At 48.6% G+C, this 258,397-nt stretch overlaps 3 protein-coding genes across 4 annotated transcripts in view; 1 reads left to right on the top strand and 2 right to left on the bottom strand.

The window, feature by feature from the left end:
• The window catches only part of FBXL20 (F-box and leucine rich repeat protein 20), a 134,152-nt gene extending 127,341 nt beyond the window's left edge, over positions 1 to 6,811 (bottom strand). The window contains exon 1 of one of the 2 annotated variants that reach the window (XM_060256055.1): positions 6,609 to 6,811. In XM_060256055.1, the coding sequence (XP_060112038.1) occupies positions 6,609 to 6,650 (42 nt within the window). In that variant the 5' untranslated portion in view covers positions 6,651 to 6,811. Of the gene's footprint in view, positions 1 to 426; positions 493 to 6,608 lie in introns of those variants that run through there. The other variant, XM_060256054.1, reaches the window with a different exon arrangement.
• Positions 6,812 to 26,111: 19,300 nt separating this feature from the next.
• On the bottom strand, positions 26,112 to 71,413 carry MED1 (mediator complex subunit 1). Its single transcript, XM_060255258.1, is given in 18 exon segments — positions 26,112 to 30,067; positions 33,507 to 33,612; positions 33,733 to 33,828; positions 35,993 to 36,194; positions 39,329 to 39,447; positions 41,140 to 41,264; positions 42,425 to 42,536; positions 45,203 to 45,292; positions 47,657 to 47,671; positions 47,674 to 47,729; positions 49,697 to 49,727; positions 49,730 to 49,770; positions 52,589 to 52,617; positions 55,165 to 55,297; positions 57,710 to 57,764; positions 62,557 to 62,635; positions 63,954 to 64,063; positions 71,284 to 71,413. Coding segments are annotated over 18 exon segments (4,707 nt in total). The 5' UTR covers positions 71,312 to 71,413; the 3' UTR covers positions 26,112 to 26,787.
• A 10,072-nt stretch (positions 71,414 to 81,485) lies between these two features.
• CDK12 (cyclin dependent kinase 12) lies at positions 81,486 to 141,550 on the top strand. Its single transcript, XM_060254607.1, is given in 18 exon segments — positions 81,486 to 82,865; positions 101,837 to 102,715; positions 107,358 to 107,534; positions 112,069 to 112,208; positions 114,363 to 114,533; positions 115,939 to 116,128; positions 119,407 to 119,463; positions 120,815 to 120,916; positions 121,589 to 121,666; positions 124,338 to 124,454; positions 127,615 to 127,746; positions 129,314 to 129,528; positions 130,832 to 131,275; positions 140,858 to 140,994; positions 140,997 to 141,080; positions 141,083 to 141,143; positions 141,146 to 141,478; positions 141,481 to 141,550. Coding segments are annotated over 18 exon segments (4,437 nt in total). The 5' UTR covers positions 81,486 to 81,807; the 3' UTR covers positions 141,543 to 141,550.
• Positions 141,551 to 258,397: the final 116,847 nt, after the last annotated feature.

The following is a 258,397-nucleotide window of genomic DNA, read 5'->3' as shown; positions in this document are numbered from 1 at the left end:
TCAACGCCTTCCCCACCCTGCATCAGTGCCAACCATGGGAGGGGGAAAGCCTGCCAATATGAGGCTGTAAAATCCACTCGCAGGTTAAAAACAAGTCAGGAAAACCTCATCGTAAGTGATCCTCCCAGCATCCAAAGATTCTTCGCTTTCATTTTCACCGCCTTTCCTGCAAACTGGAATATAATATTTTGGTATGCATATACCCCCCTTTTCTAACTATTTTGCTAGCTGGAATGCTAAACTGATCGCTTTCTCCGAATTACTGTTTCTACCTCAATTTACAAGTTCCTGAGCTATACAATCCACAGCAGACTAATGCAAACACGCACCCCCTTCCCTCTCAGCTTCTTTAGTTTTGATTTTTACATTACACAAATACTAGTGTTTCTAGGAAACTGAAGAACAAAGCCAAAACGTGGTTTCTACCTGTCTCAATCCTCCGGCCAATTTCTGGATAAAGACATGGTTCTTCTTCATCCTGCAGAACTATTACCCTCGGCCAGGCTGCATCCAAGTCAAATTTCCACTCAGTCCCACTCGCTTCTCCTTTCCAGACCTCAACGTAGGACCGTAACCACGGCCAGGGTCCTATCCCTTATTCAAGGGGTCCTTGGGTCACACAGCCGAGAGGCATTTTACTTCTCTCCTCTGTGAAATCTGCACAAAGTGAAGAGGGAGGAAACATCCTGGTGCTCTCATTTATGTTCCCCGTGTTGCCTCCCCAACCATCCCCTTTAACTTAGTAAAGAAAGAAGTAACACAGCTGTTACAACAAAGAATTGGAAGGAACTCTCCTTTGATAGGGTGCTTCTGTGTGGTCCCAGATCATGCCGATTACGTAGCATAGTTTTCCTGAATTGCGCTCATTGTTTGCCCTATGCCTGCGCTCCTTCCAGTATCTCCACCCCTTGGGCTCCCCGGTATTCAAATTCCCTTCCCCATGCTGGAATAAAGCAAAAACAGTGGACTCGTCTTTTGTGCTTTCAGAAGTCAAACACATACGCTGTTACCTTTCCGTATTTCCCCCCCCCCCTAAAATATCTTCAGCATCCATTCTGCGCAATGTCTACGGCACCACACGCTGAAAACAATTGTCCAGCCCTACAAGGCCCTTAAACTACAATCACATTTGTTACTTTATGATAAACTATGCTATCCAAGCCTCTCCAAAGCAGTAAAATCTCCCTTACTCTAGAATCAACACCCAGGAGAGCTGATGGTTCTTTGTAAGCTCTTATCAATGAGAACACCACTGGCTAGAACCTAGACACATAATTAATGCACATGGGGAGGGCATATGCTTGTTGTGTTTTTTTTTTAAAGGAGATTATCTAAACCCATATATGCATGAATTTCCCATCGCTGCACAAAAAGAAGACCATACACTCTCACATATGGGGGTACTCAAGAGTTTGGGGGTACTATTAGAGCCTTCACTGACAATGGAGGCTCAGATAGCAGCCACTGCCAAGTCTGCATTTTTTCATCTTAGGCGGGCGAGGCAGTTGGCTCCTTTCCTGGAGCACGACGACCTAGCAACAGTGATTCATGCTACGGTCACCTCGAGGTTGGACTACTGTAATGCCCTCTACATGGGGCTGCCCTTGTGCCGAACCCGGAAGTTGCAGTTAGTGCAGAATGCCGCTGCCCGGCTGTTATTAGGGCTCCCAAGATGGGAGCACATTCGGCCGGGGCTTCGGGAACTGCACTGGCTGCCAATAATATTCCGAGTCCGGTACAAGGTGCTGGTCATTACCTTTAAAGCCCTATATGGCCTAGGACCTGCCTACCTTAGGGACCGTCTCTTCCCACACGTTCCCCAGAGAGTACTGAGATCGGGTTCGCAAAACCTGCTAGTAATCCCCGGGCCAAAGGAGGCCCATCTGAAATCCACCAGGGATCGGGCCTTCTCGGTAACGGCGCCTTACTGGTGGAACCAGCTGCCGGAAGAGGTGAGGGCCCTGCGGGACCTAGGGTAGTTCCGCAGGGCCTGCAAGACAGTCCTCTTCCGGCTGGCCTATAACTAACCGACACTGAGAATTTTGGATGGAGCTAGAGTGCATTCTGACAGATCGCTGGTTTTTATGTTTTATTAATCTATTGTTTTAATTGCTGCTTTGTAATTGTTTTTAAGCCAAACCTATGTAAGTTTTATATGTTGTAAGCCGCCCTGAGCCACTTCGGTGGGAAGGGCGGGATATAAATCAAAAAATATAAATAATATAACATATCTACAGGTGATACCTGACAATTTTCAGTGTCTGCCTTTTTTTCTTGTATTAAAAAAACAACACAATGCAACAGCACTGCTGTCCTCCTTCACCCAATCAAAACACATAACCTACAGGTAAGACTACTCTCTGTGTGTGCGCCACCTACCCAAGCAGGAAGGACCAACATCTCCACAGCCAGCAGCTGGCAATACATGCCCCTCGAGATCATTAAGATTAGTCATCACTGTGTTTCCCCACCACCACCATTCTGTTTTGCAGGACCAGAGCTCCTTCCCACCCACCTCCCCTTATTCAGTGTATCCAATCCCACTCTGCAATCTGCCAGGCCTCGCCTTCTGCACTACCCCTCTCCCAATACTCCCACAGAAAGCCTTGCCAATGAGAAACATACTCCCCCTTGGCTTATTCGCAGACAAGCGCTTAAACAGTCCTTGAATTTATATTCTTCCACTTGAAAATCCCAACATCCTTCCAGAGTATCTCTTGCAATCCCCACCTTTCACCACTTCTACCACCCCATCGTTCACGCACACAATCTCCCAGCATCCTGCGCACACCAGAAACAAACGTTTAATGAACAACAACCACCTCCACTCTTTGCAATATGTACATCCCATCATGGTTAACTCCTCCTCTAATTTCTGCAGCGGTTCATCACTTTCTCTCAGCGCAGCCTGCCCCTCCTAACCCAACAACCTCTCCCCCCCCCCGCAAAAAAAAAACCCCTTGGAATTTGCAGCAATCATGTTTTTGAAGGGCTTTTCTTAATACTCTTTCTCTCTAAACTTTCATCCATTTCAATCTGGCACACGCACACAAAAATCAAGACCACCATCTCCAGCACACAAACGGACCACAGTCACCCACACAATCTCTCTTAACTCATGTCCAACAGTTCTTCATTTCAGTGGTGGAGTGGTTAAAAAAGAACTGCCTCAATACAGTGTGATCCACCTACACCACCATAACAGTGAAATCCTATGCAGACTTCAATCTAAGCCAATTGATTTCAACAGGCTCAGACTGCAGTAACCCGATACAGGACTGTACCATAACATTCCCTACGCCTCCTGCTGCCCTCTCCATCACAATATGCTCCCCGAAAGACCAGGGATCACAGAAAGGCTCAAATTTTCTAGTTTGACCCCACACACACATGCACAGCACACCAACCTTTCACCTCCCTTCCCCCAACTCACGGGAAATGTGTCCTCTCCTCTTCTGCCATAAACTCCCTTGTCCTTTCCCTGCTAACTTGTTTCCTTTCGTATGCACAGGGGGAGAGGGTCTGTTAGATGGACAGCCTATAAGCGAAGTCAAAAGGGGAACAAACAACCCTGAACCCATCACAATCCATTAGTCCCCCCCCCCCCTTACTGGGCCACTCAAAGAACCAAAGAAAACCCCAACTGTCCTTCTTATGCCCCCTCCCGAGTTTTTCAGTCCTTGAAGGTGAGCTAATTTTACCCTCCAACCAGAATTCCTGACACATCCAGACACTACATTCATTTTTTAAAAGAAAAAGCACTCCTCACATGCACAGAAACCCCCTCCACCATTATAAGGTTGGGGAAATCTAATCAATAAATGCACAGACTGTGGGATTATTTCCTACTAAGTAAAATCTCAATTTATAGTGCTGATGTTCTGACAACATACTCAAGAAAAATTTACTGTGTTCTGGTTCCAAACAATGGAATATCGCACCAAACATAATATTCTCCCAAAAAACAGTTTTTATCATGATATGCTCTATTTTAATATGTTCTGGGCTCATTTTCTCTCCTCTGGTCTGAATACAAAATACTGTGACTTCTAAATAGTTGAGTTTGATTAACTGGATTTCTTAATACAATACTGGGACAGTTGTTTGTACATTCCTACAGCAGAATCAGTCAGTAGAATGTATCTTCACTGGATGCTCTTCAGCATAATTGTATGATTGCTCTTTGGTTCTCTATTTTATGAATTACTTTTTCTTGGTTTTTAAAAATGTGTTAATTATATCCTCACTAAAGCTGCATTATTTGAGGCGATAGATTACAGTGTTCTTTATTGTGAATTGAAAATCTGTCAATAAAAATCTTTTTAAAAAATGCATGGAAACCCCTTCCCCCATTATAGCGTTGGGAAATCTAATCAATAAAAAGGCACAGAAACCCCCTTCCCCATTACAAGGTTGGGAAATCTAATAAATAAATAAATAAAAAATTACAGAAACCCTTTCCCCCATTATAAGGTTGGGAAATCTAATCCATCAATAAAAAGGCACAGAAATCCCCTCCCCCATTATGAGGTTGGGAAATCTACTCAATCAATAAAAAGGCACAAAAATCCCCTCCCCATTAAAAGGTTGGGAAATCGACTCAATCAATAAAAGGGCACAGAAACCCCCTCCCCCATTATGAGGTTGGGAAATATACTCAATCAATAAAAAGGCACAGAAACCCCCTCCCCATTATAAGGTTGGGAAATCTAATCAATAAATAGAAAGGTACAGAAACCCCCTCCCCCATTACAAAGTTGGGAAATCTAATAAATAAATAAAAAAGTACAGAACCCCTTTCCCCCATTATAAGGTTGGGAAATCTAATCCATCAATAAAAAGGCACAGAAACCCCCTCCCCATTATAAGGTTGGGAAATCTAATCCATCAATAAAAAGGCACAGAAACCCCCTCCCCATTATAAGGTTGGGAAATCTACTCCATCAATAAAAAGGCACAGGAACCCCCTCCCCATTATAAGGTTGGGAAATCTACTCCATCAATAAAAAGGCACAGGAACCCCCTCCCCATTATAAGGCTGGGAAATCTACTCCATCAATAAAAAGGCACAGGAACCCCCTCCCCATTATAAGGTTGGGAAATTAATCCATCAAGAAAAAGGCACAGGAACCCCCTCCCCATTATAAGGTTGGGAAATCTAATCCATCAAGAAAAAGGCACAGGAACCCCCTCCCCATTATAAGGTTGGGAAATCTAATCCATCAAGAAAAAGGCACAGGAACCCCCTCCCCATTATAAGGTTGGGAAATCTAATCCATCAAGAAAAAGGCACAGGAACCCCCTCCCCATTATAAGGTTGAGAAATCTAATGCATCAAGAAAAAGGCACAGGAACCCCCTCCCCATTATAAGGTTGGGAAATCTAATCCATCAATAAAAAGGCACAGGAACCCCCTCCCCATTATAAGGTTGGGAAATCTAATCCATCAAGAAAAAGGCACAGGAACCCCCTCCCCATTATAAGGTTGAGAAATCTAATCCATCAAGAAAAAGGCACAGGAACCCCCTCCCCATTATAAGGTTGGGAAATTAATCCATCAAGAAAAAGGCACAGAAACCCCCTCCCCATTATAAGGTTGGGAAATCTAATCCATCAAGAAAAAGGCACAGGAACCCCCTCCCCATTATAAGGTTGGGAAATCTAATCCATCAAGAAAAAGGCACAGGAACCCCCTCCCCATTATAAGGTTGGGAAATCTAATCCATCAAGAAAAAGGCACAGGAACCCCCTCCCCATTATAAGGTTGGGAAATCTAATCCATCAAGAAAAAGGCACAGGAACCCCCTCCCCATTATAAGGTCGGGAAATCTAATCCATCAATAAAAAGGCACAGGAACCCCCTCCCCATTATAAGGTTGGGAAATCTAATCCATCAATAAAAAGGCACAGGAACCCCCTCCCCATTATAAGGTTGGGAAATCTAATCCATCAAGAAAAAGGCACAGGAACCCCCTCCCCATTATAAGGTTGGGAAATCTAATCCATCAAGAAAAAGGCACAGGAACCCCCTCCCCATTATAAGGTTGGGAAATCTAATCCATCAAGAAAAAGGCACAGGAACCCCCTCCCCATTATAAGGTTGGGAAATCTAATCCATCAAGAAAAAGGCACAGGAACCCCCTCCCCATTATAAGGTCGGGAAATCTAATCCATCAATAAAAAGGCACAGGAACCCCCTCCCCATTATAAGGTTGGGAAATCTAATCCATCAATAAAAAGGCACAGGAACCCCCTCCCCATTATAAGGTTGGGAAATCTAATCCATCAAGAAAAAGGCACAGGAACCCCCTCCCCATTATAAGGTTGGGAAATCTAATCCATCAAGAAAAAGGCACAGGAACCCCCTCCCCATTATAAGGTTGGGAAATCTAATCCATCAAGAAAAAGGCACAGGAACCCCCTCCCCATTATAAGGTCGGGAAACCTAATCGACCAATAAAAGCGCCTGGAGATTTGGCGAAGTGCCCGGGGAGGGGAGAGGAGCGTGACGAGGGAGCCCCCCCCCCTCCCTCCCAAGGGGACAGCCGGCCGCCTGGCCCCCCCGGGAGATCTCCCGGCCCCGCCTGGGGGCTGGCCCCCCCGCTCACCTCAAAGCGGCTCTTGGTCACGCCGTTCATTTCCCTCCTCATGGTGGATGCCCTGCGGGGGTCGGCTCGGGTGAGGCCCGGCCAGGCCAAGCCGGGCCAGGCCTGGCCCCCCCTCCTCCTGGGCGGCGTCAGCAGCGGCTGGAGGGACCCCGGGCGGCCCGAGCCCAGCCCGGCCTCGCCGTTCCCGTCGCGCCGCAGGGAAGCCAACGAGCCCTGCCCCGGGCCGCCGCTGAGGGAAGCCGGGTCGCCCGCCTCAGGGGGAGGGGGAAGCCGAGTCCTCCGCGGCCGCCACCGACAGGCCGGCCTGCCTCCGCTCCAACTACTTCTTCTTCTCCTCCTTCTTCAACCCAAAACAAAAACACTCCGCACCTGCCAGCAACAGCGCCGCTCATTGGACGAGCCCGGCGCAGGCCGGAGGAGGGTGGGGGCTGGCATGGGCACGCGCAGGCGCGGGGAATCGGCGGCGCATGCGCGGGGAGCTGCGCACGCGCGGGACTCAGCCGTCTGGCCGAGGGGAGGGAAGGCGGCTCGCTGTCTCTCTCTTGCGGTGGGGCGGTAGGGTTGCCAATCCCCAGGTGGGGGCAGGGGATACCCCGGTTTGGAGACCCCCTCCCCGCTTCAGGTCATCAGAAGGGGGGGGGGGAGGAAATGTCTGCTGGGAATTCTGTTATTCCCTATGGAGATTTATTCCCATAGAAAATCATGGAGAATTGATCTGCGGGTATCTGGGGCTCTGGGGGTGGGTGGGGCTGGAGAGGGCTCTCACAGCAGCTGCCCTTTCAAGGACAACCTCTGCCAGAGCTCTGGCTGACCCAAGGCCATTCCAGCAGGTGCAAGTGGAGGAGTGGGGAATCAAACCCGGTTCTCCCAGATAAGAATCCACACACTTAACCACTACACCAAACTGGCTCTCCGAAAGCCAGAGAGCTTACGAGAGCACACGAAACCTTACGTTCTGAATAAAACTTCGTTGGTCTTAAAGGTGCCACTTGACTCCTGCTTTGTTCAACTGCTTCAGACCAACACGGCTGCCCTCTTGGATCTATGCTATGAACCTAGCTATCTAACTTGCTCTATGGTATTTGTAGTCTTGGGAGGACTGAGCAAGATCCATTGCCAGTCTGTTTTTCTAAAACTCCCCACCCTCAGTGCCACCCCAATCCAAAGTCATAACATTGTTTTTTTTATTTTATACCGGAACTACCATTTAGTCCACAAAAAGATTTTATTGTCTGGGAAACTGATTTCCACTAAACTGCTTCAATGCTATGCACTTGACTACTGACATTATTTGTCAGTTCTATTGTACTTATTTTAGGGTTGTACTTATTTTAGGGTTGCCAGGTTTGTGTTGGCAAATACTTGGCGACTTTGGGGATGGAGCTGGGAGAAGGCAAGGTTTGGGGAAGGGAGGGGCCTCAGCGGGGTACAGTGCCATAGAGCAAGGGTGGCCAAACTTGTTTAACATAAGAGTCCCCTAGAATAAGCATCAGATGTTTGAAAGCTGAAAGACATGAATGTCAGATTGGAGAGCCAGTTTGGCATAGTGGTGAAGTGTGTGGACTCTTATCTGGGAGAACCGGGTTTGATTCCGCACTCCTCCACTTGCACCTGCTGGCATGGCCTTGGGTCAGCCATAGCTCTCATAGACCTTCTTCCCCTGTAGTGGTTAAGTGTGCAGACTCTTATCTGGGAAAACCGGGTTTGATTCCCCACTCCTCCACTTGCACCTGCTAGCATGGCCTTGGGTCAGCCATAGCTCTGGCAGAGGTTGTCCTTGAAAGGGCAGCTGCTGTGAGAGCCCTCTCCAGCCCCACCCACCTCACAGGGTGTCTGTTGTGGGGGAGGAAGGGAAAGGAGATTGTGAGCCGCTCTGAGACTCATCAGAGTGGAGGGTGAGATATAAATCCAATATCTTCATCTACCTCACAGGGTGTCTGTTGTGGGGGAGGAAGGTAAAGGAGATTGTGAGCCGCTCTGAGACTCTTCGGAGTGGAGGGCGGGATATAAATCCAATATCTTCATCTACCTCACAGGGTGTCTGTTGTGGGGGAGGAAGGGAAAGGAGATTGTGAGCCGCTCTGAGACTCTTCGGAGTGGAGGGCGGGATATAAATCCAATATCTTCATCTACCTCACAGGGTGTCTGTTGTGGGGGGGGGGAAGGGAAAGGAGATTGTGAGCCACTCTGAGACTCTTCAGAGTGGAGGGCGGGATATAAATCCAATATCTTCATCTACCTCACAGGGTGTCTGTTGTGGGGGAGGAAGGGAAAGGAGACTGTGAGCTGCTCTGAGACTCTTCGGAGTGGAGGGCGGGATATAAATCCAATATCTTCATCCACCTTACAGGGTGTCTGTTGTGGGGGAGGAAGGGAAAGGAGATTGTGAGCCGCTCTGAGACTCTTCAGAGTGGAGGGCGGGATATAAATCCAATATCTTCATCTACCTCACAGGGTGTCTGTTGTGGGGGAGGAAGGGAAAGGAGACTGTGAGCCGCTCTGAGACTCTTCGGAGTGGAGGGCAGGATATAAATCCAATATCTTCATCTACCTCACAGGGTGTCTGTTGTGGGGGAGGAAGGGAAAGGAGATTGTGAGCCGCTCTGAGACTCTTTGGAGTGGAGGGCGGGATGTAAATCCAATATCTTCATCATCTTCTCCTTCAGATGTTTGAGACCCTCAACACAGAAAGGAAGGAGGAAAGAAAGCAAATACCCACGTTGTGTCTATCTTGAGGAAGCCTAATTTCAAGGCTATTACAAGACTATGTGGGGAAATGTCATGAACTGAATGTTCAGTGTTCCGTAGATTTGTTTGGTTTAGTTTGTTCTTAAATGCATTTATACACGTTTCATGTGAAAGTTCTAGCGTCTCCAGCGATTTTCTCACAATCTCATTTTCTCCAGGGGAGCTGATCCCTGCTGGCTGAAGATCAGTTGGAAAAGCAGGAGATCCCCAGGCCCCACCTGGAGGCTGGCACCCCTCCTGTTACGGTTTGTCTTGCCCACACACCCCAACATAAGCCAGCCATTTCTTTTGTGCCTCTGGCAAGACCATCTACATGGATTCCTTCAAGGACCCGGAGGTTTTGAAACATCTGCGACGAGGGCTCTTTGGGTAGTGGGAACCGCCTAGTGGGAACTCATTTGCATATTAGGCCACACCCCCTGATCCCGAGCCAGCTAAAAGAAGAAGAAGCCCTGCCTGTACTTGGGGGAATATGAGGAGGAAAAGAAACCCTGCTTCCAGCACTGACTACTCCCAGAACTTCATCACCATTTTAAACTAAGACAGCACATCCAAGTAAGTTTGAGCCTTCACTGCACAATTTTTGGAATCGAGTCCTGAATATTATGCATGTCAGTAAGCTTAAGAAATCCACAGAGCTCATGATGCTGCTCTTTATGAGGAGAGATTAGCAACTATAAGTGTTTAATATTATGCATGTCAATAAGCTTAAGAAATCCACAGAGCTCATGATGCTGCTCTTTATGAGGAGAGATTAACAACTATAAGTGTTTTAATATTATGCATGTCAGTAAGGAGAGATTAACAACTAAGTGTTTTAATATTATGCATGTCAGTAAGCTTAAGAAATCCACAGAGCTCATGATGCTGCTCTTTATGAGGAGAGATTAACAACTATAAGTGTTTTAATATTATGCATGTCAGTAAGCTTAAGAAATCCACAGAGCTCATGATGCTGCTCTTTATGAGGAGAGATTAACACTTATAGTTGTTAATTTCTCCTCATAAAGAGCAGCATCATGAGCTCTGTGGATTTCTTAAGTTTACTGACATGCATAATATTCAGGACTCGATTCAGGACACAGTGTTAAGTAGTGAGTAGAGTTGCCAAACCCCAGGTGGGGTAGGGGAAAAGGTAACGGGAACCACTGTGAAAACCAGCCTCCAAAGCAAAAACCTCCAAAAGCAAAATCACACAATAATTGTTCGCAAGAAAAATACATAAGGAACGTCTAACCCACACCCAAAGTCACTTAGAAACAAATGAGTGTCCAGAATTCCTTAACAGATGGGTGCAGGCAGTGATTCCAATGGTGAAGTTGTCCGCAGAGATCCGTGCTCCAAGGAGTTTCTTTTGTACAGCAAGCTTATACAAAGTTTTTATACAGTTCAAAGGCTGATGCTAGCAGTTGCTTCTATCCAATATGCTTGTACAAATTAAAAACTATTATTATTAACTGTTAGTTGAAATGTAATTGTATTTTTCAATGCTATGAATTTTATTGTTGTATTTCTGTAATGATGTATTTATGTCATGTAAGCCGCCCTGAGCCTGCTTCGGCGGGGAGGGCGGGATATAAATTAAAAATTATTATTATTGTTGTTGTTGTAATTGCTTCTATCCAGTATGATCAATTTCCTTGCTTGTAGAAGCAAAAGCAATACATAGAGTACTACCGCCTAGCGTATCATTCCTTCTGCTTTCCTTCTGTATTTTTCTTGTAAACAATTATTGTGTGAAATAATCCTTTACTATTTGTAGAAGCATTGTATTTGTAGAAGCTTTTGGAGGCTGGTTTTCGTGGGGGTTCCTGTTACCTTTTTGCCTGCTTCACTATCTGCATTGCTCTTTGTTGGTTGCACAATCCCCAGGTGAGGGCAGGGGATCCCCCCCTCAGTTTGGAGGCCCTCCCCCCATTTCAGGGTCATCAGAAAGCAGTGTGTGTGTGGGGGAAATGTCTGCTGAGCATTCCATCATTCCCAATGGAGACTGATTTCCATAGGGTATAATGGAGAATTGATCTGCGGGTATCTGGGGCTTTGGGGGGGGGGTCTGTTTTTTGAGGTAAAGGTGCCGAATTTGCAGCATAGCATCCAATGCCTCTTCTCGAAAGACCCTCCACGTTTCAAAAAGATTGGACCAGGGGGTCTACTTCTATGAGCTCCAAAAGAAGGTGCCCCTATCCTTCATTATTTCCAATGGAGGGAAGGCATTTAAAAGGTGTGCGGTCCCTTTAAATGTGATGGCCAGAACTCCCTTTGGAGTTCAATTGTGCCTGTCACACCCTTGCTCCTGGCTCCACCCTCAATGTCTCCTGGCTCCACCCCCAAAATCCCCAGATGTTTCTTGAATTGGACTGACAAGCACTCAGAACACGCAGCAATATACCCAGTTGGGGTAGGGAAAACCCAGCCCCCATGAAGCAGAAAACACCCTGTGATTGCACCCTTTTTGGATCCTTCATTAGAATATACATACCCATTGGCAGGTCCTAGGATTCCCTGATACTGCTTCCCGATGGCCAGTTGGGATGATGTAGCCCAGGGGTGGCCAATGATAGCTCGCCAGATGTTTTTGCCTACAACTCCCATCAGCCCCAGCCAGCATGGCCAATGGCTGGGGCTGATGGGAGTTGTAGTCACAAAAAAAATCTGGAGAGCTATCGTCAGCCACCCCGATGTAGCCTATCGGGATGCAGATCTTTGGATCCTCTCAGTTTATTGTGCTGCGCCTCAAACTCAGGACATAACAATAAGCATGTACCGTATTTGCCGGCGTATAAGACGACTGGGCGTATAAGACGACCCCCCAACATTTCCACTCAAAATATAGTTTGTGTTATATACTCGCTGTATAAGACTACCCCCTCTTCCGCACACCTTCCACACACCAAATAAAAGGTAAAAGAACATCCGCCCCGCCCCTGCATCTCCCTGTGACCGGCACTAGTGTGCATGTCCGAGCTCTGCATAGACAAAGGGCGGGCCGGAGCGCCGCTGCTTCCCGCCGAGCAGAACGGGCCGGTCACGCTGAAAAGGCTGGCACCCCTGTCTCACTGCTGATACTCGCCGCAGCCACGCTGATGACCCGCCGCGGCCGCGCTGGATACCGCGTGATACTGGACGGTATGTAGAATGAGGTGGGCGGGCATCGGGAGGCCACTATGGGCACCGGGCGAGCAGCGGAAGGCCACTATGGGCAGCTATGTCTATCCCAACTGAAGTGCACCCAGCGTATAAGACGACCCCTCCCACTTGGAGGCATGTTTTTCAGGGCAAAAAAGTTGTCTTATACGCCAGCAAATACTGTGGGTCTTCCTGAAGAGCAGGCCCCCACATTCAGGAACGGAATCTTTCTCCCCTACAGCCCCTCTGATTCCTATTCACAGGAGTGGACTGGGAAACGAAAAGGCTCCCGAAGCAAGCCCAGTTGGGTGGCCCCGCGTGGTGATATAAGCTAGTGCTTTAAAGTCAGCAATCGGCATTATTAGTTCACCCGTTGCGTTTTCCCTCTAACTGGTACCAATTGTTATTGCTGATGAAGGGTCTGAGCCGAGTGGCCCCTGAGGTATCGTAGAATCATAGAGTTGGAAGGGGTCCCCGGGGTCATCTAGTCCAACCCCCTGCACAATGCAGGAAACTCACAAACCTCTCCCCCTAAATTCACAGGACCCGTATTGCTGTCAGATGGCCATCTAGCCTCTGAACATAAGAACATAAGAGAAGCCATGTTGGATCAGGCCAACGGCCCATCAAGTCCAACACTCTGTGTCACACAGTGGCAAAAAATGTTATATACACACATACACTGTGGCTAATAGCCACTGGTGGACCTGTGCTCCATACACTGTGGCTAATAGCCACTGATGGACCTGTGCTCCATATTTTTATCTAAACCCCTCTTGAAGGTGGCTATACTTGTGGCCGCCACCACCTCCTGTGGCAGTGAATTCCACATGTTAATCACCCTTTGGGTGAAGAAGTACTTCCTTTTATCCGTCTTAACCTGTCTGCTCAGCAATTTCATCGAATGCCCACGAGTTCTTGTATTGTGAGAAAGGGAGAAAAGTACTTCTTTCTCTACTTTCTCCATTCCATGCATTATCTTGTAAACCTCTATCATGTCACCCCGCAGTCGACGTTTCTCCAAGCTAAAGAGTCCCAAGCGTTTCAACCTTTCTTCATAGGGAAAGTGCTCCAGCCCTTTAATCATTCTAGTTGCCCTTCTCTGCACCTTCTCTAAAGCTATAATATCCTTTTTGAGGTGCGGCGACCAGAACTGCACACAGTACTCCAAATGAGACCGCACCATCGATTTATACAGGGGCATTATGATACTGGCTGATTTGTTTTCAATTCCCTTCCTAATAATTCCCAGCATGGCATTGGCCTTTTTTATTGCAAACGCACACTGTCTTGACACTTTCAGTGAGTTATCTATCATGACCCCAAGATCTCTCTCTTGATCAGTCTCTGCCAGTTCACACCCCATCAACTTGTATTTGTAGCTGGGATTCTTAGCCCCAATGTGCATTACTTTGCACTTGGCCACATTGAACCGCATCTGCCACGTTGACGCCCACTCACCCAGCCTCAACAGATCCCTTTGGAGTTCCTCACAATCCTCTCTGGTTCTCACCACCCTGAACAATTTAGTGTCATCCGCAAACTTGGCCACTTCACTGCTCACTCCGAACTCTAAATCATTTATGAACAAGTTAAAAAGCATGGGACCCAGTACCGAGCCCTGCGGCACCCCACTGCTTACCGTCCTCCACTGCGAAGACTGCCCATTTATACTCACTCTCTGCTTCCTATTACTCAGCCAGTTTTTGATCCACAAGAGGACCTGTCCTTTTACTCCATGATTCTCAAGCTTTCTAAGGAGCCTTTGATGAGGAACTTTATCAAAAGCTTTCTGGAAGTCAAGGTAAACAACATCTATCGGGTCTCCTTTGTCCACATGTTTGTTCACCCCCTCAAAGAAATGCAATAGGTTAGTGAGGCAAGATCTTCCCTTGCAGAACCCATGCTGAGTCTTCCTCAATAACCCGTGTTCATCAATGTGCCTACTCATTCTGTCCTTGATAATGGTTTCTACCAACTTTCCCGGTGTTGAAGTCAGACTGACTGGCCTGTAGTTTCCCGGATCTCCTCTGGAACCTTTTTTAAAGATGGGGGTGACATTTGCTACCTTCCAGTCCTCAGGAATGGAGGCAGATTTCAATGAAAGATTACAGATTTTTGTTAGAAGATCCACAAGTTCAACTTTGAGTTCCTTCAGAACTCTCGGATGTATGCCATCCGGACCCGGTGACTTATTAGTTTTTAATTTGTCTATCAGTTGTAGGACCTCCTCATTTGTCACCTCAATCTGACTCAGGTCTTTCAACACCCCTTCCAAAATTAGTGGTTCTGGGGCGGGCAAAAAGTTCTCGTCTTCTACAGTGAAGACGGAGGCAAAAAATTCATTTAGCTTTTCAGCCATTTCCCTATCCTCCTTCAGTAATCCTTTTACCCCATGGTCATCCAAGGGCCCCACTGCCTCCCTGGCTGGTTTCCTACTTCTAATTAAAAACTTCTGCTTAAAAACCTCCAAGGAAGGAGAGCCCAGCACCTCCTGAGGAAGCCTGTTCCACTGAGGAATCGCTCTAATGGTCAGGAAGTTCTTCCTAATGTTGAGCCGGAAACTCTTTTGATTTAATTTCAGCCCACTGGTTCTGGTCCTACCTTCTGGGACCACAGAGAACAATTCCACATCATCCTCGATATATAAGCAAAGTTCCGGAGAGGATTGTTTCTTGCTTGCCCCTCCCTTCCAATGGCATCTCCAGAGCAGTGGCCCAATGGGAAATTACCCTGTCAGTGAAATGGCCAATCCGTCTCTGCCTAGCCAAATAAAATCGGTACCCTCAGTCTCTCTGAAGGAGGCATTTTGCCTGTAGAAGAATAATCTTGTTTAATACTACCAGCACAATGAGAAGGAGTGTTAAAGGCAGGTGGAAGCAGCTGCCTGGTGGAGGTGGTGAGCTCCTTCTCACTGGCAGTTTTCAAGGAGTGTCAACTCTGGACGAAGGCATGTAAGGGATGCTTTAGGCCAGGGGTGTCAAACTCATTTTTATGAGGGCCGGATCTGACATAAATGAGACCTTGTTATGGCTGGGCCATGTGTGTACCTATTTAAGATTAGGTAGCAGCAGACATAAACTTTAAAACGACCCAAACACAATTAAAAGGATTTTTAAAAAACTTAAAATAAAAAATGCTTAAACATTAGCACTTGTTGGTTTTAAAGATGCTTTCTTTGTATTTCTCCCATGGGATCCAGGGAACTGGGCAAAGGAAGCTCTGGCTCTTTCCTTCCCTCCCTAGGGGCTGGGAGGAGCCTCAGCCACTAGAAGAAGAAGATATTGGATTTATATCCCACCCTCCACTCCGAAGAGTCTCAGGGCGGCTCACAATCTCCTTTACCTTCCTCCCCCACAACAAACACCCTGTGAGGTGGGTGGGGCTGGAGAGGGCTCTCACAGCAGCTGCCCTTTCAAGGGCAACCTCTGCCAGAGCTATAGCTGACCCAAGGCCATTCCAGCAGGTGCAAGCGGAGGAGTGGGGAATCAAACCCGGTTCTCCCAGATAAGAGCCCGCATACTTAACCGCTACACGAAACTGGTTCTCCAGAAGGAAGAGAGGCTTGGCTTAGTAGCTCTGCTATAAGATTGAGAGAACCTGCAAAAGCAAGCTCTCCCCCCGCCCTTCCTCCCCAAGGGAGGGGCCTCAGCCAATGGAGAAAATAGAGCTCTTTTGCTCTGCAGCTCCTGTGCAACTGAGCAAGACTGGCAACGCAAGCTGTATTGCAGTAGGAAGCAAGAGAGGGAGAAGGAAGCAGATGACAGCCAGTTGCTCAGGGGCCTGATTTGGCCCCCAGTTGCATGTTTGAAACCCCTGCTTTCGGTTGATCCTGCACTGAGCAGTAGGTTGGACTAGATGGCCAGTATTACACCTTCTGACTCTATGATTCTAGATCCGCTGTACCCCACTGAAGACCTCGCCAAAAGAAAATGCTTATTCCGATTCAGAAGAACCCAACACTATCCCAAGATTTATTTCCTTTCTGTATTACTACTTCTAACTTTGTTTTAAATAAAAAAGGTCAAGGTAGTCCTCTGTGCAAGCACCAAGTCGTTACCGCCCCATGGGGTGACATCCCATCATAACGTTTTCTTGGCAGACTTTTTGTTATGATGTGGTTTGCCACTAGGGTTGCCAATCCCCAGGTGGGGGCAGGGGATCCCCCGGTTTGGAGGCCCTCTCCCCACTTCAGGGTCGTCAGAAAGCGGGGGGAGGGGAGGGAAATGTCTGCTGGGAACTCTGTTATTCCCTATGGAGATTTATTCCCATAGAAAATAATGGAGAATTAATCCACAGGTATCTGAGGCTCTGAGGGAGGCCCCTGTTTTTTGAGGTAGAGGCACCAAATTTTCAGTGCAGCATCTAGTGCCTCTCCCCAAAATACCCTCCAAGTTTCAAAAAGATTAGACCAGGGGGTCCAATTCTATGAGCCCCAAAAGAAGGTGCCCCTATCCTTCATGATTTCCTATGGAAGGAAGGCGTTGAAAAGGTGTGCCGTCCCTTTAAATGTGATGGCCAGAACTCCCTTTGGAGTTCAATTATGCTTGTCACAGCCTTGATCTTGGCTCCACCCCTAATGTCTCCTGGCTCCACCCCCAAAGTCCCCAGATATTTCTTAAATTGGACTTGGCAACCCTATTTGCCACTGCCTTCCCCAGTCATCTGCGGCTAAAGTACAAAAACGTCTTTCTTCCGGCTGCGACAGTCCGAAGTTTCCGCTTTGCTTTCCCTCGGCTTCCGATCGGAAGTGGCGGAGCCCAATCAGAGACCGAGGCGAGTGTTCTGCGGTGACGTCACAAAGGCGGGGGAAATCAAACGCGGACAGGCCTCGAAACGAGGCGGAGGTTTGCAAAAGGAGCGCGCGCGTCACCCGAGCCGTGGCTGGAGGCAGCTCGCGATAGGGAATCAGCACATCCGCTGGAAAGCTAAAAAGAGGACATCGTTCCCGACGGAGTATCTCGATTGGCAAATCTCCTTTGAAATACATTTTAATCCGTTTAAAAAACAAAAAAAGAGGACGAGCACGCACACCAAAAGAAGGCATCTGGTAACCCCTATGGTTAATAAAAGCAGAATGTGAATAGTTTTGATCTAGACATATTGGCAGGGGTGTCGAATCCGTTTATTAGGAGGGTCGGATCTGACATAAATGTAGGGCTGCCAAGTCGGATTCAAGAAATATCTGGGGACTTTGGGGGTGGAGCCAGGAGACATTAGGGGTGGATCAAGGCTGTGACAAGCATAATTGAACTCCAAAGGGAGTTCTGGCCGTCACATTTAAAGGGATGGCACACCTTTTCAATTCCTTCCTTCCATAGGAAATAATGAAGAATAGGGGCACCTTCTTTTGGGGCTCGTAGAATCGAACCCTCTAGTCCAATCTTTTTGAAACTTGGGGGGTATTTTGGGGAGAGGCACTAGATGCTATACTGAAAGTTTGGTGCCTCTACCCCAAAAAACAGCCCCTCCAGAGCCCCAGATCAAATCTCCATGATTTTCTATGGGAATAAATCTCCATGGGGAATAAGAGAGTTCCCAGCAGACATTTCCCTCCCCTCCCCCCGCTTTCTGACGACCCTGAAGCGGGGGGAGGGCCTCCAAACCGGGGGAACCCCTGCCTCCACCTGGGGATTGGCAACCCTACATAAATGAGACCTTGTTGGGCGGGGCCGTGTCAGATTGGGCCGAGCCATGTGCGTAGCTATTTAAGATTACGTAGTAGAGAGAGAAACTTTTTCAAGGACACAAACACTAGAGATTTTTTAAAAAAAACTTAAAATAAAACATGTTTAAAACATTAGCACTGGTTGCTCTTAAAGGTGCTTTGTTTGTAAAGGACACAAACACAAATATAGTTTAAAAAAAATAAAACATGCTTAAAACTTTAGCACCCGTCGATCTTAAAGATGCTTTCTTTGTATTTCTCCCACGGGAGCCAGAGAACTGGGCAAAGGAAGCTCGAGCTCTTTCCTTCCTTCCCCAGTGGAATTGGGGGGGGGGGGGGGAGACCTCAGCCAATAGAAGGAAGAGAGGCTTGGCTCAGTAGCTCTGCTGTGCGATTTAGAGAGTCTGGCAAAGCAAACTATTCTTTCCCCCACCCTTCCTCAAGGGAGGAGCCTCAGCCGCTCTGTAGCTCCTGTGCGATTGAGCAAGCCTTGCAAAGCAAGCTGTTATACAGAAGGAAGCAATTCTTCTTTGCTTAAGAAGTCGAGGTTATTTAAACAAGCAAAAAACTGGTCCGTTTCTACAAGCTGAGGAATAATAGCAAATAACAACAAAGGGAAATTGAGACCAAAGATTGGAAGTTTCTTATATTTCAAGACTTTTTTTTTCTTTAAAAAGCTTATCTGTTAGGAGGGAAGAGCACTCATCCTCACATGCAGCTCTGGTGTGCGCAGGATTGCACCCCACTGGCTTGGAGAGACTGGGAATTTGGTGGAGGGAGGAAGCTGGTGGGGTAGATTCCGTAGCGGCTGTTTCCTCCATGAATCTTTGAGTCAAGTAACTCCTTAGTGGCGAATAAGATTTTCAAGAGTCAAAGCAGTCTCCCAACCTTTTTTGGCCCCAGGGACCAGTTTCGTGGAAGACAATTTTTCTACAGATCGGTGGTGGCGCGGGTTTTTTTTTTTTTGGCCACCCCAGGCTGCCCCCACCCTGCCCATGCCCCCATGGGGATCTTTAAATGAGGGGCAGACAAAGGTTGCTGCCACACTCTCCCTTCCACCCACCGGGCACAGGGCGGATGAAAGAAGTGGTGCTTCGGAGCGATGTCACACTGCCTCTTTCATCTGCCCAGGTCCCAGGCAGGTGAAAGGGGCTGCTCTGGCTTGCTCCATTCAGGCCGAGCAAAAAGGGTGGTGCAGCACCTCTGTCTCAGTCTGCGGCCTGGTTGCTAACAGGCCACGGACCAGTACTGGTCTGCGGCCCGGGGGTTGGGGACCCCTTAGACAAAAGTAGGCCTCAGATTCAGCAGCTCACAGGAGCACAGCTCCTGAACCTTTCTGAGAGTTCCACTCCTTCTTCCCACCTTGTCTATTGAATAGTAGATGCAGCTGCGTAACAATCCCTGGATGAGCTCCACCACCTTTTTTTCCCTACAAAACGACCCCGGGACACAAGTAGGAATGGGGAACTGATCCATGTAGCTCAAAGACAATTCGAGGGCAACTAGAATGATTAAAGGGCTGGAACACTTTCCCTATGAAGAAAGGTTGAAACGCTTGGGGCTCTTTAGCTTGGAGAAACGTCGACTGCGGGGCGACATGAGAGAGGTTTACAAGATTATGCATGGGATGGAGAAGGTAGAGAAAGAAGTCCTTTTCTCCCTTTCTCACAATACAAGAACTCGTGGGCATTCGATGAAATTGCTGAGCAGTTGGGTTAAAACGGATAAAAGGAAGTACTTCTTCACCCAAAGGGTGATTAGCATGTGGAATTCACTGCCACAGGAGGTGGTGGCGTCCACAAGCATGGCCACCTTCAAGAGGGGTTTAGATAAAAATATGGAGCAGAGGTCCATCAGTGGCTATTAGCCACAGTATGTATATGTGTGTGTGTATATATATATATATATATAAAATTTTTTGCCACTGTGTGACACAGAGTGTTGGACTGGATGGGCCATTGGCCTGATCCAACATGGCTTCTCTTATGTGTGACACAGAGTGTTGGACTGGAGGGGCCGTTGGCCTGATCCAACAGGGCTTCTCTTATGTTCTTCTGTGACACAGAGTGTTGGACTGGATGGGCCACTGGCCTGATCCAACATGGCTTCTCTTATGTTCTTATGTGTGACACAGAGTGTTGGACTGGATGGGCCGTTGGCCTGATCCAACAGGGCTTCTCTTATGTTCTTCTGTGACACAGAGTGTTGGACTGGATGGGCCACTGGCCTGATCCAACATGGCTTCTCTTATGTTCTTATGTGTGACACAGAGTGTTGGACTGGAGGGGCCGTTGGCCTGATCCAACAGGGCTTCTCTTATGTTCTTCTGTGACACAGAGTGTTGGACTGGATGGGCCATTGGCCTGATCCAACATGGCTTCTCTTATGTTCTTATGTGTGACACAGAGTGTTGGACTGGAGGGGCCGTTGGCCTGATCCAACAGGGCTTCTCTTATGTTCTTCTGTGACACAGAGTGTTGAACTGGATGGGCCACTGGCCTGATCCAACATGGCTTCTCTTATGTTCTTATGTGTGACACAGAGTGTTGGACTGGAGGGGCCGTTGGCCTGATCCAACAGGGCTTCTCTTATGTTCTTCTGTGACACAGAGTGTTGAACTGGATGGGCCACTGGCCTGATCCAACATGGCTTCTCTTATGTGTGACACAGAGTGTTGGACTGGAGGGGCCGTTGGCCTGATCCAACAGGGCTTCTCTTATGTTCTTCTGTGACACAGAGTGTTGAACTGGATGGGCCACTGGCCTGATCCAACATGGCTTCTCTTATGTTCTTATGTGACACAGAGTGTTGGACTGGATGGGCCATTGGCCTGATCCAACATGGCTTCTCTTATGTTCTTATGTGTGACACAGAGTGTTGGACTGGAGGGGCCGTTGGCCTGATCCAACAGGGCTTCTCTTATGTTCTTCTGTGACACAGAGTGTTGAACTGGATGGGCCATTGGCCTGATCCAACAGGGCTTCTCTTATGTTCTTCTGTGACACAGAGTGTTGGACTGGATGGCCCATTGGCCTGATCCAACATGGCTTCTCTTATGTTCTCTTATGTTCTTATGTGACACAGAGTGTTGGACTGGATGGGCCACTGGCCTGATCCAACATGGCTTCTCTTATGTTCTTATGTGACACAGAATGTTGGACTGGATGGGCCATTGGCCTGATCCAACATGGCTTCTCTTATGTTCTTATGTGACACAGAGTGTTGGACTGGATGGGCCACTGGCCTGATCCAACATGGCTTCTCTTATGTTCTTATGTGTGACACAGAGTGTTGGACTGGAGGGGCCATTGGCCTGATCCAACAGGGCTTCTCTTATGTTCTTCTGTGACACAGAGTGTTGGACTGGATGGGCCACTGGCCTGATCTAACATGGCTTCTCTTATGTTATGAGATTCCAGAAAACTCCAGGTCACCCTAGGGGTCCACCACCAACTCATATGCATTTGGAGTATGTGAACTAGGAGAGGGCAGGGTTGGAGTGTTCTGGGACTCAAACTAAGAGCATGCAAAGCATCCCACTGTTACAATGCTCAAGTCCTGGAATCAATGAAGAGTCTTGCGGTAGCTTAAAGACGAAGAACATGTCATTGTAGTATAAGGCTTTCATGGGCTAAAGGATGCTTCTTCAGACCCATTAAGTTGATCCTATATTATGTGACCACTTTATGGAATATATTTAAAAAAATAAATAAACATGGCTGGATGAGGTAGGCGGGGCTGAGAGAGCTCTCAGAGAACTGCTCTGAACGAACCCATGGCCAACCCAAGGTTACACCAGCAGCTGCATGTGGAGTGGGGAATCAAACCAAAATAACTGAAAAGGCAGCTTTACTTTCAAGTCTGGTAACTAAGGATCGATTGCTTAATGTTTAGATGTGATTGACATACCTTTTCTCCTTGTTAGCTCTATACCTGCTCAGTTTTATTTACTATCTGATATATGCCAATAAAGGTGTGTGTGTGAGTTGGGAATCCAACCTGGTTCTCCCAGATTAGAGTCCATGCTCTTAACCACTACATCAAATAAGAGGAATTGCGCTCTGTGGCAGAAGTCATCTAATGTGCACTCAGCTTGTTCACAGGATCCAAGTCTATGCTCTCAATGCATTATTACAGCCATTGCTTCCAATCACAGAAACCAACCAACACAGGATTTAAATTAGCAATGAAAAAGACCCTGAAGTGAAGAACGAAGTAGCTGCAACTACAAGGAGAAAGACACTGGTAACAACAATTCAATCAGCATATTATGCAACTATCCAAAAATGTGAGGAAAAAGGATTTGGGAATACTAGGCTTACCACATGGCTGACAGATACAGAGAGACAACTTACGGCAAGTCTCATAGCTGTCTTCCTCTTCATCTGTGTCTCCGTCTTATTTGTTTTTGCATTTTGCTTTAGGCCAATGAGGCCATATGCAATGGCTTTCTAATTAGTGCACACATTCTCTTTGTGTCTCTAGTCTGGTACAGGGATGTGTGGCCTAATAGGCAAAGGAGCTCCTGCTACAAGAAAAGCCCCACGCCTGTAATGGTACAAGCACTTTTGGATAGGCACCATGTTGCCCGGGGACCACTACCATCCTCAAGATTTGCGGCTGTACCGTATACTTAAGACCTTAACCTCGGCTGTATACAAGGATCTCTGAGGAGCCGCTGTGTTTTTGCGATGAGGTGGAATGGCTCATCGGAGAACACTGGAGAAAGAGGCCCTGGCTATTCAATCGGAGCTCTGAACGCACGCTGGAAGCCACCAGAGTGCTAGCTCAAGCCGTGAGGTGGAACACAGCTAGGTAAATTCTAAAGGAGAATCTTAATCCACTTCTGTCATCAGTATGACCTCCATAGCACAGTGGATGCTGCATTAAGAATCACAGTAAAAAATCAAGAGAACAAAATTTGAGCTTTTGTTGGTCAAGGTGGCACTGGACTCAAACTTGGTTCTGTTGCTTCAGACCCAACATAACTACCCAGTTTAAAATACACACAGAGTTATATGTACGGCGCAGAGTGGTAAAGCTGAAGTACTGCAGTCCAAGATCTCTGCTCATGACCTGAGTTCAATTCCGGCAGAAGCTGGGTTCAGGTAGCCAGCTCCAGGTTGACTCAGCCTTCCATCCTTCTGAGGTCGGTAAAAGGAGTACCCAGTTTCCTGGGGGGGGGGGGAGGGAGGGAAGCATAGATGACTGGGGAAGGCAATGGCAAATCACCTTGTAAAAAGTCTGCCGTGAAAATGTCGCGATGCAACGTCTCTCCAGAGTTCGAAACGACTGGTACTTGCACAGGGGACTACCTTTACCTTTTATACACACACACAGTTTTCATGGCCGGAGGACAATTTCGCTCTTATGCAAGTTTTAAAAGCTTCAAAGGTCTCCATTTTGACAATAAGAACTTCTGCCAAGATAGAAGTGAACGATTTTAAACTTCAACAATTGAGGCAATTTGTTTTTAACCAAACGCATTTATTTGCTTGTAAAACCAACACGGTTCTTTGAAGTTTTTTCCCAAAAATAAAGTCCATATTATACTCTTCCTCCCATTCAGTCATCGGATGCAGCAGTTAGCTATACAATTGGTGACAACAAAAAAGAAAGAAAAGGAGAGAGAGAGAGAAGGGCATATTATTTACAGGTTAAGGAAAGAACTTTTTCATCTCAAAGGATAAACGTAGCTTCAGCCCAAGACTGCGGTGTTTGGCTCCCTTCTGTTTTCTATTACTTCCTTTTACTTCCTAATACTGAACAGTGTAAAACATTGGGAACAAGCAAATGCATTTTTAGAAGTAAAATATGAAACTGTTGCTGAAGAAACAGACTGCTGGATACTGACAGATGTGCAATAGTTCTAATCAACAGACCTGTTCTTCGAGCGCAGGCCTCCGACCCCCATCTCCTGTCACTGTCTGCTGTTGTGTCCCCATCAAGGAGGGGGCAGAATTCTGTCAACACTGATGGGGAACCTTCCGGGAGCGGGCACGAGACCCCACAGTGCCACGAATGAGCCCTCTTTGCATTCCAGACTATTAGGAGAAACAGAGGGACCCAGCAAGGAGAATGCCTGGGTATTGGTGTAGATTGGGGGGGGGGGGCGGGGAGAAGAGAGAGAACAGAGCTCTTTTACGGCCTATAAAGGTTCTGTCATGAGCGAGCGGGTCCACGCAGCGGACTGCATTGGGCCCGCCCTGTTCTTAAACTAAAACAGCTTTCTGACCCTCGAAAGTCTGCAAGTGAGCGAGGATAGTTATTTGGCAACAGAAACTGGTCAGCTGCTCTCCAAGATCTAAGCAGGGTCACGATCCAGGAGCCGAAACCCATTTTTACATACTATCTGTAATTGAAGGACCAACTGTATCCCATCGCAACTTGGCCCTCGTCCTGGCAACCAACTCCTCCGACAACACCGTTCAATTCACGGCGGGAGGGAAAGGGGAGCGAGAAGGGCTAGAGAAGCTGTACAAAGCACTCCTCTGCGAAAACACTATTCAGGAGCTGGGGCTGCAGAACCTTTCCTGAGGTCTTGCAAAAGCGAAACCTCCGGTACGGAAAGCTCTTCGGCACCTCAGAGCAGGCAACCAACGGGCCATAGCTTGACCCGACATCTAACTATATTGCATCAGGTGCCACAATTAAAACGCTTGGTATTCCACAGGCTCCAGGGCACCCGGAGTCGCATCTTGTAAACACTGACCGTTTCCCCTACATCTGAAACACAGGAAGTAGGAACACAAGTCTGGAGAATCTCTGCAGCGTCTTTGTGTCCCTGAAACCTCAACAGATTCTCAGTTGCAGAGAAAGCTTTGGGGAGTCAGTCCATCCAATAATAACCTGCAGGGCTTTTTGTTTGTAGCAGGAACTCCTTTGCCTATTAGGCCACACCCCCCTGATGTAGCCAGTCCTCCTGGAGCTAACAATAGGTCCTGTAAGAAGAGCCCTGCAAGCTCTTGGGAGGATTGGCTGCATCAGGGAGGTGTGGCCTAATAGGCAAAGGAGCTCCTGCTACAAGAAAAGCCCCACGCCTGTAATGGTACAAACACTTTTGGATGTATGGTTAGGTAACCATGTTGCCCGGGGACCACTACCATGCTCAAGATGTGCGGCTGTACCGTATACTTAGACCCTAACCTCGGCTGTATACAAGGATCTCTGAGGAGCTGCTGCGTTTTTGCAATGAGGTGGAATGGCTCATCGGAGAACACTGGAGAAAGAGGCCCTGGCTATTCAATCGGAGCTCTGAACGCACGCTGGGAGCCACCAGAGTGCTAGCTCAAGCCGTGAGGCGGAACACAGCTAGGTAAATGCTAAAGGAGAATCTCAATCCACTGTGGCAGCGCTGGGTACGGACAGTAGGTGGTCGAGGAAAAGTTCTGGGGAGTATTCCTTCTTGTAACGAGATGGGGCAAAGGGTACGTGTTAGCTAAGTACGCGTCTCAAATCAGTCACCCTTTAGAGGATTCTCCTTAATAGAAGGCCGGTTCCTAGATTACCCTGCTGGCAGGCGAGCTGCAACAGCGCAACCTTTCCTCGTGCTTTTTTTTTTGGTAAAACAGAAGCGTTGAGATTGTGTAGGGGAAGTCAACGACGCAGTCCCTTTGCCTCTCCCAAGGAGCTGGGATGACCTTGCTCGGGGAAGAGGCTACGCTGCTAACTCCTCCCTATGCGGTCTCGAGGCTCATGGGTTACCGTGCCGAAGGGGTAACTGGCCTCGTGAACGCAACGCTAATGAGCTGGATTCATAGAGCCCAATGCCACACTCGTATTAAGAGTATTCTCTCGCAGGCAAATTGCAGCCACGTCCAAGACTACGGGGGCCAGGGAGTCCAAAATCCCATTCTGACAAAACTCTTGCTCCCTCTCTTCACCGAGAGAAGAGGTCAAAGTCCCCTCTCTGCAGTTGACCGATTACAAATGGAGAAACCCAGCAGAGCTTGCGGAGTACATACGATTAACGCAAATCGATTTAATCCAACCGCCTCAAAGGTATGCAACGCAAGAGATGTCAAAAATACTTAAAACCCATTGGGATGAAGGCTAAATAAAAGCCTCCAGCTGTCCCTTAAAACACACACACACTCCAAGAGACAGCGGTCAGCACCCCGGAGAAAACCCAGCAAGCATCAGGCCCTGAACAAATTCTTCTGAATCTTTTTTTTTTTTTAAAGAATACTTTTTCCCTTCTTGCTAAATGTGAATCACAAAACCCACACCGGCTGCTAAAATCTTTACAAAAGGTGCACGAGGACGGAAGCGTTCAAAAAAAATTGCGGCGAGAGAGAAAAAATTTGATCCCGATTTTAAAAATAAAATAAACAGGGGAAATAAAACTATATCTTAAAATATTTGCCTGAATTTCAATTCTGTTGTGCTAGTCCACAGTTATGCAGCTCTAGCAAGAGGGGGGGGGGGCTACAACTCTCTCTCTCTCTCTGTATGACGTTTCCCCCAAGGGCTTAAAAATATTTCCGGTTAGTTGCACTCCATCTACGAATGCTTTGTTTGTTTTTAGCAAACCCCGTTTTGGGTCTCAATGTGCCCAAGACTTTTAAAAAATATCCTTAGAGGAAACAAAATGAAACACTGCCTCCCCCCAGCAAAAAATAAAATAAAATAGAATTATTAATTTCTTATCAGGCCAACATCCATTAGATCATCATCTTCCTCCCCAATCAGAAAATCGGGGCTGGGCCGAGACGGCCTGTCTGATGTAAGAATGGCACCGCTGGTCATAGACAGAGACTGCTCGGAAGAGATGGGAGACTTTGACCAGCTCTCTGGCTTCAGGCTGTGAGTTTTCTTTTTGTCCCTCTCTTTGTCCCGGTCCCTTTCTCTGTCCCGGTCCTTATCTTTCACTTTCTTCTTCTCCTTTTTGTGCTTCTTGTGTTTTTCGGAGCTGTATTCCGGAAGAGGCCGGATCCCGTCATCGGAGCTGGGGCTGTTCTGATAGGATTTCTCCGCGATGGACGAGCCCGACTCGCTCTCGCTGTCGATGTTTTGGGGCGTGTAGGCCGGAGATTTGCTGTGGCTGGGGGAGCAGCGCTCGTGCTTCGGGGTCGACCCGCTGATCAGGGGGGAGCCGTAGCTTTTGGAAGACGTCATCTGAGGCCTCAAGCCTTCCCCACCTCCTTCGCCAGGCTTCTGCAGGGTCACTTTGGCTTTAATGCTGGGAGAGCCACCGTCGTGCTTGCTGATGATAATCTTGGCCACTCCAGTGCTCCCAACGTTCTTCGAGTCCGATGACTTCTTGGAAGAGTCGGAGGAGCCGCCCGAGACGGAGACTTTGGATTTCTCTTTGTCGCTTCTCTCGCGCTTCCCCTGCAATTCGCCTCCGGACAAGTTGTGCTTGGAGGACCCGGAGTGGCTCGAGGCGCCGGAGCTTTGGACCACCTGCCCGTCCACGGAGTCTTCCCCACCTGGGCCGCTGGTGACGACGCCGTGCTTCAGCTTGTCGATGACGGCGGTCAGCGACGGCTTCTTGTTCCGGCTCGGGGACTTGCCTTTGGAGCTGCCGTGCTGGTTCTGAGACGAGGACATGGACGAGCTGCCTGACGAAAAGGAAGAGGAGGTGGCCGACGAGTTGGAGGAAGAAGAAGAAGGGGGTGGCTTCTGGGACGCGGAACCGGAGGACCCCATCCCGGAAGAGGACTTCATGCTTGATCCGGTCCCAGACATGTGGGAGCCTCCAGAACTGGAACTAATGGGGGACTTTGCTTTAGACGACGGGGGAGTGCCTGGAACGGGTTTCATCGGAGAGGCCAGCTTGTCAGAACCGCCCGAGGGTCTAGAATGAGAAGGAGAAATGTTTGGTTTACTCATGGAAGGGTTCATAAGCGATGACGGCTTCCCTTGAGGTTTGATCTTGGTGCCTCCCGAGCCGCTGCTGAGGCCGTGTTTGGTGATGGGGGAGGACCCGGGCTTGCCCACAGACTGGGCGGAGCTTTTGGACTGACCTGATCCAGAGCCGCCTTGGCCCGAGTAGAGGCTGCCGCTCATCTTGGACCCGGAAGAGCCGTCCGACTTGCTGCTCTTTATTTTGCCCGAGGTCGAGGAGGAGGACGACGACGAGGAGGATGAGGAGGACGAGGAGGAGGAGGAGGAAGAGGAGGAGGAGTGACTGTGGTGGCTTTTGCTGCTCAGGGAGGAGACCGAGCCGCTGCTCGTGTACTGCCCGTGGGAAGGTTTGCCGACGGTCACGGTCCCCTTGGGAATCTGGATGGTGATTTTGGGGATGGGGGGAGTGGCCACCCCGGGGGGAGTCTGAGACCTGCCCGAACTTCCGGGAGATTTTGAGCCGCCCGTGCTCGCCGGTGGGGTGAAAGGCCTGGTGGATGAACTATGAGAAGGAGATTTGCCTTCTGGCTCCACCTTCCTCCGCTTCTGGACCTTTTCTTTGCTCTTCCCATCGCTGGATGGGGTGCGGCTGCGTTTTCCTCCCTTGCCATCCAGCCCCGGGCCTGTTAAGGAACTCCCGGATCCGTTACCCTCCTTGACCCGCTTCTGCGGCTTCTCCTTCCCCAAATCTCCCGTGCTCAGCAAGGGGCTCTGGCTTCCGCTATGATGCTCCATGACATCAGAGGTTCCCAGAGCCTTGCTGGAAGCCGTGATAATACTAAAGTCGACCGTCTCCGCTTGACTGCTCGCCTTGAACTTACTCTCCCCGCCATCTCCCCCCAGCACCTGCACGCCCAGAGTACTTATCGTTTGCGGCGCAAAGCCCTTGAAGTCGTCGGCGTCTCCGCTCTGGCTGCTGTCGTCAAAGTACTCCTCTCCAAAACCGCTTTGGCTCTGGCTGTTCAGGAGGTCGGGGTTGAAATCCACTCCGTCAGGGAAAAACTGGTTGGAAGAGTCACTGTTGGGGCTGACGGTGGCATCGGCGATCAGGTCGGCCGGGTCAGTGTAAGGGTTCTCGCTGTTGTTGGACTGGAAGACGTCCGGGTCGAAGAGGGCGCTCTGGGAGTGCCCCGAACTGGACGAGTCCCTCACCGGCGTTCCGACAGGAGGGCAGTCTTCACCGGCGCTCGGCAGTTTGGACGCTTCTTCCGCTATGTCGGAAAGGATGTCCGTGACGTCGGCGCCGATGCTGTCCGAACTAGAGAGCCGGACCATCCTCTGAATACTGGGCTGGGCGTGAGGTAAGGACTGCGGGTAGGTTGTGGGCGGGGTGCTGCACTGGCTGGGCGCGGGAGTGATGTGGGGGGTGTCCAAGGTGTCGGCGGTCATGTTGACGTCGAAGATGGGGTTCTGGGAGTCGACGTCCATGGAGAACAGCTCCCTTTGGAAGTCGTCTTCTGTCTGGTGCTTGGGCTTGTCGGCGGGGATGCGAGACTTCTTCTTCTTCTGCTTGTTGCCCCCCGGCCCGATCTCCATCCTCGGGGAGCCGGAGGAGGAGTTCTGCCTCTCCAGCGGGCTGCTCCCGTAGAGGGTGGAAAAGTCTTGGGTGGGATTGTCCTTCAGCAGGTTCATGAGCATGGGGTGGTTCTTGGTGTTGCTGGCCGGAGACGACACCGGGGGAGGGGTGTGGTGAGGAGGGGTGGGGCTGGAGCCGATGGTGGAGCCCACGCTGCCCGTGATCTGCAGCAAGCTGGTGAGGATGGGGTTCTGGGACACTTTGCTGAAGTCCTCCCCGTGGCCCACCGAGTCATGCCGCTCTTTGATGCCCATGCCCATGCCAAAGAGGGTGGAGATGGGGCCCCCGGAGAACGTGCTGGTGGGCGTGGTGGTTCCGCTCATCGGGTTGTTGCTGGTTGTCATGCCGTAGCCCGGGCTGCTGGCCGGGGGCAGGTTTTTCTTCACCATGTCTTCGACGGTTTCGGCGATGAGGGACAAGGCCGGCGTGTCGGCTTGGATCGTCTCTGCTTTCCTGCGGATGGCTCTCATGGTCACGGGAATGGACATACACCTGCAAGACACAAGAGGCCAGAAAGGTTGGTGGGGTTAAGCTGTAGCCTCACCCGCTCTGGTTTCCCCCTACAAGGAGAATCGTGTGCGGCAAATACATTTGAAGCTATCCTCCACTCTTCTTTCAACGTAGAAAGATCCAAATGGGCAGCCGTGTCGGTCTGCCCTCATTTTGAACCCAGAGCTAACATCACAACAGACTCTTATTTATGGCACTTCACACAGACATCGATCTGCTCTTCTGACTCGTATTGCCCTCTTGTTGATGAAGCCCAGTTAGCATAAACTAACAATCACCAGACCCCCAAACTGTACTTCTTTTAATCTGCTTAACGGACATTTCCATGGTTTTGCATACTAACTCGCTGCCCACTTTCTCTATATTTAGGACTGTTTGCCATTCTATCCTATTGTCTGATGAACTGTGCTTCTAGCACATGGAGAGCCGGTTTGGTGTAGTGGTTAAGTGTGCGGACTCTTATCTGGGAGAACCGGGTTTGAGTCCCCACTCCTCCACTTGCACCTGCTGGCATGGCCTTGGGTCAACCACAGCTCTGGCAGAGGTTGTCCTTGAAAGGGCAGCTGCTGTGAGAGCCCTCTCCAGCCCCACCCACCTCACAGGGTGTCTGTTGTGGGGGAGGAAGGTAAAGGAGATTGTGAGCCGCTCTGAGACTCTTCGGAGTGGAGGGCGGGATATAAATCCAATATCTTCATCTACCTCACAGGGTGTCTGTTGTGGGGGAGGAAGGGAAAGGTGATTGTGAGCCACTCTGAGACTCTTCGGAGTGGAGGGCGGGATATAAATCCAATATCTTCATCTACCTCACAGGGTGTCTGTTGTGGGGGAGGGAGGTAAAGGAGATTGTGAGCCGCTCTGTGAATCTTCGGAGTGGAGGGCGGGATACAAATCCAATATCTTCATCTACCTCACAGGGCGTCTGTTGTGGGGGAGGAAGGTAAAGGAGATTGTGAGCCGCTCTGAGACTCTTCGGAGTGGAGGGCGGGATATAAATCCAATATCTTCATCTACCTCACAGGGTGTCTGTTGTGGGGGAGGAAGGGAAAGGAGATTGTGAGCCGCTCTGAGACTCTTCGGAGTGGAAGGCGGGATATAAATCCAATATCTTCATCTACCTCACAGGGTGTCTGTTGTGGGGGAGGAAGGGAAAGGAGATTGTGAGCCGCTCTGAGACTCTTCGGAGTGGAGGGCGGGATATAAATCCAATATCTTCATCTACCTCACAGGGTGTCTGTTGTGGGGGAGGAAGGTAAAGGAGATTGTGAGCCGCTCTGAGACTCTTTGGAGTGGAGGGTGGGATATAAATCCAATATCTTCTTCTTGAATAAAACTTTGTTGGTCTTTACGTTACGTTCTGAATAAAACTTGGGTCTTAAAGGTGCCACTTCATTCCTACTTCCTTCTTTCTACAGAGGAAGAAAAGGGAGTGGCATTCTGGGAAACCTGAACATGTCCTCTACTCTGCTGAGATTCTTACGATGAAGTAGGATGCCCCCCTCCTCCTCCTCGTTTTCGTATTCATTGAGTGAACAGAACTGAAGTCTACTAAAGATCTGCTGAACAGAAATTACTGTTATAGTGAATATAGTCTAAGGCAGGGGTGGCCGAAGCGGCTCGCGAGCCACAGGTGGCTCTTTCACGCGTATTGTGTGGCTCTAGCCCCGTCAGCCAGCTTGGAGAACGCACTTAAAGTTAAAGTTGCTTTCTTTCTACTTCCCCTCCCTCCTCATCTATTTTCCTTCAGGCTCTCATATACCTGATGCTTATTCTTTGTGGCTCTTACATTAAGCAAATTTGGCCACCCCTGGCCTAAGGAATGACCCCCCCCCCCGATCTTAAGTACTCAGAGAGGAATGGCTGGCCTGGGTGCTTCCCTCCCCCCAAGATCCATTCCACACACGAGACTTCTATAAATATCACTTCAGTACAGGTAAAAGTGCTCACAATGGATCATGATACAGGAATAAATGGAGAATATTTGTCTATTTCATGCTATGGACAAAACACTGGGCAGCTGCTGTTAGACACGCACAGCGAAACAGGAAATGATCAGGCACGTTATCTTCTAGGTGGAAATGAGATCCCCAAAGGATAAAATGTGGTGTCTGAGTTGGCACTCTGATGCTGGTCCATAACTAGGTACCAGCTTCAGAGTCCCGCTGCGAGGGAAGAAATACTTCTCCTCGCTTCGCCAGGGGGAAAGACAGCTGAGAGAAGCAAGAGGCTGAGCCTTTTCCTTGCTGCTGCTGATTTATAGGGAGTCGAAGGGCAATAATTTTTTTCTATACAGAGACTGATCTTGGGTCTCGCAGTTGGAAGGGATCTTTTAAGAGCAAGGCACGGCATCCACAAAAGCAAGGGATGAATTGATGGGTAAGCAGTGCCTCTGGGGAGCAAGTGGAAAACAAGCGATGCCTGAACTTGCTGCAGCACTACAGACTGGAATGTTGTGCGGTGTTGAAAAAGAGTTCTGAGTTAGTCTTTGCTGGAAGAAAACAGTACAATGCAGTAGTAGTAGTAGGGAGCCAGTTTGGTGTAGTGGTTAAGTGTGCAGACTCTTATCTGGGAGAACCGGGTTTGATTCCCTCCTCCTCCACTTGCACCTGCTGGAATGGCCTTGGGTCAGCCATAGCTCTGGCAGAGGTTGTCCTTGAAAGGGCAGCTGCTGTGAGAGCCCTCTCCAGCCCCACCCACCTCACAGGGTGTCTGTTGTGGGGGAGGAAGGTAAAGGAGATTGTGAGCCGCTCTGAGACTCTTCGGAGTGGAGGGCGGGATATAAATCCAATATCTTCATCTACCTCACAGGGTGTCTGTTGTGGGAGAGGAAGGTAAAGGAGATTGTGAGCCGCTCTGAGACTCTTTGGAATGGAGGGAGGGATATAAATCCAATATCTTCATCTACCTTACAGGGTGTCTGTTGTGGGGGAGGAAGGTAAAGGAGCTTGTGAGCCGCTCTGAGAGTCTTTGGAGTGGAGGGCGGGATATAAATCCAATATCTTCATCTACCTCACAGGGTGTCTGTTGTGGGGGAGGAAGGTAAAGGAGCTTGTGAGCCGCTCTGAGACTCAGAGTATAGGGTGCGATATAAATCCAGTATCTTCATCTTCTTCTAAACGATACCAGGCATGAGCAAATTCAGGATCTCCTCCTCTTAAATCAGAGGCCTCCTTGAACAAGCCCTGTAGCTCATCATTGAAGAAACTGCTCTTTGTCACTTTCGGCTGCTTTACCATTGCCATGAAAAGAGACTCAAGCTCGTCCTTCAAATAGCTTTATGTAAACACATGTGTAGGGTAGTCCCCACGAAAGGAATTTTTCTCTTTGTGAAATTTTCCACCAAATGCATCCCTCGGTGGACAGGTTTATACTTAACCAGTCTCCAAGGACCAGCTTTTGTTCTGACCTGAGAAGCACGACGTACCTTTGAACGACTTTCGCAATGAAGTCATCTGTGCAGATGAGCGCATCGGAGAGCCCCTTATACAGTTTACAGTTCACGTGGGTGGAATCTTGTACATCCATGACCACTGAAAGACAAAGAAGGACCGAAGCAGAGCGTTAAACCGGAAGTGGGCTCGGTTTTGTCCGAGGATTATTTGAACAAGCCCCGCGTTGCTCTTGTCCGTCCCCCCCCCCCCACAACTCACCACAGACTAAGGAGTCATTCACGGGATGCTGAAACGACACGCTGAAACAGGAGTCGGACAGGGGGCAGACTTCAAACTGCAGGATCCCTGGGGAATCTGAAAACACAGAAGAGACTGGTTGTTACAGGCACCCACAGACCTGGAAGCAATGGTCCCGTCAGTCTCCAGGCAGAAAGGCATCAGCCCGCAGCTGACTTCAGAGAAACGCAAAAGCTGCGTTCCCACATTATTCCCCACAGCTCAGACAAAATATACAGAAAATCGGGGTCAAGAGGGGGAGGCATTTGATGAGGGAATTGTTTGGGTCTCTAAAAGACATTATATACACAACTCCCTAAGGAGATCAATGTTACGTCTTCAGAAGCTGGCATTAGACCCCGTTTGCAAAGATCAGATAGCATAAAGGAGCCCTCAAATCTGTTTTAATAACTCATGTCTCATGTACCGCTAGCTGGACAGAAGGAAGAAGAAGATGAAGATATTGGATTTATATCCCGCCCTCCACTCTGAAGAGTCTCAGAGCAGCTCACAATCTCCTTTACCTTCCTCCCCCACAACAGACACTCTGTGAGGTGGGTGGGGCTGGAGAGGGCTCTCACAGCAGCTGCCCTTCCAAGGACAACTTCTACGAGAGCTATGGCTGACCCAAGGCCATTCCAGCAGGTGCAAGTGGAGGAGTGGGGAATCAAACCCCGTTCTCCCAGATAAGAGTCCGGACACTTAACCACTACACCAAACTGGCTTAAGGTTTTGCAAAAAGGGTTTCCTTTTCCCATAGACCTGCCTGTCTCCTGAACAGAACAACACTGCCGTGTCTTTGCTTATTTTAATCCAGTTTCCTGGGTTGTAATCGGCTCAAGACTCTCTCACTGCTTCCTTTGTTTCCCTAGTCCTGCCTTTACACCCAATCCAAAGGAAATATGCTCACAAGGAACAGAACAAGGTGCCAAGCCACGCTTTGTTTGGTCTTGGTACCGGTGTAGTTTTTGCTTAAGTAATAGATGCTGTCCCCATTAAACACACTGGGGGTGATTACATGACAGGTTTGATCCAACCGAGCCACACCTTCCCTCCAGATGTAACGTGCATGAGGCACATGTGCATATCTGCTCCCCCGAGTCCCGCCTGCACTTATCTTGTTTTAGGATGGTCTGGGACCAGATTAAATAGCTACCAGGAACTTCCCCGTAGCAAATATCTAAAACACAATACAAAAACACATCTCACAATATCTAAAACACATCTCAATACAATACAAGAACTCGTGGGCATTCAATGAAATTGCTGAGCAGTCGGGTTAGAACGGATAAAAGGAGGTACTTCTTCACCCAAAGGGTGATTAACATGTGGAATTCACTGCCACAGGAGGTGGTAGCGGCTACAAGCATAGCCAGCTTCAAGAGGGTTAGATAAAAATATGGAGCAGAGGTCCATCAGTGGCTATTAGCCACAGTGTGTGTATATATATGTCTATATATATAAAATTTTTGGCCACTGTGTGACACAGAGTGTTGGACTGGATGGGCCATTGGCCTGATCCAACATGGCTTCTCTTATGTTCTTAAGTGACACAGAGTTTTGGAATGGATGGGCCATTGGCTTGACCCAACATGGCTTTTCTTATGTTCTTATGTGACACAGAGTGTTGGACTGGATGAGCCATTGGCCTGATCCAACATGGCTTCTTATGTTCTTCTGTGACACAGAGTGTTGGACTGGATGGGTCTTTGGCCTGATCCAATATGGCTTCTCTTATGTTCTTATGTGACACAGAGTGTTGGACTGGATGGGCCATTGGCCTGATTCAAAATGGCTTCTCTCATGTTCTTAAGTGACACAGTGTGTTGGACTGGATGGGCCATTGGCCTGATCCAACATGGCTTCTCTTATGTTCTTATGTTCACATGTAGGGTGCATTTCCTGACTGTCTGAATGGCTAGGGCACACGATGCAAGCACCCCACACGTGCAGGAGCAGTCTGAATGCTCCTCATTTGCGTGTGTGGCCCACGCCTCTCTCGGCAGCAGGTTGGGAGCTGTGTGATTGCTGTGGCACGCATGAAAAAGAACTGTCTTTTTCAAAGGCTGCGTCAAATTCCCAGTGTGATCCCGCCCCCCCCACTGGGCTATCTCTTTTTCTTCTCTGTGCTCTAGGATGATCACGCTAACAACATCGAGACTACGACATCGATCACGAAGGCCGGCATCCTTGGGGGAAAAAAACACCCCTGAAATGAAGAACTGCGGGCAGTGGCACCCACCTTCTTTTAAGACCGTTCGCTTGACGCAGCTGCCGATCAGGGTGTTGTACGCCACCTGGTGCCGAATCAAGTTGAGGAGGAGCGGCACCCGGCTAGGATGGTGGAACGGGATTTTGCTGAGCAGAGTTCCTTGGAGGCTTCGCCCGTCTGGCAAGGGGGCATCTTTATTGAGGAAGTAGCAATGCTGCTGTCCTGGCAGAGCCTGAGAGGGAAGAAAACCCCCAAAACCCAGTCTTGTATTAACCACCATCCCTCACCTTGATGGCCCAGGCTAGCCCTGATTAGTTACAGAGATGGGAGACCACCAAGGAAGTCCAGGGTTGCCGTACGGAGGCAGGCAATGGCAACCTCCCCCGTTTGCGCTGGCTTTGAAAAACCGGCAGGGTTGTCACGAATTGGCTGCGACTTGGTTACACCTTCCTCCACCACCACCCATTCAAAACGATGGACGAAAACCCATCAACGTCACGTACTGTTGGAGGAGGTGAGCGACGAGGCGCGTGAGAAAACAAGGAGCAAGCAACGAAGTGCATGAGAGAACGTGGGTTCCAACAGAAATGCCATCAAGTTGGTAGCGGCTGTGCCGTCACAGTGCTCGCCATGTGTTTCCCAAAATTAGAGGGAGCCCGATGGGGCTGTTGACCAGCACAGCTTCTGAGAGGCCGATGGAGACTTGATTAGCTGCGCAGATTAAAATAATGCCGCTTCGGCAGCAGCTGCTGCCAACATTGGTTTGATTCTGTCTCTCTTTCCTCCTTCCCAGTGCATTTTTAAAATCACCCCTCTTCTCCACTTAGGCATCCTCTGCGTGTATGTACGGCTCCGCCTCCCATGGCCACCATCCCGTGTTGGAATGCCAAAGGTGCTCACTGGAACAAAAGGCTGGGACCCTGGCCTTAAGCTCTACTTTCCCCACTTGGTTCACAGGAGCAGCCTGTGCTCTTGCTTTCCCTTAGCGCAAAACCAAATCGCCTGTCGGTAGCATTAAAATAGCTACATTTCTACAGTCTCATCACACTTGGGTAAGCCTTTTAAAATGCGATAAATTGTGGCGTCCTTGTTTCGCTTCTCGGAAGATAGCCTAAAAAGTACTTTCAACATATACAGGCTCCAGAAAAGTTCAGAAATAAACTCTTCTGCAGATCAGGTTTAACGTTCATCTGTGGGGGAGATGTAATTGCCCCCTTCGTTTCAATCATTTACAAAAGCAGCGTGGGGCAGTGGCGCCAGACTGGGAGGAGCTTGACTGAAGGCCCATCCAGCCATGGAAGCGTTCTGGGTGACCCTTGGGCCACTCACACGGTCTTGCCTAGCCCGCCTCACAGGGTTATTGCGAGGATAGAACTGATGAGAGCAGAATACTCTACGGCGCTCTGGAGCAGGGGTGGTCAAACTTGCTTCATGTAAGAGCCGCATAGAATAAACATCAGATGTTTAAGAGCCACAAGGCAGGAATGTCAGATGTTTGAGGGAAGGGAGGGAGTTTCAGTTTATTTCAGTTTATATCCTGCCCTTCCCACCGAAGCGGCTCACAACATAAGATCTAACATAGATTTTGGTTTTAAAAATACATCAATTTACAACAATTAAAACAGTAAAATAATAAAACAAATAAAACAGCGATCTGTCAGAATACTACACTACAACCTTCTATAAAGTTTCCAATGCCAGTTAATTATAGGTCAGCCGGAAGAGGGCTGTCTTACAGGCCTTGCGGAACTGCCCAAGGTCCCGCAGGGCCCTCACCTCTTCCGGCAGCTGGTTCCACCAGCAAGGAGCTGTTACCGAAAAGGCCCTGTCCCTGGTGGATTTCAGACGGGCCTCCTTTGGCCCAGGGATAGCAAGCAGATTTTGAGAGCCTGATCTCAGTACTCTCTGGGGAACATGTGGGGAGAGACGGTCCCTAAGGTAGGCAGGTCCTAGGCCATATAGGGCTTTAAAGCTAATAACCAGCACCTTGTACCAGACTCGGTATATTATTGGCAGCCAGTGCAGATCCCGGAGCCCTGGCTGGATGTGCTCCCATGTAGGGAGCCCTAATAACAGGGCGTTCTGCACTAACTGCAACTTCCGGGGCGTTCTGCACTAACTGCAACTTCCGGGTTCGGCACAGGGGCAGTCCCATGTAGAGGGCATTACAGTAGTCCAACCTCGAGGTGACCGTTGCATGAATCACCACTGCTAGATCGTCGTGCTCCAGGAAAGGGGCCAACTGCCTCGCCCGCTTAAGATGAAAAAAATGCAGACTTAGCCGTGGCTGCTATTTGAGCCTCCATTGTTAGGGAAGGCTCCAATAGTACCCCCAAACTCTTGAGCTTGTGTGCCGCACAAGGAACTTTAAATGCATCCTCCATGGCCGGCTTGGATTGGAGAAGTGATTTAAAGAGAGAAATGCCTTCTCCAAGCTGGCTGACAGGGCAGTTGCAGTTTGGCCACCCCTGCTCTGGATTCTCATGGAAGAGAAAGCAAGGTATGAATATATAAAATCAATCAAATCGAAAGGCCTCCCCCACTATGCAAGATGGATTTACTGCACTGGCTGCCAATAATATACCGAGTCCGGTACAAGGTGCTGGTTATTACCTTTAAAGTCCTATATGGCCTAGGACCTGCCTACCTTAGGGACTGTCTCTTCCCATATGTTCCCCAGCGAGTACTGCGATCTGGCTCCCAAAATCTGCTCGTAATCCCCGGGCCTAAGGAGGCCCGGTTGAAGTCAACCAGGGACAGGGCCTTCTCAATAACAGCCCCTTGCTGGTGGAACCAGTTACCGGAAGAGGTCAGGGCCCTGCGGGATATTGGACAATTCCGCAGGGCCTGTAAGACAGTCCTCTGACGGTTGGCCTATAACTGACCGGCACCAAACCACTAAAGTACCAAAAACTGAAGGAAGTGTATGGATTGCATGTTGTTGGACGAATGCACTGTTTTTAACGTTTTTTAATGTTTTAATTTCTTAACTATGTAAATTGTTATTACATTTAAATTTGAACTTTATGTTAGAATCTTTGTATTGTGAGCCGCCCTGAGCCTGCCTTGGTGGGGTAGGGCGGGATATAAATCAAATAAATAAATGAATAAATAAATTTATTTAAGTAGATTTGGTCGACTCTTGCTGAAGCGTCACACTAGACTACAGCAGCAGGCTCCCTGTAGCTGCGAATAAACTTACCACAAAGCCTAGATGGTTCAGTTTATAGAACTTGAGCTTTCTATTGGCCAAATCCTATCCAATCATGGCTGAAAAGAAAAACCAACCAAGCAGCCATGCTAAGTGCCTAGTGCCAATGGGTTTTTCCCACCCCCAAATACATCTTAAACCATTTGGCAACATACTGCATAGAAGCGCATATTGTGGTTCAGCGGTCCAGGGTCCACGTCTTTGGACAGCTCAAACTGCGTGATGAGCTCGTATAAGGGGACGTACGTTGGGGGAGTGTCGAACAATGGGATGCCTGGGAAGACAAAGAAAAAGGCCATGACCACTCAACTCAGACACTTCCTGCAAAAGGAGACGAGAGTTTTCCGCAGAATTACGTGATTTCTCATGTGGGCAATGCTCGGTGACCTGTGGGGCTGCTGCTAACCCACTCAGGAGTTACCATAGACTTAACAGATGAACACAGAATCCCGTCACCAAAACGGGTCCAAAAATTCCATCTACAAAGTCACTGGCTTGGGTTCAAACATATCCCTACTAAGAGGCCCCAGGGAAAATGCAGGTTCTTGCCAAGACTCCCCACCGCTCCGCCCCCTAAACTTCAGAACAGAAATAAAAACTGACATCCTGACCCAGAATCCTTTGAGGGGAAGCAACTAGAGTAATAATGATGATCTGAAAAGAGACATGAGTAATCCAAAATTTCATGCCAGGGGAAATCCACATATTCCACTCTCAGTGAAAGAGGCAAATTACATATTTTTCCTGTGTTTGCTTGTCTGACATGTTTTACTACCACAGTTAGGGTCAAAGAGAATGTATTCTACTTATTTATCTTATGCTCGACCTGCCCTTTTCATTGAGACTCAAAGTTGATTACAGAATGTAGAAAAAGGGTGGGAGAAGGAAGCATACATTTTAACAGGGCTTTTTTTGAGCAGGAGTGCAGTGTCAGGGGGTGTGGCCTAATATGCAAATGAGTTCATACTGGGAAAAGCCCTGCATTTTAAGATAGATTAAACATGGCCTGTGGGGGAGGGGGGTGGCTAGGGAGACAGATGTGGGCATTCAAGTCTCTCCACTGTAACCCTCATTAACCGTGCTTTGACTTCTCTAGCCTTAACATTCACTTAGAAATCCTAAAGCTCACAAGGAATCCAAAACCACACTGATTCTGCTCTCGGGGGGTGATTACAGACCAGCACTTTCAGCCGATTCAGAGACGACTCTGAAATTAACCCAAGAAATCCTTCCGCACACAAACATCTGACGTCCGTTCCCGTCCCGCGCTTACCCCATTCTCCGGCCTCTGCAGGCTGCCTCAAAAAGCTACTACTTCTGAAGTGGTCGCAAATTTCTGAGCTGACAGCCAGTTGCCCAGTCGGTGACTGAAAGCAGCAGGGTGGATGTGAGGTGACTTGACTGTGTTTAAGCGCCAAGTTGCCCCAAGCTGCTTCCACCTCCCCCCCTCCCTTTAAAAACTGTCGGGAGCGCTTAACTTGTTGAGGGAAGAAAAAACGGTCCAGCTTCTGAGGCACCTCTGCTTCTGGAGGCACCTGGCTGCCTGGCAGACGGGATGCGGTCGCCCCGGGATGCCTCCCAACCGCCCCAAATTGCCCGTCTGTTATCACCCTAGAAGAGCCCTGTGGCACAGAGTGGTAAAGCTGCAGTACTGCAGTCGGAGCCCTCTGCTCATGACCTGAGTTCGATCCCGGCAGAAGCTGGTTCAGGTAGCCGGCTCCAGGTTGACGCAGCCTTCCATCCTTCTGAGGTGGGTCAAATGAGTCCCCAGCTTGCTGGGGGGAAAGTGTAGATGACTGGGGAAGGCAGTGGCAAACCACCCCGTAAAAAGTCTGCCGTGAAAATGTTGTGAAAGCAACGTCACCCCAGAGTCGGAAACGACTGGTGCTTGCACAGGGGACTACCTTTATCACCCTAGATGTCAGCCCCTTAAAAAACTCTCACAGGGAGCTGATTTGTGACTGACCTGTGCAGTTCTGAAGTTTCTGAATGAAAGCCCTTGATACTGGAATTGACCTAGAGAACTTCAAGAAGAAGCACGCTGGCAAATCAACGCTGTTGGCACTGGTGATGGAGGAGAAGGAGGGTGTTCTGGAAGAAAGAAAAAAGTGTTATTTTTATCTCTGCTACTGAGATCGAACTGGAGCCATGGGAATTCTCTTGTGATGAAGGCCCGCTTAGGCATTGTGCTCTTGTAGCCTGAGGCAGGCTGTGATTGTGTTTTCATTTTAACAGGCCTTTGGCCAGAGCAATTTAACTTCTATATGCAGCTGATCTGTTAAGGCTATCACTGGTGTGTATTTCGGTAATGACTTTTCCGTAGGCAGCTATTCGTCTGAACTGCCTTGAATGCCCTTTGAGGCAGAAAGAAGAGGTCCACCCAACCAACTCATATACACCATGACCTGTGTGGAAGTCTAGGTTTTATCCCTGCTCTCGACCACTGTGTTGTGTACCCATAACTCTCTTGTTGCGAGTTAAGCATCGGCAACCCAGAATACTACCAAGTATGCTGATCAGTTCCCTTCAAACATACCTTAAGCACAACCCAGGAAAAAGCAGAGACATCCGAGCATTTAAAACCTTTGAGTCTCACTAAGTTCAGTGGGTGAGATGCAAGTAACTTTGTGAATTGCTTCCAATGGAGGGACTCTGCTGTTTCCCACTCTCCTGCACTGAACATTTCACCCAGACATTTCCTTGCGTGGTGCCCTACTCTCACACAACCAGGAGAGCTTCTTTAGCAAAGAACACAACACAATGTAAAAAGCAAAAGAAATATGCTATGGAATTAACTCTTATCTTCTAGGGTAACAGCATGCTAGTGCCAATGGGCAGAGAAGCCATGTTGGATCAGACTGATGGCCCATCCAATCCAACATTCTGTGTCACAGCGGCCAAAAAACCCAAGTGCCATCAGGAGGTCCACCAGCAGAGCCAGAACTCCAGAAGACTCCCACTGTCCCCCCCTTCCAAGCACCAGGAATACAGAGCATCATTGCTCCAGACAGAGTGTTCCCTCTATACTTTGTGGCTAAGAGCCACTGAGGGACCTCTGCTCCATATATTTATCCAATCTCCTCTTGAAGCTGCTGCTTCCTGCAGCAGTGAATTCCATGTGTTAATTACTCTTTGGGGACTTCTTTTGATCTGTTCTAAGCCTGCTGCTCATTAATTACATGGAGTGCCCAGGAGTTCCTGAAGTGTAAGAAAGGGAGAGAAGTACTTTGCCTCGTCTATCCCATGCTTACCCTTTGTTGTCCACAGGATGCGACCCCATTATCAGAGGAGCAATTGGAAGTTTGTTCATTGTCAAAGTTCCCTCGATCGTAACACACATGTTCATACCCAGGTGTCGAGGAACTGAAAAGAGAGGAGAGCAATCCCTTCAGGCAGCTGCTATTTTTTTTTTTTAAAAAAAAACCTCTGCAGGAGAATGACTGATGCCTATCTCTTGTTATGAGCATTAGAATCATAGAGCTGGAAGGGACCCTGGAGGGTCATCCAGTCCAATCCCCTACACAATGCGGGAAACTCACAAACACCTCCCCCCTAAATTCACAGGATCTTCTCCAAGCCCCAAGCTTTAAAAAATCCTACCAGCTAAGCCAGGGGTGGCCAAGCTTGCTTACCGTTACAGCCACATAAAATAATCGTCAGATATTTGAGAGCCATAAGACATGAATATCAGATGTTTGAGAGCTGCAGAGGGAGGGAGGGAGGGAGGGAGGGAGGGAGGGAGGGAGGGAGGGAGGGAGGAAGGAAGGAAGGAAGGAAGGAAGGAAGGAAGGAAGGAAGGAAGGAAGGAAGGAAGGAAGGAAGGAAGGAAGGAAGGAAGGAAGGAAGGAAGGAAGGAAGGAAGGAAGGAAGGAAGGAAGGAAGGAAGGAAGGAAGGAAGGAAGGAAGGAAGGAAGGAAGGAAAGGCTTGGGGCTGGCTTGGAGAAGTGATTTAAAAAGACAAATGTTTTCTCCAAGCTGGCCGACAGGGTGGTGGGAGCTTTGAGAGCCACACAATATGTGTGAAAGAGTCCTATGTGGCTCCCGAGCCACAGTTTGGCCACCCCTGAGCTAAGCTTATAGCCACATCTCCAACAGCAGTTACAGGCCCTTCCATCCAGTTGTGGCCCCTGACTTGTGGAATGGCCTGCTTGGGGTCAGGAGGCTCCCAAACTTCCTATATGAAACAAGAGTTTTTCAGGAGGGCTTTTCTATAACGGTAACGGGGTGCTACTGTAAGAGAATTTTTAAGGAAAGTGCTTTACAAAAAGAAAAATTCTGCAGGCTATACCACTGTGGATGCATTATTTATTTGCTACACAGATTAAGCTGTTGCCACTGCAATGTTTTCTACTACTATAATACCATTTTTCTGCATTGTAACTGCACTTACTATGTTTAATATGCTGTGTTTATTCAGAGTTCTGTACTCTTAGCCTAGTATGTTGCTTATTAGACATTTCTCCATGTTAGCTTGCACCAGGAGTGACCAAACTGGCTCAGAAGCCATATATGACTCTTTCATATATGAGTCAGTTTGGTGTAGTGCTCAAGTGTGTGGACTGTTATCTGGGAGAACTGGGTTTGATTCCCCACTCCTCCACTTGCAGCTGCTGAAATGGCCTTGGGTCAGCCAGAGCTCTCACAGGAGTTGTCCTTGAAAGGACCCCATCCACTTCCCAGGGTGTCTGTTGTGGGGAAGATATAAGAGATTGTGAGCCACTCTGAGTCTCTGATTCAGAGAGAAGGGCAGGGTATAAATCTGCCCCCACCTCACAGGGTGTCTGTTGTGAGGGGAGAAGATATAGGAGATTGTAAGCAGCTCTGAGTCTCTGATTCAGAGAGAAGGGCGGGGTATAAATCTGCCCCCACCTCACAGGGTGTCTGTTGTGGGGGGAGAAGATATAGGAGATTGTGAGCCGCTCTGAGTCTCTGATTCAGAGAGAAGGACGGGGTATAAATCTGCCCCCACCTCACAGGGTGTCTGTTGTGAGGGGGGAGAAGATATAGGAGATTGTGAGCCGCTCTGAGTCTCTGATTCAGAGAGAAGGACTGGGTATAAATCTGCCCCCACCTCACAGGGTGTCTGTTGTGAGGGGAGAAGATATAGGAGATTGTAAGCCACTCTGGGTCTCTGATTCAGAGAGAAGGACGGGGTATAAATCTGCAGTCCTCTTCTTCACACATATCGTGCGGCTCTCAAAGCCCCCACTGTCCAGGCTTGGGGAAGGCATTCTCTCTTTAAATCACTTCTCCACGCCAAGCTAGCTGGCAGCTTGGAGAATGCGTTTAAAGTTGCTTTCTTTCCACCTCTCCCTCCCCAATCCTTTCTTCCAACATTTGATGTTCACGTCTTGTGACTCTCAAGCATCTGACATATATTCTAGGACGGTGGCTCTTACGTTAAGCACGTTTGGTCAATCCGCTTTGCATCTCAGTGAGAAAGGAGGATCTTATATGTAGCAAATAAATAAATAACACAGAACTATTTGCAACAAGCAAGCTGTAAACTACGTGGCCGAAGGCTAATGTGCAAGACAGATGTTGGCAGGCCTCGGATTAAGTGGGAGCTCACAGGAGCATAGCTCCTGAACCTTCCTGAGTTTCACCTCCTCCTTCCCACCTTGCCCACTGAATAGTAGGTGCAGCTGCATAACAATCCCTGGATGAGCTCCACCACCTATTTTTCTACAAAATGACCCTGGATGGTGGGCAGATGTATGGAAACACAGCCTTACAGTAGGCATTTGGGCTTGATCAGGGCAGGCGAACCCATGCACATGTGCCAAACTAATGGGACATGAGACCATTTTTGTCAGGGCACAAGGCTGGGTCTCAGTTCAAGCCTGAGGAGCCAGCAGTGCAGGCGGAAGCAACAGATCAAATTTCAGCCTGCTGCTGCCTCTCCGACACATGAAGTTGCCAGCTAAGCACCAGGGCAGCCCTTGGGGAGCTGGTCAGCACCCTTGCGCCTCAACCTGCTCTTGGTGTACCCAGCAAAGTACCACCCTTGCCCCAACTGAAGAACATACCATTGTTCTCATTGAGAATGACAGGGGCTCCGGTACCTTCTTCGATCATATCATATGGGGAAACGTAATACTTCAGATTCATCAGGTGACCTGGAAGAAAAAAAGGTTGTTAAGGAAAGGAGGCATGTCAGAGGACTGGGGAAGGGAAGTAGTAAAGCTTGGTGTAGAGCCAGTTTGGTGTAGTGGTTAAGTGTGCGGACTCTTATCTGGGAGAACCGGGTTTGATTCCCCACTCCTCCACTTGCAGCTGCTAGAATGGCCTTGGGTCAGTTATAGCTCTGGCAGAGCTGCCCTTGAAAGGGCAGCTGCTGGGAGAGCCCTCTCAGCCCCACCCACCTCACAGGGTATGTTGGGGGTGGGGGGAGACATAAGGAGATTGTAAGCTGCTCTGAGTCTCTGATTCAGAGAGAAGGGCAGGGAATAAATCTGCAGTCTTCTTCTTCTAGACTTGCCCTTAATGAACTTGGAGAGATCAGGATTCTTAATACAGAGTTTCACAAGTTTTCTCTGTTCCCCTCTTCTCAAATGGGCCTGCCAGTGAAGTCTTCTTCACCCAAAGGGTGATTAACATGTGGAATTCACTGCCACAGGAAGTGGTGGCGGCCACAAGCATAGCCACTTTCAAGAGGGGTTTAGATAAAAATATGGAGCAGAAGTCCATCAATGGCTATTAGCCACAGTGTGTGTGTATGTATAAAATTTTTTGCCACTGTGTGACACAGTGTTGGACTGGATGGGCCATTGGCCTGATCCAACATGGCTTCTCTTATGTTATGTTCTCTTGCGCTTTTGTTGCCTGTGTAATTGGAACAGACCGTGCCTTGCTATTAAGAAGTTCTGCTGGCCCCTCTGACTTTTGACCTTGCAAGGCACCTCGGTAGAACACCTGGATGTTATAAACCAGAGAGGCAAAGGGGTCATTTTTCCCACACTCGGGTCTTACTAGGTCAGAAAGCAGTCCTCTGGATTCTTTACTTGTCCTCTTCACATCATGCCCTTCTCCCAAAGAACTCAGGGTGGCACACATGGCATTATTTTTAAACTACAGGCCAGAAGCAGCTTAATTGTTATCCTTAAAATGATCCTGAAGGGGAGGAAAGTTGGGCGGAAAGACAGTCAGAATCACCCACTCAATGTCATAACTGAACAGCTGAACTCGGGTTTGCCAAGCCGACAAGTGTCACTGTTCCATTCCGCCACTCTTGAGTACTTGGAAAAGGAAATCTACTAGAAGATGCGTATGTAGTTTATCACACAGGTATCCAGAAGCTGACTACCTGCATATGTCATTTTCTTCTAGCGGGTACTGAGCTAGGGCAGTGATCCTCTGTATGCTTGGTGCTTGGGGGACAACAGTGGGAGGGCTTCAGTAGGGGTCAGTCACTAGAAGTTGCACACGTTCACACAGGCAAACATAGATAGATGGTAGGTAGATGGTAGATAGGATGATAGATGGTGGATGGGAAGATAGATAGATATATAGAGAGAGAGGTAGGGAGGGAGGGAGAGAGAGGGAGGAAGAAGGTAGGTGGATGGTGGAAGATGGGAAGGGAAGGGAAGGGAAGGGAAGGGAAGGGGAGGGGAGGAAGGAAGGAAGGAAGGAAGGAAGGAAGGAAGGAAGGAAGGAAGGAAGGAAGGAAGGAAGGAAGGAAGGAAGGAAGGAAGGAAGGAAGGAAGAAAGAAAGAAAGAAAGAAAGAAAGAAAGAAAGAAAGAAAGAAAGAAAGAAAGAAAGAAAGAAAGAAAGAAAGAAAGAAAGAAGAAGAAGAAAGAAAGAAAGAAAGGTAGCAGTCATACCTGTGAGTTCTTTGCCATCCGATATATTGTGGAGGGCTCACATTACCTAGAGCCATTTAGTTCGCTAGTAGCTTTCTCAGGGGCATTATTTAAAACGTTTCAACACATCTGCTTCTGTGCCCTGAATTGCACAGGCTGATGAAGGAGAAGATATTGGATTTATATCCTGCCCTCCACTCTGAATCTCAGAGCGGCTCACAATCTCCTCTATCTTCTCCCCCTGCAACAGACACCCTGTGAGGTGGGTGGGGCTGGAGAGGGCTCCCACAGCAGCTGCCCTTTCAAGGGCAACCTCTGCCAGAGCTCTGGCTGACCAAGGCCATTCCAGCAGCTGCAAGTGGAGGCGTGGGGAATCAAACCTGGTTTTCTCAGATAAGAGTCTGCACACTTAACCACTACACCAAACTGGCTGATCCAGGGGCAGGATGGCACACCGATGGCTTTGGACAAGAAGGTCCTTACTAATGATTTTTAAACAATCAAGCTTGAACCATTTCACAAATTATCTCCCCCCCCGCCCCAAATGCAACCATGCACCTTAAAGCACAGGTCAGGAAGCAAGCGGGGAGTACCAGTTAAGTGTATCACATCATAATGAGACTCCCTGCTCATGCATGCGACATCCAAACCCACCTCAATAGCAAGAGACAACCTCTTACCGCCACTCCTCGGGTGAGATAGCCCACAGTGCCGTGCAAAATCTTGTCCAAGGGGTTCGCATTGGTGGCTTGCCTGCAAAGCGGACGCAGCAGGAAATTTATAATCTGCAACTGCAATGTCAAAACCCCAGACTGCCACAGAAAACTTTGGGAGGGTGTCTTAGGCTGTGTGCTTCATGCGGCCCAAGCCTTGGGTTCAGCTGTATGCGGATACTGCCTGAAGAAACTTGCGTTTCTTCCCAACACCCCTCCTTTCCTTTTCAGACCATTGTGCCAATGATGCCAACTAGGCAGAGAGCTGGTCTTATAACTGGGAGACCTGAATTCAAAGGCACACCTCCACCATGGATTTCTTGCAGGGCCTGCTGCAATCCTTCTGTCTCAGTCTCAGCCCCTGTATTTAATTTATTTAGGACATTTTTATGTCACCTCTCCAGCGCCCTTTCTCAGCCATACAAGAAGGATATCAACAACCTTCTCAGGGCAGCTGTGAGAATGTAAGTCATCACCGATGCAATCAAGGCATAATAGGAAATGTATCACTTTTTTTGGCCAGAGCCTGCCAGGATACAACCTATTGGTTCTGCCCAACCTCCGCTGGGTTGTGGGGCTGATACAGCCACCACTTGGAGTGTGCCTTTAAAAAAAAAAAAAAAGCCTAGACAGAGAGCACTTTTATCTCTTTTCTGTGTGTGCATGCATGCAAATGGATGTAGGTGCACAATGAGACTAGTGGAAGGGGGGAGAGCCAGGAGATCTCCAGGCCCCACCTGGAAGTTGCAAGTTAGCTGAAGCTCTGCCCTTGATGGTGAGGCTAAAGGATGGAGATAATTTGCAGCTTTTAGAACCTTGCATTTTTATAGCTATGCAACAAATGAGATACGTTTCAATAGAATTTGTTAAGGTGCCAGGTTCTACGGAACGTTCTTCCCATTTGCCCTCACAAAACCTCGTGAAAGTATGGCCTAGGACCTGCCTACCTTAGGGACCGTCTCTCCCCACATGTTCCCAGAAGGTACTGAGATCGGGTTCTCAAACCTGCTTGTAATCCCGGGCCAAAGGAGGCCCGTCTGAAATCTACCAGGGACCGGGCCTTTTTGGTAACAGCGCCTTGCTGGTGGAACCAGCTGCCGGAAGAGGTGAGGGCCCTGCGGGACCTTGGGCAGTTCCGCAGGGCCTGCAAGACAGTCCTCTTCCGGCTGGCCTATAACTAACTGACACTGGAAACTTTGGAAGGCTGTAGAGTAACATTTTGACAGACCGCTGTTTTATATGTTTTATTATCTTACTGTTTTAAATTGTTGTAAATCGATGTTTTTAAAGTTAAACCTATGTTAGATTTTATATGTTGTAAGCCGCCCCGAGCCGCTTCGGTGGAAGGGCGGGATATAAATTGAAATATAAATAAATAAATAATCACTTAATTTATTTATCAAATTTATATGCCACTCCTCTCCTTTAAATGGAAAGTGGGCGGATAACAGCGTAGAAAACACACCTGGTAAAAACAATACACAAGATACAATAAGTAAACTTATAAAACATAAAACAAGTAAAAATCTATCCACTCTCAAGTAGGCATGGGCGGCAAAGACACGGCTGAAGCGTACCAGCTGCCTGGTGGATCAGAATCACCCCAAAAGAGCAGCCCTTCACCGCCTGTGGATCTTTGGGAGATCCCGCAAGGTACACACTTCTTTAGGCAGTTGGAAGGACAGGGGCCACAACTGAGAAGGCCCTCACCCTTGTTGAGACATGGCAGACACAGTTCGGTCATGATCAGAGACTGTGATCCCGTTGATTTATATTAACTTCAGCGGATCGTACGGACTTCACCGTGTTGCAGGGAGAAAGGCAAACTCTGAATAATGTAAGTAGAATACGTTGTGAATTGGCAAAGGACACCCCATTGATCCATAGCTCAGGTACAATTTGAACCTTGCCTTCCCACCGAGTCCTGCATCTTCTCCTCAATACCATTGTGGTTTTTATTATGGCTACGGAGTGAATGCTAAGCACACGGTGGCAAACTACTCTTACCAGTACATCCCCGCCATCTTTGAAAGGTCCAGCTCAAGGACTGAAGAGCCAGGTACATTTTAGTTTTGAGTTTGCTGAAATGAGAACAAAAAAAGGGCAGTAGTAGGTAGCCTGGTAGCCGCTGCCAGGTCTGACCCTGATGCACCCTCCTCAAAGGCCCAAATAGCCTGCATCCATCCCTTGCCTTTTACTGATAAAGGCTGAGCCAGAAAGCTGTGGCTGCCTAGCAACAACCACAGACATTTCTGTTTCTTAAAGCTACAGGTGCTCCTTTTATCATTTAACCATTTTTATTTCAGATTTTGATGCTCACTTGGGTATTTTCAGGTCTGTAGAAAGATCTGTCTTGCCCATTCACATCTCCAATCACTTGATTTAAGAACCCTCAGATTTTGCCAACTTGGTTATTAGTATATAATAGCCAGCCAAGTGATTTGTTTTATTATGATATTTGGTTTGGATTAGGATCATGGGGCGGTGGGGGGAGGCGTGATCGTTGTCTGGGGGGGCCCAAGTTGGCTCTTGGCATGGCAACCCTAAGGCCAGCGCAGTTTTTTGCCCCACTTTTTTCTACTAAAAAGCTACTTTTTACCTATATGGGGGTATATGTGTCATCAGGGCTCTTTTTCTAGCAGGAGCTCCTCTGCATATTAGGCCATGCCCCCTGATGGAGCTTACAGGAGGCCCTCTACTAAGAGCCCTCTAAGTTCTTAGAGGATTGGCTACATCGGGGGGAGGGGGCGGCGTGGTCTAACATGCAGAGGAGCTCCTGCTAGAAAAAGAGCCCTGCATGTCATAGTGGTTTGAGGGAGAGGTTAAAAGATCAACCACATCAAAAGGACAACAGAAGGATACAACTGTTGAGAAGCGATGAAAGCACTGCACGCTCCACTCATGCGAGCTATATGCACCTATAGCATATCCACCTTGTCCTGAAAAGCGTTTTGCTCATTCTAAAGGAGAAAATATTTCAAAGGAGTTTCCCCCCAATACTTGGCATGTTTTGGAGGAAAAAAACAGGAAAAACCCCCTCCCCTCAATTTTTCTGTTTTTTTCTGGGCTTTCACATCTCTGCCTCCAAAACATAGGAATCAGCCATGGCCACAGAAATCTAGTTTTCTCAAGTTTTAGTCTCATACTCTTTCTAGCTTTGGGAATAGTAGTTCTGGATCCCAGAGGAAAACACTGCCATAGGTAGATACTGACCTGGCAATGCAGGAAAGAGAAAAAGGTGGTAAAAAGAAAGGAAGCGGGGGCATGCAAATGCTTTCCGACCTTCCCCACAACTCTATATTCACAGATATCTGACCTGGTCCCAGGGACACCATAAATCTATGGCTCATTATACTTTGATTTACAACAGAATAGAGTATTGTATTATGAAATACTTACTTGTCACCCGGGCAATTTATACAGATTGACAAGTCCCTTCAGGTGCTTAGAAAATTCATCAAAGTTTCTCTCGCTAAGAGGGGGGAAAAAGAACATATTGCATCAAAACATGTAACATGTGGAATTCACTGCCACAGGTGGTGGCAGCTACAGGCATAGACAGCTTCAAGAGGGGGTTAGATAAAAATATGGAGCAGAGGTCCGTCAGTGGCTATTAGCCACAGTGTGTGTGTGTGTATGTGTGTGTGTGTGTATATATATATAATATATATATATATATATATATATATATATATATATATATATGTATATGTATATATACACACATATACATATATATACACACACATATACATATACATACATACACACACACACACACACATATATATATATATGTGTGTGTGTGTATATGTGTATATATATATATGTATATGTATATAAATTTTTGGCCACTGTGTGATACAGAGTGTTGGACTGGATGGGCCCGTTGGCCTGATCCAACATGGCTTCTCTTATGTTCTTATGTGACACAGAGTGTTGGGACTGGATGGGCCTTTGGCCTGATCCAACATGGCTTCTCTTATGTTCTTCTGTGACACAGAGTGTTGGACTGGATGGGCCGTTGGCCTGATCCAACATGGCTTCTCTTATGTGACACAGACTGTTGGACTGGATGGCCCATTGGCCTGATCGAACATGGCTTCTCTTATGTTCTTATGTGACACAGAGTGTTGGACTGGATGGGCCGTTGGCCTGATCCAACATGGCTTCTCTTATGTTCTTAAAAGAATCTGAGGGAAATCATACATGCCAAAGACACCAACGTCCTAATAATCAGATCTACCCAAGTCTTGACGTTACAGCTTCTGACGTACTCCTTGCCACTATGCTATTTCAGAAAGTCCCCAGATTCACAGCAGGCAAGCTCCTTTTCCCAAAAAAAGTATAATTGGGGAGTTTTGCAAACTCTCTTCACACTTTCAGTCCCCTTCCTTTGACCAGTGATGGCCCAGGCTGCCTATCTTTGGCTGTGCCCTCCTGAGCCTTAGGTCTTGGCCAGATTGGCCACAGTGCTCCTTCAATACAAGCTACCTTCCTCAAGAGAGAACTCCTAAAATTAATGTAGTCACACACTCACTCTCTCTCTCTCACTACAGTAGCAATTATTGGGGGGGGGGGAGAATCCTTTTTCTAATACCAGAAGCACAAGAGTGACTGCTTTTCGTTTTTGGATGAGATGAAGAGTGCATGTAGATTCATCATTAAAAATTTCCTACCCACTCTCTGCACAAGGTGCAAGGGTTGAGCATGGATCAGAATTCTAGAGACCCCTGCGTTTTGAGGGACTGAAATAACTCAAACCCCAGATGTTGTACAGACACAGGAGGGCTTGCAGCAAAAGAACAAGCAGTTACCAGAGTTGGAAAAATGAAACCATGCGACAGAACTGTGACTCAGCGCATGGACAACTGATCTAGCCACCAATGCAGCACTTACCTGAGGTGTTGCACCAGTTCAGGGCAGCTCTGAAAAGGAAAAACAAGCAGCATGTATGTCCCAAATTCAACTGAAGTTACTGTGTCTATCAGCTACTATCAACTGTATAAAGCAGCGGTCCCCAACCTTTTTGGCACCAGGGACCGGTTTTGTGGAAGGCACTTTTTCTATGGACCAGGGGGTGGGGTGGGGGGATGGTTTCGGCATGATACAATTGTGCAATTCTGGTGTGGTGGTTAGGTGGGCGGACTCTTATCTGGGAGAACTGGGTCTGATTCCCCACTCCTCCACTTGCAGCTGCTGGAATGGCCTTGGGTCAGCCATAGCTCTCAGAGTTGTCCTTGAAAGGGCAGCTTCTGGGAGAGCTCTCTCAGCCCCACCTACCTCACAGGGTGTCTGTTCTGGGGAAGAAGATAAAGAAGAAGAAGAAGATGATGATATTGGATTTATATCCCGCCCTCCACTCCAAAGAGTCTCAGAGCGGCTCACAATCTCCTTTACCTTCCTCCCCCACAACAGACATCTGTGAGGTAGATGAAGATATTGGATTTATATCCCGCCCTCCACTCCGAAGAGTCTCAGAGCGGCTCACAATCTCCTTTACCTTCCTCCCCCACAACAGACATCCCGTGAGGTAGATGAAGATATTGGATTTATATCCCGCCCTCCACTCCGAAGAGTCTCAGAGCGGCTCACAATCTCCTTTCCCTTCCTTCCCCACAACAGACATCCCGTGAGGTAGATGAAGATATTGGATTTATATCCCGCCCTCCACTCCGAAGAGTCTCAGAGCGGCTCACAATCTCCTTTACCTTCCTCCCCCACAACAGACACCCTGTCAGGTAGATGAAGATATTGGATTTATATCCCGCCCTCCACTCCGAAGAGTCTCAGAGCGGCTCACAATCTCCTTTACCTTCCTCCCCCACAACAGACACCCTGTGAGGTGGGTGGGGCTGGAGAGGGCTCTCACAGCAGCTGCCCTTTCAAGGACAACCTCTGCCAGAGCTATGGCTGACCCAAGGCCATTCCAGCAGGTGCAAGTGGAGGAGTGGGGAATCAAACCCGGTTCTCCCAGATAAGAGTCCGCACACTTAACCACTACACCAAACTGGCTCTCCAGAGATAAAGGAGATTGTGAACTGCTTTGAGATCTGGAGTGGAGGGCAGGGTATAAATCCAATGTCGTCTTATTATTATTACTACATTGTAACATATAACGAATTATACAACTCATGGCCCAGTTGCTAACAGGCCACGGACCAGTACTGGTCCACAGCCTGGGAGTTGGGGACTCCTGGTGGGGACTCCCACCCCGCACACACACACTCCCAATTTTCCCCAGTGTAATACACTGAACAGGGAGTTGCCTACTATTTCTAGCAGCCTTTCTCCATAGGTGGACAGTTGCCCCACCAACTGAGCTCCGGTCCCCCCTGAAGCCATCCACGATGGCACAAACCCTCCAAGTTCAACTTTTGTCCATAATGAATCCCAGCTAACAGTACTAACAGGGAAATGATACACATAGGATTCAAAACAATACCGATGACTCATTCTGCTGTCTGGATGAGCAGCAAACAACTTAAGTACAAAGAAAAGGGGCGGGGAAAGCCTCACATGAAAGTACACACAGATACTACCTGGTTAGCCAACCGCCACTCACTTGGGGGTTACGGGGACATTAATGGGGAAAGAGCAAAAATTCGAATAGCTGGCAACTTCTGCTTAAGGGCTGGGCTAAGAGAGAAAGGAGTTGGTTGAAAGAATGGCTTCAACTAGGAAACAGCTAGACATGGAAGGAAGAAGAAGAAGAAGAAGAAGAAGAAGAAGAAGAAGAAGAAGAAGAAGAAGAAGAAGAAGAAGAAGAAGAAGAAGAAGAAGAAGAAGAAGAAGAAGAAGAAGAAGAAGAAGAAGAAGAAGAAGAAGAAGAAGAAGAAGAAGAAGAAGAAGAAGAAGAAGAAGAAGAAGAAGAAGAAGAAGAAGAAGAAGAAAAGAAGAAGAAAAGAAGAAGAAAAGAAGAAGAAGAAGAAGAAGAAGAAGAAGAAGAAAAGAAGAAGAAGAAGAAGAAGAAGAAGAGGAGAAGAAGAAAAGAAGAAGAAAAGAAGAAGAAGAAAAGAAGAAGAAGAAGAAGATGATATTGGATTTATATCCCGCCCTCCACTCTGAAGAGTCTCAGAGCGGCTCACAATCTCCTTTACCTTCCTCCCCCACAACAGACACCCTGTGAGGTGGGTGGGGCTAAGAGAGCTCTTACAGCAGCTGCCCTTTCAAGGACAACCTCTGCCAGGGCTATGGCTAACCCAAGGCCATTCCAGCAGGTGCAAGTGGAAGAGTGGGGAATCAAACCCGGTTCTCCCAGATAAGAGCCCACACACTTAACCACTACACCAAACTGTCTCTATCAAAGTCACCAAACTTTGTATCTAAACAAAGGGGCTGGATTTCAAGATGACAAGTACGCTTTATATTAAACCCCTTGTGCCTGTTCAAATAAGACAGGCTCCACCAATGCACGCCCTCCCCTCTGGATAGGAGACAAAGGCAGCTTGCCGTGAGCGGCAAACTCTACCTACCACAGGCTGCTCGCCGTGGTGGGCCACCTTGACATCACACAGCTGCCCTGCAGGATCCAAGTGGACTTCTACGTAGAACATGTCCGAAGTGATGTAACACTCGGTGCCGTTTGGGCTCAGGTGAGATCCGAGGCTTTGGTAAGAGGAAAAGAATAACGAAAGCAAGATTGCTGAGATTCTGAAATTTGAACAACTTGGGTCACACCAGCAGTGAACAGCACATCAAGAAACACACGATTGTTTATATCTGATCCTCGTGCCTCCTGAAGAGTGAAGGGACTATCAGTTCCCTTGTGGATAAAACACGCACGCCTATTTACAATGGGTACCAGTGTTCTCTCTAAGCGGAGTGAGTGTGAGCTAGCTCACAATTTTTTAGCCTCCAGCTCATACATTTTTGTCTCAGCTCAGGAAAAATGTCCCCAGAGCCAACTGATTTATGCAGTAGCTCACAGCTTTAATGCCAGGAGTTCACAAAGTAGAATTTTTTTCACAAGACTTTACAGCTCAGAGGGAACATTGGTGGCACAACTGGTACACTAAAAGATGCCATTAGGGCGTGGAAGTTTAGATTATAGCTCTTTCCAGTTAGCAGTTACAACAGGGCAGGTGAAGTATTTAGGCCTTTTTTTGCCAATGATCTATCGCAGCTAGTTAAGATTAATTTAGATAGGGTATTAACCAATATAACGACAGATCTAGAAAGGTGGAAGGGCTTGACCCTGTCATTATGGGGGAAAATTAATACTTTAAAAATGTGCATATTTCCAAAATTAATTTATATTTTGAGAGGCATTCCTATTCTAATCCCTAAGAAATGGTTCAATAAAATCGATGGGATCCTATCTAAGTTTATTTGGGGCTCCAGTCGACCTAAGATCTCTATGCTTAAGCTTCAGAGAGAGGTGAAGGAAGGTGGTTTTGGGGTTCCGAACCTGTTATTATATCACAGAGCCCTTTTATTAGCTGCAGTTAAATGGTGGAATCTTGTCAGCTTGGATAACGCACCGACCTGGGCATCGCTTGAGGGCGCAATGATATTTCCATTGGAGGGATGCTATGCACTAGGTTCGACGTTCTCTGTGATAAAACATCCACTGAGATCAATTACTTCAGCTAGAAAAGTATGGGAGCTGACACTGAAACTGGTTAACGCTGACCCTTTCTCGCATGAAAAAGCCTCTTTGTGGGGCAATCCTTTAATTAAGATAGGCAATAAGCCGGTTTTTTGGCTTCGGTGGATGCACGCCGGTATTGTTTCTTTGGATCAGTTAAAAAATCAAGAGGATGAGTTTATTGCACACTATGAACTTCCAACTCAAATGACATCTTTACCATTATATCAGTGGAATTTTATGCAAATAAAACAAGCCTTGCGAACTGTGTTCGGGCCTGATGTGTTGGCGGCATCACAGTGCCCGCCATTGTTTGGTCAACTGTCTGAGGCATTTGAGCAGAAGAAATCCAATTTAGTGTTGTATAATATACTGAAGGAGATTACAATACCTGACCTATCTGCACTAAATCAAAAATGGAATCTAGAGGTTCAATGTCACGTGAACTTGGACCAATGGGAAGATTGTTGTAATAAAATTAGGAAGTCCACTCTGGACATCAGGTTGATAACTATACAACAGAAAGTATTGCATAGAGTTTATTGGACCCCACTTCGTATGTTTAAGAGAGCAATGCTATCCTCAGCAGAGTGTTGGAGATGTAAGAGCAGAGAGGCGAATCTCACACATATGCTATTTAACTGTGAGGTGATTCAGAATTTTTGGCAACAGGTGTTATTGAAAATAAAGGATACAATTAAACGTCAACTACCATGGCAAGATAGTCACTTAATACTAAACTTTTTTCCGAAAGAATGGAAATTAAAGAAGGGGCAAAAATTATGGTTAGGAAGGGCTCTGTTGATAGCAAAACGCCAAATTCTTAAACACTGGAAACAAAACGATGAAATTCCAATTCTTCTTTGGGAAGATGACTTATTGAAACTTGCAGCTTTTGAAAAAATATCGTTTTCTGGTCGTAGACAAATGTGTCGTTTTAATGAGATTTGGAGTCCATTTATGCAAATGATGAATGTTTAGCTGATTTGATTTGATATCGTTGTAAACTGTATCGCTTTACTTTTCTTGTATTCACTATATGAAAGTTAGGTTGATGTTCTTCTTCCTGATATCTATTAATGTTTAACTTGAGTAACTATTGTAATTTTATGCACTGGGGTTTCACATGTGGGGTTTTTAAAACAACAATAAAATAAAAAAAAAAAGAAAAAAAAAACTGGTACACTAAAAGAAGGACTTGTATAGTAGTTAGTTCCAAGGAATGGAAGCAAGTTAATCAAACTACACACTATACGGAAGGAAAGGAAGCCCCCCCACAAAGTCATTGGCATGAGACTCTATGGTAAATTCCATGCAGTTAGACTGAAGGTGAAATTCAAATGGAAGCAGCACCCGGGCTAAAATCCCCACAAGGTTGGCACAATTTTTTCTAAAGAGAGTGACAGCTTCTGGGGCAGGGAGAGACTCACCCATTTTGTCGAGCAATGGACTCCAAGCGATCTGTCATGGCAGGAAGAGATGTCACTAGGAAGGAAAAGAAAAACAAAGGGGGGAAAAAAACCTTAACCCAAAAACTGGAATTAAGAACCTGAAAGGGCCAAAAATTACAAGCGGGATCTAAAGTAAAATCATAACCAAAAATACAGGTTAGGGTTTGTAGAATCTTTCGGGATCAAGTGCCGTGTTCTACTGGAGAAAGTTTTTCTTCCAGATGTTTCGTTCTCAGCTGCGGAGAACATTCTCAGTGGCGTTGCAGCCGGAGCAGGCGCTCAGACCTTCTTGGCTGCTGTGCATCGAGTGGGGCCAGGGCTGCTGGAGAGCTGCTATTTGTAGGCTGGAGGGGGTGTGATGAAAGGGCAGTTGGTTTGTGGATGTGCCCATTGTTTGGTGGGGCTTCCTGGAAGGGTAGTGATAAGGAAACTGGCTGTTGAATGTGACCATTGTTCTGTGTTAATTGCTGGGAAGGTTGGAAGGGGTTTGAAGATAAGGAAGATGGTTGTTGACTGTGCTGATTGTTCTGAGACTTTCTGCAATTTATAGTCTGTAGGGTGTTTTGCAGAGCTGGGTACCAAGATTGGTGGATGAAAATGCCTTCTTCCTTTCTGTTAAAATTGTGCTGGTGTTTGTAAATCTCAATAGCTTCTCTGTTCAGGCGGGTATGATGTGAGACCGTAGAAAGGACTTCAGTTCTTTCAAAGTGGATGACGTGGTCTCCTTCTTGAAGTGCATGTTCAGCTACAGCTGATTTTTCTGGTTGAAACAAGCGACAGTGTCTCTTGTGTTCGGTGAGACGGGTGTTAATACTGCGTTGGGTAGTGCCAATGTAGACTGCACCACAGGAGCAGGGTATTTTGTAGACTCCAGGGGTTGAAAGTGGATCTCTCATATCTTTGGCTGAGCGCAGCAAGTGGCTGATCTGTTGTGTGGGCTTGAAGACTGTGTCAACATTATGGCGTTTGAGAATTTTGCCAATGCGGTCCGTGACAGATTTTATGTAGGGCAGGAAGGCTGTACCCACATTTGTGTGTGGCTCGGGATTTGGTGTGGATGGTCTCAACAGCCAGTTTCCTTATCACTACCCTTCCAGGAAGCCCCACCAAACAATGGGCACATCCACAAACCAATTGCCCTTTCATCACACCCCCTCCAGCCTACAAATAGCAGCTCTCCAGCAGCCCTGGCCCCACTCAATGCACAGCAGCCAAGAAGGTCAGAGCGCCTGCTCCGGCTGCAACGCCACTGAGGATGTTCTCCGCAGCTGAGAACGAAACGTCTGGAAGGAAAACTTTCTCCAGTAGAACACGGCACTTGATCCCGAAAGATTCTACAAACCCTAATGATGTTACCAGCCGTGAAAACCTGAAATCTTTGATAAAAATACTGCAGAAAGTTAAAAGCATTTAGGGGCCCATCATTAGCCTCCTTACTTAGTAATATCATATAGCTACAATGAGAAACCACTTGACTGGATGCGTTTCGACCTAAGATGGTCTTCAGAGGTCAAACAAAGATACACACGTACAGGCTCGCATAACAAAATACAACAAATCCATACATCAGCACTGGACCAAAAAAGAAAGTAGTTTCTGTAATAAAGGAAGAAAGACATGAATTTATAACAATTATTTCTAACATTATTAAATCGTTTTACAGAATTGAGTAGTTATTTACACTACACTGACAAAGGCTAAGAGATGCGACTGAAGCCTCTTATAATACAGCCTTATGTCCTGTTCAAGGGCAGACGCGTCGCTGTAAGGAAAAGCCAAAACTGGTTTCTATCCAAGAGCACCTACCAACCCATATCAGGCACATTTGTGTTGAAGCAAACGGAACTTGAACACAGTAGATACATCGCTGCCGTCGTGATAATGGGTCGCGGCAGGCCCTTAAAACCCATCAACTGTCCTCACTGCCCATTTGCACGATTTATGTTCATGCTCTCCCTCCCGCCAATGTAGATAAACGATCCAACTGCAGAACTGGAGCTGGATGCTTGAGGAATTTGTCCTTAAAATCCTTCAGCTACGCAACAACCTGCAACTGAGCCCAGCACAAAGATCAGGAGGGCCAAACCAGCTTGGCTTGACGGGATGAATGTATTTGCTTCACATCGAAGCTGCCTACTCGACAGTGCTGACGTTTACTATTTTACTTCTATGGTTACTTGCCCAGAGGCCCCTGGAAAGGATAGGCTAAAAACCTAGAAAGGCACTGCATCAGCCAACCGCCTCTGGGTCCTTATTATTGCACTCTTTGAGATTAAGCTGAGGGACAAACTAGATGGGACAGTGGCAGGTCTGTGCGCCATGTGGAACAGGATGTGCGGCACTTCCGAATCTAACAGCAAACCGCCGAGGTGCACAGAGCTTTTGCTGTGTTCCTGGCTTATTTCTCTACAGATTCTCTCCCTCAGCACTCTTTAATTAAGCTCAAGTTTTGATAGAAGTATCTCAGCTAGGAGAAAGGCATCAGGAGGGCCCTGCGCTCCACAATTGAACACTCCCTTTGTTGTTAAGTGTGCTGCTTTCAATACATGGATCTCCTGCAGGTACATCTATAGTTTGGCTTCTGAAGCAGGTAGGCAAGTTAAGAGCTGAGCGTGATGCCGGTCCAGCAGGCAGGTCACACTGTCCCTAAATACGGAAATAAGTTACTTTTGAAAGATGCACTGGATAAGTTTCATGAGGGTTCTGTGTTTTGCAGATCTTTTCTGAGATGATCCCAGTATAGTGTGTCAAGTAGAATGATCGAGACACTTCCAAACCTACTTGAATGCCACCTGGCAACACATCTTGATTCTCAGCTTCCTCCAAAAGTACCAGGACCTAAAATGCCATTGCTAAGTCAACTATTTTGGCCAGGAATAGAAGGCTGGAAACAGGACTCTCTGGTTTCACAGCATAAGGGAATCAAATGGTCGCCTTCTTCGGTGCCAATCTTACTACTGCTTCCTTAAGAATGCATGCATAGTGGTTTCAATAAAGGTTTCCTGCCCACCTGCAGAGAGATTCTCTTACGAGCACACAGCACACCCCAAAAACCAGGGCAGAAAGTTACTTTTATATACTCCTCGGTTCTCCTCGTTAGGCAGGATTTGGAATTCTCCTTTGGTAACCTCAACCTCCCTTGGCTTCCTCCCACCCCAACCCGATTGCCCATATGCCTAGTGCTGCCCAGGGGTTTATAGTAGCATCTGGTGAGCAATCTACAACCTGGGTGAGGAAACCAGGCAATGCATCTTAACAGCTCTATTACTACAAGGCATAATTCCAGATGAAATACAGTACTGAACTAGGATGCTAAGAAAATGAAGAAGACGACTGCAAATTTATACCCCGCTCTTCTCTCTGAATCAGAGACTCAGAGCGGCTTACGATCTCCTATATCTTCTCCCAGCACAACAGACAACCTGTGAGGTGGGTGGGGCTGAGAGGGCTCTCCCAGCAGCTGCCCTTTCAAGGACAACTCTGCCAGAGCTATGGCTGACCCAAGGCCATTCCAGCAGCTGTAAGTGGAGGACTGGGGAAATCAAACCTGGTTCTCCCAGATAAGAGTCTGCACACTTAAGAAGAAGATGATGATGAAGATATTGGATTTATATCCCGCCCTCCACTCCGAAGAGTCTCAGAGCGGCTCACAATCTCCTTTACCTTCCTCTCCCACAACAAACACCCTGTGACGTGAGTGGGGCTGGAGAGGGCTCTCCCAGCAGCTGCCCTTTCAAGGACAACTTCTGCCAGAGCTATGGCTGACTCAAGGTCATTCCAGCAGGTGCAAGTGGAGGAGTGGGGAATCAAACCCGGTTCTCCCAGATAAGAGTCCACACACTTAACCACTACACCAAACTGGCTCTCCGCACCAAACTGGCTCTCCACTACACCAAAAGGGGCATGGGAAAGGTTACTGAGACCTACAGTTTCTTTGGCGTCTGTTCCCTCCTTGTCTGGAGGTAGACAAGATGGATGTAGGCATGGTATGCATGCTGGTTGTTCTGTATTTCCACCCCTGCTCACACACTTGGGATCACACACACACATACATACACACAGGGACAGCTCCTTTTCAGGCATCCTCCCACATGGCCCAAAAGGACATTATCCAATCTGGACCTCAGATTGTGGAGCCCAAAGCCCTCCAGATTCTGCTTGCCCAACAAGAGGGGTGTGAACATACCCAAGAAGGCTCGTTTCCTTTCCCAGTTGAAAAATCAAATCTATCTGGCCAAATGAAGCTGCTCCCAGACTGTGTGGCTCCATCAGGCTAGTCTGTTTTCATACAGCCGACGGGGCGGTGAGGGCTTTGAGTCACACAATATGTGTGAAAGAGCCACCAAGCTGCAGTTTGGCTATCCCTGGCCCTAGAAGTTGATTACTGTAGGCATGACCTGTTTTTACTGTATCGCCTTTACCCTGTAATCCACCTTCTGCCTTGTTTACAGCATACCTTATTAGTGCAAATATGTTGTTTGAATTGTCTTCTGACAGTAAGAGTAATCCTATTGCACTGTTTATTGGATATTTGATGCTGTATGAATTTATGGCTTTTATTTTGTAATCTGCCTGGAGTCTCACTGAGAAAGGTGAGTCATAAAGTTAATTGATCAATTATTCTTTGCATATGGCTTCCCTTGAAGCCAGCTTGACAGTTTCCACTCAGGCAGACTCTATGCCTACTTCCAAGCAAGTACATAAGTTCAATGTCCCCAATGCATACAAGTACCAGAGGCTCTGTGATGGTCTTCACAACGGTAGGTTTATTATTATTATTTTTTAAGTACAACATTTCTTTGCGATGTTTCTAAAATGCTACCAACCTTTCAAGGCCTTCTGCAAAGTTTCCAAGCAGCTTACAAGGTGCTGGTGCCCTCCAGAGTTCATCACGATTCGTTTTTCCTGAGTTTGAGAAAAGTGAAGGGGGGGAAATGTTGGTGTCACATTCAGCGATAATGAGATAAGAGAAGCAGCAGCTTGGTGATCGCAACGCTCATCTACATCACCAGAACCTTTGAGTGACTTGCCCTTGCTCCTGATCTCCACTGGCCAGAATATACAGATATCTACAATTGACCTCCAATTATGCCTTCCTTGCACATATTTATTTAAATTACATCCAGGCCCAGCGCTAGGAGTTCTGGCACCCCTAGGCTGAGCTCTGATCCCCCGCCCCCCTCCTGGTGTCTTCTCGCATGCGCTTCGCACGAGCACTCAGCCTGGTCCTCCCCTGCTTCAAAGGGAGCTGACTCCCTTTGAAGTAGGGGAGGGCCGGGCTGAGCGCTCACAGGAAGTGCACGTGACCCGATGACACCAACACATCATCGGGCCATGTGCACTTTGCGCGAGTGCTCTGGTCAGCAGGGATGGGGAGGGGGGTGCCTCTGGTCGGGTCAGTGGGGACTGGGCACCTCTGGTCAGGTCGGCGGGGATGGGGAAGGGGCACCTGCCCCCACCCCATGAGGCGAAGTGGCACCTGAGGCGGCCACCTACTTCACTGACTTCCATGCACTGGCCCTGATTACACCCCATCTTTCTCATCAATGGGATCCCAGGGCAGCTTAAATTATTCCCTATTCTTCCATTTTAATCCACACAACAACCCTGCAGAGGTAGGATGGGCTGAAAGAGCATGATGGCCCAAAGTCACCTAGCAATTGTTCATGGAAGAGTGGAGACTCAGAGCGGGGTTCCCCAGAGCCTACTCTTGACAATATAACCACCAGAACCCTAAACGAAGCTAAACCCTTGAGATGGACAACTCAAACTGAATGCCCAATGGAATGACAGAAAGCCACAAGAATTGTAATTGAAAAATAATCTTATTTTAACTAGACTTTTAGAACAGTGGTTTTCATCCTGATCAATCTTTCCATCAGAGAACCTCAGAGCTCTGAGCAGTTTCCCTGGAAGAGAGGTTCTTCGCCTGTCTTTCCTTGTAGCAGCACGACAGATGCAAAGCAACTCCTACCATCAATTCATCAAGTACAACAGAAGAGCCTGACAGGCCTGCAGCCAAGGTTGTAAAGCGCCTGTCATAATGCAACCCAGAATCCTTTGCAAGTGCTGGAGTGCTGTGAAAGACACAAACAAGAATCCTGGCAAACAGACAAACTGCTATGGGCAGTGTTCCTTGAGGGCAGGAATTTTGAACACCGCTGCTGTAAAAGAGCGTTCTCAAGGGATGTTTGCCAAACACAGCCACACAAAAGAAGCTCACCATGACTTGCCGGACAAGCTTCATGGTTTCTGTCCATGGTCTGCTGTTTGGATTAAACTTGACGTGAAGCCTTTCCAAAAGGGAACTCATCTTATTCAGTTTCTCCGATTCTGTAAGGAAAAAGCCCAAGTCAGTCAAATGAGTAATACATTTGAATTGTTTGAGAAACAGAGTCGCTTTTTGCTTTCCTCCATGATGTCCCAAGTAATACTAATCTGTATTAATTGATTCAATATATCTGCATTTCCATGAGAACGTGCGCTTTGCAGGAAGCACCTAGACAAGGGGTGGCCAAACTGTGGCTTTGGAGCCACATGTGACTCTTTCACATATATTGTGTGTGGCTCTCAAAGCCCCCACCATCCCATTGGCTGGTTGGAAAAGGTATTTGCTTTTTTAAATGGCAGCTTGGAGAATGCATTTAAAGTTAAAGTTGCTTTCTTTCCACAACTTCCTTCCCCCCTCGATTTGCTTTCCTTCCTTCCAGCTCTCAAACATCTGACTTCAGGTCTTGTGGCTCTCAAACCTCTGACATTTGTTCTATGTGGCTCTTATGTTAAGCAAGTTTGGCCACCCCCATCTAGTCCATCATTCTTAACAAGACAGACGTTACAACATCACTTAACACAGGGTGGTCAAACTTGCTGAAAGTAAGAGCCACATAGAATAAACAGCAGACATTCAAGAGCCGCAAGACATGAACATCATATGTCTGAGAGCCTCAAGACAGGAAGGAAGGGAGGGAGGGAGATACATGGAGAGAGGTGGAAAGAAAGTAACATTAACTTTAAATGCATTTTCCAAAGTGCCTATTGGTTTGGCTTGGAGAAGTGATTTAAGAGGCAAATGCCTTCTCCAAGCCAACCAATGGGGTGGTGGGGGGCTTCAAGAGCCGCACAATACGTGTTAAAGAGCCACATGTGGCTCCTGAGCCACAGTTTGGCCACCCCTGGTCTAACGGAAGTTGAACAGTGGGTCACTGGTAAACTATAATCTATTTTCTGCCTACCCCTGACCCACAGATACAGCAGAACTAGTGAACATGTAGTGGTAGCAGATAATATATCTGTATTACAACGCTGGCCATAATTATCCATCATCTAAAAGTTACAGCAGATTTTATAAAGTCCACAAGATAATAAAAAGATCACTACCATGTATATGAACAGAGCTAACAAGACTTGTTTCGCCTTATTTAGTCTCAGCATTGCCTCCAGTTAAGAGATGCAAAACCTGTTGTTCTAAAACCGGAGACATTTAAAGTAATTTGAAAAGTGGGAAGATATCAAGGAAGGACAACATACATCAGCGCCTTTGAAAGTACAAAACCTCTGGGTTTAAGCTTTGACTTCCCTGGTAAAAGGGCCCCAGGCGGGCAAGATTTCCCACTTTTTAAAAAAGTTAAGTATATCCTTACTAGATTAACTTGATTACCTACAACAAAACAGAATTAGATGCTTTTTAGAGGCTCCTGCAGCAAAAATATCCTTTTAAGTTCGCCTTTATGTTCCCTTGTGTTGCAGAATCAGGGGCTTACCACTTGTAAACTTTGTAGATATGGCAGGCTAATTTTTTTTTTAAAGAACACCCTACAAGAACTAATCGATATATCAATAAGACTACATGGAACAATCGCCACAAAAGTGTCAAATCAAGTTTAGTTTAAGACCCATCCAAAAAGAAAGAAAACAGGAAGAAAATCTGTTCCCACAGAAGTAAAAAAATGGGGAGTCCTGTGTTCAAATCCCACTTCTTTCACAGACTCTTGGCCAAGCTGTCTTCCTGTCTCAGTTCCTCCTCTGTAAAAACAGGACCGGCAGCAACCAAGAGATCTAGCAATAACTGCAACACCCACAACAAACTAAGCTAATAGCAGTTGAGTACATTGATATCCCCATGATTTAGTTCTACCGATCAAACCAAAGAACATCAACAGAAGTCTGCCCTTGCCTAGAATCTACTACTTTCCATTTTATTTGTATCGACCAGTTTTCTCCCCACAACAGACCGTTTCTTTCCAAATAACTTTCCCACTGGCTCCCTCTCAGGGGCTAGTCACCAAGACCTACATCCTATCATTCACAGAGACTGGCTGGCCCTCAATTATTCCCCCCACACACAATGTGTTAGAACTTGGCATACTCACAGTGTCGCTTTATAAAATTCGAACTTTTAAAATGCACGTGATTGAAATAGCACGATCCACCCTGACAATTTACAACAGGGCAGATTCATGGACTGAAATGAACACCCGTTTTAGCTGTCTTACTGCGCACTTCCAAGGCTCCCAGCTTTTATCACATCCAAGGCTCATTGCCGCTTTTGACAAAGAGCAACTATCTCAAAGGTCTATGGAAAAGCGGATTGGCAATGTCACACGTAATGACTAAATACAAATGACCAAAAGATACGTGCAGGCAGACAGGCTCCCAACTTTTACGGCCTTGTTTTCAAGGCTGCCTTAGCGCAACAGTACTCGAGCTTTCTATTTTTAGGGAACCGTGTGCACACTGATTTAGACAACACAGAACATAGGTCTAACGCGGGACAGCCATGTGTCGTAGAAGATTCTGAGGCACGTTAAATTCATACGAGCAGCAATGAGGCCTGTCGGATTTTAGTATTACCGATCTTGAATACACCCAATAGTCCCCTGCAGCTAAAATTGGATTAGCGTTTCTGTCTGCAGTACTGCAGTCGGAGCCCTCTGCTCACGACCCGAGTTCGAGCCCAGCGGAAGCTGGTTCAGGTAGCCGGTTCCAGGTTGACTCAGCCTCCCATCCTTCCGAGGTCGGTCAAATGAGTCCCCAGCTTGCTGGGGGGAAAGCGTAGATGACTGGGGAAGGCAATGGCAAACCACTCCGTAAAAAGTCTGCCGTGAAAATGTTGTGAAAGCAACGTCACCCCAGAGTCGAAAATGACTGGTGCTTGCACAGGGGACTACCTTTTTTTTTTTTTAAATAAGCTCTTCAACATAGCTTGAAAAGCTGGAAAGAAGTGGCAATGGCATGTGTACGTAAATATAATGCACATGTATACATGTATATGTCATTGGAAAATTACAGTGCGAATAAGCAAGCACCATTTAAGTGTGTGACTGTGACACAGAAGGCTGGAGAAATCTCTCAAGTACTAAAACAACAACTGAAAAACTATTTTAAATTGAATATATTTCCAGGTGGCCTCCTGCAATTCATTCTAATCACTGGCACGATCCCCTCTTAATTGGAGGGGACACAGATTAAACTTGGGGCCTTGTGCATGAAAAGCATGTGCTTTATCACCAGGTTATCATCCCTTTCTACTAAAAGCCTTAGAAACGTGCTTCTTCTCTGTGTCCTTTGATGAACAAGCGGTTCCTTCCATTCTGCCCTTGCACACAAGCCCTTCAAGAGGAGCGAAGTGGCCAGTGCTAGGAGCCAGAACGATGGTCTGAAAGCCATCCTGTTGTGGTCCTGCAGGAGAAATCTTAAATTCATAAGAAGCAGGGATGACAAACCTCTAGCTTTCTCCTCCTGACTAAACCTGCCCTCTCTGTAGCATACTGCGCTCTCTCTCTCTCTCAACAAACTCACTCTCCTAGGACTCCTCTTCCACACATAGGCTCCCTCCCATCCTAAAAAGTAAGCTATACTTCAAAGGTTTGGGGGAATGAATTAAACAGTAATAAAAAAAGATGTCGTACACGTTTAAACAAATGGCCATAAAGTCCACTGGAAATAACAGGAGGTCCCTGAAGGCCCACTGAATTAAATGACCAGCAATGCTAAACACAAAATTCACTCATATGAACATACATATGAAGCTGCCTTATACTGAATCAGACCTTTGGTCCATCAAAGTCAGTATTGTCTTCTCAAACTGGCAGCGGCTCTCCAGGGTCTCAAGCTGAGGTTTTTCACACCTATTTGCCTGGACCCTTTTTTGGAGATGTCAGGGATTGAACTTGGGACCTTCTGCTTCCCAAGCAGATGCTCTGCCACTGAGCCACCATCCCTCCCCTGACTGGCAGTGGCTCTCCAGGGTCTCAAGCTGAGGTTTTTCACATCTATTTGCCTGGACCCTTTTTTGGAGATGCCGGGGATTGAACCTGGGACCTTCTGCTTCCCAAGCAGATGCTCTGCCACTGAGCCACAGCCCCATTCATGGCTCTCCAGGGTCTCAAGCGGAGGTTTTAACACCTATTTGCCTGGACCCTTTTTTGGAGATGCTGGGGATTGAACCTGGGACCTTCTGCTTCCCAAGCAGATGCTCTGCCACTGAGCCACCGTCCCTCCCCTGACTAGCAGTGGCTCTCCAGGGTCTCAAGCTGAGGTTTTTCACACCTATTTGCCTGGACCCTTTTTTGGAGATGCCAGGGATTGAACTTGGGACCTTCTGCTTCCCAAGCAGATGCTCTACCACTGAGCCACCATCCTTCCCCCACTGAGCCACTGTCCTTCCTCCATCCACTCCATTTATAGCCCACATTTCTCACCGCCGCTTAAGGCACATTACACAATTAAAAGCAATGCAACGAGGGCAGCATAACAAAATTAAAAGTAACGCAAACAAGGAAATTATTATACAAACAAGAAACAATGCAATAAAGCCACACCAAAGGGTCATCTTAGTCTGGAACAACAATCTCAGAATTGGAATCACAGTCACCGGGAATGCAATCCTATGCAGTTAATGCAGTCTAAACCACAAATTGTAATGGAGGACCGCTGCTTAGGATTGCAGTATAGGATCAGAATGATGGTAAAATGAAAGTCTGGAATTAAAATGATCAGATTTTAGTGCATTTAACATTACATATGCATCAAAATATGGCTCTGGGCAATGTAGATAGTTCCGCTTCCAGGACACGCCACTCCAAACATTTTGCTCAGAAATACCAACATTTCACCCTTGGTACTCTCATTCTACACTTCTGGCTATCATTCCACCTACTTAGGGGCCCATCATAGCAAACCTAGATCAGTCATCCCAATCTTGGGGACTGTCAAACCAAACAAAGAGCACTCATTCTACTCCCAGAGACTGTTCCTCCCAGGGTCCATCCATTATTTCTCTTAATCTGTTCCTTATTTTATTTACACCGTCACAGTATTTCCATGCACTTCAATGTACCCAGTAAGGTCAACCAGCATTCCTGTGTCCCATTATATTAAATGGGTCTCTAGAACCCTATTGGACATTCTGGCCATTAGCTTTAGTACAGTCTCAAGTTAGAACAAGGAAAGTGGGCAGAGAAAGCAGGAGGGGGAGAGATTTTTGTTCTTTCACAGCCTGACAAAGTGTAATATAAGTTTCTGAAGGCTCCTATTCAAACTTCATCATTCCCCATCTTGAATCCAATAAATCTCAGAAAAGGCGACTCAAGGTCACCACCCAACTCCTTCCGCCTATCACATGAACACATGAAGCTGCCTTGGAGTGACCCCATGATTTCCAAAACACTGTGTTCATTAACAGCCTTCCTCAAGGCTAGCAAACCAAGGGCCGTGGTTTCCTTTATACAGTCAATCCATCTCCTGAACACATGAAACTGCTGGGTACTGAATCAGACCCTCAGTCCATCAAGGTCAGTAACTGCCTACTCAAACTGGCAACAGCTTTTCCGGGGTCTCAGGTTGAGCTCTTTCACATCACCTCCTCTGAGTTCCTTTTAACTGGAGATGTTGGGCATTGAACCTGGGACCTTCTGCGTGCCTAACACATGCTCTACCGCCAAACCACAGTTCCAATCGGTGCTCCCTCTAAGCTGAGTTAGTGTGAGCTTGCTCACAGGTTTTTTAACTACACCTTTTTGTCTCAGCTCAGGAAGGACGGCTCCAGAGCAAACCAATTTACACAATTTATCACAACGTTTAATGCCAGCAGCTCACGAAGTAGAATTTTTGCTCACAAGCCTCCAAAGCTTAGCGGGAGTACTGGCTCCAAACCCTTTCTGTAACTCCACATCCCGTGTCCACCATCTCAGCAATAATCAGGTTTCCCAGCAGGATCATTAGCAATTACTGTTGACCTCCAGACAGGCCCACAGCTATGGTGGGGCCCAGGCCCATCCTTTCAAACCCCCTTGCAACTGCATGGCCCCTCCATTGGAGGGCCCCCAATCTTTCCCACTGAAGAAGTAGCATCATCGCTGCTGGTCTTTTCGCTTTTTCCTCTCCCCTTCTCTAACATAGCGTGCAGAGCAAAGTGGGAAGGGGGGAAAGTCAAGAGGTCTCCGTCTCTCTGAGAGAGGCGCACATAAGAAAGGGGTGGGGGGAGCAGAGCTTCAGTGATTGCACAGGCGAAGGCGGGTTAGCTTGTAGAAATCAAGGCACCATACAGTGCTGAAAGCCCAGGGACACCAAACCGGGTGCCCCCCCAACAACAAATTCTGCTGTGGGCCCCACTAAACCTGAAATCCTGGCTACGGCCCTGCCTCCAGACGACTGTTCCCCTGGAGAAAATGGCTGCTTTGGAGGATGGGCTCTATTGCAATATGCCCTGCTGAGGTCACTTCCCAGGCTCTACATCTCACACCTCTCGGTATTTCCCAACAGAGAGCTGGTAACCCTCCCCTCCCAACTTTACCTCAGGAGGCAACACTCCCTGATTTCCCCAAGCCGAAAAAACCCAGACACCCACCCCCTCAGGTTGCCAAGTCCGGTTCAAGAAACATCTGGGGACTTTGGGGGTGAACATATGAAGCTGCCTTATACTGAATCAGACCTTTGGTCCATCAAAGTCAGTATTGTCTTCTCAGACTGGCAGCGGCTCTCCAGGGTCTCAAGCTGAGGGTTTTCACACCTATTTACCTGGTGGAATCAGGAGATCTTTTGGGGAGGGGGAAGCCAGGAGCAAGGGTGTGACCTGCATAATTGAACTCCAAAGGGAGTTCTGGCCATCACATTTAAAGGGACCGCACACCTTTTTAAATGCCTTCCTTCCATAGGAAATAATGGATAGGGCCACCTTCTTTGGAGGCGCATAGAATTGGACCCCTCGGTCCAATCTTTTTGAAACTTGGCTTTTTTGAGGAAAAGCACTGGATGCCGTGCTGAAACATTGGTGCCTCTGCCTCAAAACACCCTTCCCCCCCCTCCCCCGAGCCGTGGATCAATTCTCCATTATAGTCTATGGGAATGTCTCCATAGGGAATAATGAAGTGCCCAGCGGCCATTTCCCTCGCCGCCCTGCTTTCTGATGACCCAGAAGCGGGGGGAGGGCCTACAAACCGGGGGACCCCCTGCCCCCACCTGGGGATTGGCAACCCTACCCCCCGCCCCAATTTGCTGATGAGGAAAAAACATGGCGCTTGGGCCCCCCCCCTCAGGGCCACTCACTCACTCACCCTCGGCACTCCCCTGCGCCGCCTTCATCCCTCAGGAGGGCGAGATGGGGAAGGGGCCAGCTGCCCCCCTCCCCTCTCCCTCATGGGGGGCAAAACCGAACCCTCCTCAGCCAGGCGCCCCCGCCCGCCCTGCAGCTGCTGAGGAGGCCCGAGGGCTGTCAGCCCCGGACGAGCGACTCGACGGCCGCCGCCATTCCCCAGCCGCCAGGCCGCGCGCGCGCGCGACTTCCGCTCTCCTCTCGCGAGAGTTGAGCGAGTTCAAAGAGGAGCCTGCGCAAAATCCGGGGAGTTCGGAGAAAGCCTGGCCAATGGAAAGGAAGCGGAGGACCTCTCGCGATACTTGGGTGCGCCTTTCTGTTTTTTTTTTTTTTTAATGACGCGGGCGCGAGAGTCTTCGGAATTCTGTTAGCTGGGCTTTCGCTAGGAATGACGGGAAATGGTGGCTTTGAAATACTGAGGTTACCAGATGTCCTTTTTTTGTGGGTTTCTATCGACTGGTGCTTGCACAGGGGACTACTTTTACCTTTTTGCATCTTTTAAGAAGCTGGTTCAATATTCTGCTGGTTATTCTTACGTAATCGTGATATTGATATTATTATTATTAATTTAGTTTATTTATATTCCTCCCATTCCCCCGTGGGGGCTCATGGAGGAGTACATCAAAATAAGCAATAATAACAGCAATAACAAACAAGTAATATAATACTTATTTTAATCTTACTTTGGTGTTGCTCTCATACTTATTGCTTGGTTGTATTTGTATACTCTGCACACTAATGTTTTGTATTACTCTTTATTAAAAATTCCAATAAAATATTAATTACAAAAAAATGAGGGGGGAAAAAAAAGCTGGTGAAAATGCCCTCTTTTTGGGTTGGAAGGTTAGGAATATTATGTTAGGAGCAATCATCACATCTTAAATTGTGGGGACATTTAAAAGACAATTTGACTCCAGTGGTGCCTTAAAGACCAAAAAAAGTGCAATTCTGTGTATAAGCTTTTGTATGCATGCACACAAAAATTTATAGCATATGCACAATTTATAGCATATGCACTGTTCTGTTTGCTTCAGACTTTTTTCTGTTGCTTCAGACCAACTCAGCTGCCCACCTGAATCTAAAATGAGATTTGTCACTTGTTTGAAGTAGTCAGTTGGGAAATATGTTCTCTTTTTTGCTTTTTCAAAATAAGGTAGCCCCAGAAATACCTTGAAATAAAGTTCAGTGGAGGAATGGAAAAGAAGCATCTCAAGAGGCTGTTGGAGACTTTTGTTTCCAAGTGGCCTAGTTCTGTGGGAAAGAGCGGAGGGAGAGAAATGGGAAAGAGAAAGTCCCCACCCCACTGTGTAGACTTTTATTTCCCTTTCTGATCATAGGAGAAAAGAGAATAAAGTGAATAAAAGTTTGGCTGAACAAACGGCTAGAGGCAAGAAACTAGAAATGAAGGTGCTGGGCATCTCAAGTTTTTACAATAAAAGTTGTTTCAGATGGATAGCTGTGTTTGTCTGTAGCAGTAGAACCAAACGCAGGTCTAGTAGCACCTTAAAGGCTAACAACATTTTCCATGGTAGCCGCTTTCACTCAGTAAAACCTGTAAGATTTTGTTGGCCTTGAAGGTATTACTGGGTTTGAACTTCATAATGCAATTTAATGATGTTTGAGTCCAGTGGCTCCTTTAAGACCAACAAAGTTTTATTCTGGGTAGCTTTCATGTGTATGCACGCCAAGAACAGAACTTTGTTGTTACTAGACCTGAGTTTGGTATAAGCTTTTGCGTGTGTGCACATGAAAGCTTATACCCTGAATAAAACGTAATTGTGAAGGTGCCACTGGACTCAAGCACCAGCTTCACACTAGATCTTTAATCCTGGTTTGGCCCTGTCCCGAAACTGATATTCTACGCTAGAATCATGGAAACTATGACTCTATGATCCTATGATTTTAGTGTAGAATGTCAGCTTTCAAACTTTGTTGTGCTGCTTCAAACCCACAGAAGTTACCCACTTGAATTTATAAGTCGTGATAATGGAGAAGTTCTTAAAGCGGGGGTGGCCAAACTTGCTTAACGTAAGAGCCACATAGAATAAACATCAGATATTTGGGAGCCAGAAGACATTAATGTCAGATGTTTGAGAGCCACAAAACACGAACATCAAATGTTCAAGAGCTGGGAGGGAAGGGAGGAAGGAAAATAGATGGGAGAGAGGGAGAGGTGGAAAGAAAGCAACTTTAACTTGAAATGCATTCTCCAAGCTGCCATCTGGCTTGGCTTGGAGAACTGATTTAAAAAGACAAATGCTTTCTCCAAGTCAGTTGACGGGGCAGTGGGGGCTTCAAGAGCCACACAATCTGTGTAAAAGAGCCACATGTGGCTCCCGAGCCTCAGCTTGGCCACCCCTGTCTCAAAGCAACTGAAAATTACTGATAAAACCAATGATACCTCAGATGTCTTTAAAATATTCATTTTGGGAACAAATGTGCTTTAAGACCACATGATCTTAAAACTATCCTATGCACTTATCTATAAATCAAATTCCATTCAATTGGATTTTTTTTCAGTAAAATTAAAATGTATGCAGTCATACTTGAATGCTGGCATAAATGCTGTTACGTCTCTTGGTCAGTTTTTCTCCAAGTCTAACCCAGCTCTTCTGGAATTACTGCGTAGAGGAAGACAACAGTAAACCACCTCTGAAGATCTCTTCCCTCGAAAACCCTGTGGGATCACCGTAAGTCAGCTGTGACTTGATGACACTTTCCACCACCAATTCTGCATACAGTGGCATTAAGTAGGAGTGGAATTCTAGCAGGAGCTCCTTTGCATATTAGGCCACAACCCTATGTAGCCAATCCTCCAAGAGCTTACAAAAAAGAGCCTTCTAAGCTCTTGGAGGATTGGCTACATTGGGGGTTTGTGGCCTAATATGCAAAGGAGCTTCTGCTAGAATTCCACCTCTGGCATTAAATATTTTTGTGGATGACCAGAACACACTATCAGATTAACCTACCTCACAGGGATTTCATGAGGATAAAAAGGAGAGAACGATATAATCTGGTTTGGGTCCTCAATGGGGAGAGTGATGGGGTACGACTAAATAGAAACTTACAACCATGAAGTATGCTTAGGGTTGCCTGCTATGGGTTGGGAAACACCTGGAGATTTTTTTTGGGGGGGGGGGTGGAGCCTGGGGAGGGTGGGGTTTGGGAGGGATTTCAGCAGGCTAGATGCCATAGAGTCCACCCTCAAGGCAGCTATTTTCTTCAGGGGAACGTATCACTGTCTCTCTCTCTCTCTCTCTCTCGGCTTGGCTTCGCGAACGAAGATTTAAGAAGGGTGCAATAGTCCACGTTTGCTGCAGGCTCGCTGGTGGCTGACAAGACCAATGTGGGACAGGCAGGTCCGGCCACAGCGGCTGCAGGGAAAAGTTTGATTTGGGGTTGGTGCTGTAGCAGTGCGATTCTTCCTCAATCTCCTTTTGTCCTCAAGACCAGCTATGCGTGCGTTCTCAAAGGAGGAGACAGCCTGGTGGATGGTGTGCCTCCATGCTTTGCGATCTGAGGCTAGGTCAGACCACTGGTGATGGTTGATGCGACAGGTGCCAAGGGATTTCTTCAAGGAGTCCTTGTACCTCTTCTTTGGTGCCCCTCAATACTGAGAGATCTCCCAAGTGCCAACAGGAGCTTGGCAATGCTAAGTATGCTGCTGGACCATAAGTAAGCTTTCACGTTCTATTTTTAGAATTAGTTCCAGATACACAGCCCTGTTTATCTGTAGCAGCGAAATGAAACAAGACTTCGGTCTGTTATTCGTATATCCATTGCAGTCAGTGGGCTTAGAATGGTATAACCTACTGTAAGCAAAAAAGCCCTCTGTATAACAATGGTGATGTCAGGGGGTGTGACCTAATATGCAAATGAGTACCTGCTGGGCTTTTTCTACCCAAAAAGCCCTGGTTACAACTAATCTCCAGGCTACATTTTCTCCCATGAAGAAAATGGCTGCTCTAGAGGATAGGCTCTCTGGTACTAAACCCCATTGAGGACTCTCTTCTTCCCAGACTTCACCCCCAAATCTCCAGGAGTTTGGAGTCGGCAACACTACAACGGTATTATTTTGGTGTAACCTGCACGGCAGGCTTTTGTTGTGAGGGTAAAAAGGAGAAAGCAAGGAAGTTGTAAACTACTCCAGGTTGCCGTTGAGGAGAAGAGGCAAAACTGTGATGGGTGTGTGTGGAAGAGAGAGGTATTTGTGAATTTCCTGCCATGTGCTGGGGGGCTGACCTTGGAGGTACCTTCCAACTCTATGATTCTAAACATCTTTTTAAAAGGCCATAGGGTTGCCTACCAGCTCCAGGTTGGGAAATATCTGGTGAATTTGGGGGTGAAGCCTGAGGAAGGTGGGGTTCAGAGAGGCACTCTGGCAGGATATAGTATCATAGAGTCCACCTTTCAAAGCAATCATTATCTCCAAGTGATCTTCAGCTACCACCTGGAGACTACAAACAAAGAGCCGGGGAAACTTTTCTTCAGGAAATTGGTGCTTGAAACTTTGCTATCCACTATTGAAGGATTTGGATGGACCATATGCCTCTCTGAGGAATTAATTAAAAATTAATTAAATTAATTTTTTTTTTTAAAGACTAGGGCTGCCAGCCTGCAGGTGGTTACAAACAGGAGACAATCACAGAACAGAAAGTACAAGCACAAACAACCGTGACTCTAAGCAATTAATACGTTATAGGTTCATTCCAATATGCACGCTAGAACCATTTACAGCCATTTAATTAATTTAAAAAGCAACAAAATGAACATACAAAGCAAAATCATAATTAATGCAATAGTAGGAAACAAATCTGCTATGAAAAACAATTCTATAATTATCTATGACATATTAGATAAAAATCTATATTATTAAAAATAAATCATTGATACAATGGGTTGTTTACAATTATATTTTTTTAGCTAAGTATTCAAGTACCAGAAACCAAACTTTAACTGCTTTTGCCAGTCTGATGTAGTGGTTGTGTGCAGACTCTTACCTGGGAGAACCGGGTTTGATTCCCCACTCCTCCACTGGCACCTGCTCTCTACACACGCACAGGATTGCCGTTTTGGTTTGAAGAAAGAAGATGATATTGGATTTATATCCTGCTCTTCACTCTGAATCTCAGGGTCTCAGAGCAGCTCACAATCTCCTTTATCTTCCTAATGTTGAGCCAGAAACTCTTGATTTAATTTCAACCCATTGGTTCTGGTTCTACCTTCTGGGGCCACAGAAAACAATTCCACACCATCCTCTATATGACAGCCCTTTAAGTACTTGAAGATGGTGATCATATCACCTTTTAGCCGCCTCCTCCAGGCTAAATATCCCCAGCTGCTTCAACCTTTCCTCATAGGACTTGGACTCTGGACCCCTCACCATCTTCGTCGCCCTCCTCTGGACCCGTTCCAGTTTGTCAATATCCTTCTTTAAATGTAGTGCCTAAAACTGAACACAATACTCCAGGTGAGGTCTTACCAGAGCAGAGCAAAGCGATACCATCACATCATGTGATCTGGACACTATACTTCTGTTGATACAGCCCAAAATTGCATTTGTCTTTTTAGCCACCACATCACACTGTTGACTCATGTTCAGTGTATGGTCCACTAAGACCATACACTGTCTTTTCATGTCTTTTTGCACATACTACTGCTAAGGTCTCCCCCATCCTATAACCATGCATTGGATTTTTCCTACCTAAATGCAGAACTTCACATTTATCCCTGTTAAAATTTATTTTATTGATTTTAGCCCAGTTTCCCAGCCTGCCAAGGTCATCCTGTATCCTGTTTCTGTCTTCTGTGTTTGCAACCCCTCCCAATTTAGTATCATCTGCAAATTTAATAAGCATTTCCTCTATTCCTTCATCCAAATCATTGATAATCATTAATACCAAGGGGTAAAAGGTTTACTGAAGAAGGATAGGGAAATGGCTGAGAAGCTGAATCCATTTTTTGCCTCCATCTTCACTGTGGAATACGAGAAGTGTCTGCCCACTCCAGAACCACTAATTTTGGAAGGGGTGTTATAAGACCTGAGTCAGATTGAGGTGACAAGTGTGCGAATGCAATAAAAAAGGCCAACGCCATGCTGGGAATTATTAGGAAGGGAACTGAAAACAAATCAGCCAGTATCATAATGCCCCTGTATAAATCAATGATGCGGTCTCATTTGGAATACTGTGTGCAATTCTGGTCACCGCACCTCAAAAAAGATATTATAGCATTGGAAAAAGTGCAGAAAAGGGCAACTAGAATGATTAAAGGTTTGGAACACTTTCCCTATGAAGAAAGGTTAAAACGCTTGGGGCTCTTTAGCTTGGAGAAATGTCGAGTGCGGGGTGACATGATAGAGGTTTACAAGATAATGCATGGGATGGAGAAAGTAGAGAAAGAAGTACTTTTCTCCCTTTCTCACAATACAAGAACTCATGGGCGTTCGATGAAATTGTTGATCAGTCAGGTTAAAATGGATAAAAGGAAGTACTTCTTCGCCCAAAGGGTGATTAACATGTGGAATTCACTGCCACTGGAGGTGGTGGCGGCTACAAGCATAGCCAGCTTCAAGAGGGGGTTAGATAAAAATATGGAGCAGAGGTCCATCAGTGGCTATTAGCCACAGTGTGTGTATATATATATTAAAAAAATTTTTTTGCTACTGTGTGACACAGTGTTGGACTGGATGGGCCATTGGCCTGATCCAACATGGCTTCTCTTATATTCTTATGTTCTTAATACAATTCAAATCATTAATACAATTCAGGCTATCCCTGAAGTTTCCAAGGGTAGCCGTGCTGGTCCATAGTAGAACAACTAGATTCAAGCCCAGGGGCACCGTAGAGACCAACAAGATTTGGGGGGAGGGGGCACAAAACTTTCCAGCATTAGAGTTTCCTCGATTAGATAAAAGGAGCTTTTTGACTCTCAAAATCTTGTTCTCTAAGGTGCTTCTGGAATCAGATTTAGCCATATAAATCAGTTGACTCCTTTCATCAACTTAATTTATGAACTAGCATCATGTATCCCCTGCGTTCCTTTCCAAAAGGACACTGAAGTGGTTTGACACACTCTTCCCTTCTCTTTTATCTTCACAACGAACCTATGAGGCGGGTTAACTCAGAGAATATTACTGGTTCAAGGTTTCCCAGCAAGCTGCCAGGGCAGAGTGGGCATATGAATCGGGACCTCACAGATCTGATTTGGACACCCTGATCACCAGTTCCTGCTAAACACATTATATTTTAACGTGTTCTTTTTTCCTAATGGCAAACTAGAATGATGTTTATAATGTATATTACATGTTGAAAAGTAAATGAGGTGGACAGGAACACCTCTGGGAGAGGCATGTTCTCAGTTTAACCCAGACCTGCAAGCAACAGAGCAATGAACAGCCTCCATTTATTGCCTCTCACCATCATTCTTCCATTCTGACGTGTTACTTACTATTTTGTTGGTTTCCTAAGCAAATGCTATCCAAACCAAATATTCTTTCAGTTTGTTAATTTCACTATGAGTTGTTTTTTTCTAAACTAAAACCTCAGTATTCAGGTTAAATTGCCGTGTTGGCACTTGGCGATAAATAAGTGGGTTTTGGGTTGCAGTTTGGGCACTTGGTCTCTAAAATGTTCGCCATCACTGATATAGGAGATGGTAAGCCACTCTGAGTCTCTGATTCAGAGAAAAGGGTGGGGTATAAATCTGCAGTCTTTTTCTTGAAGAAGTGTGCATGCGCATGAAAGCTACTCAATTAAATTTTGTTGGGCTTAAAGGTGCCACTGGACTCAAGGCTTAGGAACAAATGTAGCTGAAGACGTGTGCAAGCACATGAAAGCTTATGCCCAGAATTAAACTTTCTTGATCTAAGAGGTGCCATTGACCTCGAACTTTGTCCTAGTTTATTCAAGGTATGAGATTTTGTGTGCATATACTTTGAATAAACTTTTGTGGGTTTTAAAGGTGCCACACTGGACTCAAAATTTGTTTTACTGCTTCAGACCAACACAGCTGCTCATATGGATCTTTGTTGTATTGCAAAGGGTGGCCAAACTTGCTTAACGTAAGAGCCACATATAATAAATGTCTGATGTTTGAGAGCTGCAAGACATGAACTTCAGATGTTTGAGAGCCATAAGACAGTCGGAAGGCAGGCAGGCAGATGGCTGGAGGGAGGGGTGGAAAGAAAGCAACTTTAACGTGAAAACCCAACAGACAGAGCGATGGAGGCTTCAAGACCCACACAATGTGTGTGAAAGAGCCACATGGGGCTCCTGAGCCACAGTTTGGCCACTCCTGTGCTATTGCTTCTGATGCCTACCCACCTATTTTTATTTATTTTACTCGATTTTTAGCCCGCCCTTCCCGTAGAACAGGCTCAAGGCGGGTTACAACAGGCTCGGGGTGGACCGACGGACGACTAAGGGGCGGCACTAGCAACAGTGGCGGCAGCTCCTGCTCCGTTCTTACTTATAACCTAGTGTTGCCAACCCCCAGATGGCGACAGGGGATCCCCCAGTTTGGAAGTCTTCCCCCCACTTCAGGGTCATTAGAAAGCCAGGGGTGGGGGGAGGGAAATGTCTACACTTTATTATTCCCTATGGAGACTGATTCCCATAGGGTATAATGGAGATTTGATCCATGGGTATCTGGAGCTCTGCCCCCCCCCCGTTTTTTGAGGTAGAGGCACCAAATTTTCAGCATAGCATCCAGTGCCTCTCCCCAAAACACCCTCCAGATTTCAAAAAGATTGGACCAGGGGGTCCAATTCTATGAGAACCAAAAGAAGATGCCCATATCATTCATTATTTCCAATGGCGGAAAGGCATTGAAAAAGTATTTGTCATACCCTTGTTCCTAGCTCCTCCCCAAGTGTCTCCTGACTCCACCCCCAAAGTCCCCAGATATTTCTTGAATTGGACTTGGCAACCCTACTTACACCCAGAACCAGGGGTGGAATTCTAGCAGGAGCTTCTTTGCATATTAGGCCACACCTCCCTGATGTAGCCAATCCTCCAAGAGCTTACAAGGCTCTTTTTTGTAAGTTCTTGGAGGATTGGCTACTTCAAAGGGGGGGCGCGGCCTAATATGCAAAGAGGCTCCTGGTAGATTTTTTTCCCCCCTCCCAAAATTTAAAAATTCTTTCACCACACGGGGAGGAAACTCCCTTTCAAGAGGAACTGCTGCCCTCAAACTCTCGCGAGATTACGGCCGCCGGCAGAGACGAGGAGGGGGAAGACCCCCCCCCCTCTTCTTCCAACCCCGCGAGAGTTGCCGGGGTCCTGCGCGCCTGCGCGTGAGGAAGAGAGAGCGAGCGAGAGAGAGAACGCGCACGTGCGTGTTCTCGCGGTATTTGGAGGCGCAGGCGTAGGGGACGCGCGAGACGACGAGAGCGTGAGGAGTTGTGTCGGGCGGGGAACAGAATCCCCCTCGGAGCGGCCGTCAAGGAAGCGACGGCGTCGTGAGAACGGACCGACGGACGACGACGGGAGGCACTAGCAACAGCGGCGGCGGCTCCTGCCCCGTACTCTCGCGATACTTCTCCGTACTCTCGCGATACTTGGGTGGCTAACCTTCTCCCTTCACTTTCCTACCTTCTACCCCCCCTCCCCCCCCGCCTAGAAGAGGCGCCTTTTCCGCTGTGGGGAGGAGGAGGGCCAGGAGAAGGATGGGGGGCCCGGCGGGAGGCCTGGCTTGACCCCGTGGCCCGTGAGAGAGAACGAGGCCTCCCCCTGTAGGAGCCGGCCGGCCCAGGGCCCCTGTGGGGCTTCCCGAGGAGCCAGGCCAGGGGAGAGAAGCGCTGGGGAGAGACCTCCTCAGGAACCCCGGGGGCAGGTCGGAGTTGTCCCCCCCAGACGCGCCTCCCGCGCTTCCTTCTGTGTGGGGAGGGGGGGTCCCCCCTGAGTGGACCCCCTGAGGGGCTTGCCCCCCCAAAGGCGCTTGGGGCGTGGAGGAACTCCTCTTGGACAGGGCTCGGTGCTCAGGACCCCCACCCCGGAAGGCTCTGCAACCGACAGGGGAGGTAGGAGAATCCTAGACACCCCCCTCCTTGCACTGGAGAGTTCCTATTCCAAAGTTAGAGGTGTAGGATGAAGGGAAGGATGGATGCTTACTCAGGGTCTTAACAGCCCGTCCTTTCTGTCCTGCCCCTGATGCTGGGGGGGCGGGGGATGACTTAGCCAGAGCTGCCTATTCTCTTATCAATTTAGGTGAGCCCCGTTCAGAGATCTGCCTCTGAGACGACAAACCTAGTAGACCAAACGGTTTTCTTCTGTTCTAGCCTTCTTTATAGATCCTAGCTTTTGCCCGTCGGCCGCATACTCCCCCTGCCCGCGCAGAAGTGAGAAAGGTGGGGTTGAATGTCGGAGAAAAGTTAGAAAAAGGGAGAGGAGTCCCTTGGTCGTGGAAGGGAGTGAGAAAGGCTAGTGGTTTTTGGGGGGGGGGGTTGGAGGCTTGCCCCCCTCTTTCCAAGCACAGTGGAGAAGGAATGCCAAACCCAGAGAGACATGTGGGCAAGAAGGATGCAGGGGGAGGTGGGTCCTTGCATCAGGACGCGGTGGCGAGTAGCGGGAGTTCAAATAGCAAAGAGAGGCACCGGCTCCTCAAGCACAAAAGACACAGGTCCAGGCATTCCAAAGACTCGCCCTTGGGTTCCCAGGAAGCAGCCGCAGCTCTGGGCAGCATGATCAAACCGCTTGTGGAGTATGACGACATCAGTTCTGATTCTGATACCTTCTCAGATGAAGCAGTTCTCAAGCTGGACCGTCGGGAGGCCGATGAGAAGAGAGGGGCATCGGAGAGGAGCGACCGGTTACATAGGCATCGCCATCACCAGCATAAGCGGGTCCGTGAGCTGATGAAAAGCAAGCAGGGGGACAAGGAAAAGAGGATGGAGAGGAACCAAGAGTCCTTGGGCAAACTGAGTTCCACCAAGGATAGAGTGTCAGGAACTTCCAAAAGACTCCATGAAGAGAATGATGACCACTCAAAGTCATCCAAGAGCAGTAGCAAGGAGTCCCGCTCAGCCAAATTGCATAAGGAGAAGTCTAGGAAAGAGCGGGAGGTGAAATCTGGGCACAAAGACCGCAGCAAAAGTCACCGGAAAAGGGATGCCCCTAAGAGCTACAAATCTGTTGACAGTCCAAAGCGGAAATCCAGGAGTCCTCACCGCAAATGGTCGGACAGTCCAAAGCAAGATGACAGCGGCTCAGGCACATCCTACACCCAAGACTATGATCTGAGTCCTCCACGTTCGCACACGTCTAGTAACTACGATTCCTACAAGAAGAGCCCCGGTGGGTCCTCAAGGAGGCCATCAGTTAGCCCACCATACAAGGAACCTGCCGCATATCAGTCCAATGTGCGCTCTCCCAGCCCTTATGGGAGGCGCCAGCGATCTGTCAGCCCATACAGCCGCAGACGGTCATCTAGCTATGAGAGGGGAAGTGGATCATACAGCGGACGGTCCCCCAGTCCATTCAATCGACGGCGTTCCAGCAGTCCTTTTGTCTCCAAGCGGTCGCTGAGCCGGAGTCCTGTGTCCAGGTGTGTGGGTTTTATGATTGATCTAAAACAGGTGAACCTCGTGATTCAGGTGTGGCTGAAGGTTCTGATAACCTGAAGCTAATATTACTGTTGGGGTAAAAAAAATGCTTTTGTTAAGAAGGAAATTTGCCATACAAGTCATTTAACGCACATAACTTTTCTAGCTTTACGACAGTTCTTTGGTGTGGATAATAATCCCAGTTCTACTGCTATGGGGACATAATTTGGAAAGGTAACTGGCTCCCATCAATGAATGAGACAGTGATTGAACTGTAATTCTGGCCTAAAGTTTGAATGTGCAATAGGGTTCATATTGTGGCTTGTTCCTAAAGCGCAGAGGTGAGAGAGATGCCAGAATGGGTTTGATTGCTAATACTTTTTGTTGAAACCAGCTTAAGTTGATTGAAAGTAGGCAAGGTGTAGAACTACTCAGAACTCTTCTATCTGAGCCCTAAGTATATAAAGTACAGTTCCAAAAAAGCCCTTGAAAGTGACTGTGGCTTAAGGAAACAGCAAGCTCTGAAGTCGCTGATTAGTACATTTCAGTAAAAATTGGTTTCTCTTTGGATTAAAACTGGTCAAAGTAGAGAAGGCTTCGCAAGACAAAATGAAGTTTTCCAGTGTGGTACAGAATTGCAGTTACCTTCTGTGTTGTGACTTGGATTTCAGGTTGTGTTTGGAAATGTTTCTAGGGAATACATGCTCAGCTGGGTAGAGGGAAAAGTTAGCTATAACCCCCCCCCCCCCCCCCCTTGACTAAAGTTTTTGTAGTCTGAGAGGGAAGGGACAGTAGCTCAGTGGAGGAGCCTACATTTCACATGTAGAAGGTCCCAGGTTCAGTTCCTGCCTTCTCTAGCTACAAACAAGTAGGCAGTCAGCGATGGGAAAGACATCTGCCAGAGACCCTGGAGAGCCACTGCAAGTCTGTGTAACAATACTGATCCTGGTGGACTAAGGGTCCAATTCAGTATAATTCATGTGTGTTTGTATGAGAGAATCCAGGCATCATAAAGTCTGTTAACTTTGTGAGCAGTGAGTGCCTTTTGCTGAAGATCATTATACGTAAAGTGTGTCCATCTTGCATGAGAGGAGTTTGCACTTTCTCAGCTATTCTTTTTTGGAACTGTACTTCAGCAAAAAGTACAGTTCTTTTTTGGAACTGTACTTCAGCAAAAGGCACTCACTGCTCACAAAGTTCTGGATCTGGAATTGCATGATTCCCTGAATCCTTAAAACTACAAATACTGGTCACCACGCATATCATTGTGGGGCTAACCTGGCAGCTGAAGAGGTAATTGCCCTTAGATGGTTCTTTGCTGTTGCTGCTGGCACTTTGTGCGTGAACTTGGAGTTTTGTTGTGACCTGTCAGTGCTCCGTCTAGCAACTAGGATTTTGTCAATGTAGACCAAACATACTTGTCCCCTGGGTTGTGCTAGATCAGGAGTGGCCGAACTTCCTTAATGTAAGAGCCACGTAGAATAAATGTAAGATGTTTGAGAGCCGCAAGACATGAACATTAGATGTTTGAGAGCATCAAAGAAGGAAGGAAGGAAAATAGATGGGAGGGAGAGGTGGAAAGAAAGCAACTTTAAATGTAAGATGGAAAGAAAGCAACTTTAAATGTAAGATGTTTGAGAGCCGCAAGACATGAACATTAGATGATTGAGAGCATCAAAGAAGGAAGGAAGGAAAAAAGATGGGAGGGAGAGGTGGAAAGAAAGCAACTTTAAATGTATTCTCCAAGCCATGGACTGGCTTGGCATGGCAAAGTGATTTAAAGAGACAGATCCCTTCTCCAAGCCAGCCGACAGGGAAGTGAGGGCTTTGAGAGCCACACAACATGTGAAAGAGACACCATGTGGCTCCTGAGCCGCAGTTTGGCCACCTCTGTGCCAGATGTTGACAGGGTTCCTATCTGTTCAGCTGTGAACTCTGTGGCTGGTTTCGACAACTTACCATCTCTCACCCTCGATTTCCTTTTCTCTCCGATGGACGTATTAGTGACATTCCTCCCAGGGCTGTTGGAAGGTAGGAATGAAATAACTGGCCTAACGCATCCTTTGTGAATATTCCCCAAATAGCTGTTAGCCCATCAAAATGTCCAGTGACTGGGCGGGAGCGAGGAAGGGTAGAAACGAAATTGCACAAGGGGGAGCAGGTGTGAGGCCAACGCAGACTTGTGAACAGAGAGAGAGCGTGAGATCTGGAAGTACAGGTTTGAATCCGCGCCTTAGTATGAAGCTGACTGGGTGACTGGTCACGCTGTCTCAGCCTAACAAAACAAAGTCTGGGTCCAGCGGCAACAAACTTTGTTGGACTTAACGGTGCCACTCAGACTTTGTCCTGTTGCCTCAGACCAACACGGCTCTGCACACCTGAATCTGTCTTAGCCCTAGATTCAGGTGGGCGAGCCGTGTTGGTCTGAAGCAGTAAACCAATGCAGGAGTCAAGTGGCTCCTTTAAGACCAACAAACTTTTATTCATATGAACATATGAAGCTGCCTTATACTGAACCAGACCCTTGGTCCATCAAAGTCAGTATTGTCTTCTCAGACTGGCAGCGGCTCTCCAGGGTCTCAAGCTGAGGTTTTTTACACCTATTTGCCTGGACCCTTTTTTTGGAGATGCCAGGGATTGAACCTGGGACCTTCTGCTTCCCAAGCAGATGCTCTACCACTGAGCCACCGTCCCTCCCCGAATGTAAGCTTTCATGTGCACGCATACTTCTTCAGACAAGGAATGAGGTACAGTAAGCAGAGCTACGTAGAGCTGCTGGGGTTTAATTGCCACTTTGCATTCTAGATCCCCAGCAACTATATGTAGCTCCGCTCGCTGTATCTCATTCCTCGTCTGAAGAAGTGTGCATGCACGCGAAAGCGTAACATTCTAAATAAAAGTTTGTTGGTCTTAAAAGGCGCTACTGGACTCCTGCATTGTCTCAGCCCTAGTCTGTTTTACTTGAGTGATGGTGAGAATACAATGGGGAAGAGAGAGCAGCGTGTGCTGCCCTGAGCTCTTTGAAGGAAGGTCAGCGTACGAGAGCTGTGCTTTTCGAAACCTGTCCATACCTAACTCACAGAGTTGTTAGGAGGATAAAATGGAGGTGAGGAGAGCAACGTAAGCTGCTTTAGGTCCCCATTGGGGAGAAAAGCAGGATATAAACGTAGTAAATAAAATACAACTCTCTGGTGTGATGTACTTCCTTATGAACAGCTGGCAGCCCTTGTGTGATAGGAGGAAACCCCAGTGGTTACACAAGGGGTATTATGGAGCGAGGACTCCGCTTGTTCCTGGCCCAAATGAACCAAATCAAGCTTCCCTCTTTCTGAATGTGTGTATCCTATATTCTCTTTTCATTATTATTAGAGCAGAAGGGGTCTTGGAAACTAGCTTTTATGCACAAGGTTAATAGGCAGTGGCTGTGAAATGCTTTTTGAGCATTTAGAGTGCTTTGCATACATGCTTCAATGCTCACAACAGCTCTCTGCACAGGCCTCTTGTGAGGACCCTGTGTTGTGGATTGGGGCATGGGCAGGAGCTGTGGCTGAGAGCTTGCCAAAGCCCGTGTACTTTGTTCCATTGCTAAGGCAAGGATTGGGAAATGTCATTAGTAGCACAAACCAAGTCTGGTGTAGGACAGCTTACTCCCCAATCCAAAAATAAAATTACAAATAATGTATTTCTAATAAAAATAGAAGTTCGGATACAAATATGTCTAGAATTAGGGGGGAACCTATTAATTTATCAGGTTTTCCTGCGTAATGTAGCATTTTTTGCCAACCTGTATCCCAATATCTGACTTTTACGAAGTTCTACAGTTTTTCATCATAACCCTTATTTCTCGTAACTGTTCTTCTTTACGTGGGGGAGACTTAAGTTTTCAAAGAATTTGCCAAGATTGTGTTTGTCAGATTCAGGTGGGTAGTTGTGTTGGTCTGAAGCAACAGGACAAAGTTGGGCATAAGCTTTCATGTGCATGCTCCGTTTTTCGGATGCAGTATATGAAAAAGTATAAATGTACATGAAAACTTATACTTGAATGAAACTTTGTTGGTCTTAGAAGTGCCACTGGATTCAAACTTTGTTCTGTGTTTGTCACCATTAGTAAAGTTAGTACCATTTATTGATAAAAGAATTGTATCGGTGCATGTGATCTATTTAAAAGACTTCCTCTTTAAAGCAAGGGCCTACTTGAATATTTCCAGTATATTTCTAACTGTTCTCCAAAAGGCTTTCTTGCCTGTCTCCGAAGGGGGGGTGGATGAGGATACAGTGATTTAAATTGCCATTATTAAGTGCTTACCTGACTTTCTGTTCCAAGCCTTCGAGGAAGGAGAGGGCGGAGCCTCCTGGGGTAGCTTGTTTGCATAATCTAACCGTCCTTTCAAGCACAAAGCATATTCTGGTAGCAAGCTTGCATTTGCTGCGTTACAGCTTGAGTCCAGTATTGAATGTTCTCAGGGCAGGACGAGTTAGTTCAGCTTCAGGATTAAAGGAGCTGCCTCTTCCTGCTTGTTAAGTAAGCGCTGCAGGAAGTTGGCATGCAACATCTTTAATGAGACAGCAGTAGTTTGCATGAGTTGACTGCTATCGCCTCAAGGTACCTGATGTACTTTTTGGATGCTGCCATGTGGAGAAGACTACTTGGTTGAGCCAGTATCATGCACAGCATAGAGCACTGTGCTTGGATTTTTTTGGTTGTAGATGCGGGATATTATTGTATCTCAAAGCAACTTGCTTCGGTAAAGATTGATAGGACAAATGGAGGCTACGGAAGACAACGAGGAATGATGTGTCTGAATGAACAGTGAGTCTGAATTCCATTTCTGTCCATTTTTAGCACACTCTTGGTCACCTGCTTGGCTTTTCAGATACCTCGTTGCTTCCTTGCCTTTGAATCTTCCTTTTCTCATCCATTTGCTGCGTGTGGTGTTTGCAGTGGCCAGTCGCTTAAGAAACCCTTCTGAAATAATAAAACGTTTGTATAACAAACTCCCCTTTCCCCGCTAAATTAGGAATTAAAATGATTTGCCCTGATTGGTCATCTCTTTCTGTATCGCCATAACAGGGCCACCGTCAGTAGGGGAAGTGTAAATACTGCACAGTTGGAAGAAGCCAGTACTGAGTTACTTGGAGAGCCGGTTTGGTGTAGTGGTTAAGTGTGCGGACTCTTATCTGGGAGAACCGGGTTTGATTCCCCACTCCTCCACTTGCACCTGCTAGCATGGCCTTGGGTCCGCCATAGCTCTGGCAGAGGTTGTCCTTGAAAGGGCAGCTGCTGTGAGAGCCCTCTCCAGCCCCACCCACCTCACAGGGTGTCTGTTGTGGGGGAGGAAGGGAAAGGAGATTGTGAGCCGCTCTGAGACTCTTCGGAGTGGAGGGCGGGATATAAATCCAATATCTTCATCTACCTCACAGGATGTCTGTTGTGGGGGAGGAAGGGAAAGGAGATTGTGAGCCGCTCTGAGACTCTTCGGAGTGGAGGGCGGGATATAAATCCAATATCTTCATCTACCTCACAGGGTGTCTCTTGTGGGGGAGGAAGGGAAAGGAGATTGTGAGCCGCTCTGAGACTCTTCGGAGTGGAGGGCGGGATATGAATACAATATCTTCATCTACCTCACAGGGTGTCTGTCGTGGGGGAGGAAGGGAAAGGAGATTGTGAGCTGCTCTGAGACTCTTCGGAGTGGAGGGCGGGATATAAATCCAATATCTTCTTATCTTCATCTTCTACTTGTTGCCCACCTTGCCTGGCGGCGGTGAAATGTGCCGTCAGGTCGCAGCTGATCTATGGGAACCCCATAGCGTAGGGTATTCAAGGCAAGAGACATTCAGAGGTGGTTTGCCATTGCTTGCCTCCGCATTGCTGCCCTGGTATTCCTTGGAGGTCTCCCATCCAAATACTAACCAGGCCTGACCCTGCCTAGCTTCCAAGATCAGGATATACTGGGCCATCCAGGTCAGATGTGCTTTGCCTACAGTTTAAAAAAAAAATCCTAATTTTTCTTAGTAACTGCTGTCTAATATAAGAAGATATTAGACTTATATCCTGTCCTATATTCTGACTCTCAGAGCGGTCACATTCTCTTCTATCTCCCCCACCCCCCACAACAGATGCCCTGTGAGGTAGGTGGGGCTGATTGAGCTCTTAAAGCAGCTGCCCTTCAAGGACAATTCCTATGAAAGCTTTGGCTGACTCAAGGCCATTCCAGCAGCTGCAAGTGGAGGAGTGGGGAATCAAACCCGGTTCTCCCAGATAAGAGAGCTCTGGCTGACCCAAGGCCATTCCAGCAACTGCAAGTGGAGGAGTGGGGAATCAAACACGGTTCTCCCAGATAAGAGAGCTCTGACTGACCCAAGGCCAATCCAGCAGGTGCAAGTGGAGGAGTGGGGAATCAAACCCGGTTCTCCCAGATAAGAGAGCTCTGGCTGACCCAAGGCCATTCCAGCAGGTGCAAGTGGAGGAGTGGGGAATCAAACTCAGTTCTCCCAGACAAGAGAGCTCTGGCTGACCCAAGGCCATTCCAGCAGCTGCAAGTGGAGGAGTGGGGAATCAAACCTGGTTCTCCCAGATAAGAGAGCTCTGGCTGACCCAAGGCCATTCCAGCAGGTGCAAGTGGAGGAGTGGGGAATCAAACCCGGTTCTCCCAGATAAGAGAGCTCTGGCTGACCCAAGGCCATTCCAGCAGCTGCAAGTGGAGGAGTGGGGAATCAAACCCGGTTCTCCCAGATGAGAGTCTGCACACTTAACCACTACACCAAACTGGCTCTCTATTAGAGCTATGGCTGACCCAAGGCCATTGCAGCAGCTGCAAGTGGAGGAGTGGGGAATCAAACCTGGTTCTCCCAGATAAGAGTCTGCGCACTTAACCACTACACCAAACTGGCTTGGTGGGGGAACTGTGTAATACCTGGTGGACTCTTTTATGTCTTTAATGTCACTTGAGAATGAGACTTATAGGTCAGTTGGAGTTTAAATGTCCTGTGTAAAGTGGTACTTTCTACTTTGATCACTCACCTGTGCAACTCATGCACATTGCATAGGATCCTGGGGTGTATTTTTAGGGCACTCTGTGTCTTCATGGGGTGGCATTGGGGTTCATTGTGCCTCAGTACCACCTCACCTGAATACTTAGCGCTCCACTTTAGCCATGTGTGAATTTCTAGGAAATGATGTCAGTTGAGAAGGAGAGCGGGTTCTGATAGCGGTCGGGCATCTGAAAAGCAGTGAGTGTCAGCGTCATGGAGACCCTGATAAATCTCTGAAGAACATTGAGTTATTAATAAACAGTGACGGTAAAAGCAGATCAAAGGAGTTTGAGAACCAGTTGCAGTGGTTAAGTGTGTGGACTCTTATCTAGGAGAACCGGGTTTGATTCCCCACTCCTCCACTGGCACCTGCTGGAATGGCCTTGGGTCAGCCATAGCTCTCATGGGAGTTGTTCTTGAAAGGGCAGCTGCTGCAAGAGCTCTCTCAGCCCCACCCACCTCACAGGGTGTCTGTTGTGCGGGAGGGGGAGGAAGGTAAAGGAGATTGTGGCTGCTTTGAGACTCTGAGATTCAGAGTATAGGGTGGGATATAAATCCAGATTCAGGATCTCAAACAGTATCACAGAATGCTAAGTCAAGCAAGAAAAGAAGAGTAGTTATTGAATGAAGGGAGTACAGGTTTTTGAAATTTCTGGAGCAACTTGCAAAACAATCTAAAAAGAAATAAAGAAGAGCCAGTTATTTTCCACTGTGTTAAGTTTTCCTTCCTGGTCACTTGGAGATGATTTCATGGGCAAGTGGTTCCAACTTTGGCATCGTTGAACTTGTCAGAAGAAATATGCTTGGATTCTCTTTGAGTAGGTGAAATAATTGTCACAAGTACTGACTTTCTGAATGAGGGATGGCACTTTTAATTTGCACAATTCAGGGAAGAGCGTGCCTTTGGCAAGTGTCTTTTTTTTCCCCCTCTGGAGAAGGTACTCCTCTTGTGCTTTCAGAACAACAACTGTAAATTGTGACCCAGTATCCCCAAGAAACCTATTTGTATTTCCCACCTGGGAGGCCTGGCAGACAGTTTAAACTAGCTGAAACAGGTCTGCCTGTTGAAGCTACTTATTGAGAGCTCTCAGTTCATTCTGTTGCTTCAGAACCAAGACAGCTACCCACCTGGATCTACTGAGAGATCTTATTGAGAGCTAACTTTATTCTGCTGCTTCAGAACCAACACAATTGGTAAATTTCATTTAATTTAAATGAGACAATTTATTTTGATTATGTATTTCTTTAGTTGTGTTGTGAACCAACCACCCTGAGCCCACTAGTGGGGAGGGAGGTATAAAAGATAAATGGAGTGGGGAGGAAGGTATAAAAGATAAATGGAGTGAAGCTGAAGTTACTGGTCTGAAATGGTACTCAGATCTGTACATTAAATTGGATGGGACGCACTTACATCAGTGGCAGTGTTCCCTCTACGCAGAGTCTTGTGAGCAAAAATTCTACTTTATGACCTACTGGCATGAACGTTGTGAGCTGCATAAATTATGGTGCTCTGGAGTCATCCTTCCTGAGCTAAGGCGAAAATCTGTGCGCTGGAGGCTAAAAATATGTGAGCTAGCTCACCCTAACTCAGCTTAGAGGGCGCACTGGTCAGTGGTACGTGCTTGGTGTCTCTCAGTGGCTTTGTGGGCTGCCCTTTTTTTGCTGTGCTCGCCCTCTTTGCGACCGTGGTGTACTGCAAGAGTTCACCTGAAATAAATCTGACTTGCCATAACCGCCGCTGACAAAATCATACTAGCTGGGATTTTTCCAGCACTGTGTCTGAATCTCCAAAACCATGCTGACATTTCAGTAGTAAAATTAATTAACTTACTATTTTTGCCATAGATAAAAGCAAAATTGTCCGCTGGGTCAAAACAGGCAACTCCCAAAGTGCTGGAGGAATTCAGGCTCCAAAACCATTAGGCTGCCTTCACTTTAACCAGATTTCACTGTATGCCGGAAGCTGGTTTTAAGCAGCTTCATATTCCCTATTAACAAGCTTTGTTTTGGACACGTACAGGGATATTTTGCAATTATTCTGTTGGGTGCCTAGACTGTAGCATGGGTGACTTTTCATGCAAGGAGAATTCTAAACCTTTGAGAGCCCTGTGCTGAAATAACTGGTTTATAAACTTCTAATTTGCAGCTTTAATTTCACGTTTAGTATATTTTGAAGAATTCAGTAAGAATATGAGTATCTAGTATTGCAGTTTAGGATTCATGTAGGTGAGAGGGGCCATTTAACCAGAAGATATGGCCCATGGTGCTATTTTATCCAGCTTTTGGTAGTGCTGGTATTGACTAGCTCATGTGTGGCGAAGTGATATAAACATTCCAGAAAATCTAAAAATGAAAACGTATGTAGTGCTTACCTCCTTATCAAGGCTGAGCTGATTTTTATTTCTTTGACAACATAAAATTAATAATTTCTTGCTCATCATTAAAAAGCTTGTACTACTTGGCATATTTATTGAGCTAGGAAATTCATTTTCTAGTCGCTAATACACCCAAGTGCTAAAATGAGAGAGGACCGGATCTTAGCACTTGTCTTGTTTCTGCCATCTGCGAGGTAGCGAAAAATAAAAGATGAAATAGAAAGTACAGGCTTTGTAGTAAAGAAAAGGCGGTGTTTGAACAGAAAACAGTTTCCTACCGTCATATGGCTAGCACCATATTTGGATAATTGACTTTATCTTTATAACACTGAAAACGTTTAATTATTCAGTGGGATGTTATTATTCACGTAGCATATGTGGACAGTTACTCATGTAGCGGTAATATATGCTGTGTGCATCTGCAGTATATTCCCAGAATCGTCCCTTTCATCCCTTTGCTCTTTCTGTAGATCTTCATATCGATGTCGCTTTCACATCAAGGATTTTTACACAGTTCAGCTACCTGTTTGGTGGGGAGTTGGGGTTTGTTTTTTTTTTTTCATGCTTCCACTTGATGTCTTAGTGCACAGGTGAACTCTTGAAGGTGCATGATTCATATTGAATGAACAAGGTCTGCTCATAGTCTACTTAGACTGGCAGGAGTTCTTCAGGATCTCGGGTAGATGTCTTTCGCATCACCAGCTGCCCAATCTTTTTAAGCCAGTTTGGTGTAGCGGTTAAGTGTGCGGACTCTTATCTGGGAGAACCGCGTTCGATTCCCCACTCCTCCACTTGCAGCTGCTGGAATGGCCTTGGGTCAGCCATAGCTCTGGCAGAGGTTGTCCTTGAAAGGGCAGCTGCTGTGAGAGCCCTCTCCAGCCCCACCCACCTCACAGGGTGTCTGTTGTGGGGGAGGGAGGGAAAGGAGATTGTGAGCCGCTCTGAGACTCTTCGGAATGGAGGGTGGGATATAAATCCAATATCTTCATCTACCTCACAGGGTGTCTGTTGTGGGGGAGGAAGGGAAAGGAGATTGTGAGCCGCTCTGAGACTCTTCGGAGTGGAGGGCGGGATATAAATCCAATATCTTCATCTACCTCACAGGGTGTCTGTTGGGGAGGAAGGGAAAGGAGATTGTGAGCCGCTCTGAGACTCTTCGGAGTGGAGGGCGGGATATAAACCCAATATCTTCATCTACCTCACAGTGTGTCTGTTGTGGGGGAGGAAGGGAAAGGAGATTGTGAGCCGCTCTGAGACTCTTCGGAGTGGAGGGCGGGATACAAATCCAATATCTTCATCTACCTCACAGGGTGTCTGTTGTGGGGGAGGAAGGTAAAGGAGATTGTGAGCCGCTCTGAGACGCTTCGGAGTGGAGGGCGGGATATAAATCCAATATATTCTTCTTCTTCTTAACCAGCGGTCATTAATTAGCTTGTTCTTTCCTTCTGAAAACTCTGCTTTCTTTAAACATGGAAAAACCTGGGGTTTCCCAGGCAGGCATGCACTGTCCACAGTAGCAGTTTCTCATAAACAGCTTTAAAGGGGGATTAGATAGATTCAGGACTTCTTTTGTAGCAGGAACTCCTTTGCATATTAGGCCACACACCCCTGATGTAGTCCTCCCAGAGCCTGTTCTAAGAGCCCTGTAAGCCCCAGGAGGATTGGCTACATCGAGGGGTGTGGCCTAATATGCAAAGGAGTTCCCGCTACAAAAAAAGAGCCCTGGATAGATTCATGGAAGATGGATCTGTCAATGGCTACTAGCCGTAATGACTGTGGGAAGCCTCCACATTCAGAGGAACTAAGCTTCTGAATCCCAGAGCCAGGAGGTAACATCAGGGGAAGTCCTCGGCCTCTGTCTTCTTTTTTTTGTGGCAGGAACTCCTTTGCATATTAGGCCACCCCCCCCCCCCCATGATGTAGTCAAGCCTCCTGGAGCTTACAGTAAGCCCTGTACTAAGAGCCCTGTAAGCTCTTGGAGGATTGACTGCATCATGGGGGTGTGGCCTAACATGCAAAGGAGTTCCTGCTACAAAAAATGCCCTGGTCCTGTTGTCGGCCATCCAGGTCGGCCCCTGTGTGAGGCAGGATGCTGGACTCAATGGACTATTAGTCAAATCCAGCAGGGCTCTTCTTATGTTCTTAGGTCTGGAAGAGAAATAATGCGAGAAGCAAGGCATCAGTTGCATGAGTTAGCATAACAGAAGCAAATCATCCACAGTTTGCCACTGGAAATTTTTTTAGAAAGTCTCATGAGGGGATTTTTGAGGAGGAATTGACATTAATAATGTGTCCACCAGCCTTGTCCACCCTTCATTAGCTGGCTCCCCTCCGAAGTGCTGGGAAGAATGGGGGGGGGGGCAACAAGAGACAACAAGGGTTCCTTCTCTCTCTTGCTTCCTTTTGCATCACAGCTTGCTTTGCCAGGCTTGCTCAATCGCACAGGAGCTATAAAGCAAAACCTCTATTTTCTCCATTGACTGACCAGTACATGAAGCAGCTTACATACAAAGACTTGCAATGTCCAGCCATTTCATGCTTTCCCCTGGGTCTTGGGCTCAACACATTGACCATGAGTCCATGACATTTCTGTAATGAATGTCAATAAATCAAAAGTAGGTTTGTAACTTAACAGACACACACCTGAACAGCATACTCCAGATTGCTACATCACAGACATTGTCTCCAGATTTTGATGCAGTAATTCAGAGCAAGAGGTGTCAGTTATTAGAAACTGTTAAGAAAAAAAAAAACATTGCAAAATTTTTAAGCATATTTTATTTTAACTTTTAAAGAAATTTTTAATTGTGTTTGTGTGTGTCCTTTATCAAGTTTATATCTCCGCTACCTGGCATTACATTTTATGACACACATGGCCTGGCCGACAAGGTCACATTTATGCCAGATCTGACCCTCATAACAAATGAATTAGACACCCCTGCTCTATATGGACTTGTAGTCGCACCTTTTCCTGACCACTTGGAAGTAGCAAAGTGAGCAGTACCTGCAGTGTACCTACAGCATCTCATGGCACTTATGAGCTGGGAAGCCATCCTTTGGGCTTCCCGGCACATACGGTATAGGATTCCAGAGGCTCTTGTGCTGATGTGGAGAAGGCTGGGCATCTCAGCCATCAGCACTTGGAGGAGGTACCACCAAGACTTGGGGGAGTGGGGGCGGAGGAGAACTTGAGAGCAGTGCTAGCCCAGTCAAAGGGTATCACAGCTCTTGCTTTCCTCCCAGCTGCCTTGGGACCCCTTTAGACACTGAAGGAAAGAATAACCTCAAACTTCTGTGGTTTTGTGGTATAACCATACCACACCCCAGATATCTGTGGAACTCTTGAACTCTGGAACTCTTGAATATACATTCTTATACTCTTTGAGTACTCAGAGGTTAAGCTTGAATTGCCCTTACAGGTAGTCTGATCAATTCCTTCTTTAATTCCGAGCTGCAGAGTTTGGTAGCATAACCGATTGCATGGTAACGAATGCAACCTCAAAAGACAACGGAAAGCCAGGACAGGTGGGCTGACGGGAATGGGCCTCAGTTATTTAGTTACTCCAGGTACAGCCTTTCTTTCTGGATGGCCGCTTCCATCATTCTCTTCCATTTTATCCTCATAACCACCCTAGGTGGTAGATGAGGCTGGCCATGTGTGGCTGGCCCAAAGTCACCCAGCAGGCTTCTGTGACAGAACAAGAGTTTGAACCTGGAGACATCAGATCCTAGACCATTAATTTGAGGTCCCCAGCATGGTGCTCGTGGGTGCCATGGCACCCGATAATCCCTTTTTTGTATGCACTTACCAAGTCTTTTTTTTAAAAACAATTTATTGAGGTTTTGGAATAACAGAAACTAACAAGAGGAGAGAAGGGGGGGGGAGATAACATACAAACTTGGGGGTGGAGGGAAATAACATACAAAAATTAAAATTATAAACTTAGGTATTTCTCCACGATAGTTAAATTTTCCTTTACATTTTTTTCCAGCGTCCAAACAACAAATCCTGAGCCTTTGCATTGCTCCTCTTTATTAACTATAATACATTATTATTATGCTTTTCAAGCCATACATAAAAAGGAGACCATATTTCTTTTAAGTTTTTTTTTTGCTGTCTTCTGTCAATAGATCTGTGAGCATATCCATCTCTGCAGTCTCTAAGAACTTCACAGTTAGTTCAGATTTCGTTGGTATATCTGGTTTTTTCTAAGTCTTTGCATATTGGATTCTTGCTGCAGTTACTAGATGCAGATATACATGTTTCGTACCCTTATCAGTTATGTCTGGCATCATGTTTAGTAGAAAGAATTCAGGCTTAAAAGGAATAATATTACTGAACATTTTTTGAATAATTTCATGAACCATAGCCCAAAATCTCTTAGCCTTCCTACATCTCCACCACATATGGTTAAACGATCCCTCTTTTGCCTTACACTTCCAACACTCACCAAGTCTTGTTAGGAAGTGTGCAGGGCCTGATGGTGTTCTTCCTCAGCAGAGCTTCTGGTTTGCCGCTGAAGATCTGGTTACATAAGAAGAACATAACAGAAGCCATGTTGGTTCAGGCCAATGGCCCATCCAGTCCAACACTCTGTGTCACATAAGAACATAAGAGAAGCCCTGTTGGATCAGGCCAGTGGCCCCTCCAGTCCAACACTCTGTGTCACACGGTGACCAAAAACCCCAGATGCCATCAGGAGGTCCACCAGTGGGGCCAGGACACTAGAAGCCCTCCCACTGCCCCCCCCCCCACCCAGCACCAAGAGTACAGAGCATCACTGCCCCAGACAGAGAGTTCCAACAATACGCTGTGGCTAATAGCCACTGACGGACCTCTGCTCCAGATGTTTATCCAGTCCCCTCTTGAAACTGTCTATACTTGTAGCCGCCGCCACCTCCTGTGGCAATGAATTCCACATGTTAATCACCCTTTGGATGAAGAAGTACTTCCTTTTATCAGTTCTAACCTGACTGCTTAGCAATTACATTGAATGCCCATGAGTTCTTGTATTGTGAGAAAGGGAGAAAAGTACTTCTTTCTCTACCTTCTCTATCCCATGCATAATCTTGTAAACCTCTATCATGTCAACCCGCAGTCGACGTTCCTCCAAGCTAAAGAGCCCCAAGCGTTTTAACCTTTCCTCATAGGGAAAGTGTTGGCTATGCAGACTAAAATAATACAGCTGTCACCACAGTGTGTGTTTTATTTTCTCTCATCTATCTATCTTTCCCGGTGCATTTTTAATTCTTTAAAATTAGTACTTTCTCCCCTGCACGTGGGCTTTGCGTGTGTGTGTGGCTCTGCCACCAATGGAAGCCGTTTTGTGGTTGCACCCATTGCCTTGTGTCAGATTTGGAAAGGTGTCCAAAAGCTCAAATAAGGTTGGGAACCCCCACCGTGCCACACTTGCTGTTACCAGAAGGTTTTAGTCTTTCTCTTCCTGGTTTGGGGGGCTTATGGGGAGAGGAAGTCCCTTGGGGAGAGGGCAGGCCTGCTTCAGACCTTCTGGAGACTTGGTGGGGAGTCTGATCGAGACCCTCACAAGCAAGTGGTCTGAAGAGAGGTGACCAGCCAGATGAAGGAAGAAGGTGTAAAACTGAGATGAATGTAGTCTGAACCCCAAACCTGGAGCCATGAAGTTGTTTCAGCCTTTCTCTTTAACATCACAGAGATAAGTTTAGACCAGGTGTGGCCAAATTGCAGCTCAGGAAACACATGTGGCTCTTTCACACACATTGTGTGGCTCTTGAAGCTCCCACTGTCCTATCGGCTGTCTTGGAGAAGGCATTTGTCTCTTTAAATCACTTCTTCAAGCCAGCTGGCAGCTTGGAAAATGCATTTGAAGTTGAAGTTGCTTTCTTTCCACCTCCCTCCCCATATTCCTTCCTTCCTTTACCTTCCTCTCAAGAGAGGAAGGGAGAGCCAGTTTGGTGTAGTGGTTAAGTGTGCTGACTCTTATCTGGGAGAACCAGATTTGATTCCCCACTCCTCCACTTGCACCTGCTGGAATGGCCTTGGGTCAACCAAAGCTCTGGCAGAGGTTGTCCTTGAAAGGACAGCTGCTGTGAGAGTTCTCTCAGCCCCACCCACTTCACAGGGTGTCTGTTATGGGGAAGGAAAATAAAGGCGATTGTGAGCCACACTCTGAGATTCTGAAATCCGGAGTGTAGGGTGGGATATTCATCCAATATCTTCATATTCTTCTTCTTCAAACATCTGACATTCATGTGTCTTGGCGACTCTCAAACATCTGCTGTTTATTCTATGTGGCTCTTACATTAAGCAAGTTTGGCCACCCCTGTTTTAGACTTAGGCAAAGAAGTCTGTGTTTATTCCTTCTTGGTTTACCCTGTGCTCAGAGGTTTGTCGTCTTTGCTTCTCAGCTGCACACTATTACTTGTATACAAAGACTGCTTGTGCATTTAAAGATAAATTTAGTTGGGAGTTATTTGAGCTTTGCAAGTAAGAACAAAGTCTTGTGTTTTGGCTCACACTTACCAAAGTGTAAGAGAGAAGCAGTGCGGACCTGCCCAGTTGAGACTCTGTGACCAGTTTTGTCTCTGCCTCCAACTCAACAGAAGGGAATGAAGAGGCCTGCGGGAAGTCTTCATGCGCGCTGGAGTCAGTGGATCCTTATGCCAGTTCCTTGCAGACTTCTACAATCAGGAGATCTTGAATTTTTATACGTGGAGAAATCTCTTCCCACCAACCTGAGTTTTACAAGTGTTCCCCCCCCCCCCCGCTCCTCTCTGGAAGTAGCAGGGAGCCAGTACAATTGCCTGCTAGCTTTACAGATGCTTTATAGCTTTACAGATGCTAATTGCCCTGATAGGAAAACCAGCTAAGGAATTTGGCAATTCCTGGAGGTTTCCTACAAGGCCTTTCAGGGGGACTCCCAGAGTGCACCTGTGATCTGGGCAGACCAGGTCAAGAGGGTGGAGGGGATTTTGTAAAAGGGGTGGAGGCACAGATTTGATAAAAAGCCCTTGCTCCAATGAGGAAGGAGCTCTTGGTGCTGAGTAGACTTCTGAGCGGTGGGGCAGTCCTGGCGGCCATCTTCTGCTGATCCTGCAGTCTCTCAGGTAATGGGATGTAGATAGAAAACTTGTAACTTTTAAAGCTCATTAGTGCCTGCCCTGTTCTAACATCAGGTTATGTCTAGAAAAGGGACAGAGGATTTATTGTGTTTCTGACCAGTTTTCTTTTGAAATCGATTCGCTGGTCTAGTGCTGTGCTTAAGGATGCTTGTAAATATTTCCTTTTCAATAAATCTTTTTTTATATATATTGGAAGCTGGTTCTCAGTCTCTGTACCACCTGGATTTGCCCATTGACGTGGACACGCCAGTGCAAGAGAGGACCCCAGGGTAGAAAGAAAGCAGTTAGTGTGCACGTAGCTGTTTCTCCAGGGCAGTCCCAAAGTTGTAATGGGTCTCTGTTGTAGTCAGGCTCTGGGTAACGGAGAACATAAGAACATAAGAGAAGCCATGTTGGATCAGGCCGATGGCCCATCCAGTCCAACACTCTGTGTCACATAAGAACATAAGAGAAGCCCTGTTGGATCAGGCCAATGGCCCATCCAGTCCAACACTCTGTGTCACATAAGAACATAAGAGAAGCCCTGTTGGATCAGGCCAATGGCCCATCCAGTCCAACACTCTGTGTCACAGAAGAACATCAGAGAAGCCATGTTGGATCAGGCCAATGGCCCATCCAGTCCAACGCTCTGTGTCACATAAGAACATAAGAGAAGCCCTGTTGGATCAGGCCAATGGCCCATCCAGTCCAACGCTCTGTGTCACATAAGAACATAAGAGAAGCCATGTTGGATCAGGCCAGTGGCCCATCCAGTCCAACACTCTGTGTCACATAAGAGAAGCCATGTTGGATCAGGCCAATGGCCCATCCAGTCCAACACTCTGTGTCACATAAGAACATAAGAGAAGCCATGTTGGGTCAGGCCAATGGCCCATCCAGTCCAACACTCTGTGTCACATAAGAACATAAGAGAAGCCATGTTGGATCAGGCCAGTGGCCCATCCAGTCCAACACTCTGTGTCACATAAGAGAAGCCATGTTGGATCAGGCCAATGGCCCATCCAGTCCAACACTCTGTGTCACATAAGAACATAAGAGAAGCCATGTTGGGTCAGGCCAATGGCCCATCCAGTCCAACACTCTGTGTCACATAAGAACATAAGAGAAGCCATGTTGGATCAGGCCAATGGCCCATCCAGTCCAACACTCTGTGTCACATAAGAACATAAGAGAAGCCATGTTGGATCAGGCCAATGGCCCCTCCAGTCCAACAGTCTGTGTCACAGAAGAACATAAGAGAAGCCATGTTAGATCAGGCCAATGGCCCATCCAGTCCAACACTCTGTGTCACATAAGAACATAAGAGAAGCCATGTTGGATCAGGCCAATGGCCCATCCAGTCCAACAGTCTGTGTCACAGAAGAACATAAGAGAAGCCATGTTAGATCAGGCCAATGGCCCATCCAGTCCAGCAGTCTGTGTCACAGAAGAACATAAGAGAAGCCATGTTGGATCAGGCCAATGGCCCATCCAGTCCAACACTCTGTGTCACACAGTGCCAAATATATATATACACACACATATACACACACACACACATACATACACACTGTGGCTAATAGCCACTGATGGACCTCTGCTCCATATTTTTTATCTAACCCCCTCTTGAAGCTGGCTATGCTTGTAGCATAGATGCAGGGCTTAAGGTTTGTTTTATTCATTTTATTCGATTCATAGCATGCCCTTCCCGTAAAACAGGCTCAGGGCGGGTTACGTCACAGAAGCAGACAATCAAGAGTTAACACCAAATGTATACGATCTAAAATCACAGACTAAACATTGGAAGTTAAAAATGACAAATTCAGCTTCACGGGCATGGCCTGTTGTCCAGATCCAGCGGATCCCATAGCACTGAGATGGAATGGAAGGAGGGAGGCCAATAACCAGTGCTGTCTCCTCCCTCAGCTGAAAACCTGGCAAAAAAAAAGCTCTGTTTTACAGGCCTTGCAGAATTGGAGTAGGTCCTGCAGGGCCCGGATCTCTAGGGTGAGCTCTAGGAGGAGGCCCTGGTCCTTAGCAAGGCAAGTTGGATGTCTTTGGGGCTGGGTACCACCAAAAGGTGTTGGGTCACTCTTTGTAAAGACCTACAGGGCTCATGCAGGGAGAGGCAGTTCTGGCCCCTGGCTGTATAGGGCTTTAAAGGTAAGTACCAGCACCTTGAACTGGATCTGGGCAGTGCTCAATAGGTAGCCAGTGCAGTTACACAGCACAGGATGGATCCGTGTTGGGAAAGGGAATTTTGAGCCCTCCTAGCAGGAAGCTCCCCCCATTCCAAAAAAAAGGGGGCAGGTGATGGCATTGGATTACTGTAGCGGAAGGAGGAAGTAACCCCCTCCAAGAGTTGGCAGTGCCAAGGAAGGTGGGCAGAGGAGGGCATGCAAGTCAAAGCGGGCCTGTTCCATCACATTGCATATAACATCTCTCGAGATCTCAGGGATTCAGATTTTCTTCTTCTGTTTTCACAGGAAACCTGTGAAATCCCGAAGCAGGAGTCCTGCGTATTCGAGGCATTCGTCATCTCATAGCAAAAAGCAGAGATCTGGGTCCCGCAGCCGCCATTCCAGCATCTCACCCGCTCGGCTGCCTTTGAACTCCAGTCTGGGTGCTGAGCTGAGCAGGAAGAAAAAGGAGAGGGCTGCTGCGGCAGCGGCGGCCGCAAAAGTCGATGGGAAGGAGACCAAGGACTCCCCTAGTTTTTCGTCTAGGAAAGAGAACAGCTTGGCTGAAGTTAAAGAGCTGGCAACGGAGGCCAAGAAGGCAAAAACGACTAAGCCTGAAAAGTGCCCTTCTGACGCGGAGCCAGCAAATGTGGCACAGCACAACGCAGAGGCAAAAACTGCTGCTGATCCCGTAAAAACAAAGGCGGTAGAGAACTCTGAGAGGAAGCCGCCTGCTCCACCGAAAGACTCGAAAGCAATGGGAACAAAAGATGTGAAGCCCGTTATTGCCAAGGAGGAGACTGTGACTCCCAAGGAAACCGAGACCGCTGAGAAGGAGGCCCCGCCTCCTTTGCCTTCTGCAAAGCCACTACCTCCCCTGCCGGCATCATCCCCCCCTCCCCAGGCTCCGCCTCCGTTGCCCCCTCTGCCTCCATCGCTGGCGGCTCCCCCTCTGCCCCCTGCCCAGTCTCCCACCGTTCCCGCCCCTGCTTCCACTCCTTCATCCTTGCCCGCCTCTGCCCACTCCAGGACATCTCTGACTACTCAGGCCAACTCTCAACCCACCGTGCAACCCTCCTCCAAAGTGCACCTCTCGGTGACAACCGCTCTCCCCCATCTGAAGACGTCGACGTTGCCTCCCCTCCCTTTCCCACCTGTCCTGCCTGGGGAAGATGACATGGATAGGTAAGCGGGGGGTGCTGGAGTGAGAGGCTTGCTGAGAAGCCTTTTCCAGTCGACATGAGGAATGTTGTGCTCTGTGGTTTAAAATGCAGGGATCTGCTCATTTTGTGGTGCGAGTTCAAAACCCCAGGGCTTTTTTTTTTTTAGAAAAACTCATTTGCCTATTAGGCCACTCCCCTGACACCAAGCTAGCCGTGACTGTGTTCCTGTGCGTTCCTGCTCAAAAAAAAGCCCTGCAAAACCTAAACATCTGGTTTGTGCATTGGCACCCTGAAACTTGTAGGCTTGATAGGGAAATAGCCCTTCTGTCTATCTGTCCACACACAGACACACACACACACACACACTTTAATAATAATAAACTTTTATTTGTATCCCACCCTCCCCGCCGAAGCAGGCTCAGGGCGGCTAACAAGACATGGTATACCATGATTTACATAAAACAATTTTAAAATACAGTTAGTACATACATTTAAAAAACGGTTACATAAAAAGTTAAAACTACAATAAATTAGGTGCTATGTTCAATAGGTGTATTTTGATGACTAGATATCGCTTTCAGGGCTCCTTATATGCTTGCAGAAAGAGGGTGGTTTTGCAAGCCCTGCGGAACTGATTAAAGTCCCGCAGGGCTCACACTTCCTCCGGTAATTGATTCCACCAGTGGGGGGCCATTACGGAGAAGGCCTGCTCTCTTGTTACTCTCAATTTGGCCTCCTTTGGTCCAGGGATCCTTAAAAGGCTTTGGGAGCTAGATCTTAGTGCTCTCTGGGGAACGTGTGGGGAGAGGCGGTCCCTAAGGTAGGCAGGGCCTCGGCCATATAGGGCTTTAAAGGTAATAACCAGCCCCTTGTAGCGAACTCGGAATATGATTGGAAGCCAGTGCAGTTCCTTCAGCCCAGGCCGCACGTGTTCCCACCGAGGTAGTCCCAGTAGCAGCCTGGCCGCCGCATTCTGCACTAGCTGCAACTTCCGAGTTCGGCACAAGGGCAGCCCCTTTAAAAGATTGTGGTGAGTCCCCAGGATGCGGAGAGAATCCCCAAGTATATGGTATGTGCGAGCCACGCTTCCAGTTCCTGGGGGTGAGGGATGTAATGGTGAAGTGCATGATTTCTTTCCAGCCTTTTGATCCCGCCTTATCCTCTGGGACTCAAGGCAGCTAACAAAGCAGTACCCGAGTTGTGGGGACACAAATTCTAACAACCCTGTTGACTGATAATAATAATAATATAATAATAATAATAAATTTATTCTTATATCCCACCCTCCCCCGCCAAAGGCGGGCTCAGGGCGGCTCACAAGCATGGAATTCCATGGTTCAATAAAACAATACAATACAACAGCAATTTTAAATAATCAATAACATAATAAATAAGTTAGTTAAAATAGATAAAAGGTGCTACATTACTATGGGTCGTAATATCCACAAGATGGCTGGATGGCTACACATCAATCTCATCAGTTTAGCCAGGTTCTGTTTCGAAAGCCAGCTGGAAAAGAAATGTTTTACAAGCCCTGCGGAATTGATTCAGGTCCCGCAGGGCTCGTACCATCTCTGGTAGATGATTCCACCATCGAGGGGCCATTGCGGAGAAGGCTTGCTCCCTGGTTGCCTTCAATCGAGCCTCTCTTGGCCCAGGGATTATTAGGAGATTTTGTGAGCTAGATCTCAGTGCTCTCTGGGGAACATATGGGGAGAGGCGGTCCCTTAGGTAGGCAGGTCCTCGGCCATATAGGGCTTTAAAGGTAATGACCAGCACTTTATAGCGAACACGGTACACAACCGGCAGCCAATGCAGATCCCGCAGCCCAGGCCGCACATGTTCCCACCGTGGTAGTCCCAATAGCAGCCTGGCCGCCGCGTTCTGGACTACCTGAAGTTTCCGTGTTCGGTATAAGGGCAGCCCCATGTAGAGGGCATTGCAGTAGTAGTAATGAAGACAGTGCGTCCTCCTGGGCTGAATCAAGGCCTAGTTTGCCTGTCTCGTTACCTATGCTGTTTCCTGCACGCTTACTACCCCTACGGATATCACACCTAATCCAGTCACACCTGCTTATTGTCATTCGTCTGCCATTATCATAAAATCATAGAGTTGGAAGGGACCTCTAGGGTCATCTAGTCCAACCCCCTGCACAATGCGGGAAACTGACAGCCACCTCCCCCTAAATTCACAGGGTCTTCATCGCTGTCAGGTTAGCAGTGATTCAGATGGCCATCTAGCCTCTGTTTAAAAACCTCCCAGGAAAGAGAGCCACTCTTTCCATTTGTCGTCTTACGTCCTTCGGCATCCGAAATCACTGCACTTTTCAATATACAGGACAGGCGGACTCACGTTCTAGCTGTATCTGAAGAAGATTCTAGCTGTATCTGAAGAAGAATCTTAAACAGAGGCTAGACGGTCACCTGACAGCAATGGGGATCCTGTGAATTTAGGGGGAGGTATTTGTGAGTTTCCTGCATTGCGCAGGGGGTTGGACTAGATGACCCTGGAGGTCCCTTCCAACTCTATGGTTCTAAGTGAGCAGTGCCTCACGAAAGCTCATACCCTGCCACAAATTTTGTTAGTCTTTAAGACACTAACTGGACTCTTGCTCTTTTCTAATTCCGTTAACATGATTAAAATGCACAAATTACTCACCAAAGAGCACTCAATATTGGGGGAAAGACCGCCAGTTAGAATGAAGGTAGGCAAATTGCTGGAACACTTTAATTTCCATCAAATACTTTTCTAGAATTAGAGTGTCTTACTCTCATTCCTTAACGTAACAAACGAGGGCGTCCACGGCACCCATTCTGGCAGGTGACGCCAAAGGACAGGACCTGCCAGAGAGAAAGCCTGGGATCTAATGGTAACCCCAGGGACACTCTTGTGGGAGGGCGTCCTCAGGAGGAGGAGCTGAGTAATTGACTCAGGGAGAAGTGGTTTGATAATTATGAGGGTGCTCGTAATCTAAGGTAATTGTTATGCATTAAAGGTAATAACCGGCACTTAGACGTCAAAGAAACCCATGTGAAATCCCCATGTAAAGGATCTCAGATTGCAAACCTGAGCCTAAACGGGGGAGGACTGCCATTTTAATACCGCTGAGGACCAGCGTTCCCTCTAAGCGGAGTTAGCGTGAGCTAGCTCACAGATTTTTAGACTCCAGCTCACACATTTTTGCCTTCGCTCAAGAAGGATGACCCCAGAGCACAGTAATTCATGCAGGAGCTCCTAACTTTAATGCCAGCAGCTCACAAAGTAGAATTTTTGCTTACAAGACTCTGCAGTTTAGAAGGAACATTGCGGAGGACCATTATACGGGGACCATCATAAGGACCCCTGTCAGAAAAAAGAAGAAATTACAGCATCATCAGTCGGACTGCTGATCGAAGGAAACTAGAATTCTGCCTATATTAAAACTTTGAAGCAGCGCCATAAATGTAATTCTAATTGCTTACGTTTTATTATTTTAATTCTGCAATTTAAAACGGTTGTTTTAATGACTGTTAGCCGCCCTGAGTCCACTCGCGGAGAGGGCGGGATAGAAATCTGAAGTAAATAAGTAAAATAAAACGGGCTTCAGTCTGGGCGGCCGTTGCCAGTCCAAGTCGTCAGCGCTGGGCATGGATGAAACGGCTAAGCAGTGTGCATGATGTAAGGCAGCCCTGTTTTTTCTGGAGCAGCCCCCTTGTGTCTCCGTCAGGTGGTACTTTCCTGCCCCATTGCTCCTGCTTACCCAGTATAGAGCCATTTGAAGAGATTGGGGGGGGGGGTTTACAATGACGCCCATTGTATCTCATTTGAAAGCTTGCCTCTCCCACCCCCATCAGTCTTAGCTAGGCTTTGCATTAGTGGGGAGAAAGGAGGGGTATACATTATCAATATTATTTGTTTATTTCTATTCCACCCATTCCCCCCGTAGGGGCTCAGGGCGGAGTACAACATAAATAATAAAATCACAGCAGCATAATAGTAAAAAAAAAAACAATTGCCATATTCAGTACAACAGAATAGTCCAGCAGAACGATACGCTAAGATGGTGTAGCAGGACAGTGCAGCAAAATAGCGCAGTAAATAGCCGTAGGAGAGACAGTGTGTGCGGCTCTCAAATCCGCATGTTATCAGTTTCTGGAAAGCTTTCCTGCAGCTTCTGAGTCTTGACCAGCCCTTCCTTGCCAAGTCATTTTTGGTACTCCTTTGGCTGCAACTGTGCGGGTTAAGTGCTGCATGCTGATTTTAGGGGGAAAGCTCGGATTCGCAATGTACCCAGATCTGTGGCAGATAACAAATTTGTTTATGTGGCAAACTCATAGATCGGCCATATGCCTGAGGATTCCTTAGCTGTTGCCTTTTGGCTGTTGCAGAATCACAGGGACCAGTGTTCCCTCTAAGCTGAGTTAGCGTGAGCTGGCTCACAGCTTTTTAGCCTCCAGCTCGCACATTTCTGTCTTAGCTCAGGAAGGATGACCCCGGAGCGCAGTCATTTGTGCAGCAGCTCGCAACTTGAATGCCAGTGGCTCACAAAGCAGAATTTTTGCTCACAAGACTGCAGCTCAGAGGGCACACTGACGGGGACCGCCTCTCTCTAGTTACTCTCCGCTCTCACAAGGGGGACGTCAAAACCATTCCCATGCGCATTCTCGTTTTCTGTGTTGTTCCAGTCCAAAGGAGATCGTTCCTCCGAAACCCGTGAAGAAGGAGAAAGAGCAGAGACCGCGGCACTTGCTCATGGACCTCCCACTCCCCCCAGAGCTTCCTGGTGGAGAACCTTCACCGCCTGAGTCTCCAGAACCAAAGGCAGCCACACCACCTCAGCAACCGTTGAGAAAGAGACCAAAGTAAGGAGGCCCGCCCGGTGGCAATTTCAGAACGTGTTTTGGCTTTTGTCAAAAGGTTGTTTGCTGTGGTAGATCTCCGAGGTTCAAAGCAGGTGGGTGGGGAGATAAAACAAGCTGGGTGAAATCTGTAGTGCCAGCCTTAGGAATGTAGCCACTCGTCTGAGCAGAGGAACAAGCCTTCCCACGCAAGTAGCTTGCCGGATCACTATTCGAGCTGTCTTGAGGCATGTTGTTGCAGTAGTAGCAGTAGTAGGAATTAGCAGTTGAACATATGAACATATGAAGCTGCCTTCTACTGAATCAGACCCTCGGTCCATCAAAGTCAGTATTGTCTACTCAGACTGGCAGCGGCTCTCCAGGGTCTCAAGCGGAGGTTTTTCACACCTATTTGCCTGGACCCTTTTTTGGAGATGCCAGGGATTGAACCTGGGACCTTCTGCTTACCAAGCAGATGCTCTACCACTGAGCCACCGTCCCTCCCCTGCTCTCCAGGGTCTCAAGCTAAGGTTTTTCACACCTATTTGCCTGGACCCTTTTTTGGAGATGCCAGGGATTGAACCTGGGACCTTCTGCTTACCAAGCAGATGCTCTACCACTGAGCCACCGTCCCTCCCCAGTTGTAGTGTGTTAGATCGTTGATCGGAAGCAGCGGAACAAAGTTTGAGTTCAGTGGCACCTTTAAGACCAACAGAGTTTTATTGTGCAAAGTGGTCAAGCTGCAGCACCGCAGTCCGAGCTCTCTGCTCACGACCTGAGTTCGATCCCGGCGGAAGCTGGGTTCAGGTGGCCGGCTCCAGGTTGACTCAGCCTTCCATCCTTCCGAGGTCGGTCAAATGAGTCCCCAGCTTGCTGGGGGGGAAAGCCTAGATGACTGGGGAAGGCAATGGCAAACCACCCCGTAAAAAAGCCTGCCGTGAAAATGTCGTGATGTGACGTCACCCCACAGCTGGAAATGACTGGTGCTTGCCCAGGGGACTTTAGGCTTTTGTGTGCATGCATACAGAATAAAATGCAGAATAAAACTCCGTTGGTCTTAAAGGTCGAGTCATCTGCTGGCGTGCTTTAGATCGTTCAAAGTGCTTCGTATTTATTTGCCGGCCTAAGGGCAGTCCTGTAAGAGTGGACGATATCGTTATGCCCTGTCGCTGACATAGGTCTGAGGGGAAGAATGGTTTTGTGCATAGGGGGAGGTGTTTGTGAGTTCCCTGCATTGTGCAGGGGGTTGGACCAGATGACCCTGGAGGTCCCTTCCAACTCTATATTCTATGACCATCACCTAGGGAGTTCAAGGCAGAGGGGAGATTTTAACTGGGGACTTGCTCGTTGGTTCCTAGTGCTGTCTTCTAGCCACTGTGCCGCACTCTCAATGGGCAGAATGGTACATTTCTTTGTATTCTGGTACCAGGGGATGGCAGGGAGGTTGTTCCTGTTGCTATATAGGGAATTCACCCTGCCTTGAGCCATCTTAGTGGCGTTGCTGAACCATTGCTGAAGTTGAAGCTTCCCTGTGACGGACGCTGCAGCCAGGAGAATGAAAATTCATTGATTTGTGCTTTATCGTTCCGCCCAGGCTCACAGTCTTCTTATAATAATACTGCGCTTAGAGAGCAAGACCTGGAAGAAGTAAAAAAATCCCTAGGAAACTAAAGCCAGGCCAAAAAGGGAGCTGGCTAGTTTCGCAGCCGTGGGAACTAGTCTAGGAGGTGGTTTTTATAAGACTTGAAAAAATTGCCGACTCCTTTGCATTTAACCCAAATAGAAACTGGTGGTCGTTTAAGATTTCTTAACCCAGGTTTTACCTGGTCTCTGCCACACCGTTATTTATCAGGGTGAGTCACGTTGCCAAGCGATGCAAAAGCTATTTAAAAAGGGGGTGTGTTGAGGGGGGTAAGAGCCCTGTAACGCAGAGTGGTAAGCCGCAGTATTGCAGTCCAAGCTCTGCTCAATCCTGGGGGAAACTGGGTTCGGATAACTGGCTCAGGGTTGACTCGGTCTTCCATCCTTCCGAGGTCAGTCCCCAGCTTGTTGGGGGGAAAGGGTAGATGACTGGGGAGGGCGACGGCAAACCACCCCGTAAAAAAAGTCTGCTGTGTAACCCCAGAGTCAAAAATGACTGGTGCTTGCGCAGGGAGCACACCTTTATGTTAAGGGGAGGTTAGAAGAAGAAGAAGACGACATTGGATTTATATCCCGCCCTCCACTCAAGAGGCTCAGAGCGTCTCACAAACTCCTTTATCTCCCTCCCCCACAACAGACGCCCTGTGAGGTGGGTGGGGCTGGAGAGGGCTCTCACAGCAGCTGCCCTTTCAAGGACAACCTCTGCCAGAGCTATGGCTGACCCAAGGCCATGCTAGCAGGTGCAAGTGGAGGAGTGGGGAATCAAGCCTAGTTCTCCCAGATAAGAGTCCGCGCACTTAACCACTACAGGGGAAGAAGGTCTATGAGAGCTATGGCTGACCCAAGGCCATTCCAGCAGCTGCAAGTGGAGGAGTGGGGAATCAAGCCTGGTTCTCCCAGATAAGAGTCCGCACACTTAACCGCCGCACCAAACTGGGTTACAGTAGTTCCCCTGTAGAAAATCGGTTTTCAGGCTCCTTCTTTTCAAAATAGGTGAAGAGGTAGGAGATAAGACTCTCTAGAAGTGAGTCATGCCATTCTAGCCATGGCTGATCTCGCCCCTGCATATTATAATTTGCTTTTCTATTGTCAGAATATCCAGAGCAAGGAATAAAGCAGTGTAAAAGCAAGCCACTTGAAAACCCAAGCAGCACTCTCTGTAGGGCTGGGACTCTAGTGTCTAGTCAGTATGAATGGGTTTGGCCTAAGGGGACCCCAGCCAGCCCAAGGCCAATGACAAAAGGACGTTAATGTTCCTTAATTACTGCAGCTGTTTCCTCAATGGGGGATAATTGTTATAAAATAGTTCCCCAGTGGCTCCATGAAACTGCCCATTAAAGCTTGGGATGCTAAACCCGCCCAGCTGAGGGGAGGGTGCAGATGTGTTCTTCCTCTGGAGAAACAGCAGTCGTTTATTCTGAGCCAGGCAGAGAGACAGAAGCAGACAGGCACCTCTGTGAGTTGGCCAAAGCATCTCCGGTGCAGGATTTTCAGGAGGCCAGATGTGGAGTAGTGGATTTGCTACCCTCTGCGAGCGCTTCTTTGCCCCCACCGGTGTTCTGCTGGTCTCTTTGAAAACGAAGCAGAGATTACAGGAGCACGGCTGGACTCCTATTTCCTGTCCTCCAAAGGACCCAGGAAGCACAACCTATGCAGCTCTTCCCATTATGTTCTCTCTTAGAGCCGGTCACGAAGTTAGTTAAGTACCTTGAGTCTTATTTCATGTGGTACAGACTGAAGTCGTATTGTCTGTTGAAGGCTGCATGGAATGCTCCAAATTTATATATATAATGAAATATAAAACAATCCAGGGAATAGTCTGAAAGAATGACATAGCTCTGTTGCTTAAGGTAAGCTGGTACAGCCCATGGCATTAGCAGAGTGCCTGTTTCTCAAGTTCAATATCCTGGCATTTTCAGTTAAAGAAGGAGTGGGAAAGACCTCTGTCTGATATCCTGTAGAGCTGTTCCAGTTTTGGACTCTGGGCAAATTTTCTCCGCAGTAGCTTTGTGTATGCATGTGCAAGGTGGAAGACTGAGTGGGAACATGAATAAGTATCTCTGAACTGCTCCGAAAGAAGTGCAGGATAGACACATAATATAGAATCATAGAGTTGGAAGGGACCTCCAGGGTCATCTAGTCCAATCCCCTGCGCAACGCAGGAAACTCACAAATACCTCCCCCTAAATCCACAGGATCTTTATTGCTGTCAGATGGCCATCTAGCCTCTGTTTAAAAACCTCTGAGGAAGGAGAGCCCACCACCTCCTGAGGAAGCCTGTTCCATTGAAGAGCCGCTCTGATGGTCAGGAAGTTCTTCCTAATGTTGAGCCGGAAACTCTTTTGATTTAATTTCAACCCGCTGGTTCTGGTCCTGCCTTCTGGGGTCACAGAAAACAATTCCAGCCCATCCTCTAGATGACAGCCCTTCAAGTACTTGAAGATGGTGATCACATCACCTCTCAGCCACCTCCTCTCCAGGCTAAACATATATTACTATCCTAGATAATAGTGGGTGGTGTTTTGCAGGTTTTTTGCATACTGCATGTCCTTGGATTATTTACAGCAGTAGGACTTCACGTGTCTAGATCTTATCTCGGCAACAGCCCATGAGCACTTGAAGCTGCCTTCTGCTGAATCAGACTCTTGGTCTATCAAAGTCAGTCTTGTCTGCTCAGACTGACAGCAGCTCTCCAAGGTCTCGGGCAGAGACTTTCCACATCATTTACTGCCAGTTCTTTTAACTGGAGACACCAGGGATTGAACCTGGGACCTTCTGCATGCCAAGCAGATGCTCTGCCGCTGAGCCACAGCCCCTCCGAAACTGGAGAAGATGATCCTTCCAGTTCAGCCAGGCTTTGTCCAGGTCAGCCTTTGCGATTTTGACAGCTGTCTCCTTTGCCTCTTTTCCCTTCCAGAATCTGTTGTCCTCGGTACGGTGAGAGGAGGCAGACAGAAAGCGACTGGGGGAAGCGTTGTGTAGACAAATTTGATATCATCGGTATTATTGGCGAGGGGACATACGGTCAAGTCTACAAAGCCAAGGACAAGGACACAGGTGGGTGTTACACGCGCTACCCTTGCTCCGTTTTTCTCATGTTACTTTGAGTCTCAAACAGCTGCTTTCTCAAATGTGGTCTGTTGGCCAACAGAACTTTCACACTTGCAAAACTAAGAGGTAGTTAAGTGGAAGCAGTTGTGCTAAGAGGTTTGTTATTAGTAATTTTGATAGTATACAATTTTCAGAGCGCTGTACAGTGGTTAACATCCAGCTGATGCTTGCTGGTTGATATTGGCCCGGTTGCGTGCGCTTGCCTTGACCTATTTCACAATTTTGTTGTGAGAATAAAACGGAGAAGAGAATGCCGTAGGCCACTTCAGGTCCTCCTGGGGGCGGGGGCGGGGGGGGGGAGGTGAGGTATAACTGAAATAAGGAAATAAGGTCACAACAAATTGTGCAAGGAAGGCTGCTGGTGATACCCACACACCTCACAGGGTTGTGGGGGAAGAAGAAGATATTGGATTTATATCCCGCCCTCCACTCCGAAGAGTCTCAGAGCGGCTCACAATCTCCTTTCCCTTCCTCCCCCACAACAGACACCCTGTGAGGTAGATGAAGATATTGGATTTATATCCCGCCCTCCACTCTGAAGAATCTCAGAGTGGCTTACAATCTCCTTTCCCTTCCTCCCCCCCCACAACAGACACCCTGTGAGGTAGATGAAGATATTGGATTTATATCCCGCCCTCCGCTCCGAAGAGTCTCAGAGCGGCTTACAATCTCCTTTACCCCCCCCCCCACAACAGACATCCTGTGAGGTAGATGAAGATATTGGATTTATATCCCGCCCTCCACTCCGAAGAGTCTCAGAGCGGCTCACAATCTCCTTTCCCTTCCTCCCCCACAGCAGACACCCTGTGAGGTGGATGGGGCTGGAGAGGGCTCTCCCAGCAGCTGCCCTTTCAAGGATAACCTCTGCCAGAGCTATGGCTGACCCAAGGCCATGCTAGCAGGTGCAAGTGGAGGAGTGGGGAATCACACCCGGTTCTCCCAGATAAGAGTCCGCACACTTAACCACTACACCAAACTGGCTCTGGGGAGGAAGGCAAAGGAGATTGTAAGTCGCTCTGAGATTCCGAGTGAAGGACAGAGTATAAATCCTCTTCTTTTTTATTCAGTAGCATTAGGATCATGAAATGGTGTCAGGATTAGACAAGGTGACGGCTTTCTGTATGCTTGGGCAACTCCTCGGCTATCAAGAAAAATTACAGTTTGCATATTAGGAAACCCCCCCCCCCCTTTCAAATGGCTCAAAGTACTGAACACAATCCTGGCACCTGAGAGAACTGGGAAGGGAGCAGTTGATGCGGGGGTGGAGGGCAGGTCAGTGAAAATGATGAGGCATTGGTCTCCGTTAGGTCCTTGCGATGTCCAGGCACCGTGTGCTGCAATGTGTGCATTTCTCAGCCTTAGTTTTTTTATTTACACAATTGTACGCTAAGATCCTGTAGTTTTGCCACTACTTTCTGTGGCAGTGAATCCCATGTGTTAAATTAATCTTTGGGTGAGTAATTTCTCTTTGATCCGTTCTAACCCGGCCGCTCGTTAATTTCATTGCGTGCCCATGAGGTTCTTGTATTGTGAGATAGGGAGAAAAGTCCTTTCTCTTCCTTCTCTAGCCCATGCATGATTTTGTAAATCTCCCCCCCCCCCTCAGTCATTTCTTCATACACAAGGGAAAGATTTCATTTATGCATTCTCAGACCATAATTATTCCCATTTATTTATTTTAATTTCTAGTCCGCCCAATCCTGCGAGCGGGAAGTCAATAAACAATTCAGACAATAAAAACAATAAAATTACTCCTTTAAAGAACTCTGATCCTACAGTGCAAATAACTAAACTTTAAAGAGCTAAGAGCTGAGGGGGGCAGGGAGGCTGATAGTTATTTGGACTGCAGGAAAAACGCTTTCTCTTGTTCAGATTAACTGCAGCTCCTCCACTGAGGAAGCCACCTGTCCGGCACTTGGGGGGTTTGCATTGTGGAAGGTGGGGAATTCCACAATCGTTTATCTCTGGCAATTCATTTGGGTCCCCAGACTTGTACCTAGTTAACGTCTTCTCCCAATTCGCTAAGAGTGGCCGTGTTAACAGGTCAGTTTTGGGCACAGCGATCTGCCTTCTCGCCTGATGCCGCTTGAATTTTGGCAGGTGAATTGGTGGCTTTGAAGAAGGTGCGGCTGGACAATGAGAAGGAGGGTTTCCCCATCACAGCTATTCGCGAAATCAAGATCCTCCGGCAGCTGATCCACCGTAGCGTTGTGAACATGAAGGAAATAGTCACGGATAAACAAGATGCACTGGATTTCAAGAAGGACAAAGGTATTTACTAGTGTAGGAAGTGTCGCTCAGCAACAGTACGTGCGGGTCCAGAGCGAGCAGCCCTCGAGTTAGGTCAGAGTATCCCTTCGGTAGCAGTGAACGTTCTTTGTGTGGAAGAATTCAACCAATCAGACTTGCAGGGGAGGGGTCATATTTGAATATTTCCCAGGGATGCCAAAATGGCAGTGATTTTCCCTAAAAAAAGGTCAAGGTAGTCCCCTGCGCAAGCACCATCATTTTCGACTCTGGGGTGACATTGCTTTCACAATGTTTTTATGGTAGACTTCTTATGGGGTAGTTTGCCATTGCCTTCCCCAGCCATCTACCCTTTCCCCCCAGCAAGCTGGGGACTCATTTTTTTACTGACCTCAGAAGAATGGAAGGCTGAGTCAACCTTGAGCCAGCTACCTGAACCAGCTTCCGCTGGGATTGAACTCAGGTCATGAACAGAGAGCTTGGACTGCAGTACTGCAGCTTTACCACTCTGTTCCACGGGGCTCTTCTTGATTTTCCCTAACACAACTGCAAATGCCTTGAAATTTCCTCTACATCTTGAGAAGAGTTTTTTTTTTTCTGTTCCAGTCCATTGCTTGCCAGCAGATCATACCAACACGGTACGTGGAAAATGGTACCTCCCTGGAGAGGAAGGTTCCTGGCATAAGCTGCCCTGTCAGTTGGGGGAATGAGGAGGTTGGAGGAATTTGGCTGATTTGGTCAGGCCTGTTGGTATGATTTTGAGGCAAACGATGAGCTGGAGTTTTGTAAGTTCACAACAGATCTGATGTTGAAGGCTGAGAGGAGGGGTGGAGGGTGGATTCAGGCAGCAGTCAGTGTTGTTCTTGGAGCAAAAGCGAGGATCCGTATGAATTTTCCTGTTTATGTACTTGAAACAACACCAAGGGATGTGTGTATATCTGTGTGTGTGTGTCTATCTATCTATCGCCACATCCCCTACATCACCATTGTTTTGCATTCCTGTGCCTTCCTGCTGGAAAAAAGCTCTCTCTCTCTCTCTCTCTCTGTATGTATGTAATGTATGTATTTTTGGTGTGTGTGCCCGCACCTGGAAATCATGTTGACCTCTGGTGACTGATTCCTGCTGGGTGCCTGCAGGATATTCAGGGAGGCGGCTGAATAAGCCTGCTCCTGCCTCCCGACTGGGTATTTCAAGGACAGTATCCTGTCCAACTACTAATTACAGTTGACCCTGCTTAGCTTCCGATATCTGACAAGATCAGGCTTGCCTGGGCTATCCAGGTCAGGGCAACACCGAATGTTTTGATCCATGCTTAGATGAAGGAGTGTTGAAACGGAAGCCTTTTTGCAGCTGAACTCCAGTCAAATCTCAGACAGTCCCTCCGTCTTAAAAAGCATTGAATTTCTCCTCCTCTTCTGTTTCCGCCAGGTGCCTTTTACCTTGTGTTTGAATATATGGACCACGACCTCATGGGATTGCTAGAATCTGGCTTGGTGCATTTCTCCGAGGACCACATCAAGTCTTTCATGAAGCAGTTGATGGAGGGGCTGGACTACTGCCACAAAAAGAACTTTCTGCACCGAGACATCAAGTGCTCCAACATCTTGTTAAACAACAGGCAAGTGGCTTGAGTTCCCCCCTTATACGGGACCAGTTTAGACATTTACACGGGAGAAGGGTTTCTGTCCATCCAGATGCATAATGATAGGGAATGTCTTCTCCCATATATGTCCTTTCCTTGCCTGTCCCCATTCCTTGATTTATCAGTTGAAGATTTTGTTCTGTATTCTGCCATTTAACGAGCAAAAATGGTGAGACCTCAGAGTGGAGCTTTTCCCTCCATTGTATTTGCCCCGCTGAAGGAGATTCTCTTGGTTGTTTCCCTCCTGTCGTTCCACCCATAAGTAAAAAATTGTCTTTTTCTAAATGCCTTCTGTGCACAGATGAATGCAAGTTCTTTTATACAGTAGGCTGTTTAGGTTGCTTTGCGTGTTTGAAACGGCCACTGCTGTTCTCGCTGACATTTCATTGTGGATTGTTGGATTCACGCCTTTAAAACTTGTAGGTCACCTTGGATGCCTTCAGGCAGAGAGGGCAATTTATGAACTGGTGAAGCATAAATGTTCAAGAGGTCTCGGTTGCCTCTAACCCTCCTGAACTTTGGTCCAGGTTTGAACATGGCTTTGTATAAAAGCCTCTGGCACAACTTTCATTCACACAGCTCTGTTTTCAAGTGAGAAACCACTCTGCATTTTACGTATCTGCCCGGACACCTTGAAAACTTATGGGAAGTTAAGCTGGGATCCATCACAGCGTTGTTTCGCAAACTCTGACTCCAAAAAGTCTTCCCCAAATCAACCTGCAGTTTTATCAGGCTCCGCCTTTGTAACTTCAAGCTTCTCTGTGCAGACATAAGGACTAGAATCTTAGTTTTTCTGTTTCAACAAGCGCTGGGATTTTTGCACTGCCAGATTTGGAACCAGACATCCAGTCTCAAGGTGAATACATATATAGCTCTGCTTTCCAGCATAGATCACACTGGACCTTGTAAATCACACATTGCTGGGAAGTGGCTGGCAAGTTTGAGAAGAAACTTTTCCGTTTCAAGCCCTCTGTGGAGCAGCAATTCCAGTGCTTGGCAGAAACCACATGCGCAGTTTCTTGTTTTGAATGCAGTATTGGCTAGGATTTGTGAAATAACGGTTGCAGGGACTCCCATCTCTCCTGAAATGTCTGTTTTCGGTGGCGGAATGAAAATGCAAAAAAGCTCATGGCCGCAACAGCTGAAAATGTATAAATATATTAACATTATACAATAAAGAGCAGTGAATAAAATTCCACCATTTCAACTTTATCACATGAAAAGGAACAGGAGTTCCCCGAAGTAGACAAGTTTGTCTCCGAACTTGGTGCATTTCACTGGTTGAACTTTTCCGAGCCTGCGAGGAATTTTTGTGTGTTAAATGTGTGTGGGATTTGAACTGTGACCCATTGCAAACATTGATATATTCATTGCTCTTTATTGTATATTATTAATATATACGTTTTCAGCTGTTGTGGCCTTGAACTTTTTTTGCATTTTCATTTTTTTTCATAGTGCACGTTTCCTCTGGCGTGTTGCATTGTTTTCCGTGGAGGGCGTCTCCATTTAGACATCGGTCAGTTTTCAGTACAAATTTAACTTCTGCCATCGAGAGAAATCCTACCTGTAGGTTTTTTAAATCACAAAGCCATTAGAATGTATGCAACAGCTCTTCCTTGCAATTCATTCTTTCCCCAGGCTCTTTCGCCAATCCTACTATTGTAGTATGCTTTTCCCACAGTAGCAGCAGCAGCAAGAGAGGAACAGGCAAAGGCAGGAAGCTCAGGAACTGAGTCCCCAGGGGAGGGACGGTGGCTCGGAGGTAGAGCATCTGCTGTGCTTGGAGAAGGCACCAGATTCAGACCCTGGCAAATTCAGACATAAGAACATAAGAGAAGCCATGTTACATCAGGCCAATGGCCCATCCAATCCAACACTCTGTGTCACACAGTGGCAAAATTTAAAAAAAAAAAAAAAATATATATATATATATATATATATATATATACACACACACACACATATACATACATACACACACACACACACACACACTGTGGCTAATAGCCACTGATGGACCTCTGCTCCATATTTTTATCTAACCCCCTCTTGAAGGTGGCTATGCTTGTGGCCGCCACCACCTCCTGTGGCAGTGAATTCCACATGTTTAATCACCCTTTGGGTGAAGAAGTACTTCCTTTTATCCATTTTAACCTGTCTGCTCAGCAATTTCATTGAATGCCCACGAGTTCTTGTATTGTGAGAAAGGGAGAAAAGTACTTCTTTCTCTACTTTCTCCATCCCATGCATTATCTTGTAAACCTTTATCATGTCACCCCGCAGTCGATGTTTCTCCAAGCTAAAGAGTCCCAAGCGTTTCAACCTTTCTTCATAGGGAAAGTGTTCCAGCCCTTTAATCATTCTAGTTGCCCTTTTCTGGACCCTCCTGTTGAAAAGTTCTGGGAATGATCTTCCCCTGACAGGCAATGGCTTTTCAGATCTCCGATAACGCAGATGAACCAGCGTGCCGTTTCAGTTTAAGGCAGTTCCATTGGTTCAGATATCAACTTCAGTTGTGTTGTGACTTATAAAAGATACAGAAAGGGCTGAATCCACACTAAAAATTCATAGAATTTAGGGAGGGACGGTGGCTCAGTGGTAGAGCATCTGCTTGGTAAGCAGAAGGTCTCAGATTCAATCCCCGGCATCTCCAACTAAAAAGGGTCCAGGCAAGTAAGCATGAAAAACTTCCGCTTGAGACCCTGGAGAGCTGCTGCCAGTCTGAGTAAGACAAGACTGACTTCGATGGGCCGAGGGTCTGATTCAGTAGAAGGCAGCTTCATGTATGTTCATACTCACAAGGGCACTTCTGTCAATGGAATAGAATCCCCCCCTCCCAAGAAGGGGACCATCAGGAACAGTGTGAGAGATGTTGGAGGACTAGAGCTGGAAGAGGAAACTGGTGGTAGGGGGGACAATTTTCTGTAAGTCTGGGTCTAACCCAGAGTCTCCCATTTTTAAAGAAGGGTGGGTGGTTCTGGCTGGCTGTCTTAATCAGGTTTCTGTATGATGACTTTCTGGAGACTCACACTATGGAGATCCATTTGTTCCCTTTTAAAGTTCTTAGCAATGCACTTGCCGTTCTCCGGTGTGGGTGAGCCCATTCCCTTCCAAGAGCGCTTGAGCGGCAAGGTTGGTCTGGAGCAGCAGCAATTATGTTCTTTCTTGTCAGTGTCCCTAATTTCCAGTGGCCTATCTGTGTGTTTTCTATGAGTCTTTGTTAGTGATTGTTTACTGTATCTTATTTTTGTCAGTGGGCAGATCAAACTAGCAGACTTTGGACTTGCCCGGCTCTACAGTTCAGAAGAAAGGTGAGAGGCTGGGGAAGGGGGAGGGGGGCAGGTGGGTTCTGTATTAAGTTGCTGCCCGTCTGCGCTGTCTCCTGCTGCATGAATTCTGTTGACTGTGAAATGACACAAGAGCTCTCTGGCATGTTTCTCATCTGTCTCAAGGCGGCTTTCCCAGTTTGTAGCACTGGTGCTTTGTTGGTTGCCATTGCTCAGTTGAGCTTGTAGCTAAACCTCGGACGTGGGTTTGAATCCTACTGTAATGTTAGTCTCTTCTGTTCAAATACCATTGTAACCTTGGGCCTCATCAGCACCCAGTTTGGTGTAGTGGTTAAGTGTGCGGACTGTTATCTGGGAGAACCAGGTTTGATTCCCTCCTCCTCCACTTGCAGCTGCTGGGATGACTTTGGGTCAGCCATAACTCTGGCAGAGGTTGTCCTTGAAAGGGCAGCTTCTATGAGAGCTCTCTCAGCCCCTCCGACCTCAGGGTGTCTGTTGTGGGGGAGGAAGGTAAAGGAGATTGTGAGCCACTCTGAGATTCGGAGTGGAGAGTGGGATATAAATCCAGTATCATCGTCATCTTCTGTTGTTCTTGTTTTCGGATGTTGCATGGACCAGTATGGCTGTATAGCCTTTTCTCATTAAGAGTACCACACTGAGCAGAGTTACACCCTTCTAAACCCATCAGGTTAAATGAGTTTAGAAGGGCGGGCGGAGCTCTGCCCAGGATGGCAGTGCCTGTGGTAATCATCCTCAGCATCACCTGTGGAAGCACCTGACATGGGACTTGGATAAAATGTTACCTACCTGACTGGCTATCTCTTGGTGGAGTGCTGATTAGATGGATAAGACTCGTATGATTGTCCTTTCCTTCATGGCTGATGCATATGCACTTAATGTGCACGTGTTCATAACGACATGGGAGATATGTTCAAACCATTGGGTTCCATGCAGGTTACTCTGTGAGTGAAGAGGGTCAAGCAAGGCCAAGAGACTGATTTTTTTAAAAGCTGCGTTGTTAGCCCCAAAGTTTTAGTTTGCTACACAAATTCCAGCTCTGCTGTATGCGCACTGATTCCTTATGAAACTCTCTGAATCCTCAAGGTGAGAACGTAAGAGAAGTTGTGCTGGATCAGGCCAATGGTCCATCCAGTCCAAATCTCAGAGTCCCATAGTGGCCAAAACTCAGGTATCATCCGGTGGTCTACCAGAGGGACCAGAAGCCCTCCTGCCAAGAATATATAGCAACACTGCCCCAGACATAGCATTCCATTTATATCTTGTGGCTAATAGTCACTGATGGATCTCTGCTCTGTATGTTTATCCATAAGAACAGAAGAGTACTATTTATTATCTTTCTTTCTTTCTCCTTAAGCCGTCCATACACCAATAAAGTTATTACGTTATGGTATCGACCACCTGAGTTGCTGCTAGGGGAGGAACGCTACACACCAGCCATAGACGTCTGGAGTTGTGGGTGAGCCAGTGACTTTCATTCTTTCTGCCTTCTGGTACCGGTACCCTGATTACAAATCTCCTGTGTGAACAGCAGCTTTTATCTTTATGTGACAACCCACTAAAACTGTAAGGGTTATTTTTATTTTTTGAAAAGCCGTGCTGTGAAAGCTGAAAGAGCACTTAAATTTAGCACAGACGAGAAGGGGCTGTTTGTGTGAAAGTGAACAAAGAGTTTGAGCTCTTCCATACAATTTGTTGCCTTAATACTTAGCAACATGGCCCTTGGTTGGAAAAAGGTTTCTCTGTGAGGCACTGAGGAATACAGAATGCTACTCTGGTTTTTTTCCTAGTCTGAAGGAGAAAATTCAAAGAAGCCCATCCTAATAGCAATGGTAGCTTCCTTTTTTCCTTTCTTTGAGGCTGCCATTCTGTATGAAATCCAGGCAGGCTTTCTGGACTGGCATTGCAGCCATCTGTGGGAATCCCATATATCCCAGGGATGACTTTTTTGCAAGGCAACTTTAAGATGTTTCTTCCGACGGATGGGTGGAACTGTAGGCGTGCTGCCTGGCTACTGGTCTTGGATTTTGAAAAATCCTCCTAAGTGGAGTTCCTCGTTCCCTGTTCAAATGCTCACCCTCTGTATTTTTGCCATTTACTTCAACTCATTTCCCTTCTTTTTCTTTCCCAGCTGCATCCTTGGAGAACTGTTCACAAAGAAGCCTATTTTTCAAGCCAATCTTGAGTTGTCCCAGCTTGAATTGATTAGGTAACGCATTTTTTTTGCGCCTGTGGAAAAAAAAGCTTCCAAAAAGAACCATTTATTACCTTCAGCCTTAGTGGTGCTGGCTGATCTTAGTATGTAAATTAAAAAAACTGCTAAGAGACACCATACATTTTAAACAACAAAACAGTGTAATGTAGAGGTCAGTGGTGTTCTGACAAAGCTTGCACGTAGAACTTCAAATAAAGCATGTAGCAAAAAGACATTCACAGAAGACAGTTTAAAAACAGTCTTTCCAAGGAGGAACAATATTCCAGTATTTAGTTTGTGGGACTAAAAGAAGCTCTTCCAAAGACGTCTGTTCTAGATATCAAGACGTTTCATCAGTCTTTCTTCAGTTTGGAGATTATTTATCACTAGAACCCAGTCTTTACAATACATTCACAGGAGACCAACACGGTTCAGAACATAGACAAAGATATACAGGCATTTATTGCAGATTCAGTTTTAAAACAGGCACAAGTAATAGCCTCAATTCAGAATAACATTACATATTAATTTCAAAGATAGACCATTGTTGAGCCTGACCCAAATGTGTTTGGCCTTCTTCAGTGGTCAAATGATATTGTTACAGAGCGGCTCCAGGCGTTACAATAACACAGTCATTTGTTAAACTTAGGTCCAGGTGAGATTGTTTTATAATCTGACCTAAGGCAGAGATACATATCAGCAATACAATAGCAATAGCACACCTTTATTGGCATCACCAGAAGAGATATACAGAGACTTGTCAAGCAAACAACAATCCAGTATATCTGTTCAAAGCGTAAAAGGCGAAAATAAGATTAAGAATCACAATAAAACCTGCTTAGAATAATTTTTGATATTTTTAGCCAAGGTTTTGGCAACAGCTCTTGCGATATCGGTTACGTTGTCCTTTAGTAGGAAACGGCAGTCAATCCTATTTTCTTGATTATAGGATGGTAAGGAAAGACTATCTAACAGAACCTTCCGGAGATTAGTATACAGTTGGCAGTTCAATAAGATATGCTGGATGGAATCAGGCGAGCTTGGCCCGCTTAGACAATGTCTCTTGCTATAGGGGACTTGAAGAGGCCTCACTCGATAACTCACGTGGTCAAGTGCACTCCCTTTGAATAATGATTCAGTTGTGTACCTCCCTCTCCTGGTCAGAAAAAAAATTGATTCAGTACGGAGCCAATAGTAATGTAAGGGTAGCTAGTACTCTGAGCCTGCAAACCAGGAGCCGCTGTTTGTCAGACCTCACAGACACGCCGACACAAAAAGCCGTGACTCTCTCAAAGCCATTCTCTTGGGAAGGCATTTCCTTTTCTTATGGATTTCATTTGAATGCTCACCTAACTGGCACCAGATTGGTGAGAAAAGAGACACTTCTGCTGTATGTCATGTCCTGAGAATCCATCGGCCTTTCTGCTCTTAAGACGAAATTCAGCTTCATCTACCCATGTATAGGATTTCTGACTAGAACATGGCTTCTATCAATCAAATATTGGCTACATGTGCACTATTCCGCTAACTGTGGGAGTTGTTTATATCAAATGCTGTCTGACTCCTCGTCCAAATGGATTTCCTGCATCGAGAGGAAAATAATCACCTTAGGTTTGTCTATGGATTCTCTCTGTACGCTTCCTCTAACAAACGCGTATTATGTAATTAAAAGCAGAATTTTAGATATTGAATTACAAAAGCTAATGAGTGCTGTGAATAAATCTTGCTCCCCTCTGCATTTTGGAATTTCCCCAGCCATTGGTCATTTGCCTTATTTATCAACTCTCCATGTTCCAAAATTGTGTAGCGCATTTACCCTTGCCAGATGCAATACAATCCCTTCAGCAGTTGCCTAGCGTAGATATAAAAAATTCCCACTTTCATTAAGACGTTGTATATGTAATTTAAAATAAGTTGACTCGTCCCATATTCTTCTTTATCGACACCTATACGATACTATAAGAGCCCCATGACGCAGAGTGGTAAAGCTGCAGTACTGCAGTCCTAAGCTCTGCTCACGACCTGAGTTCAGTCTCGGCGGAAGCTGGGCTCAGGTAGCCGGCTCAGGGTTGATTCAGCCTTCCATCCTTCTGAGGTCAGTAAAATGAGTACCCAGCTTGCTGGGGGGAAAGTGTAGATGACTGGGGAAGGCAATGGCAAACCACCCCATTAAAAAGTCTGCTGTGAAAACGTTGTGAAAGCAACGTCACCCCAGAGTCGGAAACGACTGGTGCTTGCACAGGGGACTACCGTCACCTTTTTTTAAATGATACTATAAGCCTTAGGTTTCTAGCTCCAGTTCTGTTCAATATGACAGGCTGCTCAGACTCTGTAAAGGCTTGCCGTCTTCTGAATGCTTTGTCCTCTGAAATAACTGAAAAGGTCGCTTTATTCTCAAGTATGGTAATCAAGGATCGATTGTCCAGTGTATAGCTGCATATGACTGTTTTTGTTACTTCTGTAGCTGTTAATTTGTTTGTTTATAAGCTGATATATGCCAATAAAGACTTTTGCGTTTGAGTTTATAGGATTTCAGGCAGTTTCTGGGTGCAAAACTCAAGGGGCCAGCGTACCGTTTGGTATAACTAGTCGGGAGTGGTAATTTCCAGTGCAAGCTGTTCGATTTGATTACTTTTTAAAGAAACGTTATCAGTCTCTCCTGTTTCCCCTTCCGCTTTTCTTGCAGCCGGCTGTGCGGGAGTCCCTGCCCAGCCGTGTGGCCGGATGTCATCAAATTACCCTACTTCAACACCATGAAACCGAAGAAGCAATACCGAAGGCGCCTGCGGGAAGAGTTCTCCTTGTGAGTTTTAAAACCTGGCGGTGGTGGGGAAGCGTCTCTGTAAATTCTGGTGGTTGTGAAAAGACTACAAAAGCATAGAACAGGGATGGCCAAATGCGCTTAGTAGGAGCTGCATAGAATAAACGTCAGATGTTTAAGAGCCGCCAAGACATGAACGTCAGATGTTTGAGAGAAGGAAGGAAGGCAAATAGTTGAGACGGAGGTGGAAAGAAAGCAACTTTAACTTCAAATGCATTCTCCAAACTGCTGGCTGGTTTGGCTTGGAGAAGTGATTTAGAGAGACGAGTGCCTTCTCGAAGCTGGCCAACAGGGCGGCGGGGCCTTCGAGAGCCACACAATATGTGTGAAAGAGCCACATGTGGCTTCCAAGCCACAGTTTGGCCACCCCAGGCATAGAATGTACACATTAATCTCAGCGTTAACATTTATCATCCGCCCACAGTTAGGTGAGTGGCTGAAAGGGTGTGCTTTTCCAGTGGTGGCATCCAGGGTCTGGAACCTAGATAGGGCTGCCCTTAAAGATGACTTGCAAACCACAGAGACATCTTGAAATGGGACCAGCACATACCGGTTAGGCCCCGAGAGAGAACGTGCTCAGCCTATGAGGAATGCGCTTGTCCCATTTTGGGATGTTTCTGCTGGCTGCCTGTTTTTAGATTCAGTTCTCTTCCGGTGCTTACCTTTTAAATCTCTTCGCATCCTGAGTCCCAACATTCTGGAAGAACGTTATGCCAATAAACCACCTCTCTTTCCTTTTGCGAGGATGTAATCTGCTCTTTCACAGATGTGAAGGGTTCCCCCCCCCCTTTTTTTTTGGGTGGTCACCCCCTGCTCTCCTCGCAAGGAGAGCCCTCCAACCCAACGAGCTTTCTAGAAAATAGCCAGGAGCGCCTTAGTTAGTTGTTGACATGCTTTTAGTTTTTAAGATGCTGCTAGACTCCTGCTGTGTTCTACTGCTACAGAAAACACATCTATCCATCTTGATCTAACTTTCTAAAGAGTCTGTAAAACCGAGCTTTTTGGAAGGGTGATCTTGGGGGGCCCAAGAGTATGTACTGAGATATTTTTAGGAGACATTGATTATTCTGGCTTTTATTTTGCTTACTTTTAATTACCTCGATTTAGCTATTTTATTGCTGCTCGACTTGAGTCCCCATTGTGCTGATAGAAAACCAGGCTTGAAACTGTTTCAAATAAATCAAATGGTTCCCACTTTTTCCCTCTTTCAGAAAATGGGCGAAAGCCATTTAGGAAAGTTTACTAGTTAGAGTGTCAGACTTGAGCATCTGGGAAAAAGATTGGACCCCTATCATGGAAGCTTGTCCAGTGACCTTAGATCAGTCACACTTTCTCAGCCTAAGCTACCTGGCAGGGCGGTTGTAGTGGCAAGGACAGTATTGTAAGCAGTTTAAGGACCTGGAACGCTTTCCCTATGAAGAAAGGTTGAAGCGCTTGGGGCTCTTGAGCTTGGAGAAACGTCGACTGCTGGGTGACATGATAGAGGTTTACAAGATAATGCATGGGATGGAGAAAGTAGAGAAAGGAGTACTTTTCTCCCTTTCTCACAATACAAGAACTCGTGGGCATTCAATGAAATTGCTGAGCAGTCAGGTTAGAACGGATAAAAGGAGGTACTTCTTCACCCAAAGGGTGATTAACATGTGGAATTCACTGCCACAGGAGGTGGTGGCGGCCACAAGCATGGCTACCTTCAAAAGGAGTTTAGATAAAAATATGGAGCAGAGGTCCATCAGTGGCTATTAGCCACAGTGTGTGTGTGTGTGTGTGTGTATATTGGGCCACTGTGTGACACAGAGTGTTGGACTGGATGGGCCATTGGCTTCTCTTATGTTCTTATGACCTCATTTTGTGTGTTAAGTGTCCTTGGGGCTGTCGTAGACTACCACTTTGTATGGGATTTCTGTTTTATGCTGTGTAAATCTTTTGTATGCTTTGTGTTATGTTTGTGTCGTATAGACTCACTTTAAATGTTTTTATGTTTCTGTTCTTGGGTTTCTTGTGGAAGCCAAGGCAGAAGCATACAGGGTTTAATCTGGTATTAAGAGCCAGCTCCCCCTTTTCTGAACCAATACAGTCATTCCATTTGCCTTTTGAGTTGAAGCCACAGGGGTTACGTTGGCTTGAGCAATATCTCCTATCCTCCATGTTCCTATTTCTTAACCCCTACCCCACCCCCATACTCTGCTGGAAGAAGCCAGGCTCTGGCATCCCATAATGATCCAATTCCAAAAACCTTTTATTGGCATAACGATTTTAAAAAGTAGCAGCACAAATCAGCCTATATGCCAACAAGGAGGAGCAATCAAGGTACAATGATTTGTAACGTTAGGCGTAGTAATAATAACTGCACAAAGTGATAAAAGTTTGGAACAATAATCTCAAATATTACAGTAGTTAAAGTAGTTATAGTAAAAAGCTTAACTATCCAAAGAGGAATCATAGACAAACGTTATATTTCTCTCATTCACTCTTCTCACCCTTTCCTCTTCCCTCTTTACTTTCCACTTTTTTTCGGCCCCTGAGTACATTTTTCAGGAACTCTGCCACCTGCTCAGTAACTTCGGGGTTTTTGCCTGCTAGCAAGAACTGAATGCCTCTATTGGTCACAGTCTTAGAGAGTAGGAAAAGAGGACTAAACAAATATGTTCTTATAGATGGAACACTCTGTCTGGCGCAGTGATGCTCTGCATTCTTGGTGCTCGGGGGGCAACAGTGGAAGGGCTTCTGGAGTTCTGGCCCCACTGGTGGGCCTCCTGATGGCACCTGGATTTGAGCCACTGTGTGACACAAAGTGTTGGACTGGGTGGACCATTGGCCTGATCCAGCATGGCTTCGCTTATGTTCTTACATTTGGGCAAGTGATGCTCTGTATTCTTGGTGCTTGGAGGGGAACAGTGGAAAGGCTTCTGGCGTTCTGGCCCCACTGGTGGGCCTCCTGATGGCACCTGGATGGGTCATTGGCCTGATCCAACATGGCTTCTCTTATTGTGTTCTAATAGTAGAGTCCTACTTCACATGACACAGTGAGAGGTATTCTCAAAAGTTCATTGAGAAAGTTTGTTGGTAGGGAGAATAACATGCGTCGTTGTCATCATGGGAGAGTCCACTTGTACTCATTTCCTCCCCGTTCTTTGCTCAGTATCCCTTCTGCCGCTCTCGACCTGCTGGACCATATGCTGACGCTGGACCCCAATAAACGATGCACAGCAGAGCAGGCCTTGCAGAGCGACTTCCTGAAAGATGTTGACGTCAGCAAGATGGATCCTCCAGAGTAAGTGTCTTCCCTCCTGCCCCCGGGTTCTTCTGGACAGAAATCCAAGCTTCATCTCTTGTTAAACATCTGATTGTAACGCAGTCAGAATCTCATAAACCACCCCACCGGTCCATGGAAAAATTGTCTTGCGTGAAAATTGTCCCTGGCGCCAAGAAGTTGGGGAGCCACCGAACTTCAGACGAAACTTTTTGTGTCACGGAGGACGCTGATCTGCCCAGTAACGTCCATGACCTTTGCTTCTGATTGAGTTCATTCACGTGGGATGGGTGGATGAGAAAGGTCAGACCAAAACCAAAGGGAACGTGGGAAGACAACACATTTTGTGGCGGTGCTTCCAGTCAGTACCTGTTTTCAAAATGCTATCCTGGCTGCAAATAGTTAAGAGGCTCAGTCTGGGATTAGCATCGTCAGGGTATCCAAAGATCAGCGGTACGTTGCGTATCATTTTTTTAAAAAAAAAACATTAAGTTATATTTTTGAGAAGAAGAGTTGGTTTTTGTCCCCCGCTTTCCTCTACTGTAAGGAGTCTCAAAGCGGCTAACAGTCGCCTCCCGAGAACAGGCAATTCGGGAGGCGGGTGGGGCTGAGAGAGTTCTGAGAGAACCGTGACTGGCCCAAGGACAGCCAGCTGGCTGCATGTGGAGGAGCGGGGAATCGAACCTGGTTCTCCGGATTGGAGTCTGCTTCTGTTAACCCCACTGCGCTGGGATTCCTCACTGCCACTCCATGTTTAGGGAGGGACCGTGGCTCAGCGGTGGAGCATCTGCTTTGCACACGGAAAGTCGCAGGTTCAATCCCCGGCATCTCCAGGTAAAAGGACCAGGCATCAGGTGATGCGAAAGACGATATTGATTTTGATGGACCAAGAGTCTGATTCAGCGTAAGGCGGTGTCCTGTGTTCATGCTCTCTGCAGTTAGTGGAAAACTTGGCGTGAGGAGGGCTGTCGCCTCCAGTGAACTGGAGAAAGAGCTTGCGTTCAGCTGGCACCTTTTCTCTCCCCCCCCCCCCGCCATTGACCTTCATTCTTTCATTCTCAGTAATTTTTTTTTTGATTAAAAATTTTATTGTTATATATTCCAACACCACTCCACCTCTGTGAGAGTCCCAGGCCATAGATCCATTGTCATATTCCATATATTTATAACTATTAACATTTCATCCAAATACAACTCCATCACTCTATTTAAACATCTTATCCATTCATTTTCTTATTAACCAACCAATCGTCTTAAATTGTTTAAACTTTTCCAAATACCTCGCCGTCTTTCTAAACCAACCCTCCTGATCCCTAACCTTTAATCCGTTCATTCTTCGTATCTTCATTGTTAAATACTCCAATATTATTATATTATTCATTTTATCCCTCCAATGATTAATTGTCAGTTCCTCAGCTTCTTTCCAATTCCTTGCTATCACTTGTCTTGCTGCCACTAACATCAAATTAATCCATTTTCTATCCTCTTTTGATCTTAATCCCACACCATCCAAATTAATAATTGCCATTGCTTTAGATATACTTATTTTTCTTTCATTCTCAGTAATGTCTGCACGTTGCCTTTCCAGCCTTCCTCACTGGCAAGACTGCCATGAACTGTGGAGCAAGAAGCGTCGGCGGCAGCGGCAGAGCGGGATCCTGGTGGAAGAGCCCCCTTCGGCGAAGGTTTCCCGGAAGGAGACCGCCTCCGCAATCAGCGCAGACGCCGTCAAGAACCACAGCAGCCCGGCACAACCACCGCCTGCCCAGAGCAAAACCCACCCAAGTGCCGGAGACTCACTCGGTCAGTATGCGGCCTGGGACGTTTGCCAAATGATAGACAGCTGACAGTACCAATGCAGCGTTACACTGGGCTCATCTTTGTTGGAAACCCAGAACATAATCCATGTAACGCCTTTTTCCTAGGATGACAGTGTTACTCTCTAGGCCAGGGTTGTCAAATTCATTTGTTATGAGGGCCAAATCTGACCAAAAGTGAGACCTTATCAGGCTGGGCCATGTCTGTACCTATTTAAGATTAGGTAGCAGAGAGATAAACTTTACAAAAGACACAGACAAGCACAATTAAAGTCTTTTTTAAACAAAACATCCTTAAAACATTAGCACTCAGTCTTAAAAGGTGCTTTCTTGGTATTTGTCCCATGGGATTCAGGGAACCGGGCAAAGGAAGCTCTGGCTCTTTTCTTCCTTCCTGAGGGGTCCAGGAGGGAGAGGAGCCTCAGCCAATAGAAGGAAGTGAGGCTTGACTCAGTAGCTCCGTTGTGGAATTGAGAGAGCCTGACAAGGGAGATATCAGCAAGTCCCTTTAGCCGACAGACTTTGCTCCTGTGGAGCGAATACCCCTGACTCAATCCAGCATATATTGCTTGATTGTTCTTTTTACCATAACCTCCGTAAAGATTTATTTGGCAAGCTTTCTTTTTCTCCAGATTTGTCTATTCTGCCACCCTGTTATTATTTATTGAGTGATACTGAGGGGGTGGTTAGTGAGGCTGTGGCAAAATTTCTGGCTGACATCCTTAAATTTAATTCTGACCATGTTTGAATGTATCTGTAAGCTCGGTTTTATTTTGATTTTATCTCCAATGTTTAAATTTTTATATTCTGTGTATTTTTATCTGAATCTATTATGCCATTAAAGGTTTGGTATGGTATGGAGAGAGCCTGACAAAGCAAGCTCTGCCTCCCCCCCCCCTTTCCTCCCTAAGGGTGGAGTCTCAGCCAGTGGAGGAAATGGAGGTTTTGCTCTGTAGCTCCATTGCAAGCCTTGCAAAGCAAGCCGTGGTGCAGAAGGAAGCAAGAGAGAGAAAAGGAAGCCGATAACAGCCAGTTGCTCAGGGGCCTGATTTGGCCGCTGGGCCGCATGTTTGACACCCCTACTCTAGGCAATAAGGTTGTTAAGCATGTTTGACGTCCCTACTCATCCCTGCTTCAGACAAACATGGCTACCCTTCTGAGGGATGACAACGAATAGTTGCCAGGCAACCGTTGCTTGCCTTCCGTTGTTCCCTCTCCTCGTTCCTCAGGCCTTGATTTGTTTGTTTTCTTCCCTCCCCCTTCTGGTGGGCCCGGCTTGTGTTCTGCAGCTGGCCTCGGCGACATCACGCAGCAGCTGAACCAGAGCGAGCTGGCCGTCCTGCTGAACTTGTTGCAGAGCCAGACGGACCTCAGCGTCCCGCAGATGGCCCAGTTGCTCAACATCCACTCGAACCCGGAGATGCAGCAGCAGCTGGAGGCCCTCAACCAGTCCATCAACGCCCTGAACGAAGCCACCACCACCACCACACAGCAGAAGGCCTCCGAAGAGGAAGCGGCTATCGAGGAGGCCCCGGCCCAGCCGCCCGAGGAGCAGGCCACCCCAGGAGCAGCCGGCCCTCAGGGAGACATGCAGAATGTACTGGCGGTTCTCCTGAGCCAGCTCATTAAGAACCAGGAGCCTGCAGCCGGCGGGGAGGAGAGCAGCAGCGAGAAGAGCAGTGAGCCGCGGGGGTCGCAGAAAACCCCCACTTTGCCTCAGGAGGAAACCGCAGGTAAATAACCGTGATAACCCCACCGCCACACCATCCCCTCGCTCCCGGGACCTCAGGGGGGACACTGATGCGGGAGCGCTCCAAGGAGTAAATAAAAAACACTTTGAATATTATTGAACCACGCCTGGTAGTCGTCTCTCTGAGTGTGTGTGGAATCTGGCTGCAGCTCCAAACCTTAAAGAGGATCTCCCTCGTCGGGCCTTGAGCGAGCTGTGGGCTGTCAGCCTCAAAAAAAGAAACAACCCCCCCCCCCCCCCGCTCCCCCAATCATTAAGAAAAAAGGGTGTAATAACATATGAACATATGAAGCTGCCTTATACTGAATCAGACCCTCGGTCCATCAAAGTCAGTATTGTCTTCTCAGACTGGCAGCGGCTCTCCAGGGTCTCAAGCTGAGGTTTTTACACCTATTTGCCTGGACCCTTTTTAGTTGGAGATGCCGGGGATTGAACCTGGGACCTTCTGCTTCCCAAGCAGATGCTCCACCACTGAGCCACAGCCCCATTCATGGCTCTCCAGGGTCTCAAACCGAGGTTTTTCACACCTCTTTGCCTGGACCCTTTTTTGGAGATGCCGGGGATTGAGCCTGGGACCTTCTGCTTCCCAAGCAGATGCTCTACCACTGAGCCACCGTCCCTCCCCTGCTCTCCAGGGTCTCAAGCTGAGGTTTTTCACACCTATTTGCCTGGACCCTTTTTTGGAGATGCCGGGGATTGAACCTGGGACCTGCTGCTTCCCAAGCAGATGCTCTACCACTGAGCCACCGTCCCTCCCCTGCTCTCCAGGGTCTCAAGCTGAGGTTTTTCACACCTATTTGCCTGGACCCTTTTTTGGAGATGCCAGGGATTGAACCTGGGACCTTCTGCTTCCCAAGCAGATGCTCTACCACTGAGCCACCGTCCCTCCCCGTCCCTCACTGAGCCACCGTCCCTCACCGATCTACCCTACCGGGTGGTTTTTCAGACAGAACCACTGAGAAGCACATTTCTATTCCTGCCACATATCTGTTCTGTTGGTGGGGGTTGGACTAGATCAGGGGTCCCCAACCCCCGGGCCGTGGACCGGTCCTGGTCCGTGGCCTGTTAGCAACTGGGCTGTGAGTTCTATAATTATTTCATTATATATTACAATGTAGCGATAATAAGAATAATTAAGACGATGGCATTGGATTTATATCCTGCCCTCCGCTCCGAATCTCTTTTATCTTCCTCCCCCACAACAGACACCCTGTGAGGTGGGTGGGGCTGAGAGAACTCTTCCAGAAGCTGCCCTTACAAGGACAACCTCTGCGAGAGCTATAACTGACCCAAGGCCATTCCAGCAGGTGCCAACGGAGGAGTGGGGAATCAAACCCGGTTCTCCCAGATAAGAGTCCACGCACTTAACCACTACACCAGACTGGCTCTCTATTAGAGATATGGCTGACCCAAGGCCATTCCAGCAGGTGCCAGTGAAGGAGTGGGGAATCAAACCCGGTTCTCCCACGTAAGAATCCGTGCACTTAACCACCACACCAAACTAATAGAAATAAAGTGCACAATTGTATCCTCCAGAAACCATCCCTGCAGTCCGTGGAAAAATGGTCCACAAAACTGGTCTCTGGTGCCATCAAAGTTTGGGACCGCTGGACTAGATGACCCTGGAGGTCCCTTCCAACTCTACGATTCTGTGAATGATTTGGTGCCATTACTGTCCGTTGAACAGACCTGGTTGAAATACACAGATAAAGGGTGTGGCGTGGTCCTCCAGGGCTGTAGCTTGTGTGTTAGAGTGCAGGTTGGGGTTTCCTCCTTTTTTTTAAAAAAAAAAAGTCAATTATTGAACTTATTAGCTGTAATTGCATTCATGACAACATCGCAAAAGTGAAGAAAGCAATACATACTACTCAACAAAATTTGGGCAGCTATGTTGGTCTGATGCAGTCGAACCAAGAGTCCCGTGACACCTTTAAGACCAACAAAAGTTTCATTCCAGGTTGAAGCTTTCACGTGCATATGCTGTTCTTCAAATATAATTTTTATTATTTTTTGCATTCCCATATAATATATGGGAGCCCTGTGGCGCAGAGTGGTAAAGCTGCAGTACTGCAGTCCTAAGCTCTGCTCACGACCTGAGTTCGATCCCGGCGGAAGCTGGGTTCAGGTAGCCGGCTTGAGGTTGACTCAGCCTTCCATCCTTCCGAGGTCGGTAAAATGAGTCCCCAGCTTGCTGGGGGGAAAGTGTAGATGACTGGGGAAGGCAATGGCAAACCACCCTGTAAAAAAGTCTGCCGTGAAAACATGAAAGCAACGTCACCCCAGAGTCGGAAACGACTAGTGCTTGCACCTTTACCTTTTTATAATATTTAGAACTTACAAAGATGTTTCCACAACACAATATGTTGCACATACACAAGGCAAAACGAATTTGGATCAGGTATACTTCAATGTTCCCAGTGCATGTAGTTATAGATCAAACAAAAGCATAAAATAAGGGTTAACTAGAGTTCTACCAAAGAGACATATCTATTGTTTCATTGCATTCCACAAAGCATTCTAGAACTGGGAACCAGACTGCCATAAAGTTTGATTATGAGGTTGGATGTTCATTGTTTCTAATATTGCCTGTTATCTTAGCCATAATATAGGATCCCACATTTTTTTTTTGTGCCAAAAAGTCAGGAGATAGCTTCGACTTCCACCGTGTGGCAGCTGCCATTTGGGCAACAGAGAGAAGGAGGAGAAACCATTTATTTTTTGTACCGTGCAGAATCTGCCGGACTCTTCTCATTTAGAAATAAGGTGATCTGGATTGGAACTAATATCTAGATTTGTAATTAAGTTAATTCTTTCCAAAACAGATTCCCAGAAGTTACGGATTTGAGGGCAAAGAGCCCAGCAATGTAATATAATCATAAGAACATAAGAGAAGCGATGTTGGATCAGACCAGTGGCCCATCCAGTCCAACACTCTGTGTCACACAGTGGTCAAAAACAACCCCCCCCCCCCAAAACCCAAGTGCCATCAGGAGGTTCACAAGTGAGGTTAGAAGCCCTTCCACTTTGCCCCCCCTCAAAGCACCAAGAATACAGAACATCACTGCCCCAGACAGAGAGTTCCAACAATACGCTGTGGCTAATAGCCACTGATGGACCTCTGCTCCATATGTTTATCCAATCCCCTCTTGAACCTGGCTATGCTTGTGGCCGCCACCACCTCCTGTTGCGGTAAATTCCACATTTTAATCACCCTTTGAGTGAAGAAGTACTTCCTTTTATCCGTTCTAACCCGACTGCTCAGCAATTTCATTGAATGCCCACGAGTTCTTGTATTGTGAGAAAGGGAGAAAAGTATTTCTTTCTCTACTTTCTCCATCCCATGCACAATCTTGTAAACCTCTGTCATGTCACCTCGCAGTCAACATTTCTCCAAGCTAAAGAGCCCCAAGCCTTTTAACCTTTCTTCATAGGGAAAGTGTTCCAAACCTTTAATCATTCCAGTTGCCCTTTTCTGGACTTTTTCTAATGCTACAATATCCTTTTTGAGGTGCGATGACCAGAATTGTACACAGTATTCCAAATGAGACCGCACCGTCAATTTATACGGGGCATTATTATTCTGGCTGATTTGTTTTCAATTCCCTTCCTAATAATTCCCAGCATAGCGTTGGCCTTTTTTATTGCAACTGCACAGTCTTGACATTTTCAGTAAGTTATCTACCACAACCCCAAGATCTCTCTCTTGATCAGTCTCTGCCAGTTCACACCCCATCAACTTGTATTTGTAGCTGGGATTCTTGGCCCCAATGTGCATTACTTTGCACTTGGCCACACTGAACCTCATCTGCCACGTTGACGCCCACTCACCCAGCCTCAACAGATCCCTTTGGAGTGCCTCACCATCCTCTCTGGTTCTCACCACCCTGAACAATTTAGTATCCTCTGCAAACTTGGCCACGTCACTGCTTACTCCCAACTCCAAATCGTTAATGAACAAGTTAAAGAGCATGGGACCCGGTACTGAGCCCTGCGGCATCCCACTGCGGAAGTTGCCCATTTATACTCACTGTGTTTCTTATTAATTAGCCAGTTTTTGATCCGCAAGAAGATCAGAGAACATGAAGGGAGTTTTTAATCAACCAGTCGACCCACCTCTCATCCTGCAGTTCTTCCAATATTCTTCCAATTCAGGTCAGTTAGCAAGAGTACGCAGAACCTCCTAATAACACCGCTGCTTGTACTCGTCCAGGTCAAACTCTCCACCTGCACGAAGAGCTAGTGTGGCGGTGAGAAGGGTAGGCTAGAACCTTTCTCCTCGCCGTGTACCTTTCTATGTATGAAAGGTCTGGAATGCTTTCTACTGATTTTTATTTCTTTAAAAACCTGCATGCCACCCCATTAAGGCCCTCGAGGTTGCGAACAGTTGAAAAAGACATTTTAAAAAAATCAACTTTTAAAAACGTCAAGCTGCTGCCAACTTAACAGCAACCCTGTAGGGCGTGGGTGGCCAAACTAGCTCAGGAGCCACATGTGGCTTTTTCACACGTCATGTGTGGCTCTTGACGCTCCCACCATCCGGTTCAGCCAGCTTAGGGAAGGCGTTTCTCTCTAAATCACTTTTCCAAGCCGAGCCAGCTTGGGAAATGCATTTAAAGTTGCTTTCTTTCCAACTCTCCTTCCCTCTCCCCCCCTCTGCCCATCTACCTGCCTGCCTTCCCTCCCTGTTTTTCAGCTCTCAAACATCTGACATTTATTCGGTGTGGCTCTTACATGAAGCAAGTTTGGCCACCCCTGCTATAGGGTTTTCAGGCAGGAGATGATCAGGGAAGGTTTGCAGCTGCCTGTTTCCGTGTATTTCCTTGGATCTCTTGGGTGTTTTCCCCTCCAATTACGAACGTGGGTTAGCCTGGGCCATCCCAGTCTTAAAAACAGGACATGTTAAAACAATGAAGCGAGCAAGAAAGAGGGCCTATCAGAGAACATAAAGGGAGTATTTAATCAACCAGTTGACCCCACCCCCCTCTCCTCCCCAAAGTATTCTTCAATGATACAGCCTTCCCAGACGCAACCAAGTACTTCTTCTAATCGGGGGTGTCGAACTCACTTGTTATGAGGGCCGGATGTGACATAAATGAGACCTCATTGGGCCGGGCTGGGCCATGCATGTACCTATTTATGATGATGATGATATTGGATTTATATCCTGCCCTCCACTCCAAAGAGTCTCAGAGCGGCTCACAATCTCCTTTCCTTCCTCCCCCCCCACAACAGACACCCTGTGAGGTAGATGAAGATATTGGATTTATATCCCACCCTCCACTCCGAAGAGTCTCAGAGCGGCTCACAATCTCCTTTCCCTTCCGCCCCCCACAACAGACACCCTGTGAGGTAGATGAAGATATTGGATTTATATCCCACCCTCCACTCCGAAGAGTCTCAGAGCGGCTCACAATCTCCTTTCCCTTCCTCCCCACAACAGACACCCTGTGAGGTAGATGAAGATATTGGATTTATATCCCACCTCCACTCCGAAGAGTCTCAGAGCGGCTCACAATCTCCTTTCCCTTCCTCCCCCACAACAGACACCCTGTGAGGTAGATGAAGATATTGGATTTATATCCCACCCTCCACTCCGAAGAGTCTCAGAGCGGCTCACAATCTCCTTTCCTTTCCGCCCCCCACAACAGACACCCTGTGAGGTAGATGAAGATATTGGATTTATATCCCACCCTCCACTCCGAAGAGTCTCAGAGCGGCTCACAATCTCCTTTCCTTCCTCCCCCACAACAGACACCCTGTGAGGTAGATGAAGATATTGGATTTATATCCCTTCCTCCACTCCGAAGAGTCTCAGAGCGGCTCACAATCTCCTTTCCCTTCCTCCCCCACAACAGACACCCTGTGAGGTAGATGAAGATATTGGATTTATATCCCTTCCTCCACTCCAAAGAGTCTCAGAGCGGCTCACAATCTCCTTTCCCTTCCCCCCCCCCCAACAGACACCCTGTGAGGTAGATGAAGATATTGGATTTATATCGGGCCCTCCACTCCGAAGAGTCTCAGAGCGGCTCACAATCTCCTTTCCCTCCCCCCCCCACAACAGACACCCTGTGAAGTAGATGAAGATATTGGATTTATATCCCGCCCTCCACTCCGAAGAGTCTCAGAGCGGCTCACAATCTCCTTTACCTTCTCCCCCCCCCCACAACACACACCCTGTGAGGTAGATGAAGATATTGGATTTATATCCTGCCCTCCACTCCGAAGAGTCTCAGAGCGGCTCACAATCTCCTTTACCTTCCTCCCCCACAACAGACACCCTGTGAGGTGGGTGGGGCTGGAGAGGGCTCTCCCAGCAGCTGCCCTTTCAAGGACAACCTCTGCCAGAGCTATGGCTGACCCAAGGCCATGCTAGCAGGTGCAAGTGGAGGAGTGGGGAATCAAACCCGGTTCTCCCAGATAAGAGTCCGCACACTTAACCACTACACCAAACTGGCTCTCTAGGATTAGGTAGCGGAGATATAAACTTTTTCAGGAACCAGGAGTCAGGAGACAGTATATTTGGATTTTTCCAGGCTTGAGCTATCGTTGATTTAGCAGCTGATAATAATTTGACGATTGTAAACTTTTTAAAGGACACAAACCCAACTGAAAAACTTAAGACGTGCTTAAAACATGAGCACTTGTTGGTCTTAAAGGTGCTTTTTTTTTTTTTTTGTATTTCTCTCATGGGATCCAGGGAACTCGGCCAAGGAAGCTCCTGCTCTTTCTCTCCCTCCCCGGGGGACCAGGAGAAGGGAAGCCTCAACCAATGGAGAAAATCGAGGGTTTGCTCTGCAGCTCCTGTGCGATTGAGCAAGCCTTGCAAAGCAAGTTGAGATGCAGAAGGAAGCAAGAGAGGGGGAGAAGGAAGCAGACAAGATCAGTTGCTCCAGGGGCCTGATAGGAGTCCTCCAGGGGTCTGATTCGGCCCGTGGGCCGCATGTTCGACACCCTGTAAAATGTTTGGATTGGCTCGTGCATCTTCTTCTCCCCCACAGTTTTATGCATTTTTTTTTGAAAGCTCCCTGAACGCCAGTCATCAAATGCTGTAAGGCTGCCTTTGTAAAATGTACTTAGCGAATAGGACGGAAGCCCCTCTTTATCGCTCGAGGCCGTGATAGCCGTTCAGGAGAAATGAGCTCAGCCGCTGCGGCAGTCCCTTGTCTACAGACACGAGTTCTTCTGTGCAGTCAGAGCCTCCTATCCTATTGGCTGCCCTTCCCACGGAAGGAAATAAGTCCAGCTCAGGCTGAATTTGAGTTCTGCAGGACTCTCTTTTTTGCTGCAATCTGGTGGGGGGGGGGAAGTGCCACCCAGTCTTATGCCTTCTGGCAACCCTAAAGGGTTTTCAAGGCAAGAGGTGGTTTTGCCATCGCCCTCCTCCATGTGACGACCCTGGTATTCCTTGGAGGTCCCCATCCAAACGCTAGCCAGGTCTGTCCCCTGCTTAGCTTCCACGATCTGATGAGATCAGGCTAGCCTGAACTATTCCGGTCAGGGTTTGCAATAGACTAACCCTCACTTAACCCGAGGAGCCCCGGGGTGCAGAGTGGTAAAGCTGCTGCTGTACTGCAGTCTGAGCTCTCTGCTCACGACCTGAGTTCGATCCTGGCAGAAGCTGGGTTCAGGTAGCCGACTCGAGGTTGACTCAGCCGTCCATCCTTTCGAGGTCGGTCAAATGAGTCCCCAGCTTGCTGGGGGAAAGTGTAGCTGACTGGGGAAGGCAATGGCAAACCACCCCGTAACAAAAAGTCTGAGTTCAATCCCAACGGAAGCTGGGTTCAGGTAGCTGGCTCGAGGTTGACTCAGCCTTCCATCCTTCTGAGGTGGGTCAAATGAGTCCCCAGCTTGCTGGGGGGGAAGCGTAGATGACTGAGGAAGGCAATGGCAAACTACCCCGTAAAAAGTCTGCCATGAAAACGTTGTAACAGCAACGTCATCCCAGAGTCGGAAGCGACTGGTGCTTGCACAGGGGACTGCCTTGACCTTTTATACTTAACCCAAGAAGCCCTGTGGCGCAGAGTGGTAAAGCTGCAGTACTGCCGTCCAAGCTCTGTTCACGACCTGAGTTCGATCCCAGCAGAAGCTGGGTTCAAGTAGCCGGCTCGAGGTTGACTCAGCTTCCATTCTTCCGAGATCAGTCAAATTAGTACCCAGCTTGCTGGGGGGGAAGTGTAGATGCCTGGGGAAGGCGATGGCAAGCCACCTTGTAAAAAGTTTGCTGTGAAAACGTCGTGATATGACGGCCCCCAATGAGTCGGTAACAACCGGTGCTTGCAGGGTAACACCCTTTACCTTTTTAACTTAACCCAACTGGAAGCTGTACTTAGAATAATTTGGAAGGCGAACCTAGGTGTTCGTGCATCCAGGTGTCTTTTAATCAGCTCTGGGAACCTGAATTGGCAGCAGCTGTTTGAGGTCGCCTGTATCCCTGGTGTGTGTGAGTGAAGATGAAGATATTGGATTTATATCCTGCCCTATACTCTGAATTTTGGACCAGTCACAATCTCCTTTCCTCCCCCTCCCTCACAACAGACGCCCTGTGAGGTTAGTGGGGCTGAGAGAGCTCTTCCAGAAGCTGCCCTTTCAAGGACAGCTCTGCGAGAGCTCTGGCTGACCCAAGGCCATTCCAGCAGGTGCAAGTGGAGGAGTGGGGAATCAAACCCGGTTCTCCCGGATAAGAGTTACCTGTTCAGTAACTAGTTTACTTATGGACAGGATTAGATTTATCTATCGTCGGGATGGAATTTTCTTCCGCGCAGTACTGAACTGCATGAGAATCTTTTCTCTTTGTGCCCTTTAAAAAAGCGGGGAGGGGGGGGAAGTAAACTTTCAGCTCTTTTAGTGGCAGAGGTAGACTTTGAAGCAGGTGGGTGCTGAAGTCCCAGAAGCTGAAGGGGCGGTGGGGAGGCTTTGTGGTAATTCCAGTGGAGGAGGGGACTTCGCTGCTCTCTTAGCTCTTCGCATCTTGCAGTATCAAGCAGAAACAGAATAAACCGTGCAGATTGAAATAAACTTCCATCTTGTATCCAGGTCTCGATATTTGTGTTGCATTGGGCACAGGGGCGGAGGCTTATTACGTAAAGCTCAGGTTACACACAGTCCCGCTTAAAATCCTTTACCTGTTTATCACCTACCCCCACCTGTTAGGGCTCTCGAAGAGCTCCGGAAGGGGTCTTTGCAAGGCCTGAGATTTTGGGGCCAGTGTTCCCTCTAAGCTGAGTTAGCGTGAGCTCGCGCACCGATTTTAGCCTCCAGCTCGCACATTTTTGTCTTAGCTCAGGAAGGATGACCCCAGAGCACACTAATTTATGCAACTTTAATGCCAGGAGCTCACAAAGTAGAATTTTTGCTTGCAAGACTCCGCAGCTTAGAGGGAACATTGCTCGGGACCTTCTGTAAACAGAGCGTGCGATCTGCCGTTGAGCCGCCCCCTTCCCCCCACCGTCCCCTCCAGCCTCGTCTCTTAGGATGTACTGATGTTTGTTCACGTGTGTGATTTTTACGATGGTGTTTAAAAGAAGTAACCATTCCACAGCCTGTCCTCACATTCTCCCACCAGAGAAGAGACCTCCCGAGCCTCCCGGACCACCACAGCAGCAGCCGCCGCCCCCAGATCTGACTGAGGAGGACACTTCCGACGCAGCTCAGGAGCTGAACCCAGCGGTCACGGCTGCCCTCCTCCACCTTTTATCCAGCAAGAGGCTGCAGCGCCGCCGCCAAGCCACCCAAAGCACGAACCCCAACCCACGAGGCCCTCCTCAGATTACGCCAGGTCGCAGCCTCGACCAGGACTTACGGCGTCGACGGGCCGGAGGGCAGCGGCTTCGATGTCGACGAACGGAATTCAGTCAGACTTTGACAGAGACGTCGCCCCAGACTTTGGGGAAAAGTAGGACCTTTCTGGGCTCCGCAAGTCACCTCGGGGAGTCAAGCAGCTACCAGGGTGCAGGATCCGTTCAGTTCCCAGGGGACCAGGACCTCCGCTTCACTCGAGTCCCCTTAGGGATACACTCTGCCGTCGGGCAGTCTTTCCTCAAAACTGAAGGGAGCCACAACACCCTGGCGCACCCGGAGGCCAAAATCCACAACTACGGCGAGGTGGGAGTGGCAAACGCTAGTTCTAGCGACGCAGGAACCAGTCACACGTGGGGGAATCCAGTCCAGTCCACAGCTTACGGAAAGCCTTCCGGGGGCAAAGTAGAGCTCCGCCGAGAGGGGGGCGAGGAAGAGGGGTACCTTATTAAACAACTGGAGGGGGGGTCAGCATCTTCGGAAAGGGGGCAGTGTCGGATTCCGCTCTCAACTCTCTAAACAAGCCAGTTTGCCGGGGCAAGCCACACCGCCCGCGTGTGGCCTCCACAAAGAAAATTGGTTTATTGTTGGTATTTCTTTCCCCCCACCCCTTTCACCAGGCTGTTGTCGGCCCCTGGTCTCCCTCCCCACCCCGTCCCCCTTCCCAGCCCTTCACAGAAGATTTAGAACGAGGGTCTTTATCTTGAATTGGATCTCTCCATACTTAAGAGACCTCCTGATTTGGGTTTGGTAAGAATGCGTTTCCCCACTCAGAGGTGAGGAAAGGAGTCCTTTGAAAATTAATAATTAAATTGGCAAATATGAACTTGAATTGTGTTTTCTAGCCTGGAGCCGGAACATCTGATGAAATGAATTGGCGCAAATGTGCGAGTGAGGCGACGGAAAGGACAGTTGATTGCAGGGTGTTTTTTTGTTCCTTTAAAAAAAAACCCCTCCCTGCAAGTAGGCAACTCAAAACATCTGGGAAAGGGGGGGGTAAAAAAACCTCCCTGCAAGTAGACAACTCAAAACATCTGGGAAAGGGGCGTTTGCTCTGCTCCTCCTCATGTTAGTTTACTGATAGAAAGGACGGGGCGGTGGGACGGCCAGGCCAAAAAAACAAAAAAGGGATTCCTCCATTTGCAGCCTCATCTGAGCTCACCTTACTCTTTGCCACCTAATTACTTTCCATATGTAGATCCAGGCTCCAGATTGCAACGGGGACGTACGTTTCGGTTCCCCCTTCTCCCCCCCCCCTTCCCTCTTTGGAGTTTGAGATTCGTCAGATGGTGCCTATATGCCTTTTAATACCAAATTAAGAAAATTTGGTTCACGTTACGTCAGATTTGGGAGCCCTACCTCCCCCTTCCCCCCCCCTGCCCCCTTCCCCCCCCCCCCAAGCTGTATTTTCTTCACCTGAAAAGGCAGGATGCTACATTATTTCCTGGGCAAACCGTCCCAGTTTACTGTGAAAGGCCCTGCTGCTCCCACCTTCCTCACCTTCCGGACCTTAGTTGAGCTGAGTTTCTGTAGCATCGAGGAGTCTGTTGACTTTTGGATGAGTTTAGTTTTTTTGGGATTTTTTTTTTTTAAATTTTCTCTTTAAGAACGGCAAGTGTCTTTTTGTTGGAAGTTCTTCAGGCCAAAGTAAATGGCTAAAATAAAAAAAAAAGAAAACAAAGAAAACTTTGTAATCCTCACATTCTTGGCGGGGGGGGGGGGGAATTTAAAGACCAAAGCTGGTGGGAATCTCAGTAAAAGTGAGGTTAATATTTTTGAGAGGGGTTTCCCAGCTTCTTCGAGAATGGGCCTTGGGTAATTTGTCCGTTTGCCGTGTTAAGGAAGCCTTTGCGACTTTTCTCAATGAGGATCTCTTATTTAAGAAAAGATTTGGGGGGTTTGTGTGAGAGAACGCGCAAACTTCTTGGAGGTCACCGTCTTGAACCATAAAACACAAGGTGGAAACTTGAGCGGTTGTCATTCTTATTTGAAACCAGAGAGCTCACGGGTATGAGTAAGGTATGTAGGAGAACACTCCGCGAGAGCTTTAACTAATATATATTGAAAACAATATTTTAAACGATATTTTAAATCAAAGATCTCAGGTTTTCACGGCTGGTAACATCATTAGGGTTTGTAGAATCTTTCGGGATCAAGTGCCGTGTTCTGCTGGAGAAAGTTTTCCTTCCAGACGTTTCGTTCTCAGCTGCGGAGAACATCCTCAGTGGCGTTGCAGCCGGAGCAGGCGCTCTGACCTTCTTGGCTGCTGTGCATTGAGTGAGGCCAGGGCTGCTGGAGAGCTGCTATTTCTAGGCTGGAGGGGGTGTGCAGCAGCCCTGGCCTCACTCAATGCACAGCAGCCAAGAAGGTCAGAGCGCCTGCTCCGGCTGCAACGCCACTGAGGATGTTCTCTGCAGCTGAGAACGAAACGTCTGGAAGGAAAACTTTCTCCAGTAGAACACGGCACTTGAGCCCGAAAGATTCTACAAACCCTAATGATATTTTAAATCACAATATTTTCCACATTAGTTTGAAACTTTTTCACAGTCCGTTTTACAATATACAGTGTTTTTCTCCCGTTTGTAGGGCTTCCTGAAGTCCAATTCACCAATGCAGGTGTTATTGTAGTTCCCAAACTGGTGTGGCTGCAACTGAACTGCTGCTTCCATCCACTTTCAGAGAATTCTTCTTCAGGCAGCTCACCAAGGGATACGGTTTCGATTTGGCCGTGCTCTGCTTATCTCCAGGGTTCAAGCACAGCTCCACGTTTCTCTTTGTCCTTAGCTTCTTTCGAAAGGGCCCTTGGTGAAACAGTCCAATTGCAGCCACACCAGTTTGGGAACTGCAATCACACCTGCATTGGTGAATTGGACTTCAGGAAGTCCTACAAATGAAGAAAAACACTGTATATTGTAAAATGGACTGTGAAGAAGTTTCAAATGAATGTGGAAAACATTGTGATTTAAAATATTGTTTAAAATATATATATTAGTTTTCAATATATATTAGTTAAAGCTCTCGTGGAGTGTTCTCCTATATACCTTGATTGTAATTCTTGGCTGGAAAAAAATGTATCCTCCTCCCCCCCCCCCCCCTTTAAATTTGCAGCATTCAAAAGGAGAAATGTGTCCAATTTCGGGGGAAGGTATGCTTTGGCTCTGGCTTCATCGTTCCCCAAAAACTGACTTTTATTTTCTTTTTTATTATACAAAAGGAAAACAGCTGCCCAGCTGGGTATTTCATTGCTGCTGAGGAAAGGAAACATAATATGCCTTAGTACAACTGGACAAGAGAGACAGAGAAATTGGTGGGGGTGAGGAGGGGCATGGAAATAATTTGAAAAGTTTGTATGGAGGAGGGCAATATTAGCCGTTGATCTATTGCTCCCCCTTCTGCAAACAGAAAAGAACGTCTCAGCGCTACGAAGTGTAGTAAGTTTGCAAATTCCAAGTGTAAATTGTATGTGTATTTTTTTTTTTAATTCAGTTGCCAGTTCATGGCTAACATGCAAAACAGTACTGTATGTGCAGGGTACGGTTAAATAAAAAGGAGAACCTTCTCCCAGGCATTTCTTTAAACCCTTTTGTTTCCCCTTCTTTTCGCTAAGCAGTTTGCTAGCGGCCTTGGTCTCTTAAGGTCCCGGAGTTCTCGCACGTGCCTTCCCTCTTCTTCCCCTCTCGACCCGAAGAAAACCGACAAACTTTTCGGCCCTGGGAATGTCAGTTTTCTCTCCGCTCTTCCGTAAACCTGGTCACCTGAAGGAAGCTGCCCCACACCCACCTTTTTCGGGGCTGAAAGGAGCTGCCTCAAACCTCATTTGCACTAGTCCAGGGGTGTCAAACTCCGAGGGCTGGATCTGTCATAAATGAGATCTTGCCAGGCCATGTGTGTACAGACAAATTTTTTTAAAAAAATCTTAAAACATGCTTAAAACAGCACTCGTTGGTCTTAAAAGATGCTTTCTTTGTTTTTCTCCCATGGGATCCAGGGAACTGGACAAAGGAAGCTCTGGCTCTTTCCTTCCTTCCCCAGGAGACCAGGAGGGGGAGGAGCCTCAGCCAATAGAAGGAAGAGAGGCTTGGCTCAGTAGCTCTTCCCCAAGAGAGGAGCCTCAGCCAATGGAAAAAAAATAGAGGTTTTGCTCTGTAGCTTCCTGTGCGATTGAGCAAACCTGGCAAAGCAAGCTGTGATGAAGAAGGAAGTGAGAGAGAGGGAGAAGGAAACAGATAATAGCCAGTTGCTTGGGGGCCTGATAAGAGCCCTCAGGGGCCTGATAAGAGCCCTCAGGGGCCTGATAAGAGCCCTCAGGGGCCTGATTCTGCCCCCGGGCTTCATGTTTGACACCCCTGCACTAGCCTCTTTAGACTGTGTTCCCTCCAAGGTAGCAGTTTATGTCAGAGCTTGTATTTGGGGTGTGTGTGAAGGTCTCTCCCTCATTCCTAATGCAGCTATCCTAATCTTGCACCCCCATATATACCCATTCTTGTTCAGTGTCTGAGGCTCACAGCAATGTCCACTTGAGTTTTCCCAGTCCCGCCAATTTAAGAGCATTTGACCAAAGAAGAGTGTCTTCTTGAATTTTAACAGGATCAGCAAAGGGTGCAAGGTAGGTACACTGGACATAACCTTTTTTCGTACGTGATTGCCTTTGGGTGTATTTAAGCTAACCCTCCTTAATTCAGTTATTGTGTGGAATATGAACATTTGAAGCTGCCTTCTACTGAATCAGACCCTTGGTCCATCAAAGTCAGTATTGTCTTCTCAGACTGGCAGCGGCTCTCCAGGGTCTCAAGCGGAGGTTTTTCACACCTATTTGCCTGGACCCTTTTTAGTTGGAGATGCCAGGGATTGAACCTGGGACCTTCTGCTTCCCAAGCAGATGCTCTACCACTGAGCCACCATCCCTCCCCTGCTCTCCAGGGTCTCAAGCTGAGGTTTTCCACACCTACTTGCCTGGACCCTTTTTTGGAGATGCCAGGGATTGAACCTGGGACCTTCTGCTTACCAAGCAGATGCTCTACCACTGAGCCACCGTCCCTCCCCTGCTCTCCAGGGTCTCAAGCTGAGGTTTTTCACACCTATTTGCCTGGACCCTTTTTTGGAGATGCCAGGGATTGAACCTGGGACCTTCTGCTTCCCAAGCAGATGCTCTACCACTGAGTCACCGTCCCTCCCTTAAATAACCCCATCCGGCCTTGTTATTTCAGGTGAGAAGGCAAATGGTGCAAAGGAAAGAATCTTTAATGCAGCACTGTCAAACTCATTTGTTATGAGGGCCATATCTGACGAATGAGACCTTGTTGGGCCAGGCCATGTAGGGCCGGGCTGCATGTGTACCTATTTAAGATTAGGTAGCAGAGATATAAACTTTATAAAGGACACAGACAAAACACAATTAAATATTTTATAAACTTAAAATATGCTTAAAATATAGCACTCATTGGTCTGAAAGGTGCTTTCTTTGTATCTCTCTCATGGGATCCAGGGAACTGGGCAAAGGAAGCTCTAGCTCTTTTCTTCCTTCCCCAGGGGACTAGGAGGGGGAGGAGCCTCAGCCAATAGAAGGAGGAGAGGCCTTGCTCAGTAGCTGTGCTATGTGATTGAGTGAGCCTGGCAAAACATGCTCTGCCTCTCCCTCCCCAAGGGAGGAGCCTCAGCCGATGGAGAAAGCTTTGTAGCTCCTGTGCGATTGAGCAAGCCTTGCAAAGCAAGCTGTTATGCAGAAGGAAGCAAGAGAGAGGATGAAGGAAGCAGATGACAGCCAGTCGCTCAGGGGCCTGATAGGTACCTTCTGGGGCCTGATTCGGCCTCCAGGCCGCATGTTCGACACCCCAGCCTTAATGATTGTATAACACTTGCGCATTCTGCGTGTGGTTTGTCAGGGAGAATCTTCCAGAAACTTTTTACATCGGTTCCCATATGTACACTTGAGCAGATTCGGCTGCATTTGGGAATGGCTCTATAAAGCATCTGGAAGATTTGCCCCTGAAGAAGCTGCGTGTGAAATGCATAAGGGTTATGCAATTATTAAAGATCCGTTCCTTTGTGCCTTCTGTCTCCTCACCATTGTTTGGCCTTGGTGCACCCCCCCCCCCCCCCTGCTGCCTGGTTATTTCAGGGCCACCCCTCGCCCTGGGTAACCACTCGCCATTGACTGGATTGGAGGGCCCCCAAACTGTAGGGCAAGGAGCATTGAACTCATTTGTTGCGAGGGATGGATCTGATATAAATGAGGCCAGGCCGGGCCATGTGCTCATCTATTTAAGATTAGGTAGGAGAGAGAGGAAAACTTTTTAAAGGACACACGAATGCAATTAAAGAAACCTCACCTTAAAATAAAACGTGCTTAACACATTAGCACTTGTTGGTTTCAAAGGTGCTTTCTTTGTATTTCTCCCAGGGGATCCAGAGGACTGGGCAAAGGAAGCTCTGGCTCTTTCCCCAGGGGACCAGGAGGGGGAGGAGCCTCAGCCAATGGAGAAAATCAAGGTTTTGCTCTGTAGCTCCCATGCGATTGAGCAAGCCTTGCAAAGCAAGCGGAGATGAAGAAGAAAGCAAGAGAGAGGGAGAAAGAAGCAGATGAGCCAGTTGCTCGGAGGCCTGATAGGAGCCCTCCAAGGGCCTGATTCGGCCCCCGGGCTGCGTGTTTGACACCCCTGCTGTAGGGTGTGGAGTAGCGAAAGGATGCAGAGTTTAAGGGTAATAGAAGGCATTGCGAGAGTGGGAGGAAAAAGGGGTGAGGTTCTCCTTTCCAGGTACTCCCATGGGCTAACCCAAGAGTTCTCTGCATTCCATTCTTGAACTCCCCTCTACGTTTCTCTAGGACAGGGATGTCGAACTCATTTGTTATGAGGACCGGATATGACATAAATGAGACCTTGTGGGGCCAGCCCACGCATGTACCTAAGAATAGCAGAGAGAGAAACTTTTTAAAGAACACAAACACAGCTAAAGATTTTTTTCTATTATTAAAAACTTAAAATAAAACATGCTTAAAACATTAGCACTTGTTGGTCTTAAAGGTGCTTTCATTGTATCTCCCATGGGATCCTGGGAACTGGGCAAAGGAAGCTCTGGCTCTTTCCCTCCCTCCCCAGGGAACTAGGAGGGGGAGGAGCCGCAACCAACGGAGCAAATCGAAGTTTTGCTCTGTAGCTCCTGTGCAATTCAGCAAGCTTTGTAAAGCAAGCCGAGATGCAGTAGGAAGCAAAAGAGAGGGAGAAGGAAGCAGACAAAAGCCAGTTGCTCGGGGCTTGATTTGGCCCCTGGGCTGCGTGTTTGACACCCCTGCTCGAGGGGCTTTTTTGATGCCAAGGGATTGCTGCAGTCCAGCTTCTTTACAGCACTCTTTTCCTCCTCCCTGACTCCCAGTATCAGTTGCTGTTCCAATTCTTCTTCAAGTTTCCCCCCTTTTTAATGAAAACACATGGGGAAACTCAGGGGTTGGGGACAGGAGAGAAATAACCTGCAAACAATACTATGTGTGAAGGGGGCCGTGTGTGTGTGTGTGTCAAGAGTGGTAAAAACTCACCCAAGAAGTCCTCAGCTTACCCCTTCCCGTGCTTTACTCAGCTCTAGGTTTTTTTAAAGAAGAGACGATATGAACAGAATTGCATGGTGTATTTCAACCATGGGTGTGTTGTGTAATGGCTTCGGTGCCTGGTTGAATAGCAGAGGCTCAGTTAATCCCCTTTTAGGGAAAAAGAAAAAGAAAATTCCATCCCTCAACAAATCGCTAACCTGTTGCAAGTCTGTGTCGCTGTGTTTTGGGGGGATAAATGAGTGATAAAGCACTTCAAATGTGGAAGCGTGTTCTAGAAATCTGGATTGACTGAGCCTGGGCAGGTAGTGTGCTTTTCAAAACTGCTTCAGGGAGAGCAGACTTCATGTGTATGTTATGCAAAGTAAGTGAATTTATATAGGTGTATTATATTACTGTTTGCAGGCCTTTTTTGTAGCAGGAACTCATTGGTGTAGTGGTTAAGTGTGCGGACTCTTATCTGGGAGAACCGGGTTTGATTCCCCACTCCTCCACTTGCAGCTGCTGGAATGGCCTTGTGTCAGCCATAGCTTTCACAGGAGTTGTCCTTGAAAGGGCAGCTGCTGTGAGAGCCCTCTCAGCCCCACCCACCTCACAGGGTGTCTGTTGTGGGGGAGGAAGGCAAAGGAGATTATAAGCTGCTCTGAGACTTTGAGATTCAGAGTGAAAGGCAGGGAGTAAATTCAATATAATCATTAACATCATCATCATTGGTGAAAACTAAAGGCAAAAAAATGCATGGAGAGCCAGTTTGGTGTAGTGGTTAAAAGTGTGCGGACTTTTATCTGGGAGAATTGGGTTTGATTCCCCACTCCTCCACTTGCAGCTGCTTGGAATGGCCTTGAGTCAGCCATAGCACTCGTACGAGTTGTCCTTGATAGGGCAGCTGCTGTAAGAGCCCTCTCAGCCCCACCCACCTCACAGGGTGTCTGTTGTGGAGTGGGGTGGGAAGGTAAAAGAGATTGCGACCACTCTGAGATTCGTAGGGCAGGATACAAAACCAATTTCTTTGCATGTTAGACCATACTCCCTGATGTAGCCAATCCTCCAAAGAGCTTGCAGGGCTCTTCTGACAGGGCCTCCTGTAAACTCTTGGCTACATCAGGGGTGTGTAGCCTAATATGCAAAGGAGTTCCTGTTACAAAAAAAGCCCTCATTTTGTGACCTCTTTGTAGGAAGGAGATGGGCACAGGAGAGGCGTCCTCTGTCTTCTGCCCAGTCCCCTGTGCTCGGTCTGTCATTGCGCACGCAAACTGCCAAGCAAATCTTTTTTTGCAGCCTGAGAAAAGAGCACCTTAAAAACTAACAAAATTTGTGGCAGGCTAGAAGCTTTTGTGAGTCACTGTTCATTTCTTTGCAGCCTTGAGAACTGCCCATTTTTTTAAAAAATGAAAGACGAGACTTTCAGGTTCTCCAATACTCCAGAGGAACTGGTTGTCCCCCATTTGAGACAGGATGCTGGACTAGATGGCTCATTAGTCTGATCCAGCAGGGCTCTTATCAGGGAAGACCTTGGCCTCTAGGCCCTGTTGTTAGCCTGTGGCTGGCCATTGTGTGAGACAGGACAATGCTGGACTAGATAGACCCTATCAGTCTGATCCCACAGGGTCCTTCTTATGTTTTTATGAAGGCCTCGGTGTCTCTGCCCTATTGTTGACTGTCCAGAACTGAGGGAACTGAGGGAAACCACGTTCAGAGGCGGTCAGCTGGAAGGCAACATTAGGGGAAGGCCTTGGCCTCTACAGCCTGTGGTTGACCCTCCAGAAGAACTGGTTGGCTCCTGTTTGAGACAGGATGCTGGACTAGATGGATCATTAGTCTGATCCAGCAGGGCTCTTATCAGGGAAGACCTTGGCCTCTCTGCCCTGTTGTTGGCCTGTGGTGTGAGAGACAGGACTAGATTATGTGAGACAGGACTATGCTGGACCAGATAGACTATCAGTCTGATTCCGCAGGGGGGTTCTTGTGTTTTTATGAAGGCTCCGGTGTCTATGGCGTATTCTTGGCTGTCCAGAAGAACTGGCTGGCCTTGGCTTCTTTGCCCTGTTGTTGGCCCTTCAGGGTTGGCCCCTGTGTGAGACAGGATGCTGGACTAGATGGACAGCAGGTTTGATCCAGCAGGGCTCTTCTTCAGCTTCTCAGGGACAGCTGGCTTCAAGAACATAAAGAGAACCTATCAAGACGGCCTGAATGACAAAAATCAGTAACGGCAGATGGGTTTTCCCCAGGGCTGGGTCTCCATTCCCACTACTCAAGCAATTGAGGAGGGGGCTGATCCACCACAGTCTAGGGTAGGGCTGCCAAGTCCTCTTCTAGTCCCGGTGGGTACCTATTGCACTATAGAGTTTTACCTCCCAAATGGCTAGAGTGTCCGGGAAAACCATAGAGTTTTCCCAGAAATGCCTAGAGTGGCCTGCGTGCGCACCACCATTTTGATGACGTCACTTCCGGGTGATGTCATCGCGCCAGTGACACGGAGAGGTTCCCCCCGCTGGCCCAATGTGGGCTGGTGGGTTGGGAACCTCCTGGGCAGGGGATTCCCCTAGGGGTTGGCAAGCCCAGTGAACCTGGCTGAGGGACTGGAGGCCATGGTGAGATGGTTAAAACAGCGAGCTGAAACTGAATCCTGCTAAGACGGGTTGGGGTGGGGATTCAGTTTTGGCATGCCATCTCCTGGCTCTTGACCGAGTGCCCTTAATCCTGGCACCGACTGTCAAGATCCTGCGTATGGACGCCTCCCTCTCAGTGAAGGCCCAGATCACAAATGTCCGACTGGCATTTTTCCAGCTCTGCCAGGTCAGGCAACTGGCTCCTTAGCGCTCTTGGCCTGGCCAATGGTCACCTCTAGACTGCTGTAACTCGCTCTGTGTGGGCCTGCTGTATGGTTTTGCCCAGAATCTGTCACAAGACTTCATGAGTAAATGCAGAAGAAGCTTTAATGAAGAAACATACAGCAAACCCTTGTAGCGTGAAAATGCAAGACATAAAACGAAATTTACAATCCAAATATAGGTTACGGGTGAATGGCCCATCACCCCTCCTCAGGGGTGGAATTCTAGCAGGAGCTCCTTTGCCTATTAGGCCACACCCCCTGATGTAGCCAATCCACCAAGACCGTACAAGGCTCTATTTTGTAAGCTCTCGGAGGATTGGCTACATCAGGGGTGTGCGGCCTAATCTGTCAGGTACAGATGTCCTGCCAGGCGTTTGGTTGAGGACAGCGACGGCTTCCACCCGGTCTGATAACGTTTCTTCTGATGTTCCTGTGGCACAACTTGAAGCTGCCTTGCGCCATCTAATTAGATTAACTGCTGTATCGGCTGTAGTTTATTGTTTTCAATTGGCTGTTTAATCTATGACTGTTCCTTGTTTTTGATGTACTCTGCCCGGTTTACAGAGAAATGCCATTCAGAAATTTAATTTAATTAATTAAGTACATACCAATAATAGCATGCCGTGAATTCAGCAGGAGCTCACAGGAGTGCAGCTCCTGAACCTTTCTGAGGGTACCCCCTCCTCCTCCCCACCTATCTTTTCCGTTGTGTAGTAGGTGCAGCTGCATAACAATCCCTGGATGAGGAGAGCGGGCAGCCAGCCAGCCACCAGGGGCTTTGCCACACCCCCAGCAGCCCTCAGTAACCCCTGGAGAAGCCCACACCGCCCTTTCTCTATTTCTTATGTGGATTTGGGGCAGCGGGTGGCTTGCTGGCCTTTGGACTGTGGAGGGAGATGGCCAAGGAGAGTCCCAGGTGAGCGAGGCCTGCTTGGGTCGACTGCATCTCTAGCCAGCCCAAGCAGGTCTTGCTCACCTGGGGCCTCTCCTTTCTTGCGTTGGGTTGCTTTTGGCTGTTGGGGGAGCAGCATATGCTAATGAGTTATGCTGATGAGCTCCACCACCTGTTTTTCTACAAAACAACCCCTGATAGTTAGATTTACTAATGGAAAGGGAGAAATAATAGCTTCACAACACAGGCAGCGTCCTTTATGTATTCTTTTCAGGGCTGTCAAACATGCAGCCCGGAGGCCAAATCAGGCTCTTGGGGGGTTCCTATCAGGCCCCAAGCAACTGACTGTCATCTGCTTCCTACTCCCTCTCTCTTGCTTCCTTCTGCATCACAGCTTGCTTTGCCAAGGTTTGCTCAATCACACAGGAGCTACAGAGCAAAGCCACTTTTCTCCATTGGCTGAGGCTCCTCCCTTGGGGAGGATGCGGGGAAGGCAGAGCTTGTTTTTCCAGGCTCTCTCAATTGCACAGCAGAGCTACTGAGCCAAGCCTCTTTTCCTTCTACTGGCTGAGGCTTATCGCCCTCCTGGGGAAGGAAGGAAAGAGCCAGAGCTTCCTTTGCCCAGTTCCCTGGATCCCATGGGAGAACCACAAAGAAAGCATCTTTAAGACTCACGAGTGCTACTGTTTTAAGCATGTTTTAAGTTTTTTAAAATATCTTGAATTCTGTTTGTGTCTTTTGTAACGTTTATATCTCTGCTACCTGGCATTACCTTTTATGGTACACATAGCCCGGCCCAACAAGGTCTCATATATGGCCAATCCGGCCCTCATAACAAATGAGTTCGATACCCCAGCTTTACATTATTCATAGTATGAATCCAATAAATAAAGAAGGACCTCCTCCCCACCCCCACCCCAAAAGTCTTCGTTGTTTGCTGTCCTTCAGCCATGTCCTGCCCAGTGTTCCTTCTAAGCTGAGTGAGCGTGAGCTAGCTCACACATTTTTAGCCTCCAGCTCACACATTTTTGCCTTAGCTCAGGAAAGAGCACAATAATTGATGCAGCAGCTCACCACTTTAATGCCAGTAGCTCACAAAGTAGAATTTTTGCTCACAAGACTCTGAAGCTAAGAACATAAGAGAAGCCATGTTGGAACAGGCCAATGGCCCATCCAGTCCAACCCACTGTGTCACATAAGAACATAAGAGAAGCCATGTTGGATCAGGCCAATGGCCCATCTAGTCCAACACTCTGTGTCACAGAAGAGCATAAGAGAAGCCATGTTGGATCAGGCCAAAGGCCCATCCAGTCCAACACTCTGTGTCACAGAAGAGCATAAGAGAAGCCATGTTGGATCAGGCCAAAGGCCCATCCAGTCCACACTCTGTGTCACAGAAGAGCATAAGAGAAGCCATGTTGGATCAGGTCAATGGCCACAGAATGTTGGACTGGATGGGCCACTGGCCTGATCCAACATGGCTTCTCTTATGTTCTTCTGTGACACAGAATTTTGAACTGGATGGGCCATTGGCCTGATCCAACATGGCTTCTCTTACGTTCTTATGTGACTCAGAACGTTGGATTGAATGGGCCATTGGCCTGATCCAACATGGCTTCTCTTATGTTCTTATGTGACACAGAGTGTTGGACTGGATGGGCCATTGGCCTGATCCAACATGGCTTCACTTATGTTCTTATGTGACACAGAGTGTTGGACTGGATGGGCCATTGGCCTGATCCAACAAGGCTTCTCTTATGTTCTTATGTGACACAGAATGTTGGATTGAATGGGCCATTGGCCTGATCCAACATGGCTTCTCTTATGTTCTTATGTGACACAGAGTGTTGGACTGGATGGGCCACTGGCCTGATCCAACATGGCTTCTCTTATGTTCTTATGTGACACAGAGTGTTGGACTGGATGGGCCATTGGCCTGATCCAACATGGCTTCACTTATGTTCTTATGTGACACAGAGTGTTGGACTGGATGGGCCACTGGCCTGATCCAACATGGCTTCTCTTATGTTCTTCTGTGACACAGAGTGTCGGACTGGAGGGGCCATTGGCCTGATCCAACATGGCTTCTCTTATGTTCTTATGTGACACAGAATGTTGGATTGAATGGGCCATTGGCCTGAACCAGCATGGCTTCTCTTATGTTCTTATGTGACACAGAGTGTTGGACTGGGTGGGCCATTGGCCTGATCCAACATTGCTTCACTTATGTTCTTATGTGACACAGAGTGTTGGACTTGATGGGCCACTGGCCTGATCCAACATGGCTTCTCTTATGTTCTTATGTGACACAGAATTTTGTATTGAATGGGCCATTGGCCTGATCCAACATGGCTTCTCATATGTTCTTCTGTGACACAGAGTGTCGGACTGGAGGGGCCATTGGCCTGGTCCAACATGGCTTCTCTTATGTTCTTACGTGACACAGAATGTTGGATTGAATGGGCCATTGGCCTGATCCAGCATGGCTTCTCTTATGTTCTTTTATAATGCAAAGCTAAGTCATTATTTCTTTTGAATTGCTTCATCAATATGCCGCAGTTCCGCTAAGAGGAATGGAAGGGGTTGGAGCGCACGCTAATGCTCCAACCTCTTCCCACCTATGTTCCATCCAGAGGGGTATGTCGACTGTGAGGCTAGGACTGAGTAGGCATCTACGCCACAAGTCTATTGACAGTAAGCCCTCTGTTCTATGAGAGCAGGCCTTTTTTTGAGCAGAAACGCAGTTCCCACTTGCACCAGGGGGTGTGGCCTAATATGCAAATGAGCCCCTGCTGGGCGTTTTCTCCCCCCCCCCCCAAAAAGAGCCCTGCATGAGAGAGTATGTTGTGAAGCATAATGTAGACTTGGCTTGTGTGACCAAGGCTTTTTCGCTCCTGACCCCAGCCGGTTGGAATAAGCTCCTGCTTGAGATCATTGTTTCACCCAGGGCTTTGTTGTTGTTGTTGAAAAAGCCCAGCAGGAACTCATTTGCCTATTAAGCCACACCCCCTGATGCCAAGCCAGCCGGGACTACATTCCTGTGCGTTCGTGCTCAAAGAAAGTCCTGCCCATAATGGAGTGGCATGAGAGTTAGCAGGGGTAGAATTCTAGCAGGAGCTCCTTTGCATATTAGGCCATGCTCCCCTGATGTAGCCAATCCTCCGAGAGCTTACAAAAAAGAGCCTTGTAAGCTCTTAGAGGATTGGCTACATTGGAGGTTTGTGGCCTAATATGCAAAGGAGCTCCTGCTAGAATCCTACCCCTGAGAGTTAGAAACTTCTAACTGCAGCAAAGGCTGAAAGGGCCAGGCCTGCCATAGCCAATATAAGATCAGTACAAAACCTGGAACAGTAAATTGCTTTAGAGGCAATTCAATAAAGGCCTTTGTAAACAGGGAAATTTATAAACTGGTACCAAAAAGCCACTGAGTCCACTGCCAGATGTGTGGTTGCCAGGAAGGTGTTCTGTAAGTTAGGTCCCACAACCAGTAAGGCCCTGTTCTTTGTTGTCGTTTTTGACGGTTTGAGCAGAATTAGTGGGACCAAACCTATGCTCTTGCTAATTTTAGAACAAGTTTTCAGACGCTGACTGGAAGATGCTTCATCTTGACCCTCACTCGATGAACACCTCTCTCTTCTTGCTCCTCGGTACTAGGAAGGACCAACCTTTTGTAAGTAATCAGATTTCTGGATTGTGTGGAACTACCTTTTGCTGCACCACGTCCTTGGTCGATCAAGGCCAGTGTTGTCTACTGTGACTGGCAACAGCTCTCCAGGGTGTCTTCCAGGTCTTTCCCATCAGCTCTGGCCTGATCCTGTTAACTGGAGATGTCGGGGATTGAACCTAGGACCTTCTGCATGCCAAGCAGAGGTTGTATCCCTCAGTCATGGCTCCCACTCCTTTGTGACCAGTGTATAAAAGGAGGGCCAATTTGTACAAGTGTTTTTGTGCTCTCCAGATTAATAGTATAACGAGAGCTAGTGTGACACAGTGGTTAAGGTGCTGGATTTGGATTTGGGGAAAAAAGGTAGAGGTAATCCCCTGTGCAAGCACCAGTCGTTTCCGACTCTGGGGTGACGTCGCATCACGACGTTTTCATGGCAGACTTTTCACGGGGTGGTTTGCCTTCTCCAGTCATCTACACTTTCCCCCCAGCAAGCTGGGTACTCATTTTACTGACCTCAGAAGGATGGAAGGCTGAATTAACCTCGAGCTGGCTAGCTGAACCCAGCTTTCGCCGGGATCAAACTCAGGTCGTGAGCAGAGAATTTGACTGCAGTACTGCAGCTTTACCACTTCGTGCCACAGGGCTTTCTCTCTCTCTCTCTCTCTCTGCCTAACCTACCTCTCAAGGTTGTAGTGAGAGTAACCCAGGTTCAAACTCCCATTCTGTCCTGAAATTCACTGGGTGGCTTTGGGTCAGTTGTGCTCTGTCTCTATCTCTGTCTGTCTCTGTCTCTCTTTCTTCTCTCTCTCTCTCTGCCTAACCTACCTCTCAAGGTTGTAGTGAGGGTAACCCAGGTTCAAACTCCCATTCTGTCCTGAAATTCACTGGGTGGCTTTGAGTCAGTTGTGCTCTGTCTCTATCTCTGTCTGTCTGTCTCTGTCTCTCTTTCTCCTTCTCTCTCTGCCTAACCTACCTCTCAAGGTTGTAGTGAGAGTAACCCAGGTTCAAACTCCCATTCTGTCCTGAAATTCACTGGGTGGCTTTGGGTCAGTTGTGCTCTGTCTCTATCTCTGTCTGTCTGTCTCTGTCTCTCTTTCTCCTCTCTCTCTCTCTGCCTAACTTACCTCTCAAGGTTGTAGAGAGAGTAACCCAGGTTCAAATTCCCATTCTGTCCTGAAATTCACTGGGTGGCTTTGGGTCAGTTGTGCTCTGTCTCTATCTCTGTCTGTCTGTCTCTGTCTCTCTTTCTCTCTCTCTCTCTCTGCCTAACCTACCTCTCAGAGTTGTTGTGAGAGTTAAATGGATGAAGGGGAAATGATGTACATTGCCTGGAGTTCCTTGAAGGAAGGTCAGGATAAAAATAAAATCAATCAATAAATGTGGTGGGTAATGATGATTGCTGCTAAGAAGTCATCTCTGGGACTTCAGAATTCCCGCCTAAATGTACTTTGCTCCAGCTTCCTTTTCTGGCTCAAGTTACGCAATCTGGATAGATGTGCCATACACAGACCCAGATTTACGCATCTCTGATAAACAGACTCAGTAGGTTTGTATCGTTTCAAACACTTGCAAAAACTATGTGAACACACACTTTGCGGAACAAAAGTGGAGTGCGGGTCCCCAGCCAAGCAATGCTTCTTTCAAAACATTTCTGGGCTCTTTGAGAGCCAGTGTGGTGTCATGGTGAAAGTGTCAGATTAGGATCTGGGGACCCAGTTCGAATCCTCCCACTGCCGTGGAAGATCGCTGCAGGTGACCCTGGGCCAGACAGCCTAACCCACCTCACAGGGTGGTTGTGAGAATAAAATGGAGACGAGAAGAATGACGTTAGGTGTTTTGGGTCCCTTTTGGGGAGGAAGACAGGGTAGAAATAGCAAATAAATAATCTTAAACCTTCTTAACCCATGGGTCCCCAACCCCCGGGCCATGGACCAGTACCGGTCTGTGGCCCGTTAGCAACTGGGCCGTGAGTTCTAGAATTATTTCATTATATATTACAATGTAGTGATGATGATAATAATAATAAGACAATGACATTGGATTTATATCCTGCCCTCTACTCCGAATCTCAGAGTCTAAGAGTGGCTCACAATCTCCTTTACCTTCCCCCCCCACCCCACACAACAGACACCCTGTAAGGAAGGTGGGCTGAGAGAACTCTCCCAGAAGCTGCCCTTTCAAGAACAACTCTGTGAGAGCTATGGCTGATCCAAGGCCATTCCAGCAACTGCAAGTGGAGGAGTGGGGAATCAAACCTGGTGCTCCCACATAGGAATCCATGCACTTAACCACCGCACCAAACTAATAGAAACAAAGTGCACAATTGTATCATCCAGAAACCATCCCCACGGTCTGTGGGAAAATTGTCACCCACAAAACTGGTCCCTGGTGCCAAAAAGGTTGGGGACTGCTGCTCTTAACCTGTTTTCTAGTTTTGCCAGGTATGAATGGTGGATGGTGAAGAAACCACCAGATGGCACTCTAACCAAGCTAGAGGAATGGAAAAGCTTTACCTTTTAGTTCAAATCAGGGCTTTTTTTCTTTTCTCTTTTCTGAGGGAACACGGTGGACAGAGTTCCAGAACTTCTTGGAAACTAGTTCTCAAAAAATGTTTAAAAGTTGATGAGGAGGACCCGTGTGTTTCTCCTTCATTTCCCTCTCGAAAGTTCCAGCATCTCTTTTTTCCAGAAAAAAAGTCCTGGTTCAAATATTCCTTTCCCCCCTTCCCCTGGTTTCATACCAAGGCTGTCCCACCACTTTGGCCACCCGCTGCATATATTTTGTGTTATAGAAACATGGCAGGCTTGAAGCCCCCCACCCCAAAGCATAGTTCCTAATGTTTTGAAGAACATAAGAACAGCCATGTTGGATCAGGCCAATGGCCCATCTGGTCCAACATTCTGTGTCACACAGTGGCCAAAACCCAGGTGCCATCAGGAGGTTCAACAGAGGGGCCAGGATACTAGAAGCCCTCCCACTGCTGCCCCCCAAGCACCAAGAATATAGAGCATCACTTGCCCCAGACAGAATGCTCCATTTGTATCTTGTGGCTAATAACCACTGATGGACCTCTGCTCCATATGTTTATCCAATCCCCTCTTGAAGCTGTCTATGCTTGTAGCCGCCGCCACCTCCTGAGGCAGTGAATTCCATGTGTTAATCACCCTTTGTGTGTTCTCGTATTGTGAGAAAGAGAGAAAAGTACTTCTCTCTCTACCTTCTCTATCCCATGCATAATCTTGTAAACCTCTATCATGTCATCCCTCAGTCGACGTTTCTCCAGGCTAAAGAGTCCTTCCCTCTTTAACCTTTCTTCATAGGGAAGTTATTCCAACCCCATAATCCTTTAGAAAAAGCCCTTTTCTGCATCTTTTCCAGGGCTTTACTTGAACCTTTACCTTGGCCTGAATAGATCTCAGCATCCAGAGCATGGCTGTGTCCTAAAATTGCTTTGACGAGTGTGGCTTCTCTGCCAGAGCTATGGCTGACCCAAGGCCATCCTAGCAGGTGCAAGTGGAGGAGTGGGGAATCAAACCCGGTTCTCCCAGATAAGAGTCCGCACACTAAACCACTACACCAAACTGGTGTGCAAGGTATATACTTTCGTTGGGACCATTACAAGCGCGCCTTTTGTTAAAGGCACGGGATCATTGCAGAAGCAAAAGCCCACACAAAATAACTCCATTTGATTTTCACGCTACAAAGCAATGCACACCATCTCCACAAGATAACAGGCTGGCGTAACCTTGAAGGCCAGGCTGAGCAGGAGCGAACTGGCTTCCCTCGTGGGATGCTCGGCTTTCGGTTCCTTCTAGACAAAGCCAGCAGACATAACATAATAACGGCAAGGGATCTTGAAACAGGGAAACCCCGTTTCTGTGAGTTTGAACAGGACTCCGCTCTGTCCAGAAATCACAGTGGTTCCAGCCAGGGGTCGTTTTGTAGAAAAATAGGTGGTGGAGCTCATTAGCGTAACTCATTAACATATGCTGCCCCCCCCAGCCAAAAGCAACTCGATGCAAGAAAGGAGAGCCCTGGGCAAGTGAGGCCTGCTTGGGCTGGCTAGAGATCTAGCCAGCCCAAGCAGGCCTCACTTGCCTGGGGCTCTCCTGGGCCGCCACCCCTCCAGTCAAAAGGCCAGCAAACCACCCACTGCTTAAAATCACATAAGAAGTGGAGAAAGGCTGGCGTGGGCTTCTCCAGGGGTTAATGAGGGCTGCTGGGGGAGTGGCAAGCCCCTGGTGGCTGGCTGCCCGCCCCCTCTCCCAATCCAGGGATTGTTATGCAGCTGTGCCTACTATTCAATGGACAAGGTAGGTGGGGAGGAGGGGGGCAACCCTCAGAAGGGTTCAGGAACTGAGCTCCTGTGAGCTCCTGCTGAATCTGAGGCCTGGTTCCAGCTAAAGGACGGGATTCATTTAAAGAAGGTCTCAGAGCCAGAAAACGCTCATAATAGCAAGATTCACGTCTCCCAGTGTGTGTTTAGGTGAGGTCACTCTCTCACTTTCTTGGATTTTTCTGTTGTCTCCAAATTGAATAGAGCGGGTGCATCTGGCTATGGGTAGAACCTGCCAGCATTAGAACTGATTTCCAGGTGACTAAGCTCATTTCCCCTACAGCAAATGGCTGCTTTGGAGGCTGGACCCAACGGAGGTTCCTCCCCAGCTCCTCCCCATATTTCCTGGTATTTCCCAACCAGTGCTCCCTCTAAGCTGAGTTAGTGTGAGCTAGCTCATAGTCGGTTTAGCCTCTGGATCACACATTTTTGTCTTCGCTCAGGAAAAATGGCTCCAGAGCAAACGAATCGAAGCAGCGGCTCGCAACTTTGAGGCCGGTAGCTCACAAAGTAGAATTTTTGCTCACAAGACTCCACATCTTAGAGGGAGCATTGTTCCCAATCCAGGGTTTGGTTGGCACCCCTCCAGTTTGGTGGGGTGGTTAAGTGTGCGGACTCTTATCTGGGAGAACCAGGTTGGATTCCCCACTCCTCCACTTGCACCTGCTGGAATGGCCTTGGGTCAGCCATAGCTCTTGCAGGAGTTGTCCTTGAAAGGGGCAGCTGCTGTGAGAGTCCTCTCAGCCCCACCCACCTCACAGGGTGTCTGTTGTGGGGGAGGAAGGGAAAGGAGATAGTGAGCCGCTCTGAGACTCTTGGGAGTGGAGCGCGGGATATAAATCCAATATCTCCATCTACCTCACAGGGTGTCTGTTGTGGGGGAGGAAGGTAAAGGAGATTGTGAGCCGCTCTGAGACTCTTCGGAGTGGAGGGCGGGATATAAATCCAGTATCTTCATCTACCTCACAGGGTGTCTGTTGTGGGGGAGGAAGGGAAAGGAGATTGTGAGCCGCTCTGAGACTCTTCGGAGTGGAGGGCGGGATATAAATCCAATATCTTCATCTACCTCACAGGGTGTCTGTTGTGGGGGAGGAAGGGAAAGGAGATTGTGAGCCGCTCTGAGACTCTTCGGAGTGGAGGGCGGGATATAAATCCAATATCATCTTCTTCTTCTCTGAAGCACTGTTCATCTGAATACAGCCAGGAGAAAGGTGAGGAAAGGTCTTCCAACCCTTCTCAAACTTAGCCTTCCAGGGCTTTTTTTGTAGCAGGAACTCCTTTGCACAGGGCTTTTTTGGTAGAAGAAGCCCAGCAGGAACTCATTTGCATCGTAGACCACACCCCCTGATGTCACCATTGTTTCACACAGGGCTTTTTGGTAGAAAAAGCCCAGATGGATTCATTTGCATATTAGGCCACACCCCCTGATACCAAGCTAGCTGGAACTGCGTTCTTGTGTGTTCCTGTTTTTTTTTTTTTAAAGCCCTGCCTTTGCATATTAGGCCACACACCCCTGATGTAGCCTGGAAAACCAGTTTGGTGTAGTAGTTAAGTGTGCAGATTTTTATCTGGGAGAACTGGGTTTGATTCCCCGCTCCTCCACTTGCAGCTGCTGGAATGGCCTTGGGTCAGCCATGGCTCTAACAGAGAGCCAGTTTGGTGTAGTGGTTAAGTGTGCAGACTCTTATCTGGGAGAACCGGGTTTGATTCCCCACTCCTCCACTTGCACCTGCTGGAATGGCCTTGGGTCAGCCATAGCTCTGGCAGAGGTTGTCCTTGAAAGGGCAGCTTCTGTGAGAGTTCTCTCGGCCCCACCCACCTCACAGGGTGTCTGTTGTGGGGGAGGAAGGTAAAGGAGATTGTGAGCCCCTCTGAGACTCTGAAATTCGGAGTGGAGGGCGGGATATAAATCCAACATCATCTTCTTATAGTAGGCCTTGTACTAAGAGCCCTGTCAGCTCCAGGAGGATTGGCTACATCAGGGGGATGTGACCTAATAAGCAAAGGAGTTCCTGCTACAAAAAAAAGCCCTGAGAATGAGCTATTTTCTTATGCATACACAGCTTCCTCAAGGTGTCTTTTAGGGCCCCTCGACGGATAACATGAGGATTCACCAGATGTATAGGCAGGGCTTTTTGTAGCCGGAACTCCTTTGCATATAAGGTCATGCCCCCCTGATGAACATATATGAACATATGAAGCTGCCTTATACTGAATCAGACCTTTGGTCCATCAAAGTCAGCATTGTCTTCTCAGACTGGCAGCGGCTCTCCAGGGTCTCAAGCTGAGGTTTTTCACACCTATTTGCCTGGACCCTTTTTTGGAGATGCCGGGGATTGAACCTGGGACCTTCTGCTTTCCAAGCAGATGCTCTACCACTGAGCCACTGTCCCTGATGTAGCCAATCCTCCTGGAGCTTCCAGTAGGCCCTGTACTAAGAGCCCTGTAAGCTCTTGGAAGATTGGCTGCATCAGGGGTGTGTGGCCTAATAGGCAAAAGAGTTCCTGCTACAAAAAAAGCCCCGTGCAGCTCTGAGACAGGAGCTACCAAATCTCAGTGTCACTTTTTGCGACAGCTCCCTCAGCCAGCTGCTGCCTCTTAGATTCAGCTTCATGGGACTGATTTTGTTAACTATTGGTAATATCTACAAACCGCCAGCTGACAGGGCTTCTGTAGAGAGCGTATGTGCAAAAGAGAGCAAAAAGGTATGTAAAACTGTAACTAAAAATGATGAAGCAATCCATAAAAGTGACAGTAAATCGATATCCGTGGCTTCATAAATATTTGGCAGAATAAGCAGGGGCGGGATTCTAGCGGGAGTGCCTTTGCATATTAGGCCACACACCCCTGATGTAGCCAATCCTCCAAGAGCTTACAGGGCTCTTAGTACAGGGTCCAGAGATAGAATTCTAGCAGGGGCTCCTTTGCATATTAGGCCGCACCCCCCTGATGTAGCCAATCCCCCAAGAGCTTGCAGGGCTCTTAGTACAGGGTCCAGAGATAGAATTCTAGCAGGGGCTCCTTTGCATATTAGGCCCCACCCCCTGATGTAGCCAATCCTCCAAGAGCTTACAGGGCTCTTAGTACAGGGTCCAGAGATAGAATTCTAGCAGGGGCTCCTTTGCATATTAGGCCCCACCCCCTGATGTAGCCAATCCTCCAAGAGCTTACAGGGCTCTTAGTACAGGGTCCAGAGATAGAATTCTAGCAGGGGCTCCTTTGCATATTAGGCCCCACCCCCTGATGTAGCCAATCCTCCAAGAGCTTACAGGGCTTTTAGTACAGGGTCCAGAGATAGAATTCTAGCAGGGGCTCCTTTGCATATTAGGCCACACACCCCTGATGTAGCCAATCTTCCAAGAGCTTTCAAGGCAGCCATTTTCTCCAGGGGAACTGATCTTTGTTGCCTGGAAATTAATTGTAATAGCAAAAAAATCTCCAGGTCCTTCTGGAGGTCGTCAGGCCTGTAGGCAGTCTCCAGTTGGGGCGCTACTGCAGGAAAGTCCCTGTTCCTGGTGACGGGCAGTGTGTGCTTTTCTCAAGAGGATCTCAGAAGAAGAAGAAAACTGCAGATTTATACCCTGCCCTTCTCTCTGAATCAGAGACTCGGAGCGGCTTACAATCTCCTATATCTTCCTCCTCCACAACAGACGCCCTGTGAGGTGGGTGGGGCTGAGAGGGCTCTCCCAGCAGCTGCCCTTTCAAGGACATCTCTGAGAGAGCTACAGCTGACCCAAGGCCATGCCAGCAACTGCAAGTGGAGGAGTGGGGAATCAAACTCGGTTCTCCCAGACAAGAGAGCTCTGGCTGACCCAAGGCCATTCCAGCAGCCGCAAGGGGAGGAGTGGGGAATCAAACCCGGTTCTCCCAGATAAGAGAGTTCTGGCTGACCCAAGGCCATTCCAGCAGCTGCAAGTGGAGGAGTGGGGAATCAAACCCAGTTCTCCCAGACAAGAGAGCTCTGGCTGACCTGAGGCCATTCCAGCAGGTGCAAGTGGAGGAGTGGGGAATCAAACTCAGTTCTCCCAGATAGGAGAGCTATGGCTGACCCAAGGCCATGCCAGCAGCTGCAAGTGGAGGAGTGGGGAATCAAACCCGGTTCTCCCAGACAAGAGAGCTCTGGCTGACCTGAGGCCATTCCAGCAGGTGCAAGTGGAGGAGTGGGGAATCAAACCCGGTTCTCCCAGACAAGAGAGCTCTGGCTGACCTGAGGCCATTCCAGCAGGTGCAAGTGGAGGAGTGGGGAATCAAACCCGGTTCTCCCAGACAAGAGAACCCCGGCTGACCCAAGGCCATTCCAGCAGCTTCAAGTGGAGGAGTGAGGAATCAAACCCAGTGCTCCCAGATAAGAGTCCGCACACTTAACCACTTCACCAAACTGGCTCTGATGTGCCCTGCAGGGCTTGACTACTGGTTTCTCTGGTCCAGCATCTTGCTTCACAGGGAGGAAATCCAATTGCCCGGAAGGGCCAAGAAACAGGGCAAAAGTGCCAAGGCCCTGCCCTCCTAGCACTGGTATGAAGAGGGTTTACTGCCTCTGGCTGTGGAGGTTAATACGTGAAACACTGAGAGCAGGACTCTTTTTTTTTGGTAGAAAAAGGCAAGCAGGAACTCCTTTGCATATTAGGCCACATTCCTGATGTCACCATTGTTTTGCATAAGACTTTCTTGTGGAAAAAGCCCAGCAGGAACTTATCAGCCTATTACACCGCACCACCTGACTAGGCTTGCCAATCCCCAGGTCCCGGTGAGGGTGCCACCGCTTTCCCAGGCCCCTTCCCGCCCCCAGCCAGCCCCCATCAAACCTCGAAGGTTTAAGACCCTGGGAACAGCTTTTTTTCCTAGAAAGGTGCTCTGTGCCTTTAAATCTTAGACCAGGCCGTGGGCAGGGCAAGCCTGCAGAACAACGTGCCTGGTGGAAAGGAAGGGAAGAAGTCCAGAAACTGCGTTGGTTTGGTAATCGTCTCAGAGGCTGTTTGCACGGGAAGGTGGTATACTAGAACCTTTAGTTTCCTTCTTTAGAACTTGGAACTTCAGCAACTTGTGAGTAAATTGCCCTAGTGAGACCATACGTGCGGGATTGCAAACTGTTTATTTTGGCTGCTCTCTCTCTCTCTGTGTGTTTGCGTGCGTGTGTCTGTGTGTGAGAGAGAATACAGAGAAGGTGCAGCTGGTTGGGGTGAGGAAATGAACACTGTATTCCGGGGAACTGCACTGCTGAGGTTTTTTTTACTTATTTGTTTTAGGGAATGTGAAAGTCCTCTGGCTCCACCCCCAAAGTCCCCAGATATTTTCCGAGACAGACTTAGTAATCTTATCAGAACTCCCTTTGGAGTTCAATTATGCCTGTTGCGACCTTGCTATTGGGCTTCACCCCCAAAATCTCCTGGCTCCACCCCCAAGGTTTCCTTTCTCCACCCCCAGAGTCCCCAGATATTTCTTGAATTGGACTTGGCAACCCTACCCCTAACACCAAGCCAGCCGGAACGACATTCCTGTCCATTCCTGCTCAAAAGAAGCCCGGTTGAGAGCGCTTTTTTTTGTAGCAGGAACTCCTTTGCATATTAGGCCACACACCCCTGATGTAGCCACTCCTCCAAGAGCTTACAGGGCCTGCTGTAAGCTCCAGGAGGATTGGCTACATCAGGGGTGTGTGGCCTAATGGGCAAAGGAGGTCCTGCTAGAATTCCTTACAGGGCTCTTAGTACAGGGCCTACTGGAAGCTCCAAGAGGATTGGCTACAAAAGAGGGTGTGGCCTAATATGCAAAGGAGGTCCTGCTAGAATTCCTTACAGGGCTCTTCGTACAGGGCCTACTGGAAGCTCCAGGAGGATTGGCTGCATCAGGGGTGTGTGGCCTAATATGCAAAGGAGGTCCTGCTAGAATTCCTTACAGGGCTCTTAGTACAGGGCCTACTGGAAGCTCCAAGAGGATTGGCTACAAAAGAGGGTGTGGCCTAATATGCAAAGGAGGTCCTGCTAGAATTCCTTACAGGGCTCTTTGTACAGGGCCTGCTGAGAGCTCCAGGAGGATTGGCTACATCAGGGGGTGTGGCCTAATAGGCAAAGGAGGTCCTGCTAGAATTCCTTACAGGGCTCTTCATACAGGGCCTGCTGAGAGCTCCAGGAGGATTGGCTACATCAGGGGTGTGTGGCCTAATAGGCAAAGGAGGTCCTGCTAGAATTCCTTACAGGGCTCTTAGTACAGGGCCTGCTGAGAGCTCCAGGAGGACTGGCTACATCAGGGGTGTGTGGCCTAATAGGCAAAGGAGGTCCTGCTAGAATTCCTTACAGGGCTCTTCATACAGGGCCTGCTGAGAGCTCCAGGAGGATTGGCTACATCAGGGGTGTGTGGCCTAATTGGCAAAGGAGGTCCTGCTAGAATTCCTTACAGGGCTCTTCATACAGGGCCTGCTGAGAGCTCCAGGAGGATTGGCTACATCAGGGGTGTGTGGTCTAATATGCAAAGAAGGTCCTGCTAGAATTCCTTACAGGGCTCTTAGTACAGGGCCTGCTGTAAGCTGCAGGAGGATTGGCTACATCAGAGAGTGTGGCCTAATATGCAAAGGAGTCCCTGCTACAAAGAAATCCCTGTTGAGAGCAGTAAGTGGGAAAGGGTGAGCTGCGGAAATACTCCAGTGTGCAATTAAATGCAGCCTTTTGAAGACTGCCCAGCAGGTTATATGTGGTTTGCTCCGGATGAAAACGGCAGCCTTTCCTTCAGACACAAGAGGGCAGCACGCCTCAATAAAAAAACCCTCGCTTTTTCCAGCTGGGAAGGCAGTTCTGGCATCTCTCTTTGGATCATCATGGCCTGTTAACCCCATCTGAGCTCTGTTTTGGTTTCATTTCCCAGGGCCACTTGCTGAAGGAGCTCCTGTGTTGCCAAGGAGGTCAACTGTGCTGGGACGGGGGCAATAGAGAAAACGGTGCGCTCCGGGTCGTCAAAGGGGAGGCCATCAAAGCCAGAAGAGCTCACAGGTACATGGTTGGCTTGCCATGGGATTGCTGTGCGAGGTTTGGGGCCCCTTTGGCAGTCTACATTAAGAGAACCTGAAGCTAATGGCTGAGAAATGTATTTTGTCTTCTTGATAGGGATGCCAGCCTCCAGGTGGGACCTGGGGATCCCCTGGAATTATTACATCTCATCTCCAGAGATCAGTTTCCCTGAAGGAAATGGATGCTTTGGAGCAGGGGTCCCTAACCCCCGGGCCATGGACCGGTCTCGGTCCGTGGCCTGTTAGCAACTGGGCCGTGAATTGTATAATTATTTCATTATATATTGCAATGTGGTAATAATAATAATACGACATTGGGTTTATATCCTGCCCACCACTCTGAATTTCAGAGTCTCAGAGCGGCTCACGATCTTCTTTCCCTTCCTCCCCACAACAGACGCCCTGTGAGGTGGGTGGGAGTGAGAGAGCTCTCACAGCAGCTGCCCTTTCAAGGACAACCTCTGCCAGAGCTATGGCTGACCCAAGGCCATTCCAGCAGGTGCAAGTGGAGGAGTGGGGAATCAAACCCGGTTCTCCCAGATAAGAGTCCACGCACTTAACCGCTACAGGGGAAGAAGGTCTATGAGAGCTATGGCTGACCCAAGGCCATTTCAGCAGCTGCAAGTGGAGGAGTGGAGAATCAAACTCGGTTCCCCCAGATAAGAGTCTGCACACTTAACCACCACACCAAACTAATAGAAATAAAGTGCACAATTGTATCATGCGGAAACCTTACCCCCACCCCGGTCTGTGGAAAAATTGTCTTCCACAAAACCGGTCCCTGGTGCCAAAAAGGTTGGGGACCACTGCTTTGGAGGGTGGCATCGTACCCCCACTGAGGTCCCCGTCCTCCCAGGCTGCACCCCAAAATCCCCAGGTGTTTCCCAACCCGGCGCTGACAACTCTAGTTTGGGAGGAGTTTGGAGCCAGGTGGTTTAGGGAAGCCAGACTCCAGGCGGGACCTTAGAATTCCCTGGAATGACGGCTCATCTCCAGACTGCAGCGATCCAGGGCTTTTTTTGTCTCAGGAATCCCTTTGTGTATCAGTCCACGCCCCCTGATTTAGCCAATCCTCCAAGAGCTTACAGTAGGCCCTATAAGGAGAGCCCTTACACACGCAGGGATATTATGGGAGACGAGAGCGGGTTTGTGGCATAAGTCATTAGCATGTATCCTATCCAGGGGTTGTTTAGTAGAATATGAGGAGCCGGAGCTCATTAGCGAAGTCGTTATTTCTGCGTAGGGCAACGAAGGTTCTAGGGCCGGCCCCACCCACAACAGGCACCCTGTGAGGTGGGTGGGGCTGAGAGAGCTCTCCCAGCAGCTGCCCTTTCGCGGACAACTCCTCTGAGAGCTCTGGCTGACCCGAGGCCATTCTAGCGGCTGCAAGTGGAGGAGTGGGGAATCAAACCCGGCTCTCCCAAATAAGACTCCACGCACTTATCCGCTACATCAAACTGGCTCTCAAATGGAGGGCTGTGGCTTCCTTTATAGACTCCGTCCATCCCATGAATGCATGTAACTGCCTGATATTGAATCAGAGTCCTGGGTCCATCAAAGTCAGTTTTGTCTCCTCAGACTGGTAGCAGCTCTCCGGGGTCTCAGGCAGAGGTCTTTCCCATCAACTATTGCCCGCTCCTTTTATCTGGAGATGGCAGGAATCGAACCTGGGACCTTCTGCATCCCAAGCAGATGTTCGACCGCTGAATTATAGGCCTTCCTCTTTTCTTGCTCACTTCAGCTTTTCCTGCTTTCTTCAACTGGGCATGTCCAGCTATTACAACTGATCCCCAGGTGAGAGATATCAGTTCCCCTGGAGAAAATGGCTGCTTTGGGGGGGTGGACTGGGTCCTTCCCCTCCCCAAACCCCACCCTCCCCAGACTCCACCCCCCAAATCTCCAGGTATTTCCCAACCCAGAGCTGGCAACCCTAGGTCTCCCCAGTACTAGACAGACACGCTGACATTTACACACCTCACTGGAAGCTCCGTATGTATTTCCACAGGAATCTCAGAATCCTCGGTAAATACTGGCTTGTCAGATCTCTCTCTCTCGGCTTGACTTCGTGAACGAAGATTTAAGAAGGGTGCAGTAGTCCATGTCTGCTGCAGGCTCGCTGGTGGCTGACAAGACCAATGCGGGACAGGCAGGTCCGGCCACAGTGGCTGCAGGGAAAAGTCGGATTTGGGGTTGGTGCTGCAGCAGTGCGATTCTTCCTCAATCTCCTTTTGTCCTCAAGACCAGCTATGCGTGCGCTCTCAAAGGAAGAGACAGCCTGGTGGATGGCGTGCCTCCATGCTTTAAGCATGGGAGCATTTCTATGGTCGAAGTGGGTTCCAGGACAGCAGAATTGCCTCACTTTTCAGATTTAGGGAGCCGGATTTCTATCTCCCTGCTCAGAGACCAACAAAATAGCACAGAAATATTCCCATCTCCTCCATTTCCCCCCCTCTAGAACAGGCCTCAGGTTGCTACAGCCTCCAGGTCAGATCTGAGGATCCCCCAGAATTACAACTCAACTCCAGACCACAGGCATCAGATATCTTGGAGAAAATGGAGGCTTTGGTGGGTGGGCTTTATGGCATTGCATCCCACCGCTGAATCACCATGGCGTGCCATTTAAAATGCCCATCGCGCTTCCTACAATGCCGCTTTCTCCCCCTGCCTTTTTCGCGGCGTGATCTTCCTTGGACTTTTATAGAATGCTCTGAGGAGGAGCGCTATAGCACTAAACCAATGTAGTGCTTTGGTGCTATAGCAGCACCTTATAGCGCTCACTTTAGAACATTTTTTTAAAAGTCAAAGGAGGACTGTGCAACGGAAAAAGGGTGTGGGGGGAAAGCGGCAGTGTTCGAAATGACCGTAGCGCTTCAGGGAGACAGCTCATCAACAGAAGGAAATTTGCAGTATGAAACCCCTGTCACTGTATTGCTTTACTAGAAATTGGGCCAACAACGAATAGCACCCGGTTTTGACCAGTAATGTGAAAACAGCCATGCATGTAAGGTTGCCGGTTCTTTGTTGGGAAATTCTTGGAGATTGGGGGTGGAGGGGTGGGGGAGGGTGGCAAAGGGAAAGTACCTCTATGGGGTAAATTGCCATGGATTCTGCTTTCTGAAGCAGCCATTTTTCTCCAGGGGGAACGGCAGGTTCTTCACCATTCAACACTCCTTTATTTCCATAAAAGTGTTTATTAAAAGAGCAAAGACGTGGCAGGCAAGCAGGCAGACCTTGCTGAAACTAAAGGCAATGGCCCCTGCCCATACAGATATACCTTAGGCCTCTCCATTACATACTTCAAAAGCTAAGTGCCAAAATCTACCCATCGCCACCCCTTCTTAGGTAGCTCAAGCTCCCCTAGCCAAGCAGAAACAAAACTGTGAGAGTCTCTGTGAACTAGATAACTCTGGTGACCTTGGAGGTACTCTGTGCTAATTAGGGTTGCCAAGTCCAATTCAAGAAATATCTGGGGACTTTGGGGGTGGAGCCAGGAGACATTAGGGGTGGAGCCAAGATCAAGGCTGTGACAAGCATCATTGAACTCCAAAGGGAGTTCTGGCCCTCACATTTAAAGGGACGGCACACCTTTTCAATTCCTTCCTTTCATAGGAAAGAATGAAGGATAGGGGCACCTTCTTTTGGGGCTCAAAGAATTGGACCCCCTGGTCCAATCTTTTTGAAACTTGGGGAGTATTTTGGGGAGAGGCACTAGATGCTATGCTGAAAATTGGGTGTCTCTACCCCAAAAACAGCCCCCCCCAGAGCCCCAGATACCCGCAGATCAATTCTCCATGATTTTCTATGGGAATAAATCTAATAGTTCCCAGCAGACATTTCCCTCCCCTCCCTCCGCTTTCTGACGATCCTGAAGCGGGGGGAGGGCCTCCAAACCGGGGGATCCCCTGCCCCCACCTGGGGCTTGGCAACCCTAGTGCTAATTAGGGTTGCCAAGTCCCTCCGCCGCTATGGCATTGCACCCTGTTGCACCCGGAAGTGATGTCATTGCGCTGGGGATGTACCATGGTACCATCGAGTTTTACCGCAATTCCTAGAGCGTCGAGTCAGAAACGCTCTAGGGCTCGTGGTAAAACGCTGTGGCGCCATAGAGTTTAATCACGAGTCCTAGAGAGTCCCTGGAACGATGACATCACTTAGGGTGACGTCATTGTTCTGGGGATGGCGCGTGCTGATGAGGCTCTTCAGGGGCGAGGATCCTCCCAGTGGCTTGCTCCCTGCCGGCGGGTTGGGGCCCCCCAGGGCAGAGGGATCTCCCACCCCCGGCGGGAGCTTGGCAACCCTAGCGCTAATTCTCAGGGTTGAAATGGATACATGATACGTTGCAGACATAACAGGCCACTTTGCAAGAACAAGCAAAGAGCAGCTAAGTGAAACCTAGAGGCTATTACAGGTTACACATCAGCATAATCCCTATCCCCAGTCTTGACACTGGAGTCCTGTTGTGGTCCTGGCCAATCTCTAGCCACCCCCTGGAGACTGGCTGCCCGACTCTCATGGCATTTTCTGCCAGGCCCTGCTGGCCAGCTCGCAAGAAGCTGCCCTGGACCACATCAGACCCTCGTTCCGTCGAGGCTGGTATTGTCTACCCAGACTGGCAGCAGCAGCTCTCTGAGGTCTCAGGCAGAAGTCTTTCACATCACCTCTGACCAGATCCTTTCCGACCGAAGATGCCGGGGATTGAACTCTCTGTGTGCCAAGCAGATGCTGTGCCTCTGAGCTGCGGCTTCCCTGAAACTGGCTGTTTTTGGAGACAGAACAGAACGGCAAGTTTCTGTCTGATCTTGCAAGGCAGTTCTTCAGGCTGTTGAGTCAGAGAGCAGGAAGGAGGTGGGCTTGGGAGAAGCATAATCACAATTCAAGACAGCAACTGTATTGGATGGCACCTCTTTATAACGGTAGCCAACAAACACACACGCACACGTACCTTGCACTTCTCTCCTAGAATCCTTCTGCAAAATCTAAGTCAGAGGTGGCCAAACTTCAGCTCAGGAGATATATGTGGCTTTAACATGCACATTGTGTAGCTCTTGAAGCCCCCCCCACCATGTCAGCTGGCTTAGAGAAGGGATTTGTCTCTTTAAATCCAAGCAAAGTCAGCTGGTGGCTTGCAGAATGCATTTGAAGTTCAAGATGCTTTATTTCCACCTCTCCCTCCCTCCCTCCCTCCTTTCCTTCCTTCCTTCCTTCCTTCCTTCCTTCCTTCCTTCCTTCCTTCCTTCCTTCCTTCCTTCCTTCCTTCCTTCCTTCCTTCCTTCCTTCCTTCCTCCCTCCCTCCTTCCTTCCTTCCTTCCTTCCTTCCTTCCTTCCTTCCTTCCTTCCTTCCTTCCTTCCTTCCTTCCTTCCTTCCTCCCTCCCTCCCTCCCTCCCTCCCTCCCTCCCTCCCTTCCTTCCTTCCTTCTTTCCTTCCTTCCTTCCTTCCTTCCTTCCTTCCTTCCTTCCTTCCTTCCTTCCTTCCTTCCTTCCTTCCTTCCTCCCTTCCTCCCTCCCTCCCTCCTCTGATGTTCATGTCCTGTGTCTCTCAAACATCTGATATGGATTCTGTGTGGCTCTTACATTAAGCAAGTTTGGCCACCCCCTGATCTAAATTGATATCTGCCGGAGTCCCTCCAATCTTTCTCTCTCGCTCTTGGGGTTTCGACACCTTTGCTTCTCACAAGGACGTGTTGACCTCCCCTTAGGACTGCCCTTAGACTGTCTGGCACCCTGGGCAAGGCTTACTTCTGGTATCCTCTCCCCCCACTAATAACATCACAGAGTCACATGGGGGGCACCCAATTAGGTGCCCCCAGAAGGCTGGCGCCCGAGGCAGTTGCCTAGTTTGCCTCGTGGCAGGGTCGGCCCCGACCTTCCCTCCTGCATTTTCCAGCTTCACCCTTTATTTGCAGACGGGGTGGTGGTGGTGGTGGAAATGAGCCCCGAACCCTCCTCCTTCCCACCCCCTCCCCTTCCCCAATTTCACCATTCCACCTTCCCTGCCAAGATGGCTTGATTAAAAAGCCGCTGCTCCCTGGAATAGCTGCACAGCTGGTGATCCTGTCAGCACCCTGAGCAGAAAGTCGCTGAAGATTAAAATCTCCAATTAGCAGGAAAGTGAAGCCAAGACAAAGTGTGGCGGATTCCGACGCTGGGAGCACCGATTCTGGGTCTCCTTCCACCCCAGAGCAGAAGGGAACCCCTTTTCAGGCCTGCACCACTGTTGGTTTTTCCCTCCGCACTCCCCTTTCCATTTGCTTAGCTGTTGTGTTGTGGTTGCGTATTACAGTTTATAATTTCTCTTATTGTTATTTGGTGTGTGAACTGCAAACGCTTTCTTATCCTGAAACTAGGCTTGATTTTCAGCTAGGGAGATAGGGAATTTTCCATGGCTGAGAATTTTTTTTTTTTTTTAAAGCGAAACGGTTTATATAAAAGTCTCCACACAAGTTTGAGTCCAGCGGTACCTTTTTGACCAATACAATTCTGGGTATAAGCTTTTATGTGCATGCACACCAGAGACCAATACAATCGAATCAAATGTCGTTGGTCTTCAAGACGCCATTGTACTCATTGTGCTATTCCTTCAGACCAACACAGCTGCAGTCCGAGTTCTGCTCACAACCTGAGTTCAATCTTGGCGAAAGCTGGGTTCAGGTAGCTGGCTCAAGGTTGACTCAGCCAGTTGACTCACTTGGTTGACTCAGCTGGTAAAATGAGTTATCCAGCTTGCTGGGGGTAAAGTGTAGATGACTGGGGAAGGCAAGAGCAATGCACCCCGTAAAAAAGTCTGCCGTGAAAACGTCGTGTTGCGATGTCACCCCGGAGTTGGAAACAACTGGTGCTTGCACCGGGGACGACCTCTACCTTTATAAGCTTTTGTGTGCGTGCACACTTTAGACCAACACAATCAAATTAAACGTCGATGGTCTTCAAGGCGCCGCTGTTCTGTCACTTCAGACCGACATGGCTACCCACTGGAATCTGTCCACCACAAGGACATTAGTTGTTCAGTCGCACAGTGGACTCTGACTCTTTGCGACCCCATGGACCAAGTCACGCCAGGCCCTCCTGTCATCCACCATCCTCCGAAATCTGCTCAAATTTTGGTTAGTTATGTCAGGACATAAAGGCTATACAAGTTTCAGTTGTTAGTCCTCCACCTCCTTCTCAGGCTCCATTTTTGCTGGAAAGTGTTGGGTTTCTAATTTTTTATTTTATTTATTTTTATTTGATTTATATCCTGCCCTACCCCACCGAAGCGGGCTCAGGGCGGCTTACAATGCAGAGATTCTAACAATAGAATTCAAATTTTAAATAAATAACAATTTACGTAGTTAAGAAATTAAAAACATTAAAAAACATTAAAAAAATCAGTACATCAATCCAACAATGTGCAATCTATAAGCTTCCTTCGGTATTTTGATAGTTTGGTGCCGGTCAGTTATAGGCCAACCGGAAGAGGACTGTCTTACAGGCCCTGCGGAATTGTCCAATATCCCGCAGGGCTCTGACCTCTTCCGGTAACTGGTTCCACTAGCAAGGGGCTGTTATTGAGAAGGCCCTGTCCCTGATTGACTTCAACCAGGCCTCCTTTGGCCCGGGGATTATGAGCAGATTTTGGGAGCCAGATCGCAGTACTCTCTGGGGAACATATGGGAAGAGACGGTCCCTAAGGTAGGCAGGTCTTAGACCATGTAGGGCTTTAAAGGTAATAACCAGCACCTTGTACTGGACTCGGTATATTATTGGCAGCCAGTGCAGTCGCCGAAGGCCCGGCTGAATGTGCTCCCGTCTAGGGAGCCCTAATAGCAGCTGAGCGGCGGAGTTCTGCACTAGCTGCAACTTCCGGGTTCGGCACAGGGGCTAATGGCTTTGAGCTCAAGCGTTGCCCCGCACTGAATCCACAGCTATGAATTGTTGACCTCACAAGCATCTTTGAATTTTGACTGTCTGGTTATACCCTTGAAGGGTTACCGCAGCTGTTTCGTTTCTTGATTTAGAAAATTTCTATGCTGCCTCTCCAGAGAACCTGCTCGAGGCAGATTGCAAAATAAATAATAGAAGCATAAAACCTTCAGGCATTAAGCAAACTATTTAGAAACAACATTAAAAACCCAGCTAGAGCATTAAAACAGCACAAAAAGCCTGGATTTTTAAAAACAAGTCTCATAAAACAGTTTTAGGTAGAGCTGGTTTGGGAAATACCTGGAGATTTGGGGGCAGAGCCTGGGGAGGGTGGGGCTTGTGGAGGGGAGGGACTTCAGTGTGAGATAATACCAGTCTACCTTCCAAAGCAGCCGTTTCCTCCAGGTGAACTGATCTCTGTCACTTGGAGATAATAATCCTAATCTAATTATTATTATCTAGATTCAAAGCTCAGCCCAGCCCTAAACTTGTTAGGTGGCTTTGTCTGTAATCTCTCTCCCTCTTTCTTTCTCTCTTTTTTTTAGCTCTTCCTCTGAGAACGGGAATAAAAACGTCCTATTTACCAGTTTGGTGTAGTGGTTAAGTGCAAGGACTCTTATCTGGGAGAACCGGGTTTGATTCCCCACTCCTCCACTTACAGCTGCTGGAATGGCCTTGGGTCAGCCAGAGCTCTGGCAGAGGTTGTCCTTGAAAGGGCAGCTGCTGTGAGAGTCCTCTCAGCCCCACCCACCTCACAGGATGTCTGTTGTGGGGGGAGAAGATATGGGAGATTGTAAGCCGCTCTGAGTCTCTGATTTAGAGAGAAGGGCAGGGTGTAAATCAGCAATTCTTCTATTTTATTTTAAGATTTAGGACAGGGGAAAGCCATCTTGGCAGGCTTGCAGCCTAATCCTTTACACGTTTCGTTTGGAAGTAAATTCCATCTGTTCCACGGCCATTCCTTCCATGTAAGTACGGATGGGACTGATTCTTATATATTTTCTCTTTGTTGCATTTCAGAAGCCTTCTGAAAAGGAACTTGGAGGGAGAGAGAGGATGTATGGAGATTTACTTCCGAATTGGTAACTTTGATAGGAACCGAGGGGTCCTGAAGAGGGGGAAAAAAACAGTCTCATGTAAGGAGTGCTGTTTGCTGACCCCCCAGGAGAAAAAAGTGAAAAACAAGATTCGGAATGTTCCAAGAGACGCCTTTAGCCAGGGGGAGCTGAGGCCTTCACCTCCGCAAAACCCACACACCTCTGCATGTCTGAGGGAAGGGCAACAGTATCTTCCACAACTGGAAAATGAGTCCTGGGCCAGGCGGAGTGGGAGACTGACTAAATGCTCTCTGCTAAAAAAAAAAAATTCCCCCCTCCCCACACCAGCCAACATACAGCTGCTTGCATTTGCGTACTGGGTTGGGCCCTCCTAGAGCACCACTCTTCCAAAAGGTCCTCCAAGAAAAACAGTTGTTGGTCAGCAATGTGCCTCATTTCAGAACATCTGTCACTCATGCTGCAAACCGATATAGGTACCCCAAATATCAGTGCATCTGATCCAGTGATCTCAATCTGAGCACACGTGCATAAGAAGCATTCAAAATGAGGGGAGGGAGCACACAAATATTGTTATGAATTTGGATTTTTGTAGGGAGGGAAGGGGGGGGGATACCACATCCATCCTACGATAGACTGGCATATGCCTAAACCTAGGGTCAGGTTATTCCCAGCTGCCTATCGAATTTAACGTGTACCAGGTGATGTTTATCCTCGGGCAGATCTCTGGATCGAGGCCATCTTTTCATGAATTTCCTAAATACCAGTATTCTTCCTGTATCGAGGAAATCCTCCTTTAATTCCAGAATAATATATATAATAATATATAAGTGAGATCGGTTCCAGAGGAAAGCGACATAAAAACATTCCAAAAGATTGTCAAATGCATCTTTTCAAAAATAGATGTATTAAATGATTCCATCTGACCTGTCACATGTACCGTTGGAATGTTTTCCCATTTTTAAAATTGAAACGAGAAGGGCTCCTCATCGATACCTTAATTTTTTTTTTTTTTTGGAAGCCAGGAAACCATTGGGGGAAGGTGCGCGTCATTTCATAATGCCCCCCAAATAAAGTCCATTTGTAAAGCTGCCAAAATACTGCCAGATTTTTTTTTTTTTGGCTCCGCATTCCTCAGCTGTTTGAAGCGAGGCGGCGGATCGCGGATCTTCCCCTGCTAAGAGCCACCTCCCTACAGAACTCTTTGCCAAGAGAGGCACAGCGGTGCCTTTCATTGTTCACTTGAAGAATACATGGCTATCACCTTTTCATTCAAACAAGCCCTTTGCTCAATGACTTCTTTTGTTGGACCAGCTTGTCAGTTGTAAAAGGGGTTTTCTTCAGTGGATTTATGATATGCTTGACATGGGTGGATTTTCTTGTTCAATTGTAAATGATCTTTGCCTCTGTGAGTGTGTGTGTGTATATATATGCCAGCCTGAGAATCCATTTGATGGGCTGAAATATATGTGTGTGTGTGTGTGTGTGTGTGTGTATTTTTGGAGGGGAAATCTATCTTTTAAATGAAATGTAATTCCTCTTAGGAAATGTGTCGTCTGCGAGGCTTTATTTTCCGCTTGCACCCAAATACCGGTGTGACCATTGCAATTTGTGAAGCCTTCTCCCCCCCACGTTCCCACGGCGTCCTTTTCAAATGCACTATGAAAAAAATTGCTCTTTGGAAATGTACGTCCCATTTTGAAACATATTTCTAAATGGCCTCGTTTCCCGACGGACCCCTATGCTTAGAATTTGATGGCGATTTTCAGACGCGGGTCCATTTCCGCACGCTTCGTACAGAGGCACTCTGGAACCACCGTCGAAACGAACTGAATCTCTGACAAAAAAGGCAGCGGCGCTGAAATGCTGCTACATTCATAGAAAGCGGCCTGGCATGGCTGAATTGTGCGTTTTGCTGTCTCTCCCCCGGTTTCGCCCCTGGTTGCTTGCAGCCGATTCTAGGCCCGTCAGCGGCAGACAGGACCTGGGACTCGAGCCAAGGGAAAGACCTGGCACGTGTCACGGGCACGGGGCAACGGAGCCAGGCCTGCCGCCTCCTTGCAGGAGCGACCTGCTTTTGCCACCCATATGCCAAGTCCCCCTGTGACACTGCCAGACAAGTTTGAACGGCGGCCAAGAACCCAAGATGGAGTCAGCTGCGGGCCTGACCTCTTCCCTTCACCTCACACAATCCGCTCTCTTTTCCACAGCAGCGCTCGGAGGAGGAAGCGGATCGGCTGCGGGATACGGCGACGGGGAGGCCTGAAGATGGGAAGACAAAGGCGAGCCTCGGGGGGACCGACTGGATCGCCAGGATCTGGAGACGCAGCTCCTTGTCTAGGAGCCGAGCTAGATTTCATGGGCCGAGTCAAATGAACATTGAGCCCCGAGGAGAACAGCTGCTTCTGGTCAGGATCAGGTAATAGGACGGGGAAGGGAACTGAAGCTTTTCTTCCTGAGTCGCCAGCTCTGGGTGGAGAAATACCTGGAGGTTTTGAAGGGTGGAGCCTGGGGAACTGTGGTTTGGGGAGGGGAGAGACCTCAGCAGCAGACAATGCCCAGAGAGCACGCCCTCCAAAGCAGCCATTTTGTCCAGGGAAACTGATCTCTGTTGTCTGGAGATCAAGTGTAATTGTGAGAGATCGCCAGGCTTCGCCAGGAAGTTGGCACCCCTGTTTTCCTCTGTCCTCTGTTTCCTGCTCCGCCCTTGTGGAGAGGCTCCGTGGAATTCCAAAAAGGGCCGGATCCGGATTAAATGCTCCATCGGGTAAACAGACGCCCCTCCCTTCCCACAGCACCCTACCAATTTCCGTGAAATGCTGCTCCCGGGGCTTATGTCAGGTTGCCAGCCTCCAGGTGGGACCTGGAGACCTCCCGCTTTTACAATTGATCTCCAGCTGGCAGAGATCAGCTCCCCTGGAGAAAATGGCTGCTTTGGAGGGTGAACTCTGCGGCATGGTACCCGGATGAGGCCCCTCCTCAAACTCCACCCTCTCCTGGCTCCACCCCCCCAAAGTCTCCAGATATTTTTCAACCCACATTAGGCAATCCTAGGACCCTGAGGCAGGACACGATTGGGAGCTGCTTTGAGTGCAGCAAGGGAGAAAGGTGGTGACCAACTGTTTGCGATAGATAAATAAATGAATGGATTTGAGGGAGTCGGCAGCAGGAAAGGAGAATTGTCAGGAATTGCCAGGGGAGTCTGAATCCAACTGAGTGTCTGCAAGGCCATGTTTGGAGCAGCAAGAATGGATTCCCACGACATAATACCTGTGACTGCAGAGATGTCTGAAAGGGATGGCGTGGGAGCATGGAAATCCACTGGCAACCTCCAAAACCTCTAAACATCTAGATTCTACAGATTGGAGAAAGAGGACTATTGGATTAGAACAAGAAGAACTGGGAGTTAATGTCTCCTAGGGGTTTTTGTTTGTTTTTTTGTTTGTTTCAATTTAACATAAGAGAAGCCATGTTGGATCAGGCCAATGGCCCATCCAGTCCAACACTCTGTGTCACAGAAGAACATAAGAGAAGCCATGTTGGATCAGGCCAATGGCCCATCCAGTCCAACACTCTGTGTCACACAGGGGCCAAAAAACCCAGGTGCCATTAGGAGGTCCATCAGTGGGGCCAGGACACTAGAAGCCCTCCCACTGTTGCCCCCCCCCCTTCAAGCACCAAGAATACAGAGCATCACTTGCCCTAGACAGAGCGTTCCAACTATACTTTGTGGCTAATAGCCACTTATGGACCTCTGCTCCATACGGTTTATCCAATCCCCTCCTGAAGCTGGGAAAGAGGAGCAGTTTACCAGTTGTAACAAGAAAGGTTACAGAGATCAGACACTCTTTGGTGTAGGCCAAAACTGGATTGAGGTCTAGAGGCAGGGCTTTTTTTGTAGCAGGAACTCCTTTGCATATTAGGCTACACCCCCTCGATGTAGCCAATCCTCCAAGAGCTTACAGGGCTCCTCGTACAGGGCCTCCTGTAAGCTCTAGGAGGATTGGCTACATCAGGGGTGTGTGGCCTAATAGGCAAAGGAGGTCCTGCTAGAATTCCTTACAGGGCTCTTAATACAGGGCCTGCTGTAAGCTCCAGGAGGATTGGCTGCATCAGGGGGGTGTGGCCTAATAGGCAAAGGAGGTCCTGCTAGAATTCCTTACAGGGCTCTTCGTATAGGGCCTGCTGTAAGCTCCAGGAGGATTGGCTACATCAGGGGTGTGTGGCCTAATAGGCGAAGGAGGTCCTGCTAGAATTCCTTACAGGGATCTTTGTACAGGGCTTGCTGAGAGCTCCAGGACTGGCTACATCAGGGGTGTGTGGCCTAATAGGCAAAGGAGGTCCTGCTAGAATTCCTTACAGGGCTCTTCATACAGGGCCTACTGAGAGCTCCAGGAGGATTGGCTACATCAGGGGTGTGTGGCCTAATAGGCAAAGGAGGTCCTGCTAGAATTCCTTACAGGGCTCTTAGTACAGGGCCTGCTGTAAGCTCCAGGAGGATTGGCTACATCAGGGGTGTGTGGTCTAATATGCAAAGGAGGTCCTGCTAGAATTCCTTACAGGGCTCTTCATACAGGGCCTGCTGTAAGCTCCAGGAGGATTGGCTGCATGAGGGGTGTGTGGCCTAATAGGCAAAGGAGGTCCTGCTAGAATTCCTTACAGGGCTGTTCGTACAGGGCCTGCTGAGAGCTCCAGGAGGATTGGCTACATCAGGGGTGTGTGGCCTAATAGGCAAAGGAGGTCCTGCTAGAATTCCTTACAGGGCTCTCAGTACAGGGCCTGCTGAGAGCTCCAGGAGGATTGGCTACATCAGGGGTGTGTGGCCTAATAGGCAAAGGAGGTCCTGCTAGAATTCCTTACAGGGCTCTTCATACAGGGCCTGCTGTAAGCTCCAGGAGGACTGGCTACATCAGGGGTGCGTGGCCTAATAGGCAAAGGAGTTCCTGCTACCAAAAAAGCCCCTTTGATGAAGACACGCATGCACAAGAGAGGGCCTCGTTTTTGTTTTGTTTTGTCATGAGATCACAGCTGACTTACAGTGGCCCTGTAGGGTTTTCAAGATGAGTGACGTTCGGAGGTGGTTTGCCGCTGCCTGCCTCTGCGTCCCGAGCCTGGTATTCCCTGGTGGCCCATCCAAATACTAGCCCGGGCTGACCCTGCTTAGCTTTTCAGATCTGACAAGATCAGGTCAGCCTGGCGTAAGTCTCGCTTATCCTGCGCAAACAAAAAGGAATCCTTCCTTTGGAATGCAGCAGAAGGCGTCTACAAATGCGGCTCGCGTATTTCAGATTGTGCTCCTTTTGTGTGACCCTCAGGGGACACATCAAAATCTGCCATCTTCTGGGGATATGTTGTTGAGCCGGGATTGGGTGAGGCACAGGAATGGGCCGTTCACACCAGCCGACACCTCTCTTCTCTCCTTCCCGTACGTGGCAACCAACAATGCAATCCGGATTCGCTGAGACCGGGGTAAACTGCATAGGATCACACTGCGTCTCACGTCCCGTCATCGCTTGTGTTCCTGACAGCCACCCGCCTGCCACGTGTGTGCAATGCAAATTGTGGAGGGGGCAAAGATGACACACACATTTGGTCAAGTACACAACGTCACCCCAAACTGAACGGTGGGTCACATTGCCGAGGCCAGTTTTTCATTTCTGTTTGCATCTGTGTTTTGTTTTTTTTCCCAACGGCCTTGCATCTTTAGAACAGGACGGGCGATAAAAAACACACAAATCGCTCCACGAATCTGTAAAAGACCCCCGGCCTAGAAGTTTGCTTTCTTTTCGAGAGGGAAACCAAAGCCTTTTCAGGAATCTGAACTCCGTGCCCTGCCTCAAATGCCACACGGGATCGCTGCACTCACGGAATTACACTCCTGGAACTGGGAGGAAGGTCTTTTTTTGGGGGGAGAAACACCCCCCCAAGCAAATCGGTTTCCTTTTTTGCTCTCTCTGCACCATCGTGCGAGGCTTGGGTTGACTGGTCCCTGAGGGTCTCTTTTGGCTCCAGTTCCGACGCGTCTAAATGTGGGAATTGGGGACACAGGAAGGGAAGGCTTCTGTCTTTGCCAAGGGGGATGCATTAAATGGCACCCAAGTGGGCTTTTACCCCATCTGTTGGTTTCACAAATCCCTCAACAGCACTGCATGTAAAGCGAGTATTGGCGAAGGGGGGGGGGGGAGAGAGAGAGAGATAGGAGGGATGGCTAAAAAAAGGCTCCAAAACACAGACTGGAAAATCTCTCGCGGTGTTGCCAGCTCAAGCAGCTTGAGAGGTTGACCGTTTTTATTTGAAGGCTGACTCACCTCTCTGGGATCGGCTCTGCCAGCTCCAGGGTTGAGGGCGTCGGAGGTGTGATTGGCCGGTCTTTTCGAGAGCGGCACGAAAACTATGGATTGCTGCTTTTTTTGTGCCCCTCAAATACAGTTTTGTGCCAGTTGAGGTCAGCTGAGCTCTTGAAAAGCTTTCCTACACCAGAGCAGAGCACTGGGGGGAAGGTCTCTTGGAAGGGCAGAGCAGAAATAAAAGGCACTGCCCAGAAGAGGCCGAAAGGAGCAGTCTGGAAGATGGAGAGGTTGGCGCAGATTCCCTGTGAGGAAATGCTAAATCCTTTGGTGTTTTTTGTTTGTTTGTTAAGAACAGGGCTCTTTTTTTTGTAGCAGGAACTCCTTGTGTGTTTTAGACCACACGCCCCTGATAAAGCCAATCCTCCTAGAGAAGAAGATGATATTGGATTTATATCCCGCCCTATACTCTGAATCTCAGAGTCTCAGAACAGTCACAATCTCTTTTACCTTCCCCCCCCCCCGCCCACAACAGGCACCCTGTGAGGTAGGTGGGGCTGAGAGGGCTCTCACAACAGCTGCCCTTTCAAAGACAAACTCCTGCGAGAACTATGGCTGACCCAAGGCCATTCCAGCAGCTGCGAGTGGAGGAATGGGGAATCAAACCCCGTTCTCCAGATAAGAGTCTGCTCACTTAACTCCCAGATAAGAGTCTGCACACTTAACCACTACAACGAACTGGCTCTCTTAAGAGCTTACAGGGCTTTTAGTACAGGGCCTACTGGAAACTCCAGGAGGATTGGCTAAATCAGAGTGTGTGGCTTAATATGCAAAGGAGTTCCTGCGACAAAAAAAAAAAGCTTTGGTTAAGAATAAAAGGATAACCAGAGAGATAAATGGATAGAAGTTTTCTACAATCATGCTTGTGGAGGAAAGAAAACAGAGCAATTTGTCTACCCTCCAGTACAGAACTGAAATCCAGGGGTCACCGGGTCAATTCCGGACAGACGAAACAAAGCACTTTGCAAATGCGCAGAGAGCTCACGCAATCTGCAGCCATGCCTTGTTTTTTTCAGATCGCTTCGGAAAAGAATCCGAACAATTTGGGGAAGGCGGTTCTGTCGCTGACAGTTAACCATTTAAGGAAGCCCCACCAAACAATGGGCACATTCACAAACCAATTGCCCTCTCACCACACCCCCTCCAGCCTAGAAATAGCATCTCTCCAGCAGCCCCGGCCTCACTCAATGCACAGCAGCCAAGAAGGTCAGAGCGCCTGCTCCGGCTGCAACGCCACTGAGGATGTTCTCCGCAGGTGAGAACGAAACGTCTGGAAGGAAAACTTTCTCCAGTAGAACACGGCACTTGAGCCCGAAAGATTCTACAAACCCTAACGTTAACCATTTGTTAATTTTTCTTAATTTTCCTTGCCAAGACTCAAGGCAGATTACGAAACGCAACAGCGGTGCGACAAAACTAATATAAGACAAACAATAAGCAGTGCAATTATTTGTAATAGCACAGAAGAATACCCTGACCCGGCTAGCCCAAGACTGGAGCTAAACTGTGTCAGCTCCAGTTGATATTTGGATGGGACATTCCCGAGGAGTATCCGGGCTGAGATGCAGAGGTGGGCAACGGCAAAACCACCTCTAAGCACCCCTCTTGCCTTGAAAACCTCAGGGGGTCGCCGTAAGTCAGCTGCAACTTGACGGCAATGACAACAAATTACGTAACGATCAAGAGCGATCGCTACCACTGATCACGAAATATAATAGTCAATTTTACGATAGAGAATATCATAGAGGTGGGACAGAGAATGAAGTCCTTTCCTCCCTTTCTCGCAATACAAGAACTCGTGGGCATTCGATGAAATTGCTGAGCAGTCAGGTTAGAACGGATAAAAGGAAGTCCTTCTTCACCCAGAGGGGTGTTAACACGTGGAATTCACTGCCACAGGAGTGGTGGCAGCAACAAGCATGGACGGCTTCAAAAGGGGACTGGAGAAACATCTGGAGCAGAGGTTCATCAGTGGCTATTAGCCACAGTGTATTGTTGGAACTCTCTGTCTGGGGCAGTGATGCTCTGTATTCTTAGTGCTTGGGGGGGAGGGATGTAGTGGGAGGACTTCTAGTGCCCTGGCCCCACTGATGGACCTCCTGATGGCACCTAGGTTTTTTGACCTGCTGAATTAACTCTTTCAAGTGCTGAAATAGCTGCCCTGCAATGAAGGTGTGCCCTCCCACGACTGTTTCGGCTCTTGGATTGGGCCCTCATGGCATTTTATAAATCTGTTTAAAAAAGTGACAGTGAATTTGTGGTAGCCAAGAATTCTCTGTTGTATGTAGTCTGGCTCTCAGTGAGCACCAGGCTTGGTCAGTCCATCTCATCCTTGCTGTCATGGCATCTCGCTCTCTCTACTCCGATTGCGTCTCTGCCAGGTTTGCTGTCGTGGTGTCCCACAAAGAATCCTGGGAGTTGTAGTTTGGCGAGGGCATTGAGACGTCTCCATTCAAGAAGCAGCTTTCCAAGTGGAGAATCGCTGGGGTTCCTGGAGAAGCTCACCAGAGATGCCTGTAAGAGCAGACTGGGACAGGGGACAATCTCCCTCGATGGGCAGCTGGTCCATCCTGTGCAGTTTTCGACTGCAAAAGACCACTGGTTCACTGGCTAGAGCCATTGCTCCTGCATTGAACAAGGGGTGCCAGCCTCCAGGTGGGGCCTGGAGATCTCCCGCTTTTACAACTCATCTCTAGAGCCAGTTTGGTGTAGTGGTTAAGCGTGTGGAATCTTATGTGGGAGAACCGGGTTTGATTCCCCACTCCTCCACTTGCACCTGCTGGAATGGCCTTGGGTCAGCCATAGCTCTCTTATCTGGGAGAACCGGGTTTGATTCCCCACTCCTCCACTTGCAGCTGCTGGAATGGCCTTGGGTCAGCCAGAGCTCTCTTGTCTGGGAGAACCGGGTTTGATTCCCCACTCCTCCACTTGCAGCTGCTGGAATGGCCTTGGGTCAGCCATAGCTCTCTTATCTGGGAGAACCGGGTTTGATTCCCCACTCCTCCACTTGCAGCTGCTGGAATGGCCTTGGGTCAGCCATAGCTCTCTTATCTGGAAGAACCGGGTTTGATTCCCCTCCACTTGCAGCTGCTGGAATGGCCTTGGGTCAGCCAGAGCTCTCTTATCTGGGAGAACCGGGTTTGATTCCCCACTCCTCCACTTGCAGCTGCTGGAATGGCCTTGGGTCAGCCATAGCTCTCTTGTCTGGGAGAACCGGATTTGATTCCCCACTCCTCCACTTGCAGCTGCTGGAATGGCCTTGGGTCAGCCATAGCTCTCTTATCTGGGAGAACCGGGTTTGATTCCCCACTCCTCCACTTGCAGCTGCTGGAATGGCCTTGGGTCAGCCATAGCTCTCTCGCAGAGTTGTCTTTGAAAGAGCAGCTTCTGGGAGAGCTCTCTCGCAGAGTTGAACAAGGGGTGCCAGCTTCCAAGTGGGGCCTGGAGATCTCCCGCTTTTACAACTGATCTCTAGTGGTTAAATGCACAGGCTCTTACCAGGGGGCAGTGGATGGCAGGGCAGGCGCTTCAACTCTGAGATAATTTGTGAGGGGGCCTTCGAGATTTTGACTGCCTAGGGGCCTCCGCAGTAGCGGTCCCCAACCTTTTTTGGCACCAGGGACCGGTTTTGTGGAAGACGATTTTTCCACGGACCGGGGAGGGGGATGGTTTCAGGATGATACAATTGTGCTCTTTACTTTGGTGTGGTGGTTAAGCGTGTGGACTCTTATCTGGGAGAACTGGGTTTGATTCCCCACTCCTCCACTTGCAGCTGCTGGGATGGCCTTGGGTCAGCCATAGCTCTCTTATCTGGGAGAACCGGGCTTGATTCCCCACTCCTCCACTTGCAGCTGCTGGGATGGCCTTGGGTCAGCCATAGCTCTCTCGCAGTGTTGTCTTTGAAAGAGCAGCTTCTGGGAGAGCTCTCTCAGCCCCACCTGGGAGAACTGGGTTTGATTCCCCATTCCTCCACTTGCAGCTGCTGGAATGGCCCTGGGTCAGTCATAGCTCTCTCGCAGAGTTGTCCTTGAAAGAGCAGCTTCTGGGAGAGCTCTCTCAGCCCAACCTGGGAGAACTGGGTTTGATTCCCCATTCCTCCACTTGCAGCTGCTGGAATGGCCCTGGGTCAGTCATAGCTCTCTCGCAGAGTTGTCCTTGAAAGAGCAGCTTCTGGGAGAGAACTCTCAGCCCCACCTGGGAGAACTGGGTTTGATTCCCCACTCCTCTACTTGCAGCTGCTGGAATGGCCCTGGGTCAGCCATAGCTCTCTCGCAGAGTTGTCCTTGAAACAGCAGCTTCTGGGAGAGCTCTCTCAGCCCCACCTGAGAGAACTCTCAGCCCCACCCAGGAGAACTGGGTTTGATTCCCCACTCCTCCACATACAGCTGCTGGAATGGCCTTGGGTCAGCCATAGCTCTAATAGAGAGCCAGTCTGGTGTAGTGGTTAAGTGCGCGGACTCTTATCTGGGAGAACCGGGTTTGATTCCCCACTCCTCCACTTGCAGCTGCTGGAATGGCCTTGGGTCAGCCAGAGCTCTGGCAGAGGTTGTCCTTGAAAGGGCAGCTTCTGAGGAGAGCTCTCTCAGTTCCACCCACCTCACAGGGTGTCTGTTGTGGGGGAGGAAGGGAAAGGAGATTGTGAGCTGCTCTGAGACTCTTCGGAGTGGAGGGCGGGATATAAATCCAATATCTTCATCTACCTCACAGAGTGTCTGTTGTGGGGGAGGAAGGGAAAGGAGATTGTGAGCCGCTCTGAGACTCTTCGGAGTGGAGGGCGGGATATAAATCCAATATCTTCATCTACCTCACAGGGTGTCTGTTGTGGGGGAGGAAGGTAAAGGAGATTGGGAGCCGCTTTGAGACTCTTCGGAGTGGAGGGCGGGATGTAAATCCAATATCTTCATCTACCTCACAGGGTGTCTGTTGTGGGGGAGGAAGGGAAAGGAGTTTGTGAGCTGCTCTGAGACTCTTCGGAGTGGAGGGCGGGATATAAATCCAATATCTTCATCTACCTCACAGGGTGTCTGTTGTGGGGGAGGAAGGTAAAGGAGATTGGGAGCCGCTTTGAGACTCTTCGGAGTGGAGGGCGGGATGTAAATCCAATATCTTCATCTATCTCACAGGGTGTCTGTTGTGGGGGAGGAAGGTGAAGGAGATTGTGAGCTGCTCTGAGATTCAGAGTGGAGGGCAGGATATAAATCCAATGTCGTCATCTTATTACTACTACTACTGCATTGTAATAGATAATGAAATAATTATACAACTCACAGCCCGGTTGCTAACAGGCCATGGACCGGTACCGGTCCATGGACCGGGATTTGGGGACCCCTGCTCCACAGGGTTTAATCTGGCACTCTTAACTGGAGATGCTAGGGATTGGACCCAGGACCATCTGCAGGCCAAACAGATGCTCTACCGCTGAGCCATCACAGCCCCCCTCCCAGAGAGGAGGACAGAGAGACAGCACAAAGTTACCCAAAAAAACATTCTAACCCCACCGGGATTTGAACACGGGGCTCTTCACATCTGAGGCCTGCACTCGTGTCTTCCCACTGCACCATCCCAGATGATGAAGACGTGAGAAGTGAGGTAGGAGTTAATGATGCGTCGTGTCCAGCCTGTCTGCCCACAGCGGAGTCGCTGGAGCGCAGCCCCACTGTCCGCAGCCGGTCCACCTGGCGGGCGAGGGCTTGCGGAAAGGTGCCGGGGCCAGGCCCTGCCTCCCTGCGTCTCTCTCCTCCCTCCGTCCCAACCTAATGCTTGACTTACAATCTCCGACCAGTTTGCAGCCTTCGGTCCCCGAAGAAAGACTAAAGTTAAAACATCTGTTAATTTATAAACCAATTTAACCATGACTGGTTAATAAATAGCGAACAGCTGCCAATTTCCACTACCCCTCAGCTCGGAAGAAGGGCACTCTGGGAGCCTGGATGGGAACAGATTAAGTGAGCTGCCTTTAAAAAAAAGAAGAAGTCGGCTTCTTTCTGGGGCACGGGGCCGAGTCTCGCTTCTCTCTTCCTCTGCTCAATTCCGGTGTGTGTGTGTGTGTGTGTGAAACTGGTTCCCCCAGAATCCAATAAATGGAGACTTGGTAAGAAAGATGGACTGAAAAAGCCAACTTGAGCCGGCCCCCCTTGTTGGTTAAAAATCGATTTGTCAAACAGGAAGTTGTCATGCTTCATTTCAGGAATAAGGCCCAGCAGGAACTCATTTGCATATTAGGACACACTCCCTGGCACCACCATTGCCTCACACACGGCTTTTTTTTGTAGAAGAAGAAGAAGGAGATATTAGATTTATATCCCACCCTCCACTCCAAATCTTAGAGCGGCTCACAATCTCCTCTCCCTTGCTCCCCTGCAACAGACACTCTGTAAGGTAAGTGGGGCTGAGAGAGCTCTCACAGTGACTGCCCTTTCAAGGACAACCTCTGCCAGAGCTATGGCTGACCCGAGGCCATTCCAGCAGCTGCAAGTGGAGGAGTGGGGAATCAAACCCGGTTCTCCCAGATAAGAGAGCTCTGGCTGACCCAAGGCCATTGCAGCAGCTGCAAGTGGAGGAGTGGGGAATCAAGCCCGGTTCTCCCAGATAAGAGAGCTATGGCTGACCCAGGGCCATTCCAGCAGCTGCAAGTGGAGGAGTGGGGAATCAAACCCAGTTCTCCCAGATAAGAGAGCTATGGCTGACCCAGGGCCATTCCAGCAGCTGCAAGTGGAGGAATGGGGAATCAAACCCGGTTCTCCCAGATAAGAGAGCTATGGCTGACCCAGGGCCATTCCAGCAGCTGCAAGGGGAGGAGTGGGGAATCAAACCCGGTTCTCCCAGACAAGAGAGCTCTGGCTGACCCAAGGCCATTGCAGCAGCTGCAAGTGGAGGAGTGGGGAATCAAGCCCGGTTCTCCCAGATAAGAGAGCTATGGCTGACCCAGGGCCATTCCAGCAGCTGCAAGTGGAGGAGTGGGGAATCAAACCCGGTTCTCCCAGATAAGAGAGCTATGGCTGACCCAGGGCCATTCCAGCAGCTGCAAGTGGAGGAGTGGGGAATCAAACCCGGTTCTCCCAGATAAGAGAGCTATGGCTGACCCAGGGCCATTCCAGCAGCTGCAAGTGGAGGAGTGGGGAATCAAACCCAGTTCTCCCAGATAAGAGAGCTATGGCTGACCCAGGGCCATTCCAGCAGCTGCAAGTGGAGGAATGGGGAATCAAACCCGGTTCTCCCAGATAAGAGAGCTATGGCTGACCCAGGGCCATTCCAGCAGCTGCAAGGGGAGGAGTGGGGAATCAAACCCGGTTCTCCCAGATAAGAGAGCTCTGGCTGACCCAAGGCCATTCCAGCAGCTGCAAGTGGAGGAGTGGGGAATCAAACCCGGTTCTCCCAGATAAGAGAGCTCTGGCTGACCCAAGGCCATTGCAGCAGCTGCAAGTGGAGGAGTGGGGAATCAAGCCCGGTTCTCCCAGATAAGAGAGCTATGGCTGACCCAAGGCCATTGCAGCAGCTGCAAGTGGAGGAGTGGGGAATCAAGCCCGGTTCTCCCAGATAAGAGAGCTATGGCTGACCCAGGGCCATTCCAGCAGCTGCAAGTGGAGGAGTGGGGAATCAAACCCGGTTCTCCCTGATAAGAGAGCTATGGCTGACCCAGGGCCATTCCAGCAGCTGCAAGTGGAGGAGTGGGGAATCAAACCCGGTTCTCCCAGATAAGAGAGCTCTGGCTGACCCAGGGCCATTTCAGCAGCTGCAAGTGGAGGAGTGGGGAATCAAATCCGGTTCTCCCAGATAAGAGAGCTCTGGCTGACCCAAGGCCATTCCAGCAGCTGCAAGTGGAGGAGTGGGGAATCAAACCCGGTTCTCCCAGATAAGAGAGCTCTGGCTGACCCAAGGCCATTCCAGCAGCTGCAAGTGGAGGAGTGGGGAATCAAACCCGGTTCTCCCAGATAAGAGAGCTCTGGCTGACCCAAGGCCATTCCAGCAGGTGCAAGTGGAGGAGTGGGGAATCCAACCCGGTTCTCCCAGATAAGAGAGCTATGGCTGACCCAAGGCCATTCCAGCAGGTGCAAGTGGAGGAGTGGGGAATCCAACCCGGTTCTCCCAGATAACAGAGCTCTGGCTGACCCAAGGCCATTTCAGCAGCTGCAAGTGGAGGAGGGGGGAATCAAACCCGGTTCTCCCAGATAAGAGTCCGCACACTTCACCACTACACCAAACTGGTCAGTATGAACTCATTTGCATATTAGGCCATGCTCCCTGGTGCCAAGCCAGTCGGAACTGCTTTCCTGTGTGTTCTTGCTTAAAAAAAGCCCTGATATGAGGGCTCCAACCTGGGCAAGCATGTCGGCTTTGAGTGGGCTGCTTGTAATCTGCCTTTACAGCATTTTCCTCTGGGGCAGGGTGGGTCAAACTTGCTTAACGTAAGAGCCACACAGAATAAACATCAGATGCTTGAGAGCCGCAAAACACAAATGTCAGCTGTTTGAGAGCTGCTAGACAGTAAGGGAGGGAGGGGTGGAAAGAAGGCAACTTTAACTTTAAATGCATTCTCCAAGCCACCGTCTAACTCGGCTTGGGGAAGTGATTGAAGAGATTTAAAGAGAGAAATGCCTTCTCTAAGCTGGTTGATTGGGTGGTGGTGGGGCTTCAAAAGCCACACCATGGCTGAGAACAGACGGCTGGGGCGGCTGGGAGGTGTCCTGAATCGGGATGGCTCAAATAGAGCCATCCTGCAGCCTCCAGATGGTCCCCAGCGACGCTGCCCCATCCCGTCCGTGAGGCAGCTGAGCACCTCCACACGGAAAGGCACCCTAGACGCCGGATTCCCCTTTTTTCCCTTGCGGGGCAAGCGCTCGTGCGCACAGCGCAGCAGCACTCTGATTGGTTTCTGTTAAAATAACCAACGGAACAGCTTGGGGTGGCTTGGCAGCTCCAGACCGCCAAGTCACCTCACTTGCACCCTTCCCCGTACAGACGGTGGAGAGGTGACTGATGCTGACTCAAATATTTACTACCACTTTGGAAGAGGTAGCTTTTGAGCAGTCAAAGGTGCCTGGAGGATGGGATGAGGACAGGAAGAGGACGGCTGGCAGATGCTGCTGACTGCCGGATTTTTTTGGGTCGACTTCAGAGCATCTCTGAGTCGACCCAAAGTGCCAGTCTGTAAGCAACCTATGTGTGTGAAAGAGCCACACGTGGCTCCTAAGCCTGGTGCGTCAACAGCCGAATTGAATTAGGGCTGCCGTCTCCTGGTGGGACCTGGGGGACCCCCTCGAATTACAGGTCCTCTCCAGACTAAAGAAATCTGTTCTCCTGGAGAAAATTAGCTGCTGCACCCGAATTTTGAAAGTGCCTCGAAGCATTCTTGTCATGTCTTGATTGTTAAACGTTCAGAGAAGAAGCAATTGTGAAACGGGAACAATGGAGTACTATCCCGTCCACTGAGTACCTCTCGTGCATAGCTGCATTTGGGTCTTCATCTTAACTTAAGTGCATCTGGAAAGAACTTCGGAACACTGGATTCACTTTATTGGCTAGACTTTCATTGAAGTGGCTTAGCTCCCACTTCGTCAAGTTCCTTCGTCGTTATATGAGGCTTGATCGACTCTTACATATGACTTAATTTTCATTAAAAGTGGCTGGATTTCCAATATTGATACGAGGCTTTAGCTGATATTATTCTATGCGGCTTGATTTTCCATATTTGACGATGTAAAACAATATGAATTTCTTGCTTCTGTGGTTTCTTATTTGAGGCTGGTTTTACGGAACCCTGGGGTTCTCCCACTTCTGCTTTTCCGTGGACTCTCTTTGATTGCTCACCTAGCGGGAAGGCAGCAGAAGCAGCCTCAGGCTTTCCCACCCCCCATTTACAGACCCTCATGGGGGGACAGGGCACAGACAGGAGGGCAGCTTGGGTTGGCGAAAACCCCAGCACTGCCCCCGCCCCCGGTCCCTGGAAAAATTGTTCTCCAGGAAATCGGTCCCTAGTGCCAAAAAGGTTGGGAACCGCTGCCTTTGTGGTATGGGAGGAGCTCTCCTTAGTCACTGCTCACTTCGCATCGTCTTTAAGGTGCGCCCGGGCTCTATTTCTCCCGTCGTATTTAACTTAACAAACACATCAGCTCATTCTTCCGTTTACATCGTGTCATGCGTTGAATGTTCTCAGTTTTCAAAAAGTTTTATTGATTTCAAAAGATTGAGGGTAGGGAATCGGGGGAGTAGAAAGCGCAATACGTTTTGACCTCGTTCGGCACAAAAATACTTTCATAAAGTGCAAGCTTAGTTCTACAGTGCTTTCTTTACGTGAATTGCCCCATCGTATTATGTCTGAACGACACATCATCCACATTTTAAATTTTATAGCATAAGTCTATCGTTAAAATTGTCTATTTGTTTTGACAATTCTAGTACAGGCAATTTTATAATATAAAATACAGGGGGGGGGGAGAAAGGAGAAATAAGTTCACACCGTCATGTGTTAAATGTTAAGTTGCTTGAACATATGAAGCTGCCTTATACTGAATCAGACCTTTGGTCCATCAAAGTCAGTATTGTCTTCTCAGACTGGCAGCGGCTCTCCAGGGTCTCAAGCTGAGGTTCTTCACGCCTATTTGCTGGACCCTTTTTTGAAGATGCCAGGGATTGAACTGGGACCTTCTGCTTCCAAGCAGATGCTCTACCACTGAGCCACAGCCCCATTCATGGCTCTCCAGGGTCTCAAGCTGAGGTTTTTCACACCTATTTGCCTGGACCCTTTTTAGTTGGAGATGCCGGGATTGAACCTGGGACCTTCTGCTTCCCAAGCAGATGCTCTACCACTGAGCCACAGCCCCATTCATGGCTCTCCAGGGTCTCAAGCTGAGGTTCTTCACACCTATTTGCCTGGACCCTTTTTTGGAGATGCCAGGGATTGAACCTGGGACCTTCTGCTTCCCAGCAGATGCTCTACCACTGAGCCACCGTCCCTCCCTTGGCAACCATCCGACGCTAGGGGCTTTGTGCCACTTGAGGTAGACCCCTGCTCTGTGCACATACCCCCAAACTCCCTTGGGAAAGATCATCGCACATGCGGCACAATGATGTCACCGAAAGTGATGTCATCACGCAGGCCAGGCAAGCGAGGCCAGAGAGCGCTGGGGAAGCGCGCAACAGTCCTACCGCTTCCCTCTGCAGTAGGCTCTCTGGAGGTTTCCTTGATGCAAACTCAGGCCTCAGGTTCAGCAGGAGCTCACAGGAGCACAGCTCCTGAACCTTTCTGAGGGTTCCCCCTCCTCCTCTCCACCTACCTTGTCCATGGAATAGGAGGTGCAGCTGCATAACAGTCCCTGGATTAGGGGAGCGGGCAGCCAGGCAGCAGGGGCTTTGCCAGCCCCCCAGCAGCCCTCATGACCCTGGAGAAGCCCGCACCACCCTTTCTCCACTTCTGATGTGATTTTGGTGACTTGCTGGCTTTTTGACTTGGGGCGGTGGCCAAGGAGAGCCTCCAGGTGAGCGAGGCCTTCTTGGGCTGGCTGGATCTCTAGCCAGCCGAAGCAGGCCTCGGTCCATCCAGGACTCTCCTTTCTTGCGTTGGGTTGCTTTTGACTGGTGGTGGGGCAGCATGTGCTAATGAGTTCTGCTAATGAGCTCCGCCACCTATTTTTCTACAAAATGAGCCCTGTGCAAACTTATTGCAATTCTTGATCGGGGCATCAGTCCAACATTTTCGAGGCAAATGGTCCACGGAAATTTTGAATGCTGTGGCAAACAGAGCCATAACGCCTTGAATGAGAAGGAAAGCCTTCGGCTGAGGAAGGTAACAATACTGAAAACTGGTTCCTTTGAAGAAGAAGAAGATATTGGATTATATCCCTCCTCCACTCCGAAGAGTCTCAGAGCGGCTCACAATCTCCTTTCCCTTCCTCCTCCACAACAGACACCCTGTGAGTAGATGAAGATATGGATTTATATCCCACCCTCCACTCGAAGAGTCTCAGAGTGGCTCACAATCTCCTTTGCCTTCATCCCCACAACGGACACCCTGTGAGATAGATGAAGATATTGGATTTATATCCCGCCCTCCACTCCGAAGAGTCTCAGAGCGGCTCACAATCTCCTTTACCTTCCTCCCCCCACAACAACAAGACACACCTGTGAGGTAGATGAAGATATTGGATTTATATCCCGCCCTCCACTCCGAGAGTCTCAGAGCGCGCTCACAATCTCCTTTACCTTCTCCCCCACCCACAACAGACACCCTGTGAGGTGGGGTGGGGCTGGAGAGGGCTCTCACAGCAGCTGCCCTTTCAAGGACAGCTCTGCCAGAGCTATGGCTGACCCAAGGCCATGCTAGCAGGTGCAAGTGGAGGAGTGGGAATCAAACCCGGTTCTCCCAGATAAGAGTCCGCACAAGTGATCTGTGGGTATCTAAGGCTCTGGGGGAAGCTGTTATTTGAGGTAGAGGCACCAACTTTTCAGTACAGCATCCAGTGTCTCTGCTCAAAACACCTCCCAAGTCTCAAAAGGATTGGACCAGGGGGTCTCATTCTGTCAGCCCCGAAAGAAGGTGCCCCTAGCCTTCATTATTTCCAATGGAGGGAAGGCATTTAAAAAGCTGTGCAGTCCCTTTAAATGTGATGGCCAGAACTCCCTTTGAGTTCAATCGTGCTTCTCACACCCATACTCCTGGCTCCCACCCCCAATGTCTCCTGGCTCCACCCCCAAAGTCTCCAGATATTTCTTGAATTGGACTTGGCAATCCTACTCAGAGTTCTCGACGTCCTGGTTTTACCACCACAATTTTGGGTTGATCATGAATGTTGGCCCTTCCCTAGAGGGCGCAAGAATGGTCCAGCCGCATCACAAAGGACACGTATCTGACAAGACGCTCCAATTTGTCCATTAACAATGGGCACCTGAGGTTCCTCTCTAATTACAGCGTTTGCACCAACCTGAACCCCTCTCTAATTACAGCGTTTGCACCAACCTGAACCCTCCTCTCCCCCCCCCTCCCATCAATAATGCATGGCTTTCTCTTTATTGCTGCTTAATTAATCCACACTTAGGACAATTAAAAGCCAGCAGAATTCCCTAAAGTGGGAAGAGGAAGCAGGGGGGTAAGAAGCCATCAAAACTTCAGGCTGGGAAAGGTGGTGGGGCAGAATGGGGAAACCTCTCTCGCCGCAGACTCCTATGGGCACCAGCAGAGAGAGACCACAGTGTGTGTATATATTGTGTGTGTATGTGTATATATATATAAATAAAAATTTTTGGCCACTGTGTGACACAGAGTGTTGGACTGGATGGGCCACTGGCCTGATCCAACAGGGCTTCTCTTATGTTCTTATGTGACACAGAGTGTTGGACTGGGTGGGCCATTGGCCTGATCCAACATGGCTTCTTTTATGTTCATATGTGACACAGAGTGTTGGACTGGATAGGCCATTGGCCTGATCCAATATGGCTTCTCTATGTTCTTATGTGACACAGAGTGTTGGACTGGATGGGCCACTGGCCTGATCCAACATGGCTTCTCTTATGTTCTTGTGACACAGAGTGTTGGACTGGATGGGCCATTGGCCTGATCCAACATGGCTTCTCTTATGTTCTTATGAGACACAGAGTGTTGGACTGGATAGGCCATTGGCCTGATCCATATGGCTTCTCTTATGTTCTTATGTGACACAGAGTGTTGGACTGGATGGGTCATTGGCCTGATCCAACATGGCTTCTCTTATGTTCTTATGACCAGATGCCTCCTAACATTGCCTATGGAGATGTTGCAAGCAAAGTAAAAAAACAAAAAACAAAACCAGTTGTATTTATTTATTGTAGGCAATGTATAGCCCGCCCTTTCCCAAAGATGGACTCAGGGCAGATAACAACATTCTAAAAACAGTATAAAGACAGCAGTTAGAACCAGAGCGATGCGGACAATATAGTTTGACACAGGGGTTGTTTTGTAGAAAAATAGGTGGGTGGAGCTCATTAGCATATGCTGCCCCCCTCCCCCAGCCAAAAGCAATCCGATGCAAGAAAGGAGAGCCCCGGGCGAGCAAGGCCTGCTTGGGCTGGCTAGAAATCCAGCAGCCCCAGCAGGCCTCGCTCACCTGGGGCTCTCCTGAGCCATGCCCCCCTACATTCAAAAGGCCAGCAAGCCACCTGCTGCTCAAAATCACATAAGTGGAGAAAGGGTGGTGTGGGCTTCTCCAGGGGTTAATGAGGGCTGCTGGGGGTGTGACAAAGCTTCTGGTGGCTGGCTGCCTGCCTGCTTTCCTAATTCAGGATTGTTATGCAGCTGCACCTACTATTCAATGAACAAGGTAGGTGGAGAGGAAGAGAGGGAACTCCGAGAAAGGTTCAGGAGCTGTGCTCCTGTGAACTCCTGCTGAATCTGAGGTCTGGTTGGACAGATTGTACAAATTATAAATGGTGGCTCAGTTGGGCACATATTATATGAACCGAAGAGAGTAAATAAAATAAATTTATGTTACAGCAGAGATGGATCGCCACATAGGGCCAGCTGGTGGAGCAGGGCGCCCGCTGCCTCAACCAAAGGCCTGGTGGAATGGCTGTTTTTACAGGCTGTACAGAAAGATAACAATTCGATGAGGTCTCGGATCTCTAGAGGGAGCTGATTCCACCAGGCTGGGGCCAAGGCTGAAAAGGCCCTGGTCCTGGTTGTGGCAAGAAGGACATCCTTTGGGCCAGGATGGTCAACAGACGTTGTGTGCCGGATTGTAGTGATCTCCGGGGCACATATGGGGAGAGGCAGTCCCATAGATAGGTCGGTCCCACATATCTGTAGTAGCAGAGTTTTTTCTCAGTTATATAAACATGATGCTGAGTGCAGTAAATAAATCTCCCAAGAAGTATAGTGCAAAAATCGACCTGGTGTTTTCTGAAACCTTCCCCAGCACTTTACTATCCATGTGCTTGGGTGGGGTCAAAGGTCTGAGTTACAACCTTAAGTGATGTCAATGACCTAAAGCTGTGCTAAGTGGTGTTAATTAGCTGAAGTTCTACCTACTGCTTAGGCTTCCCAACCCTCCCACCCTGGCGGGGGACCCCCAAATTTTCAGCCTCCTCCCCCACTCTTAAAACATCTGGGGGCGGGGGGAGAGAGAACATACCTGTAGGCATCATGTTGTTTTACAGCTTGGGATTCGTTTTTAAAATGTGTCCCTTTAAGGCTGCACAGGAAACAGGAACGGCCCCTTCCTTTCTTTTCCTGTGCAGCTTGCTTTCGTTTTCACAGCGAGCAAATTCTGCTGGAAGAAGACCAAGTACGGTAAGTATTTGTGTGTGTGTGTGAGAGAGAGGGAGGGGGCAGGGAGGGGGGATTCCCTGGTATGGAGGCCCCCCCCTTTAGAAGCGTGAGGGGGGAGGGAAATGTCTACTAGGCACTCTATTATTCCCTATGAAGAACGATTCCCATAGAGAATAATAGGGAATTGATCCATGGGTATTGGTGGCTCTGGGGGGTCTATTTTTTGAGGTAGAGGCACCAGATTTTTAGTATAGCAGCTAGTGCCTCTCCCCAAATACTCCCCAAGTTTCAAAAATATTGGACCAGAGGGTCCAATTCTATGAGCCCCAAAAGATGGTGCCCCTATCCTTAATTATTTCCTATGGAAGAAAGGCATTTAAAAAGGCGTGCTGTCCCTTTAAATATGATGGCCAGAACTCCCTTGGAGTTCAATTATGCTTGTCACATCCTTGTTCCTGGCTCCACCCCCAAGTCTCCTGGCTCCGCCCCCCAAAGTCCCCAGATTTTTCTTTAATTGGACTTTGCAACCCTACTACTGCTGAACTTTGGCCTCAGGCTGCGCTATGGTTGGAGTCTTCTTATTTTAATCTGTATGTTTTATGTTTATGAGATATCTTAAATTCGTTGGTTTACATTGATGCATTTCATCTATCGTTATTGCAACGTTTCAGTGTTGCAAGCCACCCTGAGCCCGCTTTGCGGGCTAGGGCGGGGTATAAATCACAAATTAAATCAAATTAATCTTATATTTAATCAAGGAGACCCAGTTCACATCCAGGTTGCAGTCAAAGGAAGAGAAAGAAGCCTCATCCAAAGAGCACTTTTCTATCACAAAGGACCAGCTTGTCTGCCATCACGTGTATGAAAGTATGAGGGCTTTGTCTCTATGGGAGAGACCAGCAAAGACATGTATCTCCATGGAAGGCCATGTGATGGAGAGGGGGAGGACAAAGAGAGAGAGAGAGAGAGAGAGAGGAGGGGTCAGAGGGCAGCTCTCTGGTTAAGCCAAGGGAGGCATGCATGTCAAGGAGATAATACTGATACACTCTTAGAGTGATGTAGCGCCCCCCAACGTCCAGCCTTGCGGAGTTGGTCATTCCAACAAGGAACGATGAAACTTAGCCAGAGGTCCCCAACCCCCGGGCCAAGACCAGTACCGGTCCATGGCCTACTAGCAACTGGGCCATGAGTTGTAAAATTATCTTATTATATACTACAAAGTAAGAAGAAGACAACATTGGATATATATCCCACCCTCCACTCCGAATCTCAGAGTCTCAGAGTGGCTTACAATCTCCTTTCCCTTCCTCCCCCACAACAGACACACTGTGAGGTGGGTGGGGCTGAGAGGACTCTCCCAGAAGCTGCCCTTTCAAGGACCACCTCTGCCAGAGCTATGGCTGACCAAGGCCATTCCATCAGCTGCAAGTGGAGGAGTGGGGAATCAAACATGGCTCTCCCAGATAAGTGTCCCCGCACTAACCACTACACCAAACTGGCTCTCTATTAGAGCTATGGCTGACCCAAGGCCCTTCCAGCAGGTGCAAGTGGAGGAGTGGGGAATCAAATATGGCTCTCCCAGATAAGAGTCCCCACACTTAACCACTACACCAAACTGGCTCTCTGTTAGAGCTATGGCTGAGCCAAGGCCATGCCATCAGCTGCAAGTGGAGGAGTGGGGAATCAAACATGGCTCTCCCAGATAAGAGTCGCCGCACTTAACCACTACACCAAACTAATAGAAATAAAATACACAATTGTGTCATCCTGAAACCCTCGCACGCCCCCCCCCCCGCCCCCGCCTAGTCCATGGGAAAATTGTCTTCTGCAAAACCAGTCCTTGGTGCCCAAAAGGTTGGGGATCGCTGACTTTATCCATTGGCAGCACAGATTGTTCCAAATGCAGGATCCCAAGACATTTGCACTTATCGGACATGGGACGCCACAGTGTCGTGGGCGTGCACAGAAATGTGTGCAAAAAGAGATTAGGGTCAGAAGGGATATCTTGCCCTGGCCCAGATATCTTCGCACGAGTCTCACATCCCAGACAGTTCAAGAATCACTTTCAAACAGTGTTCCCAACTCCAGGCTAGGAAATTCCTGGATGTTTCTGGGTTGTGAGGACAGGGTTTGGGAATCAGACTCTCTGGCTGCCGGGCGTGAGAATCCTTAGATAAGGCAAAGCAGCCAAACATGTTTCCGGTTGTCACACACAAACACACACATGCACAATTGCGTCATGGCCTCAGAGACAGGAAGGTTTCTAGGACAAAAGCGTAGTGCTCCTTCCTGGAAAACATTGAGAGAAGCTCAGGAGAAAAGACACACACTGAGCATTTTCTTGAACCCATGACCAGGGACCACCTGATGGCTCTCCTTGGTGTTGGTAAGCGACATCAAGGGTTGCTAAGCAACTGCCAAGTTCTTTCTTCTTTTCCATCCCTCAAAACTGGCAAAGCTGGAGTCTGAAACTATGGCTGTCAGTGGGAGGAAGTTGGAAAGTGCATGTGTGGGTGTGTGTGCGCATGTGTGTGTGTGTGTGAGAGAGAAATGTCTCCACACTCTAGAATTCCCCAAAACCCTCCCTGTCCATGGTTGGAGGTGGGTAAGGATCTATACTCCCTCTCAGCTGTGGAGTTCTTGTGAGCAAAAATTCTACTTTGTAAGCTGCTGGCATTAAAGTTGTGGGCAAGCAATTTGGCTACTGCATAAATGAGTTTGCTCTGGGGCTATCCTTCCAGAGCTGAGACAAAAATGTGTGAGCCAGAGGCTAAAAAACTGTGAGCCACCTCACACTAACTCAGCTTAGAGGGAACACTGGTAGGGATTCCCAGGTCCCAGTTTGGTGTGGACTCTTATCTGGGAGAATTGGGTTTGATTCCCCACTCCTCCACTTGCACCTGCTGGAATGGCCTTGGGTCAGCCATAGCTCTGATGGAGAGCCAGTTTGGTGTAGTGGTGAAGTGCGCAGACTTGTATCTGGGAGAACCAGGTTTGATTCCCCACTCCTCCACCTGCACCTGCTGCAATGGCCTTGGGTCAGCCATAGCTCTAATAGAGAGCCAGTTTGGTGTAGTGGTGAAGTGCGCGGACTCGTATCTGGGAGAACCGGGTTTGATTCCCCCCTCCTCCACTTGCAGCTGCTGGAATGGCCTTGGGTCAGCCATAGCTCTAATAGAGAGCCAGTTTGGTGTAGTGGTGAAGTGCGCAGACTCGGATTCCCCACTCCTCCACTTGCACCTGCTGCAATGGCCTTGGGTCAGCCATCGCTCTGGCAGAGGTTGTCCTTGAAAGGGCAGCTTCTGTGAAAGCTCTCTCAGCCCCACATACCTCACAGGGGGTCTGTTATGGGGAAAGAAGATATAGGAGATTGTAAGCCGCTCTATGATTCAGAGAGAAGGGCAGGGTATAAATCTGCATTCTTCTTCTTCTTCCTGGCTTCCCTAGCCAGCAGTGTCTTACTAATCCTGTTCAAGGAGGCGATACAAACTGCTTCTCCGTTTCCTTCTCTCTGAGGATCTTCAGGTACAGTTGGCAGAAGCTGTAAGTTGGAGCGGAAAAAGAAGGGGTGGAATTCCCAAGAGGATGGCCTGGAATTCAGCAGGCCTTGAATTCAGCAGGAGCTCACAGGAGCACAGCTCCTGAACCGGTCCTGAGGGTTCCCCATCCTCTTCCCCACCAACCTGCCTTATCCATTGAATAGGAGGTGCAGCTGCATAGCAATCCCTGGATGAGGAGAGCGGGCAGCCAGCCAGCCACCAGGGGCTTTGCCACACCCCCAGCAGCCCTCATTCACCCCTGGAGAAGCCCGCACCACCCTTTCTCCACTTGTGATTTTGGGCGGTGGGTGGCTTCCTGGCCTTTTGACTGTGGGGAGGGCGCGGCCAAGGAGAGCCCCAGGCGAGCGAGGCCTGCTTGGGCTGGCTGGATCTCTAGTCAGCCCAAGCAGGCCTCACTCGCTCAGGGCTCTCCTTTCTTGCATCAGCTGTACTCCTGTGAGCTCCTGCTGAATCTGGGGCCTGGTGGCCACGACCAATGGGGAGCCAGTTTGGTGTAGTGGTGAAGTGTGCGGACTGTTATCTGGGAGAACCGGGTTTGATTCCCCACTCCTCCACTTGCACCTGCTGGAATGGCCTTGGGTCAGCCATAGCTATCGCAGGACTTGTCCTTGAAAGGGCAGCTGCTGTGAGAGTCCTCTCAGCCCCACCCACCTCCCAGGGTGTCTGTTGTGGGGGAGGAAGAAATAGGGGATTGTAAGCCGCTCTGAGTCTCTGTTTCAGGGAGAAGGGCGGGTATAAATCTGCAATTCTTCTTTTTCCATTTCATTCAAATAACAGGCCTCATTTTGGGCAGGAGCTCACAGGGTGTGGAGTTCTGGAACCTCTACATTTTATTGTGCTCTTTCTTTCTTACCCCCTCCCCCCCCTCCCCCCACAAATACTTGCTTCTGGGCTCCACTGTTCAAACCCCCTGTGAGAATTTGCTGAACTCTTAAGGATTGACAAAGGAGAGCCAGTAGTGATTAAGTGTGTGGACTCTTATCTTATCTGGGAGAACTGGGTTTGATTCCCCACTCCTCCACTTGCAGCTGCTGGAATGGCCTTGGGTCAGCCATAGTTCTGGAAGAGGTTGTCCTTGAAAGGGCAGCTGCTGTGAGAGCCCTCTCCAGCCCCACCCACCTCACAGGGTGTCTGTTGTGGGGAGGAAGGTAAAGGAGATTGTGAGCCGCTCTGAGACTCTTCGGAGTGGAGGACGGGATATAAATCCAATATCTTCATCTACCTCACAGGGTGTCTGTTGTGGGGGAGGAAGGGAAAGGAGATTGTGAGCCGCTCTGAGACTCTTCGGAGTGGAGGGCGGGATATAAATCCAATATCTTCATCTACCTCACAGGGTGTCTGTTGTGGGGGAGGAAGGTAAAGGAGATTGTGAGCCGCTCTGAGACTCTTCGGAGTGGAGGACGGGATATAAATCCAGTATCTTCATCTACCTCACAGGGTGTCTGTTGTGGGGGAGGAAGGTAAAGGAGATTGTAAGCCGCTCTGAGACTCTTCGGAGTGGAGGGCGGGATATAAATCCAATATCTTCATCTACCTCACAGGGTGTCTGTTGTGGGGGGGTGGGGGGGAAGGGAAAGGAGATTGTGAGCCGCTCTGAGACTCTTCGGAGTGGAGGGTGGGATATAAATCCAATATCTTCTTCTTCTTCTTCATCTTCTAATATTCCAACCCCCCCCCCCCCCACAAAAATGCAAAAATAACCAAAATATCTAAAGCAGACAGATGGGAATCTTCATCCTGCCCCTTTGGTCATATAGGAGAAAGTCATTTAAAAAGTAAGCTGGGAGTAAGGTTTCATTACGACAGTTAGAATTTGAGAAGCATTTTAAGGTAGATGTTGAACTGATATAGTTGAGTCCACCTTCCGAGGATGCCAGGGGTGTGTGGCATATATGCAAATGAGTTGTGCCAATGAGCTCCAGCACCTCTTTTCTCCAAGATGACCCCCAAATAGACTGAGCTCTCTCGCCCGATCCTGCATGCGAATTCTAACACAGTGTGCGCAAGGCGCTGCGTTCCTTTATGGAGTTCCAACAGAACCAGTTCTTTCCAAAATCCTGCAATTAGAAACACGTTTGTTGAACATATGAAGCTGCCTTATACTGAATCAGACCCTTGGTCCATCAAAGTCAGTATTGTCTACTCAGACTGGCAGTGGCTCTCCAGGGTCTCAAGCTGAGGCTTTTCACACCTATTTGCCTGGACCCTTTTTTGGAGATGCCGGGGATTGAACCTGGGACCTTCTGCTTACCAAGCAGATGCTCTACCACTGAGCCACTGTCCCTTCCCTGACCAGCAGTGGCTCTTCAGGGTCTCAAGCTGAGGTTTTTCACGCCTACTTGCCTGGACCCTTTTTTGGAGATGCCGGGGATTGAACCTGGAACCTTCTGCTTACCAAGCAGATGCTCTACCACTGAGCCCCCGTCCCTCCCTAAAAAGATATGTGGGGCTGAGAGAGCTCTGACAGAAGCTGCCTTTTCGAGGACAATTCCTTCGAGAGCTCTGGCTGACCCAAGGCCATTCCAGCAGGTGCAAGTGGAGGAGTGGGGAATCAAACCCGGTTTTCCCAGATAAGAGTCCACACACTTAACCAGTACACCAAACTGGCTCTCACAGCACCAAACGGGCTCTCACAAAGAGCCTTCTATTCTATCACCCTTCTATTGTCCTCATGCATTTCAGCAGAATGGCTGTTTGGTTTTTGTTTTTCAAAAAGAAGACCTTAGTTGTTTTTTTTTTGGGGGGGGGGGGTGTTAATAAAAAAAAAGTAGGAATGAGTAAACCAACCTCACTGGTGGGGTTTTTTAAAGGGGGGGGGGTGTCTTACCCTCGAGAAGGCCACTGTCCCTTTAAGATGCCGCCGTTGTCCTGGATCAGCCCAAGCGCCTATTAAAATTTTATGCGAAGTGTAAATGGGGCAAGTCTCCAGCTTCCCCGCTCCCATCGAATGATTTATTACTCGCAAATACCACAGAACTAATTAGTATAGTAATTAATTAATACGAATTTGCATATTTGCATGTGCAATTAGCGCAGTGGAGTGATTACTCTGAAAATGAGAAACTTGGGCTTGTCAGATGTTGGTGTGAACTGGACTGGAAAGGGGTGTGCAAATGAACTTTTAAGCAGCCTCGCACGCCAGGCAGGGGAGAGGGAGAGAGACACAGGCAGGCAGAGAGAGGAGGCCTTGATGAGAAGCGGGGGGGGGGGGGGGGGGGACCAGAAAGAAGTGAAGAATGGGTGTGCATGGGTGTGCACGCGTTCAATGATGGAAGAGGCAGGTTTGCACAAACACATGCTCTGCACCGCCTCCCGTCTCTGCACACTTGTCTTATGTGCTAGATCAAAGCTGTCTATGCTGCAGAAAACCCTCCACTCCCCCTTCCCTCTGCTGGAAGGGGGGGGGGGGAAGAAAAGAGCTCCCTTTTATTCATGTATTTCTTCGATGGCACCGCTCCAACTTTGCTGAGATCCAACCTTATTGGTCATGCATTGCGCTTCTCTTTTGTAGCTAAGCTATGTGTAATGGGATAACACAAGCTGTTTTCCAGCCCGGGCCTGGAATCGAAGCGGTGACACCTTAAAGGTGCCGGTCCCGATTTTTCGACTGTCTCTTCACTCCCCTTTTATTAATTTTTAATATTAACCGCGCGACGAAAACCCCTCGCGCCAGCAATAATTGCCAGCCCATAGAATTAACTCCCCCCCCCCACAAATTGGTTAGCAACCACATAAACAAATCAGCAGAAATCTGCGGGTGGGGCCGAAGCTTTGTCAACTAAACTTTCACCAGTGGTAATGAATAGTCCCGAAGTAAAGGCAATAATCCCTATGCCTTTATAGCCCACCAGAGTGGATGGTGGCAAACAGAGGTCGTTATGTAGAAAAATAGGTGGTGGAGCTCATTAGCACAGCTCATTAGCATACGCTGCCCCCCCAGCCCAAAGCAACCTGACATAAGAAAGGAGAGTCCCGGGCAAGCGAAGCCTGCTTGGGCTGGCTAAAGATCCAGCCAGCCCAAGCAGACCTCGCTCGCCTGGGGCTCTCCTTGACCGCCGCCCCCCAGTCAAAAGCCCTCAAGTCACCCGCTGGCCAAAATCACATAAGTGGAGAAAGGGTGATGCGGGCTTCTCCAGGGGTTAATGAGGGCTGCTGGGGGCGTGGCAAAGCCCCTGGTGACTAGCTGGCTGCCCGCTTTCCTCATCCAGGGATTGTTATGCAACTGCACCTAGTTTTCAATGAACAAGGTAGGTGGGGAAGAGGAGGGGGAGCCCTCAGAAAGATTCAGGAACTTTCCAGCAGATATCAGAGCATTGGAAGACCTGTAAACTGAAACTTCATTGTGTGCGGAAATTGTGAAATCTTGCCATGCTCTGATATCTGTTGGAATTGGAAAGCCGATTAAAGCTTCTGTCGAAATGAGGGAAGATAAAAGTACTACCTCATTGCTGTGTTTGAAGAATATAATCTATAAGAAGAACTGGACGTTGTGGAATTCACACATGGTCTCCTCAGGAACAGGACTGGGGATTCCTCTGCGGTGGAAGGACTTTTTTTTGAATATTTCCAGGATTGGACTGTTTATTTACTTATTTGTGTCCTTCTCTTTCACTGAATATGGGTGCTTGTTTGTCAGGGTATGACTTTTGAAATATTTTGTAAGAGAGTGCAAATAGACTGTATTGAATTCTGTCTCTGTGAGGCTGGTTACCATGGAACCCTTTTGGGTTTTTTTCCTGTCACTCTGCCATGATTCTCTGCTTGGTTGGGGGCAGGAGGTCCCCGATTCGGAGGCCTTCCTCCCCCCCAGGCTTGCCAGTCCCCAGGTCCCAACGGGGGTTTTCCCGCTTTCCCAGGCTCCTTCCCACCCCCAGTCAGCTGGCCGGTGGGGGGAAGCCCCGCCCCCACAGCCACCACGTGACTTTCCACCTCTGGAGGCTTCAGTCTCCGATTGAAAGGCTTCCTCTTGAGATGGGGTGTCTGTGTTACTTTGAAGAAGTTGGCAGCAACTCGTGAGTAGAGGTGCCAGTGCCTCGCTTCAGAGTCCCCAGAAACGGGGGTGGGGGTGGGGAGGGAAATATCTGCTGGGCACTTCATCATTCCCTATGTGGAGATCAATTCTCATAGGGTATAATGGAGATCCACGGGTATCGGGGGCTCTGGGGGGGCTGTTTTTTGAGGTAGAGACACCACATTTTTAGCATAGCATCTAGTGCCTCTCCCCAAAATACCCCCCAAGTTTCAAAAAGATTGGACCAGGGGGTCCAGTTCTATGAGTCCCAAAAGAAGGTGTCCCTATCCTTCATTATTTACTATGGAAGGAAGGCATTCTAAAAGGTGTGCTGTCCCTTTAAATGTGATGGCCAGAACTCCCTTGGAGTTCAATTATGCTTGTCGCACCCTTGTTCCTGGCTCCGCCCCCAATGTCTCCTGGCTCCACCCTCAAAGTCTCCTGGCTCCACCCCCAAAGTCCCCAGATATTTCTTGAATTGGACTTGGCAACCCTATCTCCAAAGCATCCATTTTCTCCCAGGGAACTGATCTCTACTGCTTGGGGACTGGTTGCAATTCCAGAAGATCTCCAGGCCCCACCGGGAGGCTGAGCAAACACAGATAAGAACACTATAAATACTTGCTTAATTGGCAGCGTGTCTCAGCGTGTTTACACGCCCGCATATATTCAACAGGGATTACACACACGGTCAAAAAGTCATCACACACACATTCCAATGCATTGAACCAGTGGTCATTTTGTAGAAAAATAGGTGGCGGAGCTCATTAGCATAACTCATTAGCATATGCCACCACCCCCCAGCCCAAAGCAACCTGATACAAGAAAGGAGAGCCCCGGGTGAGCGAGGGCTGCTTGGGCTGGCTAGAGATCCAGCCAGCCCAAGCAGGCCTCGCTCGCCTGGGGCTCTCCTGGACCCCCCCCCCAGTCAAAAGGCCAGCAAGCCACCCGCCGCCCCGAATCACATAAGATGTGGAGAAAGGGTGGTGCGGGCTTCTCCAGGGGTTAATGAGAGCTGCTGGGGGTGTGGCAAAGCCCCTGGTCTTGCTGCCCGCTCTCCGAATCCAGGGATTGTTATGCAGCTGCACCTACTATTCAATGGGCAAGGTAGGTAGGTGGGGAGGAGGAGGGGGAAGCCTCAGAAAGGTTCAGGAGCTGTGCTTCTGTTGAATCTGAGGCCTGCGTTTTACAATGCAGAAGTTCAAGCGCCAGATTCTGGTCAGTGTTCAAGACTTCAGTAGATTTGTAGCGATGTTCTTTCTTGGACTTGAATGAAAGGGCTCAAGAAGCGATGGTACGCCTCCAGATACGTGACGCGTCTCGAGAGGCGCCCCCTTCTTCAAAGGACTCTCAAACTGCTTTTTTGGGGAACCACTGCTCAAGCCACCCTCTCTCGAAAGCGTTAGCCCAACCAGTAATGCAGGCAGTGTGGGAACTCCACCAGGAGGCTGGCGACTCGAATCTGTGGCAAGGTGCTTCTGAATTCAACCCTGTGCCTTTTTTTAAAAAAAACATATGATGTTTATTGAAATCTCCCAGTTATACAGAACTTTGTTGAATGAAGTGGTATTAAGTAGATTAATTCCACATATAATAAAATTCTACAGTGCATAAATTACTATAATATATATAACCTTATATTATTTAACACCTTATTTAGCATTTAAGAGATCGTCCAGTTCGCCAATAAACAGCTAAAGACATACATTATATAAGTTTATACTTATAACTAAATATCCTATGAAGGGTAAATTAGCTGACGAGTGGGTTAGAATTTTTGACTCTTAAGAAAATTGCCTTGCATCATTTCATTTCATTTTCATTTTATTTAGTTTATATCCCGCTTTTCCCACCAAAGTGGCTCTGGGCGTCTCACAACACAAAAGGTCTAACGTAGGGTTAAGTTTTAAAATACATCAATTTACAACATTTGAACGATAAACCAGTAAAAACAGTAAAACAAAGCAATTTACCAAAGTACCATACTACAGCCTTCTTTTCGAAATTTTCAAGTACCGATCAGTTGTATGCCAACCGGAAGAGGACTGTCTTACAGGCCCTGCGGAACTGTCCAAGGTCCCGCAGGGCCCTCACCTCTTCCGGTAGGGGCAAGGCGCTGTGATCGAAAAGGCCCTGTCTCTGGTCAAAGGAAATGCTTAAATAAAAAGAGAAAGAGGGGATAGCTTAAGTTAGAAAGAATTATAGTGAGAGAAACTGAAGGTAAAGCTGTATTAATAGGTAGCATGTTTTTAGACTCAGCGTACTCCAGAAACGGAAGCCATTTTTCTTCAAAAGATGTGATCTTGGGGTAAATGTCGGACAAGGAACGTTTTTGGTGTAGTGGTTAAGTGTGCAAACTCTTATCTGGGAGAACCGGGTCTGATTCCCCGCTCCTTCACTTGCAGCTGCTGGAATGGCCTTGGGTCAGCCACAGTTCTCACAGAGCGGTTCTCGAAAGGGCAGCTTCTGGGAGAGCTCTCAGCCCCACCTACGACACAGGGTGTCTGTTGTGGGGGAGGAAGTTAAAGGAGATTGTGAGCTGCTCTGAGACTCTGGAGTGGAGGGCAGGATATAAATCCAATATCATCATCATCATCATCATCATGGTGAGGGCCCTGCGGGACTTGGCTCAATTCCGCAGGGCCTGTAAGACGACCCTCTTCCGGCTAGCCTACACCTAGCTGGGATAAAACTTGACGTAACTGGCCAGCCATCTGTTTATATAAAATGACATGTTATTGGTTTTAAGCTGTATTGTTTTATGAAGTGAAATGTTACTGGTTTTAATGTTTAAATGTTAATTATTTAATTGTTTTATATTTAAAATTGTTAAATTTATGTTGATTAGTTGTTGGAAGCCGCCCTGAGCCACTTGTGGGAAGGGCGGGATACAAATCCCAAATAAATAAATAAATAAATAAATAAATAAATAAATCATCATCATCATCATCATCATCATCATCATCATCTTCTTCTTCTTCTTCTTCTTCTCCTTCTCCTTCTCCTTCTCCTTCTCCTTCTCCTTCTCCATGACTAAAATGTCCCAGATTTTTGCAAACCAGAGTTCAAGTGTTGGCAGGGTGATGGATTTCCATAGAGATGCTGTAGCCATTTTAGCAGCTGCAAGAAGAATGCAACTCGAGAAGCCGCTCACAGCTCCAGAACATCTCGGTGCTGGAGCCCATTGCCTGTTGCAGAGACGTTCCCAGTTGCACTGAGTCAGCCATCTGTCCCACCGGCTCCTCCTCCTGTTCCCGAAGAGCAAGAAATGAAAATAGCACACTGGGAGGGAGAGAAGGAAGGAGAGACAGGGAGCCCAGCCTCGCTTCTCCCGCTTCAGGGAAGACGCAGGGCTAGTCGGCCACTACTGCAGGCTGTCTGATCACTGGGGGTTGCCAAGTCCAATTCAAGAAATAGCTGGATACTTTGGGGGCGGAGTCAGGAGACACTGGGGGCGGAGCCAGGAGCAAAGTTGTGACAAGCATGATTGAACTCCAAAGGGAGTTCTGGCCATCACACCAAAAGGGACTGCACACCTTTTAAATGCCTTCCCTCCATTGGAAATGATGAAGGATAGGGGCACCTTCTTTTGGAGCTCATAGAATTAGACCTTCTGGTCCAATCTTTTTTGAGACTAGGAGGGTATCGTGGGGAGAGGCAATGGATGCTATGACGGAAATTTGGTGTCTCTACCTCAAACCGACAGCCTCCCCCGAGCCCCAGATACCCACGGATCAGTTCTCCATTATACCCTACGAGAATGGGTCTCTTAAATAAATTTATTTATTTTATCAAATTTATATCCCGCCCTCCCCTAATGGGCTCAGGGTGGCTCACAACCGTTGCAACAACGTCAAATTTTAAAACAAGATAGACAACAAAATCATTTCCATACATTTTACAATCATTACATTCAAGATGTGCATTGATATTCTGATTATTCCGAAGTTTTGGGTTTCGCTTCCTACAGTTCAGTGAGGTTGCCGGTGCTGTGGGATAATAGCCACCTCCCCTTAGCTTTTGAAAGCAAGTTTAAGCAAAGATTTCAGGTTTTCACGGCTGGCATCATCATTAGGGTTTGTAGAATCTTTTGGGCTCAAGTGCCGTGTTCTACTGGAGAAAGCAGCCCTGGCCTCACTCAATGCACAGCAGCCAAGAAGGTCAGAGCGCCTGCTCCGGCTGCAACGCCACTGAGGATGTTCTCCGCAGCTGAGAACGAAACGTCTGGAAGGAAAACTTTCTCCAGTAGAACACGGCACTTGAGCCCGAAAGATTCTACAAACCCTAATCAAGTTTAAACAGTTTGGTCTTTCAGGCCCTGTAGGACTGTGGCAAGTCCGGCAGGGCCCTAATGTTTTCGGGGAGGCCATTCTACAGAGCGGGGGCTATTACCAAAAACACTCCGGCTCTGCTGATGGATAATCGAGCTTCTTTCGGTCCGGTGATCTTAAGAAGATTTGGGAACCCCCCAAATAGTGCTCTCGGGGGTACATATGGGGAAAGGTAGTCCTGAAGTTAGACAGGTCCCAGGCCATAGAGGGCTTTAAAGGTTATAACCAGCACCTTGAAATGAATCCAGAAAGCCACATTTTGTTGCACCGCAATATTTTGCTTTTGGGGCAAACTCTATGGTTTGAGGCCAATTTTACCACAGAGTTTTGCCCAAAAAACAGGGCGTCGCTGTGCAACATCCCTGCCCCCTCCCAGTTTGCCCCTCAAGTCCCCCTGCCGGCATGAAGGGAGGTAGTCAAAACAACGGACTGCAGGGTGGAGAATCTGAACCAAAAATGCGTTGCCTTTTGTATTAGTACCAACTACCTGGGATTCAATGGCTTTGGAGAAGGGAAGATACTATATGATCCTGCCTATAGCAGTTGTGAAAGCAACGTCACCCCAGAGTCGAAAACGACTGGTGCTTGCACAGGGGACTACCTTTATAACAGATGTAGTTGTTGTTTGTTGCTGTTCAGTCACACAGTCAAGTCCGACTCTTTGCGACCCCATGGACAAAGTCACACCAGGCCCTCTTGTCTACCATCCTCCAGTGTAGTAGTACCACTGTGGTTTTAGTTGATTGTTTTATTGTTTTAATTAGCTATTAGCCACAGTGTGTTGTTGGTACCAGCTTGTTGGGGGAAAAGTGTAGATGACTGGGGAAGGCAATGGCAAACCACCCCATAAAAAAGTCTGCCTTGAAAACGTCGTGATGTGACGTCACCCCGGTGTCGAAAACGACTGGTGCTTGCACGGGGGACTACCTTTGCCTTTTTATTGTTGGAACTCTCTGTCCGCGGCAAGTGATGCTCTGCATTCTTGGTGCTTGGGAGGGGCAGCAGTGGGAGGGCTTCTGGTGTCCTGGCCCCACTGATGGACCTCCTGATGGCACCTGAGTTTTTTTGGCCACTGTGTGACACAGAGTGTTGGACTGGATGGGCCATTGGCCTGATCCAACAGGGCTTCTCTTATGTTCTTCTGTGACACAGAGCGTTGGACTGGATGGGCCATTGGCCTGATCCAACATGGCTTCTCTTATGTTCTTCTGTGACACAGAGTGTTGGACTGGATGGGCCATTGGCCTGATCCAACATGGCTTCTCTTATGTTCTTCTGTGACACAGAGTGTTGGACTGGATGGGCCATTGGCCTGATCCAACAGGGCTTCTCTTATGTTCTTCTGTGACACAGAGTGTTGGACTGGAGGGGCCATTGGCCTGATCCATCATGTCTTCTCTTATGTTCTTATGTGACACAGAGTGTTGGACTGGAGGGGCCATTGGCCTGATCCAACAGGGCTTCCCTTATGTTCTTATGTGACACAGAGTGTTGGACTGGAGGGGCCATTGGCCTGATCCAACATGGCTTCTCTTATGTTCTTATGTGACACAGAGTGTTGGACTGGATGAGCCATTGGCCTGATCCAACATGGCTTCTCTTATGTTCTTCTGTGACACAGAGTGTTGGACTGGATGGGCCATTGGCCTGATCCAACATGGCTTCTCTTATGTTCTTATGTGACACAGAGTGTTGGACTGGATGGGCCAATGGCCAGATCCAACAGGGCTTCTCTTATGTTCTTATGTGACACAGAGTGTTGGACTGGATGGGCCACTGGCCTGATCCAACAGGGCTTTTCTTATGTTCTTATGTGACACAGAATGTTGGACTGGATGGGCCATTGGCCTGATCCAACATGGCTTCTCTTATGTTCTTACATTCTAATATTGTTTACTAATATTGCCTCTGTTTATTTTATGTTGTTAGCCGCCTTGAGTCTTTGTAGAATGGGTGGGATATAAATCTAACATAAGAAATAAATAAATAAATAATTTAGTCGTAACTAGTCATACCCAACAAAGCACACATCCCAAATATACATTCCAAATATATGGAAATACAGATCCCAGAGATGAATTCCAAATATATGGACAAATATATAGACATGGAGAATGGGGGGTTGATCCAAAGCGCACTGTTTCTCAAATCTTCATCAGGTCCAAGGATGAATGGATAGATATAGTCTTGGTATCACTTTGAAATGGAACCTTTATCCTGAACTCCAGAGAGCTTACAATCTTAATAATTGTTATCACTTTCGGAGTGGGGGTCCAAGCAAGCTCCCAAGAGCTTGCAATCTTATATACAAGAACTTGTGTTTGTATGGGAATCACTGCAAATATTCACCCATAGCCAAAACCTACACTAATTACACAGGGAAAGGCAGGACCAAACAAAGAGACCCTAGGGGGGTGAAGAGATGGGGACGGCAATCGGCAGTGGCATGAGAGCTCCAGGGTAGCCTGGATGGATGGACAGATAAATAGGTAGATGGTCAGAAAGATGGATGATGGATAAACACACAGACAGACCTGTAGACAGACAGCTGAGTAGATGGATGGATGGATGGACAGATAAATAGGTAGATGGGCAGAAAGACGGATGGATGGATTAATACACAGACAGACATATAAATGGACAGATGAGCAAGTAGGCGGATGGATGGATGGATGGATGGATGGATGGATGGATGGATGGATGGATGGATGGATGGACAGATGGGTAGACAGTAGATAGAGAGATAGACAGACAGGGTTGATGGATGGATGGACAGATAAATAGCCACATAGATGGATAGAAGGTGACAGACAGAAGATAGATGATTGCTAGATAGATGATGGATGGATGGATGGATGGATGGATGGATGGATGGATGGATGGACAGATAAATAGGTAGATGTGCAGAAAGATGGAAGGATAGATTAATACACAGACATATAGATGGACAGATGAGCAAGTAGGCAGATGGATGGATGGACAGATGGGTAGACAGTAGGGAGATAGATAGACAGACAGGATTGATGGATGGATGGACAGATAAATAGACAGATGGATGGACAGATGGGTAGACAGAAGGTGACAGACAGTAGATAGACAGACAGATGGACAGATGACAGACAGATGACAGATGGATGGATGGAAGGATGGATGGATGGATGAATAGATGGATGGATGGTTGGGTAGACAGAAAGTTAGCTAGATAGAAATTCTGCTAGTGGGAAGGAGATTTTTGAAAACAGGATTTTGGTCAAAGCATTGCACGCATGACTTTCCTCCAATGAGTTTATTATCATTTCACATCGCATGACAGGCACAATCCATGTCACCACTTCCTCAGGGAAGACTGGCAGAAGCAGCCTACGGCAAGGGTCCCCAGCCTCTCTGAGCTCAGGGGCACTGTTGGAATTCTGACACGGCACACGGCACGGTGGGTGGAGCAACAAAATGGCTGCCTCAGGAGGCAACGCCAGCCACAAAATGATTGCCCCAGCTTAGCTTCAGTCACAAAGTGTAGATTCTTGTGCTGTGGGGACAGCTGCTGCCAAAGTAACATTTTTTAAAATCTGCAGTCAATCAAACCTCCAGTGGCCAATCAGAAACCTTGCTGGGCAAAAGCCCGACCCAACCCCGCCCACTTCCTAAAACACACTTGGCAATGGCCAGAACACATGTTGGCATGTGCTTGGGTGCCCACAGGACCCATATAGGAGACCCTTGGTTTAGGGGTAATTTGGGGTCCGGGTTCTAGACAAATTCAGAGTTCCTTAAACAGGAGCTCTTTCTGGGATAATGTGGAACTGCAGTCCTCTTGCTGGAAAATGAAGAGTGTTGCATCTCTGGAACCCATTCACCTCGAACAGATTTGTTACTCACGCCCAGGGCTTTTTTTGTAGCAGGAACGCCTTTGCATATTAGGCCAGGCACCCCGATGTAGCCAATCCTACCAGAGTTTACAATAGGCCCTGTACGAAGAGCCCTGTAAGCTCTTGAAGGATTGGCTACATCAGGGGGTGTGGCCTAATATGCAAAGGAACCCCTGCTAGAATTCTATCTCTGGACCCTGTACGAAGAGCCCTGTAAGCTCTTGAAGGATTGGTTACATCAGGGGGTGTGGCCTAATAAGCAAAGGAGTTCCTGCTACAAAAAAAAGCTCTACTCACACCCTTCTTGACCCAACTCTGGAAGTCTCACTGTCCACCACAATGGCTCCGTTGAGTTCCACCCTAAAACTCACTTTGTTCTCAGATTCGGCAACGATAACTCATCTTCGCTGCCAGTCCCTGTCACCTCATACTCTTTCCCCTCCCACTTCTCTTTTTCCCCCCTGTTCTTTCGCCATGTGTTGTCTCTGTGGCAACTGCCATCATCCCGTCCCGTTGCCACAGCAACGGCTGTTGATGTGTGCCACCATCTCCACGTTGCCGGTCTCCATCCAAGCCCATCTCCATGGTGACTTCTTCTCAGGCCCAGGGATCTGTGATGCTCTCCTCTTCTGTGTAAGCTCCACCACTTGACCAAGGGACTGGAGGCAGCCTTAAGGCAAGAGACTCTCCAGGGGACAGAAACAGAGTCTCCTTCCAGCGATCTTTCGGGGGTCAGAATTCGAAAACGGTGCCACACTGATTTGATGGGAAACCCTGTGTACACTCTCGGATATTTTAATTAAGCTATTTAGATATCTTTACACAGTTTTTCTCCCAGTGGGGATTCAGTGTAATGAAGATATTTCAATATTTTACCTTGAAATGAAGCCTTGGAGCCTATGAGTGAGCTTCATGCACCCCAGACAACCTTGACCCTGGGCCGTGCTCTCTCTTGCACTTCTGTTTGTTCGGAGAGCCAGTTTGGTGTAGCGGTGAAGTGTGCAGACTCTTATCTGGGAGAAGTGGGTTTGATTCCCCCCTCCTCCACTTGCACCTGCTGGAATGGCCTTGGGTCAGCCAGAGCTCTGGCAGAGGCTGTCCTTGAAAGGGCAGCTGCTGTGAGAGCCCTCTCCAGCCCCACCCACCTCTCAGGGTGTCTGTTGTGGGGGAGGAAGGGAAAGGAGATTGTGAGCTGCTCTGAGACTCTTCGGAGTGGAGGGAGGGATATAAGTCCAATATCTTCATCTACCTCACAGGGTGTCTGTTGTGGGGGAGGAAGGGAAAGGAGATTGTGAGCCGCTCTGAGACTCTTCGGAGTGGAGGGCGGGATAGAAATCCAATATCTTCATCTACCTCACAGGGTGTCTGTTGTGGGGGAGGAAGGGAAAGGAGATTGTGAGCCGCTCTGAGACTCTTCGGAGTGGAGGGCGGGATATAAAGCCAATATCTTCATCTACCTCACAGGGTGTCTTTTGTGGGGGAGGAAGGGAAAGGAGATTGTGAGCCGCTCTGAGACTCTTCGGAGTGGAGGGCGGGATATAAATCCAATATCTTCATCTACCTCACAGGGTGTCTGTTGTGGGGGAGGAAGGGAAAGGAGATTGTGAGCCGCTCTGAGACTTTTCGGAGTGGAGGGCGGAATATAAATCCAATATCTTCATCTACCTCACAGGGCGTCTGTTGTGGGGGAGGAAGGGAAAGGAGATTGTGAGCCCCTCTGAGACTCTTCGGAGGGCAGAATATAAATCCAATATCCTCTTCTTCTATCTTCTTAAAGCCCCCCCGCCCTGCTGATCACCTGATTGGCAGGTGAAATGGCTTGGGAGGCTCGCAGCTCCCAGGACATTTTTTATAGCAGGGATTCCTTTGCATATTAGGCCACACCCCTCTTACGTAGCCAATCCTTTAAGAACTCACAGGGCTCTTGTTACAGGTCCTACTGTAAACTCCAGGAGGATGGGCTACATAAAAGGGGTGTGGCCTAATATGCAAAGGAGTTCCTGCTAAAAAAAAAGCCCTAACAGCTCCTATGCCGGCCCTCCGGCGTGATCGCTATATGTGTGGGGTGAGGGGGCAGCAGCAGTGGGAAAGCTGAGCGAGTGGCCAAGAGAGCAGCCACGGCCACTGCCGCCTCCTCCTCCCTCCTTCCTTCCGGGATCACGTGGGAAGGAAGGAAGGGGGGGGGTGGCCGTAGCCGTGGCTGCTCTTTCGGCAACTCGCTCGTCCTTCCTGCTGCTGCCTCCCCATCACCCCACACTGATAGAGATCACGCCGGAGGGCTGGCATAGGAGCCATGAGCCTCCAAAGCCATTTTACCTGTCGATCGGCTAATCAATTGGGGGGGGGGGCTTTAAATAGCTGGTAAGCCACAGGCGCTCCACTGCCCCTTCCCAGGCATTGAAATGATGGGGGAGGGAGGGAGGAGGAAGCTGGGGAAGAGGCATGCAGACAAGTGACAGAGGCGAGGTGGGCGGGCAAGCTACAGGGGAGGGGAAGGGGCGGGTGGAGGAAGAGACAGGCAGGCAAGCGACGGGGAAGAGGTGAGCAGGCAGGCAACGGAGAAGGGAAAGGCAGATGGGTGGACAGACAGAGGAAGGGGCGGGCGGATGGAGGAGAAGAAGAAGACCTGCGAGTGACAGAGGAGGCAAACTAGGGATATGTCTAGGGCATGGGAAAGGGGGGGGGAGGGCCGAATACGACGCCCATGCCCTGCCGGTGACCAAGGCAGATGCCTAATTTGCCTAGTGGGTGAGCCGGCCCTGCCAATGGGCGTGCTATTGCAGAAAGAAGTATACTGCACAGCAGAGACTATCTAGTATGCATGGGACCTGTTGACATGATCCAAGCCGGCTGCCACAGATACACAATGGCAGTGGTACGTGTCATACAAATGCCAAAGGGAATTTGTGTTGCGGCACAAGCAACAATGCGACGTTGCCACACCTTCAAAGGCAAACTGATGGAGTTCCGGCAGGCATTTTTTAAGAACTAGAACCCGCTTCAGAGGGGTGCATGGGACAGTATTTGCCCCACACGGGCACACATAAAGATGCTAGGAACAGTGGAATGAAAGGAAACCGATCCAGGAGGTCTGTTGACATTTTGGTGTAGTGGTTAAGTGCCTGGACTCTTTTCTGGGAGAACCGGGTTTGATTCCCCACTCCTCCACCTGCAGCTGCTGGAATGGCCTTGGGTCAGCCAGAGCTCTCTTGTCTGGGAGAACCGGGTTTGATTCCCCCCTCCTCTATTTGCAGCTGCTGGAATGGCCTTGGGTCAGCCATAGCTCTCGCCAGGCCACAGATTCAACAGGAGCTCTTGAACCTTTCTGACAGTTCCCTCTCTTCCTCCCCACCTACCTTGTCCATTGAATAGTAGCTGCAGTTGCATAACAATCCCTAGATTAGGAGAGCGGGCAGCCAGCCAGCCACCAGGGGCTTTGCCACGCCCCCAGCAGCCCTCATTAACCCCTGGAGAAGCTCTTGCCACCCTTTCTCCGCTTCTTATGTGATTTTGGGCAGTGGGTGGCTTGGTGGCCTTTTGACTGGGGGGGGGGGCAGCCCAGGAGAGCCCCAGGCAAGTGAGGCCTACTTGGGCTGGCTGGATCTTTAGCCAGCCCAAGCAGGCCTCACTTGCCCGGGGCTCTCCTTTCTTCCATTGGGTTGTTTTTGGCCAGGGGGGTATATGCTAATGAGTTATGCTAATTAGTGGAATTCACTGCCACAGGAGGCTGTGGCGGCTACAAGCATAGACAGCTTCAAGAGGGGATTGGATAAAAATATGGAGTAGAGGTCCATCAGTGGCTATTAGCCACAGTATATTATTGCAACTGTCTGGGGCAGTGATGCTCTGTATTCTTGGTGCTTGGGAGGGACAAAGTGGAAGGGCTTCTAGACCCATTTGTGAACCTTCTGATGGCACTTGGGTTTTTTTTTTCTGCCACTGTGTGACATGGAGTGATGGACTGGATGGGCCATTGGCCCGATCCAACATGGCTTCTCTTATGTTCTTATGTGACACAGAGTGATGGACTGGATGGGCCATTGGCCTGATCCAACATGGCTTCTTTTATGTTCTTCTGTGACACAGAGTGTTGGACTGGATGGGCCATTGGCCTGATCCAACATGGCTTCTTTTATGTTCTTCTGTGACACAGAGTGTTGGACTGGATGGGCCATTGGCCTGATCCAACATGGCTTCTTTTATGTTCTTATGAGACTCAGAGTGTTGGACTGGAGGGGCCATTGGCCTGATCCAACATGGCTTCTTTTATGTTCTTCTGTGACACAGAGTGTTGGACTGGATGGGCCATTGGCCTGATCCAACATGGCTTCTCTTATGTTCTTATGTGACACAGAGTGTTGGACTGGAGGGGCCATTGGCCTGATCCAACAGGGCTTCTCTTATGTTCTTCTGTGACACAGAGTGTTGGACTGGAGGGGCCATTGGCCTGATCCAACAGGGCTTCTCTTATGTTCTTATGTGACACAGAGTGATGGACTGGATGGGCCATTGGCCTGATCCAACAGGGCTTCTCTTATGTTCTTATGTGACACAGAGTGATGGACTGGATGGGCCATTGGCCTGATCCAACATGGCTTCTCTTATGTTCTTATGTGACACAGAGTGATGGACTGGATGGGCCATTGGCCTGATCCAACATGGCTTCTTTTATGTTCTTATGAGACTCAGAGTGTTGGACTGGATGGGCCATTGGCCTGATCCAACATGGCTTCTTTTATGTTCTTCTGTGACACAGAGTGTTGGACTGGATGGGCCATTGGCCTGATCCAACATGGCTTCTCTTATGTTCTTATGAGACTCAGAGTGTTGGACTGGATGGGCCACTGGCCTGATCCAACATGGCTTCTTTTATGTTCTTATGAGACTCAGAGTGTTGGACTGGATGGGCCATTGGCCTGATCCAACATGGCTTCTTTTATGTTCTTCTGTGACACAGAGTGTTGGACTGGATGGGCCATTGGCCTGATCCAACATGGCTTCTTTTATGTTCTTATGAGACTCAGAGTGTTGGACTGGATGGGCCATTGGCCTGATCCAACATGGCTTCTTTTATGTTCTTCTGTGACACAGAGTGTTGGACTGGATGGGCCATTGGCCTGATCCAACATGGCTTCTCTTATGTTCTTATGTGACACAGAGTGTTGGACTGGAGGGGCCATTGGCCTGATCCAACAGGGCTTCTCTTATGTTCTTCTGTGACACAGAGTGTTGGACTGGAGGGGCCATTGGCCTGATCCAACAGGGCTTCTCTTATGTTCTTCTGTGACACAGAGTGTTGGACTGGAGGGGCCATTGGCCTGATCCAACAGGGCTTCTCTTATGTTCTTCTGTGACACAGAGTGTTGGACTGGAGGGGCCATTGGCCTGATCCAACAGGGCTTCTCTTATGTTCTTATGTGACACAGAGTGTTGGACTGAATGGGCCATTGGCCTGATCCAACAGGGCTTCTCTTATGTTCTTCTGTGACACAGAGTGTTGGACTGGAGGGGCCATTGGCCTGATCCAACAGGGCTTCTCTTATGTTCTTATGTGACACAGAGTGATGGACTGGATGGGCCATTGGCCTGATCCAACAGGGCTTCTCTTATGTTCTTATGTGACACAGAGTGATGGACTGGATGGGCCATTAGCCTGATTCAACAGGGCTTCTCTTATGTTCTTATGTGACACAGAGTGATGGACTGGATGGGCCATTGGCCTGATCCAACATGGCTTCTCTTATGTTCTTATGTGACACAGAGTGATGGACTGGATGGGCCATTAGCCTGATCCAACATGGCTTCTCTTATGTTCTTATGTGACACAGAGTGATGGACTGGATGGGCCATTGGCCTGATCCAACATGGCTTCTCTTATGTGACACAGAGTGATGGACTGGATGGGCCATTGGCCTGATCCAACAGGGCTTCTCTTATGTTCTTATGTGACACAGAGTGATGGACTGGATGGGCCATTGGCCTGATCCAACAGGGCTTCTCTTATGTTCTTATGTGACACAGAGTGCTGGACTGGATAGGCCACTGACCTGATCCAACGTGGCTTCTCTTATGTTCTTATGTGACACAGAGTGTTGGACTGGATGGGCCATTGGCCTGATCCAACATGGCTTCTCTTATGTTCTTCTGTGACACAGAGTGTTGGACTGGATGGGCCACTGGCCTGATCCAACAGGGCTTCTCTTATGTTCTTCTGTGAAACAGAGTGTTGGACTGGATGGGCCACTGGCCTGATCCAACGTGGCTTCTCTTATGTTCTTATGTGACACAGAGTGTTGGACTGGATGGGCCATTGGCCTGATCCAACATGGCTTCTCTTATGTTCTTATGTGACACAGAGTGTTGGACTGGATGGGCCATTGGCCTGATCCAACATGGCTTCTCTTATGTTCTTATGTGACACAGAGTGATGGACTGGATGGGCCACTGGCCTGATCCAACATGGCTTCTCTTATGTTCTTATGTGACACAGAGTGATGGACTGGATGGGCCATTGGCCTGATCCAACATGGCTTCTCTTATGTTCTTATGTGACACAGAGTGATGGACTGGATGGGCCATTGGCCTGATCCAACATGGCTTCTCTTATGTTCTTATGTGACACAGAGTGATGGACTGGATGGGCCATTGGCCTGATCCAACAGGGCTTCTCTTATGTTCTTATGTGACACAGAGTGCTGGACTGGATAGGCCACTGACCTGATCCAACGTGGCTTCTCTTATGTTCTTATGTGACACAGAGTGTTGGACTGGATGGGCCATTGGCCTGATCCAACATGGCTTCTCTTATGTTCTTCTGTGACACAGAGTGTTGGACTGGATGGGCCACTGGCCTGATCCAACAGGGCTTCTCTTATGTTCTTCTGTGAAACAGAGTGTTGGACTGGATGGGCCACTGGCCTGATCCAACGTGGCTTCTCTTATGTTCTTATGTGACACAGAGTGTTGGACTGGATGGGCCATTGGCCTGATCCAACATGGCTTCTCTTATGTTCTTATGTGACACAGAGTGTTGGACTGGATGGGCCATTGGCCCGATCCAACATGGCTTCTCTTATGTTCTTATGTGACTCAGAGTGTTGGACTGGATGGGTCATTGGCCTGATCCAACATGGCTTCTTTTATGTTCTTATGTTCTTAATGAGCTCCACTGCCTATTTTTCTACAAAACAACCCCTGGCTCTCACAGAGTTGTCCTTGAAAGAGCAGCTGCTGTGAGAGCTCTCTCAGCCCCACCCACCTCACAGGGTGTCTGTTGTTGGGGAGGAAGGTAAAGGAGATTGTGACCGCTCTGAGATTCAGAGTGGAGGGTGGGATATAAATCCAATATATTATTCTGTCTTCTTCTTGGCATGTGGGATCCTCTTCCCCTGTCTGAGTCATCCTTCTTTCCTTCCTCCACTTGAACATACAGGGCATGTGGGTGATGTATCAAAATTTTGCACTAATGAAGGTCTCCCTCTTCCTTCCAGCAGTGGATTAGTACCACAGAGGTTATTTGAACATCAGTCACATGACACTAAATCTTACTCACTCTCCTCCTTGTGTGCATGTGTTTTCTATATTACAGGTTTATTGCAGAAATGCCTCCTCCAAGCCGGCTGACGGGGTTGGTGGTGGCTTTGAGAGCCACACATAGGGTAGCCAAGTCCCTTGAAGCCCCCGGCAGCCTGTTGTACCATAGAGGTTTCCCTCCCAAATGGCTAGAGCGTCCGGGGAAAACCATAGAGTTTCTCCAGAATCGCCTAGAGCGGCTGCCGCGCAACATCGCCGGCGTAATGACGTCACTTCCGGATGACATCATTGCGCCAGCAACGTCAGGGTTGGGAACCCCCCCGCCTGGACCAGGGGCTTGGCAGCCACACAATAGGTGTCAAAGAGCCACATGTGGCTCCCCAAGCTATAGTTTGGCCACCCCGACCTACAGAGCCTGAGGGTGGAGCCTGGGGGTGGAGCCTGAGGAGGGCGGGGTTTGGGGAGGGGCCTCAGCAGGGTGTAATGCCACACAGTCCACCCTCCAAAGCAGCCATGTTCTCCAGGAGAATTGATCGTGGCCATCTGGAGATCCATTATAATAGCAGGAGATCTCCACGCCCCACCTGGAGCCTTAACCCTCAGGAATCTCAAAGGGGCTTACAATCCCCTTCCCTTCCTCTCCCCACAACAGGCCCCTTGTGAGGCAGGTGGGTCTGAGAGAGTCCTGAGAGAACCGGGACTGGCCCAAGGTCACCCGGCTGGCTTCATGGGAAGGACTGGGGCACCAAAACCCAGTTTTCCAGATTAACCATGACCCCAGGTTGGCTCCTGATGTTCACGGTTGGTTTTAACGTTCACCACCTTGAGGCCCTGAATTGGTTGCAAAGGCGGTATAGAAATGTTCTAACTACATATGTACATACCTCAGTAAATACACACATTTGGGCATAATTCTCTCTAAATGTGCAGCCAGGGCCTGCCTGACACCCTGGGGCACAGAAGAAGAAGAAGAAGACGACGACGACATTGGATTTATATTCCGCCCTCCACTCAAGAGTCTCAGAGCGGCTCACAATCTCCTTTCCCTTCCTCCCCCACAACAGACACTGTGTGAGGTAGATGAAGATACTGGATTTATATCCCGCCCTCCACTCCGAAGAGTCTCAGAGCGGCTCACAATCTCCTTTATCTTCCTCCCCCACAACAGACACCCTGTGAGGTAGATGAAGATACTGGATTTATATCCCGCCCTCCATTCCGAAGAGTCTCAGAGCGGCTCACGATCTCCTTTACCTTCCTCCCCCACAACAGACACCCTGTGAGGTAAATGAAGATATTGGATTTATATCCCGCCCTCCACTCCGAAGAGTCTCAGAGCGGCTCACAATCTCCTTTATCTTCCTCCCCCACAACAGACACCCTGTGAGGTAGATGAAGATACTGGATTTATATCCCGCCCTCCATTCCGAAGAGTCTCAGAGCGGCTCACGATCTCCTTTCCCTTCCTCCCCCACAACAGACACCCTGTGAGGTAAATGAAGATATTGGATTTATATCCCGCCCTCCACTCCGAAGAGTCTCAGAGCGGCTCACAATCTTCTTTCCCTTCCTCCCCCACAACAGACACCCTGTGAGGTAAATGAAGATATTGGATTTATATCCCGCCCTCCACTCCGAAGAGTCTCAGAGCGGCTCACAATCTTCTTTCCCTCCCTCCCCCACAAGGTAAGTGGGGCTGAGAGGGCTCGCACAGCAGCTGCCCTTTCAAGGACAACTCCTACCAGAGCCATGGCTGACCCAAGGCCATTCCAGCATGTGCAAGTGGAGAAGCGGGGAATCAAACCCGGTTCTCCCAGATAAGAGTCCGCACACTTAACCACTGCACCTAGGCAGACTTGCTGCCTGGCGCCCCCCCCCCCAAAGCTCCCCCATTGTGACTCCGTGCCTCCTTCCCTCTCCACCCCCGCCCCCCGGTGCGGTATCCCCCCCAAGCACCTGACCCCCTTGGCACTCTGCTCGCCTGCCTGCTGCCGCGAAAAGCAGCGGCACCCCACTCACTCCCTTCTCCCTGCTCGCCGGCTAAAATTAAGCTTAGCCGGCTTCGCAGCCAGCGCCTGTGCGTTTTGTTAAGAGACAAAACGCACAGGAGCGAGCTGTGAAGTCAGCAAGCAGAGGGAAGGGAGCGAGTGGACAGGCGAGTGGAGTGCCTGGAGGAGCGAGGGGCAGGATGCCGTGTTGGGGGGGTGGGCGGGCGGCAGCGGTCTGGAGGGGGCTAGCGGTGGGCGGGGGGGAGGGAGGCAAGCTAAGCAGTTGCCTGGGGCACTGGAGGGGGGCGATAGCCCAATTTGCTGCCCCCCACCTCTCGGCGCCCTAGTCAACTGCCTAGTTTGCCTAGTGGGAGGGCCGGCCCTGTGTGCAGCTACATCTTTCCTGTAATTCAGACTGGCCCCCCTCCCACATAAGTCTTGCATCTGGTGAAGGGAGTAGAGCAGGGGTGTGAAACATGCAGCTCGGGGACTAAATCAGACCCCCTGACAGCTCCTAACAGGCCCCCAAGCAACTGGCTGTCATCCGCTTCCTTCTCCCTATATCTTGCTTCCTTCTGCATCACAGTTTGCTTTGCAAGGCTTGCTCAATTGCACAGGAGCTACAGAGCAAAACCTCTGTTTTCTCCATTGGCTGAGGCTCCTCCCTTGGTGAGAAAAGGGGGGGGAGGCAGAGGTTGCTTTGCCAGGCTCTCTCAATTGCACAGCAGAGTTACTGAGCTCTCTCAATCACACAGCAGAGTTACTGAGCCTCCTCCTCCTAATCCCCTAGGAAAGGAAGGAAAGAGCCAGAACTTCCTTTGTCCAGTTCCCTGGATCCCATGGGGAAAATGCAAAGAAAGCACCTTTAAGACCAGTGAGTGCTAATGTTTTAAACATGTTTTAAGTTTTTTTAAAAAAAATCTTTGTGTTTGTCTGCTTCCTTTATATATATCTCTGTTGCCTAATCTTAAATAGAAACACACTTGGCCCAGTCTGACATGGCCCGGCCCGACAAGATCTCATATGTCAGATCAGGCCCTCGTAAAATTGAGTTCGACACTCCTGGAGTAGAGTATTTTTTCTTGCTGTTCCTGCCTATTCTGGGGAAAGTTTAGGGGTACCATTTTACCCATTTTTTTGTGGGGGGAAGCATGAGGAGAATAATATTTGCAGTAACTTGAGTCTTGCCCTTAAAATGGCAATGAGTGCAATGTGTATGTGGGTGGGTGGGTGTGTTGCCAGCCTCCAGATGCAGCCTGGAGATCTCCCGCTTTTGCCACTGATCTCCAACTGACAGAGATCAGCTTCCCTGGAGAAAATGGCTGCTTCGAAGGGAGGACTCTGTGGCTCTGGACCATGCTGAGGCCCCTCCCTTCCCCAACCCCCCCCCACCAGTGTTCCCTCTAAGCTGAGTTAGTGAGAGCTAGCTCACAGGTTTTTTTTTGGCCTCTAACTCACACATTTTTAGCTTAGCTCAGGAAGGAGGACCCCGGAGCACAGTCATTGATGCAGGAGCTCACAACTTTAATGCCTGTAGCTCACAATTTAATGCCAGTAGCTCACAAAATAAAAGACTCCTCAGCTTAGAGGGAGTATTGTCTCCCGCCCTCTCCCGGATTTATTCCCGAAGTCTCCAGGAATTTTCCAACTTAGACCTGGCAATCCTAATTCCTGCACACGGTGTGCCAGGTTTCAGTTGTGACCATAGGGCACAGTGGAGACATGGGCTGGTGCAAACCAGGAACTCCTGGCCGGTAGTTTGTGCTTCCCACCTCACTACTAGGCCTCCCCATAAAAGACTAGGGAGGCAGGGGATAAAGAAAGGGCATGGGGGGCCAGAGGGAAAGAATGGCTAGAATGGAAGGGTGATAGATGGGCAGAAAAGCGAAAGACGAGCAGGAGTGGAATAGATTAGATAGCTCTCGCTCGCAAGGCACCGTTCCCTCCCTGTGCCAACTGCGGTGGCAGGCAGCCAACTCTGTAATATTCCATACGCCGCTGCTCGGGTTGAGCGAGAAAGAGAGAGAAGAGGGAGGTGTGTGTGTGCGTGGGGGGGACTGGGCCGCAAAAGCCTGGAGCAAGCGGCACAAAGACGAGAGGGGTTATTGCCCATCCCAGGGGGGAAGCAGAGGGAAAGGGGACCAGCTCGGAGCCTGGCACTGCTGCCATAGAAAACGGGGTCATCACACACACACGCACACACACTCTCCCAGGCGTGCCAAGAGGCAGGCGGGGCCCTCCCCGGCTCCAGCGCTTCCCTGAAACTGGCAGTGCCAGCAGAGCCCGCTTGCACAAACGTCCTTCGAAATGGGACTAAGCCGACACCATCTGGGCAAGGGGAAGGGGGGGGGGGGTAGGTGGTTTTTTTAGCACTTGTTCTCTCTCTCCCTCCAGACTGGCTCCAGCGAGTGCCAAAAGAGCTCTTGTTAATCCATGACATACTGTGGCGGTGTGGGTGCCAAGCATGCATTTGGGCTGCGAATGAGACCCTTTTTCCTCCGGTTGCCACTGCCGGGCTGGACGCTTATCCTCCGGCCCTTCCCTCGCCGCTGTTTATTGCGCCCTGGGTACCCGCAGAGGGGCAAGGCGGGACAGGGGGCTGGCGACTGGGGCCTTGCCCACTTCTGCCCCCCCCCTCCAACACGGCAGCCTTTTTTCCCTTTCCCTTTTTTTTTATTTTGCAATCAGAATTAGTTATGCAAAGCAGGGACATTTGCATAACATGTTTAAAAGATGCCGCTTTCATCCTGGGTTGCAAATGCATGGGGGTCTGCCCTTTTTCGTTCCCGGTGTTATGGCAAGCGTTACGGCTGCTCTCAGCAACGGCAGATGAAGACATTGGATTTATATCCCACCCAATGGTCTGAACTGCAGAGTCTCGGAGCAGCTCACAATCTCCTCTCCCTTCCTCCCCTCTCAACAGACACCCTGGAAGGTGGGTGTAGGGTTGCCAAGTCCAATTCAAGAAATATCTGGGGACTTTGGGGGTGGAGCCAGGAGACTTTGGGGGTGGAGCCAGGAGACATTAGGGGTGGAGCCAAGATCAAGGCTGTGACAAGCATCATTGAACTCCAAAGGGAGTTCTGGCCATCACATTTAAAGGGACCGCACCTTTTCAATGCCTTCCTTCCATAGAAAATAAGGAAGGATAGGGGCACCTTCTTTGGGGGCTCATAGAATTGGACCCCCTGGTCCAATCGTTTTGAAACTTGGGGGATATTTTGGGGAGAGGCACTAGATGCTGTACTGAAATTTTGGTGCATCTACCCCAAAAAACAGCCCCCCCCAGAGCCCCAGATACCCGCGGATCAATTCTCTATTATTTTCTATGGGAATAAATCTCTACAGGGAATAACAGAGTTCCCAGCAGACATTTCCCTCCCCTCCCCCCGCTTTCTGACGACCCTGAAGCGGGGGGAGGGCCTCCAAACCGGGGGATCCCCTGCCCCCACCTGGGGATTGGCAACCCTAGGTGGGTGGGGCTGAGAGAGCTCTTACAGCAGCTGCCCTTTCAAGGACAACTCCTGCAAGAGTTGTGGGCCATGGGCAGGGCTAATTTGGTGAGGGGGCGTTGCCCTCAAATGCATTCCACGACTGCAGCCCTGGGTGCGACCCCAGGATCCCTGGAATTACAGCTCATCTCCAAACTACAGAGATCAGATCCCCTGGTTTGGTGGCCCTCCCCCCACTTCAGGGCCATCAGAAAGCAGGAGGTGGGGAGAGAAATGTCTGCTGGGCACTCCATTATTCCCTATGGAGACTGATTCCCATAGGGTATAATGGAGTATTGCTCTGTGAGTATCTGGGGCTCTGGGAGGGAGCTGTTTTTTGAGGTGGAGGCACCAAATTTTCAGCATAGCATCTGGGGCCTCTCCTCAAAACAACCCCCCAAGTTTCGAAAAGATTGGACCAGGGGGTCACTTCTGTGAGCCCCAAATAAGGGGCCCCTAGCCTTGGTTATTTCCAGTGGAGGGAAAGCGTGCAGTTCCTTTAAATGTGATGGCCAGAGCTCTCTTCGGAGATCAATTGTGCATGTTACAACCTGGCTCCTGACTCCACTCCCAGTCCCCAGATATTTCTTGAGTTGGACCTGGCAACCCTACCAGCAGAGGGTGAGGACACTTGACCTAGCAGTGCCCACACGGGGAATTCAAAAGAGCAGGGCTTTTTTCTGAGCAGGAACGCTCAGGAACGCAGTTCTGGCTGACTTGGTGTCCGGGGGTGTGGCCTAATATGCAAATAAGTACCTTTGGGGGGGTTAACAAAAAGCCCTGTGCGAAACAATGGGGACATCAAGGGGGTGTGGCCTAATATGCCAATAAGCACCTTTTGGGTTTGTTTTTTTTTAACAAAAAGCCCTGTGTGAAACAATGGGGACATCAAGGGGGTGTGGCCTAATATGCAAATAAGCACCTTTTGGGGTTTTTTTTAAAACAAAAGCCCTGTGTGAAACATTGGGGACATCAAGGGGGTGTGGCCTAATATGCAAATAAGCACCTTTTGGGTTTTTTTTTTAAACAAAAGCCCTGTGTGAAACATTGGGGACATCAAGGGGGTGTGGCCTAATATGCAAATAAGCACCTTTTGGGGTTTTTTTTTTACAAAAAGCCCTGTGTGAAACAATGGGGACACCAAGGGGGTGTGGCCTAATATGCAAATAAGCCCCTTTTGGGGGGGGGTTAACAAAAAGCCCTGTGTGAAACAATGGGGACATCAAGGGGTGTGTGGCCTAATATGCAAATAAGCACCTTTTGGGTTTTTTTTTTACAAAAAGCCCTGTGTGAAACAATGGGGACATCAAGGGGGTGTGGCCTAATATGCAAATAAGCCCCTTTGGGGGGGGGTTAACAAAAAGCCCTGTGTGAAACAATGGGGACATCAAGGGGGTGTGGCCTAATATGCAAATAAGCACCTTTTGGGGTTTTTTTTTTACAAAAAGCCCTGTGTGAAACAATGGGGACATCAAGGGGGTGTGGCCTAATATGCAAATAGGCCCCTTTGGGGGGGGTTAACAAAAAGCCCTGTGTGAAACAATGGGGACATCAAGGGGTGTGTGGCCTAATATGCAAATGAGCTCCTGGTGGGATTTTTCTACCAAAAAAGCCCTGCAGAAGAACACCCTACCCTTCACCCGCCTGCTTCCTGCAGCCTTTTGCTGACTTGGAGTTGGGCACGGGCAAGCTCACATACATTTCTTGGCTTCCTTTTGCTGCCTACATTTTGGGAGCTGCTCAAATCCTGACAGGGAAAAACTTGGGAGGCTTCCGCTTGAGCCTGTCCTCTCCCTGGAGGCTTTGCCCTGGAGCCTGTTCCCCATTTCCTGGACGGAATGACTCCATCCCGCACAGCTTCAGCGCCCTTCAGGCTTTGCATCCTGAACACCTAAAGCTGTCTTCCAGGAAAATAGGTGGCGGAGCTCATTAGCATAACTCATTAGCATATGCCACCCCTCACAAGCCAAAAGAAAGGAGAGCCCCAGGTGAGGGAGGCCTGCTTGGGCTGGCTAGAGATCCAGCCAGCCCAAGCAGGCCTCGCTGGCCTGGGGCTCTCCTGAGTCGCCCCCCACCCAGTCAAAAGGCCAGCAAGCCACCCAAAAATCACATAAGTGTAATTCGGGATGAATCCTGGGCTTCTCCAGGGGTTAATGAGGGTTGCTGGGGGTGTGGCAAAGCCCCTGGTGGCTGGCTGGCTGCCTGCTCTCCTAATCCAGAAATTGTTATGCAGTTGTACCTACTATTCAATGGACTAGGTAGGTGGGGAGGAAGAGGAGGAACCCTCAGAAATATTCAGGAGCTGTGCTCCTGTGAGCTCCTGCTGAATTCAGAGCCTGCTGCCTTCTACTGTTAATCCTTCTCATTAATGGCGCACAAGGTCAAGAGCTTGGGGGTGCTACTGGAGCCGTCTCTGTCAATGGAGGCCCAGATAGCAGCCACTGCCAAATCCGCCTTCTTTCATCTTAGGCGGGCGAGGCAGTTGGCTCCCTTCCTGGAGCGTGACGATTTGGCAACAGTGATCCATGCAACGGTCACCTCGAGGTTGGACTACTGTAATGCCCTCTACATGGGGCTGCCCTTGTGCCGAACCCGGAAACTACAGCTGGTGCAGAACGCGGCAGCTAGGCTGCTATTAGGGCTCCCTAAGTGGGAGCACATACAGCCGAAGCTGCGGGAGCTGCACTGGCTGCTAATTGTGTGCCGGATCCATTACAAGGTGCTGGTCATTACCTTTAAAGCCCTATATGACCGAGGACCTGCCTACCTGAGGGACCGTCTCTCCCCATATGTACCGCAGAGGGTGCTGAGATCAGGTTCAGAAAAACTACTGATAATCCCCGGGCTGAAGGAGACCAAACTGAAAAACACAAGGGAAAGGGCCTTCTCGATCATGGCTCCCCACTGGTGGAATAAATTACCAGAGGAGCTGCAGGCCCTGCGGAGTCTTGCCCAGTTCCACAGGACCTGCGAGACCTACCGTCTTTCAGCTGGCCTTTTCTTAATGCAGAGCCAGCTGTACTGTCGTTATAGGAGTAAGATTGGGAATTTTGAAAATGTAGCACCGAGTACGGTTGCAATGGTTTGAAGAAAATTTTTATTTGTATTTGTATTTGTATTTTATATTATGTTGTGAGCCGCCCTGAGCCTGCTTCAGTGGGGAGGGCGGGGTATAAATTAAATGTTATTATTATTATTATTATTATTATTACTGATCAGACCCCTGGTCCATCAAGGTCAGTTTTGTCTACTCAGATGGGTAGCAGCTCTCCAGGGTCACAAGCAAAGGTATTTTCACATCATAGAGTTTGAAGAGACCTCCAGGACCATCTAGTCCAGCTCCCTGCACAATGCAGGAAATTCACAAATACCTTCCCCCTACCCCCAGTTACTCCTGCTCCATACCAGAAGAGGTTCAAAAACGAACAAAGAAAACCTCCAGGATCTCTGGCCAAACTGTGCTGGAGAACTGAGCACTGGTGCAATTCTCCCTTCCTTCTCATGATCTGCCAAAGTTCACAGAATCAGCATTGCTGTCGGATGGCCTCTCTTTAACCCCCCCCCCCCCCAAATCTCCACCTATTTCCCAACCCAGATCTGGCAACCCTACAAGCTGATGCTCTGCCACTGGGAGTCTCACAGTCTGGCCAGGACAGAACAATCAGTCTGATATTGAACATATGAACATATGAAGCTGCCTTCTACTGAATCAGACTTTTGGTCCATCAAAGTCAGTATTGTCTTCTCAGACTGGCAGCGGCTCTGCAGGGTCTCCAGTGGAAGCTTTTCATGCCCGCCTGGACCCTTTTGAGTTGGAGATGCCGGGGATTGAACCTGGGACCTTCTGCTTACCAAGCAGATGCTCTACCACTGAGCCACTGTCCCTCCCCTTCGACATATGAACATATGAAGCTACCTTCTACTGGATCAGACCCTGGGTCCATCCAAGTCAGTCTTGTCTACTCAGACTGGCAGCAGCTCTCCAGGGTCTCAAGCTGAGGCTTTTCACACTTATTTGCCTGGACCCTTTTTTGGAGATGCCAGGGATTGAACCTGGGACCTTCTGCTTCCCAAGCAGATGCTCTACCACTGAGCCATCGTTCCTCCTATTCCCTATTAGCGAAACCACTCAAAGAGCCATTGATTTGGGAAGACCTGCATGACCAGCCTTTTGATCCATCCAGGGTGGGCGGCACCCAGCGCCCCAGTGCCCTCTACCCAAATGACTCATGCAAGCAAGCCAGTTTGTGTAGTGGTTAAGTGTGCGGACTCTTATCTGGGAGAACCAGGTTTGCTTCCCCACTCCTCCACTTGCAGCTGCTGGAATGGCCTTGGGTCAGCTATAGCTCTAATAGAGAGCCAGTCTGGTGTAGTGATTAAGTGTGCAGACTCTTATCTGGGAGAACCGGGTTTGATTCCCCACTCCTCCACTTGCACCTGCTGGAATGGCCTTGGGTCAGCCATAGCTCTTGTAGGGATTGTCCTTGAAAGGGCAGCTGCTCTAAGAGCTCTCTTGGCCCCACCCACCTCCCAGGGTGTCTGTTGTGGGGGGGGGAGATATAAGAGACTGTAAGCCTGAGTCTCTGATTCAGAGAGAAGGGAGGGGTGAAAATCTGCAGTCTTCTTCTTCTTCTTCTTGTCAAGTCACGTGCCCAATTCCATTTTTCAAAATATCCCCTTCCAGCTGGCTTTGGTGTAACTCGGGACTTTTTCATAGCAGGAACTCCTTTGCATATCAGGCCACACCCCCTGATGTAGCCAGTCTTCCTGGAGCTTACAGGAGGCCCTGTACGAAGAGCCCTGTAAACTCTTGGAGGATCGGCTACATCGGGAAGTTGTGGCCTAATATGCAAAGGGATTCCTGCTACACAAAAAGCCCTGGTGTAACCAGAGGGCCGTTTCCCCCTTCTCCGTCCCGTGAGCTGCATCTCCCCTCTTCCACTCGTGGACGCTTTCACCTGTTCACAAGATCACACGTTTTCTATTCAGCATTCATCCCGAATTACACTTCGGGGTCGCTCACAGGGAGTTGAGCCTTCAATCCCACCCCAAAAGAATACACCAGGGGTGTGTGTAAAACAAAACTCTCTCCCCCAATTATGGGTATAATGAGGCGGCTCAGTTGCGAGTCTAGTGGAGACAAAAGAGGAGAGACAAGACCAGGTGGGGCTTTTGTTCGAAGGTGCCACCCAACTCCTTCCAACTTCCTTCGTGGCAGCCTTCTGGACTTGGCAGCAGGCAGCTCTGCCTTGCCAGTCTCTGGAGCCAGCTACGGAAGAGCCAGCTTGGCCCATGTGTGTGCTCGGAAAAGGGCTTCTGGCTGACCGAGCTTTTCTGAACGCACAAGTCAGGGAAGACTCTTGCCTGCTAGGGATTGCCTTCGTCCACAGAAACTCTGCCGTTCGTTAAGAGCTGGGGGAGAAGAAATTGGTCCCTGAGTTACACCTCCCCAGAAAGTTCATAGAATCATAGAGTCGAAAGGGGCCCTAGAGGCCATCTAGTCCAACCCCTTGCTCAGTGCAGGATCACATGGAGTCCCATGTGGCTCTTTCACACATATTGCGTGGCTCTCAAAGCCCCCCCCACCCCGTTGGACAGCTTGGAGAAAGCATTTCTCTCTTTAAATCACTTCGCCAAGCCAACTGGCTGCTTGGGAAATGCATTTAAAATTCAAGTTGCTTTCTTTCCACCTCTCTCTCCCCCATCAATTTGTCCTCCTTCCTTATTGTCCTGTGACTCTCAAACATCTGACATTTATTTTCTGTAGCTCGAACTGACATAAATGAGACCTTGTTGGGCCAGGCCATATATATAAACGTAAAACATGCTTAAAACGTTAGCACTCAGTCTTAAAGGTGCTTTCTTTGTATTTCTCCCATGGGATCCAGGGAACTGGGCAATGGAAGCTGTGGATCTTTTCTTCGTTCCCCAGGGGATGGGGGGAAGAAGCCTCAGACAATAGAAGGAAGAGAGGCTCTGCTCAGTAGCTCTGCTGTGTGATTGAGAGAGCCTGGAAAAACAAGCTCTGCTATCCTCACTTCCTCCCCAAGGAGGGTCCTCAGTCAATGGAGAAAAGAGAGGTTTTGCTTTGTAGCTCCTGTGTGATATAGCAAGCCTTGCAAAGCAAGCTGTCATACAGAAGAAAGCAAGAGAGAGGGAGAAGGAAGCAGATGACAGCCAGTTGCTTGGTGACCTGATAGGAGCCCTCCAGGGGTCTGATTTGGCCCCTCAACTGTATGTTTGACACCCCTGGTGTAGACAGACAGATGGGGCATTTTTTGTTTTTTTAAAAAAAGCGCCCAGCAGGAACTCATTTGCATATTAGGCCACACACCCCTGAAGCCAAGCCTGCTGGAACTGCGTTCTCGTGCGTTCCTCCTCCAGAAAAGCAGATAGGTGAGGTTTACATTCAATACCATTTCCCCCCCATTTGCAAATATGGTCAGTTTGCATATCCGCTGTCCCTGGCTGCAAGAGGGCTTTGGCTTTGTACAGGCTGAGGCCTTAGGAAAAACAGTGTGGGATTCTTGGCTTCCTGCCGGCGGATAAAATTGCCCATCCAAAAGCAGCAAAGACATCTTCTTCCCCACCCTCCCAGGAGAAACCGCTCTATTGGCTGGGAGAGTGGAAGGCTACTCGATTGCGGAGATGTTATTGGCTGGGAAACTTGGCTCTTCCCGGCCTCCGGTGCCTTTCCCAGGCTGATGTCCAGGGTGGTCTGTTATTTTTGATCTCTAATATTGGGGTTTGTGTAAGGCGGGAAGGGGGGGAGGGAACGAAGGAAGAGAGGAACAAAAGACAGAAAGCGCAAGAAATATCTGCTGCCAGAGGCTGGAATGAGGCAGGCCGGGGAAAGCGCAGAAGGAAGGGAAAGGCGGCACGAGATGGACAGAGAGCCAGCAGCTGGATCGGGTTGGCACAGCTGGGAGGCAGGGACGAAAACAGCCGAACGGCGCTGGCGACGGAGAGCGCCGGGGAAATAGAGATCAAGCTGGAGAACGACAGCGGCAAAATTGAGACAGACAAACAAAATTAACGAGGAGCAACAGCAAAGGGGGATGGAGGAGAGAGAGAGAGAGACAGAGAGCGCCGCATTGGTGGCTGGCCTTGGAAGACAGAGCTGAGCACCAATCGGAGCTCCAGGCCGCAAATTATTCAGCTCCCCGTTCAGATGGGTCAAGCAGTGCCGGTTAAACTGGCAGGGCCAGGGAGCCAGAAGGCACAGGGAACGAAAAGCAAAAGGAAGGCTAGAGGGGCCAGTCGTAGGGTGCCTGGGGCAAGGCCGGCCCTGCTGCTAGGCAAACTAGGCAGTTGCCTAGAGCGCCGACCTTTGGGGGGGCACCAAACTGAGTGCCCCCATGTGACTTGGTGATATTTAGTTATCAGGGTGAGGGGGGGGGGTGCGTGCGTGCCAGAAGTTAACTTTGCCTAGGGCGCCGGACAGTCTAGAGTCAGCCCTGATCAGGGGCAGCTGCACACTTCCCAAGATGCAAATGCCGGCATTCTGGCTAGATACTGGGGACTGCGTAGAGTCGCCAACAGGCTCAGAGGAAAACACCCTGTCTCTCAGTGTGAGGGAATGGACAGCTGAAGCCTTTTTGTACTGTGGCAGAAAGGACACCACCTGGTCAGGAACATCTCATTAAGGCTCTGCTAAAGGGCCAGGGCATGACCTGGAGAGCTCCAGTGAGCCTAATCTCATCAGATCTCAGAAGCTATGCAGGGTCAGCCCTGGCTTGTATATGGGAGGGCGATCTCCAAAGAATACCAGGGGTGGGACGCAGAGGCAGGCAATGGCAAACCACCTCTGAAAGCCTCTTGCCTTAAAAAAAAAAGTCTATCTCGCCACCTAGTGGTGCGTAATGTTAAAAGAACTAGAACTAATGTCTGCCGGACAATCTTAGGATCTCCTGGCTATACTACACACAATGATTTATTGTTATTATTATTGGCATTTGGTCAGACATCACGGTCTGGGACGGGGACTTCGTTCAGGGCAGGTGACTGTTTTGCCGGCAGAAAGTCCCAGGTTCAATTGCAGCAGCTAATGAAGAGAATCAGCGAAACTGTAGGATCTTAGCGTACAGCTGTGTAAATAAAAAACCGCTAAGAGACACCATGAATTTTAAACAACCAGACAGTGTAATGTAGAGGTCAGTGGTGTTCTGACCAAGCTTGCACATAGAACTTCAAATAGACAAGAGCATGTAGCAAAAAGATATTCACAGAAGTCTGTCCAAAAACAGTCTTTCCAATCACAAAGGAGTAACAATATTCCAGTATTTAGTTTATAGAATTTAAGGAAGAAGAAGATGAAGATATTGGATTTATATCCCGCCCTCCACTCCGAAGAGTCTCAGAGCGGCTCACAATCTCCTTTCCCTTCCTCCCCCACAACAGACACCCTGTGAGGTGGGTGGGGCTGGAGAGGGCTCTCACAGCAGCTGCCCTTTCAAGGACAACCTCTGCCAGAGCTATGGCTGACCCAAGGCCATTCCAGCAGGTGCAAGTGGAGGAGTGGGGAATCAAACCCGGTTCTCCCAGATAAGAGTCCGCACACTTAACCACTACACCAAACTGGCTCTCCAAAGGCGACTTCTAGATATCAAGACGTTTCATCCATCTTTCTTCAGATTGGAGGCTTATTTATCACTGGAACCCGATCTTGACAATACATTCATAGAAGACCACAAGGTTCAAAACATGTCTGTTAGATTTCCAGGCGAATATCTTTTTGCTGTATGCTCTTGTTTATTTGAAGTTCTATTTGCAAGCTTGGTCAGAACACTACTGAACTCTACATTACACTGTCTTGTTTAAAATCTATGGTATCGTTTAGCGTTTTTTTTATTTACACAGTGAAGAGAATCAGGCAAAGGGTGCTGTGGAAGATGTCTGCTTGAGATCTTGGTCCCAGAAGAGGATACGGACCTCTGAATGGTCTAAAGTTCTAACTCAGGATTAGGGCTGCCAAGCCCCCAGCCTGGGCGGGGAATCCTTTGCCCCGGAGGTTCCCAAACTGCCAGCCCACATTGGGCCAGTAGGGGGAACCTCCCTCTGTGTCGGCGGCATGATGACATCACCTGGAATGACGTCATCAAAATGGCAGCGCGTGGAGCCGCTTTAGGCGTTTCCGGGGAACCTCTATTGTTTTCCCAGACGCTCTAGCCATTTTGGAGGTAAAACTCTACGGTACAATAGCCGGGGCTCGAAGAAGACTTGGCAACCCTACTCGGGATATGTCTGCTGTGACTCAGCAGCAGGGCCCCTCTTGGGAATTCAGAAGGTCCCAGGTTCAAGCTCCAGAATCTTCAGCTTAAAGGGAAAGGATGAGGCAGGAGGTAAAATGAAACAGTGCCAGATTCAACCCGAGGCAGTCAAAATCTTGGGGGCCTCCTTGCAAATTATCTCAGACTTGAAGTACCTGCCTCACCGCCCGTGGCCCCCACTGCAGCCTGCAGGCCCCTTCTCAAAAGCCCCTTTGACAAAGCTGCAGGGGAGAGGCAGAGAGAGGCAAACTCGGTGACGAATCTAGCAGCATTCTCACCAGGCAAATCGGGCAAAGAGCGGCTCAGTTGCTGGCTGCACGGGCAGGCTGGGAGGGCTGCAAGCAGGGGGAAAATGGGGGTAAAGCCAGCCTGGGGCCCCAAAAGGCATGAGGGCCCAAAGGTCAGTGGCTACTTGGCCTAATTGTTAATCTGGCCTTGAAGTGAAAGGCTTTGACCGGAGATCCTGAAGAGTCACTGCCCATCGTAGGAGACCAGACTGATCTTGTGATACAGTAGGCAGAGGTAGGGATGCCAGCCTCCAGGTGCGACCTGGGGATCCCGGCTGGAACCGTAGCTCATCTCCAGTTTGGTGCAGTGGTTAAGTGTGCGGACTCTTATCTGGGAGAACCGGGTTTCATTCCCCACTCCTCCGCTTGCACCTGCTGGGATAGCCTTGGGTCCGCTGCAGCTCTTGCAGAGCTGTCCTTGAAAGGGCAGCTTCTGGGAGAGCTCTCTCAGCCCCACCCACCTCACAGGGTGTCTGTTGTGGGGGATGAAGATAAAGGAGATTGTGAGCCGCTCTGAGACTCTGAGATTTGGAGTGGAGGGCGGGATATAAATCCAATATCATCATCTTCTTTTCCTTCTTCTTCATCGTCATCATGAGAGAGCCAGTTTGGTGTAGTGGTGAAGTGTGCGGACTCTTATCTGGGAGAACCGGGTTTGATTCCCCACTCTTCCACTTGCACCTGCTGAAATGGCCTTGGGTCAGCCATAGCTATGGCAGAGGTTGTCCTTGAAAGGGCAGCTGCTGTGAGAGCCCTCTCAGCCCCACCCACCTCACAGGGTGTCTGTTGTGGGGGCGGAAGATAAAGGAGATTGTGAGCCGCTCTGAGACTCTGAGATTCGGATTGGAGGGCGGGATATAAATCCAATATCATCATCATCATCTTCTTCTTCTCTATAAAGATCAGTTCTCCTGGAGGAAATGGATGTTTTGGAGGGTGGACTCTGCACTGGGTATCGCACTGAGGTCACTGTCCTCCCCTGGCTCCACCCTCAGATCTTCAGGAGTTTCCTAACCTGGAGCTGGCATCCTTACCCCCCCGCCCCCCCCATCCCTCACTGGTGGGGTTGAGCCAGCAACCCCACTTAGAGAGCTGGACTAGGATTTGGAAGATCCAGGTTCAAATCCCCACTCCCCATGAACCCACTGGGCAATTCACTGTCTCTCAGCCTCATCTTCCTCCCAGAGTTGTGAGGATAACACAGAGGAAGGCAGACTCAAGCCTGCCCCTCTGAGCTCCATGGAGGAAAGGCAGGGCTCAAATGCACTAAATCCAAGGCCTTTTTTGAGCACACAGGAACACAGTTCCGGCTGGCTTGGTGCCAGGGGGTGTGGCCTAATATGAAAATGTGTCCCTGCCGGGCCTTCTCTTTAAAAAAGTCCTGCGAGAAACAGTGGTGCGGTCAGGGGGCGTGGTCTAATATGCAAATGAGTCTCCGCTGGGCTTTTTCTATGAAAAAAGCCCTAACGAAATCAATAAATAGGCCAGGGGGTCTGACTCAACTTTTCTAGGGTTTTGTTTTGTTATGGGAAACAAAGAACAATGTTGGCATACCTGCGGCAGTTGACTGCACCCATGTAAAATGGAGGCACACTTTCTATTTCATTGCTAAGGGCTCTTAGAAGCAGAAGTCGAAGCACGAGAAGAAGAAGAATTGGGTTTCTCTCTGGCCCTTCACTACCCAAAGGAGTCTCAGAGCGGTTTATAATCTTCTTCCCTTCCTCTCCCCACAACAGTCACCCTGTGAAGTAGGTGGGGCTGAGAGAGCTCTGAGAGAACCAGGGATTGACTCAAGGTCACCCAGCCGGCTGCAAGTGGAGTGAGGAATCAAACCTGGTTCTCCATACTACAGTCCACTGCTCTTAACTACTAAGACAAACTAAGTAAACACCTTCCTTATAACTGATGAACAGTGTGAAGAAATATCTTTTTTCTGGGGAGGGTTGAGAGGCACAAAAGCCTCCAGTGTCCATTTTAACAGTTTTTTCTCCCTCTAGACAAGAGACTAGGCTGGGAAGGAGGAAGCAGAATCATCCAAAGGGAGTTCTGGCCATCACATTTAAAGGGACTGCACACCTGTTAAATGCCTTCCCTCCATTGGAAATCATGAAGGGTAGGGGCACCTTCTTTGGGGGCTGATAGAATTAGACCCCCTGGTCCAATCTTTTTGAAACTTGGGGGGTGTTTTGAGGAGAGGTACCAGATGCTGTCCTAAAAAATTGGTGCCTCTGCCTCAAAAAACAGCTGCCCCCAGAGCCCCAGATACCCACAGAGAGCCAGTTTGGTGTAGTGGTTAATTGTGTGGACTCTTATCTGGGAGAACTCTCAGCCACACCCACCTCACAGAGTGTCTGTTGTGAGGGGAAGAAGATAAAGGAGATTGTAAGCCGTTCTGATTCAGAGGGAAGGGTGGGTATAAATCAATCTACAGTCTTCTTCTTCTCAATTCTCCATTATACCCTATGGTAATTGGTCTCCATAGGGAATAATGGAGTGCCCAGCAGACATTTCCCTCTCCCTCTCCCCGCTTTTTGATGACCCTGAAGCGCGGGGAGGGCCTCCAAACCCGGGGATCCCCTGCCCTCACCTGGAAATTGGTAACCCTAAGGAGAGGGTGGGGTTTGGGGAGGGGCCTCAGCATGGAACCATGTCATAGACTCCACCCTTCAAACTGAGAGCCAGTTTGTATATTAGTGTATCAGTATGTGTGTTTTTCTTTACAACAATAAAAACTTATAAAATCAAACAAACAAACTGAGAGCCAGTTTGGTGTAGTGGTGAAGTGTGCAGACTCTTATCTGGGAGAACCAGGTTTGATTCCCCACTCCTCCACTTGCAGCTGCTGATGTGACGTTGACTCCATCTGGGGTTGCCAAGTCCAATTCAAGAAATACCTGGGGACTTTGGGGGTGGAGCCAGGAGACTTTGGGGGTTGAGCCAAGATCAAGGCTGTGAAGCATAATTGAACTCCAAAGGGAGTTCTGGCCATCACATTTAAAGGGACCGCACACCTTTTCAATTCCTTCCTTCCATAGGAAATAATGAAGGATAGGGGCACCTTCTTTTGGGGCTCATAGAATTGGACCCCCTGGTCCAATCTTTTTGAAATTTGGGGATTATTTTGGGAAGAGGCACTAGATGTTATACTGAAAATTTGGCACCTCTACCCCAAATAACAGCCCCCCCCCCAGAGCTCCAGATACCCGTGGATCAATTCTCCATGATTTTCTATGGGAATAAATCTCCATAGGGAATAATGTTCCCAGCAGACATTTCCCTCCCCTTCCCCCACTTTCTGACGACCCTGAAGCGGGGGGAGGGCCTCCATATCGGGGGATCCCCTGCCCCCACCTGGGGATTGGCAACTCTAACTCCATCACAAGTTCTTACAGAGCTGTTCTCTCCAGCAAGAGAGAGGATGATGATAATGATATTGGATTTATATCTGTCAGAACTTGTAACTGTGATTTCTTGGCTTAGCCAAACTGTCTCCAAGTTCTGACAATATCCCGCCCTCCACTCTGAATCTCAGAGCGGCTCACAAGCTCCTTTAACTTCCACCCCCACAACAGACACCCTGTGAGGTAGGTGGGGCTGAGAGAGCTCTCCCAGCAGCTGCGCTTTCAAGGACAATTCCTGCGATAGCTATGGCTAACCCAAGGCCATTCCAGCAGCTGCAAGTGGAGGAGTGGGGAATCAGACCCAGTTCTCCCAGATAAGAGTCCACACACTTAACCACTACCCCAAACTGGCTCTCTACACTACATTAAAGTGATGGGAAAAGAGATTGTAAACTGCTCTGAGACTCCTTTGGATAGTGAAGGGTAGGGTATAAATCCTCCTGACCCTACTTTGCGCCCATGATCTAGCTATCCCATGCTGCCTTCATTAACGGTAAGTCCAGGGGTGCAATTCTAGCAGGAGCTCCTTTGCATATTAGGCCACACACCCCTGATGTAGCCAATCCTCCAAGAGCTTACAAGGTTCTTTTTTGTAAGCTCTTGGGGGATTGGCTGCATCAGGGGGTATGTGGCCTAATATGCAAAGGAGCTCCTGCTAGAATTCCACCCCTGCCGGTCACTAAGTTACTTATTTACTGAAGAAATCTATTCACCCAGACTGGGGAGAAATAGGGTTTGAATTGGTGCAGGGCTTCTTTTTTTTTTTTTTTTGGAACAGGAACTATTTTGCCTATTAGGCCACACACCCCTGATGTAGCCAATCCTCTTGGAGCTCCCAGTAGGCCCTTCCCATATATGCCCTGGAGGTCGCTTCGTTCGGCCTCCCAAGATCTTCTGACTATCCCTGGCCCGAGGGATGCCTGTCTTGCCTCTATCAGGGCCAGGACCTTTTTGGTCCTGGCCCCAACCAGGGTGGAATCAGCTCCCTGTGGAGATCCGGGCCCTACCTGGCTTGTTAGCCTTCCGTAGGGCCTGTAAAACAGAGATGTTCCGCCAGGTTTTCGGATGAGGCGATGGGCATCTTTCCATTAGATCGGTTGGCCTCCCCGACTGTACCGCTGTGCTCTTCTACGATGCTATTCTGTAGTACCATTCGGCCATACTATTCTGTTACGTCATCTCGTTGGACCGTCCTGTTGTACTTTGCTGAATGTTGTAATTGGTTTTGGTTGTGGTGCTATTGCAATTCTACTGTGATTTTATTAATATTTGTGATGTGCTCTGCTCTGAGCCCCCAAACGGGGGAAAAGGTGGAATATAAATAAACTACGACGACTGCTGCTGCTGCTGCTGCTGCTACTACAATGTTAAAAACATGTAGTGTCCGTTTGGTACGCCTTACTTTTCATCATTCCACAGAATCAATATTATAGAAAGTTAATTTATTTTTGATAGTCCTGTTGCTTATGTATATTATGCAGCTCATTGTTAAACTTTGGTTAGTTTTATGCAGGGCTTTTTGGGTAGAAAAAGCCCAGCCGCAACTCATTTTCATATTAGGCCACGCCCCCTGATATCATCATTGTTCAACACAGGGCTTTTTTATAGGAAATTCGTTGTCTTATTAGGCCACACCCCCTGATGCCAAGCCAGCCGGAACTGTGCTAAAAAAAAAAGAAAGTCCCGGTTTTATGTAACACGCAACGAAGGTCAGAGTTTGAAGGATTGTATTAGATTCGATATAGCAATGCATCTACTTAGGTTTCCATTGGTTTTCTGTTTGATTTTTCAATGTAATACTGTTGGAATACAAATTTTAATAATAATAATAAGAGCCCTGTAAGCTACAGGAGGATTGGCTACATCAGGGGTGTGTGGCCTAATATGAAGAAAAAGAAGAATTACAGATTTATACCCCGCCCTTCTCTCTGAATCAGAGACTCAGAGCGACTCACAATATCCTATATTTTCTCCCCGCCCCCCCGCAACAGACACCCTGTGAGGTGGGTGGGGCTGGAGAGGGCTCTCACAGCAGCTGCCCTTTCAAGGACAACTCCTGCAAGAGCTATGGCTGACCCGAGGCCCTGCCAGCAGGTGCAAGTGGAGGAGTGGGGAATTAAACCTCGTTCTCCCAGATAAGAGTCCGCACACTTAACCACTACACCAAACTGGCTCTCCATGCAAAGGAGTTTCTGCTACATTAAAAAAAAGCCCAACTAGAGAAAGTGACATACTGAAGATCTTCAGAGGAGTCAGTAGCAGAGACAGGACCAAGGGGGAGGCCTCGGATGGCACAGAAAGAAAACCCGGGCTACTGCTCGTATGCCAGGGACGGAAGGGAAAAAAGGACCGGCGGAACAGATACCAGCCGTACAGCTGGGAATAGAACCCAGCTGCCGCCATTCCCAGTTATGCCCCCCCCAGCCCCCATCAATAGACCAAGAACGCTTTGACACTATCATAAATCCCTCCCCCCCCCCCAGCAGCTTGCCAGCCTGGCTGCTCGCCAGATCCCCTCTGCTCAACTCCGGCTGTCTATCGTGAACATGCTCTGGGGTGATGGAACGGTGGCTTATTAATACGCCTGTGCCCCATTAGAAACATCTGCATCGATGGGGGAATGCGGTTGGGGGGGGAGGGAGAGGTATTAATGAATTGCACCCCCGCAGGGACGCTGAAATAGGAGACTCCTTTTATGCACTGGAGAAATCTCTGGGTTTGTGGGTGAACCTTGGTTGCAGAGGTGGGGGTGGGTGGGCAAACCAAGGGTGTTCTTCGTCGGGCACCCCCACCTCTCTTCGGAGAGGCCCTTCCCTCCCCCTTTTGGGATGGGTCCATTGCACACTTTTGTCACCCGCTCTGTCTCTTACCTTCGCCTCCCAGAAATACTGCAGTGGGGAGGCCGCTCCATCTGGCGGGGCTGCCGTGCCCATCCCTCCTCCTCATGTTTTCCCTCACCCCCCTTCCAAGACCTCCTCCCCAGCAGCCATTGCTGTGCCACACCGGAAGGATGGAAGAGCATGGCAGAGGAATGGAGCGTTTCGTCTGGAACAAAAAGGAGAAGATCAGGGAGGGAGGGGAGTGCAGATAAATCATGCCTGGGAAACATGCCTCCTAACCTGGAATTTTTATCCTTAAAAGGAGGGGGGCGGGTTGGGGGTTGATTGTCAGCAGGAAAGTCACTCTGTGGCCCCGTTCACACAGCGGGTCGAGTCCGTGTTAAACCGACCCGGTTCTGTTCTGAATATCTTTGTTCCGGATATTATCGATCAGACTGCCATACGGCAGTTCGAATCACTCTGCGGTGAAACCGTCTCCTGCCGTCCACACGACAGCACCACGCAGTTCTTCCCCCCCCCCACACACTATTATGCGCATAAGTGCATGCGCATAGGTCAGAAAACATTATGTGGTTATCACTAAGTAGTAAAAAAAAAATGGCGACTGTAAACCTATGTTTGAGGCTCCTTTTGCTCTAGAACAGCCTTCAGACATCCGGAAGTTGGTTAATATTGCGGCAGAACTATCCAGAAGGAGAAAACTACGAGGTGAAACCGGACAACTCAAAAAACACCGCAAAGGAGCAGGTAACAAAATAATCCGGTTCCCAGAAGGATTGGGGTGGGACAACGATTGTCTACCGGCAGGCAGATATTGCTGTCTGATCAGCCACTTTTAATCCAGTCGGAAACAACAGCGACAACGGATTAAACTGCTCGTCTGAACAGGCCCTGTCAGTGCCCTATCAGATTAAACCCTGTGGAGGCCCCTAGGCAATCAAAATCTTTGGGGGGGGGGGCTCGCAAATTGTCTCAGGGTCGGAGCACCTGCCCTGCTGCCCGTGGCCCCCGCTGCAGCCTGCAGGCGCCTTCTCAAAAGCCCCTTTGACAAAGCTGCAGAAGAAAGGCAGAGAGAGGCAAACTTGGCGACAACGCCAGCAGCAGCCACACTGGGCAAGTCGGGCAAAGAGCGGCTCAGTTGCTGGCTGCACACGCAGGCTGGGAGGCTGCAAGCTGGGGGGGGGGGGGAACCAGGAGGAAAAGCCAGCCTGGGGCCCCTAAAGCCATGGGAGCCCATAGGCCAGTGCTTACTTGGCCTAATTGTTAAACCAGCCCAGCACTCTGCGCTGCTTTCTTTTGTGCAGCTCCTTCCCACATCCCAGGCAGGCCTCAGATTCAACGGGAGCACAGCTCCTGAACCTTTCTGAGGGTTCCCCCTCTTCCTCCCCGCTTACCTTGTCCATTGAACAGTAGGTGCAGCTGCATAACAATCCCTGGATTAGGAGAGCCGGCGGCCAGCCAGCCACCAAGAGCTTTGCCACTAGGGTTGCCAAGTCCAATTCAAGAAGTATCTGGGGGCTTTGGGGGTGGAGCCAGGAGATATTAGGGGTGGAGCCAAGATCAAGGCTGTGACAAGCATAATTGAACTCCAAAGGGAGTTCTGGCCGTCGCATTTAAAGGGACGGCACACCGTTTCAATGCCTTCCTTCCGTAGGAAATAATGGATAGGGGCACCTTCTTTTGGAGCTCATAGAATTGGACCCCCTGGTCCAATCTTTTTGAAACTTGGGGGGTATTTTGGGGAGAGGCACTAGATGCTATACTGAAAATTTGGTGTCTCTACCCCCAAAACAGCCCCCCCCCAGAGCCCCAGATACCCGCAGATCAATTCTCCATGATTTTCTATGGGAATAAATCCCCATAGGGAATAATAGAGTTCCCAGCAGACATTTCCCTCCCCTCCCCACACTTTCTGATGACCCTGAAGCGGGGGGAGGGTCTCCAAACCGGGGAATCCCCTGCCCCCACCTGGGGATTGGCAAGCCTATTTGCCACACCCCCAGCAACCCTCATTAACCTCACTCTTTCTCCACTTCTTCTGTGATTTTGGGTAGCAGGTGGCTTGCTGGCCTTTTGACTGGGGAGGGGGCAGCCCAGGAGAGCCTCAGGCAAGCCAGGCCTGCTTGGGCTGGCTGGATCTCTAGCCAGCCGAAGCAGGCCTCACTCACCCGGGGCTCTCCTTTCTTGCATTGGGTTGCTTTTGGCTTGGGGGAAGGGAGCATATGCTAATGAGTTATGCTAATGAACTCCGCCACCTATTTTTCTACAAAACAACCCCTGATCAGGACTGGGGCTTGACCCCCAGCATTTAAGAAATCCCAAAGTGGAGCCGTGATAAGCCCTGTTGCAGCGTTAACGGAACAGAAATCTAGTGGCCCTTTTAAGACTAACCGGGCTTATCCAGCATGGTATGATGGAATAAACTTGGTGAATCCACGCTGCAGCTGTTCAAGGCCTTTTCAGTGAGGTCTGTTGTGAGAAGTTCTTTTTGTAGCTTTTGTCGTGTCTGGTGGAAGGAGGAAGTGTGTGGGAGGTCAAAGAGTAAGGAACGGTGGTGATAAGTAAGGAGCAGGAAGGGGAAGGCCATTCTAATCCCAAACCAGATCTTGCTAAGGAGCGTGTGTGCTCCTTTACAGTGCTTGAAATACACACACACACACACACACACGCATTTCCCAGCTTCCTCCCACGGACAACCATAGTTTCAGACTCCAGCAGCTGCTTTGCCAGTTTTGAGGGATGGAGAAGAAGAAAGAACTTGGCTGTTGCTGAGTAATCCTTGACGTTGCTTACCAACACAAAGAAGAGTCATCGGGTGGTCGCTGGTCATGGGTTCAAGGAATGCTCACTGTGTGTCTTTTTTTTCCTGAGCTTCTCCCAACATTTTCCAGGAAGGAGCTCTTATGCTTGTGTCCTAGAAGACTTCCTGTCTCTGAGGCCATGACACAATTGTGTGCGTGTGTGTTTGTGTGTGACAACAGGAAACGTGTTTGGTCGCTTTGCCTTATCTAAGCGATTCATTCTGATACGTTCTCTCTCTCTCTCTCTCTCTCTCTCCACTTTTGCTCTGGCCCTGGGGTCTGCGCCCATCAGTTCCATGCAGGCAAGACTTGGGGTTGCCAACCTCCAGGTGGCATCTGGAGATCCCCTGCCGTTACAATTGATCTCCAGACAACCGAGGCCAGTTCCTGCTTCAGAGAATGGAAAGAAAGCAACTTGAACTTTTAATGCATTCTCCAAGCCACCGCTGGCTTGGCTCAAAGAAGCGATTTGAAGAGAGGAATAACTTCTCCAAGTCGACCAATGGGGCGGTGGGGGGCTTCAAGAGCCAAGCAATGTGTGTGAAAGCCACATGGGGTTCCGGAGCTGCAATTTGGCCACCTCTGGCCTAGCTAATGGCAAGCCAGAGAGAGCCAATTTGGTGTAGTGGTTAAGTGTGCGGACTCTTTCTTTACCTGGGAGAACCGGGTTTGATTCCCCACTCCTCCACTTGCAGCTGCTGGAATGGCCTTGGGTCAGCCATTGCTTTCGTAGGAATTGTCCTTGAAAGGACAGCTTCTGGGAGAGCTCTCTCAGCCCCACCCGCCTCGCAGGGTGTCTGTTGTGGGGGAGGAAGAGAAAGGAGATTGTGAGCCGCTCTGAGACTCTTCGGAGTGGAGGGCGGGATATAAATCCAATATCATCTTCATCTACCTCACAGGGTGTCTGTTGTGGGGGAGGAAGGTAAAGGAGATTGTGAGCCGCTCTGAGACTCTTCGGAGTGGAGGGCGGGATATAAATCCAATATCTTCATCTACCTCACGGGATGTCTGTTGTGGGGAAGGAAGGGAAAGGAGATTGTGAGCCGCTCTGAGGCTCTTCTGAGTGGAGGGCGGGATATAAATCCAATATCTTCATCTACCTCACAGGGTGTCTGTTGTGGGGGAGGAAGGGAAAGGAGATTGTGAGCCGCTCTGAGACTCTTCTGAGTGGAGGGCGGGATATAAATCCAATATTTTCATCTACCTCACAGGGTGTCTGTTGTGGGGGAGGAAGGGAAAGGAGATTGTGAGCTGCTCTGAGGCTCTTCTGAGTGGAGGGCGGGATATAAATCCAATATCTTCATCTACCTCACAGGGTGTCTGTTGTGGGGGAGGAAGGGAAAGGAGATTGCGAGCCGCTCTGAGACTCTTCGGAGTGGAGGGTGGGATATAAATCCAATATCATCTTCTTCTTCTTTACTATTGCATTCCGATGTAAACCCAACTTTTTTCTCATTTACACAGCAATTTCTTGCTTCCATGGTCCTGCTACCGCTTATATAATTTATCCCAGTTATCTGTAGCTAATTGCTTCGACTTCCCATTCAGCAGGGCAGTCACGATATCTGACTCTGCTACATTTAAAATTTTTCCTAATAATTCCTCCGTATTTGGAATTTTCTTCTGTTTCCAACGGCTCGCATAAAGAATCCTTGCTGCTGTTACTACATGAATCACGAAAGGAATATTCTTTATCCACATCCTTCTGAGTTACACTTAATATGAACATTTCTGACTTGAAAGGCACCACCACGTTCAACATGCCTTGAAGCATTTAATGAACTTTCATCCCATACAAAGCAGGAGTCAAGTCGCACCTTTAAGGCCAACCAATTTTTATTCAGAACGTAAGCTTTTGTGTGCTCTCTTAAGCACACTTCATCAGATCCCATCTGATGAAGCGTGCTTAAGAGAGCGCACGAAAGCTTACGTTCTGAATAAAAATTGGTTGGTCTTAAAGGTGCGACTTGACTCCTGCTTTGTTCTGCTGCTTCAGACCAACACGGCTGCCCACTTGTTTCATCCAATACATTTTTGCTTTTTTTACATGGCCACCAAATGTGATAGAACGTACCCTGAATAATCCCCGCATTTCCAACAAAGGCAGACTTTTTAATGGGGTGGTTTGCCATTGCCTTCCCCAGTCATCTATGCTTCCCCCCTCCCCCCCCAGCAAGCTGGGTACTCATTCGACTGACCTCGGAAGGATGGAAGGCTGAGTCAGCCTTGAGCCGGCTACCTGAACCCAGCTTCCGCTGGGATCGAACTCAGGTCATGAGCAGAGAGCTCAGACTGCAGTACTGCCGCTTTACCACTCTGCGTCACGGCGCTCTTCTTCTTCCAAATTCAGGGGTTCCAATAAAGTCGCCACGCAGCAGCTTCCCGTCCATACCGGGTCTATCCTGAAAAACCACCTAATAGAGGGAGCCAGGAAGGAGAGAGAAAAAAGCTGTTTCCAAGAACAATTACCCAAGATAAGTGACTGATGTACTCATCTGGGTTTCTCTCCCCCTCCCATCCCTCTCATCAGCTGCTGGAGGAGAGAAGAAAGTGAAGGGGGGGGGGGAGACCCAGTAGATGAAAGAAGGAAATGGGAGATGAAGACCAAATTGTTTCCTAATTATGCTGTGGACTTCCTCTGATGGGAGCCGCCTTCCCACTTGCTCGCACACACGAGCGCAGGCAAAGAAAGGAGGAAGCATCAGGCAGTCAAGGAAGTATCTAAAAGACTCTCACTGACCTGAAAGCAGGGCTGGATTAACAATTAGGCCGAGTAGGCACTGGCCTGTGGGCCCCCATGCCTTTAGGGGCCCCAGGCCAGCTTCCTCCCCAGTCCCCCCCACACTTGTAGCCCTTCCAGCCTGCATGTGCAGCCAGCAACTGAGCCTCTCTTTGCCCGACTTGCCTGGTGCGGCTGCTGCTGGTGCCGTTGCCGAGTTTGCCTCTCTCTGCCTCTCCCCCGCAGCTTTGTCAAAGGGGCTTCTGAGAAGGTGCCTGCAGGCTGCAGTGGGGTCCACAGGCTGTGGGGCGGGTGCTCCGACTCTGAGATAATTTGCGAGGAGGCCCCCAAGATTTTGACTGCCACAGGGTTGAATCCAGCCCTGCCTGGAAGCCCTGCATTTTTTCCCGGAATCCTTTCTCCTGAATCTCGGCTGTGTGTGCATGGCCCCGTAGCAAAATGGATACTCCCACACACTAGGCTTCCCAATCCCCAGGTCCCAGAGGAGGATCCCCCAGTTTTACAGGCTATCCCCCTCTCCCATCCAGCTGGCCGGCGGGGGAAGCCCCACCCCCCCACAGCCATCATGCACCACCATGAACGATTCCCATAGGGAATGATGGGGAATTGAGCCGCTGGTATCGGGGGCTCTGGGGGGACTGTTTTTTGAGATAGATGCACAAAATTTTCAGTATAGCATCTAGTGCCTCTCCCCAAAATACCCCCCAAGTTTCAAAAAGATTGGACCAGAGGGTCCAATTCTATGAGCCCCCAAAGAAGGTGCCCCTATCCTTCATTATTTCCTATGGAAGGAAGGCATTTAAAAAGATGTGCAGTCCCTTTAAATGTGATGGCCAGAACTCCCTTGGAGTTCAATTATGCTTGTCGCACCCTTGCTCTTGGCTTCGCCCCAATGTCTCCTGGCTCCACCCCCAAAGTCCCCAGATATTTCTTGAATTGGACTTGGCAACCCTACCACACATGCTAAATAATGCAGTTGCAATCCCTTTCAGCGATCGTTTGCAAGTGGATCTTGCCATTTCACACAGCAAAATCTGGTCGCAAAGGACATTGAAAGTGGATTGAAAGTGTGTTCTTTAGTGTGTGTGAGAAGACTCTTTTGCAGGTGCCCGGAATGACTGTCCGGATTCAAACTAGGGATGGGCCTGGAATGCAAAACATGGTGGTTCGTTTCATTTTGTGGTTCATTCGGTTACCCGATTCGGTGGTTCAGTTCATGGGTTTTTTTAAAAATATCCCGAACGATTTGAGGTTTGTTCTGGAAGGTTCGAAATGGCCCCCAAGAGGGCTAGGAAGCTCAGGCGCACTGCAACGTGCCTGACACGATGACATCACCCAGAACTGATGTTATCACAGCGGGCACAAGGAAGAAGAAGATAAGAAGAAGATATTGGATTTATATCCTGCCGTCCACTCCAAAGAGTCTCAGAGCAGCTCACAATCTCCTTTTCCTTCCTCCCCCACAACAGACACCCTGTGAGGTAGATGAAGATACTGGATTTATATCCCGCCCTCCACTCCGAAGAGTCTCAGAGCGGCTCACAATCTCCTTCACCTTCCTCCCCCACAACAGACACCCTGTGAGGTAGATGAAGATACTGGATTTATATCCCGCCCTCCACTCCGAAGAGTCTCAGAGAGGCTCACTATCTCCTTTACCTTCCTCCCCCACAACAGACACCCTGTGAGGTAGATGAAGATACTGGATTTATATCCCGCCCTCCACTCCGAAGAGTCTCAGAGCGGCTCACTATCTCCTTTTCCTTCCTCCCCCACAACAGACACCCTGTGAGGTAGATGAAGATATTGGATTTCTATCCCGCCCTCCACTCCCAAGAGTCTCAGAGCAGCTCACAATCTCCTTTCCCTTCCTCCCCCACAACAGACACCCTGTGAGGTAGATGAAGATATTGGATTTCTATCCCGCCCTCCACTCCGAAGAGTCTCAGAGCGGCTCACAATCTCCTTTCCCTTCCTCCCCCACAACAGACACCCTGTGAGGTAGATGAAGATATTGGATTTCTATCCCGCCCTCCACTCCGAAGAGTCTCAGAGCGGCTCACAATCTCCTTTCCCTTCCTCCCCCACAACAGACACCCTGTGAGGTAGATGGAGATATTGGATTTATATCTCGCCCTCCACTCCCAAGAGTCTCAGAGCGGCTCACAATCTCCTTTCCCTTCCTCCACCACAACAGACACCCTTTGAGGTAGATGGAGATATTGGATTTATATCCCGCCCTCCACTCCGAAGAGTCTCAGAGCGGCTCACAATCTCCTTTACCTTCCTCTCCCACAACAGACACCCTGTGAGGTGGGTGGGGCTGGAGAGGGGTCTCAGAGCAGCTGCCCTTTCAAGGACAGCTCCTACAAGACCTAAGGCTGACCCAAGGCCATTCCAGCAGGTGCAAGTGGAGGAGGGGGGAATCAAACCCGGTTCTCCCAGATAAGAGAGCTCTGGCTAACCCAAGGCCATTCCAGCAGGTGCAAGTGGAGGAGTGGGGAATCAAACCCCGTTCTCCCAGATAAGAGTCCGCACACTTAACCACTACACCAAACTGGCTCTCCTAAGGAAGATCCCCCGCCGATAATAATGCAGACGAACTGCCCCTCCTCCAAAACAAGCCGTTTCATTTTTATTTTGTGGGCAACACCATTTGCCAAAGCAATGTGTAACAAACCACGAACCAGTCATTTTTAGCACGAGTCGCGGTTCGTGCTTCGATTCGTGCCCATGCCTAGTTCAAACTCACAGCTTCGGCTGAAGGAGGCAACCGCGGGGAAATGGGTCAAGAGGCTTTTTCATGGCAAGAGATGATTCTGAATTTTTAGGACTGCCAGGTCACGAGAGCCAGTGTGATGCTTCACCTGGACTCTGGATGGAGGAGGCTTCAATCGAATCCCCCAGTTTGTCATGAAGTTCTCTGGGGCTACTTTAAGCTGGTCAACTGGGCAACTCTCAGCCTGGCCTACCCAACGGGGTTGTTGTCAGGATAAAATAAGGGAAGAGACCAAGGTACCCTCTTAAGCTGCGGAGTCTTGTGAGCAAAAATTCTACTTCATGAGCTACTGGCATTAAAGTGGTGAGCTACTGTGCTCTGGGGTCATCCTTCCTGAGCTAAGACAAAAATGGGTGAGCTGGAGGCTAAAAAACTGTGCGCTAGCTCATGCTAACTCAGCTTAGAGGGAACATTGGAGGAGACACCTGTACGCTGCCGTCAGCTCCAGGGAGGAAGGGTGGGGGGGGAAATGTGATCAGGTTTGACCTGAAGCTGAGCGAGAAGCAATTCCAGCTACAAAATGTTTGCACTTGTCAAGAGGGACTCTTGCCCTTTATCTGGGAACACTTTCCACTGTCTCTGCTTTGCACTGCTCCTATCTCTGTGTAATGCATGAAGCATTCCTTCTGCCTAGTCTTGGGGATGGCCAAGGTCATCTCCGGTTGATTATGTTTGCACCTGCAAGGGGCCTGGGAAGAACTATTGGGGGAGGGACTGCTTGCTTCGTGCCTAAGGTTCAAATGGGTAATGGTTATTCCAATAGGTATAAGTAGAGGGCAGTTGCCCGCCAAAGCCAGTTTTCACAAGAACCATCTTCCCCTGACCTGTCCTGTATCAATAAACAGCTATTCTTAAAATGGACTGTTGATCATTGAACTGTTGGGGCCTTGACAGCACTATGTCTACAGAATCAATATAGACTGGAGCTTCCATAGCCAACACATATTCATGAAGTCTTTTAGATGGAGTCTAAAAGTTGAAGAAGGCATCTTCACCGAAACCGGTCCTGAGCAGCGTTTGCTCTAAGCCGAGTTAACGTGAGCTAGCTCACAGATTTTTAGCCTCCATTTGTGTTTTAGCTCAGGAAGGATGACCCCAGAGCACACTAATTTATGCAGTAGCTCACAACTTGAATACCAGTAGCTCGCAAAGTAGAATTTTTGCTTACAAGACTCTGCAGCTTAAAGGGAACATTAGTCCTGAGCTTCGTGTTTTGGCTGCAGCATCCTTTCTTTTGTGATTCTTCAAATTTGTGATCCACACCAGGACAATTTTGGAATAGGACTTGGACTGTGCACTGAAATTGTTTATGGACATTATTTGTTTAATCTTATGGGCAGTGCCTATTCGTCAGCCACATTTATTTTCTTTATTATAATATATCAGAGGCTGGATACAGAAATCGTGGTCATAATTGTTCCTTATCGACATGGTATTATTGCGCTGCACAGTTTTCCATTGTTTACTATCAGTTATGGCTGCCCACCTCGAAATGGTTAACCCAAAGTAAAAAACAACAACCACCACCACCAAGCATCTCCTATACAATCACCCAATATTATCTAACTATTTTGTCAGTTGGATCTGGTCACTGAACATAATCATAATAATAAAGACAAAAGACAACAAATAATTCCAAAATTACTGTTGTGCCATTTTCTAATAATATATGCATTCAGTATATTAAATGAATTGTTATAATAAAGAATTCAATGCATAAAGTTTGGAAACAATCAGGGGTGGAATTGTAGCAGGAGTTCCTTTGCATATTAGGCCATACCCCCCGATGTAGCCAATCCTCCATGAGCTTATAAGGCTCTTTTTTTGTAAGCTCTGGGAGGATTGGCTACATCATGGGGGTGTGGCCTAATATGCAAAGGAGCTCCTGCTACAATTCCACCCCTGGAAATAGTCAGAGTTTCACTACACAATAACCATATGAAACAATGATTTGCAGCCGCAAAAGCCTCAACAATTAAACAACAATCAAGTGCTGAAAGATGCCTAGTCCATATAGAAGATTCTCAATTGGAGGGAAATCACTCACCCTCAGCAGAATTCAACAATGTACCTCTGGCTCTACAGCACATTTTGGCCGGATTTTTTTTTTGTAGCAGGAACTCCTTTGCATATTAGGCCACACACTCCTGATGTAGCCAGTCCTGGAGCTCTCAGCAGGCCCTGTACGAAGAGCCCTGTAAGGAATTCTAGCAGGACCTCCTTTGCATATTAGGCCACACCCCACTGATGTAGCCAATCCTCCTGGAGTTTACAGTAGGCCCTGTAAGAAGAGCCCTGTAAGGAATTCCAGCAGGAACTCCTTTGCATATTAGGCCACACACCCCTGATGTAGCCAATCCTCCTGGAGCTCTCAGTAGGCCCTGTACTAAGAGCCCTGTAAGGAATTCCAGCAGGACCTCCTTTGCCTATTAGGCCACACACCCCTTATGTAGCCAGTTCTCCTGGAGCTTACAGCAGGCCCTGTACTGAGAGCCCTGTAAGGAATTCTAGCAGGACCTCCTTTGCCTATTAGGCCACACACCCCTGATGTAGCCAGTCCTGGAGCTCTCAGCAGGCCCTGTACGAAGAGCCCTGTAAGGAATTCTAGCAGGACCTCCTTTGCATATTAGGCCACACCCCACTGATGTAGCCAATCCTCCTGGAGCTCTCAGTAGGCCCTGTACTAAGAGCCCTGTAAGGAATTCCAGCAGGACCTCCTTTGCCTATTAGGCCACACACCCCTGATGTAGCCAGTTCTCCTGGAGCTTACAGCAGGCCCTGTACTGAGAGCCCTGTAAGAAATTCTAGCAGGACCTCCTTTGCCTATTAGGCCACACACCCCTGATGTAGCGAATCCTCCAAGAGCTTACAGTAGGCCCTGTACGAAGAGCCCTGTAAGGAATTCTAGCAGGACCTCCTTTGGCTATTAGGCCACACACCCCTGATGTAGCCAATCCTCCTGGAGCTCTCAGCAGGCCCTGTATGAAGAGCCCTGTAAGGAATTCTAGCAGGACCTCCTTTGCCTATTAGGCCACACACCCCTGATGTAGCCAATCCTCCTGGAGCTTCCAGTAGGCCCTGTACGAAGAGCCCTGTAAGGAATTCTAGCAGGACCTCCTTTGCCTATTAGGCCACACACCCCTGATGCAGCCAATCCTCCTGGAGCTTACAGCAGGCCCTGTACTGAGAGCCCTGTAAGGATTTCCAGCAGGACCTCCTTTGCCTATTAGGCCACACACCCCTGATGCAGCCAATCCTCCTGGAGCTTACAGCAGGCCCTGTACTGAGAGCCCTGTAAGGAATTCCAGCAGGACCTCCTTTGCCTATTAGGCCACACACCCCTGATGCAGCCAATTCTCCTGGAGCTTGCAGTAGGCCCTGTACGAAGAGCCCTGTAAGCCGGAAGCCATGGGGACTTGGCAGCCCTTTGTGGGCACAGGAGGGGGGCTGGGCACTGTCTGTCCAGGGTCTCAGTGGCAAGAATGCTCCTTGCCGTGAGTATCTCCATGCTGGTCGAGGCCAATGTAGCATTATGATTTGTTCTCAGAGTTTTGCTCGCTCGCTAATCTATCCTGGGAATGTGGCACGACCAGCGTTCAGAAGTCAAGCGGCTTTACCCAGAGATTCCTGCTTCCACCTTGGGAAGGACCTGCCTCAACCAGCTTAGATAGAAGATGGAGAAGAGGGATGCTTTTTATTGGTAGAAAAACAGGTGCTTTGAATTTAAGCATGTAATGGCTTGGACCCAAGGTTATATCTGTGTGGCCTGAGCCTGGGGGCTCAGTTTCACCAAGACTTTGTCTTGAAACTGTAACATCTTCACATTAATGAATAAACCTTATTTGATACAGGGGTGTCAGCCTCATTTGTTATAAGGGCCGGATCAGGCGTAAATGAGACCTTGTCGGGCTGGGCCTGCCATGTTGGGCCGGGCCATGTGTGTACCTGTTTAAGATTAGGTAGCTGAGATATAAACTTTATAAAGGACACAGACAAACATAGCTGAAGATTTTATTTAAAAAAACCCCTTAAAACATGCTTAAAATATTACCCAACCGTTGGCTTTAAAGGTGCTTTCTTTGTATTTCTCCCATGGGATCCAGGGAACTGGGCAAAGGAAGCTCTTAAAACAAGGGAGCTGGGCAAAGGAAGCTCTTAAAACGAGGCAAAGGAAGCTCTTAAAACCCTTAAAACATGCTTAAAATATTACCCAACCGTTGGCTTTAAAGGTGCTTTCTTTGTATTTCTCCCATGGGATCCAGGGAACTGGGCAAAGGAAGCTCTGGCTCTTTCCTTCCTTCCCCAGGGGACCAGGAGGGGGAGAAGTCTCAGCCAGTAGAAGAAAGAGAGGCTTGGCTCAGCAATTCTGCTGAGCGATTGAGAGAGCCTGGCAAAGCAAGCTCTCCCTCCCCCCCCTTCCTCCCCAACGGAGGAGACTCAGCCAATGGACAAAATAGAGGTTTTGCTCTGTAGCTCCTGTGCAATTGAGCAAGCCTGGCAAAGCAAGCTGTGATATAGAAGGAAGCAAGAGAGAAGGAAGCAAATGACAGCCAGTTGCTTGGGGGCCTGATTTGGCCCCCGGGCTGCATGTTTGACTCGCCTGGGTTACATCATAGAGGTGATCATTGATGGGGATTGTGCAGCACTTGACACCCAATACCTGGAACTGGCCTTACCTGTTGATGTGTTTGAATCAGCAATGGTTTTGTGCATGCACAGGTGTTTTTTTTTGGGGGGGGGACATCCAGTGCAAACCAGTTCAGTAGGCTTTGTGTTATCCAGTGCCAAATCAAACAGACCTGGTGATCAGCTCCTGTCTGATGGTCACACATGACTGTCGAAAATGTGAGATTTCTGGCACCTCCCTCCATCTTTCAGCTGTTACCAGCCGAGAAATGCTCAGATCCATCTGGAAATCCTTCCATGAGGAACATTTGTCTTGAGCTGTATGGGGCTTTGATGTCTGGTTAGCTGCTACAGATGGATGGAAGGAAGGTAAAGAAGAAGAATAAAGAAGGAAGGAAGGCAGGGAGGGAGGGAGGGAGAAAGGAAGGAAGGAAAGGAGAGAGGGAGGGAGGGAGGAAGGAAGGAAGGAAGAGGAAGAAAGGAAGGGAGGGAGGGAGGAAAGGAGGGAGGGAGGAAGAAAGGAAGGGAGGGGGGAAGGAAAGGGGGGAGGGAGGGCGGGAGGAAGGAAGGAAAGGAGGGAGGGAGGGAGGAAGAAAGGAAGGGAGAGAGGATGGAAAGGAGGGAGGGAGAAAGGAAGGAAGGAAAGGAGGGAGGGAGGAAGAAAGGGAGGGAGGGAGGGAGGAAGGAAGGAAAGGAGGGAGGGAGGAAGGGAGGGAGGAAGAAAGGAAGGGAGGGGGGAAGGAAAGGAGGGAGGGAGGGAGAAAGGGAGGAAGGAAAGGAGGGAGGGAGGGAGGAGGAAGGGAGGGAGGGAGGAAAGGAGGGAGGGAGAAAGGAAGGAAAGGAGGGAGGGAGGGAGGAAGGAAAGGAGGGAGGAAGGAAGGGAGGGAGGATGGAGGAAAGGAGGGAGGAAGGAAGGAGGAAGGAAAGGAGGGAGGGAGGAAGGAAGGAAGGAAGGGAGGGAGGATGGGAGGATAGGAGGGAGGGAGGATGGGAGGGAGGAAGGACACTGAAACAGCCTGGGCTGGCCACAGCACCTACCCTTTTAAACAGATGCTCAGGTGCAGTTCAAGCTGGAAGCTTCTGCACCCTCTGCCTGAAAGTACCCCTAAGATGGCTTCAAGAAAATGACATCATCCCATCTCACAGACCTGCCGATTTCCAGAGTCCAGAAGGAGAAGGAGCCAGCCAAGCAGGAGAGCACAGCTGCTGCCCGGGTAGCTCGCTTCTGGGCATTCGCCCCCCTCCTCCAGGCCGTTGCCTCGGGGCAAGTTTCCCTTTTGCCCATGGATAACGCTGGCTTTGCCAAGAATGGCATTTCTTATCTAGGGAATTAGGGCTGGAGTAAAACCACATGGTTCTGGAGAGGGTTTTTACAAAGCAGACAGGATTCTCACTGTAACCTCTGTGAAAATTTTTGGCCATTTCCTTTTATCCTGGCACATAATCATATGTATTATGCAGTTTGTACAGCATAGTTTTCTAATTTTGTATTCCAGAGTGTGGTCCCCCCCCCCCCCCAATGTCTGTAGCATACGTATGATACTGTTTTTCTTCTATACATACGGTTTTCATTGCATGGCCATCTAATTCTGTAATCTGCTGTGAATTTCAGTGAGAAAGCCAGCGGCTGTTTACCCTTCAACCCTCGCCTAGCAGCTTTGTACCTCATGCCCTGATCCGGACTAGGAGCAAAGCGTCCAAAGTTAGACATTTTTAGTCTCTCACTGGAATCAACAGGATGTGAGTAGAGATCACCTCTTGACCCTACCTGGTAAGACCTCACCTGGTGATCACCTCTTGACAACACCTAGTAAGACCTCACCTGGAGTCTTGTGTTCAGTTTTGGACACCACTTTTTAAGAAGGACAGAGACAAGCTGGAATGGGTCCAGAGGAGGGTGACGAAAATGGTGAGGGGTCTGGAGACCAAGTCCTATGAAGAAAGGCTGAAGGAGCTGGGCATGTTTAGCCTGGAGAGGAGGTG

Source organism: Heteronotia binoei, chromosome 15, assembly GCF_032191835.1.
Source record: "Heteronotia binoei isolate CCM8104 ecotype False Entrance Well chromosome 15, APGP_CSIRO_Hbin_v1, whole genome shotgun sequence".
In the NCBI taxonomy this organism is placed as follows: Eukaryota; Metazoa; Chordata; class Lepidosauria; order Squamata; family Gekkonidae; genus Heteronotia; species Heteronotia binoei.
The sequence above is the reverse complement of the archived record's forward strand: the minus strand, read 5'-3'. Positions and strand labels throughout refer to the sequence as shown.